This window comes from Hippoglossus stenolepis, chromosome 9 (assembly GCF_022539355.2).
Source record: "Hippoglossus stenolepis isolate QCI-W04-F060 chromosome 9, HSTE1.2, whole genome shotgun sequence".
NCBI lineage: Eukaryota > Metazoa > Chordata > Actinopteri > Pleuronectiformes > Pleuronectidae > Hippoglossus > Hippoglossus stenolepis.
In genome coordinates, this window is record NC_061491.1 from 21,367,971 (window position 1) to 21,603,368 (window position 235,398).

General features: G+C 41.4%; 12 protein-coding genes and 2 long non-coding RNA genes across 20 annotated transcripts; 10 read left to right on the forward strand and 4 right to left on the reverse strand.

Moving 5' to 3' along the window:
* Positions 1-32,582: 32,582 nt before the first annotated feature.
* LOC118115410 (homeobox protein orthopedia B) lies at positions 32,583-36,323 on the forward strand. Its single transcript, XM_035166533.1, has 3 exons — positions 32,583-32,619; positions 32,955-33,346; positions 35,829-36,323. Exons 1-3 carry the CDS (start codon positions 32,583-32,585, stop codon positions 36,321-36,323), a joined length of 924 nt encoding a protein of 307 aa, XP_035022424.1.
* Positions 36,324-48,821: 12,498 nt separating this feature from the next.
* LOC118115420 (corticotropin-releasing factor-binding protein) lies at positions 48,822-56,945 on the forward strand. The gene is made up of 7 exons (XM_035166552.2): positions 48,822-48,994; positions 49,116-49,203; positions 50,272-50,429; positions 51,450-51,660; positions 52,932-53,086; positions 55,480-55,600; positions 56,354-56,945. Exons 1-7 carry the CDS (start codon positions 48,914-48,916, stop codon positions 56,506-56,508), a joined length of 969 nt encoding a protein of 322 aa, XP_035022443.1. The 5' UTR covers positions 48,822-48,913; the 3' UTR covers positions 56,509-56,945.
* A 10,705-nt stretch (positions 56,946-67,650) lies between these two features.
* LOC118114459 (creatine kinase U-type, mitochondrial) lies at positions 67,651-73,902 on the reverse strand. Its single transcript, XM_035164881.2, has 10 exons — positions 73,749-73,902; positions 71,792-71,960; positions 71,401-71,599; positions 71,221-71,316; positions 70,913-71,134; positions 70,724-70,809; positions 69,918-70,041; positions 69,559-69,693; positions 69,310-69,435; positions 67,651-67,928 (listed from the first exon to the last, which is right to left on the reverse strand). Exons 2-10 carry the CDS (start codon positions 71,935-71,937, stop codon positions 67,812-67,814), a joined length of 1,251 nt encoding a protein of 416 aa, XP_035020772.1. The 5' UTR covers positions 71,938-71,960; positions 73,749-73,902; the 3' UTR covers positions 67,651-67,811.
* Positions 73,903-76,651: 2,749 nt separating this feature from the next.
* Positions 76,652-118,368, reverse strand: rasgrf2b (Ras protein-specific guanine nucleotide-releasing factor 2b). 6 transcript variants are annotated; one of them, XM_035167022.2, is made up of 29 exons: positions 117,711-118,368; positions 103,520-103,626; positions 102,055-102,202; positions 98,150-98,239; positions 97,870-98,006; positions 97,009-97,125; positions 96,803-96,882; positions 95,395-95,588; positions 95,180-95,289; positions 94,973-95,091; positions 93,949-94,109; positions 93,800-93,866; positions 93,118-93,254; positions 91,858-91,940; positions 90,973-91,176; positions 89,720-89,812; positions 87,893-88,380; positions 85,416-85,541; positions 84,652-84,741; positions 83,699-83,805; positions 81,992-82,104; positions 81,817-81,877; positions 81,144-81,247; positions 80,319-80,403; positions 80,025-80,222; positions 79,565-79,644; positions 79,342-79,459; positions 79,185-79,259; positions 76,652-78,896 (listed from the first exon to the last, which is right to left on the reverse strand). In XM_035167022.2, exons 1-29 carry the CDS (start codon positions 117,984-117,986, stop codon positions 78,804-78,806), a joined length of 3,861 nt encoding a protein of 1,286 aa, XP_035022913.1. In that variant the 5' UTR covers positions 117,987-118,368; the 3' UTR covers positions 76,652-78,803. The 6 variants fall into 6 exon arrangements, with proteins under 6 accessions (XP_035022913.1, XP_035022912.1, XP_035022911.1 ...); XM_035167021.2 differs by having other exon boundaries at positions 79,191-79,259; positions 90,973-91,221; XM_035167020.2 differs by having other exon boundaries at positions 90,973-91,221.
* Positions 118,369-119,204: 836 nt separating this feature from the next.
* msh3 (mutS homolog 3 (E. coli)) lies at positions 119,205-157,439 on the reverse strand. 2 transcript variants are annotated; one of them, XM_047341389.1, is made up of 24 exons: positions 157,142-157,439; positions 156,346-156,460; positions 155,930-156,246; positions 155,223-155,471; positions 154,564-154,680; positions 154,209-154,326; positions 153,994-154,133; positions 152,922-153,088; positions 149,134-149,243; positions 148,403-148,517; positions 147,862-147,946; positions 146,593-146,702; positions 144,402-144,534; positions 142,153-142,340; positions 141,174-141,342; positions 140,793-140,857; positions 140,308-140,424; positions 139,963-140,070; positions 139,088-139,202; positions 138,671-138,828; positions 131,618-131,804; positions 122,022-122,154; positions 121,706-121,874; positions 119,205-119,573 (listed from the first exon to the last, which is right to left on the reverse strand). In XM_047341389.1, exons 1-24 carry the CDS (start codon positions 157,421-157,423, stop codon positions 119,495-119,497), a joined length of 3,546 nt encoding a protein of 1,181 aa, XP_047197345.1. In that variant the 5' UTR covers positions 157,424-157,439; the 3' UTR covers positions 119,205-119,494. The 2 variants fall into 2 exon arrangements, with proteins under 2 accessions (XP_047197345.1, XP_047197344.1); XM_047341388.1 differs by having other exon boundaries at positions 156,346-156,463.
* Positions 157,440-158,282: 843 nt separating this feature from the next.
* On the forward strand, positions 158,283-160,286 carry LOC124852460. Its single transcript, XR_007032972.1, has 3 exons — positions 158,283-158,609; positions 159,571-159,678; positions 160,252-160,286. It is a non-coding gene; the product is annotated as an uncharacterized LOC124852460 (long non-coding RNA).
* Positions 160,287-168,009: 7,723 nt separating this feature from the next.
* LOC124852458 (lymphocyte antigen 6B-like) lies at positions 168,010-170,039 on the forward strand. Its single transcript, XM_047341412.1, has 3 exons — positions 168,010-168,136; positions 169,081-169,188; positions 169,762-170,039. Exons 1-3 carry the CDS (start codon positions 168,088-168,090, stop codon positions 169,914-169,916), a joined length of 312 nt encoding a protein of 103 aa, XP_047197368.1. The 5' UTR covers positions 168,010-168,087; the 3' UTR covers positions 169,917-170,039.
* A 1,499-nt stretch (positions 170,040-171,538) lies between these two features.
* LOC124852461 lies at positions 171,539-176,787 on the forward strand. The gene is made up of 2 exons (XR_007032973.1): positions 171,539-171,617; positions 176,484-176,787. It is a non-coding gene; the product is annotated as an uncharacterized LOC124852461 (long non-coding RNA).
* Positions 176,788-177,579: 792 nt separating this feature from the next.
* Positions 177,580-189,365, forward strand: LOC118114498 (lymphocyte antigen 6B). The gene is made up of 3 exons (XM_035164941.2): positions 177,580-177,709; positions 188,171-188,278; positions 188,858-189,365. Exons 1-3 carry the CDS (start codon positions 177,661-177,663, stop codon positions 189,010-189,012), a joined length of 312 nt encoding a protein of 103 aa, XP_035020832.1. The 5' UTR covers positions 177,580-177,660; the 3' UTR covers positions 189,013-189,365.
* LOC124852459 (lymphocyte antigen 6G) lies at positions 180,503-191,549 on the forward strand. Its single transcript, XM_047341413.1, has 3 exons — positions 180,503-180,648; positions 181,146-181,253; positions 190,895-191,549. The coding sequence occupies exons 1-3, from the start codon at positions 180,603-180,605 to the stop codon at positions 191,041-191,043; spliced, it is 303 nt and encodes a 100-aa protein (XP_047197369.1). The 5' UTR covers positions 180,503-180,602; the 3' UTR covers positions 191,044-191,549.
* Positions 191,550-195,120: 3,571 nt separating this feature from the next.
* Positions 195,121-202,438, reverse strand: LOC118115455 (myogenesis-regulating glycosidase). Its single transcript, XM_035166607.2, has 6 exons — positions 202,285-202,438; positions 199,855-200,324; positions 198,601-199,132; positions 197,309-198,113; positions 197,081-197,199; positions 195,121-196,361 (listed from the first exon to the last, which is right to left on the reverse strand). Exons 2-6 carry the CDS (start codon positions 200,163-200,165, stop codon positions 196,014-196,016), a joined length of 2,115 nt encoding a protein of 704 aa, XP_035022498.2. The 5' UTR covers positions 200,166-200,324; positions 202,285-202,438; the 3' UTR covers positions 195,121-196,013.
* A 707-nt stretch (positions 202,439-203,145) lies between these two features.
* LOC118115456 (izumo sperm-egg fusion protein 1) lies at positions 203,146-210,433 on the forward strand. Its single transcript, XM_035166609.2, has 10 exons — positions 203,146-203,162; positions 204,138-204,417; positions 204,653-204,727; positions 204,840-204,923; positions 205,033-205,053; positions 205,174-205,263; positions 205,501-205,628; positions 205,862-206,012; positions 207,993-208,161; positions 208,510-210,433. Exons 2-10 carry the CDS (start codon positions 204,216-204,218, stop codon positions 208,580-208,582), a joined length of 993 nt encoding a protein of 330 aa, XP_035022500.1. The 5' UTR covers positions 203,146-203,162; positions 204,138-204,215; the 3' UTR covers positions 208,583-210,433.
* Positions 210,434-212,061: 1,628 nt separating this feature from the next.
* Positions 212,062-214,889, forward strand: dusp2 (dual specificity phosphatase 2). Its single transcript, XM_035167041.2, has 4 exons — positions 212,062-212,648; positions 213,293-213,414; positions 213,547-213,766; positions 214,294-214,889. Exons 1-4 carry the CDS (start codon positions 212,267-212,269, stop codon positions 214,509-214,511), a joined length of 942 nt encoding a protein of 313 aa, XP_035022932.2. The 5' UTR covers positions 212,062-212,266; the 3' UTR covers positions 214,512-214,889.
* Positions 214,890-220,754: 5,865 nt separating this feature from the next.
* Positions 220,755-226,452, forward strand: adra2b (adrenoceptor alpha 2B). The gene is made up of 2 exons (XM_047341076.1): positions 220,755-221,688; positions 221,881-226,452. Exon 2 carries the CDS (start codon positions 221,904-221,906, stop codon positions 223,485-223,487), a length of 1,584 nt encoding a protein of 527 aa, XP_047197032.1. The 5' UTR covers positions 220,755-221,688; positions 221,881-221,903; the 3' UTR covers positions 223,488-226,452.
* Positions 226,453-235,398: the final 8,946 nt, after the last annotated feature.

The following is a 235,398-nucleotide window of genomic DNA, read 5'->3' on the forward strand; positions in this document are numbered from 1 at the left end:
GCAGCACCGCTGTCGTCCACAGAGGGGCAGTGCAGCAGTTTCAAGCTGCCGAGGTCTGGGAGAGAAATTGAAATAAAAGTGGGGATAAATCAAGAAAACCAGCGCAAATGAAGAAGAGGTAAAGATTGAATTATGTTTAATGATGTCATTTGGAGAGGAGTGTACTATATTATAACAAATGATAAAAGTGTGTTTTAATGAGTAGTCATAAAGACTCAGTAGACAATCTTATTCAATAGGCCCCAGAATTGGCTCGCAAGGTTCCTCGGGGTTGAAAAAGAACAAAGTGACTTTGGGACAATTATTGCATCCCTGTTTATTATCGCTCACCAATTTCAAGCCAAATCGAATGTGCTGTAAGAATAACCGTGTGTGTGTGTGTGTGTGTGTGTGTGTGTGTGTGTGTGTGGGCCCAAGGTCAGAGTAAATATTGAACATCCAGCTTTAGGCAACAGAGATAATCTTTGGATAAATAATAGATGGTGTATACAAATCTATTAGAACAATACATCTATCCACCTGAAAGAGAGATAACCAAACTCTGTGTGTGTGTGTGTGGTCCAGGTATTAATTATGCTGTGAGGACTTTAATGTGTTTACACAGTCACATTTTAGGGACTTATCTTCCTTATGGGGACCAAAAGTGAGTCTCCTATTAAATTTACGCAGGAAATCCATGTAAGTCAATGTAATTGTCCTGTGTGTGTGTGTGTGTGTGTGTGTGTGTGTGTGTGTGTGTGTGTGTGTGTGTGTGTGTGTGTGTGTGTGTGTGTGTGTGTGTGTGTGTGTGTGTGTGTGTGTGTGTGTGTGTGTGTGTGTGTGTGTGTGTGTGTGTGTGTGTGTGTGTGTGTGTGTGTGTGACTACAAAGTTGACAGCAGAGATAAACCACAGAACCACACACACACGCTATGATTTCAAAAGTGAGTTTAAATGATATTTAATCCAATCTGTCTCTCACCCACATCAGGCCTTCCAACCCTCTGTCTTTAATATCACTTATGTTGAAATATCACATGCTCATCTTTCACAGGAAAGGAGAAAATGTGACTTTGATTAAAAGGCTCTTCTCCCTGAGACGTTTCAAGTTTGAACGGTGCTCAGCGAAGTGCTCTCCCGCCACCTGTTCCCTTCCTGAACTAAAACCAAACAAAGTTCACAGCAACTGCAGAAGAGTGCCACAACAATTAGTTGGTAACAATTAAATATCATTATGTTGTAATTAATCTGCACACAATTCATTAACTACTAATTCCATATGAAAATCAGGGGGAGAGAAGAATGCCATCAATACGCCGCTTTAATTAGCATGTGATTGACAGCTTGCTGAAATAGAGGATCTTTGTATAGGATGGCACGGCCTTGTGTGTGTGTGTGTGTGTGTGTGTGTGTGTGTGTGTGTGTGTGTGTGTGTGTGTGTGTGTGTGTGTGTGTGTGTGTGTGTGTGTGTGTGTGCGCAAAGTGGATCATCTTAAGTGTTTAAAGATAAACTCCCCTCTGTCTGTTGATGGTAATTAAGTTTGCTCCCTGTGGGGTTGCTGGTGTAGCCAGGTTTGGGGTGGGGGTGGGGGGTGGGGGCATGATCTGTGCTAATTATTGTACATGAGAGCCTGTTTTGGCCCCTGGATGCGCGTGTGTTTCTGAGTGTGTGTGTTCAAGATGTGTGAAACTGAATGGAGCCATATGACTTCAGGTCACACCCTGAGTGCCGTTGCTAGGATACAGCATCATGGAGGGGTGGTACCGGGGTACTCCATCTTCGGCCCCCCCCGCCACCACCCCAATGCTGCTTCCTCCCCTCTGTCCCCCCTCTGCCACTTCCCCATGGGGTTTGGCTGAATGGTCTGGGCTGACAGGGGCTGAATGGTGTGGGGTGACAGGGGGGTGGTGTCCTATTTGTCCCTAAATGCTTCTCTATAGACCCCTGATAATAGACTGGCTGCCTGTTCCCCCTTCCCCACCCGCCTCACCATACCTCCACCGCCTTCACCCTCTCCGTCTCTGTCTCCTTGTCTCATTGTCTCCCACCTCATCCCCTCTGTCTCGCTTTCCTCCCTATCATACCTCCTTCTCTTCCCATCTCTTTTTCTGTCTCTCTTTCTCTTTCCTCTTCCTGCCACAGCACTTCTTCCCTTGTAGCCGTGTTGTGTGATGTTTAGGCGTTCTTATTATATTGTCGGCGTCGCGCATTTAAAAGCAGAAGGTCACTGCTTGTTACTCACCTCTCCAGCTCCTCAACATTGTCCAGCAGCTCCGGCTCTGCCAGTGATAATAGGAGCTGCGTTTGATGTTGGTCTTTCATGCTTTGTGCGGAGACATAGCTGAAGATACCTTTTGAAGACGACAGGCCTTGTTAGTCAGCCTGTGTGATTAATGAGGAGGAAGTAAGGAAAAGTCCTTTTAATGATGGATCTGTGCTCAAATAAAAAATAATAAAGCAATGAAGCTGATGCGAGTGAAAGCTTTGAAAGGAATATAAAGACCGAGCATCTTTCTGTATTCAACACACACTCCGAGCAAAGGCACACGAAAGGTCACCAACCTGCATCTGGATCACCATCTGCTGAGTGGAATCACTGTGTTGTGTGTGCTTCCACTGTGGAGGGAAAAAAATCTGTTTACTAACTTCAATGCGCACGAGTGCACGTTTGCGTTTATTTACGTCTGTGTGTGTGTGTGTGTGTGTTTATGTGACTGTGTCTATGTATGAGCATGCTCTCCTGTGTTAGGGGTCAGGAGTGAAGATGTTACCCTCTGGTCATTCATCACAAGCACGACACGCTCTCCCCTGCGCTCTGGTACGCGGAGGCAATGTTTTATAAAAGAATAACACGTCAGCGGGCACCCGCCGGCCATCCATTACCATCCTGTGCAACGTGCACACACAAATGATGGAGTCACGGATTCCGTGCTCTCACTGTGCACCATACCTGGTGTCTGCATATTCAGTAGCACTGTTTGTCCTGCTCCATTTCTTGTTTTTTTCTGGGAAGAATCCTGCTTCCTCTCTCACGGTTTGTGCGATTTGTGCTGTTCTGTAAAGGCAGAATGAGGCCGAGCGTGGAAGGTGGAGGAACAGATAGATTTAAGACACAGGAGGCCCAGCATCCAGAGGCAGAGTTGGTTTATGGGAGCTGAGCAGACCTTGAAGGTTTTGAGTGTTGGAGGGAAAAATGTCTTTATCTTTTCTCACTTACCACACACACACACACACACACACACACACACACACACACACACACACACACACACACACTCACACAGTTAACGCTGCCCTCACATGCCTCATCACTCATCTAGCTGACAGCAGCTGCTACACATACACTTACATTTTTCAGTTCATCATGTTAATCAACAATAAAAACTCAGTCATATACGTGCAGATATAAATATTGATTATTGGATATGTATATTATTGATGAGTTATAATTATCCAAAAGAGAAGGTTCTATCAAAAGAAAATAAGACCAAACAAGAAAAACACATCAGATGAAAAGCTACTAGGCAAGAAGGTTAAGAACCTGTCTGCTTTTCCACAATAGAGCCACTTCATTACACTTAGTCACTTTACATATCTATGATTTTCCATTGCTGCTTCGCCTGAGGTCTTCTCTGTGGTCACTCTTTTCCCTTTGAAGCATCTTTTAGTTTGTTTGATATCTGTTCTATGCTTCTCCTCCACGGACCACTGCTGCTTCCGACTACACATGACACAAGATCTTGTTTTTTGTAAATGATTGGTCACAATGTTTTTGTTGGCCTTGTTGGTCACAATATTCCCGTCCCAGCCCCCTGACGTAAGCAGATTTTTCTTGCAAAGTGTTGGTTCCAGAGTCGAACCAGTTTTTGGCCGATAGCCAGTTGTTTGGCCGTCCAAACACAAAAAACAGGTTCAAGATTCTGCACTGGCTCTGAACTGGCCCTTGAACTGCCGCGGTGAAAAAGAGGTAAATATCCACCTAAAGTGAACTAATTATCGCGCTGCAAGTGAAAAATGATTCATCTCACAGTTGTACAAGTGCGTTTTGTTTCTGAGTAATTATTGGCTTATGTTACCAGTCTTTATGCTAAACTAAGCTAACTGGCTGCAGTTCATATTTTCTGATAGAGTGGTATTGATCTCCTCGTATCACTTTCCATCAGAAAGCAAAACGTTATTTGGATTTCCAACAATTCCTTTAAATGTTTGAGTTGAAATACACGTTTTAGTTTTTTCTCAAATTGACAGTCTTGCACAATATGTGGCTCATGTATTTAAGTAGTGTGTTGGTTCTTGTTTCTAAACACTAATCAAGAGGTGAGGAGTGGGAGTGTTGGCAGGTTTCAGTCTTTTTTTTTGTGTTTTTCTTTTGTTTGCATTTACACTCGTGCCCCTGGGCCATCAGTATTTTGGATGCGGCAGCTCGTGCTGTGTAAGACAGAAGAAGTTGAGGACGTTGTGAGTTATAGAGCTCTTAGGCCAATTTACGAGGACTATTATCTCTCAGTTAGTCTCAGTTTTATGTGCATTTTCTCTGGGCTGGTCTGGAACCATCAATTTAATGCTTTCATAAAGCAAGGTTAGATAGCACTGAATCAAACAGAACACTCACTGACACTCTCCTCTGCTTTAGAGCTAAAGTCACAAAGAGGAGACGGGAGAGGAAGACGACGAGGAGAGGCGATGAAAGATGGAGGGACAGTTTTATGACGTCTTTTTAAAGCCAATTTAGTGCAAAAGTTTTTGTTTCCGGCTGCAATAACAATCGGAAATGTAGTCACATAGTGAGAACCAAACAAATATATTTCCACCTTGTCCATTTGAGTGTCTGTGGCATGGCCACTTTATTGTCTGACAGGACTCTGTGTTCATGTATCAAACAGACTTATGTGTTTTTGTGAGGCACTCATCTCCGTCGCGCTTATTTGCTGTTTTATAGCAGAGGCTGCTCCTTTCAGGTTCATCCTCCGGCGCCTGCTGTTTTCTGTCAGCAGCCTGAGAGACAAAGACTTTGTAGTTACTCCAAACACATGCGCGCCGTTCACTTCTAAACAAATAACATGCAGGAATCGATACGTGTTGAAAACCAAGTGTAGTCCTCGTGGACACCGCACAGTTTTTCAAGCAGGTATTCAATAAGTCTGTCTCCATTTCGCCTCATTTATGAGTTGTACGTGTGACTCTGTGTCTGTGTGTAATCCATCTGCTCCAGTGTGACACCTTAATCCTGAGTGCTGGTGGAGACACAGCAGGCCGAAAGAGTGATTGGACGAGAGCGATCGGAGGAAGGAAATGAAGAAAGAGTGAAGTCTAAGATCTAAATGGAGCAGAAGTCGAGGTTTTGTTAGTTTGTTGTTGGGAGTGTGTGTGTGTGTGTGAACCTGAACCTTGTGAGGACCATTTTAAGCATAGACCTTACAGAACATTTTGACCAGTCCTTACTTTTACAATGGACTGTTTGGGGACTTGTTTTAGGGTTAGGGTTAGAATAAGGGTTAAAGTTAGGGTTAGGGTTTGGCATTTAGTTTTGATGGATAAGGTTAGGGTAAGGGGATAGAGAATGCATTATGCTAATGAGTGCCGTCACTAAAATGAAAGTACAAGAGTGTGTGTGCGTGCGAATGCAGTGCCAGCACTCCCTGACGAGGAAGAGGAGATTTATCACCTCTCTGTGGTACCTACACACCCTGACTGAACGGGAATGTGAGAATTCCCCAGACACACACACACACACACACACACACACACACACACACACACACACACACACACACACACACACACACACACACACACACACACACACATAAACACAGACGTACCCTGGTGTGTGTGTGTGTGTGTGTGTGTGTGTGTGTGTGTGTGTGTGTGTGTGTGTGTGTGTGTGTGTGTGTGTGTGTGTGTGTGTGTGTGTGTGTGTGTGTGTGTGTGTTGTGGCAGGCGTAGTGGAGCAGCCTGCAGGTTCTTTTGTTTGGCTCCGAACAAGCATGTCGTTTCCAGAGACGAGCAGGGACAGAGGGCCTCATCAGTATTTAAATGGACTGACATCTATGCCACCACATTTCTTCTGGGGTGTCCTCCTCCACTCCCACTTGTCCAGCCTGTCTCCTCTCCCGTTATTCCTCTGCCCTTCTGCTTACCTTCCCTCCCTCTTCTTCCACCAGGCCGCTCTCATGCTCTGTCAATTCCTTTTTCTGGACTTAATATCAGAGACTGTGAAATGTATTCCCTTTCTATTCAGTGTGTGCTGGGATTTGTCACAGAGTGTTACCTGCTGTGCCTGACTACCTGGTGTAAAGTATTGGATTCTCTTTACTTTGGCTGCGCTGAGTGAGTTTTTGGCTCTTGTGAAATTCAGCATGGCGACAAGCCAAAGGCTAAATCTGAGTTTGAAATTAACTTGAATCTTTCTGGCAATATTCCATGGAACTATAATAACGGCTACATCTTTGTATTCTTACACACACATCAGAAGCAGCTCTTGTTATAGCAGCCGAATGCTCCTGACAGTAGTTTTGTTCGTGCATGAACTACTCATTGCAGCGGCGGGTTGCTTTGTGCAAGGACGTACTCGCATCTACAGGAAGTACAAATACAAAAAGAAACGGGAGTCGGGACAGGCTTAATTGTGATTTGAATGAGAAAGCACCTTGATAAAAGGGTCTTCGGAGGCAGGGAGGTAAAAGGTTTTACCTTTAACAAGCGCTGCGCTAAAACAACTCTGAACCTAGAGAGGTGTGCTCTGAAAGACATGCATAAAGCTCTTTGTAAGTGTCTGCTTATGAGTGTGTGTGTGTGTGATTGTTAGCAGATGTACATGTGTTTTTATGTGTGCATCACACACACACACACACTGATTTATTCCAAGCACAGGGCAGGTAAATTGAAGCAGGTCTTTCAGGTTGGTTTTCAGCTCCAGGTCTAATGAGAGCAGCGTTTCCCGTCTCTCCAAACAATGCGCTCCTGTCTCTTAAGAGCCCTTCCACCCGCCTGCAGCCTAGCCACTCTACATTAGATCTGTGGCCTGCTGCAGCCACTACAGTGAAAGGCCTCAGGCTCTGAAATGGCTGTTTGATTCTCCCCCTGCTTTGCCTCTAAATGAATGATTTATTGGCTGTCAATGAGGAGGCCAAGCGTAATGGACAAAAGCAGCACTGCAGAGCCCCAGTCAAGAGGATGTTGTTGTGGATGTTCTCTTTGAGGATCTCCCTGCCTCTGTCTGAAACTGTAATGAAGAGTAAACAACCTGGCCACTGCCAGACCAAAGATAGTTGGGCTGCATTAAGAATCGTATGACTCTCCGTTGAATGTTGACATCCTGCACCTTTAGCCCCTAATGGAAACATTTTTTAAATCTAACTCACAGGTTTTTTAGAAATTGTTGAGTGAAATTATTTTCATCGTGACAAAATAGAGGCAACATTTGCTTTAAATTGGCTCCAGTGTGGTACATCACATTTTTACACATCCCACAATTCAAGTCAACACTTCAGCTTTTACTTCTAACAATTTCCGAGCCTCAGATGCAACGTGGTGTAGGCTATCAGACACGCTGATTCCTCCTGCCAGTGCACGGCTTCAGTCAATTAACACTGCTGCGTAACCTACCACACACACCCCGCGGTTGGAGTGGCCGCAGGCGGCAGAGAAGACATGTTATTTAAAATCCCCACTGCTTTTGTCCCTGTAAAAGGGGACATTAACACCCGCTCGTCCTTTGGCCTCTGCTTGTCATCCAAACGGCTAATTTCTGCAGATCCCCCCTTAATCCCCCACGAGAGACAGCAGGGCCCCGGGGCCAGCGGGGACAAGGGGCTCAGAGGATGGCCGCTAGCACACAGTCGATGGATGCTTTTAGAATTGACATTCTAAAACGGGCCTTTGTTTGCATCGTGCTCCCTGGCGTCCCGCCTTTCAGCCGTTCTAATGATAAGTGACAGGCCATTAATTGAAGCTCTTTAGGAAGCCATCATCAGACACACGTCTGATCCTTCGCACTGAGAACCAGCAGAACAGTATTGCAGGATGGAGGGAGAGGAAATTGTTAGGTTAGGTAGCTTAATGTGTTTGGTTTTATTGGCGCTTGTAAATCAGCGTGATTAAAAAAAATAAATAAAAAAAGAGTGAGGATAGTATTGGCTGGAAAATATTTTTATTTCTCTCCAGCTTAGTAACCAACTGCATCTTGTGCTTTGATGAATTAGAATTTAATGTGTGTAATTAAATAAATGTGATGCTTAATGCAAGCTGCATGTTGAATAGTCTATCTTAAAGAACTTATTGTTGTCACAAATCCTTGAGGAACTTTTATTTGTTTGCCACGTTATTGTGATCATCACTCTTTTTTCTTCATTGTTAATCAATGAAAATACGACGCCAGCAGTAAAAGCAGAAGGTGTTGCAAGGTCCTTTTTTATTTGAATGCAATTTACAAACCTTACAAGAAATAAAAAGAAAGTTAAGATGTAAACTCTCCTTTTGTTTGGAGTAAAGACGATGACAGCTCTGCCCAGCTACAATGCAAAGTATATTGCAGTCATAAAACACAGTGTCGTGCCATCAACTCTTTTTATTTTTGTTTTGAGTTTGAGCTTTGACTGCGGTCTTTAGTCCTCTGCTTCTCAACATGACATCCTCCAAAGCAAATAAACCCACGGGAGTGTTTTACTCTGCGCTTGTGTCAAACCATCATTTGACAATTGCTTCCACTGCTGATGTAGAGATGATAAAAAAATATCAAAATCATCATATGGGCTAACTGAGCTCCTGATAAGAAAATAACTGCGGGAATATAACTATGGAATTGTGCATGGTGGAATTGAACGCACAGCAGGAAGCGTAAATGGTACAATGACCAGGATTGGGATGGAAAACGGGAGCGCGTAACAAAACGATAATTCATGTCAACTGCTTGTTTGTCACCCGTGGGTCTGGTAGATGTTTCAAAGGGTGAGCAAAGTTGGCTGCTGTGCAATTGAATATTGTCAATTTGCACCTTGATGAACTGAAGGTTAGGATGATAACATTTGTGGAAAAGTTAAAAGTAACAAAATAATTTTGTTCTAGTTTTGTTCCAAAAATAATGTTTTTTGTCTCTTTCTGATACCAAATCCAGACCTTTCTTCATTAAAGCACATCATTTATTTCATTTGTGGATTTTTTTGTAGTACATATTCATAAAAACATTAACATAACACATCCTATATCTCTTGTTGACCTTAGAAACAACAAAAGTGCTTCGCAGAGGACACCGCCACCTCCTCAGTGACCGTGTCATAATCTATAAGGTCAAAAGCGTCAGCGGCCGCGATAAATAACCCAAATAATCTCGACTCCTGAACTGAAACCTGCATTGAATTTACTCTGCGTTCACAAGTCCAGTCATCCAGCTACAGTTCATTCCCCTCCAACCAATTTACCATCTGTGCATCTCTCCATCTTCTCCCTAAAACGGGGAAGGAAACAGTTGTCGCTGTTTGGGTTTTAGGGGCTAAATGATGTCGCTAATCACCAGCTTTTAGTGGGGCTGATTTATGGAAGGGACATGAATTGTTATAGGCGGACTTGTGTGTGTGTGTGTGTGTGTGTGTGTGTGTGTGTGTGTGTGTGTGTGTGTGTGTGTGTGTGTGTGTGTGTGTGTGTGTGTGTGTGTGTGTGTGTGTGTGTGTGTGTGTGTGTGTGTGTGTGTGTGTGTGTGTTTGGGTAGGTGTCAGAGAGGCAGCCAGTGGGATAGGCTAAATAGTCCTATTATTTATTGTCTCCGAGCGGCCTCTCTGAACGGAAGAGCGACTCTCCAAATTGAAATATAGCTGAGTTTACCCTTCTGATTACCGCAGTAGTTTACTCCCAGAGCCGAAGGAGATCATTAAACAATGGCCGCCACCGGCAACTCAGCACCCCATTATGGCGCGGGATAAATGCTCCGACTGAAACATAGCTAACCCAGCTGACGGACTATAAGTGTGCCTCACAGGCACCATTTACCCCCTCGAAACTACACCAGTTGTTTCCTCGGCTCCAGGCTGGCATCAAAACAGCAATTCAGTCTTGACTGATATGGATTTCTCTGAGAGAGATTCAATGCTTTCCAGACGAGAAAAGGCACTCAAACTCCCAGCTAATGGGTAAAGCCATTTTGAGAGTAAACTGGCCTGTTAATGTTGTGACAAGTGCTGTAATTGGTTCAGAATTCAGACAAGATGATTAAAATATGTATTAATAATGGACTATGAAGTGCCTTACTGTTACTATTATTGTTGGTGCAATTAACAAGCTAATTGGACAAGTCATCAAGAAAATACACTTAACATCAAGGATAGTTCTAAATATGAATAAATATTTAAACATATTAGTTATTTTAAACAATTTGAATCAATTTGTCAGCGACCGTCAGCAGTTTATGTTTTTTGTCTGTTAAAGGTTTTCAGGGAGAAACGTGAGCATCTAAAGAGTTTTCAGATCCGCTGATGGCGAAAGTATCGACGTGAGAAAAATGGGTTATCTCAGTGGAACCACGTCTCATCGGCTCCCAGCCATCAGCATCACCCAGCATTTCCACATTGACCTTTTGCAGGCGTGATGTCGGTCGGGGTTGCAGGCGGAGTCCTTCACACGCTGCTGCTCTGATTACTGCAACATCTGTAACATAAACAGTAGAGCAGGACATCAGCACAGCAGACCATAACTGCCATGACAATGAAGTGACAGTGTCAGCTCAAGACAAGATGACAATGATGTTTCTGTCTCAGTGTGTTGATTATGCACTGTACACAGTGTGTCTCATGGAGCCAGAGGCTGTTCTGGATAAATAGGGAATGAAGCGCCAGCGTAAAAAAACCATGGCAGCTTTTTATGTCACAGAATTAAACCTTGACCTGTGATTGCTTCTGGGATTAATAAGAACTGCACAAAAAGAAACATTTCTGATGGAACCGTGGCACAGTCTGGTTTGTGCTGCAACACATTACCCCCAGAGATGTCTGAGGCTTTATTAGAAATTAGTATGTATGTCGGTACACAAGTCAGCCAGGAGCGGCTGGAGAATCATCGCCAGTAATAATCAACCTTATTCGATAATAGCAGGATAAGAGAAAAATAGGCCTGAATACAGCTGAAACTGGAGCTAATGTGATGACTTGTCTCCAGACAGGCATTTTACTGAAGTGCTGAAGCTTTCCACACAGTCTTTAAGGTTGTGTTAAAACAGTGCTCATGAACTTCATAAGCCCGAGCTGCTTATGAAACTTTATTTGACTCCTAATTCAAAGGGTCAGTTGATTTATAATGAGAATCGTGTTGATGTTGAACACGCGCAGATGCCTTTTTAAAAGCAAAGGAGTGCGTTTCTGCTGTTGACTTGCTCTACATCTCTCCCATGTAGCAGGCTGTTTTTGTGGCTGTTGTTGCTGTCTGTCCTAACACATTTACCTTAAGCCATCAGCACTCATTAAATGCCTGCTGGTGCAGGGAAACAAAAGGCTGCCTGGCGAGCCAATATGCGCCTCTGACACGTCAGCCAATCCCCAGACGGTCCGCAGAGCCTGGCTGCGCCGTGGAATTCTCAAACATATTTTTCTAATTTATGGATGGATAATAAATCAACATTAAGGCCTGGACAACGAGTTATACATCAGAGGGAGATGGCTGCAAACTGGGCCACAATGCAGCAGAGGAAACCAGGCGCACATCTGCACTAAAGTCACACCGTGTATGTGTGCGTGTTGTGTGTCTGTGCATGTGGGATTATGCGTAAATGTGTATACATCTCTGCTGCCAAACTCAGTTTAATTCCAACCTCTAAGTTGGTGGCGATGCAAACATTTTTAATGTCACTGCCTGGAGGTGGCGAGTACGAATGGTATGAATAGGAAATAAGACCATTAGGATTTACTACTGGAGGGATGGTGCTTTAAATGCTTCATAAAATTTAACACTGTGAAATATGCGCGCGTTTGCATTTTAATGCCCATGAATTGGCCTTTCACTGATGTGGTAGGTCACTGGTTCTATATAGGGTCTATGTGCTATAGACCTGCTTTCAGTAGTCATGGCTTAGGAAGGAAGTGCATATCTTTCAATGACTGATTGACTGTTGCCTCACTGTCGTCTCCAAGTGCTAAGAGTAAACACTTTAGCAAAGCATCAATATTGCAAGACAAATTGAGTTATTGCTCTTTTAAAAATACCCCTGTTTTACCATGATTCTACGCGATGGTATATCACTTTTATAGACCTGTGAAAATTAGTCAGTTTCCCGTAAACAGTATATTAGAATTTGAAGCCTGCAGGTCGACTGACCAGATCCAGTTTGGATAACGTAGAAGTAGAATTTATATTTAGGCTAATTAAGGTTTAATTAAAATCTTTTTTTATTCTTAATTTGACTCTTTCTTTAAATGTACACATTCAAACTAAAACACATCTTGAGGGTAAATTTAAGTTTCATTGTATTTTACCCAAACAAAGAAAATGAATTAATAGTCAAAAATTTACCTTTTTTTTTATATCAAAACATTTCTTTCTTTGAACATGTAGTGTAACAAGAAATAGTTTGAATATGTCAACTATTCTCACGTTTCTTATTTTACCTGCAGAATATTTTCAGTGTATAGCTGCAGCTTTGAACTGAATAGTTTCAGCACCACGGACAGCACAAGCAAGACTTAACAGTGAAACTGTAATTAAATTCAATGATGTTGTTTTCCTCTCATTTTTTCGACATTTGCTCCTTTGCATTCATGTCACCGTCACAACACTGCTGATTGTTTCTTGTTGCTGACGCTCTGACTCTGTTGTTGATCTCCCTCTGTTTAGCGTTTGATGCACCGTGCTGCTAAGCCAGAGCTCCACTCTAAAATTATTAGACCTAATCATTCATTAACCTCCATTAGACTGATAGGAGGGTAAACCTAACGCCTGATTACATTCTCAGTGTGTGTCGGTGTGTGTGTGTGTTTGTGCGTTTATGACTGTGTGCGTGGGAGTGAAAGATGCACCCTGTACATTTCTCCACACATTGCACGTGTCTTTATTGTACTGAGGCACAGTTGAACAGTTTCCATATTTGTGTGTGTGTGTGTATGTGTGTGTGTGTGTACATGCATACATGAGTTGTGGAGGTTTGTCATTCATTAGACTGGAGCACAATCAGAGCTAAACTAGCCATGGCGGCCTGACTCATTATAAGCTGAAGGTTTATTTAAAACCTCACACTGCCTCATTCCCAATCCACTCACCGCCATATGCATACAGTAATTACACAAGTGAGGAGGAGGAGAAGGTTAGTGAGCTGCTACTGCTGCTGGTGAGTGTGTATGTGGGGTTGTGTGTGTGTGTGTGGGGGGGGTTGTGGGCTAGTGAAAGAGAGCGAGCACGAAAGCCTGTGTGTATGATTATTTTTCATTTCATGTTTCGCCTGAGTTCTGCCCCTATAACTGAGGATCTAATCAATCTGCCGGCTATTAAGTTTGTTAATTGATAATGCATACTAATTAGGCCTGGCTCCGTTACCACAGCGATGACGAGAAGGTGATTGTAGGCAGGAGTCCAAATGGACTTTTAAAGCAGCGAGCGTGAGGTGGAAGTCATCAAGACTGCACATGCACACGTACATGCTCAGGGCACACACACACACACACACACACACACACACACACACACACACATATGCATATACATACAATATAATTACAATATACGTGTGAACAAACAACAAGCTGTGTCCACTTATTTGTCATGTACCATATAATGTCCAAAAAAGATAAATAGGAAAAATATTCATGAAGATAAATTATAAGAAGAGGTATATTATAAATGTAATTTAACTCCAACTATTTAGTAATTAAGTAATCTTCTAACATTTAATAGACTTGATAGTTGTGCACAGTTCTAAGAGCATTGACAGAACAGTGTTTCACAATGTAAAACAGTTGTCAACTTATTTTATAAAGACAGATATTTACTATACTGTCAAGCATTATCTGTTTATACAGCAGGCTGTCCACATAAGGAGGTATAGTTTTTGATTAATTCATTTATAGAGGCTTATCTTGACAATTATCGTTATATACTTATATGTTAAACTGTGTTATAAAACATTTCTTAAATGTTTAGAAATGCTAAGAAGGAATTTATAATAGGAAATCCTTTATAAAGGGTTTATAATTTGTAGAAATGAATGGTCAATAAATATTTGCAAGAAAAATATTTTCAAAAATGTCATAAAAATCCATTTTGCTGTTTATCTTCCTCCAGCAGGATGTATTTTTTATCTTTTTAATCCAGTCATGGAACATAACTAAATATTTACTTGAGTGTTTACGTTTCATACTTTTTATACTCTGCTATTATCTACTTTTTAATTCTCCAGTTATTTGAAAGTTTTAAGGACCTCCTCCAATGAAATTAAAGTTTTGGGCCTTTTTAACATGTTTTACATGATACAAGAATCATAAACTGTGAACTAACAGTCAGAACCATGGCTGAGTAAATCCACCTTGGAACTGCAGTGTAACAGCCAGGATTTTATACGTCTAACACAACCAATCCTGTCAACTTGTAGTGTTGGGTTTTCCATACGACGAAGGGGAAGCAGGTTTAGCTAATTATATTTCTTCATTATACGTCAGCTAAGATATGGTAGCTAAGTCAAAGCTTGAGATTATTATGGAACATTGAAAACACGTTATTGGCTGTTTTGATAACATGGTCAAGCCAAAGGTTCATGTTATCTATCACTGTTATGTTTTTAACAATAACTAAGATTCATGACCATTCTGATACATGGAGGTGAAGGCAACCCTGTACAATTCACTTATCTTTCGTTTTTGGACAATCACTGTTTTTTCTACATCACGTTTAGTTTAGATTTTTTTTAACTTACATTATTTTACCGAACAGAACCACCACATTGAAAGACATCAACCAAAAGCTGCTCTTAGTCGTAGCTTTGGGCTGGTTTTTATTTACCATTAATAACAGCAAGTTACTTATAATAAACCTCTTATAAAGATTTCTTCATGAAAATAAACCATTATATTTTTATTTACTGACAATTTGATCAGACAAAAGGAAAATCAATGTAAAGATAATGTAAATGTTAAAGATAAAGGCTACAAACCAAATAATATTACAGTATTATAGTAGATGTAAATAGATTGTAAAACACCCACTTTATGTATTAATATGATTCATTACACAATACAGTCTTAAGTCACTGGTGTGTACTTTGCCCCTGTTTGTTTAGCTCGCAGCCCCTCCATTTTTTACTCTAGCTTTTGTGAATTAGATGAGGACACACACAGAGACACAGGACCGTGCACGCATGAACACAAACCATTCATCACCAGCACGAGACCCTGAATTAACATCTCTGCGGCTCAAGGTCAAGGAGATGCAGCAGGTAAATTGCAGTCTGAGAGGTCAGCGGGGTTTGATCTCTCTGTTCCTTCGGGCTCGTTCAGAGAGATAAAGGAAGAAAGTCTCCTCTTTCTTTTTTTTTTCTTTTTTATGACAGCGATGATGGAGTCATTTTCCTCGTCCATCTTTGACAGGCGTTCTCTCTTTCTCAGCTGCGTCTCAGCCTCATTCCCTCTGACCCGTGTCACTTCCAACTGTCCAAAAAGAAGCAGTTCCTTCGGCTCACCTCTGCACACGTTGTCACACAAAGTGCGCCTGTCATTGCTGCTCAAACACACCTCCACCTCGCTGACAGTGTGTTTTCAGTGTTTGCATTTACTGTACGTTTCATTAGTCTGTTTGAAATCTGCTTGGATGTTACTGTGCAGAGGAGGATATTACTCTCATTACCTGGTGATGAAGAGCTCAGGAGATGGTCATATCACTTATTTATCCTGCCCGCTTTGTCTGTGTGACTGATGGCGTTGCACCCACAGGCCAATCCCTCATCAAACTATTGCGTCTTCGACAGCTTGGAATTTCATACATTTTCAGGAAGATTGAATCACCTTCACAAAATGCCTTAATTGAGACATGTGTACGTTTTAATTTTCTCCATTTAGACTTTTTTTTTTTAGCTTCAATTTCAAATTCCTGTCCGAGCCAAGCATCTCATGGCTTTGTCAAACCGTAAATAGGAAAACACTGTTCTGCTTTGCTCTCTTCACCTCTACCTCCAACCTCTTATTACTTTCTCTTTGCCTCTTTTTTCTCGCCGCCTCTCATCACCTTCCCTTGTTCCATGTATCTCCGAATGTGCATGTGTTGCATGCCGCGCGTGTGTGTATATCCACTGAGCACATGGCTGCGTGCGCTTGTGTATTTGTTTCCCTGGGAGCACTGCATGCATGTGTGCGTGTGTGCGTTCGCGTATGTGTGAGTAGAGGGGGTGGGGGGCAGAGCAGCCAGCTGGGTTGGAGGGGTAATAAAGAAGGAGAATCAATAGGCCATGCAGTAGAGCCAAGGTGCTGCCATTTATCACACCGCCTCCCTGACTTCCATCATTCATCATGCCCAATGAGGCAGCAAATAGGAAAATGACTATTTGTATCAAACACATCTGCACTCATCCACTGAGGTATTTTATTCCCATTAACTCAAAGAGTAGAATACGCCAGTTTCAGCTGCTGCTGCTGCTGCTGTTGCCGCTGTGTTTGTGTGTGTGTGTGTGATTCTATTTGTTCAGGCTTGTAGTTGTAGATTCATTGGGAACACATTCATGGCTGCTGTTGTTTTTTCCTGGGAAAAAAACCCACCACAATGTGTTCTGTGAGCCCTCCAGTCCCTGTATTGATGTGTTCAGTCGCTCCCTGTCTCGCTCTCTGTCTCCCTCTGTCTGCCTGTCTCTCTGCCTGTCCCTCAGTCTCTCTCTCTCTGTTTCTCTTCCTGTCTTTCTCTCCATTTACCTCTATCCCCATCCACCTCTATTTCTATAAGATTATCGCTATCTACCTTTATCTCTCTAGCTCTATCTCTCTAGCTCCATCTCTCTTTATCTCTATCTCTCTCTTCATTTCTCTCTCTGTGTCTCTCCATCTCTCTCTATCTTTTGTCTCTCACTCTCTCTCTCTCTTTCTCTCTCATCCTCTCTCTCTCTTGCTATCTCTCTCTCTCTATCTATTTCTCTCTTTTCTCTCCCTCTCTCTCTCTCACTCCTCCCTTTAATCCACATGTCTTCTCAGAATCTTCCCCTCTCTGAAGCCGCGCTGGAGTGATGGTGTGAATAATATCTCCTGGCTGTGAGGAGCCATTACATTAAAGTTGCCTTTCATTTTCACCTATAAATTAGCCTCGACACTGGTCGGCCCAGGGGTTGAGGTGTATATCTGTATGTGTGTGTAGCCTGTAGGGCTGTGGGGTGTAGAGGGGTGGACTGTGGTCATTATGGTCTAATATCCCATGAAATGGTGAAATTATTATGCAGCCTATTCTATGAGCTGCCTGTGAATATTAAAGAAGGGTATTTTCTGCGATGTCCCTCTCATAAATCAGGATTGGTTTTGTTTTTTGTCCTGCTTTCTTCCCTCTTAATAAAACCACATTGCAGGCTCAGTGCAATGTTTTCTCTTAGTGAACAATGATCAAATACTGTTTGCTAATAACCTTGTGTCAAAAATCCACCATTGTTTGAAGAGATTTTCACATTTCATCCTGAAAGTAAGGTGAACTCTAGAGCTGCAGTAATCAGATGAACAGGCAGAATGTTGTTCCACTACTTTATTGATGATCAGTTGATTGTTTCAGTCATTTATGAAGCAAAAGTACTTTTACTTTTGTCTTTCTGATTTATACCATTTTAGATTGAACAGAATGGGGGGGTTTTGTCTGTTGGTTGAATAAAATGAGACTAATGAATAGCATCTTGATGGTCAGTTAATCATTTACTTTATGCAAAAATATACAATATCAATACACAATGTAAATAATGTATTATCTTATAAGTGAGATTTTCTTCTTTTCTCTGGTTTATATCTTTGTATATTAAATATATGTGAATTTTTGATTGTTGGCTCGTTAAAACAAAACATTTGAAGACATCAAATTGGGTTCTGAGAAATTCTGATGTGTAATTTTTCACGTCTAGACCAAAGTAAGAAAAGAATCCCAGCAGGTTAATCATTTATATAATCTGTAGTTACAGCCCCTCATTAAAAAGCAATAAACAATTGCAAACATACGCAAAAAAAGACAAGTAGCAGAACCTGTGGAAACACATTAACATGCTGTCATTCTTGTAACGTGTGAAGATTACACAAACACACACACACAGACACTTACACACACACACTTGTCGTGGCAGGATAAGACCATACTAATCTGCATTGCCTCTGGCTTTGAAGGAGAGTGTAATGTACCAAGGTCACTTAACACATCTATCTCTCAGACATTCATCAGTGCTCTTAGCGTCCCTCTTTTACTGCTCCCTGATATACGGCTCTCAGTGGGCTCAAGCCCTCGCATGAAGAGGACACACACTCCACTATGAACCAGGCCGAGCCTTCCTGGGATGTTGTATCTATATAGTCTCTAACAAATTTTTTTTGATTTTCATTAACTTTAGGAACAAGGCAATTTTTAAGTATGTTAATGTGTGGGAACAGGGTATTTCCTCTTTTTGTAGCACTTATTATATTTAATATTTGATATGCTGGAGGTGGACTGTGTAAGAGGCAACTAGGGTTAACATCATTACCTACTCGCTGCCTCATAATCATTACTGATTGGACAAATTTCTAAAATTACCTTCTTTATTACCAATTACATAGAACACTTAGCTTTCTCAATATCAATCAGCACACTGTGATAATGCATAATTAAGTCTCACAGACCAATCTGGATGAATTATCTAATACAAACCTAATGACAAAATCAAAGGCTTCTTAATAAAAGCCATAGAATTGTTTGTAACTGATGGAAAGTGAAAAAGATAAGCATGGCCCCTCGGATATAAATCAGTGAAGATGTCATTACACAGCTTTCATTGATGTGTATTCTTACACCTTCCATGGCAGTAACATTGGTTTTATACTGAATATCAACATTATTATTATTATATTTGTTTTACTACTGTATTTACAATGCGTGGATTTCTGCAGCCTCCCAGCAGAGTTTACTTTAAAGCTCTGGCGTTCAGCCTGAGTGCGTGTGGCGCGCACATGGAGACGTGGCCATTCCCCCTCATGCGCGCCCCCGCCCCGCTTCCTCTGGGAGCATGAGGCAAAGTACCGGCCGCAAGGGGGATGGCTTTCAGATTCATAAAATTCATAGAATTCTTCACAAATGGATGAACACAATTTCCTCCCAATTTCCTCATTATGCAAATATGCAAAATATCAAATCTGGGCCAATTAGGGACAGCCACAGCCTCAAATTTACCGGCTTAAGCCGTAATTGCAGAAACCCTCAAATAATTACGCAGCTAATTGGGAATATTTGTGACAGATACAACAAATTCTCCCCACAAATTACATTTCATCCGCGGAACCACCGCGCCCCAGTGAAACCCTATCCAGGTCTAATTTCTCTTACATAATGAAAGGAACTGAAAACTTGTTATCACATTTGAGCACTACGCTGCTTTGTAATGTGGAATGATCAAATAAATTAAGCTGAAATTCATACATATTTCTCTAATCTATTTCAAAGGCACTTTATTTGTGTAGGAAATAACTGCGGGGTCGTTGGTTATGAGCCATAATAGGCAGTTAGAGCGCAGAGGAGCCCCGGGTAGGCGGGAGTGCGCACATGGACGCTGGGGCTCCCAGGTGCACGAAGGGAAATATTACGCAGTCACCTTCAAAAACTTCGGCAGCTTTACGCACAGGTGGAAGGTTTAGTTTAGTGGAGCCGTCTGCCTCCTGCAAGCTGCGGTTTGTCCTCTGTCTCTGCGGGATGCATCACTTCCTCACGGGTGACCCTCTCCAAGGTCACCAGGCCGTTTGTGGGTCTCTCTCTCTCTCTCTCTCTCTCTCTCTCTCTCTCTTCTCTCTCTCTCTCTCTCTCGCTCTCTCTCACACGCACACACGCACACACACACACGGTTCATAAACGCCTGGCGCTGAGATGGAGCTGCTCTGTGTAAACAGGCAGTGCGCCGGCGGAGCGTAACTGCGCCTATTTGTCAGAAAGTCTCATAAATATGATCGCTCCTGATATCTTCATTTCTCCGTCCCACTGGATATTTTACAAATGGGTTTGCACAGACACGCAGAGGAAACGCTCCAGTGTTTGCTTTGCAATATATTTGTGTGAAAAATATATTTTTAATCTAAATCAATCAATTAAAATAGAACTAAACAGGCTACAAAATATTTTTAAAAGCACAATTAGTCTCTGATGGTTTTGAATTGTGAATCCTTATAAAATTTTAAAGTCTTAAAGATATTGTCTCCTATGATTTTTTGGGGATAAAATTCACTTTCACTTTTAAATTGTCACTTTGCAAATGACTGCAATTAAATAAGATGGAATTCTTAAAAACACAATATAATTCACAATAACAGCATCCGAGGGTCATCAGTCACCGGCTATATCTTAAATTCACAGGATCCCTTTGTTACAAGTGTAATCACTTTGTCAACCAATGACTCCAGGTGTCTCCTAACCTTTATGAAAGTGCCATGATTGTGTTGTGGTTTGTGTTTTCAATCATTGCGTTAGAAGCTGTCACTTCTGTGCCCTGGTGGGTATCTCATTTTGTTGAGGGGGGTGTCTTTCTTCAGTTATGTGATAGTAAATTTACCTATGTGTTTAAAATAAAGGCCAAGTTGTGTTACTTATACAAGAAGAAAACAAGTGTATGTGTGTGTGTTGTTGAGGCATCTATAGGGCACACTGTATATATATCCATGCAGGTGTGATTGATGAAAAGACAAAGTGTTAGCTCCTGGGACGGGAAGTGGACCCGGCCGGGGAAGACTGGGGTGTGCTCTGTTGCTGTCACATGGAAAACCAATTCAACCCCCTCCTCACCTTCTCTCTCTCTCGCTCTCTCCCCCCCTGCACATTCCCACAGCACCGCAGTCAATTTCAGTCTGTTTGTATGAGAGTAATAAGTTGATCTCTCTCTCTCTCTCCCTCTCTCTCTTTCTGCCCTGTGTGTGTGCATTTGTGTGTGTGAGTCACCTACACACACACACACACACACACACAAACGCTCGCACCTCAGTCAGACCTGTTTATGCTGTGATTTTGTGGACACGACCGTCACTGACACCGGATAGATGAGGCTAATCTCAGCCGCCGGCAGGCTGACTGTCAGACAGCTTTGCTCAGGCTCTGGGTGTAAAATGGCGCTCGGCTGTTGCCCTGCAGTGTTGTTGTTTCATTTCCCTCCACCTCTCCCTCTCTGTCAATTTGTCCATCAAACACTGAGTGACCAGAAAAATAGAAACACCGTGCATGCATTAAAAAAAATGTCCATTTATTGTTGGAACTATGTAACCTAAGATAAGATAGATAAAGATAGTCCTTTATTAGCCCCCCTATGGGAAATTGTATCATGTTACAGCAGCAAAAAGGGAATAATGGAATACATTTTAGGTACTAAAATCAATATAAACACAAGGAACTATATGTACATTGTAAACAAATAGTATTTCACCTGTATGATATTAAAATTGCACTAAATCAGTTGAATTCTGTTAACCTCTACTTTTCTAGTGTTGATCCTATCGTCTCCTTTCTGTGCAGCACTACACACACAAGCTGTTAAGTTTTTAAACATGCGGAAACATCAGGATGTCCAGCTGCTCTGGACCAAATGTCTACCTCTGTCAAATCTTAAGGTGCAATATAGTATTTGTTTTTTCCCTATGTTGATGTGTGGAATATGCCTTATTATAGCTGCTGCAAACTACAAATTATAAGGAATAAAGAATCTATCCCATATGATCAAATGTATTCTAGTTTTTCTGTACAGGCCTGTGGATCAGTAAAATCATTACAAACTTGCATAATGCAAATTAATGTAACAACACAATTTCCACAGTTCAAATCAACACCTGTGACACCACGTCGACAACAATTAAGAATTACAAGTTTTTCAAAGACGTGTGTTTTGAATTTGCATTTTATGGCAGTTTATCATTTTCTATGCACTCACAAGTGTGTGAACGCTGCAACTGAATATCTGCTTGTGCACAAAGTAGTCTATGTATAGCCCAGGTGTGGGAAAGACGATGTGTCGAACAATGTATGTGTGTGTGACTACATGGCTGTGTGTGTGTCTGTGTGTGTGTCATCTCTAATGCCCTGTTAATTGCCTGACAGTGTTCCCACACACACCTCCACTAATGTTCCGCTTGCTATTCTGTCTGCGGCCTGCCTTCCTCCTGCCTCTCATCTTCCCCACTCCCTTCAGTACGGATTGTTCCGTTACAATAGCAGCCTCAGTCACTAATGAGCTTACCTCACCAGAATTGTGATCAGGCTCTTGTGAGACATGTATTGTGTTTTTGGGAGAATTTAGATTTGAAAAAAGCAAAAAAACACGGTGATAATCTTAGAGTCATTGATAATCGTATATGTCCTTATAAAGGCACATAAAAGTCTTTCATCTGTTGACAACAGGAATCTGTTGTAGATTCCCTGCATGTTAAACTAATAGGAGGAAGTTTGGGTTTATTTCAGAGGCCTCAGTTAACCTTGATGGATGCACTTGCACTTTAACCTTATCCATCATTAGTAAGGCATTTTCCAATGTGACATATTTTAAGGATTTAATTTTCTAACATTACATATTTGTATTTTTTTGTATGGTCTAAATGTGTTTATATTCTTAGATTTATCAGTATTTAGTCTTGTCTTGTGTCTGGATGAATTGTCTGTGTACTCTTGTTTGCTCTTCCACTCGCTTTGAATTGATCCTTTTTTAAATTGAATGGAATGAATACATTTTCACCAGTAACAGCATTCACTGGTTTCTAGGTTTGTGTTACCTGCGTCATTCCAGCTTCAGCACCCTGGACAGCGCCTGGTGGCTCAGCTCATTTGGTGCTGAAGGAAATCCAGAGTCACTCAAACCCTCTCCTGCTAAAAAAAGGAACTCAGTGTCTTCTAGTTATCTTTAATCCCGACAATTAGACCCCAAATCTTCCCCCGGACCCCGGCAGACGTTGCTTGTAAGTCTCTTTTCTCCTCTCCGAGTATGCCGCCACTCTCATTACGCACGCTGATTAAAGCATAGATTAGCCAGCAGTGGCCCTGTGCGCTCCTCACCAGCAGCTCGCTCAATATCAATTAGAGGCTGCGCCAAAAGCAGCATGTCCACCGGTGGCCCTCCGTCTCCTGCTCCCAGCGCTGCCTGGCAGTCCTCTGCTTTAAAAATAGTAGCCTGATGATAATAGTAGAAAAAAGAAAAGAGAGGCTTGGCATTAGGCGAACAATCATTTGTCGTGGGGGACAAATGAGAAAGGACAGTTAAGGCAAATGGTGCCGAACTCCAAATAACATGGAGCCTAATTTTTAAACATATGCAGCCACAGGATGGTGTTTTTAATCGTGCCTATAGGCTCTCGCACCTCAAAAGCTGAAATAAAGGAAAAGTCACATAAGGCCTATTAGTCAAGGCAGTGTAGCCCACCTCTGCGGAGTTCGTTTTGGAAATAATGAACAGTATGTGTGGATATGGAATGAAAAGCCTTTCAACCCAGCATCACCAGGTCGTTCCGGCTTGGAGAGAATTAATTCACGTTTCTCCTCTTCTGTGACCTCCCTGCCTGGATAGAAATGAGGCTAATAGCAGCTGATTTCATTTACTGACTACATTAGTGAAGATATTTCTGTCCAACCTTATTGATTCCATATCTTAAATGCCATTCAACCTATTTTTTTAAGAGCAGTTGTTTGGATCTAATTGACCCACTCAGTTCAATTAGCCTCAAATGACATAAAAGTTCCTTTAATTTTTGTAGCACTAGAAACGATAGGAAACAATTACATGTAGTTTTCTGTGCACTGTGTTGTTTAGAGTTAATGTAACATCATTGCCTTTGCAATATTTTATCAATGTGCTGCACAGATGCTCTGTAAATAATTCCTATCAATTGCTTAGTTTGTATAATTAAAAATAAATGTAAAGTGCATTTTAAAAAAGACACTTTTCATCCATCTAGATTATTATTAAATAATAAATAATGAACTTTAATTTATATAGCATATTTTAAAAAACAGATTCATGGACATAAAAACAGAAAATACATGAAAACACATTACAGAATTTATGACTTGGCCACTTTATAAATTGCTGGGGGTGACTGTGTGAAATCCTCAAACATAATTGGCTGTCATGCAACAGCTGAAGCCTTGATTGGCTTTTTATAGAGAACCCCTCCAACGTCCCCAACCTATTTATCCACAATAACCATGTGGTAAATACAGTGGTGCTCCCTCCTCCTCCCACAACCTTCGCTGTCCACTAACAGACAGCCTGTCCAATTAAAAGTGGCCATCGATTATAGATACCTGCCTGCTGGCATATATGAGGGAGACAATGTTGGATGCTATGCCACTGCCAATACAGGCCCAAGTTAGCCACGCACTAACCAGAGCTGACACCAGCATATTAGATGTGGACTGGGTTAATTCACCTGCAGTTGGCCCCTGTGTTGGCTCTGTAGCGCGGTGGTTTACCTGCCCAGTCTAAATGCCGATCATTAAGTTGCTTCCAGCGGCCATGATTGGTGCAGGGGGGGCTCGTGTGGTTGATTAAAAGGGAAAGGCTGATATCGCAGTTATTTCAGCTCCCTCCTCTCTCCCAGGGGGTCAGCATGGAGAGGGCGAATGTAAGGCACATTTAAGATGGAGTCACTGAACAGTATAGGGTGAAATATTTCATGCTGCAACCCTTGCATGCACTTTAATTTAATGACATTTTGCGTTGTTTCTCTCCTGTCGTTGACTCTTTCTGCCAAAATTATAAGGGTCAAAAAACTAAAAGATGTCAATCAATCACATTTTATTTATATAGCCCATATTCACAAACACTGTTTGTCTCTGCCCTTAACCCTCAACAACAGTAAGAAAAGAAAACTACCAAAACAACACATGGGGGGGGCCACGTGTGAGGGATCCCTCTCCCAGGATGAATAGAAGCGCAATAGATACAGAGCACATGAGCAAAATAACTATATTTACATTATTGATAGGAAAAGACAGAGTTGTTTTTTATACATGTCTGACAGAGATGAAGGGAGCAGTAATGACAAATGTAATGATAGAGGTATTGACAATAATGGTTGTGTATGTGAGCATCTAATCTCGTCGTAATCATAATCCACGAGAAAATGACAGCACTAATTTGTACGTCTGTGTGGAAATAGGCCCGTAGCTCATAGTTATCCCTTGTTATTGTGTGTGTGAAAACCTCGGAGCCTAATTCCAATTTTTCTCCCCCTCTCCCTATTTTCCAGCAAGCTGCTTTTCCATTAACTTTGGGAAAACACGTTGGCAGGTCCATTTAAAAAATAAATAAATAAAAAAAGCCAGTGCTCCACCCTTCCCATAAGCGCCTCCGCTGCAGGAAAATAAGAAATTAAGAGCAGGAGCCATTTCATCATCAGCCCCTCGCCTCCCCCTCCTAAACACAGCATCCTCCACTGGAGCTCTGTGGAGGGCGGGACAGGGGCGCTTTACCTTAGCATATGTTAACTATTACAAGATGTCTTGATGGAACACAACGGAATGACTGGTAATTGACATAAAATATGACAAAGTGTTGGGAGTCTTTGTGAGGAAAGCGACGCGTATTACGGCGTATCAGCTCCCTAATGTGACTGATTAATGAAAGATCGGCCTCGCACTCACTCAGCTGATCCTGTGAAAAATGAGTTTTGTGTTGTCATCCAGACAAGCCGGCAACCGCGGCCGGAAAAGACTATTAGCCGGAATCATTATCAATAGCCATATTTTCAAACTCTATTATGGCAATCAGGCCGGAATTTATTCAATAGATTTAGTTCATTTGGTTGTAATTGATAAATAATCAAAATTTATCAATGTACTTGCACACATTTCACTAACAATCAGGGAAAACTGCCCCATTTACCAGCTGACTTGGTCCAAATTAGAGCTAAATTGATGATCAATTAATCTTGGGAGGGGTAGTGTGTGAATGTGTAGTGTTTAGCAGGGAAGAGGCAGAAATGTGGTGGAGTGGATGGAGAGAGGGAGGGGGAGGAGAGAGAGAGAGAGAGAGAGAGAGAGAGAGAGAGAGAGAGAGAGAGAGAGAGAGAGAGAGAGAGAGAAGTGGATGGAGAGAGAGGGCAGAGAGGGGGAGAGAGAGAGAGGATGGATGATGGGAAAGTGTGGGATTTGTGAAGTGAGAGACGAGCTGAGCTGGGTGAGTAACGCACTGAAAACACAAGGAAGCTGTGATGGGCCGGCGACAGCAGAAGAAAACCTGTGTGTGTGTGTGTGTGCTTTATCCTTTATCTTGTAGGTATTACTACAATACTGTCATACAGTATTTCCCATCATCATCTATGGCAAATTTTACGATGTGTGTTTGTGTACATTTGTATCTCTTTTTCTCTCCGTCTACATATAGCCTATATATATATATATATATATATTTATATATATATATATATGTTCACTGAAAAAAAAATAGTTATGCACGGAGATGTAATAAAGCTATATATTTATTTTCTACATAGAGTTCAATTTAATTTAACATTCAACAACAATACAAATTATCCTTAATTTCTTGTTATATTAATTTACGGATTACAACTTTTATTTTGTGTGTGTGTGTGTGTGTGTGTGTGTGTGTGTGTGTGTGTGTGTGTGTGTGTGTGTGTGTGTGTGTGTGTGTCCCAGCACAAAAGAGCTCATTTGTAGGATGTGTATTTATGTGTTTTTTTCCTCTCTTTTAACTATATAGTGGCAATAAATACTGTAATATGTGTGTGTGTGTATGTATGTATGGGTGTGTGTGTGTACCCCTGTATAAGTCTTAGTGAGTGAGCCACACACTTGAAGTATCAGGTAGATCAAGTTTGGCAGGTCAGAGTGAGCAAGGTCAAAGAGACTGATCCCATTTATTCTTTAATTTGCTGAGGCATTAAATTGCACGATGTGGCTTTGCTGCAGTCTGATAATTACCAGCACATGTTTCTAATTTCAAGCTACTCAGAGACACTACTGACCCAAGTCCTCCCCTTTATCTGGTATTTTAGGAGCACAAGTGTGTGTGAGGGTGCACTGTACGTTTACTGTACGTCTGTTTGCTACGAGGATAAACACACATTGTTCCCACCATCTGCTACAATTAAATCATAAACTGTGATGTTTAACTTAATCACCCTCCTCCCCACCACAAGCATCTCTGATATTGCTATAATAAAAGCTTTCATAACACTTTAAATGTTATATGTGATCATTGGTTGGGCTTTTGTTCTGCCTCCATCACCTCACTGATGTTTTTTGGGGTTAAAATGAATAAAACTGGAGTTGTTTTCCGGCTGTGGTGCAGAAACCGGCTCTCGTTCAGTGTGTCGATGGCTCGCTGGCACCTGTAATGTAAGGCACTCATTACCTTCAATGATGCATTACAGCTTCCTAATGATGGAGCCACAGTAATGGACCTAACTAATGACCGGACTTAAGAAAGAACATATTCTAATAGCTGGAGCAGAACTGGAGGGAAAGTCAAGGTGTCTGGGAGGAGAAGGAATTAGATCTGTAGACAGCTGGAGAAACCTAATTGACTGAGGTCAGACTGTAAATACAATATCAGACTAATATGAATATAATATATTTTACATCTGTTTTAAATGTGATTAGATTGAGATGGAACCCTGTCATCTTTCCCTGTGCTCACTGTTAAGCACGTTCTATTTTGATTTGAGACACAGCGTCACCAGTGACATCATCAAAGGTCACACTCCAGCGTGACGCACTGGACTAGTAAAAATGAAATTAACACGGAGGGGGCGGGAAAAAAAGCACATTCAAGCAGCGCTGCTTTACACAGCTGCCGACAGGGAGGAAAAATGAAAACATACAGGACTCGTGATCAAGTGGAATCAGGCTTTTATCAGAATCCTTCTCTAAACCACAGTAGATGCTCTCAGCCAATAAACTGTCAAAACAGATTTCAGAGCAGATTTGTTTCGCTGGTTGGCCTTAAACCCTGCGTTTCCAGGATGTTTTCAGAAAGAGAGGGAAAAAAGCTCTGACTTCAAACTGATCAGTGTGTTGAAAGACCCCCCCCCCCCTACAACGATATTATGTTCGGTATTAAAATTAAAATTCAGTAACTAATTAAAAATGTGTACATATGTGCAGCAGCTATACAGTTGGCTATTTTACATTTATTCATTTTTAAGTCAAAATGTGAATATGTAGTGTGGGTTTAAGAATGAGAGGTTACATACATCATATATAAACACCTATACACCTTTAGGTTAGATTGTAAATTAGACTGCAGTATAAATATGAATACACTTTATGGCAGATATACACTATGGACAGTGCGGATAGTTTTTTCGTTGTATTTGTACGTGGGAACAGTGCAGGTTGTGTTTATAAGTGATGGGAACTCAACAGCTCTAGAAATCCTTGAGTAAATCCTAGAAATCCTTGAGCAAATAAAGGATTTGGTGCAAGCACCTCATTTGAATTTCCCTGGATGACAGACACCAGCTCAGTTGTATCTGTCGTGCATGTTGTGCAGCATCAGCTGTCCCACCAGCCTCTCATTGTTGGGACTGTCAGTGCCTTATTTAGGGCTCCTGCCACCTTTTAGCCAATTAGGTGACTAGTCAGACGTTAAAGTCTTGTGGCAAATCAAGACCGTTTTAGTTGTATAGTCAATATTTATGGTCTTTGTGATGCATCAGCTCATAAAATCATCACAACATATTTAGCACTTGGTTTTAAGAGGCCTGTTTACTTGCAGGAGCAATGAAGACACAATTTGAGAGTTTTTTCAATTGTTTCCCACGGGGCAGATTTAAGAAATGACTAAACCTCAGAATTTTCTTGTTATGTTGCGAGTATTAGTATAGATACGTGTATTTATGATTTAAAAATTAGTGGTGACATAACCTTTTGGAGGCATTATAACCCTGATTCTGCCTCCAAAATCCACATCTGTGCACTTTTAAAATACTTATAGGACAGTCATACTGTGTATTCATGGATGTACTTTGTGGACGTGGAGCCACGAGTGGAAGTATTCCACCTTCATGTGTAATGTTGACTGGTGCAAGGATTAACTTTTAACAGCACAACTAATGAGACCATTTCAAAGCTGTTGAGACAGAGCACCAGTGTGTTGATGACACCTATTGTGACTTTCATTGCTGTTTTAATAACCCCACAACTACCACGCACACATTGACACACACACACACACGCCTCCAAGAACACACGCAGAGACGCACGCGCTCCCTCCGTGACACACGCCTCCTCTTCCTCGTTAAGGAAATGGCTCTTCTTCGCTGATTATTTTATTTGAGGCCGTGATTACCGCGCTGTGCACCAGATCACGCAGTGGCGGGGACCAGGCGGAGGGCAGCGGGCCTAATTGGGGCATGAGATGCGCAGGGCGGTGCCGCCGGGCTGGGTGGCCGGTGAGGGAAGCCTCTAATGGGCTTGCCCGTCTGCGGCTCTCCACTTGTCCTCGCCTCGCTCTGCATCTCCCGGGCTCGGGTGCAAAGCTCTCATTGGTCCGCTCCTTATTCCTCCGGCGTGTCGTCAAATCACCGGCGCAAAACTACAGTGCGATTTGTTAGGGAGCAGATGGAAAATCGATTTTTTTTTCTTTCTAGATTTCTATAAGTTGAGTGAATGCAGATGCAAAGGGGGGGCTTGATCACACGACGCAAGCAGATCGCCTCTTGCTCCGTGTTGCGTGCAAGGATCTCATCCCTGCATGGGCTCTTTCTTTTGGTTGCTTGTGTTATTCGAAGCTGTTCTGCAGAGGCACTATGAGCAATGGATTTAACGCAGTTTGATTGCTAAAAAAAAAAAAAGCGCGCAGAGGGTGGACACGGAATTCTTGATCTTTGAAATTGCTCTACAAAATTGCATTTGTTTTTGGTGCGCTTCCATTAAAAGTGTCTCCTCGCGTGTAAACAGCCGTTCCGCACTCAGATGCGCCGCATTAACCCGCGGGTGGATTGTATGTGCGCGTGTTTTCACTGGGGGGGGAAGATTGATGTGGTCCAGTTAGGGAGGCTGAGTGAGATATAGACCCATTTCAAGTGGGTTCCTCTTATTACAGCGATAAGTTGCAGCATGAGGATCTGAGCTGTTTCCTCTGCAACAAAACCACAATATCAAATATCATATCATCAAAGTCTATAGATAGATAACTATAGATAGATCATAATACGACATCAGGATTTTTACACGTGACTAATACAGGAACTCCATATTAGTCATTTTAAATTAAGCTTAAAAAGCAAACTTTTATTAATAATAGTTACAAGTGAACTTATTATTATCTAGATATAATTATGTGTCATTGTCTTTTTTTATCTTGCTTTAGAAAATACAAAACTTGCACAACATGATGTGCAAGTTAATAATATTTTCATATAATTATTTATCATGTTCTTGTTGTTCAGCTTTAGAAAAGAACTTGCACAGCAGGATGTTAGCAACCATAATAATAATAATTATTATTATTAGTGAAGTTATTCATATCTTATATAAATATTTAGCATTTTCTGTTTCATTTATTTTATGATAATTGCATTCTTATTATTAGTAGTATAACTGTTAGAATTGTTTTTTACGAATTAATCATAGTAAATTACTTGAAAAATGCACTTGAAATAATCCTGAAATTTAATTGAATTCATGTAATTATTATTACATTTACTTCGATATATAATAATGTCATAACTTAGTCTTACATGTGTACCAAGAGCTTGTATTTTAGCACAAAGGAAAATGATCTATGAACTTAATTGGCTGAGTTTATTGCCTAAATTCAGATTATTATTATAATTGTCAAGTCACTTCAGTTTGTTTTCCTTCTTATTGGAAATCAGACAACTTCCAGAGCACATACACACCGTCCCTCCTGGCTCAAGCCCAGCTCCACACACACAGTGTTGGCCTCACAACTCTCAACACAGACATGCAGTCCCTCTCCTCTTCCTCTCTCCTTGTCTACACGACTGAATCAAACGAGTCGAGCCTCTGCTGCTGCTGCTGCTGCTGATTGCTTATCCCGAACCTCCGGGAGCTGGTCACAGCTTCCCCCATCTCAGTGGACCATGCACCAGTCCCCCATTTCCTTAAGTTTTCACGCTGTGCCACATATAGGCTACTTCCCTGCGTCCCGGCAGATTGCGGTTAAGGAGCATAGAAGATGAGCTGCCTCCGTGCGGTGCAGCGGGGGAGAGAGGAGAGAGAGGAGTCCTCGCTCGGACGCCTCCTTTGTGCGGCTGCAAAGAAACCTATTTAGTCCCAGGCGGTGGTCTATTCACCGGGCTCACCCTGACATCTGCCAACAGCCCCTCTCTCCAGTAAACCACGCACTGTCTGGAGAAGGGAGAGAGGAGTGCAGATCAATGACTGTCCTGTTAATTGTATAATAGACCTACTTATAGACCTCTGCTACAGGGGCGCGATCGTTCAGGATCCACCACGTCTGGTTTTGTTTGAGCCAAATGGGCCTAAATACCTTAAATTGCGCCCCGTGCTGATGAAAAGTCGATGGGAGTTAAAGCGGCCGATTAGTATCCGAGCTTAAATCCATCTATACTCGTTTATTTATTTATTTCCTCCATTTGTTTCCACAAATCACCTGCCAAGGGGGGAATGGGAGCGATATTCGTTGTGTTTGTGATCCAAGGACGGGGAGGGAGGGAAGTGGTGCTGAGAGGAGGCCTGCGTGTGGCGGTGTATGTCTCCTCACCTGGCACATTTATTTCCCTTCTATAAACACAGTCCATCATGGGATCTCAACACAGGCCTGCATACGAGTCACAAGCATGACATATGTTTTAATTCACAGGGTTTTCTTCTGGGTAATTTGGGCAAAAGGCTCCTCCATCTCTGAAGCAGCCTCACCTGGCTGTAGCCCAGTGATTTGAAAATTTGAGACATGGATAATCTTGGTGTTGCATTTCTGATTTTTGCTACCGTGAGCTCCAGTCTCCTGTAGCAAAACAAACCTTTATTTGCATGAGCTCCCCGCATCAGTCTACACGCAGATCCATCCACGAACACGGAGTCCTGTCAAGGGGCTATATATGAGATTAAACAAACACATTAAGATGTTTAACGTGGAATAATTTGAGCATGAAAAGCTAATAAATCAGAGGACGGAATGGCAGAGAATTGAATTGTAGTGTTTTCGTGCACGTTTTTGGTCTGTGCGCGTGCGTATGTGTGTGTAATAAAATAAAAAAAAGAAAAGAAGAAGAAGAGGAGGAAGAAGGGGGGGGGGGAGTCACGTCGCTGACATTTCCAAGCTCCGGCTCTGATTGGCTCTTATTTGAGGAAGCGCACGGCTTCTTTCAACTAATAAGCGCCTCCCCATCGCTCTAAAGGACATTATAATGCAAGGGACCTCCTTTTTAACCACAAACCGAATTTTCGTTCATTTAGACCATATATACTTTTAAATTGCCCCCGAAGTTGTAGGATTTTTTCCGCCCGCATTTCGCCCTGGAGCGGTACGCGATGCTCTCTCACGCCGACCTCCTGGATGCTCGGCTCGGTGAGTTGTCATCTGTGAACTCCGGCCCGAAACTCCAGTGTAAGATTTCAACTTCTTGTTTCATTTTTTATTTTCCTTCAAGTGATAAATAGACTGTGTAGTTAATTGTGTTTACAGCTAACTTGTTTATCGTTGGTTTGAATGATTCTCTGCTTTAATTTATCCAGAATGAGAAATGGTCTGACAGCAGAAATATGACTCAAGCTTTTCTGACTTTATTGTTGTATATTTTTAGAGTAATCCAAAGCTATAGCATGCAACTGTCATTTTATGATGCTGCGCGTTCAGCTGATGCGTTCAGCCTCTCAAAGCCTCTCTCCTCTTCGCCCTCTCAGGGATGAAGGATGCTGCGGAGCTGCTCGGACACCGGGAGGCTCTCAAGTGCCGGCTGGGAGGTGGGGTGCAAGACCAGGGGCACCCGGGAGACATGGCCCCTGGTTCAGACTCGGTAGAGGGAACCACTCTCCTGCCGGGAGAAGACATCGCCACAGTCGGATCCAACTCGGCCGGCATGGCGGTGAACGGCAAGGAGCAGGAGAAGCAGCAGCAGCCGCAGCAGAGCTCCAGTCAGTCCGCCAGTCAGCAGAAACAGAAGCGGCACCGGACGCGCTTCACGCCGGCGCAGCTGAACGAGCTGGAGCGCAGCTTCGCCAAAACCCACTACCCTGATATCTTCATGAGGGAGGAACTGGCGCTGAGGATCGGCCTCACCGAGTCCAGAGTTCAGGTACAGACAGACTCCTGCATGTTGATGTTGTTTTTCACTGCTGTGGCTTTGGGTCCATATTTTATCTTCTCCAGAATGAACAGATGTTCATTAATATCACATTGAAGGGAATGAGCAAAAATAGGAACTTACGTGTGAAGAGGATTAAGGATTCTGCGTTTATAAAATATAATCTGGTCACTTCTAATCATTTTTCATTTACTACAATGTATTCTCGGTTATTTTTCACTGGTCTCTCCAATAATGTTTTTATTGACAAGTTGTTTTGAGTGCACATCAAAGCCAAAGCTCACACCAGTGACTTGATGACAATAAGTTGCATCAAATTAATAATTAAGGTGCTTTATTTTGTTAGTAATAGAATTATTCACAAATATTTTCTATAATATATATCCTATCTCAATATACTTGCATGAAAAAAACACCCTGCATAAAACAGGAAAGTCAGAGCAATCAGTTGTGATTTGATTTTCAAATAACAACCTGTTTCAGTAAATAGACACAAAACAATTTCAATTTAATTATATATAATTCAACTATCCCACAATTTGTTCAAGATGAGCATGATATTAAATATTTATATATTTTTTAAGAAGCTGTAGGCAATTTAAAAACCAATACAATGTCTCTGTCCAAGGTGCTGAAGCATTTCTTATTTACGGATGAAAATTACCTATGTGACTTTAAAATACATTTCTGACATATATATATTATTCTTTAGAATTTGTTAAACAAGGACAATGCACAAAAACAAGAATCTCAAAATAACAAGAGAAGAGATTTAGGTTCCTTTTTGAATTTTCAGAAAATGTTATATAATGCCACCTGTGGTAAGTGATCCAGGAAATATTGAAGTTGGGGGTGTAAAGATTCATCATACCTTTCTTAGGATTTACCAGATTTTCTCTTGTGCAATTTTGGAACTTGGACGTGCAACACATGCACATGAGTACGTAGGATTTAGATAATTAGCATGGTACAAATTAAGGTGACTTAAGGTTGCAAAAATATATATATTCTACACTACAATTAAATAATATGTCTCCCCTTTTAATAGAGTGATTAGGGTGGGAATATGTGGCCCTTAAAAAAAAACTTAGCCTTGCGTAATTAATCATTTATGTTTAGTGAGACTGAAAACACGAATCTTTGTTTTTTCCTGACATGAGCTTATTTTGCACAAGCACACAGGACCAAAGGCTCCAGTAAACCAAACATATTATCAACCATTTTCAGTCTTATTTATAACAGTGAACGGGTTATTAACCAGTGATGTAAAATTCATGCAAATTATCCCACTGAAAGCAATAAAAGCAGCACAATCATTAGTCACCGTAATAATCAATTCTTTATTCCAGCCCCAGAGCAGGGTGGTGCTCGGTGCTCGGTGCTCGGTGCTCGGTGCTCGGTGCAGCCTGGCTCCTGCAGACTGTTGGTAAACACCAGTGCAGGCCCCGCGCAGGTGCAGCCTTCAGAGGGCGTGCGCGCCTCCACCATGCAGCCTCGCTTTCTAAAATGCTCCATCAGCGACGTCTTAATAGGACTCAAGAATATATTGTACTTTTTTTTTTTTTTAATGGAATGAGAAATTGCATTTTCTTTCCCCCTCCAGTGTAATGGGTTTGGGCGACGTTTCACGGATGGCTGAGCGGAATGAGAGCGAGATTTCACTTTTAATACGGAGGCATCGACTCACGGCCCCGCGCGCGCATTAATCACGCCCGAGGATGATGAAATCTTTATAAAGCCCGACGGGGACGCGCGTGCATGTGTTTTTTTTTTTTAGGCCCTGCGTATACGTGGCTCGGTGTGTTTGCGTTCTTTACGCGCGTGTCAGTGGACGGGCGCGGTTTGTTTTCACGTGGATTGTGCAGTTTGAAGTAACGCAGACGATTCCAGCCCACGTGGTATTTAGGGCAATTTTCAGTTAATCTGTTTGTAAATAAGATGTTGAGAAGATAAATTGTCTGAGTCACTGTTGCGGGACAGCAGCAATAAAACCCTCTGTGATTGTTATATGTCCACAAAGCACCGTCTATATATTTTATACCATGGAAGAGAGGCTTCTCTTGATGTTGTATAAAAATGGTACCTTTATAAAACTCATAGATTGGACTGCAGCCCATCAAAGCTCCTTAGATTCGGCTTCTCCTCGGTTGTCCATTGGCCAGTTGAGGAAGGTATTTCCTGTTAATTCAGGCCTCGTTGCCCGGAAAGACTTTCCTACGGACACTGCTGCTGTGGCCTAAAATAAGTACTTTCATGTAGTGTGTTTCAGATGTGGCGAGGTTTTGGTGACATTATCGTGCGTAATAATTGGGTATTTCTCCCCACCAGCACATACTGTGAGGAACATGCTTCCAACATCCACCTTGCTGCCTGTATTATGGGGCAGACTATGACCTGACACCGCCTCAGACATGTGTTCCCCAGCCTGTCTCTCTGGTGCCTCATGATCCCGTCTCTCTCTCTCTGCTCGCAGGTTTGGTTCCAGAACAGACGCGCAAAGTGGAAGAAAAGGAAGAAGACCACCAATGTGTTCCGCTCACCGGGGACGCTGCTCCCTTCGCCGGGCATGCCACAGTTCTCGGCCATGGAGAACAGCCTGTGCTCCTTCCACGCCAACGACACGCGTTGGGCCACGGGGATGCCGGGGGTCTCCCAGCTGCAGCTGCCGCCCTCGCTGGGTCGTCAGTCGGGCATGGCGCAGTCCCTGTCACAGTGCAGCCTGGGCCCGGGCCCGCCATCAAACTCCATGGGTCTCTCCAACGGCCTGTCATCCAACGGCTCCGGTCTGCAGTCCCACCTCTACCAGACGCCTTTCCACGGAATGTCGGCCTCTCTCTCCGGCCCCACGAACGTAACGGGCTCCCCGCAGCTGTGTACTTCCCCGGACAGTGACATGTGGAGAGGGACAAGCATCGCGTCACTGCGGCGCAAAGCACTGGAGCACACAGTGTCCATGAGTTTCACTTAGTGCCCTCCTCCTCCTCCCAGCCCCAGCCTGGGCCCCCTTTCTGTCCCCACTCCCTCTGCTATTTAGACCAACACGAGAGAACGAGCGAGCTAATCAGGACTTAAATGTGAGAGAATGGAGACTGGCTTCATCTAGACATATTGACAGAAAGAAAAAGGACAACACTGATGGACAAATGGAAGAAGAAAAAAAGAAACTTGAGTTCTGGGTTATTTATCTTGTTATCTCGAAAGGATTTTATCAAATGTTGATAATAAATACTATTGTAATGATCTCTAGACTAAAGGCCCTAATTACCGAGAGCCAAACAATCGTCGTATTTACGTTTTCATCGAGTGCGTCTTTACGCGCACGTGTTATTGTGTTCAGGTGAAGTTGTGTTATGTCAAACGGTTATTTATAAGATGGGGTATACATTTTTGGTAAGAGCCTACACACACGCGCACCATACTTTAGGTGGGCCTATTGAACCGGGTCTCGGGCATGCCATGCTCTGTGCATGTGGATTTAAACGCTTGGATCATTTGAGGAGAAAATGGTTCCCACTCAGATTGAGCAGATACTTTTTAAGGCGACCTCAGTCTCGTCTGCATGAGACGGGAGCATAAATCTAAAGAGTGAAAATAAAAAAAATATACAAAGATCATTTCAGTAGGCCTACTATGTTTTAGGATGTTTTGTGTAGATAAAACATTCTTGCTATGTACCCGCTGGTCTTTTTGTGACATGTTTTAACTTATTGTATGTGCTATTACTTGACACATTTCTTAAATGTTTGATCTTACATCGAAATGCACCACGTTGACGGGTTTGTACCAATTTAAAATGACAAATGAATAAAATTAATTTTCAAGAATGTCAAATCAAGGATGATTCATGTCTCCGTTGAACAGACACTATATTGTAATATTTAGCCCTATTATGACGTCATGGTGGATTATTTTTGAATAATCTAATGGGATTTAGTTTGGACTATATTTGGGAAGCCTGAAACAATATTGGAATCCTTTTCGATCTTGAATTTCTCGTTCTGTTCGTGGTCATTGCTCAGTGACCTGTTTATGAATTTACCTCCGCAGTGTATGAGGCTGCCGGGCTCAGGGTTTATGGAGGGTGAGGGTCCCATGGGGGTAAAGATGTCGGTGCTGTGATGTGACGGTCATTGCTTTTATTTTAACCATGACGGTCACTCCACTGAGCTGACTGGTTCCACTGAAACCAGGAGGAATCACGGGGCTGTTCGCGTGTCAACAGAGGGATATATACACCAGGCAGCTCATTTTCTATAGCTTCCGTTTACAGGCTAAAGTTGACACAAAGTAAAGAAAGACCAAATCGATCAGTTACAGCAAAACTTAACTTTATTAGAAAAGGCTAATATCCACTAAGATAAAAAATGGAGGTTGAGACTGTCAATAAAGTTTTTCTGATTCTGTGTCCATAAATAGAAATATTAAGGCAAGTGGAATCCCACCAGATGTTAGATTATATCAATAATCCAATAACTACACGGTGCGTACCAGGCTGTATCCGGGTCATCGCTGCTTTAGAAAACACGGTATTCCTCATGGATGGGTTCCAAATAACAATTTGTACACATAAATAATCCAAATAGCCAAACAGTGCTTTCATTAGGTTTACACTTTAAAACAGAATGAAGCCACCGCTGAGTCAGTGCACAGTTTTATTCAAGCAAAACGAATTTTAACAAAAACTACTTACGTTGTTATGGTATTTTAGACTAATATGTTTTATATTCTACCAGTGAAGTGCTTCTATACTTTAGATCTGTGTTAGGCCTATGCAGGAAATATTAGGGTATATATGTTTGAGGTTTGTTTTTTTTAGCAATACACCCAAAGCCAAACTTAAGAAAATGATTAGCAAAATATTATATAAATTACGAAATGTTGATTTGGTGTTTTTATGATACCACGATGCCCATAATATTTATCAATTTCATACAACCGTTAAAAAGTCGAGGGCTAAGCCATATTCGGACAAGGCTATACGAATACAATGTGATTGATAAATTGATTGATTGATTGATTGATTGATTGATTGATTGATTGATTGATTGATTGATTGATCGATTGATAGCATTCGTTTCTTTAGACCTGCAGTTGTCGTATATGTTGGCTACGGTTGCCAAACATTAAAGTGCTTGTGTGTCTCTTTATAAACACGGACAAACACAATCCTCTAGTTACAAATCTGATTTTACACCCAGTTTGTAAACTGGTGTTTTCATTATTTCACATTTATTACATGCGTGTCACAAGAAGATACAGACAAACAGTATTAAGCGGTTTAGCTTCTACACCTTTCGATCACTTCTGATTATTGAATTATTCGCCATCACTTCTGCAACAAGAAAAAACTCCCCTTGTTTTTGTTGCTTCATGTTCAAAAGATCCTGACGTGAAACAGTCTAACGTCCACACACCCAGACACACCTCGAGTTCCCTGTGAAGTAAATACAATCTCTTCCACGAGAGAGAGAGCGGACCTCGCAGTCTGTGTCAGAGATGAGAAGTGTCAACTTGAGCCTGAAATCACAGCAGCTCAAATTAATCAGCGTGTTAACCTCATCTCGTTGTCAGCGCTGAGGCCAATTTACGGTCACGGGATGCTAATTGATGAGATATGGCATTACCATAAGCAGTCCCACTGCCTGTAAACTTCTAATTGGACTTTCGGTAACAATGCAGGAGGGTTAAACAAAGGATTAATCATAATTAACAAAAGTATATTACTTTTCCCACATTAAACAGTTGGTTCTCACCTTTTTTATTAACATAAATTTGTTTGCGGTAATTTACTGAATTATTGAAAATACCAACCCAAGTCAAGACCCTGAAAAATTCATTTATTCCTCGCTGTGCTTTCACGTGTGTGTGTGTGTAAGTGTGTGAGAGAGTGCGTGTGTGTGTGTCTGTGTGAAACCCCCTGTGTCTGCTGTACCCAATTAGCGTGAATGAAATGAAATGAAAAGTTTTGTAACATTAAGTAAGAAACTATTTTTACATTATTTCTCAAGCTGTTTACAAGTGTACCGTACAGCAATAAAACACTGGATCACACTGTAATTACATTTACATTCAATGACCAGGGCACGCCATTAATTCACAGAGAAAAAATATAATTAACTCGCCAGGGAAGGTTGAACAGTTGAAAAATATAATTTTTCTTGGGTAAATCTATCGTTGAGGCACAGTCGTAAGTTGTTTACACTCACTGAAGAGTTACAGTCGAAGAGAATAAGCCAATATCATCGTGAATTAAAGAGGTAAATGATGTTAAACCCATTTAATTGTGGGAAAGACTTTGCCAACCTTCTTAGTCTCACATTAAATTTCAAAATAAATAGACATCTTTTGGGAAACGGAGAGAAAAGGCAAAACAAAGCCACCTTTCCTTTCATTTATTGCCTGTTTCCATAGTGATTTGAGGTCATTGCATATATATTTACTCCGACAGCTCTAAACCCAACTCTGACTAAATAGGAGTTCATTTTTCCAGAATATAGTGGCCCACCCCCACAGAAGCATGTAATCAAAGGATATTTCACGACAACAGTTGATCAAATGTTATAACCACACATGCAGCCACACTGACTGCTGCTCCACCCATCCAGGCTGGTGCTGCAGCCTGTGTCAGGCCCCAGAGTGTGTGTGTGTGTCGCTCTGCTGAATCTACCTCTATGTGTGTGTGTGTGTGTGTGTGTGTGTGTGTGTGTGTGTGTGTGTGTGTGTGTGTGTGTGTGTGTGTGTGTGTGTGTGGTGTGTGTGTGGCTCAGCCCACCAGATCCAGCCCTGTGCTGACTATACTGTGTCCTGAGCTGCAGTAACAGATGTGAAATCACATTACCCAAACGCTGCAATTAGTCTCACTCGCTCGCGGGTTAATGAGTTTGTGGAAATGTGCGACCCATTCCTCATTAGGTAATTTCTCATGCACTGATGAGAGAGGGAGAGAGATGTGGGCATGGCGACTCAGTGGAAATGGCACATAGTCTGGTGCAGCAGCTCTCGTACTGTAAAGCTAAATGCAGCCGAGGAGGAGGAGAGGAGGAGGGGTGGAGGCCTGCAGCTGGACAACTTTGGGGAGGAGATGTTTCGCATGATCATGAATCACCGAGGACAACTTGCATGTATGCTTTTCTGTGAGAGAATTCCTGAACAACCCCATTTACACCGTTAAATCTCCTGTGCAGCAGCTTCTGGTGCCTGTTGGTGTGACTCACCGTGGACCTGCTAGCTCCACGCTGCGAGGCCTCGGAGTCCCTGTGTGAATAGACAGCCCGGGGGCAGAGCTGTGTCAGGACACAATGGACGACAACAAAGGAACTAATTAGCAATCAATTACCGACATGTTTCTGTCCTGCACCTTTTATCTGGTTAGAGTGTATAGAGCAGGTTACCACTCAACATATCCCATTCACACACACACACACACCACCTGCTGCCTGTGTGTGTGTGTTTTTTGGTGAATTTGGATTTTTGCAGGGATGTGAGGTCGCCCAGTGATACACGGTTTAATGCAGGAGAATGTAACCTCTCTTCTATGTGAGAAAACATATTCAAATCAATCCAATTAGCGCCTTGAAAGGGAGTTTCCTTTCACCGCTTGAGCGTAACAGTGTCAAATATAGTTGTTTATCAGCCTCATTTGTGCCAGTCAGTCTCTAAACTCTGTTTCATTGTGTCATGTTGCTTCTCTTCACTGTTGTGATCACCTGCAGCTGATCTGGGTTGAGACTGAGAAGAATCTCCATCCACAACTTTATGAAAATCAAGACGTATAAAGTATGTTTACCTAGTTTTGGCGTGTGGCTTGCTCATTTCACATTAAACACACACTCACACACATGCAGGTACGCACACACACATGCACACACACAGACATCTGGGGGGAAAGTGTGCTGTGAGGAGGCTGCGAGTGCCTCTCGTGATAACAACTCTGCATCTCAACAACCTGCATCCATCATCATCAACACTAACATCTGCTCTGAGCCTCAGCCTTAAATCTCTCTCTCTACTCCCCGCCCCCCCCCTCCATCCCTTTACCTCTCTCTACTTTTCACTCCCTCTCCCCCTTTCTTCCTCCCTGGCTGCTTTTCTTCTTCCGCTTCTATTCTGTCCATCTTCTTTCCACCCTGCTCAGCCTGATTTGACTCTCGTCCAAGCTCCCTCATCTGCAGGCTGCGTGTGGATTTGTTTTCGTTGCAACCATCCTTAAAATCAATATTTAATGATGATGTTATCAGTGCTTTTATGTGTAATTTAGCCGGTGTCAGTATGAATGAGACACTGTCAGCTTTGTGGCGTCAGGCATTTATTTTCTGTTAATGGGTGCTCCTGGCGGTATACAAACCAAAACCCATCGGACGTCTGATGGATTTGTCTGTTTCATTTCTGTTCACGCATGTATTAACACCCATGCATACAGTACATGTCTCACTGCAAACACACACACACACACACACACACACACACACACACACACACACACACACACACACACACACACACACACACACACACACACACACACACAAACAGGTAAAAATATAAAACTATAGAAAGTTGCAAATAAATGACTTTGATGTGACATTTCTTGCTTTATATCACCAGAATAAGTCAATGGCCCTGGCTGTGTATTCACTCCCATTGTTTTCATCTTAAAACACAATCAATCAAAAGCAACGGTTTGTTTCACTCCACCGCCCGATTCTGACATTTTCCAAAGCCGTGACAATTATTCCGGCTCTTCAGCTCTGGGAGCCAACATTGTTGAGAGGCAATAATCATGATAGTTTTCTCAGTCATTTTTCTCCCAATAACAAGCCATTTTTAATCCAATTAGGAGTGTTAACGTGAGAGGCATAATACCACGGCCCCTGGGACAGATGAGAGAATATGCAGGACATCTATCCCGACAGTCAATATTGGATTTCTCACTAAGCAGCTGTGCCTGCTCTCTCTGACATTCTCCACCTCTGCACAGTGATCCGTCCTGATTAAACCAGCTTTTCTACTTTATCAACATTCATTACGTGACCCGGTCATGCATGGCCACAGAGACCAGGAATAGAAAAGTTACACGTCTCACGTTGGGGTTTTTCCTTCTGCACCTTTTTTCCTTGAATTCAGCTGTTCAGTGAAAGATGATATACTGGCACTTTGAAACTGCAGGAAGCAGATAGGTGTGTTGTGGTATTCCCCAAAAACTCTCCTCATCCACACTGACAGGTCAGATTTCCTCTCCCAAGCTGAACCTGAACGCAGGTGGATGAACTTGTTTTATTTTTATTTTTATAGTGTTGTAATATCCAACAGTTGCTCTGCGTTGAATCACCTGCTTCTAACTGAATTCTAAGCACAGGAAAACTGGTCTCTTATCAGATCTAATACGTTAACTCACTCAAAATGCAATTTAATGTGCAGCACTTTATAATAGGAAAGCTACCAAGGGCTGTCTGTGCTCTAAAGCCAACAGCAGCTAAACATTGCCACCTTCTGGCTGCTGCTGAGACGAGCACAAGACGAGTGCATAAAAAAAAAAGTGTTTTATTCATTCATGCAATTCTTTATTTATTTAATAAGAATCTAGACGGATGGTCAATTGATTTTATCTCATCTTGGTATCACTTAATGAAATATGTCTGTTGTTGCTGCACAGAGTCGTACAATTATTGTTCCATCAAAAACATTGCTAATAAAACACAGAAAAATGCATGAAAAAGGCGGCGGCTGTTTGCGGCTGATTGCAGTCGATACATTTATGCAGTGCACTGAATCATTGTCATTGAGTGCATTGATTACGTGGACTAATCAATGTTTACTAGGCTGGAAAAGACTGGCCAGACCACAGTGGAGGCCGGATGATGAAGGAACACATTTGCTGAGTGTCAGAGGCCCACCCACCTGCCCTGAGCACACACGCTTCAGAGCCACAGAGAAGTTCAGCCTCAGAACTTCATTCTGTGTGTGTGAGGAAGAACGTACGGTTTATAAACTGGATCTGGGTTGGATGTACAAGATAAGTGAGAACTGCATTAAAGGAAAGTTATAGTTAAATGGCACAGGGGTTCAGTATCTAGCCCATACAGAATGGAGGTGCCAGGGATCGAACCACTAACCTTCTGGTTTGTGGACGACCCTCTCTTCCCCCCTGAGTCGTAGCCATGTCCCTTCTTTCTCTATACTGATGTGGATTTGGAAACTCGGTTGCAACTGAGAATTTTCAGTTAGCAATGATTGAGTTAATGTGTGAGCAGGTGATTCAAAGTGCTGGAAAATGCATCGTATTATTCGTGTCCTTGGCTTCTGTGATGTCTCTGACTAAGAGAGGTCTGAAACTGAAAGAGCCATTGGATCTGATCATATACTGACAGCTCAGTGGACTCCTGTTTTTAAAGCATTTATTGGTTCAAGTTTCAGGCAGAGATCTGCAACTGAAAGACTCATTTCATGAGCTGGAAGAACATTGTGTGAGAATCAGGAGCCTCCTGGGACAGGACAGAACCAAACTGTGTTCCATGAAGACGGAGTGGTTCAATATGAAGCAGGTTTGTTACCTCTGGCAAGGAGCTTTGTTTGTTTCTAAGCAAGATTACACAAAAAAAACGACTGGACGGATAAGCATGAAACTTGGTGGTAGGGTGTGGTATGGGTCAGGAAACAACTCGTCAAAGTTTGGTGCGGATTGTTTGAAAGAACAAGTGATTGTACGAGAGAACATATCAACTGTGTCCCTTCGTAATATTACTAGATTTTAACTTTGTCTTGTCTTTTCACCAGGCCGAGTTTTCAGTAACCAAGGTCACATTAAGCGTTTAGGATCAGGCTTGAGTGAGAAAAGCTACGATAATCACACATGTTGGACTATTGTTGGATCAATTAAACAAAGAGCATATAGATATAAATGTAATATATTCTCACTATGCTGAAACTATTTCCTTCAGTTAAATTCTCGGCCTCTCTGGTGCTCTGTGATTGTGTCTCTCTGTCTGATCGTGTTTCCCCGGGTAAAGAGGTCCCTTGTTACTCTGGAACAATTACTCCACAGTGCACTCTGTAATTATACTATTATGTAGAATTATTCTCCTCATCCGCATGCACCGTCAATCATCGCTGCACAATTCGTAGATGTGTTTATTTCATATTCACATATGACACGTATGTTCCACCGGCTCTTCCTGTAAGAACAATATCTCAGCATCACTAACATACAATTAGAGCAATATCAGTATTTTCTTACAGATTAATAGAATCAACTTGTTTTATTTTACATATCCTGTTAATTCTTACCTTAACATGCAATGTCTCATAAATCAAATTCCTTATTCTTTGTTTTTACCACAGGCTGTATGAGATGAAAGTCTTTTACTGTGGTAAAACTAATCAAACAAACAGGCCTCCGTCAGATGGGAGCCGCCGACCTCCCCTGTTGGAAGGTAATTAAAAGAAGAGCGTGTTATCCATCGCTCCTCATTAATGTACATGGAATTAACCATTTTCATGGGAGTGGGACGGGGAGGAGGGGATCAACCAGGAAAATCCATGGAGGCTTTAGAGCAATCTCTCTCTGTCAGGTCGGTCCAAACGGGGAGGGTCGGCTCATTACGGCCCCCGCAGGAGATGAATGGGTCAGTCAGGCAGCAAGGAGAGCTGGGCTGGGCCGCTGCGCTGACAGACAGATCCACACAAGGAGTGAGTGTGTGTGTGTGTGTGCATTTGTGAATGTGCATGTGTGTGTGTGTGTGTGTGTGTGTGTGTGTGTGTGTGTGTGTGTGTGTGTGTGTGTGTGTGTGTGTGTGTGTGTGTGTGTGTGTGTGAGGGAGTCAACAACAACCCAAAAATACTCAGCTGCATGTTCCTACTTCGGCCGGGAGCAGGTGTGCAGAAGGAGCCTGCATGCTGGGATACAAAGCAGGGTTAAGACTCTGAGGTGTGGAGTCAACAATCATCATGATTTAACTTTGACCCCATGGAGAGGGGCCTGTCACATCTGGCCAGCTGAGGCCACGAGCACAGAAGCAGAGGACACCCCAGAATAACACTCCTCTGCATTATCTTATCTTCCTCTGTCTTCAAAAACAATTCGGATGAAAAGAAAGTTTTTAAGAAAATCGTACGTATGGTTTTTGATTCTTATTTAGATTTACTTGCAAGGTAGTGAAGCTCAAAGGGATTTGAGCCTGTTCCTACATTCACCACCAGATGGTGGTGTAGTCCTTTGTTGACACTTCCACTAGGATTTATTTGAATAATGGGGAAAAGGGAGATTTAATAATTAATTAGATTTTAAACACATCTGAATTTCATGTTGGTAAATAAAATAAATATATTAGAAAAATATATTAAAATCCTGCTTGTTTACTGTCACGTTTTCTTCATATAATTGTGTTGTGTGCCTGATTAATGATTATGATCATTGTTGACTTATAATAATGATAATAACAACAACATTAATATTTTTTTATTATAATGAAACATAATTAAAGTATTATTACTATTATTAGACTGCATTCACTTTTACAAGTTCCATTCACACATTCATACATCATTCATACATACTGAACCTTTCTATCACACATTCACACTCTTATTAAACATCTCCCATGGGCAATGTAGGGTTCAGCCTGCAGACTGGGGTCAGGAATCGAACCACTGATCTTCAAGTCGCTGTGCAACTGTGACACATTGGCACAGGGAGTTAATGCTGTTAATATGAATCCACTCATCCAGTGAAAGGGTGAGGCTCTGTGGTTGGTGTTAGGTGAAGAGGGCTAGAGGAGAGTTAGACGTGATCACATCAGATTAGAAGATCTGTGAACGGCACAATATGAATTGATATATCTGCTCATGGTTCAGAGCTGTGTAATGAGACTGTGGGGCTACTTGTTCATTAAAATCTATCGATTCATTTAATAAATTGGATTAGAACAATTACAGTATGTATCACAGCACCACATCACACACATCACAGCACTTGTGTGACATCGCCGAGGGACAAGCACTTGTAGCACACGCCGCAGCATGAAAACACACACACACACACACACACACACACACACACACACACACACACACACACACACACACACACACACACACACACACACACACACACACACACACACACACACACACACCGTGTAGCATTTTGCTAACATTCTCCTTTCCCTCTGCTGTCATTCACATTAGCAGACCACACTCCAGTGGCGGGACCTCGGGCTAATAGGTCCAGACGTTATTATCACTGACCACTGGCTTTTAAATGAAAGTAATACACCTCGAATAGGTCATCAGCATTGTAGACAGCGCACTAAGGCTAAATGTGACTCATTATGTTCACGATTGTTCCGCTGTTGTTGTTGTTTTTCTGGTTTGCTTGCTTGTATGTGGCATCACAGCCCTTCATCAGTACGAGAGAATGTCAGCTATCATTAGCTGGGGATAATTGCGGGGCAGAGTTTCACGCGGTCTCCTGTCTTCTTTTCAGATGACTGAGCGAGCGTGTGGGCTGCTCCAGCACGAGTGTGTGTGAACACTGACAGGATGATGATCATCTCTTACACACAGCCACATCTCGGTTTGACCTTTCACAATGGCAGCGTGGACACCCACAATTAGTCTCATCCAAATGAATTGGCTCCCTCACTCCGAACCAAATTACATCACAGCGCCTCTCTCTGTCTCTCTCTCTGCGTCTTTGCCTCTTTTCTATACCTACATTCATAGTTTTCCTTTGTCTTGTGCAAGATGTGTCTCTCCACAGTTTGTCCTTGTTTTGTTGCTGTATTAAAGAAGCCCTTTATTCTTGGCTGTACAGATGAATGTTTTAATGCTTTGACCGGTCTCAGCAGCAGAAAACCACCTGGGGTTTTGGCCATGTTGTGAACTAGAATGACACTCAGGGAATTTAAGGCCCAGCAGTCCCTCTAAATTCAATCAAGCTGCACCAAATTTCACACATTCGTAAATATAGGTTTTTCAAATCAAGATCCATGAGTTATTCTTCAGAAGAACAGTTGAAAACAGTTGAAAAACAGCCTCTAACGCAATGTTAAAGAACGCCAATAAAATCAGATAAGCCCCCTAATCTGAGTCTGCACAAACATTTAATGGCTTGTTCTCTGACGCATTTGCGGAATCCTTCCAGCATGAAGCATCCTTCTGTTCAGTTTCTCTGTTTCATCTTGCTTAGAAACAAGCAAATATACAAACCAACCATCAAACAAGTGGAAAGTAGTGAAAACACAATCTCTTTTCCACAGACATACAAGGGACAACACAACCACACACTCAATGAACAGTCTCTGGCAAACTCGATGCTCTGCTGCAGTGTAAGTCGTGTGACTCCAGCACGTAACCTCTTCATGCCAAACCAATACAAACTACAAACCTATCAAGTTTAATGTTGATCTGTTCCGTATCTTTTGCAACATCCTGCTGACAAACCAACAAACGAGCGGAAAGGGGTGAAAACATAATCTGCTCTCAACTCTTGGACGAATCACATAAAACCTTCCCATGATTCCTCTGTTAATGATAGGGGAGTTGGAGAAGTGATCTTTAAAAGCAATTAAACCCAGGATGTCTTCTGTTTTGCCCATTACACTAACCAGCGCGTGGAACCAGAAGTTGGCAATCCAACATGTAAAGTGTGTGGTATCTATCAGCCACAGATTGCTGACCCCGTAGAGCTGGGGGGGGGGGGAGGAAGAAAGGAAGTAGAGATAAGAGGTAAAATAAGTTAAAACATGTGTGAAGGCAGGTTTGTACTTCAGAAAGAACAACAACCCCGTCTCCAAGAAACAACCTTCACAACAGAGGGGTTGTTATCGTTGGAAAACAAATGTCCTTTCCATTCAGCACCCTGAGGAGATATTTACAGGTTTGTACCTCACTGTCGATTGCGTAGGAGCTTCAGGCCTCTACTGTCCCATGATCATTCACTTGCTTATCCCTATGAGGTCCTGCAGATGGGAACTGAATCCAATTCATTGGCACGTTTGAAAATGATGTTATAACTTGCGCAATTTCCTAATATCTATTCAAAACATGTGCCTGGATTTGACTTAATGGTTCCATTACAATGTGTTTATTCCTCAGGGACAAAACAAGCCTCTAATGTTGATTTCAATCTAAACAAATGTTGAAAAACACTTTTTGAATTATGGCACGAGGGCTGGGACATGTTTGGATAAATTCAAATGTCCAGTATTTGTAACTTTAGCATCATATTTAAAAACCAAAAGCAAATTCAATGTAATCACAGACTAACATACATCGTGACCTTTAATTCGATTTCAGACGCAGCTCCTTGTTCCGCCAAGGGCATTTTCCAATGCCCTAATATGGCTCCTCTGAACGAATTGCTGTTCATCCGGATCCCGGTGAGCCCCCCCACCCCCCACCCCCCGGCTCTGTGTTCCTCAGTGACCCTCCGATGTGGGCCTGCCTGCCCGCCTGCCTGTCTGTCTGAGCGGCTATAAAAGCTGCCACCTCGCAGCCAGCGCCGTCATTTCCCCCCCAATCCGCTCCAGGAAACCTTTTCAGCGAGAGACGCACTTCACCATGTCGCTGGCCGTGCGCGCACCACTGCTCCTCTTCTTCATCTCCCTCTCCTCCAGGATGGGGCTCAGCCGATACATAGAGGTAAGATCCCGCTCACACCAGTATATAAATGTACTTGAGCCAACGCAAGGTGGAATGAGTCACGCAGGGTGAATTTGTAAAAGTAAAGAACTTGTCTCTGTGTGTGTGATGTGTGATCCAGGACGTGGAGGCTTCAGATGGGTTGTATTCTCTGCTCAGTTTGGACCAGAAGAGAGACTCAGAGGATTATATTTTCCGTCGACCTCTCAGTAAGTGCTGCTGTGAATAAAGCTTAATAGTCAATAATTGCTCTGAACTCTGTTTATCCACTTGGCAAACAGCATGTCAAATAAAACACATAATTCAAAGCAGCGATGTTCACTGTATCTATGGTAAATGGTTTGTATTTATATATCAGCTGTTCTAGTCTTGATAACCACTCAAAGTGCTTTACATACAGTTTGTCATCCACCCTTTCACACACACATTCATACAGTGCATCTATTAGCAGCACTTTGTTTTCTATGAGGGGCCATTCAGGGTTCAGCATCTTGCCCAGTGACACTTTGGCATGCACATGGGGAAGACTGGGATCGAACTGCCGACCTTCTGGTTTGAGGACGACCGCTCTACCCCTCAGCCACAGCCACGCCATGCAGATACGATAGAGTCAATCAATCAATCAATCAATCAAAAATCAATCATCTCCAACCTGAAGGTCGGCAGTTCGATCCCCAGTCTTCCCCATCTGCATGCCGAAGTGTCCTTGGGCAAGATGCTGAACCCTGAATTGCCCCTCAAAGAACAACAAAGTGCTGCTAATAGATGCACTGTATGAATGTGTGTGTGAATGGGTGAATGTAAAAACTGTACTGTAAAGAGCTTTGAGTGGTCATCAAGACTAGAAAAGCGCTATATAAATACAAAACCATTTACCATTTACATCTTTACAGTGTGTAGCCTGCATGTGTAGTAGTGTGTTTGCATGTGTGTATTTAATGTGTCCAAGTGTGCAAGCGTCCAAACTGAAATATGATCAATGAAGACGTCAGTGTTATTGTAAGACTTTTCTTACAATGAAGACTTATCAGCTGTTTTTAATGTTCAAAGGAAACCTCTCTGGTCAACACTTGCGTCTCTTGAACACTGAACACTTTGTTGTTTTTGACCCTAAAGCTGATTACCGTCACACTTTCCCCGCATGATTTTTCAAAGAGCAAACCAAATAAAAGTGGTTTCCTCAAGATCTAAAGACGGGCAAAGATGTTCCATGAATCCTTTCCACTGTTACAATGAACCAAAGAAGTTTTTCTCTGTGCGTGTTTGTTTGTTTAAAGGATGCTTCGACATGCTGGCCACAGATGGTTACTTCTCCTTTGCGGCGTCTCGGCCACAGCTCGCCTGTGCTGCTTTCATCATCGCCGAGCCCAGTGAGGTCATCAGCCTGGAGCTGTTTGACGTCAATATCGACTGCAGCGCTGGAGATTTCATCAAGGTTGGCCCCACTCACCCGAAAGAAAAACAGCACCCACACATCCTCAGCCCTCACGGAATGAGGGAGACAGGAAGTTCATTGCTTTTTCGATTTAAACCCTGAATTCCATTTCATCTCGATTGAAATGGTGACAAACAGGGTTGAGGCAGCGTTAGGGGGCCAAACACCACACTGGATCTTCTGTGCATTGGTCACGTTAGTCAGAGCAAGTGTGGGAAGAGGAGGCTTTGGTTCTGAAGCCAAGCCTTCAGGTTCAGTGTGGGCCAGCCTGGTTAAAAAGCTTGACAGGGAGAAAACACTGGGAGTTCTGGAGGCTGGGCCGAGGTGTTTGTGAGTCTGTTTATCCACAGCAGCTGCACACATCGGCATGAAGTCATCACGGGTCGCTCACACAGACACTTAACACCACACCTCTTCATCTCCTTTCTGCTTCTTTCTTCAAACATGATAAACTCAATATTTATAGAGCAACATTTTCATTGGATAATGGTAAATAAGATCTGTGGTGGGTGCTGTGAATCCTGTTGGACTGATAGCCGTAGAAAAGCCACCTTAATGAACAAATTAAAACAATTTCACTATCTTCAAACATCAGCGGATGCTTGAATCAAACTTAAATAAAATTAGTTTCAGAGGCAGGCATGTTGGTAAACTGAGAAATGGATACAAAATACTTTTTATAGTATTTACTCATCTTTCGCTGTAATCAATAGGAAGCCATTTATTAATCTAGCATGAAATATAGATCTGCTCCCATTGTCCATCATGTTCACGTCGTAGTGGTTGTAAACAGAAACTAGTCATATTATAGTCCAAAATAAAAAATGGCAATTTGCCCAAGTTTTCTACGTCCAGCTTGATCCGAGGGATTTTCTCAAGCACCAAGTAAACAGTGATGTACACCTAAACGTCATATGTTCAACTCTAAACCAATGTTGTCCTTAGAGTAACATTAGAACTGCCTTGCCTGAATTGATCAAATAAAGTGTGCGACCATCACTGTAACTTTTCCTCCCCCAGATATTCGACGGCTGGGTCCTGAAGGGAGAGAAGTTCCCCAGCAGTCGGGACCACCAGCTCCCGATGCACCAGCGCTACACGGACTACTGCTCCTCTCCGGCATCAGGAGCCTCCAGCCGCTCCTCCCAGAACGTCGCCATGATCTTCTTCCGCATCCACAGCCCCGACAGCGGCTTCACCCTCGCTGTCAAAAAGCTGCACAACCCCTTTCGTGAGTCCTGCTGCACACATTTGAAACCAATTTTATGGCGTAACACTTTCAGATGAAAATAAACAGATGCCAAATCCATGAAAGGGGAAATTGCACAAGAAATTATGATAAAAAAAACAGGATAAACAAGCACCAAGGACTCGCATCCAAATCAGATTTGCGTTGCTTGTGCTTTGAGGTGGAGGGATGGACGGGTGCAACTCGCTTGTGTGCATGCATGTGTGTTCTTCCTGGACATTTGCGCTTGGTTGAGCATTAATCAAGGCCGAGAGCGACAGGAAGAGATTGAATGAGAGGGGGTGCACCTGTTCTCCAGCTGCTTGACAAACACGGCGTTAACACTGTGTCAGGCAACATAACATAACAATCCCAGTCTGGCTGCGAGACAGAGAAGGAGCACTGACACACAGGTTGACTGGATTGTCTGTAGCAGGGCAGCGTGAATCTCAAACAGGTTTTTGAGGCTTTATTCATACGTTGACCCTCTAATATTTATTTATTTTATCTCACAGCAAGCCTCTGGTGTGTCGCTCCAACTGGATAAGACTGGCTGTAAAATAGAGTTTATATGTGTGTGTGCAATTATGTGATATATATATATAATTCATGTCATAAATTCTGTCTCTCAACTTTTGTAGACCCTATTTGGCCAATAATGAGTCCCTCAAAGTTTATGCTCCCTGTGGGACAGTTAGTTTTGAAATTGCTGTAATGCTGTGACGAGGGACTTTTATTAAAACCAGACTTTACTTTATTTCTTCCCGCCCTTTGTAAACGTTAGGGACGGATACCATCATAAAAATGGAAATGCGATACACTTGCACAACAGTCGAGAGTCATTCACATGTTGCTCTTGCCAAACAGATAGTGCTCCGTGATATTTGTTCCAACATTCTCCCCTCAGCGCTGAGCGCCAAGGCTCATTTACCATGAAAACATCTCTAAATGAACAACAGGCCGGCAGGAGTAAAGTGTTCCGACTCCTGTTGGCGCCTGTCTAGTCTACCATACTGTTATCAATTCAAATTTCATTATTTTCTCATCTTTGTCATCAGAACTGCGATTGGATTTCCATGCTCGTCCCTAATTGTGTCCCCTCCCTGCAGTCAGCCTTGATTATATCCAATTTGTGACATGAGGTGTCAATAATGAGTTTCTCTAGCGATGGGGAACCGTTCATTTGAAACCTCTGCTTGTGTGTGTGTGTGTGTGTGTGTGTGTGTGTGTGTGTGTGTGTGTGTGTGTGTGTGTGTGTGTGTGTGTGTGTAAAGCCTGCAACATCATGTCTCAGAGTCCAGAGGGCAGCTTCACCATGGTGATGCCACACCAACGCAGAAACTGCAGCTTCTCCATCATCTACCCCGTGGAGATCCGACTGACAGAACTCGGCCTGGGGCAGGCCAAAAGCAACGAGCTCAGCCTGCAGGTGAGACACACACGGACTGATGAACATACAGACAGACAGACAGATAGACATACAGACAGACAGACAGATGGACAGAGAAACAACCTGGTTTTTCTTGCAAAATAAACTCACTGTCCTCTCCAAGTCCTCTCCTTTGACTGGAACAATTCTTTAATTTATTACATTTATGGTGCACAGAAGACAGAAGGCCTCTTGAAAGACTCTGTGGTCTGTGGTTTAACTATGGAGCTGCCACTGTCATAGCAGACCGTTGATATCAGATTTTCTCAGTAAAGCCACAGACATTGGAAAGTGATTTATATGTGGTTTGTCCATGTACCAGCTACATTAACCATATATTAAATATTTCCCTCAGCTTGAACAAATCTTTTCAGCAATAAATCAGAGGGGAAACAGTGGTTCTAGTAACATGGTCGCAGACGTCTGTGCCTGTACATCCGATTTGTTTGGCAGCCCACTTCAGTCTGGTGCTCAGTAGGAGCCATTAGATAGGATGTAGGATGAGGAAAAGCTACCTAACTACTGCATTCATGAAAAACTAGAATGTGTAAGTGGAACAAAAAGTAATTCAGTGTGATTATTAGCCTCCAGGATCATCTGGAACATCGTCATCATATCGTCATGGGTTCAGAAGCTACAACAAATACTTTGAGGTTTCTGTGAAGTTAGCGTCATGTGGTTGACTAATATTATTTATAAATATAGAAAGATTTTCGCTGTTTTCACTTAATTTATTATTTAAAGTTTTTAGAATCTACATCTAGTTTCCAGTCTTTATGCTAAGCTAACTGGTTTCCAGCCTATTTAATGTTTATGTTCAGATATGAGAGTCTCTCTTCCTGTTCAACTCTTTGCATGAAAGTGAATGAGCAAAAAGACTCTTCCTTTGACCAATAGAAGTTTCATGTTCCCTGTTCTGACCTTTTCCATATTTATTTTGCCACATGTGGATATCGTAACAAAAGTGAACTAAAAAACCTTGGCAGCGAATTTTTGAAAAATATTGTCACTGAAAGAAATCCAAGGTTTCGGAAGGTCATCCAAAATGAATGTTCTGTTTCGCAAAAAGTTTGCCGACACACCCTGATGCTCTGCTCTGCCAGGTTGGATATTAAACTTCTGTGGTAGGATGTCTAATCAAAACAATAAAAATAACAAAAACTGACCATTAAATAATCACTATTATGTATTAACCATTTTTATTGAACATTCAATAAAGATGTTGGCTAGTTTCTGATGTGTAATGTATTGGAACCAGTTTAAAATGTAGTGAAGAAAGATGCTTGAGTCAAAACCAATGCAAAGAGGCTTTAATCAATATTTGATGACATCAATATATCAAATGACAAAGTGAAAACTATTAATGAATCACAGAATTATCCCGGGATCTGCTGCTCCCCTTCACTTTAAGGAGTTTTAGATCATTGTTCAGCAGTCCAGCGAAGAAAACTCTGCTTATATTCATATTTGCAAGTGGATGTTAATATCGCTTTAACTGCAGAATGTTTGTGCTGCTCGCTAACAGGTTTACCATATCAATTTAAAATGTGAAGATTTGTCATTGTTAAGTTCATCGTTCGTTCAAAGCCAGAACTCCAGAGCTCAGAGTCAGAGAAGGACAGAAACTGTGTAAATCCTGTTGTTAACAGGCCGAGCTTAATGAAAAGGCTCCTGAAGATGTTAGCAGCTGGTCGGACACTGGCTGCCAGACTACTGACATCATGATTAACGGTCAGTTCTGCGTTTACAGGGCCAAATACAACAGCCTTTCTATTCAAACATTGAGGAAAGTTGTAGGTGTTCCGTCAACAACTTCACAGATTGTTTGCATTGAGCGAATACAGCTGCTTAGATCATATAATATGTCAAAAGTAAGTGATAAATGAGGAGAATAGATATTTATGGACTCAGGGTTGAATCCTGAAGGTAAATAATCCTTTTTATTGACAATGTACACCTCCGAGAGCGCAAATGTTTCATCGAAAGTTCCTCTCAACCTTATTTCACCGGGTCATTGTATCCTGGGCTCAGAGCCACCCAAGACAACTGGTTTTAAGAAACACTAACAAGCCGAATCATTGTTTCCACTCTAGCAGAATCATAACATGTGCAGCCGGAGCGTTCTCCACACAGTGCTATGGCCAGAGGACTGGCCTAAGCAATGCTGGCTATTACTTCTAACCACACACTCTGTTCACAGTTCGCTTGTTATCTTCTTCCTTGTCAGGAGGAAGATGTGTTGAATTGCTTTTGCAACTTTGTGCCAGTAAGAGACAAGACACAAGAAAATATGTTTGTCGTAATATAGCAGTTACTTATAAATGTTTGCAGAAGTGATGAGTTGCCTTATTTTCACTTCAGCAACTGAAGACGCCGTTGTTTGTGTTGTACAGAGGCAGGTGTGGTCGGGCTGTTCGGGGTCAGGTGACTACGTGGAGCTGCTGGGGGGGAATGGGGTGGACACCTCCAAGATGTTCCCTGTGGCCGACCTCTGTTTCTCCCTCAATGGGCTCGGTGAGTCTGAGACGCTCCAGTTTTCCTCCAGCGTGAATCTGTTTGTTTTTTTTGTAATAGCAGGTTTCCATCGTTTATATGTGAATCCGTCCTCTTGCTCTGTCACATGACTATTACTACACAGTTTTATTTAATGCTTAAACCTACCAATGACTTTACCTGAATATAACCTGGATTTTTCAAACACATTTCACCATGTTTATTCACAAAAACATTTGAATTGAACTGCAGCTGCACATTTCAGAAAAACTCTCTTCATCAAATGCGCTCCAACAGAAAGTTCCTTCTAGAATATATTGCATACAGTATATTTTCCAATTATGCAGAGATCATGCAGGAGATCAGTACTTCAAATGAATGGGAAGATTCTTCATGGTGAATTAATTTCAATACAGTTTTATTGGTAGAGCATCAAATTGCTATCATCTGTATACATACATTATAAATCACTAAACATGCAAACTGTATTTTACAACCTGATTTTACAATTACAAAAGTAAACACTAATACATTTCCATCTATATTTATGTGAGGGATTGTGCACTTATGCCCTTAAGAGTATATGATTAAGAATCGTTTATTATCATCGAATGAATGAGCAATTTCTACATTTTCAATCGCAATATGCTGTACCAAAGATTTGTCCTTTGATTTATACACTCGTAATAACGATGCTAAGCAGGTCTAGCTACAGAACAAAATGTCCTGCGTGTGTTCCTGTGTAAAATATCTGTTTTTCTCTTTGGCCCTCAGCCCAGATGAAGATTGGTTGCGATAACTCAGTTGTGAGGCTGGTGTCCAGTGGGAACTACATCAACCGAGTTTCCTTCCAGTACCGACTACTGGAACAGAACGAGCTCCCCAAGACCCGAGAGAACAGTCTGGATAATTTCTGCTCTGTGGAATGAGACCACACACACATACGCGCACATATAAACCGACGGACTCACATGTGAACGTGCGCACACGACCACACGGCCATTCGCTTCTCTGTAAATAGACCAGTTTAATGAAAATCCCCCATTTGACAAATGCTGTCAATACACATTTTGTATTGTTATTGCCAGATATTTTATTTAGTGTCATTTGAGTCTAGAGTATTTATTTGAATATGTTATTTTATTCCTCTCAATTATTTCTATGTTACTTATACATGATGGTGAATATATTTGTTTTCCTTTTAGTCTTGATCTGTGACATATTTCCTCTGTTGGCGAGAGCAACCTTCCCTCTGTTTATATCAGTTTGTGTACTTTTGGAGGGTCTTCATCTCTCCTGTCTCATGTTTATATCACCATGACAATTTAAAATAAATATGACTTGCATGACAAAGCACATCTTTTAATGTTCGGCTTCATGTTCGGCTTCATGTTTTGCTTGTGTGCCTCTGCAGGATACATCTGTTTAACCTCAAAACCAGAATATTATTGTGCTCAGTAGAACTGAATAAATACGGTAATGTTCTTCAGTCTGTTCAGCAGTAAATACAACTAGAATCACACTTAGTGGAACATATACCTTAGCCAAGGCCCAACAGTCCCCTTATGAAACCACATTTAAATTAAATCATCATTTGCATTAGCTGTATTGCACAAACTCAGTCCCTTAAAAATGCAGAGATCTCTCCACAAACTCTCATGGAAATCAGTGTGTATTGCATAATCCTGCTAACTAACAAACAGATGAAAAAACAAATTCCTTGGGCAAAGGCAAAAAAAAGTAATTGTGTGCTACTGATATTATTCTTTAAGTGGAACTAACAGATACAGTACATATCTATGAGTCTCCCTATACTCTTGGGTTTGATCAGGGCAGGTGATAAGAGAACAGAGACAGGGGGCCATGCATCTTTTCACTTTTGCAGAAGGTCATTTTGGATCCCCACATCTTTTTACGCAGAAACTGTGGAGATGTAAGTGAGAATTATAAATTATAGGAACAAAACAAGGTACCTCCTGACAGACTATTAGTGCATCGCCTCATCTAGAGTGTTAAATATTCTGCAATTATTCATCAATGAGGTTAGGCACGTTCATCATTTTATGAAGGGCTCATATCAATACCCGAATGACACTCAGTACAACACATACGTCTGCCGAGACCCAGCGGCCCCCAAAAATTCGCACAGAATTGCACACACTCATATTCCTATTAATCCCTGGGGAAAAGGGGAAAATGTCCCCACGTCAAAGAGAATGATAAAAACAGCCTTTGTTTGGATCTGCCCCAAAAAGTAATGCGTTCTCTCTCTGCCTATGTCCCATTCTCCCATCAAGTTTCGTGGAAATCTGTTGAGTAGCTTTTGGTGGAGGTCAAACATGCTGGTCTGGGGTGGGGTATTTGAATCTGATCTCAAACTACTGACAAAATATTGAGCCATATATTTATATATGGGTGAAAAGCCATTAGAGTTATAAAACTAATCAGCAAGATCATAAAGTTAATTCCAAAACATACTGGGAGGCAAATTTGACTAAGCTGAAACAGGAGGTGATCATGGTTCCCCTGGTTCTGCTTAAAGATTAGTTCTGGTGAGCTGGAGTCAAACAATAGATTTTGGTCTAAAAGATGTGAAAAGACTGTTGCAATAATCAAGACATGAAGAAATAAAAGGATGTAAAATGGTCCGTGTGTCTTTAAGAATAAGGAAAACATTGGGTTTTTGACATGAAAACAGAATATAACCAGCTTTATGGACATTTGTGGTCTTAAGTGAGATGTTGCTACATCAACTGGCGGAACTGCCTTGAAATTTATGACATTTATGAGCCCGATAGGATCAATTGTAGAAGATTCCTTAACTTCATAACAGCGTCAGGTCCAGTTCTTTTGTTTGTTATCTGCAAAAATGAAAGACATTCCCTACTCAGTTTTACTTCGTGCATTGTGCTAACGAGCTAATGCTAACCATAGACTGTATATGGATGACATCACAGCTCCCCAAAAGTGAAGCCAAAGCATCTCAGTCGCCACCTGGTGGCTGGCTTCAGTGTAGGTCATAAATCCCATCTCCTCTATGTTTGCAGATGGGGCATTGACCAAACTGAAAATTACACGTCCGACATGATGATTATTAAAATGGGTTGAAACATTACGATTAACAGCTGAGACCAACTCACGATATCTGGGATATTTTAGCTTAATTCCAGGAAAATGGGAGGAAGTGAAGATGCATCATCCATCTTTATATACAGTCTATAATGCTAACACATAAAACTAATGGTGAGCAAGTTTGCATTATTACAATTGCATTCAGCTAAAAGCATCACTATGCATAAGCTCAGCCTCAGAGAGCCTCACAGAGACTTTCCTGTGGAGTCTTTGTTTAAATTACAGGCTTTTACTGCCCTTTAATCATTGGTGTTTGGTTTCCATAAAGAATGTGTGGTATGGAAATGTTAATATTTACACACAGACATGTAGATTCCAGAGGAATAAAGTCCAGTTTTAGATCTAATGCTTGCGGCGCAGTCGGAGAAGATGTAATTGAAAGACCCTGCAATGATACATGCAATGTAAATGTGTATGTGTATTCCAGTGTATTAAAATATGTCCTTGGCAATTAGTATTAAGCAATGACGCATGCGTTCCGCTTGTTTTTTTGTAATCCAATCTGTTCCAGACACAAACTCCGAAATAGCTTTCATAGTGGTTGATCACTGCTCAGAATGGAAAAGGCTTTACACAGAGAGCACGGAATCACAGAATACAATGTTGTAAAATGGTGAGAATGCAGGTTGGCTTGTGACCCTTCTCCATCGCTGACTGTTCAGCCCTAATCTCTGAAATACTGTACAGTTGTGGATCCTCACTCTGAATGAATGTGCAGCTCTTAATGGGATTATCCCACAAGCCTCAGTGCTCTCGTTCCCCTCAACATCCTCCTAACCGGCTCGCTTTTGATCTTCTCCTTACGTGGAATTAATCTCAAACCTGCTCAGCCGCGATGATTCAATTAACCAGCGGATGTCTTTTTTCGCTCGATGTGTTGCAATTTTCAGTCTTCATTAAGGAACGAAATGCACTTTGGATGCCATCGAAAGGGATAAAGTCTGTGTTTGTTGCTAGCGCCGGGCACAGCAGTCTTTAATAATCAGAGATGTATTTATAGTGGCCTGTGATGGTGGACTGGGAATGAGTTTGTCACTTGTTAGGCCAAGAGGGGTCACACGTCCTTGTGGATGATACGTTGCCCAGCACTGAATGAGACATAGTGTTATTAATAACAATATTGTAAGAGAAAGAGGAAATTATGTTTATTTAAGAAATTATCCACACTGGGCTGGTTAGTAAATATGCCACTGAGAGAAAAATCTGTTACTGCTATTCTACATGTTTTATAGACACCTAGTTTTAGACAAGCAAGAATCCCCTGTCAGAGAATAACAGCTGATTAAGTTATTTTGCTCCCGGGACACTGCATTGACAGCTCCAATATTTAATTCTAATGTCAAAATTATTATTAGCTATTGAAAATGACCCCCTGATCAAGATTAAGGTATATATATATTGTACTTTTGTACTTATGTGTTATATACTGTTGGATAGTATTTTTTGATATAAGGTAGGAAGAGAGGGCAAGAGTTGTGAAAAGGTCCCTGGTCCCTTTAATGTGAGTCTTAATCCCGAATCCGGGGCACCGCCATTATTGGCTTTAATCAACAGCAGCTAAAATAACTATAAACTGTTGTGAAAATGAAGTGGAGTAAAAAGTACATTGTTTTCTAATGTACGCAAACTTACTTACTGTAAGTAGAAATATTTTAAGTTTTAAAAGTAGTTTTTTACTTAATGTACAAATTAGATTCAACCTTTGCTCTGCATGTTACAGACCATGATCGTCTCAATTACAGATTAATGAGAATTCCTGTCTCAACAACAGTATCCGATTAACTGTTATGTGTCTTCAGTGGCAGCAACAGACCAATTCAGTCCAGATGTTATCGTTAAAAGGGGCACTTGTAAAGTTGTTGTTTTTTTTGCTATTATCAACATTATACAGTAAATGTTAATTGCATGATGTAATGGCTTTTAGATTAGCTCCCATATTAACAACCCTTTTACCGTGAAATTCTGTTTGCCACTGGGTGGCAGAGAGCAATCACATCTGCCATGACATAACCAAAAGAGGGGGTGGTGCTGGGGTCGGTGACGTGAACCCAGTCCTGGAACATGCACACAACATGCTCTCATGTGCCACAATGACAGGGCAGGTAAAGGATTTTGACCAGTGTGAGATAGCTCCATGACTTTAGAGGGTTGGAAACTGACGTTGTGTTATTTCTGTTCGATTTGTTAGTAACAAAGTCTTATAACCATCATCGAAAACATATAACAACCATCATCACAACCAAAACCTACTTTTTGACACAACCGAGTGTTACTCTGCTGTTGGGATAATAACGGTTTTTAGTTCAAATTCTGATTTTGTAAGTAAGTTTTCTCTTTCCACTTTCTAAAAAGCATGTTTTTCAAAAACCACGAATGTATTTTTTATGTAATTTTTCTCTTTCTCTTTCTTTCTTTGACTATTTTGTTGAAGTTAACATTTAAAACCAGCTGAATTGGGTGAGTGTCTATCTGTGAGGAATACTGACTAAAAGGTTAGGGCTACTGAAGAAGTTACTCATCAAAACCGTTTTCATAAAACTAGAGACAACAAAAGTGGATTTGTTACTTACTACGAATCGCTTTGAGTGCTGCCATGTTCATGTATTTGTGCAAAGGGATCAGTTATTGGCTTAAGCCCCATATAGATGGATGGATGGATGGATGGGTGGGTGGATGGTTGGATGAATGGATGGATGGTTGGTTGGTTGGATGAATGGATGGTTGGATGAATGGATGGTTGGATGGTTGGATGAATGGATGGGTGGATGGATTCCATTCAAAACGGTTCAGTCCAGTGACTATTTAGGATTCTTTGGCTTCTATATATTGTTGATGATTTTTACAGCAAACCAAACTGAGAAAAGACACCTCATCCATTTACTTGATGTTCTGCAGGATCTGAGATCTATAATCGTACAACAGAACAAACTTAACTGCCTATAAAGTGTAATAAAGCAAAGAAAAACAAGACCTCAGTGTTTGAAATGCAGAGACAGCCAGATCCTGCAGGCAGCTTGTTCCTTTCACCTGACAGCTCGGAGCTTAGAGAAACTGGCAGCAGAAAAACAAAACAAATCATGTTGATAAGTAAGTGTGTATGATATGATAGAAAGAGCATAAATCAGCCTCACATCAAACACAGTCAGTTAATACACATTCATCGGTCAAAGCACACACACACACACACACACACACACACACACACACACATGTGGATTGCTCAACATTTCTCGACCAGTGATCTCCCAGCGATCTGTGATCTCAGCTCAGAGCATCGCTTTGCCTCTGTGGAGAGAATTAAAATGGCATTTATATGATTTACTTGAAGGTTTCACATTCAGTTGTCGCTCAAAACCTCAGAAGATGTAGCTTAACTGCACTGGATCTGTGTGATCTCACCTATTTGGGGAATTTTTAGCTGTTCTACGCACACAAAGAACAACAACAACAACAAAATCATCCCATTTATCAATTTGACTTCCCTCAGTTCATGTGACTCATGAGGCCAACTGCTCTAATCAAGTGGGGTCAAGTGTGATCGTATAGTGAGCAATAGCTGACTCATGGAATATGATTTTATGCGTGATTTACTTAGTGAAATCTAAAATCTTTTGTTTCATTATCTGATGGGAAATACAAATTGCAGTTACAAAAATAAAAATAGTGGTGATTACATTTTTTATTAGCTGTATAGATAAATAAGCGGTTTGAGTAAGTCAGTTCCAAATAGGTCAAATCTGTCTTTAAAGCAGATTTGTAGATTACGTTTCTCAACAATACATATTTCACTATTTATAGTTCTTTTCAGCGTCAACAAACACACTCTGCTCACAATATACACAGACAAAAATACTAACTCAAATCTAACCAATGTGTATGTGTGTGAGTGCGTCAGCTCTCACAGGATCTACACATGAGCCAAATGTATAAGCCTAAACCTGAAAATATTGATTATTATAACAAATCATTGACTTTAACTAGTAACTTCTTTCCAATGGTTTTCTTGTTATAGGAAATTATTGTAATTCGCTCATGTAAACATGAGTTAATCACGAAAGAGTTGAGTACAAAACAACAGCTGTGACTCAAATAACAAAACGCTTGATTGAAAGCTGGAGACCATGTTTTCAATATTTACAACCCAATGGCAGCCGGGGGTCACAGTTTGCTTCACTGTGGTGATTTGACTGCAGTCGTGAAGTACTTGTGATGTAAAGAAATGAAACAATTGACATGGTGTGCCCTTGTGAAAGAGTAAATCTTCACAGCATTTAAAAATATCACATATAAAATTACAGACCTTTGTTCACTCCCGAAAAAACTTGGTCTGCAATATAAAAGGCAAATAAAACAACAACACAGGTTTATTAAACCATCACTCCAGGATGTAATTCTTCCATGGCTGTTTGTATTATACTCAGTTTATCCATTGGTTAGAGTCAATCCCATTTGACAAAGGCCACGAGTCGGGGTTAACCCTGGACAAGTCTCTCAAATAAACCTGTCAAATGGGAGCATGTTAAATATCAGGGCCATGGAAGGAAGCTGAAGCTGTAAACTGCAAACCTCACACAGAAAGCCAAGCTGGGATTCAAACCAGGAAAGTTGTGGCTGTGAGGTGACGGTTCTAACCACTGCATCACTGTGCCGACCAGCAGCGTCAAGATTGTCTACAATTGTCTACAACAGTACAATAAATGGTCATCAGTAGGTTTTGCTGTTGCCAAATATTCTGTGCCCTCTCTTTCCTTGGTTTTCTTTATTGTGTTATTTTCTTTTCTTCTGGTGTTCATCACAGCTCTTACTCACTTACTACATGTTGGTTTGGCACCTTTTGCCTTCTCCTATACTGCCCTCTACTGTAAAAGATGTGAAATGGACTTTGCCAATTCTAAACACAAGACAGTGCTCTTCCAGTTACTGTTCCTCTGTCACACTGATTCGCTCCCAAATTCAATCTTTGTTCCTAAAGCTTTTAATGCCTCAAACATTATATTAGTCCCCATAAACACTAGGAACCTCAGTGTAATGTATTTTGGATTCTGCAGCAATTCTTCATGCTAAAATGATGAAGTAAGAGAATAGGTGGGCAGCGAAGAAATGGAGGAAGAAGAACAACAGAGATTTTTTGCTTTTCTTAAACATTTAAGGTCCATTTATCAAAGTGCAGGTGCAGAAGCATTATAATTAATAATAATTTTTAACCATGACCTCAGAATTCTACTTTTGATTGATCCTGAGACAGTTCTCATTCCTTCTACTTCAGCTGTACATTCATTATGAATTGCTTCATGTCGATCTACAGCTCTGACCCACTTTAGTGTCAACTCTCCGTCAACCCCCGGACCACTTTAAAAACAATGAAAAATAATAATCCAGGCATCTCCTTCCACTTATCCGAGCTTTGTTGTGTCGGCAGCTTGTTCCAGACCACAGTCCTTGCCAACACATTGTTTTAATTTAGCAGTCCTGAAGGACTGTGGTGAACTCCACTGATGTGGTGCTGCTGTGATTTATTTAATCTGTCGAACAGGTCTTTTCTCTGTTGTGCTTGGAGATTCCCTCTCCTCTTATATGCCACTCTTGTTTAGTGTCACCCAGGGGATTCTTCTGGGCCACACTTTATTTACTATATTCATGCTACCTCTGGGGCAAATCATGAACATGCATAATGCTGGTTTTCATTACTTTGTCCGTGTGAACGCTCGTACCACCCATGTGTCCTTTATTTTGACCTGCCCCGATTAAGTCAAACTCTGTATTTCCAGTCATTTCCTGCAGTTGAATAGCTCCAAGTCAGAAATGATTATAAAAACACTTTCTGGGCCCTGCACTATAGCAGTGTTGACAGATTCTCATCTGGTTTTAGCCAGAAAACTAGGTGCTATTTTCAACTCAGAGTTTTCCTTTCACTGTCAGGGGACTAATGTTTTACAATCGTGCTTTGTCCAACTGAGACAGCTTCTTCCTTTCAACTGCACAAGTAAAAAAATGTCATTCGGGCTTTTATCTCCTTCACAATACAAAGAACATCTGCCGAGCACAGTCAATGCAAAACAAAGCACAATAGTTTTCCGATGTTGAATACAGTTCTGCTTCACAGGCAGGTTCAGGATTTTGGATTCAGATAAAAAGAAACAAGTCAAGTCGAGTTTATTTATAAAGCACTGTCTAATAAAAGAGAACACATTGCGAAATGCAAATAAAATAAAATATGATGTGAATAAAAGCAACTTCCAGACACTCAGCCTGTGAGAACATCCAGGTCTTCACTTTACTTAAATGTGTCGTGAGCAGAGGAGCACTTGATTGTGAAAATAGAAAGTTCAATGAAAATAAGGTTTATTTTGTCATAGCAGTTTATTTTTAGAACACTATATACACAAATATTTCAAAATCTACAGTAACTGTTAATTGCATAAAAAAACAAGAGGAAGTTGTACTATACAAGTTAACATCAGAGTAATTACAGAAACAGAGTTTAGAAAATGTTCGTATATTTCAAATAGATTTCAGAGATCACCACTGCGTCCAAAGTTGTTTAATTACCAGTTCTATGTCTTGGGTTAATGTATGTTGGTATTTGGAGAAATTAATTGAGGCCACATAACTTTTCCCTTTTGAAAGTTGATCTTCTCCTGATAGCACAGATGTGTGAGGGTGTAATATTAAGAATATTAATCTCCTGTTGTTCAAGTGAAGAGGCGACTCATGGCTAAGGGCACAAGAAGAAGAGGGACAAAGACTCCTGGGTGTTTGGCTCCATTACACAGGTTTTCCGAGCAGCATCTGACGCCCACGGAATAAACATTATCGCACATATCGCTCCTCATGCAGTGTTTGGTGATCATGTTTTGAGCAACTGCAACAAACAAAGGCAAGAAAAAAGAAATGTAATAGTTAATTAATATGTGACAAGACGAGAGTGACAGAATTAAATAGTTACTTTTCAAAGATGAAATTGAACCATGCAGAATACATGATGTTAAAGCCAAACGTGTTGATTAATTACCTATTGTGCTGGCACAGCGGTTATATTGATGAGGACACGTCCATATACGATGGCAGTTGCCGGGGTTATCTTCCCAGCAGGTGTAACACTCCAACCCGTTCACTACAGGCAGAGCAGAATGCAAATGTATAAACTCCAGATTTTGCATTACTGATCAGTACTGATTGTTCATCTTCAAATTCTTACCTGCTGACAGCAACACAGAGATAAACGCCAAAGACACACACAGCTTCATTTTGAGCCTCAGACCAAACTTGAAAGTGCAGAGAATAGAAATCGTGTCCGACCTCTGGTGTCAAATGAACTTTATCCACTTCCTTTTGTATTTTTATAGTCCCAATAAATAAAAGCCAACCACCTTGGCTTATTACAAACGATTGGGGAGTGACCAGGCGTTCCTTTAAAGTTGATACTTTGATTTATGTTCTGTTCTGCACATTCATCATCGATTCGTTTTCCAAAGAAATTCCACTTTGGAATAAAGAGGCTGTTTAACTTGAGAACTTGTATTCGTCCAGTATTTGCACAAGATGTTCGTCCAAAACACTACAGCCATCTGAGGTGAAGCTGAGAGTGAAGCTGCCGCACCTGGAGATGTCAATGTGTAACCAATCAATGTTTACACAGCCAAAACACATCAGCATGATCCCTTGTATAGTGCACATATTCTCAAGGTAAAAACTCAACCTCTGGCTTTGTGTTTTCACCATCAAATAAATCTTAGCCTCATTCAGATGTGATAACTGCAGCGTGAATTCTCTACGAGCTCACAGTCACATACACACACAGGCCTTCAGTTTAGATCTCTAATAGCATTAATAGGTCCACGTCATTAATCTGCTGCCGGGGAAAAGGTGAAGCGACTCTCGAGGCAGCAGGATTTAAAGGGACCATTCACCCGAATAATTCAAACGCTAATTTCTCGTGGCAGGGTGCCTTTATTTGTGAAGTGTAATCCCTCTTCTCATCAGAGCATGTGCATAAGATGACACTGACTATGTTGTGGTGTTAAGCGGCCACCCCCACTCGGCCTGTCTGGTGTCTGGTGTCGGTAATGAGATTGGCCTTTTGCCCCTGGATTAAACTCCTTGTATAGGAGGCAGGTCTGAGAGCCGGGTTAACCACCAGATGCACCATTTGAGCACTTTCTAATTTAATTTTTTAACCAAATTGTTTATTTTTTTACTTCTTTTTCATAGTTAATAGACAGTGAAAAAATCTGATCATTGAAATAATCTGACCCTGGTGCAGTAACTGTCATTATTACCTTGTAAGTCATAGTACAAGACACGTGGGCGAACAGGACTTAATGATAGAGGTGCAAAGGTCGTGACATTATTGTCCCATATAGCTCCATCGTATTTAGTCTGGCAGTCGGCCACGGCCTGATAACAACAGCTCAAAGGTACTTGTAAAGAAATGAGAGGTGTGTGTGTGTGTGTGTGTGTGTGTGTGTGTGTGTGTGTGTGTGTGTGTGTGTGTGTGTGTGTGTGTGTGTGTGTGTGTGTGTGTGTGTGTGTGTGTGTGTGTGTGTGTGTGTGGTGTGTTTGAGATATGGTTTCTTTTCTTGTTGACCTAGAAACAGATGCTTTATAATCTTGTTTTCATTTGTTTAATGGTTTTATAGTTTTATAATAGGTCGGACTGGTTTTATTTAATCTTATCTATCATTTTTAACATTCACTTTGGTTATGCAATTAAAGAATGGAAAAACACTCTGGAAAAGAAAGGTTTCTATTCATTCTATTCAAGTTGTTTAAACTATAAATACTGTACTAGAATAAAAGTATATAACAAGACCCTAAAAATAGTAAAAAGTACTTTACTTAGTTCCTGTTGACAAACTTTGTTCTTCTTCGGGGTTTAGGACTCAGGTCATTTTTTGCTTTCCAGCACAGAATTGTAAAACACCTGCCAGTAATACGACTCAGTTCATCAAGAGTTTATTGTGTTTTTACAATATACACGTAATGCATTTATTGCGCATGTTAGTCAGTACAGTGCTACACAAGCCATAAATAGTTTTGTAAGACCAACATTAATGACAAGCGGTTGGAGCGCCTGCTCGATTCCCAGCAGAGGTGCCGTTCACTTCCTGAACTGAGCGATGGGGGAGGGGATCTTGACGTCCTGCCCCCTCTCCAACCTCTTCTCACATTCAATCAGGTAGTTTACACCATCAATCACTAACTGTGTCAGCTCCACCTGTGAACACATGATAACTACTGTTAGAAATCAAGTTGTTACACAGCTTCAGGACATATTTACATTAATATCCATGTAAATGATCGACTATGGTCCTGATGATGACCAAACACAATGTGTCAACATGCAGGATTTTATTTAAATTCTATGAGAACTTCACATGCTCCTTGGAAGATTCCATTTTTGTGAAGTCGTTGTTCCGACTTTGGTGTTTTGATGTGTTTTGAAATTGTAATGTGTAAAAAGAACATGGAGGCTTTAAAAACTATGTGTTCTGAAAGTTTAAACGTATCGACAGCTCTTTCCAATATTTGCATAATTACAAAGAGCAAATCATTTAAAAACTGACTCATATTAATTATAAAACATCTGTATTAGCTAAAAAGTAGATCCTGTCAGGTGCTTGTGGGATGGACATGTAACAGTCGACATTAGAAGCTGCTATTTCAATCTAATTGTAAAATAATGTCATGATTGGTTATAAGTGATGACGTCAGCGACTCTGTAACTTGCGTATCAAATACTTTTCGAATTGTTGTTCCGACTCGAGGTGGCGTTTTACATGAACACACATTTTTCCATGAACGTATAATTCTTACACCCCATCGCGGATTTGGTCACACACATGCCGGATGGAACATTTTGTCAGCTTGTAATGAGCATCAAAAGTTAATTCCCAGTGTGCAGTCAGTCGGGAAACAAGGAAAGAAAGGAACATAATTAAATTTCACTCACATTGCATTTTGTTTCCTTGACCTTTAAAGTTAAGTTCAATAGCAGTAAAGTAAGATTAAATCTACTTTTTGAACTCTCTTAACCACATAAAAGTTGAGAACAAGTGACATGTGTTTGCGTTTAAACTCTTTTATTTTGAATTCTCTGTGGTTATGTGGGTTGAGTTCTATTTGAATACATGACGCCCATGTGATCACCCACATCCCACCCCCACACCAGCTGCCATCTGATTGGCTTTAACTACCTTATAAATGCCTGGAGAGCTCATCCTATAGGCGGCAGTGGCAAGTTCAATTAACACAGATACACTTTGGTTCCCTGAGTTTAGACTGTCAGGCTCTAGTCTGACCGGAAGACACGCCCATCTTTAGTCCTGACCTTAACAAGCTATTACCTTTCATAACATGTCATTGATAGTGGGTGTTGGTAACTACACAGTCTGTGTGGAAGTGATGCATGAAGGGCTCAGATCAGGAGTCAGGAGACCTTTAACCTCAAGTGGCACATCCCTGACTGGATTACAGATTAGAGAGCAGCAGGGGAGACGGATATTCCCAGCCCACGCCTGCTGGGATGTCTCTTCTCCTCTCTCGCTGCTCATTTCCACTTTTACTTAAGACTGCGGCCCTCCTGCTCAGGTGTTTACCTCTGACTTGCCCAGACGGTCGAGGTTAGAGATGTCGACGGTGTCTCCGGTCGCAGCTGAGTCAACACCTCCGGTGCCTCTCTTCTGTAGCCTCAGGTTGTCCAGGATCTTTTTGAAGCGAGGGTCCTGGATCGTAAACATCACACACACCATTAATCATTTTCACAAAGAAGAACTACAGCAGGGGAGCAAAACTGTCTTCCTGTTATGTGCGGTTGCAATTGGCAGTGTGTGTGTGTGTTGGAATACCCTGCTGAGGAGAGGCAGGCGGATATGAACACCAGCCCTGAGCCCGGTGCCGAGGTTGGAGGGGCAGGTGAGGATGTAGCCCAGATGCTCATTCCACATGAACTCCCAACCTTTCTCCTGAATCAGATGCTCCACCTACAAGTTACAGAAAAAGAAAATGTTTCCAGGGCGTTGGTGGAGGAAGAAACACGACTAAGTGCCAGTCCAGTTTGTCTATGTTTTAATTCTACTATATATTTGCTCTTAGGGCTTTGTTTTAATAGATTCTTAGAGACGACAACTGCATGGATGTCATATAAGAAAATGAGGATGGAGGTTTTGGACCACAGGGGGGCACGAAGACACAGAGACATGCTGACCTGTTTCAAACCTCTGCAGAACCTTTCAAACACTCTCTTCATGTTCCCTCCCTTCTCCATGGATATGACCCGGGTGTGGTCCTCCTCATTGATCCAGATCAGGAAGTTCTTCTCGTTGTTGTGCCTGACACAGAATGAACATTTCATATCCATGTTAATTAATTTACTGGTGCAGTGTGAAGAGAAGAAAAGTTATGATTCAATCACGTTCAGTCGACCAAGAGCCTCCAATGTCAGGGTACGGGTTGTGAAGGCACAGATTGGGGGGTGAAGGTCCAAAGAACAATACTTTTTTGAGTTTTTGGACATCAAGGAAGAAAGGAGGGATGAGAAAGGATTTTAAATTTGTTGTGGCAACAGAAAAACAGAAAAACAGTTTGAAGAACGTGGTTTTAATTTGGTTCTAGAGGAGCTGCAAATGCAAAGTCTGGGATTCTAGCAGCGATCTATTAAGCACTACAGGAAAATTGCATTTCCTTGTATATTAGAGTGAATGAAAAAAAACTAACAGTGTAATCCTAATACAAATTCTATTATATATGATCCACCTTTCTCCAGTCATGTTGCAGTATTTTCAAGTAATTAATGCTAACTTTCCTCTAACAAACATATCATCAAATAAAACGCTGCGGTCGTCTTATTTGTGTTTCTGATGATGCGTCTGTTCATCAGTTTTCCTCTCAGCACAAACCAACCACTGGTGACGGCTGTGAACGACAGCAAGAATCAACTATGCAGCAACTAGAGTATTTAAAGGGTCTTCAAGCTAATAAAATCTACAATATTTCTTTCTCCGACAGTCTTACCAGATCCCACGAGCATCGGGCCAATCTCTGGCCATCCCAGCTGACGTGAGCAGAGGTGACACAGGTTTATCAAACAGGAAGTGCTCCTGATTGACCAGTGAAGGAACAGAGGAACCGGCGGGGAGGTATTAGGTCATTCAAAGAAAATACAGAAACCTTTTCTCTGAGTGTGGGTGATTGTGCACAAACCTCAATGAGCTGTTGCTGCTCCCTGTCAGACATCTCTCCCAGGCTGTAGTAGCGACCGGCCAGGTCTCCTTTCAGGCCGGACAGAGCGGTCACAGCCACACGCTCCACTTCACGGCGCTCGGAGCGAGTGCACGCGGGCGGGAGGCTCAGGCCACGGATGCTACGTCCAGTACGGACACGAGATGACAGCACATAACGCTCATCAAACACCCCTGAGGTGATCTGAGAGGAAGAAAGTATCAGGTCAGGAGCGGACACAAGGAATGAATGAATGGATGTAAAGGAAGAAAGAGAAATGTGGGTGTAACCTTGGCAGCATCCAGGTCAGTGGGGTGCTTCATTGTACGACAGTCATAGCCGTTGTGTCTGTCCTTGATAACAGGGTCAAAGAGCTCAGCAAACACCTGATTCGACAAAAAAATCTGTCAGACTGATGAATTTTAGGACAAAATCGAATGCAAAAATTCACTGCAAACATGAACTCCAACCTCATAGCTCTCCTCATCTCCAGCCACCATGCCCACAGTCTTGATGAAGGGGTGTCCGGGGTTGTCGACCCCAGTCTGGATGCAATGGTCCAGGGTCCAGTTGTTGGGAGTGGTCTTGTCCCTCAGTCGTGCATAAATAGTTGGGGTCAGAGCTGCTGCCATGCAGTTGTTGTGCTTCCTCAGGTCAGGGAAATCCGCACTGTACAAAGTGATAAACACACTCAAACCTTGGTTCTATTGATCCGCTGCCTGACCATCTTTATTGATGGACACACACACACACACACACACACACACACACACACACACACACACACACACACACACACACACACACACACACACACACACACACACACACACACACACACACACACACACACACACACACCTGGGTGGATAGAGCCTCTTCCTCTCAGCAGCAGCAGCAGAGCTGTCACAGAGCAGGTATCCAGATGCCAGTGTTCCGGCTCCTATGCTGGCCAACAACACTGCCGTGTTACGACCAGACATCATACGGGTGAAAGAGTTTGCCATGGTCACGTGATCTTGGTTTTCACCTGAAGAAAAGTCAGAGGGCAAAGATCACTTTCCATCAAGTTCAAATATGTGTGATTTATTTATCCAAAAAATTAAATATGACATATCCAGGTTTGCCATAAGGTTTTATTTGTGTCAATTTGATGTTAGATTGCAGACATCTATCAACTTACACCTTTGAATGTGATTATATCTCATGGAAATGTTCTGTAATTCAGTTTGCTACTACAAAGTGCTTGTATTGCCACTGAGGTGCAATCTCATACAGCTGTAAATCTCAGGATGTATGATGTATTGTTTTGACGGAGCCTGAATATCACAAATTTACATTAAGATGTTTAACCCACATGTTTACAGGTCCGTTCACAGACAAAACTATTAATTGCATTAAATTAGAAAAAGCTTAAGTAACAGATACACCTGCAGCCTGTGTGAGGAGATTATTCTGGAAGCAGACAGAAGCCCTGTCACCCGGGGGGGGAACCGAACGGCTCAGGTGATCAGATGACTTGTGATTGGATGCCGAGAGAGGTACTGTCATATTAGTGTATGTGTCTGATAGTGTCAATCAAATATCAGAACTGATACCCTTACCCTATCAGAACTGTTAATTACAACCCTAACCCTGGGAAAGTAGGATCATTATTTTTACTTAACTCTGTTAAATAGGATTGGCAGCTACATGTGGAAGAATCTGCACCAGAAACTATTAATAACTATTATAAAACTTAAAATATGTATATCTTTGCAGAATATTACTCATGATACAAGTTCAAATCATGTAACACACACACACACACACACAGTATCAATCGGAGCAGTTGGTGAGAATAAGCTGAAGTTGCCAGATCAGACTTGGCATCGACCCTGGACATAAACACATGATCCTGTCTGACATCCTGGGCCGGTCAGCTGAGCTCCCACAAGGAAGAAGGAGACAGAGCGTGGGGGGGAGGTGAGGAGGAGTCGAATGAATACAGGAGAAGATGAGAGGGAGTCAGAGGAAGTTAGTGGAAAGAGAGATCAAGAGAAGCTGTGGATTTAAGGGAGATTTATTGAAAAAAACGCGAGGAGAGAACAGATTGGATGAAACTGAATGAAGGCGTGAGGGTCAGTGTTTAACGGGTTGCGGGTCAGATTAAGGTCGGAGGGGAGGGGGGAGAGAGTAAGAGGGCAATTAACAGAGAGAGTGGAAAATGTAGGATTAGAGAGATTCCCACTAGAGACTAGAAGATTAAATGAAGCGGCACCTGCACCTTCTGACCTTAACTGAAACAGGGGAAGTTATACTGCAAAGTAACATGAGTCACTGTAAATGGCTTCGGTTCAAATAGAGTTTTTATATAATTGATGTTAAATGTGAGATGAGCAGTCAGTCGTGGGCGAGGGAGCCACTGCTGGAGCTTTGATGGAGCAGAAAATGAAGAACAGTTGTTGACAGGTGGCGGCTCCCTGTTAATATCAGGTTATGTACAGGTTCCCTAATTATGCAGGTGGCTGGTGTGCAGGCAGCTGAAATCTGTGTCTGAGGAGCAAATACAAAACGAAATGCTCAGGCTGCTCATGCAAAGATTAACATCTCATGTTCTGTGACACAAAGCATGTGTGAAATGTTAAAACTCTCACAATACAACTGCAAATAAATGTTTCTCATCTTAAGAGGGAAACTGATGCTCTCACTTTGATTATAAACATAAATGAGTGTTATATGAAGGATTGTTTCATAATTCATGTATCGGCTGATGCTCTGCCTGCGGAGACAGGAAGGAGACACGGAGGGATGAGAAGTTCGAGAGTCCATCACTCACCTCAGGATATAAGTGGAGAAAGGAGGCCGAGAAGCTGTGGAGTGTTTGTCCTGCAGCTCAGTCCAGAGACGCTCGATCTGCAGAGTGAGAGGGGACTGAAGAACAGGAGATGGGATCAGAGAGAGAGAGAGAGAGAGAGAGAGAGAGAGAGAGAGAGAGAGAGAGAGAGAGAGAGAGAGAGAGAGACTCAGGATTAGCTTCTCACTTGGCATCAGATAGAAAATCCTCTTTCTACTGTCAGTCAGCATGTCTGCCTTCCTCTTCATACATGCACTCTCTCTCTCTCTCTCTCTCACACACACACACACACACACACACACACACACACACACACACACACACACACACACACACTGCTTAGAAGTTCTGAGGGTGGACTTTTATCAGGCTCAGTATATTTTGAACTCCAGTCTTCAAAACCAGTGACATATTGAGTTTGTGGGTTCAGTCCTCAGTTCACCTTGCTAATGTTAAACTCCAGCTTCTATAAGAGCGGCACATAATGTGTGAGAAACACTAACAGTGATGGTCCTGAGTAAACGGCTCCAGGAGTTAACAGACCTTCACAAAGTTGTGAGGTAAAGGCTTCTATCATTGTGATGTTCTCTAAAAAGTCCACTGTCCAAAGGAAAGAATTTCCTTTGGACACTGGCGATTCTGGTTCTTCAGGTTGAAAGAACGAGGTAAGTTTGGGAAAATCTTAGGTTCAATCTTCATGTTTTTAAGTCAAACACTTAATGTATAAACAATCAATAGAATATAAGTGTATTTTTACAACTAGCACTTCAGACAGAGGTTTGACCCTAAAGCTCGGTTTCCCTGATTTCACTGGGCCTGTTTAAACTCATCAATGTACATATTGAAGTTTGGCTACGTTTCCATAATTCTATAATATCATGACTTTGAACCACTGACATCTTTTAGAAGTCTGATACAGAAAATGACATATTGTGTGTTTTTGGGGTGACACATACCCCAGCAATATTTTCATGTGTCATAAAACATGTCTGGCCTGGAACTTTAAGTGCATTAGATTTCATGTGCTGGGATTGGTGTTGAGTGATGTTTCACAGCACAGCCCGTCCACCTTCAGAAATCCAAGTAGACATTATCTTCCGGCTGTGAAAATGTGAGTTTATTTTCCTCTGAGAAATAAAAGAGCGTCTCACAAAAAGAATATATTTTAGTTTTATGCTCCAAAGGAAGGAAGCTATGAAAACATGCATAACTCTGTTTGTGGTTCATTCATTGGCCGTAAGACAAAGTTAGAGTGTGTGTCATATCCAATCTGCCAATAGGCCCATATAGACTCATCAAACATGTGGGTCAAGGTCACATGTTTATCAGCCCTGCAAGATATCGACTTCCTCAAAGTGTCACATGTGCTTTTATTGTCCCAATGTTTCACTCAGATTTTTCAGCATGTCAATCCCAGTATTACTGGTTTTCACGAAGCCCATGAGTTGTTGTCTCTGACTGCAAATGGCTGCGATGTCACGCTCGCAGTGTTGTGATAAACGTCAGATAACTGCCATCCATCTGTCCCCTCAGAAACAGGAGTGGAGTCGGTTGATCTGCTGTAAAAACCCCACTGGGAGACAAACACTCAACAACCCACGAGTGCCACCCTCCAGCTGGTTTCGCTGACTCCAGATCGCACAGTAGAAATCTGTCACATTTTGAACGATGACTTTATCACCATGCAAACACTTGCTCAACTTGGACTTTACACCAAACCATGTTTCCCTCTCACTGCCTCTGTGTCAGTCTGGTCTGTCTCCCTCTCCACTGCAAAGAGCTGTGTCGGTTGTTACTGAAACTGGATTCAACCCTGTTTCCTTTTCATATTCAATCCTCACTTTAATATAACAGCTGATCAGTTCAATATGTTAGATTCAAATGAATGAAGTCTGTTGCACTTCTAAGATATTTTGTAACACGAGGGGCTCATTAGCTCATGACTTGTATGCAGCTCATTCCTTTACTGATGCAAAATGAGGCAATTTCACTCATGACCACCAGGTGGCAGGATGGCCACTGTGCTAAATCAGATTAGATGGAAGTGTAGAGACCTTTATGTCATGGGAAAAAGCAAACAAGGTCATGGATGAACGAGCAGTTGTGGACAATGGGAAAAAACACTAAAAGAATTTAGTGACATCTAGTGGTGAAGTTTCATGTTGCAGCTGAATACCCCTCACCTCCCATTGCAAACATGAAAGAGAACCTGTAGTAGCCTTCAGTAAAGAAAACGACAATTCATACATTTTAGATGATCACACACTAGAGAAAACATCACTAGGATTATTTTATATTCAATTTCTGTCAATAGATCCCTTTCACCTAAATCTTACACACTGAACCTTTAAATAAGATTGTATATGATTAAAGTGCTAACTACTCTCTCTCAGTGCAGCAACATGTTTGCTTTGTGTGCTGACAGTAGTAATTCATGACAATAATCATAAAATCCAAGTTCCAAATATTACAAACATCCCAACTTGTTGTCTGTGAAGCACCTGCACGTCTGGATATAGATTGAGACCTCACAGGGATGTTGCCAAATCTTTTCATATAATAATCAGTTTCAAACTGTACATTTCTAAATGACTCATCATTGTAAGAGTCGGATAAAGTACTTTGAAAGATGTTTAATTTAAAAAACTGGCCCTGTTTCTAGATGTGGGCGACACCAGATACAACTGTGAATGTTCGTGAAGAACGTTCAAGAGGATTATTTCTTTGTTAAATTAAACTGTGATCTGATCAAGCACAAGTTATAGTTTGGCCCAAATATGTTGATGCACCAGAGTTTGTTATAGCTCTATATTATGTGGAGAAATTGACATGGGAATAAAAAGTAAACTTAATATCTGGGAAATCATTGCACACTGCAAAACACATAAGGCATGTTGAATTTATTTCCCCTGCACCTACAAGTGAAAAATGCAAACCAATAAATAAACACACAAACAAATACACAAAAATAATATTACAATACAAACATCCAGTCTTCTTAAACCTGTGTGTAAAACAGACTCTCAGTTACGGGCGCAGAGCAGAAGACAAGTTTCCCCACAAGCAAAGCCTGAGAACGATTCCTCTCATCGATCCGGGGTTTTCACTGAGGTAACTTCCAACGCTGCTACTGCACGACAACAGCTGTTCTGAAGAAAACTCCGTCCACAGACTGTGCTGGACGCGTTGTGGTACACCAAGAAACAAATATCCCAGATTAGATGGACAGAATATTGTTTTCATGCCTTTTACCAGAACCTCCAGACAACTACAGAGACAATATAGAGAAGCAGGTACAGGGAGCGTCCGATCAGACATGCACAACATGCAGATGTTGTGTGCATGCAGGACAACTACGTTCATCATATCAGTTAAATGGAAAAAAAACTTTCAAATGCTACATCTTTTTTTTTAAACTTCATAAGACATTTTTTTTCCTTTAGAATAAAGTTAAACAGATTTCTTCTTCACTGAATCATGAGCCTGGGATGCAAAACTAGAATTCAACATGAAAGCAAGAGACCCAAAATAAAAAATAAAAATATTCACAGCATAACAATTCAAAGTATTCCTTCATCAATCATATGACATGTGTGGAGTCACTATATGCAAATGTAATATATAAATACAGTATCTGATGAAATGAATAGCATGGTCAACAACTATCATACTGTCACTCAAGCAAAGCTACATGTCAGAGAGTGCAAAAACTGTCCCAGCCTACATCCAAGACTTCAAACACTGGGACCTGACTACACACGTCAGTATCGGACAAATTTGCAAAAACGGCAAAATAAAAAATTCAAACTGCACACAAGCACTGCAAAAAGCTTTGGGTCAGTGGAGGTTATAGCAAGGTTTCAAACACCAGAGGGCGATATTCGCTGATGATCAGACGCTGCAATGACATCACCAGTTTTCACGAACATGCTACTGATAAGTTTTCTGTCAAAGGAAGTGGAACGAGTAAAACTACTGATTACCTCAAAGGTTTTCCCCCAAAGCAGGATTTGTACAAAACTTTACGTGTGTAAAATTGGCAATTGAGCAGAAATTGACCTACGCCAGTGGAAGGCACTGATAAAGTTTTCAATTTTGTATCATTCATGAGGACATTTAAAAAAAAAAAATAGAGCTTTCTGTTCTCATGGGGAATCTAAAGAAGACCAGACTCAAGATAAATAGAGAATTAATTGTTTGATAAATGACAAAAATCAGCCACTTCATCAAAATATATATATTATTTTCCATTTTAAATGATTTTTTTTATGGTTTTCTTTTTAGTGTCTGTCTACATTTCCTTTGAAGGCTGAAAGGCGTTTTGCCGTACCCAGCCCACTGAGGGTGCATAGTGGCGTAGAGAGTCACCCCCGGGCAGAGTGAAGCATGCTAAGCTCAGGGTCAGGGGTCGGGGGTCAGGGGTCAGGTTGAAGGCCGTTTACACAGTTACATCCCAAGCTGAAATCATGCAAGTTTTATACAGTGACCATCGTGAACGGAAAAGCATCGCCGGGGGCTCTTTGTTCCAGGACATGGCACGAAAAAAAAAATGCAAGGTTAAGAGAACACCGACGACAGCACAGAGACACGAGCTCGGACATCTCTCCGTCACACTATCTGTATAATGCTACATCTCCGTTACATCCACTGTGTTTCATTCACGCCATGCTCTCAGACTCTCAGCCCGGTCTGAGGAAGTGTGATGTCTAAGTGCGCCACTTTCCCCGGAGGAATGATGAGCGCACACGGCGACATGTCATTTCCTCAAAACCCTCACGCAACGCAGCTCATGATCCTTGATGACAATCAGCCCGACGCTTCAAAACCTCTCGCAAAGTTGGAGGCTTTGCCCCGACTGTCCTCACACTTGACGCTTAAGAAATCTCTCACATCATCAGTCTCTTGTTTTCCTTTTTCAGCGTCGCTCTCAAAAAACTTCCTGGTTTCCTCTTTTTATTGATGAGATTATGTGGGCGTGTTGCCCTCTGGGGGTTGCAGGTTTCCGCAGGCTCCCTCTTGGCCACAAACAGCCGCAGCTCAGGCAGGAAGTCTGGGCTCGATCTTCAGCGAGAGGTCATAGAGCGTGTCTTCATCCATGATCAGAGTCTTATCCAGAAGGTACTGGGTCACCTGGACACATGACACGGAACGAGGTGAGCGTTTGAAAATGAGCAACCAGTTTTATGTGATTTTCACTTAACGAGTGAGAAGTATATTTTCATATAAATATATATATTTTTAAAGGCCTACAAATTAGAAGGTCTTAATTTTGTAGCATAATTTCTTTAGCTTTATCTCAGTTTTAATGTTTTTTATCCATTTACATTGTAAAACACGTGCTAACAGGTATTTAAACTAATGACATGTATTATTAATTATTCTCAAAACGTACAATACATTCAGTGACGTGATACAGACGAGTACCTTGACTTGAAGCTCTATTCTGTACGGCGTCTGCTGGAACTGTCGGATCTCTCTGATGATGTGGGAAATCTAAAGAAAAAATGGAATCGACAATTAGTTCAGGATGATTGTGCACATGAATTAAATCTCCTTTATGGATGTTTGTGCCTACCATCCTCATTTTGGAGAAGTTAACAAGGCCTTCCTCAGTGAAATTGGGCGTTCCCTCCTCAATAAAGGCAAGGTCTGTCAGATACATTCCCAGATATGGTACACATGGAGGGTTGCAACTGCAGGAAGACATAAATAAAATAAAAACACTCATTCCTTTTCATTTATTTATTTATTTCTGATATCTATGATGATATAATTTGAAATCATGTGCAAAATCTGACTTTTTCAGGGTTTCCCTCAGGTTTTTGAACCTCCCCTCCGATGACACGGTCTTCTGCAGTTTGTCCATCAGGGCTTTAGTCTGAGAAAGATCACAAATACGCATTTAATATCATTTTAAACAAGATTGGCTGCATTAACTCCAGATCCACTTATTCTTAATAAAAGATGATAATAATAAAGTGACAAAATTGAATTTGGCTCAGCTCTGAAGAGGGAGAACGGCTCGGTTGGATGATTATGGCCTTAATTGATTTAGTGTTCATGAGAATCAAACGAGAAGCAGACATGACAGGTAAAGGCTTTTTTCTTCTTCCATAAACTGCGTCATTCTACCACAGGAGACGTTCATTTGTAGATGTTAGAGACAAAAGATCATCTCTGCTGAGGAAAAACTCCACCGACAACCTGTTTTCTGCTTTTTCCATGTGGATTTCAGAGAGGATGATGGTGTTACTCCACCTGTTTGCTGATTTTGGCCCAGGTCTTCTTCAAACGGTAGATGGCGCTGCGATTAAGCGCAGAGGTGATCTCCAGCACTCCGTTGTAGTTGTTGAGGCAGCGGCAGATGTCGGCCACAGCGACCCACTTCTCTATGGAGTTGGCCCTCGAGCCCACGTCGGTGTGGGTCATAATCTGTGACGCCACCAGGTTGCTCATCTTCACAAAGGGAAAAGAGGAGATGGCGTAGAAGGGTTATGTGCTGGATACTGACTGTGGTGTCAGGAACTAAACTGGGCTTAAAGACAAGCTCACGTCATTGAAGTGTTGGCTGGTTTTCATGATGTAAGGCGTCCTGTCCGTCTTATCAACCTTCATCCAGCCCTGACCGAGGAACTCCCTTAACGAGAGGGGAGACAGAGACACATCATGAGACTGAATGAGATCACACTCTCTAAAATATAATCTCACATTAGCCTGTGAATTAAAGATTTTATCACGTTTTGACATAATTAAGCACCGTGAGTAAAGAAAAATGGTGTCTAGTTAAGAATTCAATAACTTAGTGGTGATTGGTTGCAACCTGGAACTTGTATTTCTATCTATTCAAAATATAAAGTTTCGAGAAACTATAAAGCAGATTTGCTTGTAGCTGTAATTATTTAAAAGCTATATTTTCTGATTCTTTTAAATGGTTTTATAAATCATATACTGAGCTGGATAATCTGTTTTAGTTCACAGATTCAAATTAAATTAGATAACCTTTTAATATTTGCAATATATGAAATAGCTTCTAAAAATACATGAAATGAAATCATTAAATGAAAAATACAAAGGAGAAACTATTTAACATTCAATTGCAGGTGTTGATTGAAGGGAGAAACCAACATCACAGCAATGTCTATATCTTATAAGTCATGGTAAATTCAATATTAAGATAAAATCTTCTTATTTCCTATTGAAAACTAACTTTGTGAAAGTTGTTTATTTAAAAGTTTTCTTTGTTGTTCTTCTCAAACCCCTGTGATGCTGCCACGGGGAAACTGAGGTGATTAACTGGTCCCGTAATAAGTTTCCTAAATGGATTTATTTTTGTTTTGGTGCAGATCACAGTGTGAGAGCATCATGGGAGAAACTGACTCATAGGGGATGCTCCTGAAGACAATGTGATCCAGCAGAGTGATCTGTTCAGCCAGCTCCATCGCCGAGAGCGACTCGAAACACTCTGCCTTCGGACAGTCCGCCTAAACACGCACACACACACACACACACACACACACACACACACACACACACACACACAGAGAAAAGCAGTCATAAACAAATATCCACACCACAACACCAACATAAATAACAAGGAGATATAAATATCTAATAAAGAGGTTGACTACGATGAATATGTTTCATGACATCTGACAGTCCCCTGGAGACGGTCACAGTATTTACCCCCGTCTGTCTGCAGGCGAGGAGCGTGTGCACTGACAGATGCTTTTCACTTCTTACAGACGCATCGTGTTTCTGTTTGAGCCACAACATTATGTGGGGAAGTGTGTATTAAAGTGTAAATACATTAGGGCGGATGTGGTCTCATAAAACCAAGTAATCCCATCGAGAGACGCATAAATATTCTGATTAAACGCCGTATCAGACAGTGACTCCGCAGTAACATGAGGTTTATGTGATGCAGCGAAAGGAAGAACTTCTCTATAAATCCAACAGAATATTAACCGGCTATTCATAAAGTCCTAATAAGATGAACTCAATGACTTGCTAAAAAGTTATGAGAAGATTTTATGTGCTGCAGTTTTTTCACCATCTGTAAGATGTCCTCTATCCTCAGCTGGGCGTCGTCCTGCTCGTCTTGAGAAAGGGCACTACAAGTAAAAATAGAACAGAATAGAAGCTGATATTTTATGAAATTTAAACAATAAAAGAAAAACAAAATACACACTTATATATGTTAGTGTGTGTATATGTGTGTGCTGCACCTTAGTATGTTGGCAGTGGCTTTCCTCTCCTGCGGAAGAAGGTCTTGGTCTCTGAGCACCTCCTCCAGGAGGCAGATCACCGACATCTTCAGCTCCCCATTCATCTCAAAGTCCTGCACACACAAAGGAACTAGATTTAAAAGAACTCTCATAAACATATAGTCAATGGGTTCCCCAGCTTCATCTCAACACGCCAAAAATAGCACGATAGATAGATAGATAGATAGATAGATAGATAGATAGATAGATAGATAGATAGATAGATAGATAGATAGATAGATAGATAGATAGATAGATAGATAGATACCCTATCAATCCCGAGGGAAATTTCAAGCTGCACCAACTTTCACACACTCATAAATATCAGTACCCTAAACTAAGCTACCAGATTCATGAATCTGTCTCTTTATCTGGATTCACAACTAAGTTTAAAGGGTGCTTCCCTGATCCACACTGCATCTATCCACCAAGTTTCATGGTGAACATTCCAGGAGTTTGGGGGTAATCTTGCAAACAAACAAACAAACAAACCATAAAACAAACAGACAGCGGTGAAAAGAACTTCCTAGGTGGAGGTTATTAGTTACATAACTATATTTCATACCTTATTTTAATGACGTTTATTGGCATGTTGGACATTTTAGAATCGTTGGCAATGTGTGTATTTAATTGTTTAAGCAATCTGTGATTGTGGATGAAGAACGACATGAAGCTTTACCAACTTGCCTGAACTTTTGGTAACTACTTCGTTTAGCTGATGTGTTGCACCGACACCATAACAAAGAGAAGTGGGTGGATAACGTTTCCCATCACGACTTCTGCTGCGTAGGTCATTAAAGTGAACCACAAGGCAAAAGCTGTCTCTGTGCTTTTACTTTACTTACCCACGTAAAAAAAAAAAAAGAGTTGGAATAAAAATAATTATGTTGGTTACAGGGAACCAACTGAAAACCAATTAGGAAGGTGGGACCTCTAACAGATACAAGGCAAACTCAAACCATTATATTACAACAGTGCTAAATTACAGATGGTTGCATTCCTTTTCCCTCTCTCTGCATTAGTGACTCTCTCTTGTCTCCTCTGTCTGATCAATCCCCGCTCTATAATCCTTCACAGTCACAGCCACATAATCCCTCACGCCTCCTCCACTCCTCTTCCTCAGCCTCATCAATCCTCCTCATCTTTTCCTCCTCTTTTCCCCTTTCCTTTCCTCCCTCCTCAGTTTAACTCCTGTTCAAAGGTCAGTTTTAACAAGCTCTTGGTTCTCTCGCCTGTAGTATATGTGTGCGTCCGTGCACGCCCGTGTGTTAATAAGCTCGCTAACGCCGGCCTGTCATCCCAGCGTTTTGTATTATTGGAGAAAAATACATAAAATAGATCAATGCAGTTAGACTGGACGGACCTCTATGCTGGGACTCAGGCAATTACCTTGATACTCTATTCATTAGAGGCAACACTGGCTGTTTAGCAGAAGAGTGGGTAGGTGGGCCGAGGCGGGCTTCGGTCATCCAGTTGACACGGCAACAATAAGCGGTGCGTGTTTGTGTGCACGGGGCTGTTTACATGCTCAAGTGAGAGCACTGGAGCAGAGAGAGAACGCATCAGACTCCCACTTTAATGAGACCACAGACTCACAGATCACCCCAGAAAAACAGGGGACACCACACACGCGCGCGCACACACAGAGAGAGGTGGGTGCAGACAGACCTGTGAGTGTTTGGAGACCCAGTGGCGCAGCACGTTGAGAACTCGGTTGGTCGCAGCTCGGCGGATGATGAACTCTTTATCACAAGTTCGCTCGGAGTTGGTGAACGCTGGGATAGAAGAGGAAATTTAGAGTCGGAGAGAATTTGTTATTATTGTGTGATATGTTATAAAACTTATGAAACGGTTTAATGAAAGTATTTTAAACTTTTACAGAAGTAGTAGTTTATTCATCAAAATATACTCAACTTTTAAAAGTATGTATTCTGAAAAAAGCTCCCTTTTAATACTATACCACTACTACTACAACTATGAATAATAATACAAATAAAATTTTTAAAAAAAATAATAATAATAATAATAATGATAATGATAATGATAATGATAATAATAACAACATTAATAATAAATTATATTTCACTTTGCATTTCTAAACACCCGTGGATACTTTACAATATGTCATACATAAACATATCTTAGAGGGGGTTTTTTTCAGATTACGAGATCATTTATCTAACATCTTTTTTAACAATTCTAGAAAAACTAAAGTAAAGCTGTTTAATTGGTTTTCATAAAACTGGCCTGTGTGGTAACAGGATGTCAATGTATTTATTTTAGCTGATGCTATGAAGTGTAATTTAATTTTTTTTAGGGTTTCAGGTTGTTCAGAAATTACTCACTCACTGTTTTAAAGGGTCATTTACCCACAATGAGATCCTGATAATCCACAGATTGTTTTGTTAAAGTTGGTCTATATTGTTACTTCAATGAACTACTTAATATTGCATCAATCTAATGTATATACTCCACATATGTTCAGCTTTAATTACCATCAATCACAGTTTGCTTTACACAGCACATGTGTTTTTTCAAACTGAATTATTAATTGTGTGTGTGTGTGTGTGTGTGTGTGTGTGTGTGTGTGTGTGTGTGTGTGTGTGTGTGTGTTTGTACACCTGGTGGTGTGCCATGTCCTGCTGCGGCTGTAGCGATGGCGAAGGCAGAGGCAGGAGAGACTGCGCAGCGTGAGTTCTCCCCTGACTGGACTACAGAGACACCAGCACTTATTTATTATCAAGACCAACAAAACTGTTATAATTTTTTTACCACTGTTGTTATTATTATCATAATTAATATTTAGGTGTGAGAGCACATTTGAAAATAAATGACCTTTCATTCTGACGTATTGAAACTTAAATACAATGGCCACAAATTTTAAATATATAATTGTGTATTGTGATTTGTTTTTAACCTTAATGCCGGGTTGCCTAATATATCAAATCTAATTATTTTTTCATAGCAACCACAGTTGGCAAAAAGGCCGACAGGGTAAGTTAGTATTCATAGAAACAAACTATAAAAAGGTAAAGTAATAATCTACTCTGTAAATTACAGGTTTTGTGGAGCACTGTGAAATTTTTTAATTAACCTATTCACAATTTATGAAACTCCCAATCATCAACCTGGTTATTCTTATCACAAACATGTTGCAGATGATTAATATACTTCTACTTATTGGAAATGTTTCCAACAACAACACAGGAATACTTATTCTGATTAAAACTGTTACCACAGAAAAAGTTGTCCTTCACACTGGATAGACTCTCTTTAAAGCAGTGAGGAACCCTTAGGCCTTCACAGAAGACCAAACATTGTTGTTTGTATTTAATTTAACTTAATAATTATTCTCCTATCAACTTGAGAAAGGAAACGCTCTCACCTCCCGGCTGCCTGTAGCGGAGGTGTCGAGGTGTTGAAGGAGAGCGACATGGAGACAGGTCTCCTGCTTCGCTGCTCTGAGGAGACTCTGGGATGATTTTCTCCAGTGACGCTGACTCCAGCACAGCTAGACAGAGGAAGAGGAGAGAGACAAGAATAAGGAAGATGATGATGATGATGATGATGATGATGATGATGATGATGATGATGATGATGATGATGATGATGATGACTTTTGGTTATTATGGTCACTACAATTAAGTTCACAGCTAGTAGAGATCAATCATTGTAACTTATACATAACATCACATATTTTATGTGTGTGTGTGTGTGTGTGTGTGTGTGTGTGTGTGTGTGTGTGTGTGTGTGTGTGTGTGTGTGTGTGTGTGTGTGTGTGTGTGTGTGTGTCCTAAATTCAATCAAGTTACACCGGATTTCACTCACTCATAAATATCCAAATTAGGATCAATGAATTACTCGCTCGGAAATCTGAGAAAATCTCTTTATCTCACAATGTTAAAATAAGTTGATTTTTTTTTAAAAATCTGGATCTTGCCCATTGTCCGGATCAAAATTTAATGGGTTCTTTCTTGGCTCATGTTTCAACTTTCCACCAAGTTTCATGGAAAGCTGTTAAGAAATTGTTGTGTAATCCTGCTGACAAACAAACAAATCATCGGAGAGGGGCACGAAACACAACCTTAAAACACAGAGACCAATAATACGAGAGAGTCTTTTAGCAGAGAATCAATCTATTCCTTCATCTGGTGTTTTGATGGCACATTAATGAGGTACAACTGGGTTGAGGTTTAGTGACTGTGAAGGTCCTGGCCGACAGTGTGACTCAAATCATTATCACGTTGGTTGAACCATTCGTCGACTCCTAAATAAGAAGCATTCACTACTTTTCTATGCTTATTTATTCAGGGTTTTCCTTGAATTTGTCACCCATTCATTTTTATATCTGGCTCTTAGCACAGTAAACAGCACAGGGTACATGATTACCTGGAGCCCTACTATAAATGTAAATGGTCTGTATTTACATAGCACTTTTCTAGTCTTGATGAACTCTCAAAGCGCCATTCACCCGTTCACACACACACATTCATACAGTGCGTCTACATGCAGGACTTTCTCTATGGGTCGGGGTAAATGTGCATGTATCATGTTTCGATCCAAGTGTGTTAATTTAGAAATAAAATATAAGTTTCAGTAAAAAAAGAAAATTCGTTTGGATGCAACTTGAAAGGTTCAGAAAGACTCAATATTTAAAAAATGGAGTCCTCTGCAAATCACAGCAACGAATCTCGAAAGTTTGGCGAAAACAGAAAAACGAGATCAGCAGAAAAACAGTAGGACGTGCAAATAGGTTTATGTGCATATAGATAATAAACTACCGCAAATACTCTGATGACAAGAAACTGAGACTGCGAAGAGGAGGTACGGGTGCTAACGGGTCTCCTAGTGAACGGTTAGCAGCTGTCACACATGAACGCACTCAGCCATATGCGCGCACACACACACACACATATACTGCAAACGCGTGCACATGCTAATGAGGGTCTAACTGCAGCTTATCCTTGCTGTACTGCTCCAGATGCCCTGAACAGCCCCGGTCTGGGAGGCTGTTTGACACCACTATTAGAATATCTGAGCGCGCGTGGTGGGAAGTCGACTCGGCTGACACAAGCACACAAATGCACAGAGATAATGATGCCCCACCAGGCGTCTGCCCTGATGGGGAACACTTCACACTGAGTCGTTTGATGACTGACCTCCAGCTCTTTATGTGTGGATGTCCAATCAGGCTCTATATGTAGAAGTTCAGTAATAGAAATTATATATATTGTATATAGCTACAGAGCGAACTGCATTCACTGTCAAGCTGTGCATGGTGAGAAGCTGAGCACAGCACAGAAGCACAGTGGGATAGATGAATAATCTGCCAATGCTTCCCGATTCTATAAATGTGTGTTCCAGCTCTTAAACATATGATACGTTCATTCATCTTTATTTCAGGTGACCATGTCCAGATAATTCGAAACAGCTCATTATTTCTGTTGCTTTCATAGATACCCATCACCACGAGAACATCCACAGTGCACTATTTATTCAGACTGGAAATATCGTTTTATCTGGGGTGGCACGGTGGTGCAGGCCCCTCACAGCAAATCCCAGTTTAGACATGGTCTTTCTGTGTGGGGTTTGCATGTTCTCCCCATTTCTGTGTGGGTCCTGCGATACACTGGCGACGTGTCCAGGGTGCACCCCACCTGTCCCCCAGTGACCTCTAAGGAATAAGTGGTCTAGATGGATGGATGTTTTTTCTGACCCTCAGGTGTCTAACTTCTAGCCTTGCTGCAGTCATGACATCACTATTGAGTGTGGTTAGAGGTATAAAAGAAACTCATGTCTGATCATACTTAAAACAAAACAGATTTGAAACCAGAGAGGGACACAAGAGACGGTGTAACCTACCTCTGCGGATGCTCCTTCGCAGTTTCCCACCGAAAGGGTCGACCCGTGGCACCTCCTCTCCGTCTGCGGTCGGGGAGGGACTCTGGTCCGGAGACGACGGAATGGGCGGAACTTGGTCTTGCGGCGACTTGGAGTTGTTTGGCGGAGGAGAGGTGGAGGAGGGAGGTGGAGGAGGAGAGGAGGTGGTTGGGGTCGGGGTCAGAGGCGTCGGGGTCTGTGGGGTGTGGGCAGACGTAGGGCTACTGGCAGCAGACTGGGAAGTGGTGTGGTTGGAGTTTGACAGAGGACTGGTGAGGTCGAGGCCTCCCACCCTGGCTGTGATGGGGGAGTGGAGGGAGAGCTTTCGTGTTCGGACCGGGGAGGAGGTGCGGGACGGGATGGACAGAGGAGGAGGAGAGGAGAACTTGCGGCAAAGACGAGGAGATTTGTCGTTTGTGTGCTCACCACTTCTGTTATTCTGATTGGTGGCAAAGAACAGCTCCAAGGACCTGAAAGACGGGGTGGGGGGGTTGGGCAGGTTAGTAAAAAAGAGGATGTTCGGAAACGCAATAAAGAGAGAGTTAAGGGAAATTGAGAAAAGGATGAAAAGGAAATGCTGCAGCAACAACCCTACAAGACCTTGGTAATTTCTAATTTCTACTCTAAAAGGCTTATTATCAATGCAAATAGATTTTAAAAATAGTTTCCATGCAATAGAGATCAATGTTTGGTTTAGGGTCAAATTAACATGAGATAGAGTGTGTTCAGAATTCATAAAGGAGAGAAGTGAACAGTGTCACTGCTCAGAGTCAAATGTGCAGAGCTACATCAAGGGAAGAGTAATCATGCATCGATCAACACAGCCATCGTTTATTCACATAAGCCCGTTATTCAGCAGGAGATAGAAAAACAAATTGCATCCCAGTCTGAAAGAGAAGGGAAGGAAGAGAGGAGGGTAGATGAAAGAAAATCACACGAAGGCAGAGGAGAGGAATGCTTTGGAAAAAACTTTGTAGCAAGCGGAGGAAGCAAGCACCAGAGTAAAAGTGAATAGAAGGATACAAAGCAGAGGAGGAATGACAGAAAGTATCAATATGGATACGAAGGGGAAAACCAGCCTCGAGGAAGCGATGCTCCGGTGAGAAAACATGCTACAGACCAGCTGCAGGTTGAAGACAACAAAAGGTTTCCCCGTCTCCCATTCATGTATCATCAACTTAACAAGGTTCAAACTGCTGTAATTACAAGCCCTGTGAGTGAAAGATGGATTAAAAGTCAAAGTAAGGAGGGAGAAAATCATGCATCAGTATCAGACCAAGACCAGAGGAGAGAAAGAGCAGGCAGGAAGAGAAGGAAAGAGACAGTAAGGCTACATCCATACTGCCACGTCTTAATCCCTGTCCACACTAACACGTCTGCATATCAGGTGACCGCTCACGTACACTGGATATGCGTGTGCCGGTGTACGCAGGAATTGATCCAATACATAACTTGTCTCCTGTGCAAAATGCAGAATTTTACTGCACATGAGTTGTTAGCAAAGACAACAGTTGTAATTCATTATCCATGTGGAAGAGGCTCATGTGAAAGGAGACGGACGAAACCTAGTTGTCATGGTTTCCAAACATCTACGTTTCTGCCCCTCCAGACTAAAACGCATCCCCGGGGTTTTCAAACTAAAACAGGGGCCAGCGGTGTTTCCTAACTTCTCAGTTTTGAGCGGCTCTAAAACTACAGAGCAGTGTGGACGCCGGGCGTATCTGTAGCAGAGTTGATGCGTTTCCAAATGAAAACGTGGTAGTGTGGATGTAGCATAAGAAAGAGGACAGAGAGAGAGGAGTTGGTTACTTGGACTGATCCATGGTTATCTTCTTGATCTTCAGACTGTAGTCAGGACAGATGGATGAGATGGACAGACGGTCAAATGAGTGGTACTGCGCCCTGTAGTTGGAGAGGACACGAAGAGATGGATGACACAGAGTAAAAGGATTAGACGGATGGATGTGATGATTGGATCGAGATGTGGAAAAAGACAGAAGGAGATACACGTCGGAAATGGAAAGCGGTTGGAAGGACGATGATGGAGGGACGATAAATGAGTTTCTTGGAAGAGGAGACGTGTGTTTAAGGAGAAGGGGAAGCAGCTCGTTAGTCAGTGAACAAATATCGACATATATTGACAACGTGGGAGAGAAATCTGGTCCAAAAACAATGCAGCAAGATATTTTAACGAGATTTCTTCGATTTGAACGAAGATTTTATCAGGTTTTTATCACCTCTGGCTTTGAACTAGCAAATTTGGCAAGACAGCGGGGTGAGGGAGAGCCTCTCAGTTTTGGTTGAGTTTGTGACGACAAACACGATGCATCAGGGGAAGCATCCAAAAGGCAAATTCTCTCCTGGCAATGGCAAAGGAGTCAATCACTTTTTTTAGCTGGTTTACCCGAGTTTAAAAAACCCTTGTATACCTTCTAATTTGGGTGTAAAATGAAAAAGGGGGTACGGGGAAAGGTATGCAAATCTTATGCAGGTAAAGGTTTAAGAAAGGGGAGTTTGGCCACACGTCCTGCACCCGTCTGGTCCCTGGATCCTTCCATCCTGAAGCCACAGGTCACGGTGAGTTAGACGATGCATTCAAACCTGAGAGAAACTCCTCATCCGACACACAATAGAATCCCTATGACTGTGCCAGAAACTTTGTTGAAGCATCTGTTCTGCTGGCGTCCACACACACAGGCCAGTGTGTATTTCAGCCAGTATGTATTTAACCTTGTGGACAGAGGTGGGAGCTGCTTCCTGAGTCCAAAACACAGACACACATCTGACCACCTCAGGGGAGCTAAGAAACCGATCTCAGAACACTTACATAATGCTAAAACACATTTTGTGTGTGTGTGTTTGTGTGTGTCGAAGCACAAAATCATACCAACACAAATACACACTCGCACTAAATTGGCATTGATGAATGTGCACACGCTCATCGACAGAACCCAGACGAATCTGAGTTAGATTCCATGAAAACCTGTGACATTAAGCTCTGTGATTTCTGTCTGCAATGCTTCTGACCTTTTCTGTGTTTGTGTGTGAATGCTGTGAATGACCTGATAGGAATGGAGGAAAAGGGCTTCTTGTAGATGTCGGCCAGCTTGTCCATGACCACCGTCGCGGTGGTGAAGATCCTGTACGTGTGCAGGAAGGTGTTGAGGAAGTCTATTGAGAGGAAGCGCAGGTCCGTCAGCCTCTCCAGCAGCCGGTCCACGCTGGCGTAACGGATCTGGGGGACCTTGCAGGAGTTGAGCGTCTTGCTGAAGCAAATGTCAACATCATCTTTATGGAGACGCACATCGGATCTGATGGATACACACGGTCACACGTACACACACACACACACATAACCGAGCATGGGTGACTGTTGAACAAAGCAGGGCTCAAACAAAAATAGCCAAGTAAAATAGAGAAATAATACAAAACCCACATATTTCAAAGAAGGAGGCTGAAAATAGGAGTGGATACCAATGAATACTGTCAAGCATAAATAAATAGAAAACAAAACTGCACACACAGTTCCAAATTTACTGTACAACAACAACACTTTGTCACCAGGGTAGATAGGCTACATTAAGTTCGGCAAAACCGGCATGAAGAGATGGGCGTTCCTCTTCACACACACACAATCATACTCTACAACACCATCGGGAATGAAAAATAAAATACTACACTGGTTTTTCTCATGTCACTCTATTTATATATCTCCTTATACTCTTATGTAACATTTTTTATTTGCTCGTGCAATCATCCTGTGCCACTGCACTTTACCCAATAACATTTCTATACAAACCACTTCTACAGTGAAAGGTGTATATTATGTACAACTCTGCATTTTTGGTATAAATTTCATATTTCTATTCTCTTGTCTACCTCATTCTGACTCGCCTGCTGCTTAAACAACTGAATTTCCCCCTTTTTTTATCTTATCTTGTACTTACTTGATCATATGAGGCACAGTGACTTTGGAGTTCTCCTCAAACACACTGGTCATCAGGCCATTACAGCGAATGTTATCGATACACTGCAAACACAGAGAGAAGAGGAGGATAAATAATGAGGAGAGATAGTTTTTAAAGCAGCTGACGGGTGGAAGAAACCGAGGACCTTCAAAAAAACATACCAAAGAACAAGCAACAGACATCTCAGAGCAATTTGAACAGGGGATTTTCAGTTGCTGCAGAAGGAAAGGTTCACAGCGGTGGAGCCATGACTTTGAAGAAATGCTTGCCCTTTGTTTTTCAGTATGGCGCTCAGAACAGCCAGTATAGGCCCTGGAGAGAAGATCTGAGAGACCTACTGGATGTATATGGATGGAGATGAATCCTAAACCTCATGGGAAGCATAATATGAAGAAAGAATAGTGTGTGTGATGTGTCATTCTACAGGCTCTGGCAAACTGAAATTCAAATTGAGATTGAAATTACTCCTTGTGTAGAAGCATCTGTGTGTATCGTGCACATATGCAGTATCACATCCAGAGAGCAACCAAGAGTGGTAAGAGCAGCGTATAACTGTAAAAGCAATAAATAATCAATCAATGGTGTTAGAATTAATATTACTAATTACCATTGATGAAGGCACAAAGCTTGACATGGCTCTGAATGTGTTTGATCTGTATCTTCGGCCTGAGGGTTACTATATCTGTGTCTTTGGATATTTGCATTCCTTTTATTTTTTATAAAGTCAGGCAGCAGCATTTATAGATGTTACATTTACAGACATGAGATCTGTGATATTTCTTAGTTGTAAAATGACACAAAGCTCAATGATTTAATGTGGTAATTGAAATGCATATCCCGAATAAAGATGACAGGGATTTAAATGTGTCCGTACTTCTGAGGAAAGCAACCTAACACTTAAGCTATATTCTTTATTCGTGCTCCTTTAAAAGAAAATGCAGAACCCAGTTTTGAAATCATTTCAACCGTCTGATTGATGAGGAAAAAGTGTGTGAGCTGTCAGAGCATCTTTTTGTCCGATGAGAATGAATCCAGTGTGACATGCTTGTATGATGCCACTCTGTTTGTGAAGAAGTGAGGCGGTGAGCTGAACCCGCCCCTGGAGAGCTGCACCCGTGTCTGTGTTTACTTATCACTAAGCCTCCTCAATGCCCAGAGGAGACATGCTTTCGCTATTTGCAGGTTCTTGTTAGTCTGTGTTGGTCTGGGTGTGTGTTGGTGTGACTCCCGGCGTGTTACCTGGCTAATATCGCTGGTCCACGCTGCCTTCTCCTGACGCGATGGCGCCAGTAACACCACGGTGAATGAAGCAGATTCTGATGGTTCCACTACGAGCTTAAAGTCCAGCTGACCAAACACCTGACCACCAGCTTTGGCTGTTTGATAGAGGAGGAAGGAGATTTTTACAGTGCAACAGAAAACCTCATGATGATAACAGTAAAACACACACACACACTCTCAGGGTTAATTAAGCAGACCTGCTATCTCCATTCTCTGCACCCCTGAGGCTTAAGTGTAAAGGTGTGTGTTAAAGGCATGTGTGCATATGCATGTGATTTTCTCAAATGTGTGTGTGTGTGTGTGTGTGTGTGTGTGTGTGTGTGTGTGTGTGTGTGTGTGTGTGTGTGTGTGTGTGTGTGTGTGTGTGTGTGTGCTTGTGTAAGTGTTTCATCAATCTCCCCATTTGCAAAATGAATCCTCTGAGAAAAAATAATGGATCTGTGATGTTAAAAGATCAAAACCTGACATTTAAAGGGGTGAGCATCTGATATTTAAATGGAAGTAATTTCCGGACACTTATTGTCTGACACCTAATTAACCTCCTTGAGCGGTGAAGAGCCTACATGAGCCAATAAGAGCTGCCTGTGTGTCAACCATTGTGAACGTGCACTGCTTCACACTGTAGCTGTAGTAAACTTACACTCCTCATCACTGGCGTCTGGTTCCTCTATAAGCGTGCAGTCGATGAGGGACAAAACTCCTCCTTGCTACAAAAAGAAAAGAGAAAATATGCTGCTTATTGGCATTTTGGAAAAAAGTTGAAATTGAAGGTGCTGAAGGTTTTCTCACCTTGAGAAGGTGCAGCTTTCCCCCAGAGCTTCGTGTGCAGACCAGGAAGTGTTTGGTAAAGAGGAAACACTGCCTCTCCCCTTCCTTCTTCAGGGAGAGGGAACCCAAACGGACCTTACTCAACTTGCCTCGCTCCACCGACGGCAGCTGGATCAGAGAGCCTGAAGAGCAGGAGGGGCACAGGATTACGTTACATTTCATTAAGCTGACACTAAGCTGAGGATGGGTTTACAACATTGTTTGCAGTGGCCCAAACAGGAAAATGTAAAAAAATATTAAAATACTTCTGGACCCCTGCACACATGCATCTGCCCATTTTAGGTCACTAAAACTGGCAGATTTACTGGCAAAGTAATGTTTCATCTTGAAAGAATAAAAAATAAAAAGTCAGGATCAGTAGATGCACTTTCAAAGCTGGTGTCTCCATCTCCTGTCACAGCAGGAAAATCACAATCCGCTCTCCTGTGTAGTCGAAGGGTAACTTGACATGTTTCACTCAATGATGATCAATAATGCATAATGTGAAATATTGCATTGATTTGAATCTGTTTTTCCTTAGTGTAGTAATAAGAATATATCTTGTCAGTGCAGATATGAATCTAGTGCATTTCTCTATTTTATTAGGTAAGAGTTTATATGAGTCTCTAACCTCTTGTTGCTTCAGTATAAGTAAATGAAATACAGCTTATGCAGTGAATCACACAAAATCTGTTGCAACGCCTTGTTTGATATTTGATACAAATCCATTAAGACTTTTATAGATGCATCTTTTTAATATATATTATCCGAGCTGATCTTAAACTTGTCAGAAAGTTCTCATTAAACAGCCAAACCAATTTGTAGAACCACATTTTTAAGATGCAAGATGACAGACAGTAAAATCTCCCCCTCTCGTAAAACCATTACAGCAGCTAATGTAATACTGAGCTCCATCACGGTCTCAGTTCTCAGATTACAAGTTGAATGTTAGAGTGAACCTCCAGAGATTTGCTGTGAGCAGAGCTGTGAGCTGACGGAGGCTCACCCTGCCGGACGAAGGTCTGGCTGGTGTCCAGCAGGATGTCACAGCCCTCCACTATCATCCTCTCTATGGCCAGGTTCTTCCTGATGTTCTCTGTGTCGCTCACCTCGTCATGCATCACTCTGGAAACACACACACACACTAGTTGGATCCGATTTCAACACAAAGATGTATCAGGGAAGTAGATTACTCTGAAAACCAGATACACACCTGGACAGTTCCTCTAACTTGGACTTGGCGAATTCCAGACTCTTTCGCTCCACGTGCTCATGAGGTGTGTGTGCCAGTAACTCATGCAGGGTGATGATGTAGCGGGGAATCTGACGGGTGGGAAGAGCAATATGACAATATATGCAAACTTTATAAAATACATTTGCATTAGTTTTGTTTGAGAAAACCAATGTATGTTGGTGCCCAAGTTCTACCTGGAACATGGGATATGTGAGGAAGGTCTCAAGCATCCTTCCCTCACAGGCGGCGTTGGACTCGTACTGTTTCAGCAGCTTGTCAAAGTCTCTGTTCTGCTTACAGTTGGCCAGGACCTGCAGGCTGTACTGATGGTTCCTCACGAACTCCTGGTAGATGTTCAGCATGGGCAGCAGGATGTCGAATAGGTCGGCTGGAGACAAACGCACACACACACAAACAGGACTGTGTAAACATCTGAGGCTTTTTAGATTCGTATCCATCAGGGAGACGTCCACAAACTCATTCTGCAGCATGACAATGACCCTAAACATACAACCAGAGCCATAAAGCACTGTCTTCAGAGACAGCTGGTAGATCCCAGATCTCCACATCATGGAGTCAGTCACGTGACGAGATGGAAGATACAGAGATGGACAGAATCCACAGAACCACTATAGCCAGTTCTCCAAGATGCTTGGAACCACCTACCTGCCAAACTGGGGAATCATCTGTTGATACAGTTTTAGCGATTTTGTGATTATAATGTAGCAGGAATTCATTTTTTTCCCGCATTCCATAACCAAGTTGCTAACCATTATACAACCAGCTTATGTTCCAGCTAAGTAACAGAAACCTAAATCTAAAAAAACATTTAAAATCTCATGTAATGATGCTTATGACTAAAAATCCAGATTTTTTAGACTATCTGAACAAAGGTCAGAAAAGGATGGCAACTTTGAAATATGTAATAAAGGTATATAGGAAGGAAGTTTATTGGTATAGTGACGTCAAACATGATGCACTGGGAGAAAAAAACCCTGAGCAGGTTCAAACCTAATTTGAACATTTATGTGACATTGTGAAATAGCATCCAATGTAGCTGATGCTATTTTCTCATTCACTGCAGAGAACCAAATGATTAGATCGCGAGGGTTTTTAAAGGCCACACCCTCAAAAGAATGAAAAGATCAAAATCATTCTGTTGGTCAAAAATCAGCGTTCAGCATCGGCCCCGAGGCGCGGAGTCAGATAAGGACGCTGTGTTTAATCAGTGGACCAGTTTCCTCTTACGAACTGGTCACACGTAATTTGCTGTGACGTCTTTCAGCGGTCCGTCTCCTAGGTGATGCTTATCTGTCGAAGGCACTTCTGTTTTCGGAGGAAGAATCATGGGATGCCTTCTGGTCTGAGCAGTCATTGTTCACCAAGACAATAAATGTGTGTGTTGCAGACTGAGATAGGAAAATGTGTGTGTGTGTGTGTGTGTTTGTGTGTGTCTCAAGGCTGACATTTGAATGAGACAAACTGGATGTGGAGGACCACTGAAAACCTGACCTTGATGTCACTGAGTGGATGCAGAGCAAACAGTGTGTATTGTGTGTATTTGTGTGTTTGTGTATTGTGTGAAGTCAAGTAACAGCTTACCCAGCACCAGAGTTGGCCAGTTGGCTATCCTCGCCTTTAGGCCTTGATGGAAAATCTCATGTAGGAACATGATGGTCTCACTGAACACAAAAAATGTAGTAACAAATTGACAAAATATGTATTAATGTTTTTTTTTAAGCATAATAAACTCTGTGATCCAGAATAAAGCAAAGATGGACATGTTTATACAAATATACAGAACACACCTGTTGAGGAAGATGCTGCTGACATCATCGTGGCAGATTGGTGGTTTCTTGGAGCTGGCAGCCATCCTCAGAGGTCTTAGGAAAAAGTTGACCAGTATGAAGAGCTGGTGGACGTACCTGTCATCACACACACACACACACACACACACACACACACACACACACACACACACACACACACACACACACACACACACACAAAGAGAGAGAGAGAGAGAGAAGCCCACATCTGTATCAACTGGATATCACCTGGAAAATGGGTGTTTAGACAACATTGCAGAAAATCAGAACTCCTATAATAATGTTCCACAACGTTGATGTAAATATTTAATAATGAGGCATTGTTCCTATAATATTGTACATATAATATAACATACCTTTACAGCTATATGATACAATATGTTATCTGTTATCTGTTATAGAGATGAATGGATATTTACACTTATACTTATTGTATTTAAACATTGAACATACATGACAAGTAAAAATATTCTAAAATAAAAATACTTTAGTATAAATTAAATGTACAGGAGAAATGTTGAAAATCCATTATTTAAAAAAAAAAAGATTGACATTTTATATAAATTATCAATATATACGAAACAGGGTGAGAATACATTTTCTGAAAATTAAATTAAGAAACTTTTAAAGGTAAAATACAGGATATGAACGTCTCTTCTTGCTACTTGTGAAATCAAAGACCTGACAAATTTAGTAATTTCATTACAATCATGCAAAAATCCTGCAAATCCAATATTGTAATAGTGTAATAGTGTGATCGTGTTCACCGAATTGTCTGGACTCTTCTCATACAATATTGCAAAACTCAAGACAACATTTCTGTGGTGGCTGATAACTTACTCTGTCTCTGCCTCCACCATGTTGAAGACGATCTGGTTCCTCTTCCTCATGCTCTCGGCATGAGGGGAGCAGATGTAATCTTGAACGATGATCTTCCACTTCCTCCGACAGAGCCAGCCCCGCATGAAGCTTTGCACCTGTGGAGATACGGATAAGGAAGCATGGAGCAAACATGGCCCAGCAACATGCTACTGAAAACAAAATGCAGTTTACAGCAACCACAAATACATGAAACCTAGATTCTATCTGAGTCTGAAGGTGGAGAAAAAGATTGATTTACCTTCTTGATCTTTTTGATGTCCGGGTCTTCGTTTTCATGCTGGATGTGGTAAGGCCGCATTCGCTCCTTGGTTTTGTTCAGAGCTACAATCTTTGAAGAGGAATTCAAACAAACAAACAATCTGAGCAAAATGTGGATGACTAAATGTGGGAACAAAATCACACTAAATAAACTTAGACTTTCTCATCTTTGACAATCTGGCGTCTTCATTCAGAAACGGAAATGGTAGAGAAGGAGAAGCTGCTAATAGTTCTTGACAATGAGCAAATTAGGGTCAATACGTGCCCGATCACCGTTCTAAAGAAAAACTGTAACCCTCTGCTTAATATGTTCTATTTCTATTCTATTTAAATGTATGGGAACACTTTTAAAACACTTAATCTATCTTATTATGTCAATCATTTTTACAGCCATGAAGTGTCCTCAGAGAGCAGAGTCAGATTTACCTTAAGATACAATTACTTGCTGCGTATAAGAAATTACCGCAATATGATTGTATGCCTCCGCCTACCAGTGCAGTTTCCGTGTACATATTTCTCCATACCTTTTTTCAAAACTCATTTAAGGTCAACCAAAATCTACTCAGTTTATCTTTGAGTCCAATTGAACATTTGCACCAAATTTGAAGACATTCCCTCAAGCTGATCTTCAGATATCATGTTCATGAAAAACACTGTGACCTTGACCTTTGGCTACCAAAATGAATTCCATGTTCAAGAGAAAAATTCACTCGAGCTTTACAGAGATATCGCAGTGAGGTCACAGAGGTCAGATCATGTTCAAGAAAAACATAGACATTCTTTGTGAGGCCACCGTGACCTTGACCTTTGGCTACGAAAGTGAGTTAATCCTTGACTCCAAGTAAATGTTTGTGCCAAATGTGAAAGTATAAAAAAATTCTTGAAATATTGCGTTCACAGGAATGGGACGGACGAACGGACGGACAACCTGAAAACATAATGCCTCCGGCCACTGGCTGTCGCAGGCGTGGAGGCAAACAAACCAACTGCTACACCTGCATCATAGAATAAACCTCAAAATAATATAAAAAAGTGGGTAAAACAATCTAATTCCACATTATGAAGCTAATAATAGACAACACCGCTTCTCTTTAAAAAGCTGTGATGAATTTCCAACGTAGCTGGTGAGAGGTTTTACTTGGCAGCATTTTCCTCTGAGCAGAAATAACCTCAGCAGCGGTGAAGTCTGGCTCTGGCTCTGCTCTGTATTACTTTAACCTTATGGCTGTTGACAACACCAGCTTTTCACACAATGAGGAAAAAACAAGCCAAACGTTTTCATCTTCATTTTCTCCTTCACTAGCGCCATCATCATGAGTGGCAGCAGAGAGGAACCAGTCTGCCAAGTGTTGACAGTAACAGTGGCTAGTTGTTTTAAATATTCATAAACACAGAGCGACACACACGCAAACAAACAAACAAAACGAGAGTGTATTTTAATGAGACGGATCAGCGGCCCCACAAAGTCTAATCCTTATTTCATGAGCAGCACCATTACACCGGCAGATGTTTCCTAATGTAAAATGTCATTCGTTAGCATTTTCATTATAAAGCAGGCCAATGAGACGCGATGGCAGCGTTTAGCATCCAGAAGAATCTGCCACACTTGTTGCTCCGAGGGAGAATTACAACTAAAAGCAGCATAACCAGCTAATCCATGCAAAATTCCTCCCAAAGACAGAAATATAGTGTATTTAAGCAAAAAACAGTCGACACAGAATTTGAAATGACAGTGGGGGTGTGAATTATGGAGATGTTAGCAGCTGGTCGGGTAAATGGCGTCCCCTGGGGCCAAGAGCTGAGCAGAGCAGAATTACATTGCAATCAAACACCGAACTCTGCGTTGCCCTCTGCCCATCTCTCCGGCACATGATGAAGAATGTGCAGAGGAACAACAACAACCCAACCAATCAATGAAAACCCCCAATTATCAATTACAGTTTAAAAAACAATGTGAAGTTTTGTGTTATTTTAGTGGTCCATAAATTCTGGATGTAGTTTCTTAGATTTCTAGAATATTGTCGTAATATTAAAAGTATAACATAACGATCCAAAATCTCAATTACAAATCTGTAAGTTTCAAGAAAATTGCACAGAGATACTAAACTAAAGTGTCGAACACGATAAAACATTTCCTCCTCCTTTCTTACAGAATCTTTCAAAGTCCTGATACTTATGATAATGTGGTGTTGGTGAGCCGAAAGATTTTGTCATTTGTGAAACCTATAATAAAGTATAACTTAACAAGATGCTCCAAATTACTCGTTTGAGCGCAGACGACAGGCTGATCTCATGATATCATTTTATTATTATAGCCTAAAATAATGACTTTTTCCTCCTGACATTACGACTTAATTCTTGAGATCTCAGATTTTTTAAGTGGCCCTAAAACTGACTCGATATTCCTTTACAGTAAAATGGTTTTGCAGTGAGTGTTTTTGTTGGGTCAGAAAAACGTGCAAAAGCTGGAAAGAGAATCTTTTTTTTTTTAAATAACTGAACAATGCAGCTGTACAATTAGCACAAAACCTCTTTGTTTTCATTTCAGGAGATAATTAGATAATTATTCAGAGATCACAGAGTCAGAAAATTAAGCTTTGCCAATATTCACGTTACAACACAACAAAATCAGTGTCGTGACACAAATTAGAATCATTTTCTAGAATTGATATACTGCAGTGCATTATAAGGCAAATAAATCCAAAATTAAAATGGCTATAGATGGCTGCGTACCACTAGTTCCCCTTATTTTATATGCTTGGAATTCAAATGATATTATTGTACAAGCGCATCATAAGAACAGAACAAGTGAAAAACAAACAACGGTCGTGAATCATCACTGTAAGTTTTACTCAACAGGTTGACAGTGACGTCAGGATCTAAAGTGATGTAAACTCACTTATCGGTAACTTCATGAAAGATTCCAGCTATTGATCTAATTAACACAAACCAATAATCACCTGCTGTCACGCAGAGAATTGTAATTACTTCTGAGAAACAGTGTTGTGGAAATCAGTTATGTTTTGTCTCTGAACGTGTATCTCTGATTAACTGCGCCCTGGCGGCAGAACAGAGACGTGTTACATTCTCTAATGGTTTGGCAGCCGTTTGTAAGGGAGCTGATGGTCTGTCTCTACTGAGTGGTGGGCTTCTCCTCCTACGCTCAGAGGGGATGGAAAACCATTCACACCCACTCCTCCACTGCCATAAATACAACAAGACAGCACACACACGCACAATGCACAGCCATTGGGTTATTATGGGTATATATAGGTTTATATCTTCTCACTGTAGATCACTGTTCATATTATTCATAACAGGAGAGTTATCACAGAGCTGTGTGGGCCTGTGAGTGAGTGAGGGAGTAACTGACTGACTATCAGACCTGAGCTGTTTTCAAACATGAACCCTGGATAATAACCGGACAACTGGTTTGAACATTTTCCAGAATTTGCCTTTCACATATGAACAATGCAGCAGGAAATTGTTCAGATGCAAAAACATGAAAATCTCTGGAGCGTTTAGGTGAGGGGCAGCGTCCAGTAAATTGACTTTATCAATCCAATTAAATAAATCAATATGTATAAATATGAACACTGGTGATAGATGTCAGTCGGCAAAAACGCTAATCATACTGTAATACATTAATTACCCCCTCTTCCTCCACCTCCTGCTGTCACAGCGTGGGTGAGGGGTGGAGGTCTATAGTCTTCTTCACATTCCTTAAAGCTGTAATCTTTAATATCTGGAAATCCTGCTTGATTTAGAAATGCCTGTGGTAACTCTGAGGAAATTAGTTTTGATAAACCTTGGTGATCATTAATGTCTGTGTGTTAGTGTGTGTTAGTGTGTGTGTTAGTGTGTGTGTCAGTGTGTGTGCTGCACCTCTGATTTGAGCCTCTCGATCTCTGTGTCCTGATCCTCCAGCTGGGTGCGCAGCTGATTGGCAGCCACCTTCTCCGTCTCCACTATCTGCACGAGGTGGATGTATTTCTGCATCAGCACCTCTCGTTCGATGATGATGTCAGAATAGCTGCAAAGGAAATTTTGCACAAATACCTCAGCATGGACGGTTTGGTAAGACACATAAAACACTTAGTCTAAGTCTCAGGCTGTACAAAACATTGGTTTGTAACATCACTGTGTGCAGAAAGTCAATGGATGCTGAATAAATCAAATATATGCTTACAATTTATGCTTATGTATTCTTATTCACCCTTTCAACATGTGTCTCCTATATATTCTTGACCATAATGAGCTCAAGTGGATTCCATCATTTCCTTTTATGACTGCAGCTCGAGGTTGATTCAGACTTGAAACGCTTGGCTCAGCTTAATGCCACATATCACAAGTAACACAATATACTGTGGAGTTATTAAGCGGCTCAGAACATGAATAATTACTGAATACCTAGCATGAATCTAAGGGGAAATTAACCCGAGGTTGTAAAGCACCCACTTTGAAATATAATCAATACCCACATGTACTTTATCTGTTTCGGATATTTTAAACGCTGAGGATGATTTTCCTCCGGGTTTGATTTTTCCACAGTGAGAGTTGTTAACCAGCAAGGAACAGCTTTCAAAAGTCCAAGCTGCAACTGGATTCCAGATGCATTCAGTCACAAAGTCACATTTTACTTTTTATATAGTGTTATAGAGTGTTTGGATATTCCTTGGAAAACATCGAGCTTTACAGTAAATTATAGATAAGATATATTTAATGGCCCACAACATGCAAAAACATTAATAATGCTAATGGTAATGCTAGTGTTAATATTTTGTCCATAGACTGCATATAAAGTTGGACAACTTGACAGCTCCCTAAAAGTGAAGCCTAAGTGTCTCTCTCGCCCCCTGGTGGCTGGCTGCAGTATAGGTCATAAATCCTGCCTCCTCCATGTTAGTGGGGGGAAGTGGACCAAACTAAAAGTCAAATTACATGTCAAATAAATTCAAAGCTGGTTTCTGTCATTTTAAGCAGTTCCATCACACGGATGTTTGTGGTATCTTTGGTTTTAATTAATGAGTTTGATGCAGCAAAGTGCTGTTAAACATCATGATTTACTGAGACTGACTGATTGAGCACAGACTCTGTCTCCAAATATGCAAGATGGCAGCGTTTGTATCTGGAATATATATGCTTCATTATTTCTGGATAGCGGGAGGAAGTGGAGATGCATCGTCCAGGTTTGTATACAGTAAAACTAAGGTACGCAATATGATGTGATGCAACATTTCCTTCACAAAAAAAGGAAAAGGGAGAAATGCCACATTTTCTGGCTACGTTAATAAACATTACTCTTATTAAACCCATGTGAAATACCCTTTAAATAATCCTGTGTGTGTACCTGGCCTGCTGGATGGCCTCCACCCATTCATCACACTCACACTCCTCATCTGTCCGCAGCTCCAGAGGTTTCTGTCCATCGTGGCCAAACACGATGAGGAAGTAGTGCTGAAGAGAGAGAAAAACACAAGGGGAGATAAAAAAAAAAACTGTTCATATTTGTGACCCTGGGACCGAATCGTTTTCAGTCGAGTCAGCAGTCTCGCTTGTGCAGCACGAGATGTTTTGGCTGCTCGTTTGGAGATGCTAGCCAAAGCTCATCAGGCATATGGTGCAGACATATGGAAACATTACTTTCAGGCACATCCTCTTTTTCACACTCTTTTCTTGCCCAGATTCATTCCGTATAAAATAAAAGGTCTGCAGCCCTTACATGAACCAAGCAGAGCCCGCAGACACAGAGGAGGACAAGGCGGAGGAGGGAGGGAGGGGAGGTGGGCGGGTGGGTGGGCGGCTCAACACACATGACAGAGTTATTTGCTCGCAGAGATAAAACATTGCATCTCGCCCGGGCCTCCCTTCTCCACCAGCCTATTGTCATCACCATCAATTAGCCGGCTCGCTCTGTCTCCCTCTCGTTTCCCGTCTGTCTCTCTTATTATTCTGATGAGTTTCCCCAAGTATCTGCCTTTTAAAATACTTCCCCCGTCTCACACACAGACATGCACAACAAACGCAAGCACACACACACAAGGACACACACACCAGACATTATATCAAGCGATAGAGGCTTTTATTCAGATGGTCATGTCCTGGGGCACTGGGTTACCAGAAGAGCTGCTATTCTTAGTCGGGGAAAACCGAGAAGACTGAGCTCTGCGTGGCCTTTCCCTCTCCTCCTCTCTTCTTTTCTCTTCATCCAACCACCTCTTTCCTCCTCCCTCTCTCTTTGCACTTCACCTATCATCCCACTCCGCCTCCTCTGCCCATGCAGCTCCACCAGCATCCTCACTTCTCTTGTTGTTGGAAGCCACTCCACCTCCTCCTCCTCCTCCTCCTCCTCCTCCTCCTCCACCATCTCCACATCCCTTCATCCCTTTGTGTCTCTCTCAGTAAGGATTCAGTGAACCAAACCGAGTCCCGATGAGGGACGATTACCCTGCAGGAGGATGGACGGGCTTCGTCCCCGGTGCACAGGGGATGGGTTGGAGATAGAGTCACCAAGGTTACTGGAACAAACACACACAGTATTTGCACAGCGATCCTTGGTAGGACACTGACTTATATCGAACAGCCAAACCCAAACTTCAACCTAACCTATATTCACAACCTTCACCAGGACCTCAGAATTGTTGTCCTCGTTGGTCCCCATGACGACTATGGGTTGTGAAAAGATCACTTTTTATGCCAGAACCATTAACAAAAATGTGTAAACACACACATACACATACATACACATGCACACACACACTGCTTTGTATGTATCTTTCATTTCGATTCACTGGCTGGCTGGATTTTACAACAATAATCTGTGCTCTAACAGTGTTTGACAGGGAGGAAGAGAGAAGGGTAGAAAGAGAAGACAGAGAGAAAGAGAAAAGACTTGTTACATAATATTTCTTAACCGAGTACATTTATAAATTGTGTCACTAACTAACAAGAAATCATTTCCATGGCAACCCAATATCTGACGCTTCTGCTGCACTTCCATTTTCTGCTTTTCAGTGCTGCCTCTATTCATTTAATGCTTTTATTGATCCATCCTTTTGCCACTTTAGACACGAGGAGGAGGAACCCTTCAGTGGGAAACAAAACAATTTTGCAAATGCAGATTTTAGAGCTGTAAATGGATAATCTGAGCCTAAAGTATCTGAACTAAGACAGAGTGGTGACGTTTATAGATTTTTACCATTCACATTACGTGTAAGAATTAAGTTATCTGCCTTCTACAGCTTTTAAATTAAATTAAATACATGAGTGGTGTTATCAGATCTTTTAATCTATAAGTAAAGGTTTACCACAATGTTTAAAAAAGCATTGTGTTCAATTGTGTTGAATTTACAATGCAAAGTAGCTGTTGAATATGTGCAAGATTGTAAATATTAATACTGCAGCTAAAAACTATTTTGTAGGTGAAGATATAGTGGAGCTGTGGTTTCTAAGCAGAGAATGAAGTCACACTCCCTCTGTGTGTGTTTTCGCTGCTTTGTTTTGGTAACCAGTCCAGGCACGTGTCCCTCCCTGTGAAACTGTCGGCCCTCCCAACGTAATAAAGCGAGGAGGCACCGGCTAAAAGCTCCAGTCTAAAAACACCTGTCACTGGCACACCATGGTGCTGTTGGGGAAAATAGCACTGCAGCTACACCCACTGTATACGGACCACACACAACAACAACACAGCAATGCCAATGATGCTAGCCATGCTAACTAGCTGCTTGACATCATGCATTGTGCTCTGGAAACATAATAGTTTGCAGACTCTTAGCAAAGAATAACAATTTGAGCCTTTTAATGGAAAAAAAAAACACTTTCAGAGGAAATTCCGTGGACTGTCGCAGTTGCCCCATAAGATTGCATTGTAGCCACTGCTGCCATTTCCTGGGTGTCAGCGATCTACTGGACCGATTTCTAAAGTTTTAATAAGTACCATTCATTTACACACAGAACTATAAATCATGAAACAGAAATAGTCAACTAGATTACTTCAACTTCAAGTACCTATAAATTGTACTGACAGGTACCCTGTGGAGTCTCTGTTCATATCGTACCTGCACATGAGAATGTAAGTGCATGCAAGCCACAGACAGCTGGTGGAGGCAGAGTGGTTTTGCAGTGTCCTTGCATCATCTAGCAAACATGGGTATAAAAATGCAGATAATGTTCTTAGGTCTCCACTTTACAAATGTATTTAAGGGAATGAAATGCATTCACCACTGTTGTTAGACCTCAAGGATACATAGAATATGAAAACTGCATATTGACATAAATGGTGATTGGAACATGAATCCACCAGTTAATACTAAACAGCATCACCAGTCTGTATTATTTCTGTTGATTTCATTTTTTCACTTTACATAATGTGGGTGTTCTTCACTCTTCTTGAGTCTCCCCTGTTCTACTCTCTGCTTGACATTTGTTAAAGTTGCCAGTTTGTATGTTTAAATATATTTAAATACTTATTTTTTTCATAATCCAATATTCTCTTTTTTTTCTACCCCTACTGTATATTATAACTATCTGCTGCAGCTGTGACCCATATACCCTCCGGCAGTCATTAAAGTTTAATGGTATATCATCCTATACAAGAGAAGTTGCATTATGCTGGACCTCGTGGCATTAATACACTGCACCGAGTTACACTGTGTCCTCATTAGTCGCAGCAAGAGTCCTAACTCCCTCTGAGCTGTAAACACACAGTTCCCTAACTCCCCAGTACCATTCAGGACAACCAGCTCGCTCTCCCTTCAAATCGGCTCAAACCTACCCTCCACGCCTCGGGGCCTTCACTGTACTGTAAGAAATTTCATTTAGACAAATAAAGACCGAGAGGAGAAGTAGAAGAGACAAAGAGACAGACTCTTTCCTACTCTTTCACTCTTAATGTCACTAACGACCGATTTACCACCTGAAACCTTCTTCTTTTTTTTTCTTTCTGAGAAACAGCCATTATAGAAAATGAGACTGTGCGACTGTCAGCGTGACACAAAGTGCGTTTTAACACCGCAGAGCAAGACACATACACAATGAAGGGCAGCAAATGTTATTATCCAGACGCAATTTCGGGTCACTCATTCAAAACCGCCTGCCGCGAGACAGATGTGTCAAGTGAGAAGTTTTGGCGACTTTATATTGTCCAACAGGGACTGAACATTAGGAAATTAATACCTTTTACAAACACACACACAAACACACACACACTCAGGTTCACTGTATCCCTGTGTTGAATATTCCTTTATCCCCTATTATGGATTAAAGAGTCCGACATGAAACTGGACTTGTTGGTAATAGATTCATTTGGCAAACGATTGCTGAAGAATCAAAAAACATCTGTAAATGTTTAAAAAGCGGAGAGGGTATAATCACCGTTGGGATTCACTGATGATTAGAAATTGGAATTGCCACTAATGATTCAGCACTGCTGTCTCCTTTGGTGTCTGCACTGATGAGAGGCCAAATTAGGTTGTACAATATCTAGTCTAGGACCTTTTTTAAAATCTTTTCTTGACTCTGGCTTTGAAAGCAGCATTTAACAGCTTTGATCTTGTGCACTTCAGTGGGTAGAAAGAGGCATGTGCGCTGAACGTGTTAAAGGTTTGATCCCCATTGGGGCTGTGTATACACTTACTGTACGTTACTCAAAGGCTGGTTGAATGACAATAAAGAAACAGCCTATTCACATAGAGCGCTCTCTGTATACTCTATATAGGTTAAGTACTGTATACTCCATTATACAGCAGCATCCAAGAAGTACTGCATTTCTGCCTTGAAGGATCCAATGCAACATTTACACGAGTTTCTAAAAGACTTTACCAGTATGTTTTTGCAGTGGTGGATCTAGGATTTTTCTAAATCAGGGGCTATAAAGTGGATTTACACAGAGGGGCGAATTATGTGACCAACAACTTTCAGTAAAGTGCCCATTTGAGTCATTACTTGTTTACTGTTATCTCTACAGTTCTTCGCAAAGCCACGCATCACTGAAATGTGTTCCTTTTTCAGGCACATTGCTAACGTAAGTTTAAGATTTAAAAAGGTGTATTGTATTCATAGTAAGTGACTAGTTTATTCAAAATAAGACTACTTTAGGGGCCAATCAGATTTAAGCTGGGGTCAGTGCCCCCCTGGCCCCGCCCCTGGATCTGCCCCTGTGTCTTTGCCTACTAAACTAAAAGTCATGTGTACTTTAAAAATGTTTAATTTACCTCATGAGGAAGTACAGTTTATGTGGTCACACAACCCGGAAAAGGAGGTTTTAACGCAACATGAGCAAGAACACCTGTGTGTGTGTGTGTGTGTGTGTGTGTGCTTATACCTCTGTGAGGACCACTTTAAGCAAAGACCCAACTGAGGACATTTTGACTGGTCCTCATTTCTTCAATCGACTGTTTGAGGGTTAAGAATTGGTTTTAGGGTTAGAATTAGGTTTAGGTTAGGGTTAGGGTTAGGCATTTAGTTGATGGTTAAGGTTACGGTAAGGGGCTAGGGAATGTATCATGTCAATGAGTGTCCTCACAACTATAGAGAGACGTGCCGGTGTGTGTCTGTGTGTGCTATAGGATTAAAACTGACTTTTTTTATCCATCATCCATCGTTCAAAGTTTACAGTCATTTTTGTGTCAGTGTACATTTAACTAAATTCAATTAATTTAAAAAGTAACTTCTCCTAAATGATAACTGACTAAAACAAAAATACTGTGAATTTGATGTTCAGTGTAATGGATCGTACAACTTTAGTTTCAAATGTCCGCAATTTTCATTATACACTTAAATAAGTAGAAAACAGCAGCTGAATAAAACAATAGAAAACATGTTGTACAGTATATGGGCTCATACACACATACCCACAGGGAAGGTGATTAAAATAAAAGTAGGATAATAACGTTTGCGATTCTGTGACACAGCACAAATGACACCTATTAAATAAATGTCAGCATTGACTTCTAAAGCTGCACTGTGTTTTCTCCTTTTATCATCAACGCCGGTATCTATAATTACTTTTAAAACACAAACCCAATGCAAAAGTTCCTGGAGCTGCAGCAGCAGGTAGCTCACAAAGATACATGAGCGTGCCACTGCCTTGTTTCATTTGATAAACTGTGTTTGTACCAGACACTGTACTTTAATATCAGTTTCAAACCTCAAAGGTTGGCCTTATTTTGTGAAACCACACGTTTCCTTGGTAAAAACATAATTCTGAGCTGTGGAGGAAAGCAATCACAGGTTGGCTTTGTCGTGTGTGTTTGAAGTTAATCTCTGACCACGTTCGGAGCAACAGCAGGTTTTTGTCTCATCTTTTTCCTGAGATCCATACGTGCTGATTACAAGAAGGAAGTGGAAGAAAATCATTAAGAAGCCGTTTTGAACCTCGCCTTCACTGGAAGCCGCTGTGTCTCCACCTTTGCGCTGCTGCCGCGGATCGGGCTCCGCACAGTGATCCCACAAGTCCCACAGGGTGATAATTACCATCACAGAGAAATACAACAGAGAGTCGACCAGATTCATGTGTATGTTAGAGGAACTGATACAATCCATAAACTGGATTCCCTCCATGTGTGTGTGGGTATATGTGGGAGTATACGCACCACGTGTGTCTTCTTGAATACAACGGAACAAAACACAGAGTGAGATACCATTAAAAAAAAAACACATGCAATGGTAGTGAGTGATTAACACAACAGAGATAATCAAACCTCCTGTTGTCAGTACGGATCACAAGGGGGAACACGGCGTCTCAGACACATCAACAAACAGAGTCACAACAAATTTCAATTATTTCATTTGAGTATGAAAACATTCTACAGAAAAAAGCCACACAATTTGGTGTTAAAGAAAATTTAAATACGACTAATTAAAGCTACATGTGAGTGTTTTTCCAAATAGCTTACGGAGCCATATATATTTTTGCAACAGATTTGAATCGACAACGTGCACGGCTTATTTATAATTTCCATATAAAGCCACAATACATTATTACCCATTACGAGAGTTAATTCCGATATTGACAAAATAAAAGTCATTGTTGAGAGGAAGCTTTAGGAAGATGAATAGGAGGAAACAGGGGTGTGGGGTTACTTTTCACACCCACCAGTTTCCTGGATCAGTCTCCCGATCTCCTCTTTCTATTCCTCTCATTTCTCAACTCCTGTTGTTCTCCCACAGGGGCAATAATGTCTCTTTGTACAGAGTGCGGCTTCATGAAATGCTCCGAGGACAAGAACAAAGAAACAAACTGCGACTGTTGTGTAAACCCTGTGCGTTCACCGATATAAATCTTACTTATCGTACCATAGGCTGCACACCCATTCATCTTCGGCAACGCCATAAATTATGAATTAACTTGTAATAGGTGGCCAGATGTCTTCCATAATATTCGCTATAATAGATAAAGTACTGCAAAGAATAAAACCATCTTCTTTCTTGAGAAAATACTTACTCACGCTCTTGCAAGACTTAGAGGAGATTTATATGCATATGGATCTAATGATTATAAGGCTATAGACACCAGCCTGTTAGCGTAGCATAGCATAAAGACTGGATGTACAAGGTTTTTTTTTTAAAAACTACCAGCCCCTACACAGCTTCCTGAAGATGTAGTGTAACCACCCATGGTGACGTCAACCATAGGTTTGTGAATGGCCGCTTTAGCATTTTGGCCAGCGCCATCTTGGTTTTTTGAAACCAGAAGTAACCATATTTGGAGGAGCGGGGGAAGACCCCGACTCAAGGACACTGCACACCCACCCACACCTGCAACCTGTGCCACTGGACAGTAGCTGTCAATCACAGGGTATCTATACCATGCTTTAATCTCTACTTTACTCTAAATGGGACCATAATTTATGACATGAGCGTCAATCTGTATTAAAGAAGACTAAGAACTAAGTCTAGCGATTGATTGATTGCCCTCTGCTGGTCATTTGAGAGGATACAGGTTTCAGTCACTTCTGGGTTGGCCTCACTTTGCAGACCCAGAGTCAGACAGTTAATCATTGTAACACATTATATCTCATGTGTATATTTCAGACAAAAGTTACACAAGTTGTATAAAATGATGCAAAAGATTCATGAGGCCTACACGTGGAGTTTATGGTTGCAAGTGATGACAAGACTTGAAGAAGTAGGCTAACCCCTGTAAAACTGCTTATTGTCATTTTTTTGTTCTTGAAAGAGGAAATTCATGACATTTCGGTCAGCCTTCTGTAAAAGTCTGTTCAAAGAATAAATACACTTTGGGAAACGCAATTATTCGCTTTCTTGCAGAGTCATGAGTCACAACTGATGTCTGAACAGTAAATGTGAAGCTTTAGCAGCTGAAAAGTTTAACAACCTCACAACAGGTAACAAGAAGCAGGTCACCGCAACCAGCCAGGAAATAGTCTGGCACACAACTGCTGTAAAACCACTAAACCTGGGTCTTTACACGTCTGCTTGACAGGGTTATTTACTAATTACTGTTAATAAGTCAGCTTTAGAGGGGCAGGTTGGTGGATTTCTTTAAAATACCTCACTTTCTTTTTGTTGCTTTTAGGAAAGCCGTCATAAATATACAGTGTAACACCCAACACGATCAAAAAGAACACATGAAATAAAAAGGTAAATGTGGCAGATTTCATTGTTCATCATCTCTCTACAGTTTAAATGGCCCTTTTTCACTCCCTAAAAGATTTATTTTCTAACTTCAGACAACCAAAAGCAACTTTTTCTGGTTTCCTGGAGCGATACAAAACATTAATTTGACAGTAGCAGCAACAGCAGCAGCAGCTTTACTTTATGTAACCACTCAATTCAACTAATGATGTGGCAGCTAATGTGACAATCACTGGATCAGCTTCCCACATCCTGCTGTTTTCTCATTGCCCTGCATGCTGTTCACTTCCTCCAGAGAAGTTCCTCTCCCACACAGACACACACACAGACACGCACACAAAGCTATCACGCATACACACACTGTATACAACTTGCTGTGCCTGCCTCAGAATACTGTGATCGGGGATTACCTGTCTGTTTATCTGGAGATTAAACAGATCGCTCCCCTCCTCCATGGTCTACTTTCGCCGCTGTCCTCCTTCCTCTACATATAGGTCAAAAACACATGCACATATAATAAGGCGACATACATTTTTTGTCTGTCATCGTACACACGTGTTGTGTTGGGAGGTTTCCTCTGCTCAAATCAACCTGAGGCAGTGTGGGGACTGACACGAACACGGCTCTCCTGACAGGCTGATGGACATGCTGCAACATTTTCATATCGTGTTGCTATTTTGCAGAGGAAGAATCAGCAGATTTGCAGCAGTAAATATTTGAATTATTTGTCAGGTCCACAACTTTCCACTGTTGGTTCGTCGTTTACCAACTTTATAGGTCAGTAAAAAGTTATTGGGGCAAATTGATGGCAAGTTTATTTGTAAAGCTTTTTTTTTTTTTAGCAACAACGCTATGATTAAATACTAATGGTTTGAAAAAAGAGCATAATTTGAAGGGTAATAATCAAGACTGCCTTTTTATAATTAATATTACTACACTGTTATGTCACTCAAACCTGCATTAATTGTTTCCCTGCGAAAAGAACCAGTTGTCAAAACAATGCCGACACATCACCATACACACCTGAGGAGGTTGATATAGAAAACCGGTTATTGAAGCAGTTTATTTACAACATATACATCAAGCAGATGTATAAATATTAGCATTCACTCGGAGTCCGTGACAAACTTAGGTCCGACATTCAGTTTCGCTGTTAAATGTTTCACTATGTTCACCCATGACCGTGGGCCCTGAACACAAACTCGCCACAGACCCCCTACACGCAAACAGTACATGTGCACTGCCTGTGCCTGAGGGCAACCTACAGCCACACAGCAGTCAAACACAGTTCAACGTAATGTGGAATTCATGACATAATATGATTTGCTAATTTACAAATCATTTAAACTCCAGGCATCAAGCAATGTTTTCTAAATCTCACTTGCTCCAATGTATCGAAAACAACAAATGCTCAACACATTGAAAAAAAAAGATGGCGTAATGATAAATCGTGAGACCAACAGCCCCCTGTGGCTCCGGGGCCCTGGGATATGCCTACTTTGCCCAGTATGTGGTAATCCATCATTGTTTTCACCAGATTTTGAACTTTGGACAGAGCTTTTCCACTTGTTGTATCTGGAGTATTTTCTTAATAATCCTCATTGACCACACTTTGATCAGTGCAGAATGTAAAATAAAAGAGACAGATGCCAGCTTTAAATTCTCATCCAACACTATGAGGTCCATACCCCAACACTTGGGAGAAAACTTGAGAGGAAAATCAAAAGCAGGCTGCAGAGGGAGAGCAGATCAGACTCATGGAGGACAATGGGAAGAGCTGGTTTCTGAATGCAGACGATCAGCGTGAGCAGCAGCAAAAAATGTGATGAGAGGAGCATTTAGAGCGAGAGGAGTTTTCTAATGAGGACTAATTACACACAGACACACACACACACACACGCACAACACACATCAGGACGTCAGCAGCGGCACTTCAACTCCAAAGTGTCACCCCACATTTTCTCACATCAACTCTAATGAGGAGGGAGGCTGTTGAAAAGAACCCTGTGCGGCTGCGGCTCAACAAAAACACACTTTATTAAAGCCGGTGCAGCCACAGCAGACGACACTGAACCAACCTGCTCCAAGGTTCTAATGAAACTTCCTCTTTCACTGCAGCACAGCCGTGTGCATCACGCGCGGCTGAAGACGAGGTCACACATTCGATCCCCTTTACAGCCAATTTGTCCCGTCACTTTTAAAGCATCCTTGGTGACCGTGCTGAGCCATTAGTTCTGGAATCATGAACATATTGTATGGTTCCTCTTCAATAGATAAGAAAGGCTGGTTTTAAAATGTTTACACATGAACTGCCTCCCTGATTAAACCCGAAGATTGAATCAAAGGTTTCGCTGCAGTGATCTGGATGCACTTTGTTTTGGACAGTAAAATAGAAGCTATTTAAATGCAGATAGGAAAGAAAGTAGATATAAGCAGTTTATTTGATGCAGAATGAACACATATATACAACATGAACACAAAGCATTAACCTTCACAATTTGTCCAAAAAATGAGGAAATCAGCAGGTAGTGACTCGTATGGGTGCCTCTGCCAAGAAGGATATTTTTTCCCCCGTTTGATTGTCTGTCAGCAAGATAACGCAAAACCCACAGGACAGATTAGCACGACATTTAGTGGAAGGATGTGGTTTTGGTCGGGGAAGAACCCACTGAGTTTTGGGTCTAATCCAAGTTGCCAGTCCGAGCAGAAAACCACACCAGAAGAACATGCAAACTCTAAACTGGGAACCTTGTATACCACAGTGCTAAAACCATGGGAATTTTTATACTTTCTTTAACATTGCGTCTTGATGGAAAAATCTGGCATATCTAGGGGATTGAAATCCATGAATGTATTTGGTGCAGTTTGACTGAATTTAATGTTGTGGATGGATTTGCTGTCCTGAGTGCCGTTCTAGTATTAAACATTGTTTTCACAAATACATTGTTTGCACTTTCCTCATTTACCTTTAGAAAAATTGTGCTTTGCACCTCAGAGCCAAACCTGTTCCTCAGACTGAACATTAGTTTCATCACCAGTTCATGATGTAATTAATGTCTATTTACACTGTCGTCAGCTTTTTGGGTTAAATACTCAATCTAGGGAAATCAGGGGAAAACAAATGTGTGACGCTTGCCTTCACCAGAGGGACCAACTGAACTGAACTGACCAAATGCTGACAAAAAAACGTTTTATTCTAAACGTATGGGGAGCCTGAGCAGAAAGAAAAATGAAACCTTTGAGATATTGATTTGCTTCTTTTTTTTACAACATGACAAACAGCCTTTCAAGAAAGGAACACCTGGCCTTTGAATCTTGACATTAGAGTGGCATTCTGGCGTCTCCACTGGTTCATGGCCTCGGATGAACTCTCCCTGGGATCAATAACGACCTGACACCTGACGACGGGCGGAGGGATAATTTGACAATTATTATTGCCTTTTACACACACACACACACGTGTTCACTTAGTAGTGCACATCCACAGTCGCTGTGGAAACCATTCAGGCCTGTGTGAACACTCTCCAAAATGATTTAAAGGGCTTGTGTCTCTCTGAGAGTGAGACAGAGGGAGTGAGCGGTGGCTGTGTGTTATTTGTGTGGTCGCATTGTGGTTCACTGTGGGGGTGTGATACTGCGGGTTGCTGGCAGACTCACTTGACTGTGCAGAGAAACAGTGAAGAGGAAGAGCGACTGATGGAGAGATGGAAGGCCTTTATCCGGAAAACGCCTGGATCAGGACTGAAATCCTTTGTTACTGACATTTGATCATTGAACACACACTAACACACACTAACACACCTCATAAGCCCAACAAAATGCCACCGTTATTTGGTTTGCTCCCCCTGTTTGCATGGCTGTGTAGTAATATAGCTTCAGCCGTGGGCAGATTGGAAATAACCCTAATTAAACGTCACAGCTGTAGAGTGAGAGTGAGACAGATGGGCACAGAGAGTGAGACAGATGGGCACAGAGAGTGAGACAGATGGGCACAGAGAGTGAGACAGATGGGCACAGAGAGTGAGACAGATGGGCACAGAGAGTGAGACAGATGGGCACAGAGAGTGAGACAGATGGGCACAGAGAGTGAGACAGATGGGCACAGAGAGTGAGACAGCGTAGAAAGAGGATAAAATGAGATCATGACGGCCGAGCTGGGTAACATCAGGAGAGGCGGGTTTTTACGTTCACATCAACGTCAGCGGTCGGAGCCACTTGTAGCTTTTCTCCCTCCAAACAAGTTTTTTATCCTTTCATGATCATTCATAACAAACCCATGGGAGAAATAAAGACCAACTCTTCATGTGTTGCTTGATTGAAACCACACTCTACCATCTAGTGGCTCCTCCATTTGCATACATCTGGAATGAGTTGTCTTTACTACACATTTAAAGAGACAGAGGTCCAACTGTGCAGGAACATCTTTTGGAGATTCATTTTGTTTCCGTGTGATGGTGATTGGCGGCCATTTTTAACCACTCTTCAAACTTCCTTGTGATTGCGTCCACTCACTGTCTCCTCAATGCTTCCTTAAACTGTGACAAGTCAATTCTCTCCAGAACATTCCTCCCAGTACATTTCAATGGGCACGGTGCCTTTGCTCACACATGCTCACGGTTCCCAAGGCCAACTGAGCAGGAATCAGTCGGTTTTCTCTGTTACGTTAGAATACAATTCATAAATATATTGACAAACACTGATTCTGTGAGTGATGAAACCTCATGGATGTGATTTCTGACCAATAAATGTGCATTTTGTGTTGTTTTTTTATGAAATGCACAATTACTGGTGCAAACGGTAAATCAAATGTTTCCTAGCAACAAGCTCTTCCCTAACTGTCGGAGCAACAACACAGAGGCAACTTCCAGGAGCACAGCCACTGACACATCCACCCAAAAAATATTTTACAGCACGCTTCACAGCTGTACTGGTATGAAACCTTTTTACAGACCAGCAGGATTCAGGAGAGGGTCAAATATTACACATTTATTTTGTATAATAGTTCAGACGACAGGTTTCTGAAGACACTAAACGTGCCACACTGCAGTAAATGAAGCACAGGACATGCAGATTATTTCTAGGTGATGTCATGTTACAGAATATAAAACATGGCATCCCGGGGATTAATATTTCATTGGAAAAATCAAGAAAATATCAAATGTATCCAGAAGGAAAAGTGCTTTCTTACTTTGTAGCATTCATAGGGTTAAATACAGAAAACCTGTTGCTGCATTGAGCCTCCCACCGTCTGACTTGTTATACATTTGACTTAAGAAATTGCTGCTTGCTGACAGAATAACTGCATTTGCATCATGATAATGCAAGTTCACCCTCTGCAGATCACAAATGAGGAACATTCTGTAGTAACCAGCCAGCAACATAATATCAAAGAGAGAAAAATGTCAAAAGTAAATATATTTTTACAGTTTGCTCAAAAGGTAAGGAGCTTAATTGTGGATCAGAAAAAGAAATGCATGCAGGAGCTGTTGTGCTGTAGCTGCTCCTGCATGTTCTCTGCTACCAGCCTGCTCCCATTTGCATCTGAATCCTTGGAGGATGGTCACCTGCTCAGGGAGGATGCTCTGGAGCTCTTAATGCTGCAGGGCTTTCTGCAGAGAGCTGAGAGGCTGCGTGAACTGCTGCAGCCACTTCGAGCCGCATTGTAACCTGCGATGGGGTCGAGTTTAAATTTTGAGGAAACTTTTTGATCATGTAGATTCTGGTTATTTTTAAAGTACAGAATTAGTGAATAGGGTTTATGTGAAAACCACAGCAGGTTCCCTCTGAGATATTGTGCATGTCTGTTGCCAAGCACCAGTTTGTTCCTCACACTCATGTCATGGACTAGAAGTGAAGTTGTAGAGACAGATGTGATGTGATGAGGTAACCTGTTCACTGACAGCAGGGGTTTAGCGCACTGACGCCCCCCTCTCTCCCCCTCTCACCTGTTTCTCCAGCGCTTCTCTCCCCGTGGTGGACATCTTGGGCGCCGGCGCGCGCTCGCAGGTGCATCCTTCCAACAGGTAAATCCCCGCAGGTCGCGCGCTCTGCTCGTTCTCGAAGTAGAACAGTATATTCTGGTACAGGGCGAAGAACTTCTCGTGCCAGCGGCTGTTCTCGGCCGTCTTCTTGCTCAGGAACCCGCGCTTGGTTCCCTCTTTACGCGCGACCACCGACAGAAACAGCGCGTGTCCCTCGTTGTAGCGCACGCTCTTCTGCATCGCGACGACCGGTTTCGGGGGCAGAGAGGAAAGTGGGACCAGTCCGGAGTTTTCACCGCGAGTCCATGTCCGTGGCGGTGTTGCGTGTTAACTTTCCCACCGAGGGACGCGCGGCTCAGCGGCGCCGGTGCGCACGGAAAAGTTGCCCCGCCGACGGAAGCGTCTCCGCAGAGGAACTCATAGCAGGGTGAACATGTCCGAGTCCCACGAGCGTCAGAATAAATCCATTGTGATGGTCGAACACATGAAGGAGCGAGGAGCGGAGAGGTGGTTCACAGAGGGACGAACCCTCAAGTGGACAAACACTGACAGGAGCGCAGACCCTTTAAAGCTATGTGTCAGTGGTTAGATCTCTCTCTCTCTCTCTCTCTCTCTCTCTCTCTCTCTCTCTCTACACACACACACACACTCCCACAATGTCTCTCTCTCTCTCTCTCTGGTGATGGGCACTGATCTTGGAGTTGGCGGAATTAAAGGCGGAGCATGAGTGGGTGAGAGAGATGGAGATGTGAGGTCGATTTCCCACAGTCAAATGTTGTGATTTGTTCCTGCATTATTAATAGCGTTGGATTCAAAGCGCACATGAATGCATTAATAGGTAAAGAGAAATACATTAAAAAAGCCTAAACTGAATATTGAAATCGTTGACAAAACCCAGTGAGCCTAAACATTTGAAAACCCCTTATGTTAAAAATCTATTTCCCTTCACACTTTCTGCTGTTTTGATTTGATCTCACATTAGAGTCTGTTTAAAGGTCTTTGGGGCTCTGGGGGGGGGAGCTGCCTGAAGTCTAATAAACTGGCTCAAGAGCAGACATGAGGGGATGGAGACTGCACGTCTAAAGATGGAAAAATAAATCTGAGGCTGTGCAGTTATAAAGACATTACATACCCCCCCCCCGGCCTGTGAAGCTCACCCATCATCTGGGCATGGTCACACATACGTGAACTTTGACACGTGATATTCACTTCTGCAGCACAAGGCCTCAACCTGCATGACACACCTGAACCTATACTGTCAGTGGTTGAGTTGCATTGTGGGTGATGTAGACAACCCATGTGGACAAGGATGAAGAATGTGTGGAATAAAAAAAGACGACACTTTGATTTTCATCTTCTTTTTTTTTTTTGTGTTGCCTTTTTTTAAATGTCGACCGTGACTCGGAAAAAGGTTTTGGAAGTGAAATGTTAAATCAACAATCAATGAAACTCAAAAAGTATCAAGTTATTTTTTTTTATTCAACCACCGAACACAATGAAGTCACGTATCGTCTGGTTGGTAGAATCTACATCAGTCTGTTTAGACAGTTCAGTTACAGTACAGATGATGGTGACAACCTGAGATAGATAAAAGTCCTTATCACACAACTGCTCTTCTCCCTCGGCAGGAAGCCTTGTGTGAAGCAGACTTTCACGTCTGTAGAGCATGAGTAATCATCCTTCAGCCTGTTGATTCACAGACAGCAGAGTTCTCTCCTCCTCATGTGTTGACTTCTGCTGCAGCGATGTCAGTTTGACCGCTGCCACTCCAGGAGGGACGACTTGTCTGAGACGCTCCAAAGATCCGACAGAAGTTTCACTTTGCTCCTAGAGAGACGGAGAACAAGACACAGAGACGTTGCTTAAACAAAGTTCTTTGTATAAAACAATTCTACATCCTCACACAGGCGCCTATGTGAGTCTTAACACGTCGTCGTCTCACACTCAGCTGTGTGAGGGGAGCAATAAAATCCCTGCTCTTAACCCTCGACCAGCAGCTCAACTCCTCTGTGTACGATTATTGTGTACTCAGCGCGGCTTCACTCAAACAACGGACAAACATTTCATATAGAGAGGATTACACTGACAGAGAGGTATGGCTCCGTGTGCGTGTGCGTGCGTGCGTGCGTGCGTATTGACAGATACTGTATTTCATAAGGTGAGGATTACTTAGGAAGTGAGAGCAGCACTCAGCTCCCAGCAGGCTGTCTGTTACCGAGCGGAGATGCCATGTACAAATTTATAGAGACACAAGTGTGTATTCGGAGAAAGTGCAATGTGCTGACACCTTGACAGCAAATGACTAAGAATTAGTCTTATTCCAGTTTCCTAACTCACTTTAACGTGTCTGCCTGCAGTGGTAGGTTCACTCTTATAGGAGGAATATATCCCAGGGAGAATTTGACTCATGCACGGGGACAAAATATGCAACGACAAAAAGTTGATTAAAAGTCCAGCAAATTTTTCTTTGTACCTATTCAAATTATTTTATTGTATGTTTTCTTTACTTTAGTTTACATTTTCATTACAGGCAATAAGTAACACTGTTTTATTTGTATGTTCACTTACAAATATAATATAATGACCATTCACCATATATAGTGTTTCCAATATTTCTTTTCCTATAAATATATTTTTGCACGCACATTAGGTGATAGTTGTGTTGTGTATTGCAAATTGCACTGTGATGTGAGCATCAGTTCAGCTCCACAAATTAAAAGCACATATTAGCTGAATCATACGCTATATGTCTCTGTAGTTGACTGAACATCCAACTAAGACATCATGAGAAGTCTTGGATAACATGTAAACTTAAATTGACAGTTACATTTTTACACCTTTCAATGGGAGAGTTCAAGTTTTTTCCACCACCCAATAATTTTCAGACCAGAAGACTTCCTGTCACAAACTTGCCTGTCGCTCGCTCGCTCGCTCTCTCGCTCTCTCTCTCTCTCCTCTGTGCAAAGGTCCATCAGGTGAAAAACTCCGAGCTGCTCTGTTAATCTGTCTGATTTTCCGGGAGTTTTGGTACATTTTCTGGTTCAGATGTGTCAGCACGAGTATGAAATCAAGTTCACTTGGGTGTTAAAGCTTAAATAAACATTCAGTTTAGTGTCGGTGGAGCTTTGACTCCAAGTTTTCAGTTGCCGGGCTCCATTTGTGCTTAATAATATTTGAGAAACTCTGCAAAAACACAGGAGTAGGATATTTGATGATTTGTTGGAGGGTTTAAAAGCTACGCCTGCAAATTAGTATTTCACTTTTATAACATTAGGGGACTTGAGAGAGACAGATTTAAAAAAATAACTTTAATTCCTTAATATCACATAATAATCATATAACTCAAGTTGCTCGGGATAACACACCACAGCAAATTCCTTGTATGTGTAAACCTGCTTGGCAATAAAACCTGATTCAGATAAAAAAAAAATGAAACCTGTCTCTTGCCACCTCATGTGGTGCGTGATGTCATCTGGCAAAACACTGCAGTGGCCAAATAAATGCATGGTGCACTACTTTGTAATAAAACATGCCTAAAACATGCCATGTCGAAAAAATTGAATAACTGCTGATGCTGTTTTCAGAGGTGTGAAATCTTGTCGTAGAGTATTATGAATATTTTGTGTTTTCAAGCCTTAAAATACAGGATTTCATTGTCTCACCTGTAACTGAGGGAACACCCCCCACTGACACAGCCCCTGGCGCTGGACTCAAACAGCGCATTCTTTGAAACATCCAGTTTGAACCACAGACTCTCCATTATAATGTTTTGAGTCCAAAAGCACAAACTGAGATGGCATGAGCTGACTTCAAAATATTCCTCTAGGCACAAAATAAATGACAAATGCTTTCTCAGGCTAAGTTGTGCCCCATGTGCCTCAGAAACAGATGTTGATGTGTAAAATCAGCAGAGCAACCCTTTACAGATTGGTAATGGTGAATATGTGTGTGCGCTGTACCTCCTGGCATTGACCACGTTCTCCATCTCTCTGGCTTTACGAGCAGCAGTGTGTAGTATAGAATCTGGGATGTCGGCCAGACGGGCGACATTCAGGCCGTAGCTGCGCCCTGCAGCTCCTCCAGTTAGCTGGTAGAGGAAGGTGATGAACTCGGGCTGAACCTCATCGTCTGTAAGCAAACACACATGTATAAACCCTAAAATCTCAGCAAAGTGCCAGGAGACAATATTAAATTGTTGGAGTAGGACTGTTCAAATTCTAACTGCGTTACAGTCAAACCCATAATTTCCACCATAAAACAAAAATACACACATACCATCAGCGTCAGTAGCAATATCAGGGTCATTGAGTAGGAAAGCCATATGGTAGTTAGCCACATGTCTCGGATACGCCTGCTCCAGCTCACACAGAGGGGGATAATGGGTCACAAACAGGGTTTGGGCTTTGACCTAAAAAAAGGAAAAGAGTGTTAATATCCAGAAAAATGTGGTCTGCAGGCAGGGACCCTGGCAGCTCTCCAGACTCAGCTGATATCAAAATGTTCAGGTTTAGGAAAACTGCATAAACAGGGTCAGTCGAGTGTGAATACAATCTGTACAATGTGTTCACAGTCAGAAAACATCCTGGTGAGGGGTAGAAACCTGCAGAGCTGCAGGCAGGACGACTGTATGGCTGCTCTGTAGAAGCCTGCCAGAGGAGCTTGTCTCTTCTGTTGTTTTTTAGTGGTGGAATATGTCTCTCTGGCAGCAGGTAAAAGTAAAAGTACAGAAGATGAAGTAACGTCACTTGTGCTGACCCTCCAGTGTTTGGTTTAACTGGAAACGGAGCTGCTGCCTTCCCAGTTCCCTCCTACTCACCAGCTTTGCACAGTGCCCCTGAAAAATGAGATCTGATCACAGACTGGAGACAAGACAACCTTAAAAAATAATAAAAACTCAGGCAGCTGACATTGTAACATATTGCTGTTTAACACATTCATATCACAGACCACATTTTCTTACCAGGTGTAAAGAGGTTAGTTAAAGTTCACGACAATCCATCCAGTACATGTGGAGACGTTTCATCTCAAACAACATATGTCGACCTGCTAGTCGTCCTGAAGACAAAAGTCCGGGGATCAACAAAGTTTGACTGTAGATAAAGACATAACACATTTCCACTTCCTCACACTATCCAAAAAATTAAGCCATAATATCCGGGAAGCGAATGACACCACTTTGCACTACGTGGTAGAGAGGTTGCATCGATTCACCAGTTTAACCAATCACGAGTCTCAGCTGTCGATCATGATGCTGTTTTTGGTCCATGTCCCATCCTCTAACATGGAGGAGGTGGGATCTATTACCTATATACTGCAGCCAGCCACCAGGGGCGATCGAGTTTTATATAAATCATAGGGTCTAAAATAAGAGGAAAGAAAGAAAACAAAGTACAGAGCCAATGCATTATGTAACGTTATCTGTCTGTTTCCACAACTAAGAAACAGTGGTAGCAGAAACACAAAGAGCAGAGCAGCTACATGTACTGTGGTTTGGCCCAGTGTTACTTAACTGCCTCTGTGCCCTGCAGTGTGCTGAGCCAATACATGACGACAAGCTTTGTGTATATTACCGCTGGTATGAACACACACACACACACACACACACACACACACACACACACACACACACACACACACACACACACACGCAGCATTGTGTCACTTTTCCCATTTATTTGCATCTTTTGTTTTATTTTTTGTTTCGTTCTCTTGAGGATTTCTGCCGTGAGCCACTGGAGGCACATTCGGCAACGAAAAGGCACTTCACCTCATCCCGTTATTCTTTAATCTCTGTCAGGCCTGGTAGCCGCCCAGAGGCTGCGTGATTGAACTCTGGCAGTAAGGTTAAGTGATGAAAATCACAAAAAGCGGGTGGCGCTGAGCCTCTCTGCCAAATGCATGCACACATTTTCCTCTGAGCGCTGCACTCTCAGGACAGCTGCTAAGAGCCCTTAACCAAAACAAATGCAGTTCCTTTTCCTGCTTACTTTAACAACCTAGTCACTTAAATGGAGCAGGGTGAGCAAAACACTATGAAAATATCTCCCACACGTATTATAAATCAGTTGTGACAAACTGTTGAAAAACAATTATATACGCGGCATTAAAAATCCAAGAGCTAGAGTTAATAAGTCCACGATTGTAATGATAACAAATCATACAGGAGTTCTCAGGGTGGAGGAGGAGGTCTGGGTCTTACATCATCGCAGCAGACAGGCGGCTGCAGGACTCGGCTAACTCCAGGATCAGCCCGCCAACCGCTCGGTCTAAGAAAGGTCACATGTCACGAGTAATACTTCCCACTGAAAGAGACATGCAAGGTCACTCCCACGTTTCTTACACACAGAGCTGCACCTGCTGAAACGCACACACACACACACACACAACAAGCTCATACGTGCACACACACGCGCAAGATGCATCAATCCTTCCTGTCCACCTACACTGAAAAGTAAAAGCAAACGGAGGATGGCAGAGGGAGGCTGCAGCCTGGATAATGGTCTGATTAGCTGCTAATGGAAGCTCATTACCGGACCACCCCAGGGTAAAGTGGCAGCCTTGTTCAGCAGAGTTAGACTATCTGATGAAATTACTGCTGAATCAATTAGCCAATTAATTGATTAGTAACAGGCAATTTTGAAGATCAAATAACCATCATTTTAAGGATTAGCTGGTTCCAGGCGTAATAATCGTATACATCCATGTTTACGGTGTCTATATGAATGAATATGCAGGTAAGTTACAAGAATCTGCTACTCAGCATTTCTTGTCATATATGATCTTATGTAAACAAAAAAACTGTTCGGTTAATCAAAAAAATATTAAATCAGACATTAAGTTTTTGGCCACTTGGGGGCAGCAGAACCAAAACAGGGTAACAGGCCAGACAACCGAAACAATTTGTTAAAAGACACCAAAACAGAACAGTCAGCCGATAAATTCTACAGAGCTTTGCCCCTACACACCCATCGCTAATTTAAAAAAACTGACTATTTTTTAAAAGGACATAGACGATATTCACTTCCACTAGATGTTGCAAAAGCAACAGAATCTAATCTGGCCACACGTCTTCCCGTACTTCACGTTCTCACCGAGTTGTTGCGACCCCAGAAACACACATCAAGAAGCACAACTGATTAGAGCTACCCTGTCTAGACAAGAACCAACGAGAAAAACAATCGTGCCACATGCTAGCTCTGCTCCACAGCAAAGCTAGTGATAGCAACATTTGCCAAACAAATTCCGAGTATCAATAACAACAAGTTAGCGTGTGTTGTCATTATTCCTCCTGTAGCCTTTCGCAAATAAAAAACAGGCATGTGACATACATACCTAAGCTACTCACACATTGAGGAGCGGAAAAGGTCTCAGTATTCTGAGATGACTATACAGACACAAATATATGACTTGAAAATGGGAGATCAGCATCTCTGGCTTTGAGAACTGGAGTCTGGCTCTTGAAAAAGTTGGAACCGCCCGTAATGTAAACTAAAATCTGTTGTATATTTAAGAAAAGATAGAGGGGAGCTTGTAGCGGTCAAACTTTCAGGAGGCGAGCTCCAGATGGGACAGGCTTCATGTTCGACTCAGGCTGTTCGACTCATTTAAGACGGTGTTTCAAATAAAACAGCGTCTCTGCATCCGATCTGCCAAATGACACAGATATACACTTTCTCTGAATCGTGCCTCCTTGTCCACTACTTCTTGTTCTCAAGGATAAGTCTCGGTGTGTGTTTCAGCGTACACCTGTAGAGCATCATTACTCCCATGACATGTTGTCAAAGGGAAGAGTACGCATCCACTCTCCAATCTGAACATGAGGAAGTGGCTGGAGTTGTCGACATAACCATCGATGTCTCCGACCCCTCACTTCTCTTTGGGCAGTTAGACAAGAATCCAATTCTCACTCAAGCCAACACCCTTTGTGTTCTCACCTCTCAACTAACAAGGCAGTGTGTGTGTGTGTGTGTGGGGAGGGGGTGGGAGAGGGAGAGAGGGAAGGATGGAGAGATTTGGTGTAAATGAGGCACGTGTGTTACTCACCTCTGACTTAGGCTGAGTCCAATTTGTCCTCTTATTATTCAAAATTATAATAGGGTCAGTGAAAAATGGGCAATAACCTTTCCTTTAGGTCAAGTTTTACCTCTAATATTAAAGGAAATGGGACATTGTTACTTTAAAATCTGGTCTGGTTCATGTCAAACTGGCTTATTTAAAAATGAAGTCCAGTTATGTTCCCCAAAAGCTGCTGGTCTTGGCGCAGTGTTTGTCTGTTCTTATACTGTGGTTGTATCAACAGACTGATACAGGTCCTTGGGAGTAAAGGCTCATTTACGCTGCCTTACGAAAAGAGTTAAGTCCGTTTCAAACGCTGTAACCGTCACTACCCAGACACTTTCACGAGTCCTTTACACTGGCATGGTTGTCAAGCAATACATCCACTAGAGGGCAGCGCGGAGTTGAGAGTTTCCGACAACAACAAAAATGGCAACGATGGAGGAGGTTGTGATGATGTTAAGACAAATACAAGAGCAGCTGTGTTGTAAACGGGCCAAGTAACATCATGAAGATGTCTGAAGTTTCTTACTAACAAAGTCTCCGATTAAAAAGTTCTGAGACTGTTGAAATTTCTTCCTCACGTGAACTGTCGGCTACACTTGCCCCCCCCACGATTTCCAGTGGTACTTCTCCATTTCCTCTGTTTCGTCCACAACTGTAAATACAGATGGTGGTACTGCCTCATTTTGTCTGTTTTGTTTGTATCCGTAAGATTTCAGAAGACGTGCACAAATACAAGTGAAATAAACGCAGCGTACGGACAGAAGGCTCTTTCTAACATGTGTTAAGACTTTTGCTAAATCTTACAAAATCTGTCCCAGACAACTATACATTTGAGGAGGGGAAAAAAATAAAGAAAAGACTTTCATCTGGAGTTTTTTTTTTTAAATATCGAGTATTTGACAAAGGTAAAAAATACTTTTATGACAGAAATATGTTTTTTTCTTTCCTTGCATCATCTTGCAGCCCTTCAGGCTTTTATCCCAAGACCCTTTCTGCGGTCCCGACCCACATGTTGGATAACCACTGCACTGAAAAAAAAAAACACTCCAGCTACAAATTTTGACAAAGGAACGCAGTCACAGCGAGTCAAGAGAAAAACAGACAAGCTTCTTGTGCGTCTGAGCACAGTGCAGGGACGAGAGTGCAGTGGAGCACACGTGGGTCTTCGGTGGAGCTTTGTGCATCAGCGCATCGGACCATTTACGCCCACGTGGAACAATACATTCTTCTGGAAAATGTACCCATGAGTGTGGAGCCAAAAAGTGAGCTTTAGTGTGTTGTAGTGTAAAGCTGGGCCGGGATGCTCGGTACTCTACTAACACAGAACATTATTACAGAGTCTGAGTCACGTTACGATCGGAGAGTTGTGTGTCGTGCTAAGTTAAGTGTGAAGCTAATGGCCGGATCTGCTGTTAGTGTGAATAAAAGTGAGAGCCCGTGTGAGAGTGAGCGGTGGCCAGAAAAGACCATGAGGTAAAAGAAGTAAATTATATAAGCGTGCACTGAAACAATCTGATGCTGTCCGTGATTTCACCCTGCAACTTCTAGCAGAAGCGTTCCTCTCTCGTCTGCCTCTCTGTTTCTCTTTTATTGCTGCGCCAAGGCTGTCTCTCTTTTTATTGAGTGGTGTTACGAAACCCATCTACATTCTTAACTACCTCTCAGGTGAGTGCTGGGGAACAGGGGGGACGGTGCGTTACAATAACAACAGAGTCAAAGAGAAAGTAGTCTTGACTTTTGACATGAAAGGAGTCTGGCGAGGAGGAGGCGGAGGAAGAGGAAGAGGAAGAGGGCAACAAGGCAGAGGAGGAAGGGGACAGAGTAGGAGGAAGAGGAGGGAGCATTAAAGACTCTGCAGGTCTGCCTGTATCCAGGATATCTCCCTTTGTGCTCTTTTTATTTGTCTTTGCTTTGATAGCAAGGCCTTTCTAACAAATCAATGCTGTTATACAATAGGTAGTTAGAGAGCTCCCTCCTCCTGCCAGCAGCAGCTCCCTTCTTACACATCTTCGCTCTACGCTTTCCAGCAGGATTACACAACGCCAAAGACTCAGTCCAAAAATTAATGTGGAACTGGCAAAACATTAGAACTGGAAGGAGGTTTGTGAAAATAAATATTTACTCGTCTATATTTGAACAGGGGTAACTCGGGGTAATTCGGAGCTTTTTGATTGAGGTCTTGGAAAAGAGAAAGTAAATAAATACCAAAATACCAGATCTCCTCGATTGGACACGGCTTCGACTTCACATATGGTAGAAATTGGATTGGATTGTATTAATGGTAAAACCCACAGAGGGAATGTGTCCCTGTGGACTGACGCTGGAGGTACAACATGAGGCTCATCCTTTCCTAACCACCAGGATGCACAAAGTCACCGGCGGTCAGATAAACACCTGGTGGCCTGTTTATCCACAGTTGAGTTCTTCAGGTGCGAGATTAAATGCATGATTCCTGAGGTCAGTGTAGACAAAGTGATTCTGCTAAATCCTTTCTACCCAGAGAAGCTGCTGCCTCAAGGCACCAACACTACACACACATAAACATACACACACATATAAACATACACACACTAGATTATAGTAGTTTTTGTCTGTGTTGTGTATATCTGATCTTGCTGACTACGCTCTATCGTAGAACTTGAGTCATATATAAGCAATATCAACGGCTGTGGCTCAGGTGGTAAAGTGGGTTGTCCGCTGATGGGAAGGTCGGTGGATAAAACACTAGCTCGTCTTTTCAAAGTGTCCTTGGGCAAAAATACTGAAACCCCAAACTGTTTCATCAGTGTCTGAGGGCATGTGTGATACAGAAAAACTATATATAGAAGTGATGTGTGAATGTGAGTGTGAAAGGTTGAATTCAACCTGTAGTGAGAAGTGCTCTGAGTGGTCGTTAAGACGAGAGAAGCTCTATATAAATACCACTTAACTTACCACCACTGTATCGGCATCCAGAGCCTGGACCACATGGATTTTTGGGGGCTGATGCCAATACTGATATAAGCTGGTGAAAATCTTCTGATAGCGTTCAGTATACAATACGGTATATTAAAAAAGATGTCATTATGAAAGTCTCATGAAAAAGTAATTAAGGTTTGACATTTTACAACCATGGATTTTATTATAAATAAATTACTCTAAATAAAAGGAAAAAGCAAATACATAGAACTTTTCATATGTCGAACGCAGGGATATGTCGAACGCAGATACGGATATGTCTGTGAAAAGACTTCTTTAGACTTTACTGTCTCAAGTCTAAAGAAAAGCTCAAATGGACAGATTTTTATTGGCCAACAGGTAAATCGTCTGGACTCTTATTTTGACCGAAAAGCAAAGAGAAACACACATTTTGTTCCTAATACAAGTTTCGGTGTTAAATTTATGTTCACCTGCTAGACGCTCACTCTCCGTTTGTGGATCCTGAAAGTAAAGCTATTGTCCAAACTAAATAAACAACAAAGAGCTGCAGAGTCAGGTGATAACTCTCGGTAGGAATTATACTACAATCAACTCCTCACATTACATGATCAAACATGATTAATTATTAATACAAAAATTATTGATTAATGCAGCTTTAAATGGACTAGTCCAGCCTAAATGATTTATCTTGTAATACATTACATTAGATACATTATCATACATCTATCTGCTGTTACCATCATCTTTGATAGCAAAGTTATTTGTCCAGCTATAAATATCCTGTCCCCACACACAGGCGACTGCACACAGAATAAACAGGTATGTAAATGTCATATGTTCAAAGAGCCTCAGATCTACGATGCTGCAACGGAAAAATCTGCCAGATTCTTTATCACAAGTCTTTCTCCATTAATTAAAAATGCATTTGCGCTACTTGCTGCATTTGATCTAACAGCAGAGGTGCCTGTTCAAATCCACAGGGGAAGGACCTTACTTGTCACATAGATAAAGAGATCAGACAGGTTAGGAAAATATGCTGACTGTTCGTTGAGATCGTGAACGGAAGCGTCTCCTCACAACCTAAAGCACGGAGCCATGTCGAAGTTAAATAATGAGTTTTCTGCGCTCACACTATTGATTCAGTCGTTCAACACAAATTGGTACATACAAGTTTACAGAACAATTAGTTCTCCACAAATTAACTTGGCAATGCCTGTATTGATAAACCCCTCAATTTTTAACACAAACATCCCCCCCCCCTCTCCTCTAGTGGTCTCTCATGTGCACTGAGATACTGAAAAGGCTCCTGACTGTGCCATTTCACACAATCCCAGCGGAACAATCACACACACAAAAACACACATACAGCCGTGTTTCCATGACTTCAGGGAAAAATACATTGACTTACATTCATTTCCTGGCGACTGAATGTTACTCAAGCCCGACCTTACCCCAACCTTTAATGATTTTTCTTATGGAGACTTGATATCTGCCCCGACCATGTCCTCATATGTGACTGTGTAAAGAGATTTAGGTCCTCACAACATTAGCACGCGCACGCGCACGCACACACACACACACACACACACACACACACACAATCTCTCTCATAGGAATACCGAGCACTGCAAAGCTCTGTATTTTTCCAGCTCTGTAGCTTCTCTTCCTAAAATTGCACCTTTCTTTCTTCCACACACATCATTTTACTGACAGCTGACAAGAATGTGAAGGAAACGTGTTATTATGGCGACGACGCATATGCACACATATCTTCCTTTTTAAGCTCAAAGCTGGACGTTGGACAGCCTGTCACCGGCCTTGATTGTGTGGGCGTCACATGGGGGGGGATACAATGAGCACTGCTGCAGTACAGCATGTCGCACATCCCTTTATTAATTAGGTATCTAGGGGTCACTCTTTCTTTTCTTTCTCTTTCTTCTTCCAATGCATCCTCTGCTCAAATAGGTTATTAACGCTATAGATCAAGCCTCTCCGCAATTGTGCTCGGTCTTCAAGAGCTGCTATGCTGCTGCAGCTGCTCTCTGGTGGCTCGTTTCGCGCTGCAAGAAAGAACCAATCATGGCGGCCTGAAGAGCGCACACGATCGAGCACTTGCACAAATAGAAACATGTGCACACCCCTCTTCACTGAGAGCCACTAATTTGAAGGCTAACTGGGCTGTTTCACATTCCAGAGGGTGTTTCACCAGCGTTTATTTATTTTCCCCTCCAGCTCTTTTTCTTCTTTCTCTTTAGAGATAAAATATGTAGAAGTTCTTCATTAAAATGTAAAAAAAAAAAAACTACTAGATTTATGTTATATATTTTGTTGACTTGTGTACTTATATTATCCAAAATGTTTCCAACAATGTGCAAACCCAGAGAAATCCTCAATTTCATTCAATGCAACAGGACTTTTCATTTTCTTTGCTTTTTAATTGGGTCATATCCTCTTTATCCCTGGCTTTGCCCGTATATAGATTGAGAAGACAACAACTCCCATGATCCCACGCTGCTTCACGACATCATCAACTAGGTCTTTTGTTATTGTTTTGATTGATACACCCCTAACGGCCGAGGTTACATATTGTATGTTTAAATATTTAAATCTGTGTGATTGGTCGACTAAATGATTCAACTTTGCGACACTTACTATAGGCACCAGAAAACTAGTCACTTAATAAATTATTAATAATTTGTTGCCCTGGTTAAATGTTGTGTTTAAGATGTTACGCAGCTTTCTGCTTCCTGCCTATTGAAGCTGACACGTATTAGCAAACTAACAGTTTTTTAAAACGGTGCCAACTTTTCACTTTTTGATTGATTTGTCACTTTTAGATTTATCACTCAGAGTAACACTACTATCGAAAGTACACACAAAAACACACTTACGTCTCTGATGAAGTACTCCAGGGTGGCATAGGCGATGGCGATCCCATCATGGGTGCTCGTGCCCCGTCCCAGCTCATCCAGGATGACCAATGAACGCTCGGTTGCGTGGGAAATGATCTCGGAGGCTTCGGTCAGCTCTTCCATAAACGTACTGCGCCCTTTGAGGATGTTGTCTGAGGCCCCCATCCTGACGACCAATCAGAGAAAAGAAGAAACAGAAGCCAGAGGTTAAAAGTTTTTTTAGATGATTAGAGGAATTTGGACTATATCAGCTTTGGCGATCTTGGATTCAAACTGCTGCTTTGACGTAGGAATGTGCCAGGGACCAAATTTACTGTTTCAACAGACACAACCAACAAGTGACATTCACAAAAATCATTATAAAATTATGAACAAAATAAAGAAACCTTGTGCCACTCATTGTCAAGTGTCTGCAGCAACAGCTGGATCTGTGTTTTTCCTTCCCTTTGATTGTGTGGGTGTACAGGCATCATACTTTGCATATGTCTGCAGAGGGTGACACTGCTCCCACTGATGTGCTCAATTTGGTCCAAAGCTTTTGATAATAATAAAAATAACTTGAGTTTATGTAGCGGCTTTCAAGAGACCCAAGGACGATTTACCTGTGTCACTAGGGACCAAAAGAAAAAAGAAAAGGATCCACACAAAACAGGACAGAAATAATCAGCACTAATTCGCAGGGGAAAGTCAAATGGTTTCACAGAAAATAAAGAATCTACTGTTTCACTTCACCATGTTTGTGCTTGTATGGGGTCGTAATCACAGTTCACATCCTAAACGCTGTCAAACTTTTCAAGAAAAGTCAAAATCACTGTAAAATGTGTCTTTTTTTTGTGATGCATCCACTTCCACTATAACTTACTACAAAGGATTAAATGAGCGATTGTTGCACCTAATGTTTATTTACATTCCCGGCATCACCTGGTTGATATTGTTCATTTAAAATGGTGAAAATTCGAAAACCTCCATCAAGAAATAAAGGATTGTGTGTGTGTGTGTGTTTTTAATTGGTTATAAACATTTTAAGTGTCTCGTCATTGCGTAAGCTGAAGATGAATGTTCACCTCCTCATCATCAGGCTGAAGTTAGTGATTTGTAACAAGTTAACGAGAGTTCATTGAAACTTGGAATAAAAGAGTAAGAGACGTTTAGGAAAAGAATTGCAAGCGGTCCCGTGTGATGAGAAAAATTATGATTGATGATACTTAATTCCCGGAGAAGGGAACATTTAAAGCCAGTGGCATCGAATCAGCGGCAGTGGAACAAAGCTACCTGATGTTGCCATCTGTCGAGTCCATGTCAATAAATATGTGCAGACAAGAAGAAAAATACTATGACAACATGTTGAATCCTTCCCGAGCCTCGGAGCCAGTCGGAGCGCTCCTCTGATGCTCTGATGCGGAGCGACAGAGAGACGCCGTGACTCATCTGATAAAAACTCTGCTCCAGCTGGATCACAGATGCAACATCTCTCAGCCAGTCAGTGTTTCTCACCTCCAAATCTGTCTCTGCCCGTCCTCATTGACCTTCAGCATAAAACCTATCAATGAAACACCAACAGGACCCTGCAGCGCTGTGAGTTACTATGGATACACCGCACGTCACGCAGGAGTGGGGTGTGGCAGACATGCTGCTGCATTTCATTAGCCAATTTATAGTGTGTGTGTGTGTGTGTGTGTGTGCGTGCCTAAGACTAAATTGTGACATTGGATCTATACTGCATGGCATACAGGGTGAACAGGATCAGATGGAAAGCGGGGCACACCATGTCCGACCATTGACGAGAGGAGTGCGGCGTAAACCCGACAACTCTCCACCAGCTGGGTGTCCTGCTGCTCTCGTCCTTCTTCCCACCAAACAAACCGATTCCGAAAATAGTCTCCATTTATTATCACCTCACACACTTCAAGTGTTTGTGTAACACTCACGAATCCCTCTGGGATTGATCTCTTAGCTATGTTTTCACTCATGTCCATTTGTACGTCCATTTGTTTCGGTCAGTCTGTCAGTTGGTTGGTCGGGCAACGCAAAAGCTGCTGAACAGATTTCCACGCAACTTGGTGGAGGAAGGGGACATGAACCAAGGAGGAACCCATTCAATTTGATGTACATCCAAAGGGGCAAAACCAGGAATCGCTTTCTTTACGATTGAGAGATTGGGTGTTTAATGACATGTTCACAGATTTACCAGGGAATAATGAATAGATCTTAAATGAAAAAAAAAAAAAAAAATCATTTAAAAAAATTAGTTGAAGCTTGCTTGATTTTAAGGAGGCTTATATCACCATGTTTTAATGGAGCCTGACTTTTCTGTTTAATCACGACTCTGTCACACAAAACCTCCACAAGTCAGAAATCTTTTTTCCAAACTGACAAACTGATCCGTGGGAGACGTGAGTTCAGTGTTTATTCTTCAATAACAGCTGACGTCTTAAAGAGTGAAAGGAAGAAATCCACACTCCTCCATGTCCATGTGGTTTCACTCTGTATCACCGATCTGTGATTTTAAGTGAATTCAGGATGTTATTTAGTTTATTTAATGTAGGATACTCACTCTCCCTCTAACAGGCAGAGGAAGAAGCTTCGTGGCAATAGTGGATTTGTGTCAGTGCGACTTTAATGCTGAAAAAAAGAGTCTTTAAAGAAACTGTTGCTGTTTAAATGAAAGACAGAAACAAATGTCTGATGTTTACTGTGCATGGTGGTTAAACTTCACTACGACATAACTGGAAACATTTCCGAGGAAACATAAATACACTGTGTATTATCCACAGGAAAAGAAAAACTGTTCTTTTAACGGTTAAATTTGTGTTTCTTCAGCAGGAGGTTTATTTATTTACTTGTATTTCACTTGTACAAGTCCACTGACCAATTTTCATGAAGTGGTTTTCAGTAGACGAGCAAATCCAGATCGTAAGGCTGAGCGATGTGGCCAGAATTTATATTAATGTTATTTATGTTAAGTTTAAAGACTGATTTTTGTGCCTAAGTGAAGGTTGTGGTTTTAAACTCTTTGTTCCAAGCAGATGACAGAAACTTTATAAACAGCAAAACATTCTATAAACCTGAGGTAGATCAAATATGTGTTATATCTTCTCACTGTGCTTAAACATCATCAATATATATTTCTATTGATGAAAAAGATATATTGCAATATATAATAATATTGTTTTATCACCCATCATTTTATCGCCAAATCAAGTCAATACAAGCACATCAACCTGTGACCTTTATTATCCATATTGCTGAGTTCAGCTCAGATTTGTCGGACTCTTCTGAACCATGGATTCCTGCAGTCTGATGGAAAGCTCCTGGTCGTGCACACACTAAAGGCCTAAACCAGCCCCGCACGCCGCCTACAAGATGGAGCACTGCAGCACTATAAACACTCAGAGGAACAACTGAGTCGATTTAGGATACCGACTCTTCTCCACATGCTCCACATGTTACAACACCCACTTAGGTGAGGAGGTAACACAGAGATCTGCTGGCACCGAAACACCCACCAAGTCTTTCTGGATATTAGCTTCATTTCTGGGCCCCAAAGAGAAGTAGAGGAAAAAAAAAAAGCATCTCCCTGCATCTTCTGATGGGAGATGAGCTTGTGAAAGACTTAAACACAGAATAATCACTGCTAGTCTACGGTCGATTAAAGGTCCTTTTCAAAACACGCTTTTGCATTCTGCTTCTTTGGCTGTTTCCATAACAACCGTGAAACGATGGAAGAATGTGCTCCATAACCCGCAGGACTTGATACCGACAAGAAAACACACACGTACGTGTTGATGTGTGCACAACTGCACATGCGTACACACACATCAGGCTGCGGGCTTACTCTGCTTCAGCCTGCAAAAGAGCAGACAAATAATAATGCTTGAATAAGTGAATGGTTTATGTGTAAAAATCAGTGGAGTGGGCAGGTAAATAAAAACAAAACTGTGAGAAGGGATGCAGCTTAAAAACAATCTCCAGTTTATTCATTTTATCCTCATTGATAATCAATCATCCGGATCGGTTCAGACAGGAGATCCCATTAGACACCTACGCACCATCTCATTACCCCCCAACCCACAAAGTCTGCTTATTCCACTCTAGTAAAACTCACAAGCTCTCGCTCCACGTCCCCTCCTCCCTTTCGCCCATAAACGCATAACATCGCTCGCTCGCACACACACACACACACACACACACACACACACACACACACACACACACACACACACACACACACACACACACACACACACACACACACACACACACACACACACACGAAGCAATTCCCACTGCTGTCTATTATGCTTGACGCAGCAGTGGGAATTGATTGAGCTTTTATTATTAAGAGCGATTTTCCTCAGGATCTTACACTCAGTGATGAGAGGGAGGCTGAGTAGACCAATTAGAAACAGACAGGACAACAGAGGTAACGGAGGAGGTGGAGAGAGGACAGTGGATACTGTGCAGCTTGTGTGTGTGTGTGTGTGTGTGTGTGTGTGTGTGTGTGTGTGTGTGTGTGTGTGTGTGTTTGTTTTCCCTGTGGATATTAATTAGGTCTGAGTTGCACTTTTTTTCTCTGAGAGGAAGAGATAACCTCCATCATTGATCAGAGACCTGAGTAAACAACAGAGACACACACGTGCAAACACATGAACGGTTTTGTGTTACATCACATATATGTGGAGGTTCAGTGACTGAAGTACAATCATTCTGGGAACAGGCCGTGCACTATACTGATCTGACTTCAAGAGACTCTAGAGAAGCATTAACTGCACTCAAACCTCAGACTTTTAGAAATATCTAGAAATAGGAAGATTTCTATAAAAACAGATCAACTAAAGGTTCATGATGATATACTCGGGCTTTCAGGTGATGACCATAAACTGTAACATCCTCCAGTGTGTCCTCAGTAGCGTGAATAACTCTGCCTACGCCAAAAAGCCCCCTTTATGAAACAACATTTTAAATCACTAGATCCAGATTTTTGTTTGGATCTGAACCAAATGCAAATCAGTCCCTTAAACACGCTTGTTGAAAAACACCCCATCTCACAATGTCGAGCCCTTAAACACACACTTGAGGAGCAGCCAAATCACCTCATCACACTAATCTGAAACCTGTTTCTCTATAGGATAGAAGAACACACACACACACACAGTTTCGGTGTGCTGTCACGTCACTGACTCCCACTGGGTTAATACACAAGAACATGCTTAAACCCACAAAAAAGCGACAATTACACACATCTGCAAGCCATTAGGTTTAATCACATGGTGCGGCAGAGGCTGTATAACAGAAACCATATATTGGCCTGTGTTCCACGCTAATGTGTAGTCAGGACTGGAAACTACACACAGAGCTAACAGCTACCCTGATGCTAATGAGAGCAATCATCAGCAGCAGAGAGAGAGAGAGAGAGAGAGAGAGAGAGAGAGAGAGATTCTCCCACAAAGCCTTATTGTCTGATGGGTCCTTCGATACAGGGAGATGCATCGTAGCGATCAATATCACAACAATGGATCCGGCCTTGTTTAACAACTCTTCTTCAACTCCCCCCACACACACACACACACACACACACACACACACACACACACACACACACACACACACACACACACACACACACACACACACACACACACACACACACACACACACACACACACACACACACACACACACACACACACACATCTCCTCCCGTGTGGTGAGGAACAAATGGGATAAGAAGGGATTAGTGTCAGTGCTTAAAATAAACTCGACCGTGTCACAGACGAGGAAGCTGACACGAGGTGAGTGAGGTGTGAGTTGCGGGAGATAAACTCGCGACAAAAAGAAAATATCACTTTTCTCCCCGTTGTCCTTGTGTATAATTGCACGAACAAGAAATTAATATTCTGGAGAGGTGTCGTGCTTCACTAAGTGTATCACTCTTGTGTTTCTGTCCAATATAAAGACACTATAGCTTGCAATGGCATCACTTTTAAATAATAGACTAGTTATAGAGTATGTGCCTGTAATCGTGGTGTGTATGATCTTATCTTTAATATATCAACCAGGAAAACATCCACATGATTTTTGCCCCCGAGAAACTAAGGACGTTACGAGAGCTTCAGTATCAAGTCAAAGTTTTGACGGTCCTCGGTTTTCTGAAGTTAAACGGGTGACGAAGGTTCCACAGGCGTTGTGTAGACACTGGAGAGAGAATTCCTCCACTGACTGACGAGGGCATCATAATAACCTCCAAGCATTCTAGTCTGACGTCATTAGAGAAGAAGAAGAAGGCGGCAGGCATAGTAAACAACTGGAAGGTATGAAACCACATTTAAATTCATGCTCATTTAACAGGGTCTGAACGGAGAAATTCATGGTGAATGAGTTTTATTCTTGACTCTACATTCACAACATATGGTCAAAATGTTCAGATCCTGAAGTGTTAGTGTTACTGTGACAGCTGGCAGCTGCTGTAGTGGTGCTCCAGAGCAGGGTCCTGTCTGTATAATATAACACCGACTTTAAAAATAAATGATTTCACACCACCGGTCTGTCAACTTGTTAGTGTGTTGGCACATCGTGTGTGAGCCACAGCCACTGTTCTCTCTTTCTATCTATAGGTGTGGTAATTGGTCTGATTTAATAGTGGAAGAGGAAGAGGAAGTGGAAGAGGATGTGGTAGTGGTGGTGATGTCAATTCATACTCAGTAATGTTTTTATTTTCCCAAATCATTAAATTTAAATCACTTAGAAACTGGACAGATGTCTCATCATATTTTATGACGCAAATGCAACAAAAAAGGTTGAGTAATCACGACGGAAACGCATCAGTACAGATGATTTTTAGAGTAGTGTGCATTTATATCATTTTATTAATTACTCTTTGCATGAGTCACTCTGAGAAGGTAGTAAGTACGTTTTCACCAAGTGTTTAGCTTGTTATCATCTTTCTAAGCTGTGTATAGATGTGTTTTCACAGTTGTCAAACATGTACAAAAATAAAGCTGAGGTGGTTTTCACACGTGCTTGTGTTCATACCTGGTGTAAATGCCGTCCAGTGCACCCAGACGGGCCTCAGAGGCCGGCACATACGAGCCCATGTGAGCCATGATGCAGATCAGAGCCACCTGACGAATGTAGGAGCTCTTACCCCCCATGTTAGGACCAGTGATGATCATGGTTCTCCTGCCATCACCCTGGAGGAGAGGAGAGGAGAGGAGAGGAATAAGAGTGTCGTAGACAGACGATGGACAAGGAGAGACAGAATAAGATATCTGCATGCTGTTGCACAGCTGAGGAGGTGGGAGGACTGAAAGCTTGGCTTCTCTTCCTACTGGCTTGTGCTTCTGTGGCAACATTAACCTACACCCACTCCATCAGCGAGCGAGGAAGTGTGTGTCCGTGTGTGTGTGTGTGTGTGTGTGTGTGTGTGTGTGTGTGTGTGTGTGTGTGTACCTGTAGTTCAGTGTGGTTGGGCACATACTGGTTTTGCACTCCCATAAGTAAGTCTATAGCAGGGTGTCTGCCATCCCTGATGATGATCTGACGCCGATCTTCACACACAACTGGTCTGAAGACAGAGAACACACTTTATTCAGTTTAGCATAAAACACACCAACACACAATATACATTGTCTTAAGATGGCATAATCATTAAAACTGACACCTGGAGCTGAATGCCACAATATCACTGTGTACACTGAGTATATTCCTCAGCTTTATTTAAGATATAAATAAAGTCTAATAATAGATTTTAGTTATAGACTTCAACTTACTCTTGAAAACATTCAACATTATTTAAATAAAGCTCTTATCATTGAAGTTTTCTGCCATGTCTTTTACAAAAAAAAAACATACTCCATTAATCCCAAATAATATATAGACCTGCCGGTGCTCCAGTTAAATTCTATTGAAATATATTAAAGTCACACACACACACACACACCCACACAGTAAATGAATGAATTAAATGAATTAAAGAGCGTTAGCAAAAATTAAGAAAGATGAAAAAGTTAACAAAAAGACAAACAAAAGGAATAAATCTCCATTTACAAAGGGGAGACAAACTAAAATACTAACATGTGTAGAGATAGACAATACATGCGTGTGTGTGTGTGTGTGTGGGAGAGATGTTGGCGTTCTGGCAGAGCACGCCATGAGCCCGGTGCACACTCCCACACACAGCCTGTCTGAGACTATAGGACACGACTCAAGACACCCACACGCACACGAGACAGCAAAAAAAAAAAATGCACACCCGCACGCACACAAACTCAATACACACTTGCACACAAACACAAATATTTATGGTCATTATGAGCAGACATCACCTGCAATAGTCCCCTTGTTTAGCAACCTCAGCCAATGAAAGGAGGCAGTCCATGGTTGCTAGGTGACTAATAGCCCTTTTCATGGTGTGATAGTGCTCTCCAAACTCACTACACAGAGAGAGAGGGAGGGAGGAGAGAGATGTTCACGAGCAAGTCAAGGTAAGTACATTCAGTGTTCTGAGGAGACGACACTAACGGTGACTTGACTAAAACAGACGTGTGCTGGCATCTCTCTGACCCAGAGACTGGCATGTTTTAAACAGTTCTTTATTTGGGTTTATGATCGTGTGGTTGTGTGTGTGTGTGTGTGTGTGTGTGTGTGTGAGATGATGCAAAGTGTCGTACTCCATAAAATTGATCCACTCGCTCTGACAGTCCAGCAGCAGCTGCTCGCGGAGCTGCTGCAGCTTCTTGTAGCGCTCCACCAGGAAAGAAGAGTGATACCTGCTGACTGTCTTGGTGCTGCAGAGGAGACGGGGGATAGAAGTGTGATGGAGGAGGAAGAGAACAGAAAAATTAAATAAGACATATGATGCTTTTTAAGTTTTTTTCCTTCCTCTAGAGTGTTATATAGTCTTTTGTGCACGTAAAAGGTCTGCAAAGTCAAAAAGCCCCCAGTCCGTGGTAAAGGGAGCGTCTCTCCTCCACAGAAAACACAGCTGCTGAAAAACCTTGGCTGTGTCAGAAATCACACACTAATCACTACATAGTCCACTATATAGTGAGTTCGCCATTTTTGTGTCCCACAATCCATTGGAGGAGAGAGAGAAGCAGGAACAGTCTCAGTGTAAGAGTGTGAGTGAGTGTGTGCGAGTGTGTTGTGAACTCACCTGCTGATTATGACCCAGTCACGTGGAACAGTAGATGCCAGTGAGTTCTTCACCTGAATCAGAAACTGAGGGCACAGGATGAAGAGGAGGTAGGAAACTTTCATAAATACGACGGAGCAGACGGACAAAAGAATGTGTCTCTTCTGATTAAAACTGACACACACACACTGAGAAGAAATCAGATCATCACAGTAAGTCAGGCTTTCACCCAAATAATGCCATCCATCTCCTACCACACACACACACACACACACACACACACACACACACACACACACACACACACACACACACACACACACACACACACACACACACACACACACACACACACACACACACACACACACACACACACACACACACACACACACACACAACCTCCTGTCCAGAGACGGTGATGTAGTCGAGCGCGGGGGCCTTCAGCGTCAGTCGGATTTCCTTGCGGTGGTCTTGAATTTCATTGAGGGCGGTCTGGATCTGCTCCCTCCTTTCCTGTAGCACCGGGAAGCCGGACAGGTCTGAGAACAGCTCTGTCTTATTCCCCATCCTGCACAGATACAAAGTCCACATTTGAGAGGGCCCAGTTACTGGATCATATCAATAATATAGATACATTTTAAATACTTTTTACTGTTACTAAAAAGACTAAGTATTGAAATGTGTATATTCATATACGATGTCTGGTGGTTCATGCTTTTATGTCCATGTGAAAATAACACAATGCACAACAAATACTCATAAAAGGTTCTTCTTTCCTTAAATTGTTATATAAACACAGTGCAGAGTACAAGTCAAATTTATCAGCAAAACTTACTGTTATTATGAGTCCTCTACTAGTGCTTGTGTAATATTTGTAGTCAGTTCTTTAAATGTAAGGTTTTGCTGCTTCTCTCTGTTGTATATTATCGCGAAATGCAAATTGAAAATTGCTCTACAAGAATCAAAGTTGGGATTTTTCTGTAATGTTTTGATTAATTTGAAGCAATTCAACGTTAATAAAAAAATGAAATAATTGATCTATTATTAAGGTAAACTTTAAGTGCAGCCTAAAGTGAGTTTCCATGACAAAGCAATTCCAATGATATATTGATATAATTCTCCATATTCTTTTGCAATTAACAATAATAACAAAAGTTATTAAATAAACAGTCACCCATAAGGTTTAGTTTGACAGCAGAAAGATATGCACTTTGCACACCAGTAATCATTTTCTGTGTAAAAAAAACCTTCCTCCAAAACCCCTAATGGTTATTGTTTTGGAGAGTGTTTTTGTATACGAGACTTTTCTATTCTTCCATTTTGTATCAGCGCTCAGTCAAAATCCTCACACCTCCTTTTCATGCAGCCGGATACTCACTGGGCCGCCTTCTTGTTGAGCACCTTGAGGAAGCTGTGGGCTGGATCCAGCAGCTTGGGAATGTCCAACAAGAGGCTTTGGAGCAGCTTGGACCGGATCTGTGCCTCGATAGCTGGGACCAGGGCCTGGAGTTCAAGGCCTACGCGACAGAGACTGCTAGTGATGACGTAAAACTCCTGCGTGGAAGACTGAAAACACACACACACACACACAACCAGAAACACACACACAGAGAGAGACATGCATCATCATTGAAGCATTAATGGTATAGCAGGCAGTGATTCTGACATAGTATCTGTATCGTAAAGGAAGCTGCGTCTGATCAGTGTGTAATGGTTATTTATAAAACAGAAATAAGAAGCACGCGTGTGTGTGTGTGTGTGTTTGAGAGAGAGAGAGAGAGAATGTGTGTGCTTTATTTCTTTAAACCAGCGAGATTAGATCACTAAATCTCTCCTGCTCTGGATATGGCAGCCAAGCTTAAAGCACGACCAGCGACTGCAGCCAACGCAGTCACTCACCAACTCCACCCACGCAGCCACCCACCCAAAAAATGAAATATCACAGCTGCCTCACTGCATTGTGTGTGACAGAATGTCAGTGAAAGGTAGACGCAGGATTTATTCAGCACTTCAGTCGCTGGTCGCTTCCTCTTTTCTTTATTTATCAAATAAGGTGACCGACTCTGCCACTATCAAACTATTTGATTTTATATAAATGTCTTTCAGTAATAGATGATATTCGACAACAAAGGAAATAGAGCTGTATCAAATGATATATCTACAAATCAATGTTCAGGCTTTAAAAAATAAAACTGGTGATCATTTAAGGTGAAATCAAATTAATGACGAATCAATACTCTGCGTTTCCACCTCTGAAGTGATATTGTAGAGTATATTGACTTCATGTAGCCCTCGGCAATGTCACAGTACAGCTCCGTGTCATGAAAGGTTAATGAGAGTCACACTGACAATGGTCTGCAGTGGTATTAATCACAGGCTGCGGTTTTAATGGTCCCCCATGTCAGCAGCCCCCTTGTTGCTCTTTTATGAACCCAAACAGACACTGACTGGAAACCATAACCGTGCCCTCCCTCCCATTATGTCAATGGAGCAATAGAGGCCACAGGCCATTACACACAGACCCATTTATCTACAGATGGGCAAAGTGACAATTAAGGTGTGTGTGTGTGTGTTCTCAGTGACATTTGATTATTTTTATACTAGATATGAAGGAGTTGGAAATGTGAGCAAGGAGCAAGATGTCGAGCTCATATTAGAGTTCCTCTCTCATCTCAGTACAACACACACACACCCACACACCCACACACAAACACATGGATGAGATGAAGCTTTCTGACATTTCAAAGATGGGCCCGATGGGAAATGAGATCGTGTCATACAATCAGGTAAGTGCCACTGAGGCGACCGCTCCCTGTTGTTAATCAAGAGGCACGAGAGCGAGGGAGAGCAAGAGAAAGAGAGAAAAGGGGTGAGGGAAAGAGAAAGAGGACATTTCTTCTCCTGATTTTGGTCATTGTTTCCAGCATTTCACCAAATACTCTGCCCACAGATCTCAGCTGAAGACAATGAGATTCCCATTGATTATCTAGACTGCACCGGCCCGGCATTTTCTAATTTGCAGATGGGTTACGTTTTCTTTATTGTGTGATTTTGTTATGTTTGTATATTTAAGTTAAGTATACTTTAAACTGTTAAGTCAATATGTTACATTTTAACTTCCAATTTGCCATAGCGATAAAAATGCTGTTCTTATAATCTACCATTGTTTTGTGATTTTCTTTTTTAAGTATCAGTTCTGGCACCATTTAGGCACCGGTACCGATGTAAAAGTATGGATTTTGCAGCGGAGAAAAAATAAATAAAACGATATCCAACCCTGTCTGCAGTGCTTTTGCCTTGTGCTCGCTCAGTCTCTCCATCTCCCTTGCTGGTGCTATCATCCATAACAAATTTACCGTCCATGCAAGGGTCAGACCTCAGTGAGATTCTCTCAAATGGAAGACCTTCTCTTTCACTCTCTAGTCTGTGTAACTGGCTCTGTTGCACGTGAGAGTGAACTGTGTGTGTGTGTGTGTGTGTGTGTGTGTGTGTGTGTGTGTGTGTGTGTGTGTGTGTTAACACCGCTAACTGAATCAATTCTCTGTATAAGCCGAGTGTGACCGGAGAGGCGATGTCAGTTTCGTGCTGCCTCCTGTGACCTCTGGTCAGTTTCATCACTTTTTTTACCTTTTTGTGGTAAATGCTGCAGATGCCCCTCTCCAGGTCGGGCAAGTGTGACAACAGGGATTTGATGGAAGTTAAGGGGAGAGAGTCGGACTCCAACATCTCCTGCACAGCATCCAGACGCTCGGAGATGGATCTGTGGGTTCACGGAAGAGAGAGGAGGGAGGGAAAGAAAGGAGGGGCAGAAATTAGGAAGATGAAAAGGAAGGCAAAGAGTGAAATAAATTAAAATGTGCCATTCCCATCATCAGTGCAGGAAAATAAACATTTCAAGGGCTGAATCAGAGGCACTTTTTTTCCCAAGAACGGTGTTTTGTGTTGCCAAAATACAACTGATTAACGTGGTTTGAAAGAGGTGATTTCTACTTCAGTTTGTATTTGTTTCCCATTTCTTCAAGGGATTCCTGGCATATTACCTCCAGAGACAGAACGCTGAGGGCATTAAGATGTGTTTAAGTTTTTAATAAACATTTAACATTTTTACAGGAGTTTTTTGGTGAGAGTTTAACAGGATCGTAAAAACCACAATGAAAAAAATGGTTAAAGCTTTTTAAAGAGCTGTCTTGATTTCTAAATTACAGGTAACCACCAATAAAAGTTGCTATAAAAGCCACAGAATACAAAACTGGTCTGTGAGCAAAAACATCCAGAAAAAAAAAAGTACTGTGAAAGCAGATGAAGAAAAGCTTAGTGACGAAATAAATGGACATCGTTCTCACACTCCATCATGAATGTAGTGTATTATTTGTGTGTGCGCACAATGTGCATGAGTGGCCGTGTCATGTGCTTCTGCGCTGTGTGTGTGTGTGTGTGTGTGTGTGTGTGTGTGTGTGTGTGTGTGTGTGTGTGTGTGTGTGTGTGTGTGTGTGTGTGTGTGTGTGTGTGTGTGTGTGTGTGTGTGTGTGTGTGTGTGTGTAATCTGTTTATGATGCTGAAATCCTGCAGAGGAGCGACAGTATCTGTTTAATCTGAGAGCAGTGCCCAATCCACAGCTATAATCCACGCACGGGGGGGGAGAGGGACGACCACACACGCACAAGCACATGGGAAGTTGATACTCACACGGACAATACATGGATGATAATAAAATTACAATGCAGAGAAGAGGAAGAGAACAGCAGTATTATAACTGAGTGGTTGTTTGTAGCAGAAGAACTTTTTATGTGCGTGTTCACCCTGCAGTGTTTCTGAAAGAGGAGCAGCTGCTCCTCCGAGAGAAAAATATGCAAGTGTTCACTTTATGGGAGTTTTTTTGCATCCGCTGTAACACGGCTCACATGGAGTTAATGCAGCTTTGGAGAGTTTCATTAAAAGTACCAGACACAAAAAAATAAATGGGATGTTGAGATATTCTTTAATAACAGTCGGGTGACTTGTGAAGCTCAACTATGCACTTAAGGAAGAAGAAACTAATGCAATGGTTTATTCTTCAAAACAGCAGTGATTAAAAACATATTTTAATTAGAAGAATTTAAAAACAATTGTGCCTTAGGCTTCTTATATTTATATTTCTGGTCCCAACACTGGATTTATTCATACATGTAAACAGATTAATGGTGTATAAATGTGCACATGTGACCCGGACAAACATGAAGTGTTGAAAAGGATTTTAAAACAGCTGTGTTGATAAACTACAGAAAGAACCAAAACATACAAAACCATTCTGTGATCCACATCCATCCAAATGGACCAGAGAAGCAGATCCACACAAGCTCAGTGATGTAATAAATGGATCGTACAAGACACGTTGGAGTTAACTTCACTAATGAAGTTATAATAATGAATGAGAATTCTTTTCTGATTGCACAGATGTAGCCGATTTGGACTTAATCAATGCAAAAGCGCCTGATAATCAAACCTGAAAGCCTCCCCTCGGTTGTTCCAGGTAATAGACGTGATGTTATTGTATCACATTGTCAAATATGTGTCATGTCTGGTTGTCTGATCAATGTGAATTTGCAAATCATAAGCAAGTGAATCTTTCCCATCTCTACAACATGACATGAAAGTGGCATCATCGCTGCCTGAGAGGCTGAATTCAGGGCAAGAAAGTGGCCTCAGCATGAGTCTGTGATCCTGACAGCCGGGCACAGAGCAGACAAACTCCTGATGTGTATTTTGGTATCATGGTGGAGCTAAGAGACGAAAACAGAGAAAGACCAGTTGAGCAGCGATGGTCATGTCCTGTACTCACTGCGGGTCTGTGAGGGGCTGGCTCACCCACTTCCTCATCAGTCTCCTCCCAAACAGAGTGCACGTGTGGTCCAACACCCACAACAGGCTGCCCCTCACGCCACCATCTGTCTGTCATTTCAGGGAGAGAACGGATTATACAAAAAACATGCAGTAATACACACATGCAATGAATCACATACAGTAATACACACATGCAGCCTGAATATAATGCCCAAGTGGAGCATCAATCAATAACAAACAATTTGAGACTAATGCAGTAAAATTGAGATAAACATAAATAAATAAATAGAACAAAATTAAATATAATATAATAAAATGACTAATAAAAGTATGGAATAAACTAAATTAAGAATCTAAAAAGAAAAGAAAATAAGAAAAAAACAGGAAAACAGAAGTAGAGATAAAAGAGATATAGTAAGAATAAGTGAACTTGGTTAATAATGATAAAAGAGAACTCAACCAATATGTATGTATATATATATATATATATATATATATATATATATATATACATATCGTGCAGAATCAATACGTGGTGGTTAGTGTCAATACTGAGGTGGCGGCCACAAATAAATAAATGAATGGGAAACACAGTGAAGTATTAAAATACTTTTGATTCTTTGTGAAACTGGAGCAGCTCACAGGAGCTCAGCCGAAGAGGCCGTTCTTCAGATGTGGCCCAGGATGGATTTGTGTTCACACAACTTAATGTGGTCTGAGGACAGATGCCATCACCAGGTCTGAGCAGGGCTGGTGAGAGCATCTGATATTAGCAATGGAAGTGGAAGCAATGGAGCAGGTTATGGAAGCCACAAGCAGTCAGAAGAGAACGCATGAACTGGGCTTGAACTCCAAGAGTCATGAGTTTCTGGGTGTGCGTGTGCGTGTGCGTTTGTGTGTCAGATGTGCTGACATCCTACATAGTATACACGTACACACACACACACGTACGCACACACACGTACGCACACACATGTACGCACACACACGTACGCACACACGCACACACCACAGCAGCAGAGTCGTGCTGAACTTTTGAGCCGTTACCCACAGAAGCCTGAAGAGTCACTGAACATTTTCTTTCAATTTATTTCACGCATTAATTTTTTACGCTCCAGTGTAAGACTGTCACATGATTTCTCCAGTGACTTGTCTCAGTGACTGTATGAAATACACTAACAAGTTAAATACTGAGATATTGAGTCACTTTAATTGTCTGCTACTACCTGACAGCTTGTTTATGGCGACAGGCAAAATGAGCGTTCACCTGATTGTTGAGGATTTCCAGGTTCCTCAGGGTGGTGGCACTCAGGGTCATTCCCTCTGAGCGGCAAGACAGACGCTGGAAGGAGCTGTTCAGAGCAAACTGATTATTACAACACAACTACACAATGTGAGAAGTATAATGAGATTAGGTTTTATCCACTTTTACTAATATGTGACTCTGGAGAATGTCATTCAAAATATTAGTTCAAATATCACGAACAGGAAAATGAGAAGGTCATTTATTTTCAAATGGCACATAAAGCCAAGCAGAAAGTAATCCACTACTTTACTGTTCAACAGGTTTTTAAAGGTAAAGATTGTGAGGGTGAAAATTCCTCAACCTTAACTTTGCATAAATTAGAGCAATTCTATCTTCTTAGTTTGTATATATATTATATACTATATTAATACTATCTTTGTGTTAACCTCAAAAAGTTATATTAGGAGAGAAGAAAAAGATAAATCCTGGAAAAAATAAGCTAAGAAATGCATTCTCTTATTTATTGAAATTGTAGTATATGTATAGGTGTGTGTGTATTTACCATTCACTCCTAAAAACTCTCTCTAAGTTGAATTCCTGGAGAAACTGGATGAGCGGCCCCAGACAGCAGATCACTGGAGTCTCCATGGACGCTACACTGGACAGACACCTAGAGGCTGTGGGACACAACAACACACCCACCAACACGTCACATCTTCACGCACAACACACAAAAACACAGCCACGAGTCACAAGCCCCCTCCTCAGACATGTCCAGTGTGCTGGTTTGAGACATTTATGTCCAGAACATTCACGCGAGGGGCAGTGTCTGAATACGACGTATAAACCCCACTGCAGAAAGCACAGGGGTTTTGTTCACAGCCCATCAGACAAATGGTGCGAGAAGAAACCACCAGCTCAGCCGAAATGTATATTTTTGCATTGACAACAAATACGTCAAGCATATGGACGTTTCTGTAAAATCAATGAGTATACAGGGAAGCAGTAAAGTGTCTAAGGCAGCTGTTGCAATGCAAGAAAAACAACAAAATGCCCACGCTGTGAATTTTAATGCCATCTTCCTGCTGTAGCTCACTCAGACAGGGGGAAAGGTTCAAGGAAACGTCTGGAGCAACCGACTCGGACGTTTGCGTTCTCACATACAGCCCCTCTGGAAAACTTACGGAACATGTCTGGACCTCTGTGCATGTCTGACAGTCTAAATGATAATATGAGGAATTAAAGGGACATAGAATAAAAGATTGAAAAGAAAAGAGGCGAACACACACACACCTTTCTTCTCAGTGTGGCAGTAGAACTCGGTGACTGTGTTCATGGCAGACGGGAACTCGAACTGAGCGCGGTCTCTCTTCTCGACTCTCACCCGGTCATCAGCCTGAGCACTGGGGGAGAGAGCAGCACGACACCATCGACTGCAGAGGTCAGTGACACTTGTGACTAATCACGGACATAACATCTGATATCTCCTCGTTTTTCTCTCCGTCAGAAGAATTAGACGCAGCAGCAGCGCTTCATGTTGCTGTCGTGCTTTTGTTCAACTCATCGGATACACACATAATAATAACTTTATATATAGCACTTATCTAAACAAGGTAACGAAGTGCTTCACACAATGCATGGTACTGCGGCTGAAGAGAAATCTGGCTTGCATGGCAGTAGTATGAAAGCCATGCAAACCTCAGTCACACCCAAACACACACAGTTCCCCTGCATCTCCCCATTGTTCCATTCACTCTCGAGGCTTTGCTGCTTTCAAGGACTCGGCCGCTTTGTCTGCTCTGTTGTTGCCAGGGCAACCGAGGCAAGCACGTGGCTATGGACACAGTGTTGAAGCATTTTCTGTCTTCCGTTTCCTAATGCACACACACACACACACACACACACACACACACACACACACACACACACACACACACACACACACACACACACACACACACACACACACACACACACACACACACACACACACACACACACACACACACACCCCTTCAGCCACTTGTCGGATTGGAAATAAAGATTGTGTGTTCAATAGACCACATATTGTGCCAGCATGCAGTGCAACTACAACCATCAATCATTTAACTGGTCAATTCAACCATATTATGAGGTTTACAGGAACATTGATGATTGCGGGTATTGATCGAGGGACGGAGGGATGCAGCGTACGGCGTTTCTACAAGTCCTCACAGGAAGCGGCGTTTATGAAGTGTCAGGCCCAAGGTCAGGCTTTGAGGTTTTCCAGGAAACTACAAAGATTGATGCTGATTCAGGTTCATGCTGACAGCTGACCAGAGGTTTGAGTTCTGCCCAGAAGTCCAGATAAAATAATTCATCTGACTGTCAGCAGGAATATTCAAAATCTACAGAACAAATTTTCCGGATATTTTGCGGAGGGGTGCAAGTTTAACCCCAACGATGGCACTTAGGAAAATACTGAAGTGAAGAACAAAGTGATTAGAATTCTTCCACTGGGGATCATTGATGTCTAGTTCTTATATTATATATTATATAAATATTTCACCATGTTACAGTTTGTGGTATTCTTATCAGTTCAGCCACTGAGGAGACCCTCAAATACCAGTTTCAATACTCTGAGCTCCACAAGTTAAATTAATTATTAAACCGTGATTTGGGTTTTGTCCATCTCTGCAGGTCCGAGGGTGAGAGTGCTCTTTATTAGGAAGTAGCACAATGCTTCTTTTGGCATTAAGGTTGTTTTTCTTTTAGCTGTTTTCACCCCTGTCTGGTTTGTATGTTTGTAAGCAAGATTATGCAAAAACTACAGAGCGGATTTCCAGTCAGGGAAGAACCCATTAAAATTAGGTGTTGATCCGGATCAGGGGGCCGATCCCTTTCTTTAACATTGTGAGATGGGGTGTTTTCCAACATTTTTGTTGATTTCCAAGAGAACAATTAATTTATCAAATCTCGATCTTTTATTTTTTTTCCTTCAAATGTTTACAACACTGTGATGGTCAACCAAAGATGGCAAAAGGCTCAAATCAGAAGTCGGTGTGCACAACAGATTAAGGCAGGGCTCTTTGTGAAGTTATTACTTCTTCCGGTGTGTATTGGGATTTATCCTGATACATGCCTGCTGTCGCACCATGGACTCAGAAACTTCCAGGGCGCCATTCATTCACTTAAAACCTTTGGAAATGCCAGAAAGCGATAACATCTCTGTTGAGCTTTTCAGTCGCTGTGATCCCCTTCACTGCTCTGATCCTGACACCAGGCTGAGGATGAGTAAAGCAACCAATACTTCACCAGGCGACAAGCAGCCTCCCAGGGACTCATTACCTGCTGCTCCATGCACACACGTACATCCCTGTTGCCTGGGGGCCCGTCTCACCTCAGAGACACGGAGGCTGTCGAGTTAACGTCAGCAACCACAGAAATAACGTCACCCCTTTATGTCACCGTAACGTTTATTAGAGTCAAAGCCGATACCCATCAGCACTTCTGTATTTCACAATCATTCATGCATTGCAAGTGTCGTTCTTCTCCGTCTGATGAATCACGATTAAAGAAAAAAAACTAATCACCTTGAAAATTGTCCTGGGAGGAGGACATTGGTAGTGATCTGTAAAGGGCCGCACTTAGCCGAGCATTGTGTGTGTGTGTGAATGGAAATGTGATAAATTTTCTGTCTGAGCTGAACAGACAAAGCTGCCCTGTATTTGTATGATACAGGCCACGTAACAGATAAGATTCTTGTCTCTGATAGAACAACGTGAGAGAACAGGGCTGTTCAAGCAATATAATTGGACTGGCCTTTACAGGCCCGTCTCCACTAAAATCATCAAAAAAAACAGATGGCTGAGAAAAGAAGGAGCGGCAGAGACAAAGAAAGAGAGGAATGAATACAAATCACCTCAAATTTCCTGAATTAAATCCAGACTAAGATAGAAAAATTAAAGAAAAGTGCCACTTGAAATATTATATGCACCATCGAGGAGTGGAAAGCGACAGACATCCGTCCTGTTTATCCAACCGTCCCCTTCTAATCTAATCCACTCCCTCGTTTCATTTTCACAGCGTAATGCAATCACACGCAGCCTCCGTAGGAGCCCGTCCCCACCGGTATGAACATGCTGGGTGCAGAGGGAAGGACGACGGATGGGAGGCAACAGGTTTCTGTTACGCAGCAGTTCAGCGTTACTGTCGCTGGCTGCGCTGTTTGTCCATCGATGAACAAAATCTGCTCCTTCTGAACTAGAGCTGCATTAAACAGAAGTCTGATTTTGCAACAACTCCCTGTTGTACTTCACCTTCTTATACTGAGCTGATCTGTTCATCATTTCACTGCTGCATAATTTCATCATTACCATTTGTATTGATAGTGCAACCTTGACAGAGGGAACTCAACTATGAGCTGGAAGAATGGGTTCACAATTTGTTTGTTGACCCTATTTTTGAATGCTTTTGATTTTGCCTTTATATATTATATATGCATAACATTTCCAATGGTTGGTATCTTTTTTTATCTGCATAACTTTGTGTATATGACCACTTTCATATAGTATATCAACATATTTGACCCAAAAACACACAAGACACACATCACGTGATTTGATCACACTTGTGTCTTGTGTTTTTTACCAAGGTTCCCAAATAAATGCTAAATTAGGTTTTGTGGCTGTAATAAAAAAAATCCTGCATTTTAACACTTGAAAAGTAACATTTTAAATGTGACCAATAAATGTATTTTAGTGTTTTTCCATGATGATATGTTAGTCTGAATAATAAGTATTCCAACATTTTTCTTAATAGGAGCATCGACAGTAAATGTGATTAGCCAAACAGATTTATCATTTGTAAAACCTGACTTATGATAACATGACCTCATCATGAACCTGCTTTGATTTCCTCATCCACGCTGAGACCACAGAACTCCACATAAAACACTGTCTGTCCTGAGTGGGGAAATCTAAACACAATCCCTCCGAGTGAAATAATCTAATCTCACAAACACACCAAACACTTCAATGAGAATATACAGTCATGTAGAAAATGGCTCAATACTGCCCCTTGGTGTCCTGACAGCAGATTACCTGGCATTGGTGATGCTCTGCAGGAGTCTGTGTGTTTGTTCCGAGAGGTCAGAGGGCACCAGGATCTCCACTGGGTTGATCTTCAAGATTCGAGCCTCCAGCTCAGAGCGCGACTGACCGTCAGGGAAACAGTCCAGTAACACGTCTCCTGTGCTCGGCTGAACTGCCTGCACACACAAACACAAGCACACCATGAATAGAGAGAGAAAACACATATACTGTGGAGAGGAACATCTTTCGGTGCTGTGGTGATCGACCACTTGGTCTGAATTTCAGGAGTAATGTCATGTTTAATGAAATAATTCCTTCACATTTCAAGAAAAGTGGGTCATTCAATTTCTTGTTGTTTCTAGTTTTCCTTCTAAATAAAATGGTTTCAAGTAGTTTATCTTGTTGTAGCTGCACCATAAAAATATGAAAGTTGAAAAAGAGTGAAAATGCACATAAAGATGCACTTCAGTGGAAAATGATAAAAACTAAAATGATAAACAGGATTGTTTTCATTGTTGGTAACATTAACTTTATGTATTTAAACCAAATCAGGGCTGGTTTGGATACTTTTTTCACCATATGTAATTTTGTGATTTCATCAAATATTCTACATTTTCTAAAAAATAATCCTAAGAATATAAAATAAGCAGGTAGGATTTTCTAGTTTTGGCCATGAAATAAATACATAGACGGAAAGTTAATTATTAATCCATTAACAGAATAGAAAAGTCTTTTTTATGTCCTTTTTTATGTCTAAAGATTATATATGTGTGTGTGTGTGTGTGTGTGTGTGTGTGTGTGTGTGTGTGTGTGTGTGTGTGTGTGTGTGTGTGTGTGTATAAATAAATATACAAAGATAAATTCATTAATTAATTTAACTACAGGTTGACAGAAATTACATAAAATTCAAATAAACTAATAATAAATAATTAATTTAATTGAAATACAAGATCAAGGCACAAACCCTTAATGTGTATTAACAAGCTGAGACGTCTTTACCTTTCTAATAAACTGTTGATATTAACATGTGTAAAAGTGAAAGACCTGATTAACGAGTTGCCTGAATGCAGCTCATACTCACCACCAGCCCGACAGTCAGCTGCTTCTTCAGTTTGTCCCAGTTCTCACTGATACACAGCAGGAAGCTGTTGGGAGGGTCCAGCAGCTCGTCACCACAGGCCCCCTCCTCCACACCCCCCAGTCTGCAGACCGGGTTCACATCTTAATAATATGTCAAGGACACAGCTTCAGACATAGAGCTGGAAAAAGACACGTATTCACAGTGTGTAAGGATACCCTCTCCCACCAGGGTGGACTTTGTGTACAGAGCAGTGAGCTGACGAGTGAACAGAGCGTTCTTATTGGCTCCCAAGGCCTTCATGGCAGATGTCTCCGTCTGCTTAACCACGCCCACCTGGAAGTTAGAGACGATGGAGCAGTAAGAAAAATGTTAACATTTAAATACATGAATGGAAAAACTTAGATCATTTATCTGCACAACCCTAGTAGTTGTTGGTATTTTGAGTATAAGTCATTTGACAAAAATATGATAAAACACACAATGAACAAAGTTAAAGATTAAATTATTATTATTGCCATCATCAGTCAAACTTTTTGTAATATCATACCAACACCATGTCACATATTCTACCTTGTGTCCGTGGGAAACCAAGCGTCTGACATGAACGAAGAGTCGGTGTGTGGGGATGCTGCACGTCATGAAGTTATGATCCTGATGACAGAAGATATTCAGCTCCTTCGCAGCAATCTGATCACACACACACACACACACACACACACACACACACACACACACACACACACACACACACACACACACACACACACACACACACACACACACACACACACACACACACACACACACACACACACACACACACACACACACACGTCATCTTAACAGAAAACAGAGGGAAAGTTCAAATTTCTCCCGACAGGACGTCTCTCCCTTAAAACTCCAGAAATGTTTGACGAGCTCTCCAAAATTTGCTTATTGGTCAAATTCATACAAATAAAATCTAAATGTTAAATAACGTGTTTAATTGTGATCGTGTATAAATAAAAATCTGATTAAAATGTGTTGTTTCTAAAAGGACAGAGAGGAAGATGAGTTTAAAACTCACATAAAAGCAAAAAACAATAACAAAAACAAACAAATGTTACAGACAGAGACACAGTTAGAACTCAGCAATTAAAAAGAGAACATCATTATGAAATGACTTTTACACAGTAATATATATTTAATTCATATTCTCAGTGTCCTTCTTGACTGGTTGTACTTCTCACCTCTGCGTCCTCTCCAAAGAACCGGTACTTGTAACCACACTCCACAGCCAGCAAGGCGTCCTTATGTTGCTCCTTCAGCTCAATGACCTGCTGCTCAAGCGGAGTGTAGACGATTTTTGAGCATCTGGAGGGGGCGCTAGAGTGTGACTGCGGACTTAGCTCTGCAGCCTTTCCTCCTCCTCCTCCTCCTCCTCCTCCTCCTCCTCCTCCTCCTCTTCCTGGATTTACAAACTGAGAGAACAAGACACCCTGCAGAGGGCAAAAAGAAATCATGAACCAATAGAACGGTTTACAGGTTGATAGTCAGCAATACACAAATAACATACACAAACATTTTCAACAGAGATTCCTGGATATATTGTTTACAGTGTTGTGACAACAGCATCTACACACATGGTTCACAATCACCTCCATCATATCTTTAACATTTCTACACATTAGCTTCTTGTCACCTAAACACAAACCCATACAACAATGATGGGAAGTTAACTCAACCAATCAATTGGACCAAGATGATGCATCAGGCTTCATTGTTATTGGCCTCCTATGGTGCTGCCTTGCTCATGGACCAATTAGCTCCACAAGCAAGGCAGCATCACCTTTGTGGCAGATGCTTTCCGTCATGGACTTGAACCTTCATCCTTTTGTCAACCTGCTGCTCAAAGCACATTGATATGATGCAGTCAAATTTAATAATCTGTACCTACCTGTTTTGCGGCAGCCAACCCTGAGCTCCCCTCTCGTTTCTCCTCTTCATCCTCCTCATCTTCATCCTCCTCTCCGTCCTCATGCTCCTCCTCTGTGTTCTGAAGTCTGTGTTTATAGCTGTGCGGATCCTGATCGTCCACATGAGGCCTGACGCCGCTTCCTTGATCACAGATTTTACTGCCAACACCGTCAGTCTTCTTTTCCTGCCCCTGAGTGTCAGTGAGCCCGGGCTCAGTCACCCAGGTGAAGCCTTTCAGCTTCTCCAGGGTGGAGGAGCAGAGGCCGCCTGCTCCTCGACTGCGTGTGAGCTTCGTCTCTGAAGAAAAGAGAGAGAGAGTTTTAAACATCATTTTCACCACAGTCTGGCCCCAGTCGGAGTAGCTGCTGTCTTCACATTAGAGATGCACCCCCTCACCTTTCTGACAGGCCTCAGGCTCACAGTCCTCCTGCGAGGCCGCCGACTTCTGATCATGTGGAGAAAGCTTGGCTCGTTTCCTTGGCAAACCACAGTCTTCATCAGAAGAGAGTTTCTGCTGCAGGACGAGAGCAGCTGAGGTTTAAGGTCTGATCTGAGCACGTGTGAGGAGCGTTTTTAGTTTAGACCTTAAGAAGCCGGTCCTCACTGTGAGTCTGCTTGAGGGGTAAGATATTACACTGTTAGGGTTAGAACCAATCACTGCACCTTAGCACCGCACGTGCCCATAACATAACCTATTGTTTTTTCTGTATATATTGTTGTTTTATGTCCGATTGTTGTTTTTATGTCCAAAGGCACCAACCACACCAAGGCAATTTCCTGTATGTGTAAATATACTTGGCAATAAAAAGAATTCTGATTCTGATTCTGATTGTGAATTAGGTTTAGGTTAGGCTTGTAGTTGTGATGGTTAAGGTAAGGGGCTAAGAAATGTGTGTGTAGGGACTTACATCTGTCTACAAAGTCACATAATGGGTCTTATCCTCCTAATGGGGACAAAAAGAAAGTCCCCATAATGTAAATCTGTATATTTTAAGGAGAAGACCTGTTTTCAGGTTAAGTTAAGGTTAAGGTTAAGATTAGACAAGTAGTAACTATGGTTAAGGTTAAAATAAGTCTCCAGGAAATCAGTGTGAGCTAAAGTACAGTGTGTGTGTGTGTGTGTGTGTGTGTGTGTGTGTGTGTGTGTGTGTGTGTGTGTGTGTGTGTGTGTGTGTGTGTGTGTGTAGCTCACCTTGCCTCTTGACAGCTGGTGTCCAGCAGGACTGTGGTTCGTGTGTTTGATTCCACTGTGTGTGTTGGAGCTGCTCGGGGCTGTGAAGTATCTGCTGATGGAGGCAGAGCTGCAGGTTTTCTTCTTCACTGACTTCGGCATCTCTTCTGTCGCTTCTCTCCAAACTGAACAGTTTGTCTGAACGTCTCTGCGACACACACACACACAAACAAACACACAAACACACACACGTCTGCAGCTGTCCGGCTTTTCAAAACAGAGCGGCGCATGTGCTGAGATCATACTGGCGCGTAAATGACGTAAAATCCCTACGCTTCAAATCAGATATAACATAAAACTGTTTCCGGTTAGAACTTTCAAAATACAATTGTCGACCGTGACATGGTTTTCGCAACCTTCTTTCCAAGTAAAGAAATAGAAAATTCAGAGTTTACACAATCCAGTTGATAAAAAAAAACCATCAGGTATAGTATTAGCTTATAGTTTTTCTTCTTCTTCTCTCAGTAGGATTTATCATGTAGTTACATTATCTTCTCATGTTTTTGTTTTGAAATTGAGTACCTTATTTCAGGTCTTTTTAAGTGTGAAACTGCCAAAGTAAACTCCTAAGAAATGCGTCTCTACACATGAAGTGCACCATTTAAACAAAACATGAAAAAAGATCATAGTGTAGAAAGATATATAGTCATTGTTTATAAATATTTTTTAGTCATTTAGATCAAAACTAATTGCTACAAAACATTGTGACAGATGTGTAGAAAAAAAAACAGAATTCAATCAAATTGTATATTTTTGTCAGATTTTATTTGTCGTTTTCAATATTATAAACACAAATGAACTTTATTTATTTTTATTGTAAAAAAACCCAAGATTGATTTAGCTACAAATGTGAACAGTGAATTGGACAAGCTGCATGTCGAAGACACAGACACACACTTATAATTATAATAACACATTTAATTACATCTTCTTCAAACCTCATTTTCTTAACCATACCAGTAACCAAACTGATGACAGGTCTGGTTGAAGATTTACGAGTCACGAGTCCTCTCTGTTTCTGCTTCTTAATTCTATTCACGGTTTTGTCTGCTCAGCGGAAAAGCACAAGCAGGAAGTGAAAGTTTGGATATGTCACAAAATGCATCACTGTTTTCTCATGATCTGACAGATTTTCTCTGCCAGCATGAATAAGTTCTTGTGTCCATTTCCGTAAAGTGTTAATCTACAGATCATGGTTGTCTGGGGGACAATGAGGTCACTTTAGGGCTGACGTTATCCAGGTCACTTTGCAGGAAGCTTTGTGAGGAAATGCAAATCTCTAAGTTCTGGGGGCGGGGGCTGAAAAGTTGAGCTGAGAGAGAAAAGGCCTCTCTACACTCCTCTAAAAAACTCTTCCTCTCTACATTCATGATGCAGCTGTGTGGAGCTCTGGTTCTGTTTGCGACTCTATCCACAGGTAAGAGCTGAGGTAAACTTATGCACTTTGACATTTTCACTGAAAGAAATGTGTTGATGTTTAAAAGGCTGTTAAAGGTTGTTGTAAAAGTTCAACATTTTTATGCTTGTTCACTTGAGGATTGACTCTCATGTCTGTTCATTTAGTATGAAACAGCCAAGGACTTGTTTTCTCAGCTGGAAACAGCAACACATTGAATATTGTTTGTCTTATCCTCGTAAAACCCAAAGTGTAACAATGACAATGTAAACTGACCAATATATTGGTTAAAAATCCACCAACATGAGCCATTCACAGACACATTGGTGTTACCATTCAAGTTTGCCGACTATAAATATATATGTGCATTTTCGATGATACCGTTTGTGGTTAAACTGTAAAATATCAAGCCTTAACAACATATCTTTGGGTTTGATAAAGACATCTTAGGAATAAAATAATAAATGTAGGTAGAGTATTTCCATTTGTATCTTATTTATCAGGCCCCAAAAATCCGAAGGTTCATTACACCTGCCTCTGGTATGTTTTTTGTTGTTCGTATCTGAGGAGACGGACACATGATCTATACATCTATACGTTGAGGTTGGAGCTTTTTCTTATTTGAAAGCAGTGACATGGACTCACTGACTCATTTTCATTTGCCAGCCTGATGAGAACTATTAAGCCAAGATGTCATTTCCCATTTACCTGTAATTAAAAAGACATCTCGACTATATAATGTACTTAGCTCTGTCACATACTTTATATTGTGACAGAGCTAAGTACTTTAACTCTGTCACAATATAAAGTATAAACTTAATACATGTTTAAAAGAAAGCTTTTTTTGAAAGCACCCACACTTAAGTTTCCTTTCCTGTTTTACTCCTTCATGGGCGTTGTCTTGTAGAACACAGACGACTGAACAGAAACTCTGTGAACGTTGTGAAGAGCAAACACTGATGAGACTCTGGTTGTTTGTTCTGTGTCTCGGCAGCATGTGGTCTGAGATGCTACACCTGCACAGCCAGCGAGCCTAAATCCTGCACAGACACCAAATCTTGTTCCGTCATCTTCAACCGCTGTTTCTCTCTCAAAGTAGAAGGTGAGTTGTTCTTTCACATCAGACGTTTCTGCGGAAGAAACCAGATTGCCGTCTGCCTCAACCGGTTGGGGGTGCTCAGTGCATGATGGGAGGTCCCGCAGCAGTCTGGGCCTAAAGCAACATAACTAAGGGATGGTTCAGGGCTCACCTGATCCAGCAATGGAGCGCAATGACTCCTGGGATAGGTTGGGCCAGGAAGGTTCAGCCGTTGGAGCCAGCCATGTCTCTGGGATGGAAGGGCATTTGGGGCGGCCTGAGTCGCCCCGCTGAAACAATCTGCCTTCAAATGCAGCCTCCGGACGATGAATTGAGACGTAGCGATGGGGACTCCTGAACCAGGGAAGTGGGAAATAGTTCCACAGGAGAAGACTTGTACCTGAATGATCTCATGTGATCTATTGGGATAATAAAGAGGGCTGTGAGCTCTTTAATATATGATGGGGCAGTTGCCCAAGAGGGCTGTGTGTCTTCATGCTTTTACTTCATATGTGGATGTAGTAAATGTCTGGTGTCTGTATCATTCATATCATATTGTGTTTTTGTGAAGCTGGAGTTTCCCATCATGTCTTGCAGGATACAACATCGTTACCAAGGGCTGTCAAACCAGTATGGTATGTGGAGGAGTGCCATGGATGCTGTGAGGAACTTGTGTAACAGCGCCCCGCACTGACTAGTCCCAAGCGTCATTCTCCTGCAATTGTCATCACCATCATCAAGCTGTTGCTCTGGCTCAGCTGAGAATATGTTATGGTTTCTATGCTGCTCTTTTTAACCATCGGTGTAAGGCTAGCACAGTTCCTGTGCAAAGGAGTTTTGGATCAGGACAAACACAATATTCCTCAGGATGAAACTTTTATTCCTTTTTCTTTATTTTTTACAACCAACAACAGCTTTGTTAGGAATCCTGATTTAAAAAAAAAAAAAAAAAAAGAATGACAAAGCTCTGACATTAAATATGAATGGCATGAAAATAATAAACATACTTTATTTGATGAACCTGATGATGAACAAACAATCAGACATAGTGTAAGTGGGGATATTGTTATTACCTATAATCAATAAATATGACTGCAAGAAAATACACTAAGTCTGTCGTAGTTGCTTTAATTTGTACATAGATTTTAATATTAAAAGGTTTGATGTTGCCATCTACATAGTAATTTCACAAACACCTGTCTGTCTGTATGTATGTCTGTCGTATGTATGTTTTGTGAACGTGTACATGGATCTGTATTTAGAATCTCTGTGTGTGTAAATAGATTTGAAAATGTGTAAAGAAAATATCTTAAAATATGTATTTAGATTTGAAGTACTACTTAGTACTACAATAATGGCCCCATACAGCTGACTCACTGCCACCAGATGCTCACAAGATGGCAGCAAAGCCAGAACTTTTTAAAACACACAGCACACGTACAGTGGCTTTGACTAAATTAAGTAGATTAGGTAAAGTAACATTTCTATGAATAACTGAAATTAATGAGTGTTTTAGATTACAGCTGCTCTGATGTCTTCTTGGCCGACTTGAGAGAAAACTACTGTGAGACAAAAAATTATTTAATGTAACTTTAAATACTTTCATATTACCTATGTGTTATAATTTAATTTATTTGTATAAAAACATCAAAATACCAAATGGGAAAAGTCATATATAACAGTTTTTTTTTTTTATCAAAGTGTTTACTTGTGATGAAATGCACGTCTGCGAGTTCTGGAAGAAGACCAAGTAGTGGGACTATAAAAAGGGAGGAGTTCACATCTCCTCTGCAGATCTCTCTCCTCACGGGGTTGACTAAAAGTCTGTTTTTCTCCCTGTTCACGATGCGTCTTTGTGCAGCTCTGATCCTGTGTGTGATGCTGTCACAGGTAAGAAAAAGTGTATGTTTGTGTCTCTATTCTGGGCTTTAAAGGCACGAAATGAAGGTTACTAATGAGTAAATGTTTTGCTGAACCTGAAAAAGAGGTTGGGTCTTCCATGGATGTGCAAATGCAAATATTTTAAAATATTCCCCAAAAAATGGAATATTTTTAAAATGCAATCTGGCTACATGTTTAATTCTATAACTTCAGTTTTCTATCTGTTAGAAGGACTTGAAGAAAATACATGATAATTGGAATGTGCTAATATTTTTCTTTAATTTTTCACTTCACATTCTCTCAGTGGAACATTTCTGGGAGCTGTAGTTACCAAAGCACATTTTTATTATCTTTATAGATAAGAAACCAGTATGTGTGGGAACATCTGTTTAAACTGATGTTTTTTTCATTATTAGTTGTAAATTAGAGATTGTTGTAGATGGAGGTATGACTATCTTAAACCACGTGTGACAGTATTTTGTATTTCTGCTACTTCAGCATGGATTAAAATGCTACAAGTGTGGAGTCTGCTAATCTTTCGAGCCTGCCGCCATCAACCTGTCCTGCAGTCATGGACCAATATTTCTCCTCAATGTGACTGGTAAGATGCTGAAACAAAACCCTGAAGTATCGGTGTGTATTATCAAGCAGGTCCATCAGGCAAGGGTCTGAGCTGATGCACAGTGTCGCTCGGCTGAATACTGGCTCTCTCGTGTTGAAACTGAAAGTTGTTCAATCGTGTCTCGCAGGTTCCATCACTAAGGGTTGTCGAACAACCTGGCTGTGGCTCCCATTATCTTGCTGTGGAGGACGTGGCGGCAGTGCAGTGCCCACTGGTCCCGGAAGTCCACCCTCCTGCTGGTGTCATCAGCCATCCTCCTCTTTCAGCCAACTCCTGGAAACCTCCGCTGAAATGTTCAACTTTCCATATGGCTTTTTTTAGAACATTTTAGAACAACAATATATTAAGCCTAAAGCTGTCAGATGGATTTACAGTATTATTGACCGTTAATTTGCTAATTTCCTCAGAGTCCTACTCTACTATTACAGCACAAACTGACGATTTCTAAACCCTACAGACACATTGTATGAGCAATCATAAGATAATCAATACATTATATGAATTATTAATTGACTCTGAGGATTATTGAAACCAGCAAACCACAATATTTGGAGACTTACTGGTTTTCATGTTCAGATAAAAATAAACTAGCCCCAATATATCAACATGTTTTATTATTTGTGGATAAATTTCAAAATGCCAATTGAAATATCACTTTTATTTAAATAACGTATATCAAATGAATGTTAGATCGCATTTCAGGAGAGTGGCAGGTGTTATTTTCTGTTTGCATATACCGGGTGTAAGGCTAGTGTCATGTATTGACCCCACAGTATTTCAAGTGTTTCAGCTTTTGAATTGAAAGCTTGGGGTCAACAATAGTCAATAAGCGAGTCAAGGGGCTAAAACAAGGGAGTTAAATATAAATACTTCAATTCTGTGATCGGAAGATTGGAGTTATAGTTTAGTTTCATGTTTCTTCTTCTTTTTAGGCGGGGTTCAGTTTGGTTTAATGTTAAGCCTGGGTCCCTTGGTGCCAGGGCCTAAGGCTCTTCAAACACTCCTGTACATTGGGTGTTGGTGCAGTATTACATAGTGTGCACCGTGCAAACACCTCCAGCTTTGCTAAAATGCTTATTCAATGCTAATTGAATGCTAGCACGACAAAGTGGAATAAACTGCCTTGTTTTCTGGTCTTTATCTGTTTCATCTTTACACAGGCTGTGCCCTCAAGAGTCAGTCAGGTCAGTTGATGTGAGTCCAGCGTATTCAGCTAACATTTGCTATTTTTTAGCATTAAATTAGACAAGTAGGTTAAAATAAGTCTCTCAGAAATCAGTGTGAGCTAAAGTACAGTGTGTGTGTGTGTGTTTGTGTTTGTGTGTGTGTGTGTGTGTGTGTGTGTGTGTGTGTGTGTGTGTGTGTGTGTGTGTGTGTGTGTGTGTGTGTGTGTGTGTGTGTGTGTGTGTGTGTGTGTGTGTGTGTGTGTACAGCTCACCTTGCCTCTTGACAGCTGGTGTTCAGCAGGACTGTGGTTCGTGTGTTTGATTCCCTGTATGTGTTGGAGCACAACAAGGCTGTGGTATCTTGCTGATGGAGGTTGGTCGGGCTGCCAGTGGAAGCCGGGGGGAGTCGAAGCAAACTGTCAGTGATCCCTCGCGGTTCACCTTCAGAGCTTTGTTACGGAGGTTTAGCCATCTAGTCAGGGGTCTTCAGCGTTTTCAGGCAAGGACCCCGTAACTGAGGTGGAAGATGGAGCAGGGACCCCAGACTATATATATTGTATAAATTGTGTTTTATATTAAAAACTGGGCCTAGTGCCATGTATAAACATAAGCTACCCTGTTGTGTGCCATTCAGTAAGCTATTCAAATAATACACAAGAGTTCATATATTCATGTTTTTATTTTAAACATGTACAGGTATGAGGCTGCAGTGTTACGTACTGACTGAAAGATAACGTCTTCTGCCTCCATTTATCCGTTCGCTACAATATGTTGTATTCGTATTGATATTGTTAAAGAGACATTTAAATTTGTGGGAAAAAAGTGGTTGGATAATAAAATTTAAAATTAAATAAAATATAAAAAATGTCTATCAACCAAAAAATGTATCATGACCCCTGCAGTACCTACTTGGACCCCTAGGGTCGCGGACCCCTATTGAAGACCTCTGCTCTAGATAGTCAAGTTTGGGAGTCGTCTTCTCGGCGCTCCGCCAGAAACCGTGACAAACTCTGGCAGGCGATCCGAGCTCACTAAACCATCAATGGGCAGGGTTATTGCATGAGCAGTTAAAAAAGAGCGGCGTTCATTGAACGCGTTCATTTTTTATGAGAGCGATGAACTGAACGCGAAAGCGGTAGATATTGAATTTGAACGGTGAACATGTTCATATTATCTGAGGTCTAACTGAACGTTTACGGAATGTTTTCCTTCTCCTGAGAGAGACGCTGGCCTAAATCGAGCGGCACACTGTCGTTGCTCGGTGCCCGTTACAATGTATCCGCGATGTAGCCTAACCTAAACCAGCAAACTCGAAACGCACTCGTTACCCATGATTCATCGCACACGCATGTAGTCCGACAAGCAACGTATTCCAAGACAACAGCTCTCGGCCTCATATAAAAATAGCAATTAAAGCAGAGGCATGAACTCAGCGACTACATCTGATGCACCTTATTATTATTTGCGGGATTTTTACACACTGTCTGATAAAGATTCCGACAGTAAAAATCTCACCTTTCTGTACTGGGTTGGCCCGATAGTCCTGCGCTGGAAAAGCAAGTCCGGACGTCAGCCTCATCCACATCTAATTTAAACGGCATGTGGGCCAGAAGCATCAGCTAGCCTAAAAGTTATCCTTAAGTAATTGAAAGTCAAAAAAAAAAAGACCAAGACCCTGCCAACAGCCCAAATGACCCAAACCATTGTCTGCAGCCTTAAAGGTATGATTTCCCAGCAACAGGTAAAGCAAACTCTCGTGCAGGGTATGAATAAATAAACAGGCAAGTGGCAATAATTAAAACAAATAAAAAAACATTTCTTTTAGGAATTGATACATATGAGTACAGTTTGCAAGGCAAGGGGTAGTGATGGATAAGATTTTCTTTAAAAACAAGTTAAGTCTTTCATTCTCACTTTCCACCTTAAAACTATGAAATGAACTGAACTATGAACTAGTTCAGAATTCCAAATGGTGAACTATGAAGCATGGAACTATTCATGTTTACTTGTATAGACTGAACTTTGGACTAGTTCATGAGAGGACATGAACTTGCACAACACTGCCAATGGAGTATAGCGATGTGGTAGCCAGAAGGGCAGGGACTTAATCAGCACGAGCGCATTCCCCATCCATTTATTCCCTTTAAATTATCCGGGTGCTCATGCAGGGCTCGGTTCAGTTCAGTCTTCATCATTCGGTCCTGAAATTTGACCTGCAGCAAAACTGGACTGTGTCCAGTGATTTTTTTTTCTTAGCACTGTGTGCGGGTTGAAGTAACAAAAGAAAACTATCATATTTTGTTTACCCTAGAACTTGTTTTCTTGCTGAGGTTATCTCATAAGGGGCATTGTGTGTCATTCACTGCTGCAGTTAGAAGTGAAAGGTCCATGTTTAGTGATATTACAAGTGCTAGTAAGATTACTCTATGTCTAGCCCAGCCATTCTCAAGCGAACACAAAAGCACTTATTTATTCTGTTGTGTTAGTTCTTTGTCCTAGAGTTCAGATGCACTAGTCCATTTTCTTGAACCTCAACATCTAGAGATTCAACATTTTTAAATTATACATTATATGTATATTTTGTTATAATTTTTCAGTCAGTAGAAATAAAGCCTGAAGAGAACAATTTTGGGTTGTTTTGTGTCTGTATAGGCCTACTATAAAAAAGCACTTTGCATTTTTATTTTGATACTTATTTTGTTTCAACACCAGATACTTTTGATATAAGTTTATTTAATATGAGCTACTTAAGACTTTGACTCAAGTCGTTTTCTTGCGGGTGACTTTGGCTTTTACGAGTCACTTTCGGAATATGATATCTGTACTTTTACTCAAGTATAGCTTCAAGTACTGTCACACCACTGCTGCTCAGCCCATAGTGTATTAGGCAGAAACACTTTCACTGTTTTCCTACCTTCGCTATTTTACCTACGCTGTTTTGCTTAGCTGCTTTCGCTCAACTGATTGTTGCCTCGCTGCTTGCGGTGCTTTATTCACGCTCATTTCGGCTCACCTACCCGTGCATCGCCTGCGTACGCCCAGCTGCCGCCTTCACAACTATGGACCTGAACATGGCTGCAGCTGGATAAGCGTTTGAGTCCCTTTCTAGCATGGGTCACTTGTTAAATATTTGAGAGGGACTGTTGAGTTACTTCCCCTTCTTTGACCTGAATTGTTTGGGTTCATCGTTGTTCAGATTGTTTATTCCATTTATTGGCTTATGATCATTAGTTTATTTCATTGAATCAATATTTGCTCCTTTTCATTTGATTATTTTTGTTAGGCATTTGAATTGGTTGCATTATGTTTTATGTTCCATTTTTGGGTAACCTGATATTATTGAATTTCTATTTATTTCATCTAATTATTATAGTGAATTATTAAACCTAGTTTAGCCGTGTCTGATGCCTGCCCCATTACCACAGCTGATTCCGGTTTTAATCTTGATATTCTTTTTCTTAATGGTGCGGGCCTTGGTTTTAATTATCTTATAACCTGATAGCTGCCAGCCCCACATGAAGTTTTGGTATATTGTGTTTATTTGTACATTGGATTCAATTTCTTTTGCCTGTTACTCTACTGACTGTGTTCCATATCCCTTTGTGCATGAGCCGAAGGTGGTGGTGCTGGTCTCCTGGGTGGTGGTCTCCCCTTTGTGTGCTTGCTCCCCCTGGTTTGATTTACTTCACAACGTATGTGTGAGGTGATCTTCACGTGTGACAGGGAAGTTGTATTAGGTTTTGGGATCCCTCCTCCTCGTCTGACCCATCCCCCATTGGTAAGCCTCGGCTCTGATTGAGACCCCTCTGCCCGTCCTGTGTGACGGATTTTGCTGCCCTTTAAGACATGCTATTTTGTAATAAAAATAATTATATTTTTGTTTAAAAAGAACCACGTCTCTTGCCTCAGTATAATGAACCGGAATGCCTTGGTACAGGTATTACTAAAATCTAAGTAATTCCTCAGAGGTAAGAAATTCCTGAGAGTGGCGTTGTCTACCAGCTCTTTACTTGACAAGGTATTGTTTTAACTAGCATTAAGCTTCCAAATGTACCTAATCCCACTCTGCTCAAACACAGTAGTGTAGCAAAGATCTATAGTCATTGTTTATAAATATTTTTAATGAATTTAGATACAAACTGGTGCACACAGGCATTTATGGAAGTAAATAATAAAAACAAGTATATTTTAAAATAACTTGCATAACTTTAACCCCACAGATGTTTCTGTTTCCTCTTTACTGATGTTTATGATAGAGTCATTTTTGTTGAAAAAAAATACAATATATTTTATCAGATTTTATTTTGTAGTTTTCAGCATTATAAACACAAAATGAACTTTATTTATTTTATTGTAAAAAAAACTACAGAATTAAGTTTGTGCAAATGTAGACAATTGAATTGGACAAGCTGCATGCTTAAAACACAGACACACACTTATAATTATAATAACACATTTAATTATGTCTTCTTCAAGCCTCATTTTCTTAACCATACCGGTAACCAGAGCTGATGACAGGTCTGGTTGAAGATTCTGATCCACAGTACTCTCTGTTTTCTTAATTCTGTTGTCTGCTCAGTGGATTCAGGAGTATTTTGTATTTGAAAGAACAAGCAGGAAGTAGAAAGTTTGGATATGTCTCAAAATGCATAACTATTTCTCATGATCAGCCGATTTACCAGAAGGGGCGGGGATTGAAAAGTTGAGCTCTAAGAAAAAAGGTTCTCTTTCCACTTCTCTAAAAAACTCTTCCTCTCTACATTCATGATGCAGCTGTGTGGAGCTCTGGTTCTGTTTGCGACTCTATCCACAGGTAAGAGCTGAGGTAAACTTCTGCACTTTGACATTAGCAAGAAATGTTGATGTTTAAAGTTGTTGTAAGAGTTCAACATTTTATATTCACTTGAGTTGACTCGTGTCTGTTCATTTAAGTATGAAACAGCCAAAGGACTTGTTTTCTCAGCCGGAAACAACGCTTACGGTGAATATTATTTGTTTTATCCTCATCAAACAAAGTCTCTTTAATGACAAACAAACTCTGTCACAATATCCAATCAATCAATCAATCAAACATTTGTATGGCCCATATTCACAAATCACAATTTGTCTCATGGGAACTTTAACATGGTGTGACATCCTCACCCCGCCAACCTCAACAAAAGAGTAAGGAAAAACTACTAGAGCCCTTTTAACAGGGAAAGAGCGTGGGAAACCAGGAAACCACATGTGAGGATCCCTCTCCCAGGACGGACAGAGTGCAATGGATGTCAAGTGTAAAAGCAGAACATCAAGATAAAGGTTTTAGCAGCATTGATTAGGGTAAACATTTTGAAGTATAACTTTGAAGGTCAGTGATTTGGTGGATTAATGTCATTAATGGTCAAGTGTCTGAGGAGAAATACCCATGTATCAGGCAGTCCTGCTGCAATCATAGTCCATGGTGTGTAGCAAGATCATGATCCACATCAGATCGGATGCCACTATAGTCCACAGATTATTGTCACTGCCGCCATAATATAAGTATAGAAGCTTAATACATGTTTAAAAGCTTTTTGAAAGCACCCACACTGAAGTTTCCTTTCCTGTTTTACTCCTTCATGGGCACTCAGATATTTTCACTTTCACATTCTCTTGATGAGACATGTCCTGCAAAATGCAGCGTTGTCTTAGAACACAGACGACTGAACAGAAACTCTGTGAACGTTGTGAAGAGCAAACACTGATGAGACTCTGGTTGTTTGTTCTGTGTCTCGGCAGCATGTGGTCTGAGATGCTACACCTGCACAGCCAGCGAGCCTAAATCCTGCACAGACACCAAATCTTGTTCCGTCATCTTCAACCGCTGTTTCTCTCTCAAAGTAGAAGGTGAGTTGTTCTTTCACATCAGACGTTTCTGCGGAAGAAACCAGATTGCCGTCTGCCTCAACCGGTTGGGGGTGCTCAGTGCATGATGGGAGGTCCCGCAGCAGTCTGGGCCTAAAGCAACATAACTAAGGGATGGTTCAGGGCTCACCTGATCCAGCAATGGAGCGCAATGACTCCTGGGATAGGTTGGGCCAGGAAGGGTTCAACCGTTGGAGCCTTCGTATCTCTGGGATGGAAGGACGCATTTGGGACGGCCTAGTCGCCCCGCTGAAGCAATCTGCCTTCAAATGCAGCCTCCGGACGATGAATTGAGACGTAGCGATGGGGTTTGCCTCCTGAACCAAGAGTGGGAGCTAGTTCCACGGGAGAGACTTGTACCTGAAGGCTCTCATGTGATCTATTGGGATAATAAGGGGCTGTGAGCTCTTTAATATATGATGGGGCTTGATTCTTAAGGGCTGTGTGTCTTCATGCTTTTACTTCATATGTGGATGTAGTAAATGTCTGGTGTCTGTATCATTCATATCATAATATGTTTTGTAAACTGGAGTTTTTTCCCATCATGTCTTGCAGGATACAACATCGTTACCAAGGGCTGTCAAACCAGTATGGTATGTGGAGGTGCCATGGATTGCTGTGAGGGGAACTTGTGTAACAGCGCCGCACTGACTGGTCCCAGCGTCATTCTCCTGCTGGTGTCCTCCACCATCATCACGCTGTTGCTCTGAAGCTCCAGCTGAGAATATGTTGTGGTTTCTATGCTGCTCTTTTTCTCACTCAGTGTAAAACTACTTTCGAGTTCCCTGTACAAAGAGGTTTTGGATCAGGACAAACACAATATTCCTCAGGATGAGCACATTCTTTTTCATTTTTTTACAACCAACAACTGACTTTGTTAGGAATCCCTGATTTAAAAAAAAAAAAAAAAAGAATGACAAAACACGACATTAAATATGAACAAGCATGAGAAAATAATAAACATATTTATTTGATGAACCTGATGATGAACAAACAATCAGACATAGTGTAAATGGGATATTGTTGTGCCTATAATCCAATAAATATGACTACAGAAAATGTTACCTAAGTCTGGTCAGTGATTTATTTAGTTTGTACGCAATTTAATATTAAAGTTTGATATTGCCATCTATAGTAATTTCACAAACACCTGTCTGTCTGTATATCTATCGTATGTATATTTGTAAGAACGTGTACATGGATCTGTATTTAGAATCTCTGTGTGTGTAAATAGATTTGAAAATGTGTAAAGAAAATATCTTAAAATATGTATTTAGATTTGAAGTACTACTTAGTACTACAATAATGGCCCCATACAGCTGACTCACTGCTTACCAGATGCTCACAAGATAGCATAATAGGAAACTTTTAAAACACACAGCACACGTACAGTGGCTTTGACCTAAATTTAGTAGATTAGGTAAAGTAACATTTCTATGAATATAGAAATTAATAAAGTGTTTTAAATTACAGCTGCTCTGATGTCTTCTTATGGCCGACAGGGAGAAAACTGCATGAGACAAGAATTTATTTAGTATGACTTTAAATACTTTTTCATATTACCTATGTGTTATAATTTCATTTATTTGTATAAAAACATCAAAATACCAAATGGGAAAGTCATATATAACAGTTTTTTTATCAAAGTGTTACTTGTGTGATGAAATGCACGTCTGCGAGTTCTGGAAGAAGACCAAGTAGTGGGACTATAAAAGGAGGAGTTCACATCTCCTCTGCAGATCTCTCTCCTCGGGGTTGACTAAAAAGTCTGTTTTCTCCTGTTCGATAAGCCTTTATTTACAGCTCTGATCCTGTGTGTGATGCTGTCACAGGTAAGAAATTGTGTGTTTGTGTGTATTCTGGGCTTTAAAAACACAAAAATGATTACTAATGAGTAAATGTTTTTGCTGAACCTGAAAAAGGAGTTGGGTCTTCATAGATGTACAAATGCAAATATTTTAAAATATTCCCCAAAAAATGGAATATTTTTTAAAAATGCAATCTGAAACACATGTTTCAATTCTATAATGGTTTTCTGTCTGTTTGGGGGACTTGAAGAAAATACATATTAGTGGAATGTGCTAATATTTTCTTTAATTTTTTTCACTTCACATTCTCTCAGTGGAACATTTCTGGGGCTGTGAATTTGCAAAAGCATTTTTATTGTCTACAAGATGAAACCAGTATGTGTAGGAACATCTATTTGGCAGTGTTTTCATTATTAGTTGTAAATTAAATTGGCGTAGATGAAATTATAGTGTCTTAAACCACGTGTGACAGTATTTTGTATTTCTGCTACTTCAGCATGTGGATTAAAATGCTACAAGTGTGGAGTCTGCTAATGCTCGAGCCTGCACACATACATCAACCTGTCTGCAGTCATGGACAATGTTTCTCCCTCAATGTGACTGGTAAGATGCACAAACAAAACCCTGAGTATCAGTGTGTAATATGTGCAAATCCATCAGGCAGGGTCTGAGCTGATGCACAGTGTCGCTCGGCTGGATGCTGGCTCTCTATGGTGTTGAGCCCAGAGGTTGTTCAGTAGGTGTCTCGCAGGTTCCATCACTAAGGGTTGTGAACAACTCGAAACTGTGTAAAACCCGTATCTTGCTGTGGAGAGGACTTGTGTAACAGTGCCGTGCCCACTGGTCCCAGAGTCACCCTCCTGCTGGTGTCCTCAGCCATCGCCTCACTCTTTCTCTGACGCTCTGGAGCCTCCGCTGAGAATGTTCAACTTTCCCTTATCGCCTTTTTAGAACATTTAGAACAACAATATATTAAACCTAAAGCTTTATCGAATGCGACTACAGTGTTATTGACCGTTAATTTGCTAATTTCCTCAGGTCCTACTCTACTATTACAGCACAAACTAGCTTTGATTTCAAACCCTACAGACACATCGTATGAGCAATCATAAGATAATCAATACATTATATGAATTATTAATTGACTCTGAGGATTATTGAAACCAGCAAACCACAATATTTGAGACTTACTGGTTTCATGTTCAGATAAAAATAAACTGGCCCCAATATATCAACATGTTTTATTATTTGTGGATAAATTTCAAAATGCCAATTGAGAAATGTCACTTTTATTTAAATAACAATATAATAAATAGATAATGAATCACATTTCAGGAGAGTAGCGAGTGTTATTTTCTGTTTGCATATACCGGGTGTAAAACTAAATGTATCATGTATTGACCCCACAGTATTTCAAGTGTTTCAACTTTTGAATTCAAGCTTGAGGTCAACAATAGTCAATAGCGAGTCAAGGGGCTAAAACAAGGGGTTAAATATAAGAGAGAAATACTTCAATTCTGTGATCGGAAGATTGGAGTTATGTGGTTTGGTTTCATGTGTTTCTTCTTCTTTTGGGGGGGCGGGGTTCAGTTTGGTTTAATGTTAAGCCCCCTGGGTCCCTTGGTGCCCGGGGCCCCTAAAGTCTCTTCAAACACTCCTGTACATTGGGTGTTGGTGCAGTATTTACCTTGGTGGTAGCACCGTACCAAACACCTCCAACTTTGCTAAAATGCTTATTCAATGCTAATTGAATGCTAACTTTGACAAGTGAATAAACTGCCTTGTTTTCTGGTCTTTATCTGTTTCATCTCTTTACACAGGCTGTGCCCTCAAAGGTCAGTCAGGTCAAAGTTGATGTGAGTCAACGTATTCAGCTAACATTTTGCTATTTTTGCTTGTTAAGATTAGACAAGTAGGTTAAAATAAGTCTCCAGGAAATCAGTGTGAGCTAAAGTACAGTGTGTGTGTGTGTTTGTGTTTGTGTGTGTGTGTGTGTGTGTGTGTGTGTGTGTGTGTGTGTGTGTGTGTGTGTGTGTGTGTGTGTGTGTGTGTGTGTGTGTGTGTGTGTGTGTGTGTGTGTGTGTGTGTGTGTGTGTGCAGCTCACCTTGCCTCTTGACAGCTGGTGTTCAGCAGGACTGTGGTTCGTGTGTTTGATTCCACTGTATGTGTTGGAGCTGCTCGGGGCTGTGAAGTATCTGCTGATGGAGGTTGGTCGGGCTGCCTTGGTCGACCGGGGTCGAGCAGGCTGTCCCGGTAATGATCCCTCCGCCGGTTCACCTTCAGAAACTTTGTTACGAGTTTAACTTCCTCTAGATCAGGGGTCTTCAACGTTTTTCAGGCCAAGGACCCCGTAACTGGTGGAGAGATGGAGCAGGGACCCCCAGACTATATATATTGTATAAAATTGTGTTTTATATTAAACTGGGCCTAGTGCCATGTATAAACATAGCTACCCTGTTATTGTGCATTCAATACTAAGCTATTCAAATAATACACAGGTTCATATATTCATGTTTTTATTTTAAACATGTGCAAGGTATAGGAGCTGCAGTGTTGCATTGCTGACTGAAAGATAACGTCTTCTGCCTCCATTTATCCGTTCGCTACAATATGTTGTATTCATGTTAATGTGTATTTAAAGACATTTAAATTTGTGGGAAAAAAAGTGGTTGGATAATAAAATTTAAAATTAAATAAAATATAAAAAAATGTCTATCAACCAAAAATGTCGCGACCCCCCTGCAGTACCTCCGCGGACCCCCTAGGGGTCGCGGACCCCCTGTTGAAGACCTCTGCTCTAGATAGTCAAGTTTGATCGTCTTCTCGGCGCTCCGCCAGGGCCGTGACCGACTCTGGCGGGCCGATCCGAGGAACTCACTAAACCATCCAATGGGCAGGGTTGTGCATGAACGAGTTCAAAAGAACGCGTTCATTGAACACGTTCATTTTTATGAGAACGATGAACTGAACGCAACTTAATGACAAATAATGAATTTGAACGGTGAACATGTTCATATTATCTGAGGTCTAACTGAAACGTTACGGAATGTTTTCCTTCTCCTGAGGAGAGACGCTGTCTAAATCGAACGCTTGCACCATGTCGTTGCTCAGTGCCCGTACAATGTCCGCGATGTAGCCTAACCTAAACCAACAAACTCGACTTCGCACTACGTTACCCATGATTCATCGCACACACATGTAGTCCAAACAAGCAACGTATTCCAAGACAACAGCTCTCGGCCTCATATAAAAATGGCAAGTGAAAGCAGAGACGCAGACTCAGCGACTACATCTGATGCACCTTATTATTATTTGCGGGATTTTTACACACTGTCTGATAAAGATTCCGACAGTAAAAATCTCACCTTTCTGTGCAAATTGTGTCGTCCTGCGCTGAAAAAGCAAGTCCGGACGTCAGCCTCATCCGCATCTAATTTAAAACGGCATGTGGAGCTGAAGCATCCAGCTAGCCTAAAAAGTTATCGCCAAGTAATTGAAAGTCAAAAAAAGACCAAGACCCCCTGCCAACAGCCCCAAATGACCCAAACCACATTGTCTGCAGCCTTCAAGGGTATGATTTCCCAGCAACAGGTAGACAAACTCGTGCAGGGTATGAATAAATAAACAGGCAAAATTAGCAATAATTAAAACAAATAAAACAAAACATTTCTTTTAGGAATTGATACATATGAAGTACAGTTTAAGGCAAGGGGTAGTGATGGATAAAGTTTTCTTTAAAAAACAAGTTAAGTCTTTCATTCTCACTTTCCACCTTAAAACTATGAAATGAACTGAACTATGAACTAGTTCAGAATTTAAATGGTGAACTATGAACGTGAACTATTCATGTTTACTTGTATGAACTGAACTTTGAACTAGTTCATGAGAGGTGTGAACTTGCACAACACTGCCAATGGGTATAGCGATGTGTGTAGAAAGGGCAGGGACTTAATCAACACGAGCACATTCCCCATCCATTTATTCCCTTTAGAATTATCCAGGTGCTCATGCAGGAGCTCGGTTCAGTTCAGTCTTCATCATTCGGTCTGAAATTTGACCTGCAGCAAAACTAGACTGTGTCCAGTGATTTTTTTTTTTCTTAGCACTGTGCAGGTTGTTAACAAAAGAGGAAAACTATCATATTTTGTTTGCCTAGAACTTGTTTTCTTTTGCTGAGTTATCATAAGGGGCATTGTGTGTCATTCCTGCTACTGATTAGAAAGTGAAAGGTCCATGTTTAGTGATATTTACAGAATTCTTTAGTGGTTATACTGTGTTCTATTTGTGTTCTTAGGCAGACACAAGAGGCACTTGTTTATTCTGTTGTGTTGGTTCTTTGTTGTCCCTAGAGGTTCAGATGCACTAGTCCATTACTATTTGAACCTCAGCATCTGGGGTTCAACATTTTTAAAATTATACATTATATGTATATTTTTGTTATAATTTTTCAGTCAGTAGAAATAAAGCCTGAAGAGAACAATTTTGGGTTGTTTTGTGTCTGTATAGGCCTACTATAAAAAGCACTTTGCATTTTTTATTTTGATACTTAAGTACATTTCAACACCAGATAATTTTGATACTTAAGTTTATTTAATATGAGCTACTTTAAGACTTTGACTCAAGTCATTTTCTTACGGGTGACTTTAACTTTTACCGGAGTCACTTTCAGATATGATATCTGTACTTTTACTCAAGTATAGCTTCAAGTACTTTATACACCACTGCTGCTCAGCCCGTAATTGATGACAGAAACACTGCTGTTTTTCCTACCTTCGCTGTTTTGCCTACTTTTGCTGTTTTGCTTAGCTGCTTTCGCTCAGCTGATTGTTGCCTCGCTGCTTTTGATGCTTTGCTTCCACCGCTCGGCTCGGCTCACCTACCCGTGCATCGCCTGCATGCCTTGGCTGCTTCGCCTTCACAGCTATGGACCTGAACATAGCTGCACAGCTGGATAAGCGTTTGAGTCCCTTTTAGCATGGGTCACTTGTTAAATGTTTGAGAGGACTGTTGGGTTACTTCCCCTTCTTTGACCTGAATTGTTTGAGTTCCTCATTATTCGAATTGTTTATTCCATTTATTTAGCTTGTGATCATTAGTTTATTTCATTGAATCAATATTAGCTCCTTTTCATTTGAGATTTATTTTTGTTGGGCATTTTTGAATTGGTTGCATTATGTTTTATGTTCCATTTTTGGGTAACTGATATTATTGGAGTTTCTGTTTATTTCATCTAATTATTATAATTGATTATTAAACCTAGTTTAGCCGTGTCAAGTGCCTGCCCCATTACCACAGCTGATTCAGTTTAATCTTGATATTCTTTTCTTAATAATTTGGGCCTTGGTTTAATTATCTTGTAACCTGATGGCTGCCAACCCCATAGGTTTTTGGTATATTGTGTTTATTTGTACATTGGTTAATTTCTTTTGCCTGTTACTCTACTGACTGTGTTCCCTTATCCCTTTCAGTCGCTGAGAGCCGAAGGTGGTGGTGCTGGTCTCCTGGGTGGTGGTCTCCCCCTTTGTGTGCTTGCTCCCCCTGGTTTGATTTACTTCACAACGTATGTGTGAGAGTGATCTTCACGTGTGACAGGGGGGAAGTTGTATTTAGGTTTTTGGGATCCCTCCTCCCTCGTCGACCCATCCCCCCCATTGGTAAGCCTCAGCTCCTGATTAGGACCCCCTCTGCCCACGTCCCTGTGTGACCGGATTTTGCTGCCCTTTAAGACATGCTATTTTTGTAATAAAAATAATTATATTTTGTTAAAAAGAACCACGTCTCTTGCCTCAGTATAATGAACCGGAATGCCTTGGTACAGGTATTACTAAAATCTAAGTAATTCCTCAGGTGAAATTCCTGAGGTGGCGTTGTCTGGCTGTTTACTTGATAAGGTATTATTTCTAACTAGCATTAAGCTTCCAAATGTACCTAATCCCACTCTGCTCGACACAGTAGTGTAGCAAAATCTATAGTCATTGTTTATAAATATTTTTAATAATTTAGATACAAACTGATTACTACAAAACATTATAAATAAATAATAAAAACAGAAATATATTTTAAAATAACTTGCATAACTTTAACCCCACAGATGTTTCTGTTTCACTCTTTACTGATGTTTATGATGAGGTCATTTTTGTTGAAAAAAAAATACAGAATATATTTTTGTCAGATTTTATTTGCCGTTTTCAACATTATAAACACAACTGAACTTTATTTATTTTTATTGTAAAAAAAAACCAAGATTGATTTAGCTACAAATGTGAACAGTGAATTGGACAAGCTGCATGTAGAAGACACAGACACACACTTATAATTATAATAACACATTTAATTATGTCTTCTTCAAACCTCATTTTCTTAACCATACCAGTAACCAAACTGATGACAGGTCTGGTTGAAGATTTACGAGTCACGAGTACTCTCTGTTTCTTAATTCTATTTTGTCTGCTCAGTGGATTCAGGAGTATTTTGTATTTGGAAAAGAACAAGCAGGAAGTGAAAGTTTGGATATGTCACAAAATGCATAACTGTTTTCTCATGATCTGACCGATTTTCGGGGCGGGGGGCGGGGATTGAAAAGTTGAGCTCTAAGAAAAAAGGTTCTCTTTCCACTTCTCTAAAAAACTCTTCCTCTCTACATTCATGATGCAGCTGTGTGGAGCTCTGGTTCTGTTTGCGACTCTATCCACAGGTAAGAGCTGAGGTAAACTTCTGCACTTTGACATTTTAACTTAAAGAAATGTGTTGATGTTTAAAGGTTGTTGTAAAAGTTCAACATTTTTATGCTTGTTCACTTGAGGATTGACTCTCGTGGTCTGTCACTGAGTGAAACAGCCAAGGACTGTTTTCTCAAATAGGAAACAGCAACATTATTTCTTTGAATATTGTTTGTTTTATCCTCGTAAAACCCAAAGTGTAACAATGACAAACAAACTCTGTCACAATATCAATCAATCAATCAATCAAATTTTATTTGTATAGCCCATATTCACAAATCACAATTTGTCTCATAGGGCTTTAACATGGTGTGACATCCTCTGCCCTTAACCCTCAACAAGAGTAAGGAAAAACTACCTAAAAACCCTTTTAACAGGGAAAAAAGAACGTAGGAAACCCTCAGAGAGAGCCACATGTGAGGGATCCTCTCCCAGGACGGACAGAAGTGCAATGGATGTCAAGTGTAAAGCAGGAACACTCAAGATAAAGGTTTTAGCAGCATTGATTAGGTAAACATTTTGAAGCATAACTGAAGGTCAAAGGATTTGGTGGATTAAACACTGTCATTTAATGGTCAAGTGTCTGAGGAGAAATACTATGTATCGAGCAGTCCTGCTGCAATCATAGTCCATGGTCAGCAGCCAGCAAGATCATGATCCACCATCAAGATCGGATGCCACTATAGTCCACAGTTATTGTCCACTGCCGCCATAATATAAAGTATAAACTTAATACATGTTTAAAAGAAAGCTTTTTTTGAAAGCACCCACACTGAAGTTTCCTTTCCTGTTTTACTCCTTCATGGGCACTCAGATATTTTCACTTTCACATTCTCTTGATGAGACATGTCCTGCAAAATGCAGCGTTGTCTTAGAACACATCACCAACAGAAACTCTGCAATCACAGGAAGAGCAAACACTGATGAGACTTTGGTTGTTTGTTCTGTGTCTCTGCAGCATGTGGTCTGAGATGCTACACCTGCACAGCCAGCCAGGCCTGGCAATCCTGCACAGACACCAAATCTTGTTCAGCCATCTCAACCTGGCTGTTTCCTCTCAAAGTGAAGGTAGCTGTTCTTTCTTCACATCAGACTTCTCATGGAAGAAACCAGATTGCCGTCTGCCTCGACCGGTTGGGGGTGCTCAGTGCATGATGGGAGGTCCCGCAGCAGTCTGGGCCTAAAGCAACATAACTAAGGGATGGTTCAGGGCTCACCTGATCCAGCAATGGAGCGCAATGACTCCTGGGATAGGTTGGGCCAGGAAGGGTTCAACCGTTGGAGCCTTCGTATCTCTGGGATGGAAGGACGCATTTGGGACGGCCTAGTCGCCCCGCTGAAGCAATCTGCCTTCAAATGCAGCCTCCGGACGATGAATTGAGACGTAGCGATGGGGTTTGCCTCCTGAACCAAGAGTGGGAGCTAGTTCCACGGAGAGAGACTTGTACCTGAATGATCTCATGTGATCTATTGATAATAAGGGGCCAGAGTTTTTTAATATAAGATGGCTTGACTCTAAGGGCTGTGTCTTCATGCTTTATCTTCATATGTAATGTAGCAATGTCTGGTGTCTGCATTATTCATATCATACGTTTTGTAAACTGGAGTTTTTTCCATCATGTTTGCAGGATACAACATCGTTACCAAGGGCTGGCCAAACCAGTATGGTATATGGAGGTGCCATGGATTGCTGTGAGGGGAACTTGTGTAACAGCGCACTGACTGTCCCAGCGTCATTCTCCTGCTGGTGTCCTCCACCATCATCACGCTGTTGCTCTGAAGCTCCAGCTGAGAATATGTTGTGGTTTCTATGCTGCTCTTTTTCTCACTCAGTGTAAAACTACTTTCGAGTTCCCTGTACAAAGAGGTTTTGGATCAGGACAAACACAATATTCCTCAGGATGAAACTTTTATTCCTTTTTCTTTATTTTTACAACCAACAACAGCTTTGTTAGGAATCCCTGATTTAAAAAAAAAAAAAAAGAATGACAAAACACGACATTAAATATGAACAAGCATGAGAAAATAATAAACATATTTATTTGATGAACCTGATGATGAACAAACAATCAGACATAGTGTAAATGGGATATTGTTGTACCTATAATCAATAAATATGACTACAAGAAAAATACACCTGCAAGTCCTGGGTCAATGACGTTTAATTTGTACATAGATTTTAATATTAAAAAGGTTTGATGTTGCCATCTACTTAGTAATTTCACAAACACCTGTCTGTCTGTATGTCTGTCGTATGTATGTTTTGTGAACGTGTACATGGATCTGTATTTAGAATCTCTGTGTGTGTAAATAGATTTGAAAATGTGTAAAGAAAATATCTTAAAATATGTATTTAGATTTGAAGTACTACTTAGTACTACAATAATGGCCCCATACAGCTGACTCACTGCCACCGATGCTCACAAGATGGCAGCAAAGCCAGAACTTTTTAAAACACACAGCACACGTACAGTGGCTTCTAATTAAATTTAGTAGATTAGGTAAAGTAAACATTTGCATAACTGAATGACGAGTGTTTTTAGATTACAGCTGCTCTGATGTCTATTGACTTGAGAGAAAACTACTGTGAGACAAAAAATTATTTAATGTAACTTTAAATACTTTCATATTACCTATGTGTTATAATTTCATTTATTTGTATAAAAACATCAAAATACCAAATGGGAAAAGTCATATATAACAGTTTTTTTTTTTTTATCAAAGTGTTTACTTGTGATGAAATGCACGTCTGCGAGTTCTGGAAGAAGACCAAGTAGTGGGACTATAAAAAGGGAGGAGTTCACATCTCCTCTGCAGATCTCTCTCCTCACAGGGTTGACTAAAAGTCTGTTTTTCTCCCTGTTCACGATGCGTCTTTGTGCAGCTCTGATCCTGTGTGTGATGCTGTCCACAGGTAAGAAGAGTGTGTGTTTGTGTCTTTATTCTGGGCTTTAAAAACACAAAGAAATGAAGGTTACTAATGAGTAAATGTTTTTGCTGAACCTGAAAAAGAGGAGTTGGGTCTTCCATGAATGTACAAATGCAAATATTTTTAAAATATTCCCCCCAAAAAATGGAATATTTTTAAAATACAATCTGAAACACATGTTTTAATTCTATAACTTCAGTTTTCTATCTATTTAGAAGGACTTGAAGAAAATACATGATAATTGGAATGTGCTAATATTTTCTTTAATTTTTCACTTCACATTCTCTCAGTGGAACATTTCTGGGGCTGTAGTTGCAAAGCACATTTTTTATTGTCTTTTACTGAATGAAACCAGTATGTGTGGGAACATCTGTTTAAACTGATGTTTTTTTCATTATTAGTTGTAAATTAAATTGGCCTTAGATGAAATTATAGTATCTTAAACCACGTGTGACAGTATTTTGTATTTCTGCTACTTCCAGCATGTGGATTAAAATGCTACAAGTGTGAGTCTGCTAATGCTCGAGCCTGCACACATACATCAACCTGTCCTGCAGTCATGGACCAATGTTTCTCCCTCAATGTGACTGGTAAGATGCACAAACAAAACCCTGAAGTATCGGTGTGTAATATCAAGCAAGTCCATCAGACGGGGTCTGAGCTGATGCACAGTGTCGCTCGGCTGAATGCTGGCTCTCTCGTGTTGAAACTGAGGTTGTTCAATCGTGTCTCGCAGGTTCCATCACTAAGGGTTGTCGAACAACTCGAAACTGTGTAAAACCCGTATCTTGCTGTGGAGAGGACTTGTGTAACAGTGCCGTGCCCACTGGTCCCAGAGTCACCCTCCTGCTGGTGTCCTCAGCCATCGCCTCACTCTTTCTCTGACGCCTGAGTCTCCCATTTATAAATGTTCAACTTTCCTTATCAGCCTTTTAGAACATTTAGAACAACAATATATTAAACCAGCTTTAATGACGTTTACTCACAATATTATTGACCGTTAATTTGCTAATTTCTCAGGTCCTACTCTACTATTACAGCACAACCAGTTTTGATTTCAAACCCTACAGACACATCGTATGAGCAATCATAAGATAATCAATACATTATATGAATTATTAATTGACTGAGGATTATTGAAACCAGCAAACCACAATATTTGAGACTTACTGGTTTCATGTTCAGATAAAAATAACTGCCCAATATATCAACATGTTTTATTATTTGTGTGGATAAATTTCAAATGCCAATTGAGAAATGTCACTTTTATTTAAATAATATAATAAATAGATAATGAATCACATTTCAGGAGAGTAGCGAGTGTTATTTTCTGTTTGTATATACCGGGTGTAAAACTAAATGTATCATGTATTGACCCCACGTATTTCAAGTGTTTCAACTGAATTCAAGCTTGAGGTCAACAATAGCTAATAGCTTTAGCCAAGGGGCTAAAACAAGGGGTTAAATATAAGAGAGAAATATTTCAATTCTGTGATCGAAGATTGGAGTTATGTGGTTTGTCATGGTGTTTCTTCTTCTTTTGGGGGCGGGGTTCAGTTTGGCATTTAATGTTAAGCCCCCTGGTCCCTTGGTGCCCGGGGCCCTAAAGTCTTCAAACACTTCTGCATTGGTTGGTGCAGTATTTACTCTGGTGGTAGTGCACCATCAAACACCTCCAACTTCAAAATGCTTATTCAGCTAATTGAATGCTAACTTTGACAAGTGAATAAACTGCCTTGTTTTCTGGTCTTTATCTGTTTCATCTCTTACACAGGCTGTGCCCTCAAAGGTCAGTCAGGTCAAAAGTTGATGTGAGTCAACGTATTCAGCTAACATTTTGCTATTTTTGCTTGTTAAGATTAGACAAGTAGGTTAAAATAAGTCTCCAGGAAATCAGTGTGAGCTAAAGTACAGTGTGTGTGTTTGTGTTTGTGTGTGTGTGTGTGTGTGTGTGTGTGTGTGTGTGTGTGTGTGTGTGTGTGTGTGTGTGTGTGTGTGTGTGTGTGTGTGTGTGTGTGTGTGTGTGTGTGTGTGTGTGTGTGTGCAGCTCACCTTGCTCTGACAGCTGGTGTTCAGCAGGACTGTGTCTGTGTTTGATTCCACTGTATGTGTTGAGCTGCTTCGTGGCCGAAGTATCTGCTGATGGAGGTTGGTCGGGCTGCCTTGTCGACCGGGGCTTCCAGCAGGCTGTCCCGTAATGATCCCTCCGGGCCGTTCACCTTCAGAAACTTGTTAACAGTTTAACTTCCCAGATCAGGGTCTTCAACGCTTTGTGCCAAGGACCCTGCAACTGGTGGAGAGATGGAGCAGGACCCCAGACTATATATATTGTATAAAATTGTGTTTTATATTAAACTGGGCCTAGTGCCATGTATAAACATAGCTACCCTGTTATTGTGCATTCAATACTAAGCTATTCAAATAATACACAGGTTCATATATTCATGTTTTTATTTTAAACATGTAAGGTATAGGAGCTGCAGTGTTGCATTGTTGACTGAAAGATAACGCTTTCTGCCTCCATTTATCCGTCACAATATGTTGTATTCATGTTAATGTATTTAAAGACATTTAAATTTGTGGGAAAAAGTGGTTGGAAAATAAAATTTAAAATTAAAGAAAATATAAAAATGTCTATCAACCAAAAATGTCAAGCACTTCTGCAGTACTCCTCCGCTGACTTCTAGGGTCGCTGCGGACTTCTGTTGAAGACTCCTGGGTTCTTAGATAGTCAAGTTTGATCGTTTTCTCGGCGCTCCGCTAGGCCGTGACCGACTTCTGGCGGGCCGATCCGAGGAACTCACTAAACCATCCAATGGGCAGTGTTGTGCATGAACGAAGTTCGCAAAGAATTGCTCATTGAACACGCCTACTTTGCGGAGAACGATGAACTGAACGAACTTAATGACAAATAATGAATTGAACCAGAACATGTTCATATTATCTGAGGTCTAACTGAAAACGTTACGAATGTTTTCCTTCTCCTGAGGAGAGACGCTGTCTAAATCGAACGCTTGCACCATGTCGCGTTCTCAGCGCCCGCACAATGTCCGCGATGTAGCCTAACCTAAACCAACAAACTCGACTTCGCACTAATGCTACCCATGATTCATCGCACACACATGTAGTCCAAACAAGCAACGATTCCACACAACAGCTCTCAGCCCTCATATAAATGGCAAGTGAAAGCAGAGACGCAGACTCAGCGACTACATCTGATGCACCTTTATTATTATTTGCGGATTTTTACACACTGTCTGGATAAAGATTCCGAAGCAGTAAAATCTCTACCTTTTCAGGCAAATTGTGTCGTCCTGGGCGCTGAAAAAGCAAGTCCGGACGTCAGCCTCATCCGCATCTAATTTAAACGGCATGTGGAGCTGAAGCATCCAGCTAGCCTAAAAGTTATCGCCAAGTAATTGAAAGTCAAAGACTAAGACTCCCTGCCAACAGCCCCAAATGACCCAAACCACATTGTCTGCAGCCTTCTTAAGGGTATGATTTCCCAGCAACAGGTAGACAAACTCTTGCAGGGTATGAATAAATAAACAGGCAAAATTAGCAATAATTAAAACAAATAAAAAAACATTTCTTTTAGGAATTGATACATATGAAGTACAGTTTAAGGCAAGGGGTAGTGATGGATAAAGTTTTCTTTAAAAACAAGTTAAGTCTTTCTATTCTACCACCTTAAAACTATGAAATGAACTGAACTATGAACTAGTTCAATTTAAATGGTGAACTATGAACGAACTATTCATGTTTACTTGTATGAACTGGAACTTTGAACTAGTCTATGAGAGGTGTGAACTTGTACAACACTGCCAATGGGTATAGCGATGTGTAGAAAGGGCAGGGACTTAATCAACACGAGCACATTCCCCATCCATTTATTATTCCCTTTAGAATTATCCAGGTGCTCATGCAGGAGCTCGGTTCAGTTCAGTCTTCATCATTCCGGTTCGAAATTTGACCTGCAGCAAAACTAGACTGTGTCCAGTGATTTTTTTTTTTCTTAGCACTGCAGGTTGTTAACAAAAGAGGAAAACTATCATATTTTGTTTGCCTAGAACTTGTTTTCTTTGCTGAGTTATCATATGTATTGTGTGTCATTCCTGCTACTGATTAGAAAGTGAAAGGTCCATGTTTAGTGACATTACAGAATTCTTTAGTGGTTATACTGTGTTCTATTTGTGTTCTTAGCAGACACAAGAGGCAATTTGTTTATTCTGTTGTGTTGGTTCTTTTGTTGTCCCTAGAGGTTCAGATGCACTAGTCCATTACTATTTGAACCTCAGCATCTGTCTAACATTTTTAAAATTATACATTATATGTATATTTTTGTTATAATTTTTCAGTCAGTAGAAATAAAGCCTTAAGAGAACAATTTTGGGTTGTTTTGTGTCTGTATAGGCCTATCATAAAAAGCACTTTGCATTTTTATTTTGATACTTAAGTACATTTAACACCAGATAATTTTGATACTTAAGTTTATTTTAATATGAGCTACTTTAAGACTTTGACTCAAGTCATTTTCTTACGGGTGACTTTTAACTTTTACCGGAGTCACTTAGATATGATATCTGTACTTTTACTCAAGTACAGCTTCACACTTATACACCACTGCTGCTCAGCCCGTAATTGATGACAGAAACATCGCCGGTTTTTCCTACCTTCGCTGTTTTGCCTACTTGCTGTTTTGCTTAGCTGCTTTGGGCCAGCTTGATTGTTGCCTCGCTGCTTTGATGCTTTGCTTCCACCGTCTCGGCTCGGCTCACCACCCGTGCACGCCTGCATGCCTTGGCTGCTTGGCCTTCACAGCTATGGACCTGAACATAGCTGCACAGCTGGATAAGCTGCTTGAGTCCCTTTAGCATGTACGAGCAAAAATGTTTGAGAGGACTGCTGGGTTACTCTTCTTTGACCTGGAATGTTTGAGTTCCTCATTATTCAATTGTTTATTCCATTTATTTAGCTTGTGATCATTAGTTTATTCATTGAATCAATATTAGCTCCTTTTCATTTGAGATTTATTTTTGTTGGGCATTTTTGAATTGGTTGCATTATGTTTTATGTTCCATTTTGGGTAACTGATATTATTGGAGCTTCTGTTTATTTCATCTAATTATAATGATTATTAAAACCTAGTTTAGCTGTGGTTAAGTGCTCCTTGCCCCATTACCACAGCTGATTCAGTTTAATCTGATATTCTTTTTCTTAATAATTTGGGCCTTGGTTTAATTATCTGTAACCTGATGGCTGCCAACCCCATAGGTTTTGGTATATTGTGTTTATTTGTACATTGGTTAATTCCTTTTGCCTGTTACTCTACTGACTGTGTTCCTTATCCCTTTCAGTCGCTGAGAGCCGAAGGTGGTGGTGCTGTCCTGGGTGGTGGTCTCCTTTGTGTGCTTGTTCTGGCCTGATTTACCACAACGTATGTGAGAGTGATCACGTGTGACAGGGGGAAGTTGTATTTAGGTTTTTGTGGATCCTCCTCCTCACGACTCATCCCCATTGGTAAGCCTCAGCTCCTGATTAGACCTCTGCCCAGCCCCTGTGTGTGACTGATTTGCTGCTCCTTTAAGACATGCTATTTTTGTAATAAAAATAATTATATTTTGTTAAAAAGAACCACGCTCTTGCCTCAGTATAATGAACCGGAGAATGCCTTGGTACAGGTATATTACGATCTAAGTAATTCCTCAGGTGAAAATTCCTGAGGTGGCGTTGTCTGGCTGTTTACTTGATAAGGTATTATTTCTAACTAGCATTAAGCTTCCAAATGTACCTAATCCCACTTGCTCGACACAGTAGTGTAGCAAAATCTATAGCTGTTTATAAATATTTTTAATAATTTAGATGCAAACTGATTACTACAAAACATTATAAATAAATAATAAAACAGAAATATATTTTAAAATAACTTGCATAACTTTAACCCTGTCAGATGTTTCTGTTTCACTCTCTTTACTGATGTTTACAGATGAGGTCATTTTGTTGAAAAAAATACAGAATATATTTTTGTCAGATTTTATTTGTCAGTTAAACATTATAAACACAACTGAACTTTATTTATTTTTATTGTAAAAACCAAGATTGATTTAGCTACAAATGTGAACAGTGAATTGGACAGCTGCATGTAGAAGACACAGACACACACTTATAATTATAATAACACATTTAATTATGTCTCTTCAAAATCCTCATTTTCTTAACTATACCAGTAACCAAACTGATGACAGGTCTGGGCTTGCATTTATTTAAACACGAGTACTTCTGTTTCTTAATTCTATTTTTCGTCTGCTCAGTGGATTCAGGAGTATTTTGTATTTGGAAAAGAACAAGCAGAAGGAAAAGTTTGATATGTCACAAAATGCATAATTGCTTTCTCGGCAAGGATCTGACCGATTTTCAAGGAAGTGGGATTGAAAAGTTGAGTCTAAGAAAAAGGTTCTCTTTCCACTTCTAAAAACTCTTCCTCTTCATGCATTCATGATGCAGCTGTGAGCTCTGTTCATACCTCTATCCACAGGTAAGAGCTGAGGTAAACTTCTGCACTTTGACATTTTAACTTAAAGAAATGTGTTGATGTTTAAAGGTTGTTGTAAAAGTTCAACATTTTTATGCTTGTTCACTTGAGGATTGACTCTCGTGTCTGTTCATTTAGTATGAAACAGCCAAGGACTTGTTTTCTCAGCCGGAAACAGCAACACATTGAATATTGTTTGTTTTATCCTCGTAAAACCCAAAGTGTAACAATGACAAACAAACTCTGTCACAATATCAATCAATCAATCAATCAAATTTTATTTGTATAGCCCATATTCACAAATCACAATTATCTTATGTAGGCTTTAACATGGTGTGACATCCTCTTGCCCTAACCTCAACAAGAGTAAGTGAAAACTACCTGGAAACCCTTTTTAACAGGGAAAAAGGTTCAGAAACTTCAGAGAGAGCCACACGGTGAGGGATCCCTCTCCAGGACGCGGACAGAAGTGCAAATGATGTCATGTAGCAGAACATCAAGATAAAAAAAGGCTTTAAGGCATTATCAGGGTAAACACGGAAGTATAACTGAAGGTCAGTGATTTGGTGGATTAACAAGCCACACGGTCAAGTGTCTGAGGAGAAATACTATGTATCGAGCAGTGTCCTGCTGCAAATTCATAGTCCAGTGGTCAGCAGCCAGCAAGATCATGATCCACCATCAAGATCGGATGCCACTATAGTCCAGCATGTCCACGTCAGCCATAATATAAAGTATAAACTTAATACATGTTTAAAAGAAAGCTTTTTTTGAAAGCACCCACACTGAAGTTTCCTTTCCTGTTTTACTCCTTCATGGGCACTCAGATATTTTCACTTTCACATTCTCTTGATGAGACATGTCCTGCAAAATGCAGCGTTGTCTTAGAACACAGACGACTGAACAGAAACTCTGTGAACGTTGTGAAGAGCAAACACTGATGAGACTCTGGTTGTTTGTTCTGTGTCTCGGCAGCATGTGGTCTGAGATGCTACACCTGCACAGCCAGCGAGCCTAAATCCTGCACAGACACCAAATCTTGTTCCGTCATCTTCAACCGCTGTTTCTCTCTCAAAGTAGAAGGTGAGTTGTTCTTTCACATCAGACGTTTCTGCGGAAGAAACCAGATTGCCGTCTGCCTCGACCGGTTGGGGGTGCTCAGTGCATGATGGGAGGTCCCGCAGCAGTCTGGGCCTAAAGCAACATAACTAAGGGATGGTTCAGGGCTCACCTGATCCAGCAATGGAGCGGCAAGAATGACTCTGGATAGGTTGGGCCAGGAAGGGTTCTCAACTGCTGGAGCCTTTCAGATTCTGGGATGGAAGACGATTTGGACGGCCTAGGTCACTGGCTGAAGCAATCTGCCTTCAAATGCAGCCTCCGGACGATGAATTGAGACGTAGCGAAGTGGGGTCGGCTCTCCTAAACTGGGTAGAGTGGGAGCTAGTTCCGAGAGGAGACTTGTACCTGAATGCTCTCATGTGATCTATTGGGATAATAAGGGGCTGTGAGCTCTTTAATATATGATGGGGCTTGATTCTTAAGGGCTGTGTGTCTTCATGCTTTATCTTCATATGTGGATGTAGTAAATGTCTGGTGTCTGTATCATTCATATCATAATATGTTTTGTAAACTGGAGTTTTTTCCCATCATGTCTTGCAGGATACAACATCGTTACCAAGGGCTGTCAAACCAGTATGGTATGTGGAGGTGCCATGGATTGCTGTGAGGGGAACTTGTGTAACAGCGCCGCACTGACTGGTCCCAGCGTCATTCTCCTGCTGGTGTCCTCCACCATCATCACGCTGTTGCTCTGAAGCTCCAGCTGAGAATATGTTGTGGTTTCTATGCTGCTCTTTTTCCTCACTCAGTGTAAAACTACTTTTGAGTTCCCTGTACAAAGAGGTTTTGGATCAGGACAAAACACAATATTCCTCAGGATGAAAGTCTTACCTTTTTCTTATTTTTACAACCAACAACAGCTTTGTTAGGAATCCCTGATTTAAAAAAAAAAAAAAAAGAATGACAAAACACGACATTAAATATGAACAAGCATGAGAAAATAATAAACATATTTATTTGATGAACCTGATGATGAACAAACAATCAGACATAGTGTAAATGGGATATTGTTGTACCTATAATCAATAAATATGACTACAAGAAAATACACCTAAGTCCTGGTCAATGATTGCTTTAATTTGTACATAGATTTTAATATTAAAAAGGTTTGATGTTGCCATCTACTTAGTAATTTCACAAACACCTGTCTGTCTGTATGTCTGTCGTATGTATGTTTTGTGAACGTGTACATGGATCTGTATTTAGAATCTCTGTGTGTGTAAATAGATTTGAAAATGTGTAAAGAAAATATCTTAAAATATGTATTTAGATTTGAAGTACTACTTAGTACTACAATAATGGCCCCATACAGCTGACTCACTGCCACCAGATGCTCACAAGATGGCAGCAAAGCCAGAACTTTTTAAAACACACAGCACACGTACAGTGGCTTTGACTAAATTAAGTAGATTAGGTAAAGTAACATTTCTATGAATAACTGAAATTAATGAGTGTTTTAGATTACAGCTGCTCTGATGTCTTCTTGGCCGACTTGAGAGAAAACTACTGTGAGACAAAAAATTATTTAATGTAACTTTAAATACTTTCATATTACCTATGTGTTATAATTTCATTTATTTGTATAAAAACATCAAAATACCAAATGGGAAAAGTCATATATAACAGTTTTTTTTTTTATCAAAAGCAGCATTGTGATGAAATGCACGTCTGCGAGTTCTGGAAGAAGACCAAGTAGTGGGACTATAAAAAGGGAGGAGTTCACATCTCCTCTGCAGATCTCTCTCCTCACAGGGTTGACTAAAAGTCTGTTTTTCTCCCTGTTCACGATGCGTCTTTGTGCAGCTCTGATCCTGTGTGTGATGCTGTCCACAGGTAAGAAGAGTGTGTGTTTGTGTCTTTATTCTGGGCTTTAATAACACAAAGAAATGAAGCTAATGAGTAAATGTTTTTGCTGAACCTGAAAAAGAGGAGTTGGGTCTTCCATGAATGTACAAATGCAAATATTTTTAAAATATTCCCCCCAAAAAATGGAATATTTTTAAAATACAATCTGAAACACATGTTTTAATTCTATAACTTCAGTTTTCTATCTATTTAGAAGGACTTGAAGAAAATACATGATAATTGGAATGTGCTAATATTTTCTTTAATTTTTCACTTCACATTCTCTCAGTGGAACATTTCTGGGGCTGTAGTTGCAAAGCACATTTTTTATTGTCTTTTACTGAATGAAACCAGTATGTGTGGGAACATCTGTTTAAACTGATGTTTTTTTCATTATTAGTTGTAAATTAAATTGGCCTTAGATGAAATTATAGTATCTTAAACCACGTGTGACAGTATTTTATTTAAGCATTTGAGTAATGTGATTAAAAATGCTACAAGTGGGTGGTGTCTGTTGGTGCTCTCAAGCCTGCACCACATCAACTTGTCCTGCAGTCATGGACCAATGTTTCTCCTCAATGTGACTGCAAGATGCACAAACAAAACCCCGAAGTATCGGTGTGTAATATCAAGCAAGTCCATCAGACGGGGTCTGAGCTGATGCACAGTGTCGCTCGGCTGAATGCTGGCTCTCTCGTGTTGAAACTGAGGTTGTTCAATCGTGTCTCGCAGGTTCCATCACTAAGGGTTGTCGAACAACTCGAAACTGTGTAATACCCGTATCTTGCTGTGGAGAGGACTTGTGTAACAGTGCCGTGCCCACTGGTCCCAGAGTCACCCTCCTGCTGGTGTCCTCAGCCATCGCCTCACTCTTTCTCTGACGCTCTGGAGCCTCCGCTGAGAATGTTCAACTTTCCCTTATCGCCTTTTTAGAACATTTAGAACAACAACATATTAAACCTAAAGCTTTATCGAATGCGACTACAGTGTTATTTTCTGTTTGCATATACCGGGTGTAAAACTAAATGTATCATGTATTGACCCCACAGTATTTCAAGTGTTTCAACTTTTGAATTCAAGCTTGAGATCAACAATAGTTGATAGCGAGTCAAGGGGCTAAAACAAGGGGCTAAATATAAGAGAGAGAAATACTTCAATTCTGTGATCGGCAATGTACAGAAAACTGCAACATCATCATGGTTGGAAACCCCCCAACAGGGCCCCAGTTCAGTCAAATGCTTCATAACTTAGGTTTGGTTGAAGACTTAATGAGTGTGTATGTTGTGCTGAGGGTGGTCGGGGGGGTTGCGCTTTAAATTCACAACTTTTGTATTATTTCTGTGTGTGCGATTTGTTTATAATTTCGATAATAAAGGAATTGTGTGAAGATTGGAGTTATGTGGTTTGGTTTCATGTGTTTCTTCTTCTTTTGGGGGGGCGGGGTTCAGTTTGGTTTAATGTTAAGCCCCCTGGGTCCCTTTTTACCCGGGGCCCCTAAAGTCTCTTCAAACACTCCTGCACATTGGGTGTTGGTTGGTGCAGTATTTACCAAACAGCTCCACCTTTGCTAAAATGCTTATTCAATGCTAATTGGATGCTAATTTTGACAAGTGAATAAACTGCCTTGTTTTCTGGTCTTTGTCTGTTTCATCTCTTTACACAGGCTGTGCCCTCAAAGGTCAGTCAGGTCAAAGTTCAACACTGATGTGAGTCAAAGTTGCCGCCATGTTAGTTAACGTATTCAGCTAACATTAACATTTGCTATACAAGAGGTGATGTTCGCTGGCTGAACCACCACCAGTTGCCCAGTGTCGGGTTCTGAGAGGCTGCCAACATCCACCCAGTCACCCCCATCATCACCGCGGCCCCTGCAACACTGAACACAAACATGCACTCATGTTGGCGTCGTTACATATTTTTTGCCAAGAAGTGAAAGTGAGTATCCACCCTCCGTGTATCAGCAGTGAACAGCTTCCTGCCCCGTCCTAATCACATAGTACCACATCGCACATCTCAGCTGTACAGCACCAACAAATGCTAAATTGTACCGACTATTTAAATAAAGTTGAGTTTTGGCTTCACACTTTTCTCTCTATGTCGGTACTATTCATGCTTCCTCTCTCTCTCATTATAAGTTATAAGTGAGATAAGTCACAATAACAGAGAAAACTACAGAGTTGTCTTATAATATAGTTTATATATTATGTATATTATAATTCAAGTTACATCTAAGTTACACACGTGTGATTTGGAAAGAGTATCTAGTATCTAATCTAGTGTCCAATGCTTTTCCACATTCATGGATTCTGACTTTTAGAATAACTGTATGGTTCAAGCATATCAGATAGAAAATGTTATATATTTGTTTGCACATGGCTGGAATGGTTGAAATCAGCACAGACAGATACGGGGTGTAGTCATTTTTTTACATCAAGCACATTTTTTTTTATTTGAGTGGCTGACGGCTGAGATATGGTTGGGAGGGGCAGTAAGGTGTTCACTGCTGATAGTCAGAGGAAGAACGGTCAGTTTTATGCTCAGCAAATATGTATAAATATCATGGGAGACTCGATACTGAATGCAGACTTAAGGGCATTATTATTATAAATCATCAGGACCCACCTGTAGGTGCTGGCGGCAGAAGAAGCCCCTCAGTGTCGGCTGTAAATGTTGGGAAATGCTAAAAGTGCGATATCATTGAAAAGTGAGAGGTGCCTGGGAGGGAGGAAATGAATGACTGCATGGAAAGAAATAAAAACCCTGCATATAAGGAGCAGCTGAGCAGCTGTTTCACCTGAGCGTTATTTTAGTTGAGTGAATATAATGGGTTTGGGGGGGTGTTAGTGTGTAAAAGTCCAAATTAAATCATGAATAGTAATAATAATTTAGTAATAGTGAGTTTTGGGTGAGGCCTGCTAGCCGGCAGCATGACACTTTCAACTTTTTATAATATTCAGCAGAATATGAATCAATCAATCTCCTGTTATTTGTATAAAGCCCATTTTCACAGTTCACAATTTGCCTCATGGGGTAAAAAAATAAGCAGAAATATTATACACACCTTTTCTGAACTGGGTGATGAAAGTATAAATGTCATTTATTGTATCACTGCATGTATACCACAATGTTTTTGATGGATGAATTATACAAGACACACATTTTTACAAATTATTCAGTTTCAGGAAAATAGAATGAAAATAAAATATCTGTATGTTTTGTTTATATGTTGAAAGAGCAAGGTGTGCAAGGTTTCTCTGGGACTCCGAATTTTACTTTTCTTCTAAGCAGATTCGTTCAAATCAACAAGAATAACATTTTTTACAACGTAGAAATTTGTTCAAGGAAACACAACCATCGTCCAATGAGTCGTTTTATTCCTTGAGTTCTGCATTTCACATCAGGATTTACAGCCAAAATAGCTTTGTTATGAAAGACAAGTGACAGAACAGGACATGACACAATAATAACAAAATAGTTTATGGATATCACAACACATTTTCGTCCTCTTGGCTTCATGCCTTCGGTTACCTTTAACACACTTTCAAAACTCAAGACAAATAAAGATTTGGTTTCATCTGGATCAGGGACGAAGCTGGATGAATTTGCCAAATAACTTACTTCTTCATGTTTCTTTTTACAAGTGCAAATAAAAGGAAAATCAGGCAATGTGGTGCACAGTAGGGTCATAGCACACTGAGAATCAAACAGTCCACATGTGAATACAATCTGAAGATAAAACAAGTACAGTGAGAATCGCACAGTTGCTTTGACACAGATGGTGAAATGGACCGTATTGCTGTTGTCGTGTGAAAACATCGGACTTCTGTTTTGTGATGTTCCCGCATTTATCGGACCCCTTTAGAACCCATTTCAAAACACACGTAAAATCAACAAAGCTTTTCACAGCACATTAAACATACTTTTTTTTGTTTTCTTTGGCGTCTAATTTCATAAGGTAGCAAGAAATCCTTCATAGCTGCACAAAACATTAACCCGACCACTTCCGTGACAGTGGTAACATCTGGATGGATTTCACATCTCCAACTTAACATTTATTTAACTTTCCAAATCCCTTTAAATGATGCTTATCGGTGCATATCAACCTTTCACATTTGTCACGTGAAATATCGTGGCATCGTCTTACAGAAATGAATTAGTCTCTATAAATGCCTGCCACAAACACATATGACTGATGTTATTCAAAGTTATGCATTTATTGTTGTTGCTGTGTATGAGCTTTGAATATTTCTGACATTGGCTCCACCTTGTGGTTGGAACAAGGATGGAAGAAACCTACACAGCAGCAGGACTGTCATCAAACGAAAACCATCAAAACAACATGAAACGTGCTCTAATCACATTTATATAGTTAGTAAGTTTAACATTTAAAAGCGGTGCTGAATCCATCTTATATAGTAGAATTATTTCCAAGAACAGCATTTAGATGACTTAACCAGTGGTGTGCTTTACTCTAATAATCACTGTGTAAGGTAAGCTGAGAAGGACATACATTATATTCATATGGCAGATATCTCATTCACAGTGTCACTACTTAAAAAACATAAAGGTGCAGTGCATCAAGCTTATCACTGTGTGCTGAAGTGTGTGTTTTATTTCCTCACTGGTTCTGTGTGCGACAGCCGGCATACTCAAATTCAGCTGATAAGGCAAATTAAAGTCGCAAGGCAGACGTGGACGGCACAAGAAAATATTGCATCTTTGAGAACAATACTTGTTTCGCAAGGCAAACCAGTAGCAGTTGTATAATAAATCTGTTTCTTGCTGTGGATCAACAAAGTTAATGCATAATAAAACTAAGTCTCTTTAAAATCTACCCTGAGCTATAAAATTTGATGAAAAGCATGGAACAGTAGTTTTTTTAGATTTGGCACTGAAACGACAGATTGGCACAACAGGTCAGGGACTGATGACATAAAAATATACCTCTGTTACACCCCCATTAAAATCCATAAACACATTAATTTTGATTGTTAAATGCAAAGTTATAAGTTATATGACTAATTTTAACTAAAGTTAAATAGTGCATGTTAGCTTTACAGGCAGTGCCCGTAAAATCAAAATACAGCAGTTTCCATGGTGACATAAGTTTAGGCATTCGTCCAACTCCAGTGCATTTTTAAAGCCAATTCAGTGCACAACCCTGTCGAACCACAATAAAGAAATAAAATTCACACAGAAGAAGATAAACCCAATGTTTACCCTAAAACAAAAACATATTTAGTCATGTGACTCAGGCTGTGAAGGACGAATTGTTATCTAGGTGTCCTTTAGGTGGAAGACTGCTGTCTGGTTGATGGTACAATCTAAGATCGGTTTTATTATTGGTTGTGCAAGGCACATAATGATGAGGATCAGCTTAAGGATGGAACGAGAGAATCAGAAGTGAAAAGACGTTTCTCTTTCTCTAATCCGCAGACAGAAGTCCAGAGAAAGAGCAGGGGCCTCATTTATAAAACAGTAGGTAGGATACATACTAATCTTGTACGTGCGCACAAAGGCCAGAGATGGCATATGCAAAAGAATATTCAGATTTATAAAACTGTGCACACGCACACCTGACGTTTGCTCGAGAAGTGGCGTACGCACAAAATAGGGTCTGAAAAATGCGTACGCAACGGCTTTAAACAAGGCCCCAGGTCAGAGAAGACATGAAGTTAATCTTTAACAAAACAACTCTCTGCCGTGGCAACAGATCCCCGGTAGTCATTTCCCTTTTGAAAATCAACATTTTAGACTATTTCCTGGCATATGTGCCCACAAAAGAATGGAGATGAGCATACAAAATGCATGTGCGTTTATGAGTTTATGTGTCTTTCATTGTTTAACATCTTCAGTGAACCCATGTAAAGAAAGCTACCTCGTCCAGGTCCACAGGGTAGTCAGTGAGGTGAATGGGGCCTTTATCAAAATGTTCCCCCTTGTAGCTTCTCCAGCGTCCTGCTGGCAGATAGATGTCCCTCTCCTGCTTTCCTGGCTCCAACACCGGAGCCACCATCAGGTCATCCCCGATTAGAAACTGGGAGTCGATCTTATAGGCTGCCTCGTCATCAGTGGCGATCCACCAAAGGGGTCTTATGATCGGGTCTCCTGTGTCAAGAACCTCACCTGCCAGTTCCAGAACCCTTGGTGCCACCAAAGCCTCGTGGAGCGCCGTGAACTTCTGCGCTATCCGAACAACCTGACGATGAACACACCAAGATACAGAGTCTGCATCACAATGGATGCATGTCACCAAACAGACAGTGTAGCATGACGGCTGGTTAACACACCGAGTTTCTTTTTGATTCCTCTGTGGCACAATGAAGTCTTAAGTCTCTATTTAGATACATTTATATCTTCAAGCAAATAATAATGTTCATTAACCAAAAAACACTCAAATAAAGCTGCTTTATAAGACTTTAACTATACTGTCATAATACAGACCTAATAGATATCTTAAAAATGCCCTTCTTGAAATTATACATTTATTTATTATTTACCAATGTAAATAAGGTTTTGTAAAGTGCATAAATTGCACCCTTGAATATGAAAATTTGTGCACAACCAAATTTTAAGTTTCGGAGGGGCAATGTATACAATGAATATAAATACTTTTTTTATGTTGTGATAATGCCGTTATATAATGACATCATCACTTCCTATAGGATGCAGAGTTACCTCAGAAACTGCATTTTTAAGTGTACATGATGTCATTTTGTTTCTTTCTTTGCAACTCATTCAGAACGTCTCTAATCACATGATGTCATACGATGGGGAATCATTTCCTGATCAAAATAGGCTCTCGCCTCTCTCGTCATATTATTTGCGTAGATATCTTGGATTTTTTTCTTTCTGAGTTTAGCCTGGAGCGATTCTGTGTTTGTAGCCTCACCCATGGGTGGAACTCCCATTACTCACCTCATCGTCATAGGCCCAGGGTGGTATAGAGAACTGCATGGCAGGCATAAAAGCTGACAGCTCTAACCACCGAATGTACAACTCTCTGTCAGGCAGATCATGTTTGCCATCTAAACCACCTAAAATAGAACACAGGTGTCAGACAGTAGACTAAAACCACAAAAACATGAACAAAGCCAACTTCTATCTCTCTAACTCACTGTAGCCATATGTGATGGAGTACCATACCTGTGGTGCGGTTGGGGTATGCATTTCCGCCGATCATATCCGGTAAGACAAACTGGTAGCCCAGAATGCTAATTGTCAGTACAGTTGGGATGATGGACTTGAGACCGAGCTCGTAGCCCCACACGGAGTCTCTGTCAATGATCCTGAAGAAGCAGGAGATGTTCTGACTCTGGTAACCCACCCTCAGCTCAGCGCGCTCACTGAAGGGTATGGCCATCTCTGTGTAGCGACGGGTGAAGGTGGAGGGATCAGAAAGTGGGACCAGGGTGCTAAACTGGTGGGGGAGGTAGCTTGTCTCTCCTGCATCGAATTTGAAGGAGGTCACGTCGTAGTTGGTTTTGAGCATGCGTAGATTAGACGAGTACCAGTCACGAGCTTCTGGGTTCGTAAAGTCCAAGATTCCACCAATGCCGTTCCACCAGCGTACCAGAGCAGGCAGCTCGCCGCTCGGCTCCCGGACAAACAGCCCCTTTTCCACAGCAACACCGAAGTTAATGGAGTCATAGTTGATAAAAGGATGTGTCCAGAGCGACACCTGAAACCCGTCCTCTCTCAGCTTCTCAAACATACCGCTGGCATTTGGGAACTTCTGCGGGTCAAAGTCAAACTCTCCATAGTCGGCAGTGTAGCGGTCGTCCAGTTCCAGATGGGAGCAAGTGAAGCCGTAATTGATGATGTCAGAGGCGTAGCTCAGCAGCTTCTCCTGAGTCACAGATGTTTTGTGGAGAGCCCATGTGGACCACACTGGATGTTTGAACACTTCAGTAGATGGGACCTTGATAGGCTTTGGGAAATACCGACGCACCTGTGCAAAACACAAGCATGAAGAGCAGAGAGTTACTACAGAAGCATCAATATCAGCACAATTTGGTTTTTCATCATGCAAGAATGCCGGGAAGTTTGTTCCACATTTTTATTTGGTTAATTTGGATTAAAGGAATACTCTTCCTTCAGCATAATGACAGCAAATGAGGGAAATACCAAGCCTGCATTTCCAGCTAAAATATAGTCCAACACATCAGTCCTAAAAACAATTATTCTCCTAAAAAAGACATGTTATGCTATATTGGACTTTCTAAGAAGGGAGGATTCTAAATTTGCTTTACTATGTAAATTTGGAATCCACAATTTGTCTAAAAGAGAAGCAACACATGCCATACAAGCATCTTGGTGAAGTCAAGTGTAAATGTACCAATTCCCACCTGCCTCAAAATATGTAAAGTAATAAAATAACAACAAAAAATGTTTTACTCTTGCCGTAAAAACTAAATAAGCAGTAAGTCTATACTCACCATGTATTTGTGAATAGATGTAACATCTGACCCCACACACACTCTATAGCTGAGTTCAGGAAAGGCTTGCTGTCCCTCTGCTGGTTTGAAGGGAGAGTCCTGGTACCGGGCCTGGAACCTGAGGGTGCGGTCCTTCTCTGACCAGCCCAAATGAAATGGCACTGAGTCATTGATCTTGATCGCAGTTGCATTCGACGACAGCCAATAGCGTTCTAGGATTCCCCCAAAGGCGTTCCGATTGGAGTAGACATCACTGGTGATGAAAGGCAGCGGATCCTCCTCACCCTGGAACCTGATAGGCCAGTACTGCGTGGCCATCTCTGCCCCGCCGTACCAATGGGAATCATTATGGGCCATGGCGTGCTCCACCAAACGCTTATCTTGAAGCTCCTCCCAGCGCACGCGGTAACACATCACCGTGTCCTTTAGCTGCACTGTCTGGATAAAGAAGTTGAGTTTGCCAGAATCTGAATTAGTGCAGCTCAAAATACTTTTCTCCTTTGAGCAGGAGTCCAGATCCAGGGTGCCAGACCTACCGAGGTGTGTGGACAGACAAAAGGAGCTGGTTAAGCCTGGTTAGGGAGTGAAGTCACATGTCTGTATTGCTAAGAAGTCAAGCTCAATGTTTGAGCGTATTCAAATACTACAAGAGAAAAGCAATCATACCACAAAATATCTTATGCTCAATTCAATAACTATATTCCTGTGCAAATCCAGGGACTGTGCGATTACTATTTCGGTCAATGAGAGCTCTCTGCTGATAGAGGACGTGACTAGATCAGTCTTCCCTAAGGGTGTAATCATGTGTCTGCCTCGTCTGGATTTCCATTATCCATTCACACATTGCACACCAGCAGCCTTTTAGCACGGCTCAGCACACAAAGAGGAACAACTGTGACAGGGGGCATTGTTAGCCAAGATGTACTGGTCACAGTTACACCAGGCGAGGGTTATTTACAGGAAGGAATTATTTGAATAACATTGCACAGAAGTTCCTGTTTTTCTGGTCACTTTGTGTTTAGTTTGCTCTAATACAGTCGAAGCATTTTACTTAAACTAACATTCAATTTTCCTTACCTACTGGTAGAGTTGAAATGAATAGTCTATTGTAATGATTTTGATAATCAATCTATTTGCAGCACTTCCCTAGAAGAAATTGCTATTTAACATTGGGTCATTATCACAATATTTCATATATTGAATCGACAATAAACAGCAGATAAATCAATATTGAAAATTGAACAGTGAACCCACCTGAAGGTCATGGTGAAGATGACAGCCCCTGCATGGTTACGAATGACGAAACCATCCTTGTTTAGGTCTAATAACTCTGTCTTCAACAGCTGGGCTTTACGGAGAGACGCAGAGTAGTAGCACCAAGCAACCACAGCAGCCAGCACCAAAGCACAGCCCAACAGCCCCGCCAACACCAGGGGCCGGCCCTCATTAGCCAGCTTCTTCCTCCTTAGCGGAGAGCTTCTCATTCCCCCACTCATCTGGGGCTCCCCGGGGGCCACCGGGACAATCTCATACATACTGAAGATGGGAGGCATAGAGGTGGGCATCGTGGGTTTGGACAGGAAGCGGCGGGAGTGAAGAGCTCGATGTCAGCGCTGGTGAAATTGTCTGGAATATAGCTTCACATTGGCAGGTGAAAATAAGACGTCTACCTGCCGATCTTTAGCCAAGTCACCATTTCTGAAAGAGGGCCGATTTGTCCAGAGCTGCAAGACAGACAGAGGCAGACAGAAGTCAACTTTCAGAATGAGAGGCGGCACAATGGGTAAAAGAACGAGGAACAGGCCACCACAAATATCCCCAGCATGCAGCGTAGCCTAGATCAACCAAGACGTTGAGCTTGACAATCCAGTTCTCATTATCACCGCTGACAGTGTCCAGGAAGTGTAGTTATAAATAGGTTTGGAGCTCTGAACACTGCTTGACATCCTGATTACACACATTTATTACTCCCCTGCTGTTTGGCACTATACCTGTAAAAAAAAAAGTGTAATTACAATAATCCTGTCAAACTAAAAAAAGCAAAAATCCTGAAAATCACTAAATGTGTCGTCAGTGCTGCTGTATATGGGCCATCACTACACTGGTGCATACTAGTGTAGCTTCATGCTACTGTATTGAATGCATTCAATAGTACTTGTCCTGCAGCATAATGCAGCAGCAGCAGCAGCAGTGTCCGGCAGAGAAACAGCACAGCAGAGCAGCTTTAATCTGGTAAACAGCAGTTAGCCAGGCTCTGTAGCCACACACCCACCGATGATAACAGAACCAATCAAACCATAAAAACAGGCTATGATGAGATAAAGTCCAGACACCGTGTCACCGTGATTCAATTACATTTATCTCTCGGGTAAGAGCAACTTGGACGTGACTAAATGATATTCATCAGTCGCAGCCCTCAAATAACTGTGCTGCAGCAAGCCTACAGTTTTCAGGCTGTTTATCCACCCCACAGGTGTCATTATGTTCCACATGCTTATTTAGTTCTGATGAAGGTTTGTGACAACGCAGCAGGGAGGGAAGGAAACCTTGCAAATTACATACCCTGCAAATAACAGCTAAGTGACTGTACTTAAACCTCAGCATCTGTTAGCACAAGACCCTGAACCTGTCCATATGGTTATATTCAGAGCTGCACCATGTTGTTAATATGATCAATCTGTTTTTACAGTCATGGATTTAGCACCACATGCTGAACTTAACCCAGTTTTCCTCAAATTCCCAGTACCCAGCCCTACACTTACTGGTCCAGAGCTGCCTTTGTATCCTGGATCAATTCTAACTTGGTTTAATGTGTTAAAAGAGAAATAAACTGACTTTATAGCAAGTCTTAGATTTTAGAGTTTTTCTTTATATATAAATATGTATACATGCACAAACACGCCACAGCAAACTTCTTTTATGTGTAAACCTGATTCTGACTCTGATTTATGAGCAGAGAATAACAAACACTTGACAAAGAGCAAACCTTTACATCAAGTATGTGTTATACCTCCTCACTGCATGCATAAACAATGTTACTATTGTTTATAAGTATATTGGGATACTTGTTGTTTTACTGATCAGCACTATATTTTAATATCTATAAACTATATGTAGGTTTTAATAGAACATTACAATGAGGTCATGGTTTTAAATAATAAGTAGTGAGGAGTTTTAAGTCCATGCAAGTTAACCCCTACACCCAGAGCAGTACAAAAACACAGTGAAATACTAAAAACACAAGTAGTACGTGTGTTTTCTTAAAGAAAAGCGAGCTCACACGCACGGACGCGTTCCCTGCCTGTTATTGTGTGTTCACATTAGTTGCATCTCTGCACCTAAAACAAGACCAACTCGAAGCACCTGACTTCACTGGGTTGATCCCAGTGGAAACCAGCTGTGGCCCCACGTGCACGTTCTTACATAACTTTCCACACAGGAGTCAGTGAGACCAAAGGACCCAACGTGTCCGATAAAGGATCGATACCAGCTGCCCTCGGCTGTTGACGCCGTGTCGGGACGGTTCGGCCACTGGAACCGGTCGTGTCGAAATTAGCGGTGAACGCGGCGACGTCCGCGGTTAAAAGCGACATTTTCTACACGTGCGACACGCGGATAAGTTGTAGAAACGCGTCCACGGACAAGGGAAGTGTCCGTGGGCTCGTGAACACAGAGTTTTCTCACCTCCGCATCTCGCTCCCTGAGGTCGGCGTGAGGTACAGCTGGAAGCGCAGGGGTCCACTGCGCATGCGCGGTGCACTTCACAGCAACCGTGTCCCGCCCAACAACAAATCACCTCGAAGCGGATTGGTCCAGATGCAAGTCACTCCGCGCCGATGGAGGGGCTTCTGGGAAATGTAGTGTAGAGATGAGTGAATTTATGTCCACAAACAGATTACGACTAAATAGAAAAGTACTTTTACTTTTACCTGTCAGCAGCTGAAATTTAAACAATTTAAAAATAAAACTATTTTTTATGATTTAAATGTTATTGTTAAATCATGAATCGTATATGCTGCCGTACCCATGGCAACCAGTCGAGTCAACTACAAGTAGTAGGTTTATTCTCGTGTGTGTGACCTTGCTACGTTTCAAGTTAGCACAGGGTCAAACAGTAGAATCAAAGTGTTGGACCAGGACAAACAGGTCCCAGATCAGCAGGGCAATGATCCAACTGAAATAAAATCCAGGTAGAAAGAGCTTAATATAAAGATAAAAAAGTTAAATACAATAGAATACTATAACTATATACATTCAGAGGTGCAGTGGAGAATAGTGTGTGTGAAAAGTGTTTGCACCGTGCACGTTTTGAATATGATTTGCGTGTGGTGAGGGTGTGAATGCGGCTCTTTGTTGTGGTCTGGATGCACAGAACAGCAGATTCTGAGCAGACGAGGCTGTGCTGCTAAAAAATCAACTGACAAACTGACAACAGTCATCAACTGATCCTGAACTGCAGAGCTGAGGTGAATAACATGTGTTCCAGTGACAGTGATGTGGTTTCTACCACTGGGGGACAGCAACGAGCTGTAACTGACACACAGAGGAGCCTTCAGACGCAAGTAGTCACTTCTTTCCTGGTTTATCTCCTTCAGCACAACACGAGCGCAGATATTCATGTTATTGTTGTTCCATTCAATGTCAGTTAGCGATAGAAATAGGTCAAGTAGTTTAGCTAATTATCTTAATTACTGGTTTTAGTGGTGGAGGAACTGATGGCTGGAATAACCTGTAGTGTTACTATAGCAACAGTAGCAGCATAGCTAGCTAGTATACTTGCAGAATTATGCCAGTAGTACAAGCATTCAGGTTAAAGCAGTTAAGTTCTGTAAACGTATATGTTGACACAGTGACAGAGAATAGAAGTGGACTATCAATGCACAACTGCTGCAGGGCCCCACGCCATCTTTTCATTTATTCCTGGTGATTTGAAAACTTAGATTTTATTGGGGAATGTGCAACTAAGCAGTTTACAATATCCTTTATTCACGGCCATGGAATCGGTAAATCAACCAGTTGAATGACAGAATATCAGCAACTATTCTGGTAACTGATTGATTTTAATTCTATTAATATTCACCACTTTTCCACAGATGATTTTGTGTTGATTAACTGAATCTTGTGGAGATTTTGTGTTCACAGTTAACAGCTATATTACTATTATCATTATTATTATTACTATTAGTAGTAGTAGTAGTAGTATTATATATAAATTACAACTTACTGTTAACATTATAAACAGAAGTGATATGAGTAACATTAGTCCTTATGTATGTCACAGTGAAAGTATCATCTGTGAGTTGAATGAAAGCCTTTATCGTCAAAGGTAATACAAATGAAACGTGAGTCCTACTTCTGATCAATGCAAGATTTAAAAAGTTACGACTTTAACACAAAACAAACAATAAATAATGTAAAAATAGAATCTGAAATGACTTTGAATAGAAAGTTGTGATAACGGTTGTAGTAACAGTACCACTGTGGTATTTTTAGTGGTTGTTTTGTAGGAACATTAATGTTTGACATTTCTGTTGTAGAAACGGCACTGAGTGAAAAATCCCAGGGGCCCAAGTGACTCATCCTCAGGTGCAGGACACTCAGGGTGCAGAGGGGAGATGCTGCTGATACTGGTGACACTGCTCGGCTGTGTCCTTGCAGCTGACGCTTGTCTGCAGTGTGACCGCAGGGTTCGACTCCTGCATGAAGACTTAGCCCTGTCTGCCCCCACTGTGGCCGACCAGATTGAAATAACAAAGATTTGCGACCACGCGTATGTGACCTACAGAGACACCAGCAGGGAGCGAAAAGGAGTCATCGGTGAGATAAAGAACTGGTGATAATTCACTTGAAGCGACGATATCTTAAAGCTTGTGTCTTTTTTTATTGCATTTTTCTAAAATATTATCCGGCCTCTGAGGTTTTTCATGATCTGGTAGCTGAATTACTTTTCTACCCTGACCATCATTTTGTCCTGGATAGAATCTGAGTTAGGGGCCTCAAGTGTAAAATGATAAAAAACCAGTAAAAGATGACTCTGTTTCCCGCTCCTCAGATCACACTACTCTGTACAGAGCCAGCACTGAGTACCACAGTGAATTTGACAAATTTCTGAAAACCCATCACTCTGGTGAGGAACAGAAAACATCATTCATTGTAATGAATAGTTCTCAAATGGACACATGACATGACACAATAATTAAGACGAACATTATGTCCCCCTCGTCCTGTTCTTATTACAGGACCTGTAACATTTGAAGCCATTCAGATCATGGAGAAGGGCAGGAGGATCTTAGAGAAACACTTGGACGCCTTCATCCGTGATGGTAATTGACATGAATAACAATGTGTGTTGTGCACAGTATGAGGCAGGCCACTTTATATAATGAGAACGACATGTTTCAGATTCAGATCATTTGTTTGTCTCTCCCTCAGGATTGTGCCCCAACATGTGTGGTAAGTTTGTCCTCTCTGCTTCTTCCATCTGTGTCGCTGCAAATCCTTTTAGAAACACACACACAATACACACACAGTGCATGTTTACACGACACCTGTGTGTGCATGTGTGTTTCTCAGGCCTCCTGAACCGGAGAGTAATGGATTGCTTCTCTTGCCGGTACAAGATATACGTCTGTGCGTCTCCCTCTGGCCAGCAGGATTGCGGTGGTATGTTTTTTTGTGTTTGTGTTTGTGTTCATCCTTGGTGAGTGGATGCATGAGAGAAGGAGGGAGAGTCCTACCTATGTGGTGGGAGTGCACACGCTGTCACGAGTTTATAAATGTGTTCTCAAGCGAGGCACTGCTGCTGCCTGCCCATGTGCAGGGCTAATGAAAAAGATTATTCAAGTAATCCAAATCAAATTAATGAAACAACTGCCCCTCCTCCTCTGACCCTCTCTCCAGAGCACCGAGTGCAGGCCGAGGAGGGAGGCCAGGCCGTGTTGGACTGTTTTCTCCCATGGCATCGACTTCTGTTGGGAAAACCCGAGTATCACTACTCCTGGGCTCCGGGAGAGCCTGGAACTGAAAAGGTTTCTCCGCTCATACTGTTACTTCCACAAATGACAACCAAAACAGAAACATAAGCAGTAATCTACCACGTTTAAACCACTTAAAAGGAACCTACCACTTGTTAAACACTTTGCATACTTCCTGATTCTCATGTATTAAATTTTGTCCCTTATTTAGCTTTACTCTTGAATATTGCCTGAGTGATTTCACACCCACTAACTTGCAAATATCGCTTCCTAATTTGTGCTTGCAGCTGAACGAGACCGACTTCAAAGGGTTGGTAGTGACAGATGAGTCATCCGTGGTCTTAAATCAGCTGCATGTGGAGGAACAAGGGACGTATCGCTGCTCGCTGCAGGGACAAAATGGAACCGTCTTCTATCGAGTCACTTTCCTGCTCACTGGTAGAGTTACAGCTCTGAGGCACACAGTCACTGAAAAACTGTTAATCCGGCTCTGAATGTTCCAAAGCTGACACTGCCCCCAAGGTTAATTTAGGTTGTTTGAACAGTTACCGCAGAGAACAAACATGCCAAGAATATTTTTCTACTCTAAATGCTTGGGAATCAATAACAAATATTAAAACTGAATATTCAAATCTATATTATTTGTCAAAGTGGTCTTCTACTTTGGTTTTCAATATCATATCAAAGATATGACAGGAGGCCCAAACACAACCGTTAATTTGTAAAGAGATTTACTCACTACACGTTAAAGAACTGGAATAAAACTCAGTGAAGCACAGAACTCCGTCAAGGCCCAATTATCCCCTTAAATTAAATCGAGCTTCATCAAATTACTCATAGATATCATTACACTTAGTGTGACGGATTTTTTCCCATCAAGATCCATGAATTATTCCCTGGGAAAATAGTGAAAAAGTCCCAAAAATAAATTTAACTAAACAAAACATTTCCTTGATCTGCCTCATGATTCAGATCTGCACCAAAATGTGAGAGTCACAGGGATCTCAGAGTGAAGATGGAGAACAGTCAAATGCAAGGATCTTATATAGGAGAACTAAGGCTGTTTGTCTGAGCCAGTTCAGACTGGTTCTGCAGGAGCAGTTTGAAACAGGAATCAAAACACAGAAAACTGATTTACATATGTTTCCTTTGGAGATAGAGCAGACATAAATTCAGTTCTTTGGAGAGTAAATAATTGATAAAAAGGTCTTAAAGGTTTCAGGTCATAAACAGTTCAGATCATAAACAGTTCAGGTCATAAAGTATTTAGACAGGTTATATATGTATTTAGACAGGTCATAAAAGTCTTTAGACAGGTCTGCAAAAACTTTTCAACTTTTCAACTACAAAATAGGTTTCAACCACACTAGTTATTTTTCCACTACATCCCCAACCCATATTCTTTCAAGTGATAATCCATCCAGTTGTTTTTGCAAAATCTTGTGTATGATATATGATGATAATGATCAACCTTATAAGCCTTATTATTAGTTTTGTGCGTCCTTGCGTTAGTGATTTGTATCTTGGCATTCTTAAGTGTATTCTTCTCTACATGTTGTTGTATAGATTTTGATAAATGCACATTTGGTTTAACCTGATACCACAACTGAAAACCACAAGCCCCAAAGCTGCAGGAGCAGGAAAACAAAACCAGATGGCTCAGCACAGATATGGTCAAAAGGGCTGGTGCACTTGTCTCAATGAACAAAGACGAACTGGCAGAGAGGCAAAGCAGCACAAAGATGAAATACACTGGAGAGGAAGGAGGCGCAGGTGCAAAACATCAGGATGGGACAGACAAGTACAGCAGGGGGGAAACACACGAGGACAGGAAGTGGGTTTTCAAACGAGGGGGAAAGCCAGTGACAACAAAATTAAACAGGAAATATTGAAAACAATGAAAATAAATGACAACATGACCTAGAAATACAGAGCGCGACATGATGCTATTGATACTGTAAATAAAATTCCCCAACAAAATAAATCCAACAAGATCATAAGTAGTATAAAAACTAACAATAACAAGAATGGCCCTCAGGGGAGCACACATAACAATTCAATCAAATAGATATTAGTCCTTTATTCCTGCTGAGAGACAAACAAACAAATGCTGATGAAAACACAACCTCCTTAGCGGGGCTGAAAAGTGATTTCATTGTCCAAACCAGTACCAAATACATACAGCTCCAAATGTAGAGATTAATATTTAATAAAAACTTTAAATATGAGGATTCTCTGAAAGAAAACCTTTTGCAAATGAATCAATGGTCCACTGTGTGTCTGTTGGTTGTCTGGAGGCTGGTGACGGACAAAATCATGTAAAAACTTGATTTATACCGTCAACATTTTTCTCTATACGTGAGTTTCTGTATAGCTCTACTGATAAATCTCAGTTTTTCTTATCTTCCTTCCCCACAGTCGTAACTTTGCCTGACGAGCCTCAACAACCCCCTGCCACTCTGCCCACGCTGCCTCACGGTGACGAATACTCAAGTGTTCAGCCCACCGAGGATATGCTGGTGGCTCTCATCGCCACGGTTACTGCTCTGAGTCTGGCGGCGAGCGTCTGCCTCATAGTCATCCTGAGGTGAGCATCAGGGAGAGGTCGGGGGTGGCTGAGAGAAAGAGGGTGAAAGGTCAGCAGGAAGTTCGGAGGTAAAAAAGAGGTGACGCGGAGAGAGCATGATGACCTAAATGATACAAGAGGAACAAAGTGGGCAAGTTGTCATGAGTTTGAATCATGGTTGATGAGGTTTGGGTTCATGTCATATGAAGCTACAATAGATATATAAATACACTGCTGATAGTTGAGCTGAGTGCACATTACTGTAATCTATGTCAGCACAAATCATTGACCTAAATTTAAATACACAAAAAAGGCTCACAATACTTGTAACTTGATTTATGTTTACAGTGTTGTTGATCTTTTTCATAGAACGCTGATGAAGCAGCGGTGGAGCCGCAAAGGAGGCGGACGGAGGGGAAAAACCACACAAAGCACAGCGTGACGACAACACTGTATAAACACACTTTAATGGTTTTACTCACTTCAGGTTGTACATTTCGCTTTGTGGTTCAATAAATTTCCCAAGTAAAAGTGTGAAGTTATGTCTAGAGAAGAGGTGGAAGTGAGAATACATGTTGACAACACACACATTGACTTTATTCACATCATATTTCCATGTAACTTTATTACAAACTTCATCACTTTCTTTGTACAGGGGTCTGATTAAATGAAGTGTTCTCTATCATGATGAGAGTGATGTGATTAAGTAAAGTTAAACTATCACATAAATATACACTAAACACACAAGTTTTATTAACAGGTTTATACATAGTTATTTGATTTATTAACACTAACTCACCATGATAAATAACACTTTACATTGATCTTATCTGATGACGTTGCATGGAAATTTATAATTGTAAACAAAGTCAGTGTGTAAGCATGAGGCCTCACGAGGCAGGAACTATTTATAAAAGAACGTTGTTCATCTTTAACCAAATAAGAGTCATGGATCGACGCTGTGCAACATGATGAGTCATAGAACTCATAAAACAAAAAGTTTGAGGTGCAGTTTAAAACCCACAACACAAACCCACAGTAAAAAGAAAGACAGAAACCACTCAACTTTCCAGCACCAGCTTGCCTGCAGTGATCTGACCCTGGCAGGGACATGTCCGCCCTGAATGGGGAGACGCCGTTGTCACGTGGGCGTTTATGATAGGAATCAGGGATGAGGTAAATCTCCCGGATTATGTGTTTTCCTGAGATTAATAGCTCCAGCCATCCAATTAATCCTGGATAATCCCCCTGTGGGAGAGGGAGGGCAGTTGCCGTGGATGGGGTAAAAGCTGGCAGCAGATGTTTTCATCAGGGTTTTCTTTCAATGTTTATTTACTCATATTCATACTCATTCATTCACAGACTAGGTAAGGACTCTTCTTTTGAATCGCTCGTCAGTGGCATGTCACTGTTTTCTTACAACACCACACAACCAACAGACTTTATTGCTTCATTATTTCCTGCTGTCTGTCTGTGTCTATATACGTTTTGATGACATCAGCTGCTTCTGATTAAAAAATAGTCACCCTCTATTTGCACAAGTTGTGTCATGATCTCTGCCACCTCCCCAGCTTCCGCTCCACAAGTCTGTCGCTCAACACTCAGCATATTTCTGCAAATTCCTCTCTCATGAGGTATTCGCTATGATCACCTCGCCCCCATCTTGATGTAAAAGTGTAATTTCCTGTGATAGACGTCATCAACAATAACACACTCATCCCATCTCTGGGCATCGTGTCAGGCCTAATGTGGTTGATTGTTTGCTAACTTGACAGCACTTGACTTACCTACCTGGGAAAAAGAAAATTCGCACCAAATGAAAATGAAAGCAGGTTTTTCATAGTTTATGAGTCACCACATCCAGGGAGTTGGTAAATAAATCGTGAATCAGGTGTTTCAGGGGAATTTCATCCAAACCTTTGTGAATCAGAGGCAGTCGGGTTGTAATGGTGCAACACAAAGGGTTGGGGGGTGGCTGAGGCCTGCACAGGTGATGACAGGATGCATGTGCGGGGTTGTTTCCTGTCAGACTGCTGATATGTGGGTGAACGTTGGTAAAAAAAAGGAGTTTCTTTAAGACGCTGTCACACAGAGACGCTCACGTCACAATGTTCCAACCCAACACCACTTCACCGTGGGTTTAAATGTGTGTGTTCAGGCCCAAAGTGCAGGTTGAGGCCACAGTAAATGCAGGCTCAGCAGCTCATACTGACAGCCTTGATGAACTGTGGTACCAAAATGTATGTCTTTGTGTGTACAGTGGTGTGTGTGTGTGTGTGTGTGTGTGTGTGTGTGTGTGTGTGTGTGTGTGTGCGTGCTGGTGCAGAGACTGCAGCCTCAGCAGGGAGAGAGAGAGAGAGAGAGGGACACAGTGGGATTGCTGCTGACGAGCCGGCGGGCGGCGGTGCGGGGAGGGGGCGAGAGGAAGTGGGAAGATGAAGAAAGTGGAGTCCGAGGTTTGAGTGGGAGACGTCTGAGGGAAGGCAGTGATTTGAAAATGTGGGTTATGAGGAAATGAAGACCAAGACGTCAGATTACACTTTGTGCTACAAATTATCCCACACGGCCCATAAAATATATTTCTCTTTGCTCGTGAGAAGGCAGTAAGTGTCTTGTATCCAGGGGTGGAACGACGCCTACAACATCCTCTACATTTAGATGAATTATGACTTAAATATTACTCATGTGGGACTGAGGCAAAAACTTTCTCCGGAAACGAATCAGGTGAAGCACAGAAATACTTTACTTTAAATGTAATAGGTTCATTAAAATTAAACATTTACAAGTAAAATTTTAAATGTTCACAACTAAATATGTCGAGAGCAATAATCAAAGGTGAGTTTGGTATATTTTGTTTATTGAGAGTTTATGACTCAAAAGCTTGACTTGACAGTTGACAGTTCGTCACCCACACCCATAACGGTCATCACAGTTTGATTTTACAGAGGCAGACTGAAATAAGGCAGAATAAAGAGTATCTCCAGCCTTATTCTCAGTCTACTCAAAGTTTCTGGGAAATTAGTTCCTTTGAATTATGGGACTGCTTTGAATCAAGTTGAGTCACTTTTCACTTTGTGTGTGTGTGTGTGTGTGTGTGTGTGTGTGTGTGTGTGTGTGTGTGATAAAAGACACAGGTCTGAACGTGCACTAAAGGAGCAGAAACAATAGCTGCATCTGTGCATGTGATATGACCAGTGCAACTATGCAAAAAGGCTTTAACACCACAGAGTAGAAACAAATCTGATCTGATATTTCATCAGTGCAACATTTAACTTTTCTTGTACTGAGGGAAAGCGTTGATTTTTTTATTTAACCTTTATTCACCAATTAGTACATATGTGTGGAGAAAAGAGACAAACAAACTAAACAAATAAATCATGATAGTAATAAAAATAATGATAATAATAAAATAATCAGAAAAAAAATAATACAAAGACAAAAAACATTTTAAAGAGGTAAAAATGAGTGTAATCTGTTTGGGTTTGTATTCATGGGGCTTTATGGGGTGTAGTGTCTTGTTCTGTTCATTCATTTATATAAATACACATTTCCACTTGCATACATGTTTCTGTTCTCTTTTCCCTTTTCTGCTCTCCTTTGTTTATTTGTTTTGTGAACGCGTTGCTTTAGAGGAAACCAGCAGCAGTGTGTGTTGTGTCGTGGAGCAGCTCAGGGTTTTAATCTCAACCCGAATAACACCCAGCTCCTGTTTTCCTCTGGAGGTTGCGCGCACAACGTCACTCAGCACAAAAACACGGGATAACCCCGAATGACCACGTGCGCTCGTGGAAAATCAGCTTCCGCGTCAGTGTCCATATGAGGAGTGTCGGGCAGACCATATATGGTCGTTCCGCCTGCTGCGTCACTACTTCTGGGGGAAAACAAGGAGGGGCCGCGGTGGCCCCGCCCCTCCGACAGCTGTTATCAATGAACAAGTGAAAACTTGAAGAGGACTCGAACCCAGCTCAGGTTCTACACACATACTATATTTTATTACTCCAGTCATATATCAGATCACAGAAGAATACACCAACACCAGATTGATTTATTTCTATTAGCTCATATTTGTAGTAGAACAAATATAGTTAATTTATTTTAAATTACTTCTAAATCTACTTTCTCCGCCATGACTGTGGAGCCTTTGGAGATCACAGCCACTGAGCTGGTCCACATCCTCCGGACCCCCCGGGACCAGTGCGCCTCAGCCGGCGGCGTGGTGCTGGACTGCCGACCTTTCCTCGACTTCTCCATGGCGCACATCCGCGAGGCCCGGAACGTGAACTGGAACTCGATGATGAGGCGCCGGTCCAAGGGCTCGGTGGTGGCTCTGGAGTGGCTCATCCCGGACAAGGCGCTCCTCGGTCGGCTGCGGCGAGGGGACTTCTCCCCCGTGGTGGTGGTGGACGAGAGCAGCCGCTCTGTGGCCGAGCTGCGGGCGGAGAGCGTGGCCCAGATGCTGCTCACCGCCCTGCAGAGCGAGGTCCACACGCACATCTGCTTCCTACAAGGTAAAAACCACTTAAAAACCCACTTGAGATCTACTGTTAGTTTACTGCTGTACTAAGTGTTTATGAAGTTGACTTGACCTGGCAAGACTTAAAGAAATAAACACGAGCCACCAATGTGTTTATAACAGGGTCAATGCACTGAGCTCACTAGTAATTAGGTTTAAGGGTGTAACAAGAGTGAAACATTTCATAAACAAACATCAAGGATAAAACAAACTGTTGACTTTGCATATTTAAACTTCTTTTCCATGTTTACCCCATCTTATGGCTGGGCTAAATGGACAATATTATATCAACAGTCGATCACGATAATATATATATATATATATATATATATATATATATATATAAGTTTCAAGGCTTATTTTAGTCCTGAGTGAAGGTTGTGGTTTTAAACTCTTAAACAAACACTTGATAAACAGCAAAACACTTTACAAATCTGAGGTAGACATGTTACACCTCCTCACTCCCTAAGCATTATATTACAATATATTGGACTAAATTAAATTGTAATAATTATTGCTATTGTTTTATTGCCCAGTCCTATCATAATCATAGTTATAATTTTTTCTGCGTAACCCATTTTTAAAGAGTACTTAGGTGAGAGCCCGGGGCTTAGCTAATACTATGTGACCTCCATTTAGGTGGATTTGAGGGATTTTCGGAGGCCTCTCCAGAGCTGTGCTACATCTCTGCCAGCAGCCAACTTCCCTCAGTGGAGCCAGAGCCAGTAGTGACCGGCCGGAGGACGCCAGCGTACGATCAGGTGAGACAAATCCCACTTTTATAACAGTTAATACATGATGTCACGCACACAAAGATGCCAATGGATATAAAGGATGAAATGAGATCAAACTGTTTATTCTCGGTTTTTAAACTGTGGTCTTTTGAATTGCAGGGTGGTCCAGTGGAGCTGCTGCCCTTCCTGTTCTTGGGCAGTGCCATCCACTCGTCCCGCAGAGAGACCCTGGCAGCAGCCGGCATCACGGCCGTGCTCAACGTCTCCTCCACCTGCCCCAACTTCTACGAGGGGGAGTTCGAGTACCTGCAGCTCACGGTGGAGGACACTCTGGCTGCTGACATCAGAGCCTGCTTCGCCACAGCCATTGCCTTCATTGGTGAGTCCCCCCCCACTGGGTTTAAAATGAAAGATAGCTCATCAGTCAAAGCTTTAGAAAAGTTAGCAGACCCACTAAACACAATGAATTTCAAATTTTATTAGACATTTTATCAATCTCTGGAAGAAATTTAACATATTCAAAATATTTCTCTAAGCAGACTGTGCAGCATAATTCATTTTGTAGCCGAGACTTAAGAACCAACAGTGTAATCATCTGACTACAAAACTGGATTATGGGGCACAAGGTGCGGAGGAGAAGTGAATTGACATTACAAAGTGTATTCTGCTGCTTGTTTGGACCATTTTACCTTAAAGTTCAGTTCAGGAGAAGATGGAGGTGGATGAACTAAATTTCCATTAGCACAGTGACTAATGACATTTGTCATAGACCGCCCCTTCAGTCCAGTGGTTCTAGAGCTTTTTATGTATTTCAGCTTGTAAAACATTCTCCCTGATGTCAGTGAAACTGATGTGAAATGGAACGCAATGTGCTGATCTCTCTTCCTCTTTCCGTCCTGCCTACAGACTCTGTGAAGCAGAGGGGTGGTCGGGTGTTTGTGCATTGCCAGGCAGGCATCTCCCGCTCTGCCACCATCTGTCTGGCCTACCTCATGCACACGCAGCGCGTGCGGCTGGACGAGGCCTTCGACTTTGTGAAGCAGCGACGTCACGTCATCTCCCCCAACCTGGCCTTCATGGGACAGCTGCTGCAGTTTGAGACAGACGTCCTCTGCCAAGGATGAAGAGGAAGGAAATTGACATGACTGTACTTTTACTTAAATCTTCTGCCTCTTGTAGGCATTGTGCTGGACTAAACATATGTACAAATATACTGTTTGTACTATCAAAGCTACTTGTGTTGCTGCCAGCACATGGCTGGTGGATCCGGATTCTTACTTCCAGCAGTTTGCAACATAAAACCCCCACTGTAATAACCACATTATGAACAATTGTGATCCTGAGCCAGCAAGGTAGAGCAGCTATGAGCTAATATCCCCTGACGTTTTGTACTTAAGAGAGAGAGAGAGAGAGAGAGAGAGAGAGAGAGAGAGAGAGAGAGAGAGAGAGAGAGAGAGAGAGAGAGAGAGAGAGAGAGTGTGTGTGTGTGTGTGTGTGTGTGTGTGTGTGTGTGTGTGTGTGTGGTGTGGTGTGTGTGTGTTACCTTGTTTGATTTACGTGCCTGATTATTTGCAAGGTCTGTCTTATTTCCATTCTGAGAGTCATTCCTCCACAGTTACAGCCACTGTGACATCTTTATATGAGACAACACTGTGTTCACTTCATACAGCAATACTGGTTTTATTGTCTAATTTATAAAACTGCACCAACCAGAAGTGGTGTATAATCCAAGGTCTGATCATTTTTGTATCCTGAGATAAATTACTCTTACTAAGTTGTTTTTATCGTGTAAATAGAATTTATATTTTTATTTATTACGTCAGCATTTGTTATGACACATTATTGTCTGTTATTGCACTTTATACCAACGAGGTTAGGCTGATTCCTGCTGTTTTTCCACTGAAATAAAAACATGGCGGTGAGCATACTGAATCTGTTTTTTTCTGTTTAATACTATTTAATTTTTTCTGTAAAGTAGCAGCCAGCTCACGGTCTGTGACACTTGACTCGAGACAGCCAAAGTGATCTCAGACCAGTCGTTCCTGAGTGTGTTGCTGTCTTTTCGTGGGTGAACATTAAACACTGACCTCGCTGCACTTAATTCACTCTTGCTGAATCAGGGGGAATTAAACCGGTGCATTGCTGAGTATTTTGGAGGATTATCTGCAGAGAATGGGTTTTACAGTCTGACGGCCTTTTGACCTCAACAACCACTGACACACATAACACTTCCACTTACTCAAGTGGAGAGAACAACTTTGCACATTTGACAGAGAGAATTAGTTTTTAAAAAGCACTCGACAAAGAGAGAAAGGTCACAGAGGCTATATTTGATCAGGAAGTTTGGAAAGTCCGTTCCTTATCACAAATTGATTTGTGGTCATGATACAGTATCGTGATCTGCACATCAATTAAAATGTCATCGGGTAGCTTTGGTTTCCCAAGGTGATCAAATGCTGGTTCCTCATTTTGTTGGATTGATTTACCGGTTTGACATCCACACTGAGCTACATTTTAACATGTCAACCCCCCAGGCTTGCATATGTTATGAGAATTACACACACAGCCTCATGTCATTGTGGGTAAAAGTCACTTTTCCAGAAATTGAGTTTCACCACAATACACAACTGAACTTTGAACATCGAGCTGTTATATCATCAGTTGTTTTTATATTGAACAAAATGTAGTTGACTCCAAACTCAACCATCTCAAATGACTAAGAACCAGCACTAGTGAATTAAAGGTCAAATGTCACCACCACCTTATCCTCTGATGTCACTGACACTTAAATAATCCACTCCCTCTTGGAAATATCTATTGCCCAGCATGTTTTGTTTTGCTTTTGATTACGAGTTTGTTTCCATTTGTGCTTGTTCCTGTTTGTGAACTGTCAAACTTTTATAGATTTTGAAAAGTAACAGTCTCTGTAGACTGCTGGAAAATAACTGCAAAGAAGTACATTTTACTCAACTACAGTTTTGATCTATTTGCACTTGAGTAACATTAACTTTTCAGACTAAGATGTTACACTAAAGCCACAAGCCTAAAAAACACACTGCATTGTTAATGATTAAACAAGTGATTGGCACATGACCTATTTATAAAAAAGCTTTCTTCTATTTGTTGCATGTCAGATGTGTTTTGATAGAAGGCAAATTTCTCATATACATTTCCCAGATGGTTTTACAGTTATCCAGTATTTCACAAAAAGGCAAAGGTTAAAAAAAAGTCTGAAACGCTGACACACATTTGTGAAGCCAGACTTTATATATCACCCCCTGGAGGCAGCTCTAACCTTAGGATGGGCCCCAATGGACTTAATGTATACAACTGAATAACTTATGGTTAGCTCAACTACTAGAATAAACTCCTGCTTAAGCTTAAATGCAACAGCATTAACAATCTTATATATATATATATATATAGTCACACATTAGTCACAAGCAATTTTTCTGAAGTACTTTGACTTTTAATACTTGACTTTTACATTAAGGAGTATTGTGAATACAGGAGATTCACTTGTTATGTTGTATTTCATTATTGTTGTACAAGTATGTTTACTTAGGTTAAGAATAAAAGAAAAGATTATTGTCATCATGGTAGTCATCACCAAAAACATTGTCTGTAGATGAATTTATAATAAGACAGGGCCCTCTGCTGACAACTTTTGAAATTACTAGAAAACAAGAGGATTCAGAATCATCCAGCAGATGACACCAGCAGACCGTTTATTACCTGATGAAGCTCTTTTATTATCAAGATAACACAGGGAAGTGACACACACACACACACACACACACACACACACACACACACACATTTCTGTCTGTTCTGTTTCCGAACACGTGATTGTCCATCAACACACTGAAAAGATTTTACTGTCCCTTCACTCGATCACTGACCTCCGGAGGCAGACTTTTACACCTCTCTGTCTCTTGACTCTCATCTCCTTCTCATGTTATGCCTCCTCACTGAGTCAGGCCCCTTAATGAAACCGTTATTCACACTCAGTGTCCACATTAAACCACTGTCAGGCTCTGTCATATTACATTAGGCTGTGCCAACACCTACCAATGGTGCGTCTGCTTGTGTGTGTTTGCTCTCTTTCTTTATGCACAAAAAGAGGAGCACGGGAGATTAGGGATTTGCACAGGGATCGCACTTTTGTTAGTTGTGGGGATTTAAACTATTTGCTATTCACAGTTGAAGACCACGTCACTCACACAAGAAAGGCAGTTTGGAAAACACCGCTAACAGATTACATGAATGCAATATGTATGATATTATTAGCTGGAGAATTACAGTGTGGAGGAACAACACACAGTCGCTGTGGCCTGCAGGCACACACACAAACAGAAGTTGTCATCATTACAAAAGCAGTTGGGTAAATTACTGTTTGACCATCTGGGAGCGCTCTCTGTAATTGTTTGCAGGATGCACACACATACACAAACCTTTTTAATGCCATACTTCTGAGGAATGTCACTGGTATAATTGTTTTCTTTGTTCTTTTACGGGTTTTCTTTATTGTGATTGGAAAGTCGACAGAGAGACACACATATAAGAGAGTTAGAGAAATAGATGTATGGGGGACAACATGCAGCAAAGGGCACAAACTGGAATCGAACCTGGGACACTTCAGTAAGGACTTAATCATGTATGTTTACCAAAGCACCACATAAAATCCATCGCAGTGGAAGGCGTTGCAGGAATATGAATCGATGGGAAATATGCTATATATATATTTTTCTTTCCTTTCTCCCAATCTTTGTGATTAAATAGTACTTATGTTTCTCTAGGCCTCTAAAAACTTTCAACACAATCAGTCTGAGAAGAGAAAACCACCAGATGGTTGGTCTGCTCGCAAATTATGGTATAATCCAATTTGTGAAAAGAGGTGGCAGGCCTCTCTTTATATTTAAGAGCAGGCTTATAAAACCTTTTTGATGAAGCTTATAGTCGGTTCAGGTTTGTCTTGGACCAGCTCTTAGTAATGCTGCTATAGGTGTAGAATGTCAGGGGACACATCACACACGGAGCTTCTCTCTCCTCTCCTCCCTCATTATCACATTAATGTCTCATCAATACATATTACTGACTTGACTTCTTCCCTGGAGCCCTTGTGTTTTATCGTTTGCAGATCCAGGATCGCTGCTGCAGCCACATCGTGGATCATGATGCTGGATCGTAGACAGTGATCATGGACCATATCATGATGGTGGATCACGGATCGTGATCGTGTTGGTAGCTGATCATGGAGTGTCATGGTGGATCTGATTGTGGTAGCAGTTGATCGCGGTGGCAGCTGATGGCTGATCAGTTAATAGGGTTTTTTGGTACTTTTTCCTTACTCTTGTTGAGGCTTAAGAACAGAGGATGTCGCACCTTGTTAGGCCCTATGAGACAAATTTTGATTTGTGAATATGGGGTCTTCAAATAAAATGTTGATTGACTGATGATTGACAAGCCAAAATGGGCGTTGTTCTATTCCCTAACCCTCACTTTACATACATCAGATACAGGCCTAACCCTAACCAGGACCTCGCTGAACTTACTGAACCATAAACCCAAATCGTGGCCCTCTGAAGAGATCAAGGAACTACCTCACATTCCCAGACTGTTCTCACTCTCATGGTCTGAAATAAAACAGCTCCACTGCACACAAAACGTACGAGCGCACAAGAAAACAGGGGGCAGGATCAAACCAATAACTTTTCAAAATGGATCGGGGGGTCTATAATGAAATCGTACAAAGGGCAGGGACTGTGCGGTAAGTGATGCGCAGCCTTCCTCACAAACCTTGCAGCATTATGCCGACCTGGCTGCAGTCAAGCTGGAACACATTTGGAGAAGATTTTTTCTTAGCAGTGTTAAATCTTTACAGGGAGACTTCAGGGATTTTGAAGAGAATTAAAACTTTCTCAAAGAGTGTGTGTCCTCTCCAAGACCAGGTGCAAACTTCATCCCCTGCGTGCGATATGTGACAACAGAAGCTCCTCCAGGGTCGTGTTTGGTTCTGTTTTGCGTGAGCGTGTACGTGTTTCTATATCACATGCTCTTATACAACAAGCACTTCAAAAGTGGTGTATTGAACACTGTGTGCTGCTCGGCCTCTATAACCTTGGCATCAATGGCACACCCCTCTCCCCCAGAATGCATTTCCAGCGCGTTACTAAGCACAGTTCACCCACGGAAACAGAGGCTCTTGATTGGAGTGCACTCTCCCGCTAAAAGCTTTGTTCTCTTTCCCTTTATATTTAGAATGTGTGGTGTGGAGAGAAAAATGCTGCAACCATTATTGGCTGCAGCTTCAGGTCACACATTTAGGGCTCCCAACTGTAATTCCATGGGTGCCTCTCTGGGTGTCTATCTCATTAATGCAACACTGTGTGGGGGGGGATGCTCTACAAAAACAAAGTGAGCAGGACCTCCTACCCACATACCATTCATAAGTTTGTATGTGCGTGTACGTGTGTGGGCTGAAGAGTGTGGCGTGTGTGTTTATTTGTGTTATTTGTCAGTGATTGAGTTTTTAACACAGGGACCACCCACCCACTTTCCTGTTTAATATATGTCTCTGTAAAACGAGCAGAATGACCTATGCTGCACCCCATAACTGAACACTTGATCTCAGGTAGGCAACAAACTCGATGAGGGGATGCCGTGGGTGTCCATGTTTCACGAGGCAGGAAGTTGCAGGACACATATAGGGGCAGAGGGATTTAAATGGAAATCAAGTGGTGATGTAAATGCAGTGCAGAGGCTGCCCTGTGAGCTGGAGTGGAAGATAACACACTGAATTTAAGTTGTGAGGTGGCCGAGCATGAGGAGACTGCAGATTGTATAAGGAAAAACAATCACCATTACTTTGACGTATATTAGCTTGTCCAGCTTTGTGCAGAAGAAGGTTTTTATATTTAAAAAATAAATCTGCCATAATTTGAAATTCGTTGTTTTGTTCACAACAGTTTAATTCATCAATCGTTTGGCACTTTGAAGAAGAGCATTCCTCAAAATAAACAACTGAGTGAGACATCTTAACAACTGAAGATTCCATGACTTGGATCATTGTTCACAGATATTCCTTAAAATTAAGGGTTTGGGGAATAACGTGTGGACTTAATATGTTTTTATTACATCAAAAACATGTGTCCACACTTTGTCACAGTTGAGAACGAGAACCTCCTTTATGCTCTTTTTGTGAATGACCAAGATACAACATGACCTCAGTGAATGCATGAAAATGAATCTCTGAAATCCGGACACCCCCAGCGTTCAGCGGAGTGAGCTGAAAGAAGCGGTGCCACCCAACAAGCCAGTCCTAACACAACTGCAGCGTTTTAATGTGACTGAGGGGAAGAGCTGGAGGGATAGAGAGAAAGATCCCATGACGCCCTCCGCTCCACAGTGACATCACCGGCTCTGAAAAAGACGCGCAAGAGGGAGATGGGAGGCACCCCCACTTATTAGATTTCATAAGGTCCTGGTCACAAGAGAAAGATGCTGCTGCGCCTCTGTGAGGACGCGGGTGATGTGCGCCAGCGGAGCGACTGAATTTTTGACATCCTGGGGAAAATTGCGGGGAGACAGAAACAACTCCAGACGGAAGCAGCTCTGCAGGGATCGTTTCGCCACGGAAGACACTACGAATTGGCTTCGTGTATGTGACTCCGTGCGCACGCAGAGGTTAACTTTGAGCCGTCCCCTTCCCAAGTGGCTTGAAACGCGGGCATCATGTTTTGTTGGCGACTCAACGTAAATATTGCATTATATTAACTTTATTTCACTTTGTGTGAGCCTTTCTGTGATCGCTCCTCACATGAGACGCTCGGCAAGGCGCGCGTCTCCAAACGAGGGCGCACGGAGGTGTGTGGAGAAGTGCAGAGCTTGTTCACTCTAAACCGTTGTTAATTGTCGCCTCGCTGTTCACGACCGGAAATTTGATTACTGTAAATTGAATCTCTCCCCTTCAAGACAACGATTAATCAACCGAGACAAACAGATCCAGCTTTGCGCGCAAGGAAGTTGTTTTTCATTTGTGCGCTTCTGGCTGAATTGTTACTCTGCAGGGGTTGATGCGCAGCAGGCAGAGTCACAAATATTAATTCTGTATTTCTGTGGGGAAATCTGTTCTACAAAGAGGCAGAGCGTCGTTTTTAATTGAAAGGCACCGATCCGTGTTTCGACGCACACCGCCCGGGACTGTTTGTGCGCTTAAAATGGACTTGGAAGACCTGCAGTGGAGGATGCGAGGGAGCTAACATTTGGACGCAACACAGAGACGAAACAACAGCAACTGAGGTAAATATAACTATTATCACATTATCTGTATTGTCCAAAACCGAATGGAACATTTAAATCTGCAAACCTACAATAATGTTATGACGAATTATTTTTAAAAAGACCTTGATGAAAACCAGTATACAAACAATTCCAATGTCCAAACTTTAATATACATATATTATTATTATGTATTTATTTGTATCGGTGAAGACTCCTGGAGAACTACACCCAGCATGGCCTCGGTTCTGGACAGCAGCTGCTCCATGGAGCTGAGCGGCTGGAACAGCAGCGGGAGCAACTCCGGAGCCTCCGTGCCCTGCAACCAGAGCGTCCTGAATCTCGCCCCGTACTCCCCCGAAGCCACGGCGCTCTTCGCCACCGCCATCACCTGCATGGTCCTCTTCACCATCGTGGGCAACATCATGGTCATCATCGCTGTCCTGACCAGCCGGGCGCTCCGGGGTCCGCAGAACCTGTTCTTGGTGTCCCTGGCCGCTGCGGACATTTTAGTGGCCACGCTTATCATCCCCTTCTCCCTGGCTAATGAACTTCTCGGCTACTGGTACTTTAAGTCTCTGTGGTGTGAGATCTACTTGGCGCTGGACGTGCTCTTCTGCACCTCCTCTATTGTGCACCTGTGCGCCATCTCCTTGGACCGCTACCTCTCCATTTCCAGGGTCACGTATGGGCGTCAGCGGACTCCCAGACGCATCAAAGCCGCGATTGTGGTGGTTTGGCTCATCTCTGCCATCATCTCCTTCCCTCCCCTGCTCTCACTGAACAAGAGCGAGCCAGGGGAGGGGGAGGCCGACAGAGGCCCCCAGTGCAGGCTGAACGATGAACGCTGGTACATCCTTTACTCCACCATTGGCTCCTTCTTTGCACCATGCGTCATCATGATCCTGGTCTACGTAAGAATCTACCAAATAGCCAAGCAGAGAACACGATGCCCACCAGGAGAGCCCAGGAAGGATGGCGCTGGCTCGGCCACGCCAAGTCATCCTCAACGCCATGCACAGACCAACGGGAAAAATGATGAAGAAAGCACACCCCCTTCATCCCACAAAGCCTCCAATGCCAGACCCCCCACTCTTGCCATTACCCCTTCCTCAACCCAAGGAGAGTCTCCAACCTCCCAGAATCCCACACCCAATAATCTCCTGCAACCTCCGCCCCCTTCTACAGCCATGACCCCTGTCACATCCTCCCTTGATACCTCTCCCCATGGCCCCTCACCCCCATCCCCTGTGCCTCAGTCTGCCCCTGCCAAGACTAAAGAGAAGAAGAAGAAGGGCAAGCTGTGGGGAGGGAAAAAAGCTGACAATAACAATGGCGACAGCTCAAGCACAGATAGTGATATGGAGCACAGCCACGGAGGAGGTCGAGGCAGCCCCAACATGCCAGGATCCCCTGCTGGAGGGGGCATCCACTCCCCGGCCTCAGTCAAGCGGTACCGGGACATGATTGCCACTTCAAAGGGGGCTCGGCTGGTGCCAGGGAGGAAGTCAAAAACAGACAACAACCCTGGAGCAGCGAGGCGTAAAGCGATGGTGAACAGAGAGAAACGTTTCACCTTTGTCCTGGCGGTGGTCATCGGTGTCTTTGTGGTGTGCTGGTTCCCATTCTTCTTCTCCTACTCTCTACAGGCTGTGTGCCCGGAGACCTGTACCATCCCCGATCCTCTCTTTACGTTTTTCTTCTGGATTGGTTACTGCAACTCGTCACTCAACCCCGTCATATACACCATCTTCAACAAAGAATTCAGACAGGCCTTCAAAAAGATATTGTGCAGTGGCACCAAGGGTACTTTCTTTTAGCATAAAAATCCACTGTATTGGACATGGACATAAAACAAATTATAAATCTGAGGCACAGGAAAAAAAAACCAATCATTTCCATCTCTAGGAACACTGAAAGGGCTGTTTCAAAAACATGTTGAACTATGGAAATTCCAGCATAAAATTCAGAACAGAGTCGCACTCTTTTACAGCCACAGTGTGCCCAAGCAGGCAACGTGGACAGTGAAATCCCGACTCTGATACGCACATCATTTTTACAGGGTGTGGCTGAAAACATGAGACGTGGGACAGAGGTAGACAATGATAAACTGCTTCCCGCTTCAGTGATGCTGATAAGATTTTAAATGCAAAGCTTTATCTCCATGATCTCACTGAATAACGGATAGCACCAGGAGAGAAAGCAGAATAAATATTATAGGAAGAAATACCCATATGTAAGAAATCAGACTTGATATCTTGGAGAAAGAAGGACAACTCTTGAGAATTAACTCCAGAATAAGAATATAGGATCTTTAATGTATAATATATATAGGTTTTTTGTAGTTATTAAGGACTCTAGAGCTTCTGGGGGAAAGAAAACTGGTGAAAAGAAGGAGAAGTGACCTTAGATTCCAAGGAGCCTAGGGCCCTTTCTCTATCAATACAGAGCACAAGGATCACACACGATTAGTGATGATTTCTTACATCTGCAGTCTTAATTTGCCCGGCTGCAGGGCAAACATGTGTTTCTTGATTTTATCTACAAGCGCAACAACAAGCAAAGGTTTTCTGACGATCTCAAAGGTAATAGCACAGACAAGGGCAGCCTTTCTCACTGAAGAAAAGCCTTTTTGTCAGACACCTTGCTCTCGGCTCAGCTTGGGTCGTAGAAGACACTCAGGTTGTTTGTATTAACACTCTTGGCTTTCGCTTATCACGACACGTGGAATGGGCTGAAGTGCGAGGGGGATTTTGGACTTGTGTGCTATTGAGATGTGAAAGAATAAGACAGTGTGACCCATCCCTCCTCCGATCCTCTTGGCTTGCGGTTTTCCTGCGTTTGGACTCAACCCCGACAATCCCACCGGCCTGAACGTCCCTTGTAAGGAGCTGCCTCAGTATCTGGACATTCAAGTCACATTTAAAACTGTTTTTGAGCCTCTTGAAAATGCCTCACAGCATCTTATGTGAGGTGCATCTGCTGAAGACTGAAAAAAAACAAAAGAAAGAAGATTCTTATCATTTAACATGTGAACATTATTTTCCAGCAGTATTTACCAGGTAGATATTTACATTGATTGTAAAAAAGGCAGACGGACAATGCAATTATGGGTGTGTAATCTTTGTTTAAGCTGTTTATGCCAACATGGGTTGTTTGCTTTTTTTCTGAGAACCATTTGGCTGAGTCATTCTTTACCGACGCCTCTGTCACATCATCGCCTGCAGTGGACCTCGACATCACACATTCGGTTGGTTGCTGAGAGGCGAGGGGATGAATGCTGCATTAATTTTCCTCACCAACAGACTGAGGCTCTGTCAGTTTTTTCTCAACAACAGAACAGAAAAAAAAAAGTATGAGAAAAAGAAAATGTATTTGTAACTGTGAACGGCACACAGGCGTATTGACTCAATGGGACAAGGGCTGTCAGCAGCAACACTTCAATTTTACTAATTGTCTGAAATTCTGCTGCTCTGTGTGAGTGTGACGTGTGCGTGGTGACTTTCGTGTTTTCCTGTAGAAAATGTCAGTGCCTCCTCCGGCTGCTATGGACCACAGATCTACTGTAATATTGATAAGAACAGAGCCCAGAAATCCTGGTGCAGGCATCACTTCGCTGTTTGTCACGCAAATGTTTCACTTGATAGAGCGATCGGTGGGTGAGCAAGTCTTACTGAGCTGAAAGTCCGTGTTCATCAGTGACGTGAAGAACATGGCTCTCAAGTGATCACCCTCAAGGGACCAAAGGGCCTCACAGGACACCAGCCTGACTCCGTGATATCTGGCTCTGTGTCGCTCTAATGTATTTGGTGTATGGGAGGCGAGGATTGAAAACACTGTATTATTTATTTCAAACAATTTTGGTGTTTTCTGTCTGTTACCTATTTATTGTTCCGTTACTGTGCTTTTACTCTAAAAGTCAAGCGAAGCGGAGCTGTTCAAAAGAGCAAGGGCGCTGTACAGGTTTTTAATATGTTGAATAAGAGCAAAATTGATTTATGCCGCGGAGCTCTCGCTTTGTGAGCCTGAGCTTTATTTCAGCTTCGGGGGATGTGTTTGTGTCAAACATGAAGGCACACGAAACTTTGAGTTATGTGCAAAAATTGTTTCGTGAATTCGGTAAAATGTTCAATCGGACATACAAGCACATTCATGGATGAAAAATGTATGAAGCACTCTGCAGCAGGAACACCTCTCACCATCAGTGCTACTGTTGTCAAACTTCTCCTGATGAAGTAATTGACCATGGACATGTCAATAGCACCCGCAGTCAGTTTCAGGCGGATGATATGCAGGACATTACGGCTTCAATCCATAAAAGCCACAGAGCTGCTCTGAGATTCAATAAGTGATTTAACTGAATTTTTGGGAGTAAGAACTCTGTGCACTCGTACAACTGCTGCCTGCCCTCATCTGAAACCATTATTTTCTCTCTGAAAACACAAACAGCTACAGAATTATATCAAAAATAGACAGGGAGGTCATGGATTGATGGCTGCTTCCAATAAATGAGAAGTAATTCTGCTCAAACCCCGCCCACAGCCATGGCTTAATGTGGTGAGAATGCAGCTTTGCTTATTTTGAAACGTATGTATTATGACTTAAAGGTGACAGATGCCTTAATCTGCCTCTTGATCACCATCCTTTTCTCTGGAACCGCCTGTGTTGTCTCTTCCCCAACTGTGTTTGGACCAAACTGCATGGTGTGAGATTCACAATCTTTTATTCCCCATCTGTCATCATCCCTCTCCAGTTTGGAAATAAAGCTACTTGAAAAAGCCTGAACAATTCCCCGGTTCGTTTATTTTATATGTTTTCACAATGTAACATCGGGGGAAAAGGGGAACAAAATAATTTCAGGGAAGAGAATTACCCATAAGTTGTTCTACCAACATGTGCGTTTTAATAGAATGATGTTTGTCTCGCATGTGTGTTGAACCAAAGTGTGATTCTAAAGCAATTTCCAGCCATTATGAAATAGCCCTGAATAGCAACACAACTCCAAGAAATAGTCTGGGCTGATGGTAGTGGAAGATGTCGTTGTAAAATCTCTTGTCACAATGAAACAGGAGGAGCAGGCATCGACAGATGCAGCATAATGTTTCCTACTGCCGGCAAACACAGGGAAGCGTCTGAGGGGTTAGAGCATGTAGCCAAATATCACATATGCACTCACACACATACTAAATGTCTCATCCTGCACCAAGTGTCACATACTGTATTCAAGTCATGAAACCTGCTCAGTGCGCACACAGATGCAACCACACACACACACACACTTATGATGACAGCTTGTTATATTTGAGGTCAGAAAGCCTACGGTGAATTGTAATTGATTTATGCTGATGGGCAGTTTGTGGATTTATAAGCAAAGACTCTAGCCTCTTCTCCGCTTTCCCTCCACACACACACACACACACACACACACACACACACACACACACACACACACACACACATAAACAAAAAGAAAGCACGCCAGTAAAGTGGTGCCCCACCTTTAACATCCTCATAGTTTAATTTCCATATTCATGGCTGTGCCCTAGGAGGTGAACAGATAACACATCTCAGCCAGGCACAGGGATCCGTGAGGTGTATGTTTACAGTGTCCCGAAGCTCCTTATTCTCAGCTGGAATATCAAGCAGGCCTGATGGTGGCAGTGGACTCTCCGGAGAGAGCATGGAAAGAGTCCAGCTAACATGACACACAGCACACTCATTAAATTGTTATTCACACAAGATAGTGCCCTCGACGTAAAAAAAAAACCCGACACACATAAAATATGCAGCACATATACACGAATATGTACAAACACAAGCAGATACAATCATTTTTGAATTTATAATGGATAAAGAATTCTCTATTGTGAATATTGTATGTGTGTGTTCGAGGCGGGGGGGGACGTTCCAGCTCTGAGCGTTTCCATTTCCAATCTTCTCCACGTTATAACGCCAGATAGATGTCTTCACTCTGTAATTTGGCTGTTGAAAACACCCAACAGGCAGGATGAAAAATGGGAGACAGAACACAGGCAGGCTCTCGCCCTATTGAAGGAAGAGGCATTGAAATGCACTTTCGCTTTGTGACATCTGTGATAAAAACTTCATTTTTAGGGAGCACAGGCAATTATGATTAGTCTGTTAAACAGAGTGGTACTCGGTGTGTGTGTGCGTGTGTGTGTGTGTGTGTGTGTGTGTGTGTGTGTGTGTGTGTGTGTGTGTGTGTGTGTGTGTGTGTGTGTGTGTGTGTGTGTGTGTGTGTGTGTGTGTGTGGTGGGTTCTATTTTTGGAAGGACCAAATTGAGCTTTGGACCTTGAGAATGAGAACATTTTAGGAAAATTAGGACATTGCCTTCAAAGACTTTTTTAAAAGTAAAGAGTTAAAATCTGGGTTAGACGTGTAGTTGTTTTTGTTTATTTCACTCTGTATTAGCTGTTACCTTGGCAACAACCGCTCAGGGGTAATAGGTTCCTGACTACATCCTAAGAAGAAAGTTCTCTTCAGGGTGTTGCGCTCAGTCTGGTAATTGTTTGTGTACTTTTAATCCACATATTTCCTTTTTAATTTGAGTGGGTGTATTTCCTCTTCTTCTATTCATTTGTATTCGTGTGTATTGGTTTTGATATGACTATTAATTCCTCTGGATATTAACTAGTGTGACCCTCTCCAACAGCCCAACATAATCAAAGGGAAATTCATTTGAGCCACTTGCGTCACATTTGCATGAAAGTAAATTTATTTCCATGTCGAAAATATTTTTTTATCGGTGGACTGCAGCTTTAAAAAGTTTGGATGAATACAGTTACTGCGAGCAATTGTCCACACAAGTAGAAATTACATTGGATTGAACTTAACTGAATTGAGACCAAATAAAGGTAATGTGATACACACACACACACACACACACACACGGTCGTTTTTCCATCACTTCTGAGGACAGGCAATTGACATTTACATTACATTACATAGATTTCCTGGAGACTTATTCACTTTAACCATTGTTATAACTTCCATAACCCTGACTCTGAACCTAAACCTAAACCTAAAACTAAACTTAACCTAAACCCTACTTTTCACCAGAGTTACTACTTCCCTAACCATAACTTTACCTTTACCTAAACCTAAACCTTAAACCTAACTTTAAAACACGTTTTCACCTTTTAATGATTGAAGAAATTATGAAATGTAATCAATTGAGGAAGAGGAGCCCCCATAATGTGACTGGATAAACAGATTTAGGTCCCCACAGCATGAGTAATCCCTGGACAACACACACACAAAAGGTCTAAATTAATTTGGTGTCCCAGTTTCCATTCGGCGTGTGGGTCTTCAGGGTTGGAGAGAGCATAATCTTCTCAGTGAGTTCTCTCAAATACACACAGAGTTTGAATAGTCGGCACTAAACAAAAAAAAAAAAAGGCTCACAAAAGATACATCACAATAAAAGCCCTGCCGTTTTTCAGCTGCAAGTGTGACGCTTGTAAGAAATATTCGTGTATGGCTTCATCATTGAATTAGGAATGAGGCTCATTTCTGCTTTCCCTGTGGACACAATTACCCAAATGTTTTTCATGGATATAAACCCTGACGCATTATTGTGCCTCCTGGTGTTGGTGAGGAAACGAACAGAGAGGCTAAATTGTCACATTATTATCATGGGCAGCATCAGGCTCTGCTGTAATAACTCTGCTAGCACTATGTTTTGTAAAAAAAGAAAAAAAAGAAAAAGAAAGAAAGAAAATAGATAGAGTCGAGCCAGAACTTTGATGAGAATCGGAATCATAACACAATCATCTGATTGAAAAGAAAAAGTGTACGCTATGAAACAGCCATGAAATGTCAACCTACAATAAAAGAGATAACTTGTGTGAGACTTTGAAGCAATGTTGTCGAATATGAAGAGAGGAGAGAGACTGCAGTGTCTTTATTTAGCCGGGCCATCGTGGAAAGGTCACAAAGTTCATTTTAAAACATGGACACGCATGCACGTACATACCCACACATGCTAAGGAAGTCGTAAACACACATACACACCACTTGGGGTAAGCACGCGATCCCGAATCAAAGTGCACACAAAGAAAAGCAAACTGGAGTCAAGAATAGAGCAACAGATGACTAACTGACACAACTGCACAAACAGAGACACACTTCTGAGTATCAGCACCCACACGCTGTCTAATGTGAACAATTAAATTAATATTAATAATAAATAAATATTTTTCCAAATCCACTGATTTTCTGACACGGCATGTCATTGTTAGCTGACGCATTAATGATGCTCTACTCTGTGTTCATTCACGGACACAGAGTAATCAGTGCAACATCAATCTTGTATAGAACATCGCACTGATATCTTTGGAGTGGACAGTGTGTGTGTGTGTTTGTGTGTGTGTGTGTGTGTGTGTGTGTTTGTGTGCGTGCGTGCGTGCGTGCGTGCGTGCGTGCGTGCGTGCGTGCGTGCGTGCGTGCGTGTGTCTTTTGGCACAGGAACATGAACAGGATACGCTGTTTGGATGAGAAAGTGTCATGTCCACTGTGAGTTACACAGTTGTATAGTGGGATAAGCAGTGAACACAACACTATGCAGACAGATTCCATTACAACACTAGTTAGGAATTACCACAAAACAAGTGCAAGTCAATATGTTGAATTATTCATTGATTTAAACTGCCCAGTTTTGTTAAATTTTTGCTGATGTCTGCAAGCTGAGACTGGTTGCGGGTGTGTGATGTTGTTTGATTTAGACTCAATACAATTCGAATCTAGAATGGCACTGAGTAGAGTGAATTCCTCCGCCAAGGCCCATCAGTCCCCTAACATTCTGCATCAAATCCAAATTGTTTGAACATAATTCTACTATTGAACAATTTAAACATTTAGTTCCTACTGAATCCACGATATCTCATTTAAACATTGGTGGTGGTTACAGGTTTGGTCTGCTCTCTAAATTGTCTTACTAAATTGTGAATTGGTGTGTGGTTGTTTGTTTGTGTATGTGTAAGGTGTCCCCTGCAAACACAGACTCCCTTAAATATGCATTTTTCATCAAGATCCATGAATTTGCTGTGAAGATGACATAAATTCCCTGTTAAAAGAAGTTACAAAGATTTCCTGGATCCGCTCCTTTGTCCGGACCCGTGCCTTTCACCAAGTTTTGTGAAAATCCATGCAGCACATTTGACAAAATGATGCTGTGGTGAAAAGATAACCCTTTTTTTTAATGTCTATATGCTTTATTCATAGAAGGCTGCACCACATTTTTATGAAACACAAAGAAAGATTCTGCAATGTATGAACTTAAGACAACTTCATTCAACAAAATTGGATAAACGGTTGTGACCAGGTTACTGCATGTACTTCTCTGATATTTAGTGAAATTATATTTGGGAGACACAAAATAATATTAACAGCATCTCTAATGTGCTGGGCCATTTCTCCACCGGGTCGTGTGAATAGTCCACTGTAGAGTCCTCCTTAAAACCACTAATTTTGATTTTTAAACCTCAGTTCTTGCACCAGATTAAATAAACAAGATATAACACGATCATTAGTGGTGTTTAGAGATACTGATAGGTGGATTCTGTCATCACTGGATACAGTCAGGCTCCGCTTCCAGTCTTTTCATGGGCCAAAGGGAAGCTGGGGTGGTTTCCTGTTTCCACACACATATGAGAAGGCTATTGATCGTCTCTTCCAACTGTCTGCGACACAGTGAATAAGAACGTTTCCCAAAATGTCAAACTATTCCTTTCAACAAAAACTACCACACATTAGCTTGAACTTTACAATGTTCTATAAAATTCATTCAAGTCTATTCCATCAGCCAAAACATGATTTTATAACTGCATGATTGTGGGATTTTTGCTCACATCATTACATAATGATACATTTAACTGTAACACAATTTTATAATTAAGGCTGCTGACCCTAGTTTTCTGGCACCGTCCCACAGTTTCTTCCCTCTACTTTGAAGTCCCAACAGTGACGATATCCGTGGTTACTGTGGATGAAGGGCTCCATGTGACTAACAGGAGGAGAACATCCAGCATAGCAAAGATAAAGAGGCATTTATTTCTTATCACAGTCTCAACATTCAAACCTTGTTTAGGTCTTTGTATCAAGAATTTGTCTTCTGGTTTCAAAGCTTTTCACATTTTTTTAATGAATATGTTTTTTTAGTCCACTTTGAAAACCAATATTGAGGCCAGCAGACGGATATAGTAAGGTGCTGCCTCTTTGATGAGATTCTAAGATCAAAGTTGTTGTTTTCTTTACTTGTTTATCCCTCGACCTGCACATATTGTTCATTCACCTACTTTTTGTGTGGAAACTTTTATGCTGAATAATATGTTTTTACATTTTCAATTACTCTACATTGCTTGAATAAATAGGGACTGATATGCAGGGAGGATGAAGTAACCAATTCTCCAGGCATTTATAACAATCTGCAATGTCTATAAAAGCTTGAATATTTCTGAATCTGTCACTGTAATGGAAAATTATACCACTATACCACACTATATATTATCTCTGTACATATATACCATTTCTGCGTGTGTAACTGCCTAAATGGCCTTTGGTGACCAGATTTACTAGGTATTAGTCTCCGAAAGGTCCAGACATCAAAGCCACAAATCTGAGACTCTCCACCAGAGTCTAGTCTTATCTCCTGGGATTTTACTTTTCACTCGGTTCACACACACACGCATTCTTCAACTCTTCTCACACACACATTTTCACCTCTTCACTAAATCTGCATAAAAGCACACGCCTGCGAATATTTTATTGTCATTCCCTCTGCGGATTGCTCTTCGCATGCTGTATGATTGTCTGGCCTTCCTTGCAAGGAATAAAGTATACTTAAAAGACTATTATTCTCAGATCTCTTTATTTCAGAAGTCTCAACAGGTCAAACTTCCATCACAGTCACTGATCAGCATTTAGGCAGAAATTCTATGAGTGCAACTATGTAGAGCGGAAACCCTCATTTGCTTTCATGTGCCAACAGACGTCTGAGTCATCTGAGATGTTTAAGATTAATATTTCCTGTGAGCCTCCCTGTGTTTTGTAAAGCATGAGACACATACACTGTTCCCACACCAGTCGTTTGGTTATGTTGAATGTCAAATGTCAAATCCGTTTGCAAAACCATGTAATTTATCCCGAAGCACAAGTAGAGACATAAAAACCACCTAGCTTACAGACAAGATTAGTGTGTTTTGGTAGATTTGAATTTCATATCAAAGTCATCACTCCCAGGGTCAGAGTAACATTTTCCAACTACCAGATAGTCAAGATATTCAACGAAAACATCACCAGCAGCCATTCATAGTTAATTAATCATGCTGTTATTAGGTTAATGAATCATTAATATGTTTTATTGGTGGAAACAGCACAATTTGATTATTATTTTAGGATTAACTATGATGTACTGGTGGGATTTTCAGAATGCTAACTTGCACAACAAATTATTTACAACTTAGTTTCCAAGTAAAACTATATAATTAGATTTTTCTGTTTATACCTTCAGGCCATTTGAGGACACAACAGTAAGACGACATGGTTCAGAGTTTCTTAGAAGAAGAATCACAGCTTAATACATGGTTGGGCATTTCTCAGAGACACACAAGTGCATGCTTGTGTTTTTAGATATAAATCTCTCATAGACATTTCACACTCTTTTTCCGGTATTACACATGAAGAGGGTGGATTGGGGGAATTCTGCAGTTGAGGGCAGATGTCCGTCTGTGCCTGTCATTGCATGTCTGACGACAAAAACAACTAACCAAATGATCAGAGACGTGACGGGAGCCAGGACAGCAGAGGCCAAATTGATAGAGATAGGTGTTACTGATTGACAGCAGAGAAATTCTCTAGATTGCTTATCAAGCATTGTGGCCATTGATTGATGGGATGAACAATAATGAAACATGACACAATGCTGATGCAAAATGGCACCTAGTGAGCATGGGAATCATGGAATCTAAATCCACATGAGTGTGTGTTTCTCACACTCATGCATGGATACACACAGTCCCATTGAGAACGTTAAGTACTTTTTCAGCCACTAAAGTAATTGTGAAGTTCTCATCCAGCAGCAGCAGCAGACCACCAGATCACTGAGCCGACTGATGCATACTGAGTCTGGGATCAGATGTGCCGTGGTGAATACAAAGTGAGCAATTGAAGTGTGCTGCCTGACGTACCTGGAGACCGCTCCTACACAGGCATCACCAGATGAAATCACACCGGTACGTTCCAGGAGCCTGGTAACTAGTTATCAAGGTATTGCACACACACAAGTTAGTCTTGTAACAACAGTGAGATTTTTGTGCTAAATATATTTGTGAGAGGTAATAATCACTGTGAAATATCCAGACACAGTGACTGTGAGAGTGAATGGTTGTTTATCTCTGTATATTGGCCCTGTGATAGACTCGTAACCTGTCCCGGGTGAACCCGGGGGTCCGCTGAGATTGGCTCCAGCCCTCCGGCGACCCTCAAAGAATAAGCAATGGATGGGATCGATGATACAACCATGAAAGACTCATTATGTATCAGTCTGGCTTTAGTTGTATAAGTGTGTCGTCCTTATGATTCATATGTGGGTGGATGCCTAATTATCTCTATACCCTGCCTGACTGAAAGTACACCAAATATTTTATGACTCCACGTATACACTGCAGATAGTAAACCACATGTGATAAAAAACAATTAAAGATATCAAAAGCATACATGGTGAGTCAGAGTCAGATGATGATGTGACTGCTCTTACTATGTTTTTGTGGTAGTTCATTAGTGCCACTTTAAAAGTGAAGAAGGGAAATTAAGCTGAAAATAGGAGGGAATGGACTGCATTTTACACACATTCATACAGTGCTGCTATACGCAATACTTTTTATATCACACATTATTCACACACTGAGAGCAGGACAGCCATCAGGGGAATTTGGGGTTCAGGACAAATCGGCAGGCACAGGAGCCGAGGATAGAACCACCGTTGTTCTGGTTAAATCAGTTCTTATTGGAGCCATGTTTTTTCGACAACATACTGTTTAGCCCTAGTTTGCATTAGACCTTCAAACCAATCAAAGCTGTAAGGGTGCAAACCATAGACTGTATACAAATATGGACAATGCATCTCAACTGCCTCTTGTTATAAATTAAACCAAAATATTTTCAATACGAAGGGTGCCGTCTTGAGCATTTGGAGCTAGAGTCGGAACAGTAGCAATTAGGGGAAACAAGGTCCCATCGATACACATGCTCGACAAAACACAAGTCAGTGTATGCTGTCAATATTTATGTTTCATTCTGTTTATATAACATCAAATAACTAATTAACACCAAACTTATCAGAAAAAATAACCCTTCAACAAATATCAGTGTGATAAAATGAAAGAAACCATCTTTGAGAAAATCTTTTTATTTTGATTCATGTCCCATTCATTAACAGTGAGGAGGCAGGATTCATGACCTATACTGCAGCAAACCACCATGTAGAGATTGGCACATACAAACCCAGTGCAAAATACAAATGCCATGTACATATTTCATCCAAACTGCTTCTACTGCTACATTTATGTATTTGATGACTTACATGAAATAGTCATTTGGTCTCAGAACATATTCATCACCTCTTCTTGGCCTTCATACTGACTTAGTCAAGATCCCATCAATCAGTATGTTTGAATGAAATTACTGTTTAATGTGAAAGGGCTCACTTCATT

Bases quoted from the DNA above. Each gene is read 5' to 3' on its own strand.
- msh3 (XM_047341388.1), bottom strand. From the start codon at position 157,423: ATGATCTCAGCACATGCGCCGCTCTGTTTTGAAAAGCCGGACAGCTGC. The intron at 154,681-155,222 runs GTGAGAAGTACA...GTGTGTGATCAG, and splicing joins TCTTTGGAGAGGACGCAGAG to ATTGCTGCGAAGGAGCTGAA. The intron at 131,805-138,670 runs GTATGAACACAA...ATTGGTCGTCAG, and splicing joins CTGGACGGCATTTACACCAG to GATGGGGGCCTCAGACAACA.
- rasgrf2b (XM_035167020.2), bottom strand. From the start codon at position 117,986: ATGCAGAAGAGCGTGCGCTACAACGAGGGACACGCGCTGTTTCTGTCG. The intron at 93,255-93,799 runs GTAAGTTTACTA...TCTATCAAACAG, and splicing joins AGACGCCAGTGATGAGGAGT to CCAAAGCTGGTGGTCAGGTG. The intron at 89,813-90,972 runs GTCATTCACAGC...CTCCAACTACAG, and splicing joins TTTTCCTCCATTCCTATCAG to GGCGCAGTACCACTCATTTG.
- LOC118114498 (XM_035164941.2), top strand. From the start codon at position 177,661: ATGATGCAGCTGTGTGGAGCTCTGGTTCTGTTTGCGACTCTATCCACA. The intron at 177,710-188,170 runs GTAAGAGCTGAG...GTGTCTCGGCAG, and splicing joins GTTTGCGACTCTATCCACAG to CATGTGGTCTGAGATGCTAC. The intron at 188,279-188,857 runs GTGAGTTGTTCT...CATGTCTTGCAG, and splicing joins TTTCTCTCTCAAAGTAGAAG to GATACAACATCGTTACCAAG.
- LOC118115455 (XM_035166607.2), bottom strand. From the start codon at position 200,165: ATGCCCACCTCTATGCCTCCCATCTTCAGTATGTATGAGATTGTCCCG. The intron at 199,133-199,854 runs GTGGGTTCACTG...ACACCTCGGTAG, and splicing joins ATCTTCACCATGACCTTCAG to GTCTGGCACCCTGGATCTGG. The intron at 197,200-197,308 runs GTATGGTACTCC...GTTCTATTTTAG, and splicing joins ATACCCCAACCGCACCACAG to GTGGTTTAGATGGCAAACAT.
- LOC118114459 (XM_035164881.2), bottom strand. From the start codon at position 71,937: ATGGCAAACTCTTTCACCCGTATGATGTCTGGTCGTAACACGGCAGTG. The intron at 71,317-71,400 runs GTTGGAGTTCAT...TTGTCGAATCAG, and splicing joins GAGATGAGGAGAGCTATGAG to GTGTTTGCTGAGCTCTTTGA. The intron at 69,694-69,917 runs GTCAGCATGTCT...TGTAACTTGTAG, and splicing joins TCTGCAGAGGTTTGAAACAG to GTGGAGCATCTGATTCAGGA.
- LOC118115456 (XM_035166609.2), top strand. From the start codon at position 204,216: ATGCTGCTGATACTGGTGACACTGCTCGGCTGTGTCCTTGCAGCTGAC. The intron at 204,418-204,652 runs GTGAGATAAAGA...CCCGCTCCTCAG, and splicing joins GGAGCGAAAAGGAGTCATCG to ATCACACTACTCTGTACAGA. The intron at 205,054-205,173 runs GTAAGTTTGTCC...TGTGTTTCTCAG, and splicing joins ATTGTGCCCCAACATGTGTG to GCCTCCTGAACCGGAGAGTA.
- LOC124852458 (XM_047341412.1), top strand. From the start codon at position 168,088: ATGATGCAGCTGTGTGGAGCTCTGGTTCTGTTTGCGACTCTATCCACA. The intron at 168,137-169,080 runs GTAAGAGCTGAG...GTGTCTCGGCAG, and splicing joins GTTTGCGACTCTATCCACAG to CATGTGGTCTGAGATGCTAC. The intron at 169,189-169,761 runs GTGAGTTGTTCT...CATGTCTTGCAG, and splicing joins TTTCTCTCTCAAAGTAGAAG to GATACAACATCGTTACCAAG.
- LOC124852459 (XM_047341413.1), top strand. From the start codon at position 180,603: ATGCGTCTTTGTGCAGCTCTGATCCTGTGTGTGATGCTGTCCACAG. The intron at 180,649-181,145 runs GTAAGAAGAGTG...TGCTACTTCCAG, and splicing joins GTGTGTGATGCTGTCCACAG to CATGTGGATTAAAATGCTAC. The intron at 181,254-190,894 runs GTAAGATGCACA...CGTGTCTCGCAG, and splicing joins TTTCTCCCTCAATGTGACTG to GTTCCATCACTAAGGGTTGT.
- LOC118115410 (XM_035166533.1), top strand. From the start codon at position 32,583: ATGCTCTCTCACGCCGACCTCCTGGATGCTCGGCTCG. The intron at 32,620-32,954 runs GTGAGTTGTCAT...TCGCCCTCTCAG, and splicing joins CCTCCTGGATGCTCGGCTCG to GGATGAAGGATGCTGCGGAG. The intron at 33,347-35,828 runs GTACAGACAGAC...CTCTGCTCGCAG, and splicing joins TCACCGAGTCCAGAGTTCAG to GTTTGGTTCCAGAACAGACG.
- adra2b (XM_047341076.1), top strand. From the start codon at position 221,904: ATGGCCTCGGTTCTGGACAGCAGCTGCTCCATGGAGCTGAGCGGCTGG.
- dusp2 (XM_035167041.2), top strand. From the start codon at position 212,267: ATGACTGTGGAGCCTTTGGAGATCACAGCCACTGAGCTGGTCCACATC. The intron at 213,415-213,546 runs GTGAGACAAATC...TTTGAATTGCAG, and splicing joins GGACGCCAGCGTACGATCAG to GGTGGTCCAGTGGAGCTGCT. The intron at 213,767-214,293 runs GTGAGTCCCCCC...TCCTGCCTACAG, and splicing joins CACAGCCATTGCCTTCATTG to ACTCTGTGAAGCAGAGGGGT.
- LOC118115420 (XM_035166552.2), top strand. From the start codon at position 48,914: ATGTCGCTGGCCGTGCGCGCACCACTGCTCCTCTTCTTCATCTCCCTC. The intron at 49,204-50,271 runs GTAAGTGCTGCT...GTTTGTTTAAAG, and splicing joins TATTTTCCGTCGACCTCTCA to GATGCTTCGACATGCTGGCC. The intron at 53,087-55,479 runs GTGAGACACACA...TGTGTTGTACAG, and splicing joins GCAACGAGCTCAGCCTGCAG to AGGCAGGTGTGGTCGGGCTG.